The following is a 266,057-nucleotide window of genomic DNA, read 5'->3' as shown; positions in this document are numbered from 1 at the left end:
TCTCCAGACCACTGACCTGTGGACCCTTTAAAGTCTTCTTCCCTTCCCCCTAATGCAGCGCTCACAAGCCTAAGAGCCAAGCTGGGGGGAGAGACGCTACAAAGGTCCTCTTGTGTTTCTACAAACAGCTGATTCATTCTGGTGACGACCTTTAAGAGACTAAACTGATTCAGTGTTGATCTTTATGCCTCTTAAACAAAGTTTGTTACTTTATCAGACTCTTGATCACCTTTTTAATCTTCAGTAATGACATGAGTCAGCCTCTCAAGATTACAGCCACATTTTTGAAAATCATCTTAAGTATTCATTCATGATGAAAAACACAACACCGGTCTCACTCACTCACTCACTCACTCCTTTTAGTGGACCAACATTGGTACTGCAGCCTTCTCCCTCAACGCCGGACCGATTTTAAAACGATCGTTAGTCACGTAGACACAGAAACACGGTCCAGCTTGAAGAAGTCAAACTGTTTAAGGAGCTTAACTGCTTCTTTAGATAAAACTGCAACGAGAAATGTTGCTCTTAGATTTGAGCGCCACAAATGAAATTCACTGTCGTAACATTAAGTTAAATTAATAAACGTCAAATACAAAATCTGGACAAACGAAACCATCTGAACTGCTACATACCGCTGAGTAAGCGGTTCATTCTCTGTAATCTAAGCAAAGCAGTCACCGCCACAACAAATCTGGCAGCTTTCAAAAAAGCTGACAAAGAGGAAGACTTTGAGAGTCCTGGATGACTCGACAAAACTGTGCAGTCTGACGGTTGTCAGGTTTTTGACCAGAGTGACTTTTAGTCGCATGAAACGGAAGTTTGCTTCACTTCCTCGTTTGTTGAGTCATCGTTTGTTGAGTCATCGTTTGTTGCGTCACACAAAAACAGCAGCGAGTGATTTATTCTCGTGACTCTAACTACTTGACCTGCGTCTTTCTGACATTCGCTGACACCAACAGCTGTGAGGCCTCTTCATCTTCATCTTCATCAGATCGTCTGGACTTAACTGAGCTTTGAGACCTGGTTGTTGTTGTTGTTGTCTCTAGACTCTCATACGGGCTAAAGTGCAGCTTATTAACCGTAAACTGGATCCTGACTAACAAATACTTCACTTATGAGGTCAAATACAAATGGATTTTTTTTTAGATTTATATAAAAGTCTCGATTTATAATTTCAATTTATAAAAAAACAATGTTTAATCTAAAAAAAATGTGGCTTTTAATTTGCACATTAAAATGTGAATGTTTTGTTTGAGCAATAAAACGTATTAAAATAACTACAACTGAACTCTCATTGGTGATATTTGTGATCAGCACACAGCCGGTCATATGAATAAGATATATCAAAGATATACTTAAAAAACATTCCTCAAACTGTTACTGTGTTGAACTGGAGTTTAAAATCCTGCATCTGCAAGTTTTAAACTGTTTTCATGAATGAAACGCTATAACTAGACTAATTGATCACCATCGATAATCGTGATCACAACACTTTCTCTCGGTTTTATTCATGCTGAGCTTTATTGTTACAGCGGACTATCTGTAGAGAATAAACCTTTATCTTGAGTTGGTGAAGCCACTTCTGAACTGAAGTGCCCGGCTCAGTTTCTCTGCCGTCGGTAGAAACGACCCGTTTTTCCGCCATGATGGATTATCCTAATCTCTCTTCCTGAAAACAGCAGATCAGCTCGGGGATTACGTGTTCTCCCACGTGGATGCATTTACTGGTGGGCTCCTTCTCCACTAAGCTTGTTAACACGCTTGTTGTTTTCTGGTCCAGGCCCAGTATTACGGTGAGATCGGCCTGGGCACCCCTCCTCAGCTCTTCACCGTGGTGTTTGACACGGGCTCCTCCAACCTCTGGGTTCCCTCCGTTCACTGCTCCTTCACAGACATCGCATGCTGTAAGTCCAACTCGAGTCCTCGCAAAAACACACTCCCCCGCATGTCGGCTGTAAAATAACATTTCTGCATTGTTGTCTTTGTCTTTTTCAAAGTGCTTCACCACAAATATAATTCTGCCAAGTCCAGCACCTACGTGAAGAACGGCACTGCCTTCGCCATCCAGTATGGGACGGGCAGTCTGTCGGGCTACCTCAGTCAGGACACGTGCACGGTGAGTTCACGTCTCAAGCAGTAGTTTCAGATGCTCACGAATCGGATCGGCACGAAAGAAAGATTATATTTTATTGTAAAAAAAGATCGTGTCACTAGTAGTTTAAATTATAAGCTGTTTCGAGCTCGTGTTAGGAAGTTAAACGGGTCATAATTCATCTCTAATATCTATTTTATATTAATATGAAAACATCTCGCATCTATTTTAATACGATTCTATTTACTGTGCATTTTTATTTACTTTATTTTCTTAAAATGAATAGGTCCTGCTCTGTTTTATTATATTGTGCATTTTCCATACTTAATATTTTTATTTTATTGTGTAACCTTGTTTGCTGCTGCCACAGACAAATTTCCCCTTGGGGATGAATAAAGTATAATTCTATTCTTCCTTCAAATAACTATCTATTTAAGTTTGTGACCAAAAACTATTTTACGAGGTTACATGTGAACACATCATGATAACGTTATAATTAACCTTCTCCCAGTGCTCATTCTTTCTGAGCAGAGCCTGAACGCATCATGTCACTGAACAGAGCCTCCGTTACTAGCTCTCCTCCTGGTGATTTAAACACAGATTTGTTGGTTAAAATGTAACGTTAGAGATTAATTGTTGATTTCCTGATCGCATGTTTTTACTGAATATCATCCGATAACTAACTTCACACTGTGATGGTAAACTGTGTAATTAATCCTCACGGATCGACTACGGTCCGGCACACCACTAGTTAACTAGTTTCAGAGGAGTTTCACTTGATTAACCTTATTTTATTATTGCTTTTCTAGATCGGAGCCCTTTCGGTGGATAAGCAGCTTTTCGGTGAAGCCATCAAGCAGCCCGGCATTGCCTTCATCGCCGCCAAGTTCGACGGCATCCTCGGCATGGCCTACCCACGCATCTCCGTGGACGGGGTGGCGCCGGTCTTTGACAACATCATGAGCCAGAAGAAGGTGGAGAAGAACGTCTTCTCCTTCTACCTGAACAGGTGGGGAACCGACCTTGATAACGTCTTATTACCTGCTGCTGTTCAGTCTGTTTCTGTAGGATGCAAAGTCAATTCTCTGTTTCAGAAACTAAACCAAAGTGTGACCTGCCGGATACTAGAGACTCATTTATGTGATGTTTGGAGTCGGGTGAAGTTGTTTGTGTTTTTCCGATTCTCCGCTGGTCCTGGGACCCTGTTGGGCCGGTTATTGACCCAAAACATCATCCAGGGCATCAATTTTCTGTTTGCTCTGCTGCATGCATGGTGATGCTTTTCTTTATTTTTCTGCCTGCCCAGCTGGCTGTAGATAAAGAAGCGTTACAGATGGATCGTTCTCACTAATGTGGTCGGGACATTTAGTGACATCAGAGAACAAATAACACATTGTTCCTCTTCTGAATGTAGTCTTCCAATATTCTTGTTAATGCTCGATTCCTTTGCATCTCTGTGTGAGCTATACGAACTAAAAAAAAAAACACTTTCAGTTGATTCATGACATCAATCTCAGTTTATGGACATGATCTCATTCTGTATGTATATATTTTAATAACATTGGGTGAACTTGACTGTGAAAGAGGTCGCCCATACAGGAATATAAATAGTTTTATTTTTATTGAGTACTTCAGTCTCAGAGCGCTCGGCAACCGTTTTCAACAACAAAGTTAAAGATAATTTGTCAGAATCTGAGGTTGGAGGAATAAATATTGGACACAAAAGCACAAATTAATGCTAAAGTTGCTTCATGTCTGCTGGATGTTTAAATGGACAACCGTTTAAAAAAAACAGTCAAATTGCTGAATAACGTATAAACTTGGTACCAAAGAGAACTGATTTAAACTTTCTGTTTGCTTTGGTTTTACTTTTCTTGAACTAAATCGGTTGACAGAGTCCAATGTAACCAGAACACAAACTGTTGCATTGTGGTCGCAGATGTTTCAGAAATACAAAAGAAACAATCTGCATGTCTTGACACCACGAGGGTTAAATGAGAAACACTTTATTGTAATTTATTTAAAACATTTGAATCCTCTGACGTTGATCCGGATGTTTTTCCGTCCGTGGTGACGAAGCTTTAACTTCCCGTCTTCTCTCTCGTCAGGAACCCGGACACCGAGCCCGGCGGTGAGCTGCTGCTGGGAGGAACCGACCCCAAATACTACACCGGGGACTTCAACTACGTCAACGTCACCCGCCAGGCCTACTGGCAGATCCGCATGGACGGGTGAGAGCTCCAACATTACACTTTAAACGAGGATTAGAGTGTAATGTCACGTCAACACATGAACATTAGAGTGTAGGACTCTAGTTTCAGGGCAGTGAGCACGTCATTCCATTTAAAGTGTTACCAGAAACCAATTCTGGTGGCAAACTCCAGATCTGACAAGTGATGCTGACGCTTCATGTGTTAAAGCTGCATTCTCTCTAGTGTCCACCAGGGGGCGACTCCTCTGGTTGTATAGAAGTCTATGAGAAAATGACTACTTCTCTCTTGATTTATTACCTCAGTAAACATTGTAAACATGAGTTTATGGTCTCAATCTCTAGTTGCAAGTCTTCTTCAATACAGCATGATGTTCATTTAGTACATTATGGTCCATTTAGAGTCAAACAGACCATAATCTTAACTGTGTTCCAGGATGTCGGTGGGCGGCCAGCTGAGCCTGTGTAAGGACGGCTGTGAGGTCATCGTGGACACGGGGACGTCTCTGATCACCGGCCCCTCTGCGGAGGTCAAGGCCCTGCAGAAGGCCATCGGAGCCATTCCACTCATCCAGGGAGAGGTGAGACAACAGGACTAACGAGTATCGTCCCGTCTCAAAGCCTGATCGCTCTTCTTCTGAGCCACAGAGCTCTGTTTAAAAAGACTTTTCTTGTCTTTTTGTATTAGATTTGTTCACAATTAATATAGAATAACATTAGCTATTCTTGTTTTATTTTTGTTGACGGTCTTGTTACATGTGTTGAAGTAATAACGGCTGCGTTCAATAACTTTTTATTGTATTATGTTTCATTTCATCTAATTATTAACAGGTTTCACTACATTGACTTCATTTTTGTTGTTCTGTCACTGTCCAATGCAGTTTTATTTTTACATTAACACAACTTTGTATTCTGGTCGTTTCAGTACATGGTGAGCTGTGACAAGGTCCCAACGCTGCCCGTCATCACCTTAAACATTGGCGGCAAACCCTACTCTCTGACCGGAGAGCAGTACATCCTCAAGGTGAGACTTCCTGTGAGACGGGTGATGTTTATCCTCCAGCAGGGGGCGACGGAGAGGCGGCTCCTTCAGCAACAATAGCCACTGTGTGGACTGAGTGTTGCATCATGAGAAACTAAACAGTGCAGCTTTGTTCTGGTTTGTGAGTGATGACTCATTCCTCTGTTTCATCTGTTTAAGAACATCTCTGACTGTCTTTCTCCTCCTTTTTATAATCCAGGTGAGTCAGGCTGGAAAGACCATTTGTCTGAGCGGCTTCATGGGTCTGGACATCCCTGCCCCCGCCGGGCCCCTGTGGATTCTGGGAGATGTATTCATCGGGCCGCACTACACCGTCTTCGACCGGGACAACAACAGGGTGGGCTTCGCCGCAGCCAAGTGAGCACATCCTGCGCTGGAGCCACACGTTCAAATGCAACGCTTTACGAAAACAACGAACCTGAGCTGCACACCTTTTCTGTTGCTTCGCGATCAAACAGTAATTAGCAATAGATGTTTGTGTGTAGAGCCTAAATGCACCAATCACAACAATGTGTACGATTTCCAGCTGAGTGTGTGAAAGATTGGTGACTTGATATGTTGTGATGGGTGAACACGATCAGGGATCGTCGCCCTTTTTAAAACATCCAAGTGGTGATTTTTTTTTTTTTTTAATTTTTTTTTTTTTTTAAATCAGGGATTTTAAATTACGTTTTTAGGAGGAAGTTGTTCCTCTTCAACTGACTTTGAGATGTGTCTTGATGTGATTGGCCTGAATAAACCGTTTTTAAAAGAAGTGGTGACACGTCTTGTTAATAGCTCCTCTTAGATGGTGAAAACTTGCCTTAAGAGCACTAAACAGATTAAACATGTCTACACACATTTCCCAAAAGACTGAACTCTATTTTAGATGTACCAGCGAGGCGATCCCAAGACTCAACAAATCCTTCAAACTTTATTATTCCCTTCATCACTTACACGTACAAAAAGTCAACTGTACATTAACCACAGATTCATTCATAAAAGTAGTTATTTCACTTAACGTTCTCAATAAAAATACACTCCACATAAAAACGTCCCCTCAGCTGTTTAGTATTCAGTAGATAAAGTTTGTCTTCACATATATCGTTCACTATAAAGTCCGGTTTAGTAAATCTTCATCAGACCTCGTTCACCGCAGACAGAAATCACTCCTCAGGGTTTGGCCTTTTATTGCTGACTCATGTTATCAGCTGACTTCCTGATCTGACTGGAAGTGACTAAAACATCTCTCATGGTAGTTTTATATCCTGTGTGTGTGTGTATATATACTGTAAATGTCTGTAAAATTCACTTTATAAACACAACGATAAAATGACCGGATGGGATTTTCTGTTCTCGATCAATCAAGTGAATTGAATACCTCACGAATCAATAACACTAAATCAAATTAATGCAAAAAAATCCAGTAGATCCAACATTACAATAACGTTCTAATAAGGCATCTTTGTTTATAAAAGAGAAACATAACAAATACTATTCTAATGGGTTTATTAAAGGTTAATAAATCCTTTACTAACGCTTTATAGATCACGTAAGTCGTTAACGTCTGCTTTAGGCTCCAATTAATCATTTTGACCTTCTGGACTAATATCCATTAATTTATTGATTTTAACTTAACATTTAAAGCTTTAGACTGAAAGAGTTCTGATGATAATCTGTAGTTGGTAACTTGCCTCGCATGGTAGAGGGAGCAGTTAAATTTAGTTGTTTTGATCATTGACACAAGTACTTTATAAAGCGTTAAAGATTCGTTAACAGCTAATAGATCATTAGTTACAACCAGAGAGGACAATGTGTTGCTTTTTTCTTGTCTTATATGACAGAATATGTAACATCTTTGAGTTTTTATTGAACACAAAACATCTGGCTTTTGAAAATGTATATTTTATCGACGAAACAATTACTCGAGAAGATAATCTGCAGTAGATAATGAAACGTTAATTACAACATACAAACCCTTATTATAAATGATGCCTTATTAGAAAGTGATGTTGCTTATCGACTTACAACATGGCCCTCAGCTGACTTTATTACAACCTGGATGTTATTTTAGTAGTTTAGACCTTCGTTTCTGTCCGTTATGAGAACATTGTACTCATCGAACTTACTGCTGACATCTGGAAACATGAGGACATTTCTACAAAGAAGTCGAGTTGTAAACAAACCAGCAGTTCAACCAGTTTATCTAAATCCAAAGGTTCCCACACGCGTTCCTTTTGTGTGATAGGGAGACCCTTTATCTGTGAGTGCCAGCGTTTCTAAGTATATGTTTTAAGCATTTCATGAAGCTTGGATCTTTCTTCTAAGATACTCACAGCAGAAAATAAACACTTTTTGGACCTTTGAATGTGTTCTTGAGGTTTGGCAGTTATCCAGAGATGTTGGACGTGTCGTCCTGGACCGCTGAGACCTCCCTGTCACAGGCTGTCGTCTCCAAAACAAGAAAACAAACAGCTCAGGTTCATTCTCTGACCTCTGACCTTCTGCCGTCAGCCCTCCTCCTCCTGGCCTCCCTTCTCCTTTCCTGAGCCGGTATTCCCACGGTCCTGCTCCTCACCGGGCTCTGTGCTCTGGCTCTCCTGCCCGCCGTCGGACCCTCTCACCGGGGCTGCCGGGTCTCTGACGACCCCCTCCATATCCAGCTTCTCCTCCTCCACGGGGCTCACGGTGTCTGGGATGATCTCCACCTCGATGTCGGAGGAGTCCCCGATCTCCTTGAACCACACCGTCTTCTGGCCCTCCTTCCTCCTCTGCTTGATCAGGATGGACCTCTTTTCGTACTCGTCGTCCGCGTCTCCTCTTCCTCTCCTGGACGGTGTCGCGGAGGGGCTCCCCTTGGGGATGTTGTTGGTGTGGACGCCGCAGGAGGAGCAGTGGCGGCCCCGTCTCTCCATGGGGAGGACCCGGCCTCGGGCCTGGGGGAAGGTGCGCCTGCGGCTCTGGTCGCCCTCGGTCTGGAAGCCGTCGTTGGTGTACTGCAGGGAGTCCCTGTGGCCGGACTGGTGCTGGTCCGACTTCAGGCAGGGGCCCAGACACTACAGGCAAAGGAGAGAGGGCCCTCATTAATACAGCAGTTAATGAAGCATGGAGGATATCGGGGCATTGTTCCATGCTGCAGATGCCACCGTGGTTTCCCCCCGACAGCGAGCTAGCTTCATTTGTTCTGTTTTAACACAGAGCCCTTCTGTGGAGTTCAGCTGATGAATATTCATCAAAGCCACACAGGAGCAGCTCTGAAAAGGCAGCTGAGTCTGTGTGACGACTAAACCGTCACAGTGTGGAGGTGGCTTTGAAACGCAGCGAGATTAAAGGCTTCAGAACTGTTAGAAGGCAGAAAAACATTAATAGCTTCAAAGGAAACGATTATTTAAAGGCTGTTGTCAGTGTTTCTTTATAAAAATGGGCAGAACAAAAATTATTGTTTCTGACCATGAAGAAAATAATTTAAATGCCAAATTCAGTGGCATCCCCTAAATCTATATAAGGTAGTATTTCTTGCCAAACAAGGTGTTTAGAAATTATTTTTTAAAGTGTATGAGATGTGTTGCAAGTTAAATACTCCGAACCTTACAGAACATGTAATGTAAACAATAATAAAACGCAGCACAAATAAGAGATTATTCATTGTAAAGGCAAACGTTGTTTTTCTTTCACTTTCCTTTCACCAATTCAAAAGTTTTCACTTTCACAACTATATCAGTAGGCGATTAGCTTAGCTTAGCATAAATTCTGGACGCAGGGGGAAATGTTCACCGAGAAAAAGTTGCAGCACGTAAACACAAATTGTTGCTTTTGTATTTCTGGTTGTGTTCAGATTAAACAAATAAGATACAATGTGTTCAATTATTGTTTCACTTTGGTAAGAGCCAGGCTAGCTGTTCAATCCGGTGTCCAGTCTTTATGCTAAGCTAAGCTAATCGTCTCCGGGCTCTAGCTCCATACTTAACATACATATACGAGGGAAAGGACGATGGTCTCTCGCTCTTTAAAGAGATGAATGTGTCACAAGACTTCCTGTGTAACTTGAGGTTAAATAAAAATTTGTTATAAACAAAAAATGTAAAATTGGTCACAGGTTTGATAATAACTTTGTAAAGAAACTTTGACAATAGCCTGTATAATAAAGATGTTTCCCTTTAAAACTATTGTTTTCATTAACATACACATAAAAGCCAAAATGTCAAACTATTCCATTAATATGGGAGATTAATATCTAGCACATTAATTAACAATAGAACCTAACCGACATGGAAAACCAAAACAAGAGAAATGTTGACTGACCTCGCATATTTTGTCCATGCTGGCGTTTCCCTTCCACAAGCGGGAGATCAGGAAGCCAATCACAATTAGGCAGAGGACCAGCAGAGCCGCCATGACCAGCCCCAGCAGAGCCATGTCGCCCGGACGGTAGCCGACGTTTGAGGGAGACGGGATGGCCACGGCTGCACCGGGAAGACGACGGGGGAATATTTACACGTTTCATTTTAAAAGCATTGTGACCTTTTCATGACATACCACACTATGAGCTTTTTATAACATACCGTATATGACATTTTTATTGGCTACTTTTTAATGACTTTTCTGGTATTTTTTATGACTTCATAACTTTTTATGACTTTTTTAATAAAAGCGCAAATTTGAGGAAATTGCTCTGAATGTGACTTTCCCTTTTAATTTCTCTAAAATCATATGAACATGGAATACTAACCTATGAGGAAAGGTCTATATGACAGGTCAGATATGAATATAACCTTGGAGCTCCCTTTTTGAATATAAAAACAGTACAGTAGAATAAACTAAATTTCATTATATGTAGATTTCACATAATGTGCAATATAATGTCCTTTTTCGTCCTTTTTGGCCACTCAAAGCAACCATACCGATACATCATGACCAAGCACACCCCGCGGACCTAATGTCCCAGTTGGCAATCCAACATCTCTTTCTGGTATTCATTGCATATCTATATCACATCTATTGCATATCTATTACAGTGCTGACAGTGTTTACCATGAGGGGGAACAAGAGGGTGGGCACTACGCTTCCACGACAACGCCGTGGGTAAAGTACAAGTCCCTCAAATGTGACTTTAGTACTGTACTTTAGAAAATGAGTTACTTTACAGCACCATCAGTCGGTATCACAGAGAGTGACAGGGATGGTTGTACCTGGTATGACCTGAACAGAGAGGGCAGCTGTTCCAAACTCCCCTGTCGTTGGGTCCACGGCTCTGAGCTGCATTCAGATACAAATAAAACAATTTTACAGCTTAAAAAACAACAAGTGTCAGTAAATGTATGCAAAGGTGTTTAATTGTGCTTGATCTGAAAACGTATATCACCTGAAGCGCGAAGGACTCCGTCTTCACGACTCTCTTGAGGATCACAAACCCGTCTGAGGTCACGTTGACGTAGCTGCTGTACTGAACCTCATACTTCACATCTGGATTCGCACCCTGACACACAAATAAAACATCAATAAAATGCAACAAATTGAAATGATTTAGGGATGTGAGGTATTATCATACGCCATTTAAAGCTGCATTTACTAATGTCTGACCACTAGGGGGGCAGATAGCAAACAAACCCACTTAAACACAGCTCTCATTGTTTTAGCTAGTAGGTCGTTGACATATCGAAAGACACAGAGAAACAATATCTTTCATTTGGAGTCGTGTTTGTTTCAATCTAGTGAAAGTTCCTGGAAAAGAAAATCTGTCTATTCAGCTTCTGAGTGACACATCTCTTCCTGCCGATTGGTTCTGAACCGGTAGAATAAATGTTAGATATCTCTGAGCTTGTCTTCTTGTCTGCATTATATTATTATAGCGTGAGAACCAACACAATGACGGACAGAAGATGTACCAAAATGCCCAGATATATCTTTCTTATTGTTGCAGAAGAAGAATTCACCCTGGCCTGCACGCAAAGAGAACCAACTGTGTTGCATGACAATGTTCCAGCGCCAAGGCCGCATGGCCGCTTGTTTTTCATTGTTGTCAGTCTGAGACCAAAATGTCTGTAACGTCGGCCCCCACCTTTGCTCCTTCTGTATAAAGAAAGCGTGCTCACATTACACTTGGTTCTCCCTCACTGAGACTGTACGCACTCTGTTGTGATGATTGAATCTTCTCTGCGCAGAGAATAAATACTCAAAAGATAACCTCTGGTTTCCGGTATTCTTTATTTCAGCATTAAAAGACTCACGCATACAGTTTGGTGTTGCTATCGATGTTATCGATGTCATCATTTTTTGTGTCTTTGAATTTTAAATCTGCATAAATTGATTTGTTTTGACACCTTTGTGATGAATGTGACTCCAATATTCTCTCTCTTTGAGCTCTGTTTTTGGTCTCCACCAACACCTGAGTGAAATATCTGTCGCTTTAGCCGCTAAATACTCGACTTTGTTCACCAGCTGGTCTCAAAGTGAGTCTGCCTGCTGTCTGCTGCTGAGCAGGTAGTGTACAGCGGCTTTCTAAAAGGTTGTTCTCTAAAAACAGCAGGAAACTATACGCTGATTGTTGGTTGTAAACTGCCACCAAAACATTGTCTGAAAGACCCAAAAGAACTGCAGAGTTTGGTCACAATTGTTTTATGGTTTTGTCACTATGAACTATCCGTTTCACATAATAATTATTTGATCCATTGTTAATGTAGGAATATTGATTAGGGCAGCGTTAAGAGCATTTTAAAATGATGTTTAATGATTGTCCTCAGTTCAGATACATGTTGACTAAAGTTAAATTGTATTCTTTTTAATCTGCAACACATTAATGGTGAGAATAGAGTAAAAGTATCAATTGAAAATGGAACATTAAGGGAGGTTTAATACTCACAGTGGCGAAGTCCTCGTCCCGAGCTCGGACCCTGAAGGGCCGGTTGGTGCTTCTGTCTCGGAGGATCATGCTCTCAGGGACAGAGTTGCTGTAGATAAATCCTTCGTATCGCTCCTTCTCAAAGCGAGGAGGGTTCCTGCTCTTCTTCATCACGTCGATGGTCACCTGCGTCACCGCGAACTGATCCCTGTTGGTGACCTGTGACGCCTGATTTGCCAAGAGAGGACGACAAAACGAGTCGGGCCAAAGTTACATCCAGAGTTTCCATTCAAATCCCCACAGAACAACAGCCAAGAGAGATTCTTTTTACCAGAACAGTGAGAGTTATTGGGCCCACGATGTCAGCAGCTTTAGCCATTGAGATGTTTCCTGTTTCCTCATCGATCTGGAAAATATTTCCCTCATTTCCTGACGATGAAAGAAAACGTCATCACAGTGATGGAGAAAATGTGTTTTTACAAAACGTTTACTGAAGTATAAACGCTTGAAGGAAGAGCTGCACACATACTATTGTTTGTCTTCATGATGGTTAGTGAAGGTTTGTGCTGAAGGAGCTGAAAAGGTCTAGATCACCTCTACTACTACGAGTACTTCTAATGATAATGACGATAAAAGTAAAAGCTGGTGATGAGTGTGCTGTTAAAGAGGAGTTACCAAACACATCATGACCAAATAGAAATAGATGGCAAATAGAAATAGATGGTGTTGCTGAGTTCAGACCTCGGAGTATTCTGTAGCTGATCTGCTCGCTCCGGTTCTTGTCTCCGTCCTTGGCGAACACCGGACCGGGCTCCAGCACCAACGGCCCGTCCTGTGGAGTAAAAGTCATGTGCTTTAGTGCCTCATCTTTAAATAAATCCAGCGTCTTTTAGGAGAATATTACGGGTTTTTTTCCAAAAGAAAGTCTCATTACCTCGAGAGCAAACATGTTAACTTACGGTGTAAGTTTCCTTTTCAACAGAACTGCATGTGTTTGAACAGGTGCTGTGAAGTGAAATATTATAATTTAAACTCCAGAAAACGAGGCTCACCTCCTTCTCGGTGAGATTGACTTTGCCTTTGTAGCCGCTGCTCACACATAGTTTGGCGAATCCCAGGTTGGTCCTCAAACAAGGCTGAAACCACGGAGGACGGTTATCGACGTCCTTCACCTGCACTGCGATGGTGGCCACGGAGGTGAAGAAGGGCTTGTCGGAGGCCGAGCCATCAAGTGTATCCTGGAACATGTGACACATATTCACAGGTCAAAGGTCACAGAGAAGCAGCCACACCTGGATGATGTTTTATTAAATGGTGACTGTACCTGCACGTGTAGAACCAGAGAGATCTTCTGCACGACATCGTAGTCCAAGATGCTTTTCACAATTATCTTTGGAGTGTTGATGTTTTCCAGACGAAAGTATTTATCCTGGTTTAACAGACAGAGAGAAATAGGAAATATATCATACATATACTGTATATATAGATAAGATTTAAAGAATATATATTATAATTAACTATATTTATAAAGCATCTTTCCAAATAAAGTTATGAAGAGATTTACAATCAAATGAATTCAGGCTAAACTCAGAGTGCGGCTCTGTGGAGCTTCGAGACTCTGCAATACCAACTATGTCATGAAAATGTAATACAAAAAGTATAATGTGCGCTGTCCCCTACAAACACATCATTAATAAACATACAGCACATCTTGAAGTTCCCTCAGTATCTTGCTGCTCTCTATAATTAAGATATAACATGTGAGTCAAGTGTCACTACATCATCACGTCAAACGTCTTCTTACTGTTGCAGGCTCCAAGCGATAGTACAGCGGCTCTGAATCAACATCTGATGCTTCTATCAGTCCCACACTGGAGTTGACTGGAGTGAGCTGCAGGAGACAAAACTCAGAGTCAACATCGTGCTAAAACCTCAAACACACACACACACACACACACACACACACACACACACATACACACACACACACACACACACACACACACACACACACACACACGTGAAACACCAACAGCACTCACCTCATTCACTTCCAGTACGTAGTGGCTTTGTGCAAAGTTTGGAGGGTTATCGTTCTCGTTTTCAACCAAGACTTCAACCGACTCGTTCACCTTGAAGAGAAGCAGCAGCTCAGTTTGCACTCAGAAACTGCTGTTTTCTTGCTTCCCTAGATATATATTGTTGCTATTGTGTTTGTTTTACTCACAGATCTGGAGCCTGCTTTGCTGCACTGCACCCACACCATCAGAGCTGCACTGTGCAACGACTGACAAGCACACAGCAGTTATATAGACAGAGTTAACACACCAATACTGATGGTCGATGGTAAATGGACTTGTACTTGAATAGCGGTTTTCTAGTCTCGACCACTCAAAGCGCTTTAACACTACATGTCATTCACCCATACAGGTGGCACCTTGCATGGTAGCCACTGATGGCAGGGGCTACGTTAACTAACTTCAACTAGTCTTGTATTTATAATGTTGTAAGTATCGATACCAGGCGCAACCTCCGGTTCTGAAAAGTGAAGCCAAAGCTTCATGTGTTAAAGCTGCATTCTCTCTAGTGTCCACCAGGGGGCGACTCCTCTGGTTGCATAGAAGTCTATGAGAAAATGACTCTACTTCTCTCTTGATTTATTACCTCAGTAAACATTGTAAACATGAGTTTATGGTCTCAATCTCTAGTTTCAAGTCTTCTTCAATACAGCATGATGTTCATTTAGTACATTATGGTCCATTTAGAGTCAAACAGACCATAAAGCAGGGGATGCTTTAGGGCGGGGCTACACGGTGATTGACAGGTCTCTACCACGGCGTTGTCTGTGTTTTCGTCGTACAACTTCTTATATGCATGTTACTTAGTTAATTAAGGTACGGTGTATTATATCTTTTTAAAGCCCATACATTTCTCCACTCAGTTTCAGACCGTCGAGTGCATCACAACTGGACTGGGCCCTGATTGGCTCCCCTCACTGATGAATCACTGAAATCTGTCCAATCAGATTAGTTTCCACTCAGCAGGAGTCGTTTTTATCACAATTATTGTGAAACAATTCTTTTAATCTGAAGTACATGTTGTTCAAAACATCGTACGACAGACAATAGATTTCTATCACACATATTTTTTAAATGAACGAATTCAAAGGATCCACATCAAAACGTTTGCTTGCTGTTGTCAACCATCAGCTGATAGGATCACATCTTCTAGACTCTGTAATCTGTAATCACCTCGTAGTCCAGTCCTTTCTTCACCATCAGGGCGTTTCCCTTCAGGTAGAACAGATCTTCAGGGTTCACCGTGACGGTCAGCGTGGCGTCGCTGCTGGAGATGATTGTCACCAGCTGGACGTCCGCCGTGCTGTTTTCCAGGACGGTCACAGGGCCCGGAGGAACCGTGCAGACTGAGAGAGGGAAGAGGCATCGAATGAAGCAGGAAGTGTTACGATCAACATCAACATGAGACAGGAAGTGGGAAGCCTCAAGAGATTTGATTGAATTATAAAAAGATATGTAGAAAAGAAGGATAAGATACTAAAGAGATTATTGTACATGCAGTTACGATTATTACCAAGTTTAGTTGGTGTACTTGACTTCAAACACAAGTAATCAGATGGTATGTACTGTGCAGTGGTGGAAGTAACTAAGTACATTTACTCAAGTGCTGGATTAAGTATTTGTACTTTACTTGATCCCACTTACATCAAATTTATCTCAGAGGGAAATATTGTACTTTTTACTTCACTGCAGTTATCTGACAACTTTACTTCACAAATCGACAGAAAATGAATTAGAAATTATGTGAAACTATGTAAAAACATCTGATGGCTCTAGATTAGCAGCTTTTCCTTTAAATAAAGTTAATGATGTTTCTGTTTTAGTCATAATGTTTTGATTAAACAAACATTGTGAAGTTGTCACTTTGGGATTAATTAGTCGATGAATGGAGAAAATAATCAGCAGATGAATCCATAATGAAAGTAATCATTCGTTAATAGTTCAAAATGAACCAACTATAACAGTGAAATCCTGATTTTACATTAACGGATGCGTAATAGTAATTGATTGATATGAGATATAATAGTATAAGAGTCACACTTTTTAGTTTGAGCACTTTAACTTTTTAAAACCCTGCAGAGCAAATTGATCACCAGCAGTATTTCTCTACTGAAATTAAACTCTCTGGCATATCGTTGTCTGTGTGTCAGTAAGTTTGTGGAGGTTTAATTAAACACCGCTCTATTTAGAATCTGCACCATCTGAGCCCAACACAAACTAATTCAGATTTTCCCACGGGGCCCCTCTGTGAATAAGGGCCAAAGAATGACAACCTGACTGACTTAATATTGTACTTAAAGGAATAGTTTGATATTTTGAGGAACGCACTTTACATTACTGTAGATGACAACGACACCGTCATGACAGTACGGTCAATATAAAGTGACTACAGGCCTTCGTTAGTTTAGCTTAGCTTAGCATAAACAGCTAGCTCTGTCTGACTGTTTCAAAATTCTAAACTTTATTGCTTCATCAATGTGACGGAGTGGAATCTGTCTCTGTGAGCTCACAAAGACAGAGAAAGAAGACAATAGCAAAGACTCATAAAGCACATAATACATTAAACAAAGTATAAAAGCGATATCAACAGCCATAAAACAATCATAAGAGCACGAAGCAAATCAAATCCAACAACAGAAAATATAAAGCACCTGTAGAAACATCACACGACCAACGAGATAAAAAGCTTCAAGTGCATTAAAAACATATTCACTATCGCACTAATATTAGAAGCATATATAATAATGCTTCTCAGTGTTTTGTGAGCAGGAAGGAAATTAAAAAAGGTTGTTCGTCGGGGTCTTTTAAAACTTTAAGGCCCTTCTTTTGTAGAGATGTGGATTTCCTCTGAGGGTGTGTGGTCAAATCCAATAACTCTGGAAGCAGCAGCAACACTTTGTCCAGCTGACATGTTGCCCAACAACACAGTCATTACGTCGTGAGGCCGCTCCTCCACTGCACCAAACCAGGAGAAAGGCCTCGCTGATAAACACGTTATGTCTTGTTTGAGTAAACAACACAAACATCTAAAGCTCGTTCTCAATTAAATACCAAGTCCCAATTTTGCTAATATCTATTGTCTAATATGTCATATTGTGTCTGCTTATACGTTGCACTGAAAACAACTCCCATCGTCTTAACCCTTTAAAAACAATCAGATTTGTTAATGTATTTCTATTCTTTTAAAGCAGTTAATGGGCCTCTGAAGGGGGGAAGAAAGAATCACTCAGAATTGACAATAAATTAAGTTAAGAATGTCTGTTTTTGTGGTAAAATACTGGCTTCTTTGACCTCTTCAGGCCCCTAAAGATACTTTTGTCTTTTAACGAGGGATCCATAGAGTCCATAAAGGTTAAAGTGCTTTAAAAAGGAGCAGAAATAGAAAACATCCAGTGTCTCTCTGAATCCTCCCCAACATCCCCATCTCTTCCTGCCCCTCGCCAGCGAACAGCCGAGGCCCTCCACAGAGTCCAGAGCTCTACTCACGTCTTTCGGCCGGACATACGGCACAAAGGCAGGCGGCGACGATGCATCCGAGGAGAACGTCCACAGGTTGGCTCCTCGATTTCAGTTCCATGTCCTGATTTCAAAAGGCACCAGCGAATGAAGTCCCGAAAGGAGGATGAGGAGCCCGTGGTACCAGCTGGTACTCGTCCACATAATGCCCCGTCTGTGCTGCCCGGCGAGTGGGAGTCGACTACAGTCGCAATGTTTGTGACTTCATCTTACGGGCACATATTGCATTAAGCGCCTGCCAGCAGAGGACTCGCAGCCTCCTACTAAAATACTTGCATCTGTTTTAGCTGGACGGGTCATTCTGTATTGGTGGCCCTGATGCATTCTGGGAGGAGTCCAGCAGAGGAATGTTGGCAGCTGAAAACATTTCTCACATGGATGAAAACTCTTCAGGTTTCAAGGTGTACATAAATACATATGCGTGTCCTCCTACACTTCGCTGAGCTTCTGGTTCAGTTCAGATATCAAATACATTACGCTACTTTTCTGGGAAGTGTGTGTAAAATAACGCACACGTCTCACATCTGGAATATTTCCAGTAGATGTGTCGGTGCAGCCTTAAAAACATGGAGTCTTTGGTTTCAATATGTCTCTCATTGTAAACATCAGATAGCTTCAATGAAGAGCTGGAACACTATGTTATATAATATGTGAGATAGTGTCAGACATGAGGGGAGTAAGTAGATTAGAACAAGATTAAATCTGCTTAACAGGACTGACTAAACTAGAAACATAAACTGAACAATGTGAATGTAACTAAAACAAGAAAAATATGTATATCAATTGCCTCCATTAGGCTCTCAACATGGCGGCGGCTAGAAGCTAACAGCGCTAACAATGGAAACAACAGTAAAAGGGCTGAAAGTGTTTTTTTTCTGGGGACACACTTTTTAAAAGTGATAAACCATCGAGACCCGATTCACAATAGGCCTTATGTATAACTCATGAGAAGAGCAAATCTGTGCAAAAATGAACGTTCCCAAACATTTGTTTATTGGCATTTTTCCTCATTATCTTGAATAAATCACAACTTTGTTTTATGCATGTGTTATTGTAAACACATAAATATCTTAAATACTTTACAGCCAATAGATGCATTTAGGTGGAGTTAACATTCTCATTCTTTTAATTTCCTCTCATCAGTATAACAAACAGAATATAGACTAGTTTTTAATATTAAATTCAATGTAGGCAGATATAAATGTTAACGGTGCTATACGCCAGCATTTCTGTTGCCTCTGTTGCTTCTTGTAAAAATGAAACTATACATTTGTGAGTCTTTTCTTAAAGATTCACATCTTCAGTAGGAACCAATGGGATTGGAGCTGAGAGCCACAGACAGGAAGTCAGACAGTATCGAGAGACGGACTGACACTTTTGTTGGTTTCAGTATTTTTATGGGATTTGTTGACAATAAGGAAACAGCCTTCTCCTCCATGTTGTCAGCGATGGGCGACTCTGATTGGCCGGTAAACAAACACTAAAGGGTCAGAGATGTTTTCCTCTCCCTCAGTAATAATGACACAAAGTTACACTGGAACAAACTGGGACTCATAACGGCGTCACGTTTGGACAAGGAACCACTGTGCGCACACACCAGGCTGACATACATGGCACTAAGTACTCTCTCACACACACACACACACACACACACACACACACACACACACACACACACACACACACACACATCTCCTCTGTGTGGGAACAACGAGCTCACAGTGCCATGTTGTTACATGAAGCTCATGCGTTATGTTTCCATGCAGAGATGCTCCTCACTAACACTGAACACACACACACACACACACACACACACACACACACACAGCTCCTCTGCTGATTTCCCATCTGACCACCGGGAGGAGCCTCAACATCAGCGACGGTCAGAGCTCCGATTTAAATGTTCAACACAACTTTATTTATCCTCGCAAGCTGTTTGCAGCAGAAGAAGACAAAGGAAAGAATACTGATAATCACTAAGAACAGACTTTAAGTTTAAAAACTATATGAGGAATTAATAATAAGTAAATTATTATATTATTAAGATATTATTCTAAATATAAATGTCAAAAATATCAAAAAAATCATAACTAATAAACTGAAATTAACTTCTTCAGTACTACGTGATAAAAAGGACTTATTGGTTTAATATTAATAATAACATCCACAATAATAATAGTAATAATAATAATGACATTAATAATATTAACCATAATTATATAATGATACATTAATATATATTCTATTATTATCATTAAATTGTTTCTATCTTATATTATTGGCGGGTATTTTATTCTTGTATATTTTTTAAGCAAATTTCAATTTTTGTTCTTGTCTGCGTTTTGTGTGTTTACAAAACTTTGGACTTTTAACCGACCCCCTTTTTTATATAATAATTTATGTTGGTGATGATGTAACTGTAACTTGAGGTTGGTGGGGTTTAGCAGAGAAGCTTATCTCATTAAAGACCTACTTAAGAGAGTTCTTGTTTCATATAAAGCAGAGAGAGAGAGACAGACAGACAGAGAGACGGAGAGTGAGAGAGACAGAGAGAGAGAGACGGAGAGAGAGAGATGGAGAGAGAGAGAGACGGAGAGTGAGAGAGACAGAGAGAGAGAGAGAGAGAGAGAGAGAGAGAGAGAGAGAGACGGAGAGTGAGAGAGACAGAGAGAGAGAGACGGAGAGAGAGAGATGGAGAGAGAGAGAGACGGAGAGTGAGAGAGACAGAGAGAGAGAGAGACGGAGAGACGGAGAGTGAGAGAGACAGAGAGAGAGAGAGACAGAGAGAGAGAGAGACAGAGAGAGAGAGAGACAGAGAGAGAGAGAGACAGAGAGAGAGAGAGACGGAGAGAGAGAGAGAGAGAGAGAGAGAGAGAGACAGAGAGAGAGAGAGAGAGACAGAGAGAGAGAGAGAGAGAGAAAGTAAATCGTAACAAAAACTGCAGTTGAATAGTAGTATAATATTTCTCTTAGAGGAGTAAAGGTATAGCGTATAAGTGTAATACAATTGTACTTCAGTACAACAGTTAAGCAGAATGAACGTAGTTACATTCCACCACTGAAGAAGTTATTGTTTCTGACATTCGAACACAAAAATAGAGCGAACTTGAAATGCAGAATTCAGGATGTCTGACTTTAAACACGAGGTGACGCTCAGCTGTTTCAGTGTGTGATACATTTGTATTTTTTTAGTCTCAGCTCCCTCACAGACACATATATTTACAGTGTGAACAAATCAGCTTCCACAAACGTCACATGTAAAACTAGAACCGACGCCTAATGTTGTTCGTCTTCGCCAATCAGTCGTGTTGTAGTTTACATCCACGTCTGTCCAAAAATTCTCTTCATAATTAGACATTTAATGTTAAATTGAGGCTGAAACAAAATATATATGCATTGTGTTTTAAAGCTTTATTCATTGATATGAGTTCACTATTCATGAAAAATATGTAAACTTAAGTTTTGTTGTTGAAAAATGTCTGTTAAAACTATTTATATCTAATTGTATTTTAATTTTTTATATTTTAATATTTTAATTAGAAGTTTTTTTTGTGTTAAAAAAAACACTAAAAAAAGAATCCAAAGTATATTCTTCAATTTTCTTTATTCCTAATGATTGGTGTGTTCAGAGTAGAATTTCACTATTGGAATATAAATTTTAGATTTTAAATTATAATATAACTTAATTGGGTTGTGACCGGGTTCTTTCTATCTGTGAAATGTGTCCAGTTCTTGCGTCATGTTCCTGTCTGACCTGTATCATTAGTGTAGTCAGAGATGATAAGTCACATGGTCTGACCTGTGGCTGACCCTGTGACATCACCCCCCGAGGATTATGGGACGCAGATCTGTCACAGGGTACTTCTCAAGTCTCTTAATTGCATCCCCGTTTCCCTCACTTGCGTCCTTTCCTTGCGTCTTAGTCCCTCCCACCAGGGATGCATGGAGGAAACCATGCGAGGAGAGAGGAACGAGGAAATATGTTTTAAGAGACATGAGACGTCCTTTCCTCAGTTGCGTCACATGAAGCGACGTCTGTTTCTGATGACGGAGGATCAGCTGATCACAGCTGGATCAGCTGTCAGTCGGCTTTAACAGCTGGAGAGACTTTTGATAAGTTTGTGTCTGTTCACATGATCACTGTACTTAATAGTAACTAATAATACTAATAACTAATAAAGACACACAGTAATCACCACTGTAGAGGTGTTTCTCTCTGTAGTCTGTTAACAAACTGTGTTCTGTGTTCTGTTTATAAGCACAGGATCCATTTCTACCGGCGGAATGCGATCGTCTTATTTATGAATCATTTGCATCTGTACGTTTTGAAATAGTGACTGTGGCGTCATTATTAAATAACCCAGAATATGATTATTGTTTCTCTTAAATGATAAAACTCATCAAACACTCAGGAATGATGTAAAAAGTGTTTCGTCTCTCCAGCTCTCTGACTTTAATTGTATTCATAATAAAAGTTATTGATGGAAACATCAGATCATGAAAACACAAATCTTTCTAATAAATGAAGAAAGTTGTTTGTGGTCATTTTGTTGTTCAGACTACAATGAACATTTATTTAAACCAGATGGTGAATCAGAAAACTAATCAAATATAAAGCTTGAGTTTATTCTGTGATCCGTCTTCACTCTGGTGTTAAACTCAGTCAGTCAGTCCGATCGGCTGCAGCGTCCAATCACATGACTGATGAACAATGAGGGGGCGTGTCGACCGTTAAAAGACTTCCTGGAAGTCTGTTCTCGTGGTTCCTCGCTCATGGCTCCTCTGAGGTCCCTCCTCCATCCTCGATCCTCACTCCTCAGAGCTACATTAGAGCTTTGGGACGGCCGTCAATATGGCGGCGCGAAACAACTTCCGGTTCAAGCGAGGATCGAGGACCGAGGACCGAGGAAACGACAATTAAGAGACTTGAGAAGTACCCACAGTCGTGTGACGACATAGGAAACAAGTGTGAATGACAAACAGAGCTTTGGAGATTTATCTGAGTCTGATGAGCTTTAAAACGCACACTGTGTGTCTTGCGCCACGGCTCCGGCTGTTCTCATCCAGCATTCGTAGCTTTACCTGCGAAAAATAATGTGCCGTAATCTGTAGATATCCTACGAAATAATGTAATATGTTATCCACGTGATCATAAACTAGGAAGTGGGGTGGATGAATCCATCGAATACGGATCTTTTAGCTAGGTAACTTCTGTTCGTTATTTTACAATCTTTTCTTGAACCTAACTAAGTATTTCACGATCTTTTATAAACCTAACTAAGTATTTCACGATCTTTTATAAACCTAAGTATTTCACGATCTTTTCCTAAACCTAACTAAGTATTTTACGATCTTTTCCTAAACCTAACCAAGTATTTTACGATCTTTTCCTGAACCTAACTAAGTATTTCACCATCTTTTATTAAACTTAAGTATTTCACCATCTTTTCCTGAACCTAACTAAGTATTTCACCATCTTTTATTAAACTTAAGTATTTCACCATCTTTTCCTGAACCTAACTAAGTATTTCACCATCTTTTATTAAACTTAAGTATTTCACCATCTTTTCCTGAACCTAACTAAGTATTTCACCATCTTTTATTAAACTTAAGTATTTCACCATCTTTTCCTGAACCTAACTAAGTATTTCACCATCTTTAATTAAACTTAACTAAGTATTTCACCACCTTTTATTAAACTTAAGTATTTCACAATCTTTTCTTGAACCTAACTAAATACTTCATACTGGAGTGAAGACAGATCACAGAAAAAACTCAAAGTATATCACTCTCAAGTTTTATGTTTTATGATTCACCATCTAGTTTAAAATCTGTGTTAAATGCAGGTCTGAACAACAAAAAGGACCCAAAACAACGTTAGAAAGATTTGCCTTTTAATGATCTGTTTTCCCCTGATTAACTTTTATGGATATAACTAAATTAATCAGGAGAGACTGTGCGTCTGTCTGTCAGCAAGAAACACTTAACATGATTTATCGTTATTTCCATTCAGTCACATGAGGCTGATGATTCCCGAGTTCCGGGTTTGATATGAGTCACAGCATTTCAATTTTCCCCGAAACATTTAGCCTGATAAAAAACTCCCAGTGTTCAAAAGAAACCATAATTACATTCTGGGTTATTAAATAATGAATTTGCCATCAGAATGTCGGTAAATACAGAATAATGAATGAGTAACAGCAGAAATGGTTCCTGTCACTTGGAGCAGGACACAGTATGAATGCAGAATGCAGGTTGTTATTCATGTGCTGGTAACAGGCTACAGAGAGAAAATACACAAGTAAGGAAAAAACGTGGATGAAATTTCAGAAACTTGGGATTGTCACCTGAATCTGCAGCTCGTCTCGGATACACAAAGCTTCTAGGTGACTTTCACCTCATCGGTTATCTAACCAGGCGGCAACCTCCGGTTCTACCGAGTAAAGCCGATGCTGAAGTGTCTTAAACCTGCATTCTCTCTAGTGTCCACCAGGGGGCGACTCCTCTGGTTGTATAGAAGTCTATGAGAAAATTACTCTACTTCTCTCTTGATTTATTACCTCAGTAAACATTGTAAACATGAGTTTATGGTCTCAATCTCTAGTTTCAAGTCTTCTTCAATACAGCACGATGTTCATTTAGTAAATTATACTGTGATTGACTGATCATCATCACTTTATTCAAACTCGACAGAAACAAAATAAAACTCATAATTTCTGCCCCCAAGAAGCCAAAAGAAATGAAGTTATTGCAACTTCAAGGACGAATCTTTCAGCCCAAAAATTGACTGATTTTTGTGTTTCTCTGTAAAAACTGTGACCTCTGATAGTTAAATCAAAAAATTTCCTCTAAGAAAAAACCCATTTTCACTGGAAAGTCAGACCCACTGAATTAACAGAACTGGCTTCTAAAACAGGCTGAGTCATGAAGTAGAAGTCATAAATGAATTATTATACCTTCTTTTAAACCATATTAATAAAAACCTCTGGAAAGTTGAAGTTCAAAGGATTTCTTCAGCAGTGATCTCCCAGCATGCACTGCAAAATGTAATGCATTTGTCACAGTGCTAAAGAAACGTCTGGTAAGTAACATTTAAAACGTCGAATTGGTTTTATATTGTTGGGCAAAGAGACAAGTGTTTATTAACTTGATTTTCTGACGCTGCTCTTTGACTTCTATTCACCTTTATCTTCTTCTCTTTATCTTCTCCCGGTGTTTTCATCCGTCTGACATTTTCTTTTCATCTTTTCAGTTGCCTGTGGTCTGTCTTTTTTCTTCTTTATCCATCTCTTCTACTTTTACTTATCTGCTCATTGATCTTCATTTGGTGGTCAGGTTTAATCACTGGGACGCACACCATCTTGCTCTCCCCACACAGACACACACACACACACACACACACACACACACACACACATACACACACCCCAGTAAGTAGCCTTATCCCATCAATCAGCTCGGTCTCATAGCGCTTCTTTTGTCTTGTGAATTTTTAAACACTAAAAAGTCTCCTTGCCAGACGAAATGAGGAGCCCCCATCTTTTTCTTAAATATCAGGGTAAAATCCAGAGTTGTCACTCACTTCCATATCTTTCATGCGTGTGTGTGTGTGTGTGTGTGTGTGTGTGTGTGTGTGTGTGTGTGTGTGTGTGGCTACCTGCAGGGTTAACAAAGCCACCACAGGCTCATTCAGGGACAGACTGACCTGTGAAATCGGTCGTCAAGAGGCAGCAACACACCAAAGGGGATTAAGGTGAAAGAAACTGCTCGCTGGGTGATAACAGGGTTTAAAAAAGAAAATCTAATTTAGTGAGAGATTCACGGACATGTCGTTAAAATTAATGTAGAAGGTCAGTGTTTGAGATAAGACATATCTCTGTTGAATAAGAATGAAGCAAGATATGTCAAAGATAGATTATTCAAATTGAGTTTTACTTCATTCGAATGTAGAAGTAGTATTAGGAGAATATCAGTAGTAAATGTAGCAGTGGCAGTACAATAGCAGTAGTAGACTGATAGTAGTAGCAGTAGAGAATAGTGCTAATGATTATGTCTCTCAAACACGCACCTGCATGAACAAGAGACGTTGATTCAGTGGAAACGACGTTTAGAGAGTTTGATGAATCAGATTTGTAAAGATTTTACCAACAAACTCACAGAAAAACTCAAGTTTAGCATAAGAAAACTAAAATGTTCTTGCATTGTGTCCTACCTCAGACTAAGTAATGAACGTCTAGAACAACATTACATCATTAAAGACTGACATTAAAGGCTTTTTTCACCCTTAAACACATTTTTCCAGTGAAAGTGCTCGTTGATTATTATTTTTTCCAGCCGGAACTTTTCTTTCACCTCTGACTCAGATTGCTTCAGCAACAGGCAACTGTCTGCCATGAAACTCTCTAAGTATCACATTGCATTAATGAAATCGAGGTTGTACCTTTGTCTCAGTGTGACGCTGCTCTCATTTAATCTTTGGAGGGAAAGATTAACCCAAATGGTTTTCTGTATTTACATCATTAAGAAAGATACTTCGCAGTCATCCTCCTCTTTATGTGTTTTGTGCCCAAAGGGATTCAGGGCGAGTTTAACATCTGGTAGTGCTTCTTTTTTTTAAGCATGTGCGCTATTCTCATTTTCCTCCCGAGGCTTTGTGTGACGATGTGTGAAAAAATAATAACAATAGTAATTGCTGCTGACTTTATTCTAATGATATTCATGCCACAGGAGCAGCCGTGGAACAAACACCTTTACACGGAGATGAAATGCGCTGGAAAACCTGTCAGCTGTTTGCAGCACGAGATGTCTGATTACAAGGTCGCGAGGTGAAAACTAGACCTGAGCGTGAACGACTTTCTGCCTTCAGTTCGTAGCAGATTCCAGATCTAATATTAGTGTGTAAGAAGTGTAAAAATATATCCGCTGCTTGAAGTTTTGGTTCAGTGAGGTTTGAAGAATAAACAACAAACAAAGTGTGGCTATTAGATTTGTTTTGACCCAAGATTACCCAGAGTCTGTGTCGCTGCATTTACTTTTCAAACTAAATTTCGAGGATTTATCTCTCCAACATCTAATGTTATCGCTGCAAACGTTAGCATGATCCTGCTAACTAGCTACTATTCAATTCCAGTTATTGTGTATAGCCCAAAATCACAAATCACTAATTTAAGGGTTTTACAATCCGTACACATGCGACATCTTCTGTCCCGGGACCCTCACAACGGTACTGGAAACACTTCCACAAAAAAACCTTTAACGGGGAGAATTCTTTTTTAAATAGATGTGGGGTTACAAGTAACTGCAGATTCTAGATCTGTTTAATGCATTTCAATATGATGATCTGCTTTACATTAAAATATACTCTAAAATATAATGTTTCATCCATATTTGGATTTTCTTTAACCTGCGAATCAACAAATCAGAGTCACATCATGACGTGTTTCATTCAACGACCGAAACAAAACATCCCTCTGAGACAATGTGTGTTGTCCTTGTCCAACAGCTGATTCACACTCCCGCTGTTCACGGTAAGCAGCTTTGTGCAGATGGCTTTAATAAGCTGTTGCCTCCTGATTCGTCCACTCTGCTAACTTATTCCTTGAGGAGCGGGCTGAGAAGACGGACAGGGAAACTGATCCACACAATGCTGTGAGAGCCTGCTCGTTGCGGTCCAGTAAATGTAAAAGAAACGTGAAACGAGGGGTGCTGGATAAAGCGGATAAAAAGCAGGATCTTATTGCGCGTTTTGGAGAGCTTAGCGCAGCGCGGACTCGGTGTTGGAGCCTGAACGCGTCAGATGAACGTCCTCAACGGGGCCGAAAAAAACTCTCTCGGACTTCACCTGTAACGCTCGTGCTTATCTCTGGACTGCTGGATACGGCTCATAGATGAAAACTGTCCCCGGAGAGAGTCGTTCTCCGTCGGACAAGGAGCCCGTCAGTCTGCGGCGCGCGGCGGAACACCGGCGACCATGTCAGACATCTCCACCGACTTCAACAACGACACGCTGCCGGAGGCTGCGGTCGCTGACTTCAACTTTCCGGCGCTGATATTCGGGATTTTGCTGATTGTGATCATCACCGGTGGGAACGTGCTCGTGTGCCTCAGCGTGTATCTGGAGAAGGCTTTAAAAACCACGACGAACTACTTCATAGTCAGTTTGGCGTTTGCGGACCTGCTGCTGGCGGTGCTGGTCCTGCCGCTCTTTGTTTACGCAGAGGTAAGCGCAGATCTACGGGAGACCCAGGATTACTGAACGAGGCAACCGGGTACAAAACCGAGGCGCACGAGGGGTCATTATATCAGGATGTGTTAGTGTTCCATATCTGTGTTTTATGCAGTGTCAGTGTGGATCTGCTGCTCTGTTAAACAGAGTTTGTCAACAGTTTTTGTTAACCTTATTTAACCAGCATTATACCTTTGAGATTCTGAATCTTATTGCTGAAATGTTCCTAAATCCCGTTTCTAGTTTAAAATGTCTCTGCAGCTCACACCAAGATGAGGGTCCAACAACTTTGGTAATGAAAGATGAGGCGGCAGTTTGTGTAAAATAGACTTATGCAGACAAGTTTATCAATATTCCATTCTACGATTGTTCTGCAGAATGTTGTTGAAAGACACGAAATGACTCTACAAGGAAACACAAAACTACAAAGACATGCAATATAACGACAGAGAGACACCAAATGACCACAAAGACATGCAAAACGTGAAAAGACACAGAACAACCACAAAGATGTGCACAGCGACTGCAACAATACACCAAATGACCAGAAAGACACACAAAACCAAAGTTGTGCAAAATAACTAGACACGCAAAGCAATGATGCTAAACAAAGACGAGTAAAATTAACACCAAAACGTTTAAATGACCACAAAGAGACACAAAACGACCACACAGAGACACAGATCGACCACAAAGACGTGCAAAACAACTACAAAAATTGATAAAATTACTAAATGTCACTGACAGTCGCTTTGTGTCTCTTTCAGTCTGCCGTTTTGCTCCAGTGGAGGTCGAGTCGTGGGGGTCTGTGCGAAGAGGCCCATTGTTTCATAATCCATCCGTCACAGAAGCCTGTATCACTCCTAACACCTGCAGACATGTCACACCTCAGTTTCTAGTGTGTAAAAACACACGTTTACACGGATAGCAGTCTAATAAATCTCACAATTCTCAAGTAAAATCAAATATTTGAGCTATCCCGCCTAAGATTATAAAAAGGATCAACGCTTGAGCTAATCCGCTCCTGGAAGGTTTCTCATTAAACCCACCAGAGCCGGTTCATTATGGCACAAAATAGAAAAAAAGACCATCGACGTGCTGCCTCGCTCACTTGTTTAATCACGATCAATTAAGAGCTACGGAGACACCGGGGGTTCGCACTGGTTATTAGGAGAGGCATGGTCCATGAATCACAATATTCCAGGCATTATAAAGACGTTGGAAAGGATAATCTAGCCCTTAATAAAGTATTAAACGCCACCTGCCTGCTCCCCTGTCTGTCTCAGCGATGCCCTACTGAGGCTTCCCCCCTTAAGTCCTCCTTATTAGCTGCATTTGTGATCTTGTTACCTGTGCCAGTGGCTGCAGACAGTTAATCTACCCAGAGTCACGCCGGCAGGTTCTTTCGCATGCACTCACCGGATTAGAGGAGTCAGTCTTAAAACCTCGCCATGTTCACCTGAGGAGAAGTTAGGTGAGGAGAAAGTGTTTCACTGGAGGAATGTTTGTCTCAACGCTGAGCTGCAGTGGTGCAAGCGGATTAAACATATTTGCTCTAGAACAGCTAATCAGTTGGTGTGTTTTTTGTGTGTGTTTTATTTCTGTGTAGTTTCAGGGGGGAGTTTGGACCTTGAACATGGTGGTGTGTGACAGCCTGATGACCATGGATGTGATGCTGTGCACCGCATCCATATTCAACCTGTGTGCCATCAGCGTGGACAGGTACGAGTGTTTGTCTGGTCAAGGTTTAGATGAAGACGTCAATCATACCTCTGATTTTCATTAATGTTATTTAATGTGTGAGCCAACGGAACGAGGGAATGTGGAAACCAGAGGTGGGAGGGCGAGGAGTCATATTTATCTAAAAGTTTAAACAAGATTAGAATTGTATCCATTAAAGAATCAGACAACAGACACTGTTTGAATATTCTACAGTAGACACAACGTATCCTCATACAACAGTTCGTACGATGTCTTACAAAAGTTAGTTAGGTTGAGTAAAAGATTGTGAAATACTTCGTTAAGTTTAGGAAAAGATCGTGAAAATACTTCGTTAAGTTTAGGAAAAGATCATGAAATACTTAATTATGTTTAAGAAAAGATCGTGAAAATATTTCGTTAAATTTAGTAAAAGATCGTGAAATACTTAGCTAGGTTTAGGGAGCTTTGTGACTTTTTCTGCTGGTTGATGATTACGTTGATTACATACAATTTGCTTTCGCAGGAAATCTACGAACTACAGCGCATTCATTTTCGTGGGTATAGTTAGGAATGCTGCATGCAAACAGCCTGGTAGAGATTTAAAATGCTGCTTAGTTCTAGTTAGTTCTATCTGAATCATAATTGTTTATTTGCCAAGGAACATACAAGGAATTTGACATGGTGGGTGGTGCATAACATTAAACAATCAACACAGTGCAAAGCCACGTGAGGGAGCCTGAATGTTTGTATTGTTCGGATAATTGTAGCCGACTTATAACATTGAATCTAATATAAAAGGATAGCGTACATTCTGTTTGTTTGACTGATGAGAGGAAAGAACTAGAGTCTGTTCGCTCCACCTGAATGCATTCATTTGGTCTCATTCATAAAACAATTTAACATACAAGTTTTAAATATTCACTGCTTGTGTTAGTCTCTGATGCTGAAGACAGAATAAAACTCAAGTGTTAATGAAAAACACAGCAGATGGAGCTGCAGAAGGTCTCTGCATAACAAACAGACAATTTACATTTCACACATGAAACACCTGTAAAAAGTAGAAATTAACAGGGGCCCTTATGTACCGTTCCTTTTTTCTTCAACTACTTATTTTGACTATTTTTAGCAGCATGTTGATCAGCGTCTTCTTAAAGTAACCCTTTAAAGAAATTAAAGGCATCACGAAACATTAAAGCTTTGGAGTGACCTACAACTACTGATTAATATCTGACAAATACAAAGTAATTGAAATAATGAGGAATAAATATCTAATAGGCATTAATTAACCAATGTTACAACAGTTAAGTCTTTTCGACATGTTCTTTATAATCTACAACGCAGCTTCCTTTCCTTTTCAGGTTCATTGCCGTGTCCATCCCACTAAACTACAACCGTAAACACGTGGACCACCGTCAGCTTGTCCTGCTGTCGGCCACCTGGCTGCTGGCCCTGGCCGTGGCCTCGCCCGTCATCTTCGGCATCAACAGCGTGCCGAACCGCGACCCCACCGAGTGCAAGCTGGAGGACAACAACTACGTGGTTTACTCCTCGGTCTGCTCCTTCTTCATCCCCTGCCCCATCATGGTCCTGCTCTACTTCGGGGTTTTCCGTGGGCTACGACACTGGGAGGCGTCGCGTAAGATCAAGCTGCGAAGCAGCATCGAGGCCTGCAGGAAGCTGCAGCACGCCGCCGTCGCCACCGCCCTCCCCCCGCTAGCGGGCACCATCCCCGGGCCGCTGCCCATGCCTCTGCCCAGGATCATCGAGAGGGACTTGGCCCAGTCTCGGCTGGACGACTCGGACGACTACATGCAGCAGGAGATTCCCTATCCTCGGCAGTACCGGGAGAACTCGGTGCCCACGTTGACGTTCAGCCAGCAGCTGCACAGGAAGAAGAGAGCCAAGATCAACGGCAGGGAGAGGAAAGCTATGCAGGTGCTACCTGTAGTAGTAGGTGAGTGTTCATGTTGTCCCTCTCCTCCAATCAGAGGCACACAACAGCTATAGTAACAGTTAAAGAACCATGTTTTAATCAATTCTGAAAAGTGCAACCCATGCGAAAACGCTTTGACCCTACAAATATTCAGTTGTATTTAGGGATGGGTATCGTTTGGGTTTTTTCCGATACCGGTGCTAAAACGATACTTTTAAAACGATACCGGTGCCTAAACCGATACTTTTTTCTTCAAATTGAACAATATATTAAGTGTTTAAAGTATACTATAAATATAAATAAATACAAAAGACTTGGCTTCAAACTTTTTAACTTCAAACTATGAACAATATATTAACTGTTAACAGTTTACAGTATACTTAAATAAATATAAATAAATACAAAACACACACACACACTCTGTACACACACTACAGCTTCAAACTTCAGCAATTATTTTGCAGAAATATGGAGCATATTTGGCAAAATACGACACCTCTCCTGACTTCTTTTATTTTACCAGTTGGTGGCACTAATGCGCCAATTCATCGTTTGCCAACCGCCACTACACCTCAAAGAAGAAGAAGAAGAAAGTTTCGCTGCCTGTGTTGTTGTGCTTATGAGCGGCAGCGCTAAGTACCCGGATGTCGATGGAGGAAGTCAGTAGCCTGCTAGCAGTTTGACAGATCTCGTTCTCGGTTTTTTAAATAAATCATGGCCGAAGCTTCGCCAGAATGATGGAGGGGTTTGTTTCTAAGCGCGCACGGCTCGGCCGGTTGTAATAATACTATGAGTGAGGAGCGGAGGACCGAGGCTGCCAGGACGGAGCCATCAGAGTAGTGTAAAAAAAGTATTTCAATCGGCTCAGGCACCGAAAAGGAAGCACCGAAATCTGCGTTGCGTTTCGGTCCGGTAGATACCGGTCGTATAGGAACCGGTGCCATATTAGCACCGATTTTCGGGACCCAACCCTAGTTGAATTTAGCTCCACCCTCTCGTGTCCCTTCTGGTTGCAAAAAACCAAGATGGCGACAGTCAGAATGCCAATATCGACGCTTCAAAACATCAGTCCACAAACCAATGGGTGACATCACGATAACTACATCCACTTCTTATATACAGTCTATGGTTTTAATCCTGAACTACAAATCACTACTCTGTATCTCTGTCGGACACGTTACACACAGAGTTCGCTGCTTGCTACAGGTTCAGTTCAAATCTTTGGTTTCAAAAAGACAATTTGTGAACACAACTTATACGCTCAAGCTGGAATCATGCGTCTCCCGACTGCACGCAAACAAACAAACATGGGTGTCGCTCCGACACTTTTCAGATGGGGAGGGTTTCATTTGTGACCAGTAACAAGCAGCGTCACTTTGAAGAAAATGAAAAATAAATCAGGAAAGTGTGTTTTTCCCCAGTGACAGTGTAAACAAACCACTACATGAAAGAAACGTGAACAAGTTTTGATTCATCCGCGTTAATGGATGGGACACAATGACAACACGGGCATCGTTATTCAAGTTTCCTCTGCTCTGCTCTAGAAGATCACTTGTGACTATTTCAATCTGTGAGCAGAAGTTTGATTTGTTGTGCTTAGTGAAGCCTGTCAAAATTAACGAGAGAGAGAAAATGATCTCCAGTCATCTAATGATGCTCTAAACTGCAGCTTGCATGTTGCAAATTTAATGAAACTGATCCCTCGTCTGCAAAATGCACCACAGGCCAGAGCGAGAAAGTATTACTGATCCAGATCACATGGACCAGAGAGTCCTCAGATCTGGTCTAGATCTAGGGGTTAATCTAGGGGTTAATCTGACTCAAAGCTTGTTTTTCGGTAGCTTAATGTTCACTGAAGATTCTCGTTTCTCATTGGCCGGCAGGTGTCCGTTATTTAACAATTTAGTTTACCATCTCCATAAAGTCTGTTCACTTTCGAGAGACCGATACTGACTTTGAGTCTTTAGTGTTGGTCAAACTTCCCAAAACACTGGATCCTACGTTTCCCATAATGCAACTTGTTGGCGTTTGTTATTACGCCCTCTCTGACTGGTTAAATCCAACATCTTTCAAACTCCACGTTACCAGTTTATAACTCCGTCTTTCTGTTAGTTGAAAAAAAAAAAAAATGTAGTCTCCGAGCTCAAGCTGACAATGACCTGATGACATCACTATGACATCATCAGGGGAGGCAGAGAAATAACAATTTGGAGAAAAAAAGTATCTACTTGCTTCTGTCAACTTAGGAAGTTACCCTTCAGAATAAAAGCTTCTTTTCCAGCTTCTTTATGTTTCTTCTCAGAGGTGACATTTCTACATCTCGCTGATTGTACGCCAGCGACAGTTTGACGGCTCCTGTGATCGGTTGACTCCGTGTTTGTTCGCTGGATATCTGAGATCTGATTCCTTCACAGATTTTTAGTTACATTTGACGTAGAAAGTGAGACTGAGGGCCGTGCTTTGAAGAGTCTCTGATTTTCTTTAACGAGGGCATTTTAAGTATCGAGACTACATTTGTCCCTGTTAAAAAAAATATTTAAAAGTAAATAAATAGATAAAATAAAATAAGGACTTCAGGGTTCATGTCATTATCTGGGTCGTGTGTGTGTGTGGTTGGACGTCGGGCATCTTGAGTGCCTCTTGTTTAAGGTATTATCTGCATGAATGGATATTTAGATTCTTTTGATTGCTTTCTCTTTCTAAGAATATTGTACCACTCAGAAGTGATTGCCTTTTGCTGTTTGTTTACTCGTAGAAAATATTCTTCCACTTATAAAAGAGAAAATGTTGTTTCCTGTGCTGTCAAGGGGCATCGTGCCTTACATTATGGCCACTCGTGTACTTCAGTAATCTGTTTATTCACTGAAGCAGGAAATGGAAGCAAAGCTGCTTGTGACAGCAGATGAGGTGTTTAAGTGCTGAACAGTTCAATATACTAATGACTAGCCTGTTTAAAATTGGCAGCGCAGCAGCAGCTGTGTTTGGAGCCCATTAATCACACAGCATCACAAGATACATTATGAACAAATTAATCTCAGAAATGTTTACCTGCTGCATGTTTATGAAGATGAAATTGACTTTGGAGTCTCGAGGTTGATCGAAACATATAATTAGCTTTCACACTTTAACAGTTTAATTGATGTTTGTGTTGCAGCTCAGTTAACCGAAGGTGTGCGGCTGCAGACGTTCATGCAGGTTTATTGTGAGCGCCGGGATGAAAGCGTCACCTCTGACTCTCCGTCTCTCAACATGGAGTGACGCCATTAAAGCTTAAAGCCCTCAATCCAATTAATATTTAGCACACGATGATACGGTCACACCGGCGCTGCTGTACACAGAGAGGCTGGGATCTGTTTGGACCAATGACCCACCAGCGAAGGCTCTATTTTACTGTGTAAATTCTACATATATGCAGCAATTTATGGAAGCGTCCACACTAATTTATGTCAACAGACTTACGACGTGCAGTGCAAAGCGTCGACTGCAGAGCACAGCACATAACACAAGAGCTTAGAATATTCATGGTTTTACGATTTCTTTCCTCATTTTTATAATGTATTTATAGTTTTTATCTCACACGCCAAGTGCCATATTTTACACATCTTTCTTCTTTATATTGCTTCTGTTGTCTTCTTTGTATTTAAATGATTACGGAGTCTTTGGCCGTGTATTGTTTTGTTGCAGCTGTGTGTAGCACTATTGCCCAAGACAAAAAAAATCTCCTCGGGGACAATAAAGTATATTTTCTCTTAACAATCAATATCTGACAAAACTATAATTTTCCTATTACGTTATAATATATTACGGTAGATTTGAAATAATATCTTGCATTTATCACATGTCCTGTCCCGGTTAGTGTCATTGCCTCCCATTGGTTATTTAAACTCAACAGGTGTGGACACAGGCATGTGTTAAAAGCCCTGCTGAAGACCTGCAGTGGTCCAAACATGTTGGCTCCTTTAGTGACTCAGCCACTAAAATAAAGGCTTTTTAATATTTCCTTCCCTGTCGTTCAAAGATTTTGAAGTGCCTGAATTACATTCCTGTTAATCTCATGGAAGAGTTCTTATTCAACACTTAAGATTAAATACTCACATATTTATACAAAGAAAGTTATTATTTACAGCAAACTATGAAAATAGCGTGCCGACAAAATATTAGAGCCCAAGACTGCACAACTATATAATAGACGAGATGACATTTATTGTCAACTCTCTCTGGCGTATGAACAAAGTTACGTACTCTGTAAACTCTGTGATGCAGACAGAACAGACAAAGATCCCGACAGAACGTATCAGACCTGAATGCATCTTATGAATAAAAAGTGATGTGCAGACAGTACAGCTGTTGCACATTATGCAAAGTCCTAAACCTCATCCATCAAACCCTCAACACAAAGCTAATAAATCGTTCGGACGCGTTTGTTCACCGACGTGTGACGACACCTGAGACAAATGTCCTCGGTTTGATTCAGTGACGCGGTTATTCATAGTCCGCTGATCACGGGACCTGAGCTTATTAGAGGTGCGTTATCATTTTCCAGCAGAGGTCTCACCTGTGTTTGTTGAGTCTGCGCTTTTGTTTATAGTTTGAAGGCGGGATGTAAATCATGTTTTCACACTCTGATCTCTAAATCGGACAGCAAAAGATGTCCTTGTGTGGCCATTGAATGTGTAAAAGTTTTCTTCTTCTGTATCTTTTTTTACTTCCTTTGGTTCTAATGACTTTCTGAGAAAAAAGAAAAGTCAAGAAATCCAAAATTTATCAAACCCCCCTGAGCACTAATGTCTGGGGATACAAGTTATGAGACAGCAGGCTCGTTACATTTCTACTTCATCTCTAATGACCTCAGCACGGTCGTGAATCGTTCAGTCGCTGTCAAGTCACAATGAAACGTCCTCGTTTGACGCATTTCCCCGTTGAAGCTGAATCTTCACACAAAGCTAACGAGGAGAGAGGGACTTGTTTTCAGATGAGGAAGAGGGACGGCTGTTAAAATAAAAAAGTGTTATGTTCTGCCTGCAGCTACAGCACGAGGTCATCCATTCAAAGTTATATTCTTACATTCAGCTTGACATTTATTTTCCATAATTATAGTATATTAAAGTTACTGTGAGGAGCTTTTAACTGGTCCTCAACCACTCTGTGTAGTCCTGATCCTCTATGTGACCTCCATGAGTAAAGAGACCGTCAGAGAGAAGATGGTCTGTTTCTATAGAGTTATTCTTAATGCTCGTCATCGGAGCCACCGGGTCGGATTCTGGTGAAACCAGATGAACTCATGCAGGTTCACCAGAAACTCCTTCAGCTCAGACTCCAGCAGAGACCGGTCCACCGTGGACAGACCCAGATCCTCCAGCAGAGACCGGTCCACCGTGGACAGACCCAGATCCTCCAGCAGAGACCGGTCCACCGTGGACAGACCCAGATCCTCCAGCAGAGACCGGTCCACCGTGGACAGACCCAGATCCTCCAGCAGAGACCGGTCCACCGTGAACAGACCCAGATCCTCCAGCAGAGACCGGTCCACCGTGGACAGACCCAGATCCTCCAGCAGAGACCGGTCCACCGTGAACAGACCCAGATCCTCCAGCAGAGACCGGTCCACCGTGAACAGACCCAGATCCTCCAGCAGAGACTGGTCCACCGTGGACAGACCCAGATCCTCCAGCAGAGACCGGTCCACCGTGGACAGACCCAGATCCTCCAGCAGAGACCGGTCCACCGTGAACAGACCCAGATCCTCCAGCAGAGACCGGTCCACCGTGGACAGACCCAGATCCTCCAGCAGAGACCGGTCCACCGTGGACAGACCCAGATCCTCCAGCAGAGACCGGCCCACCGTGGACAGACCCAGGTCCTCCAGCAGAGACCGGTTCACCGTGGACAGACCCAGATCCTCCAGCAGAGACCAGTCCACCGTGGACAGACCCAGGTCCACCTGCAGCCTTGGACCTGCAGTCGGAGCTCCGGAGGGAGGAGGAGAGCTCAGCTCCCGGCAGCAGCAGCGTCTCCTCCACCTCCTTTGTGAATTCAATTTCATGTTTTTAAGCTTCCACCTTCGGTCCATCTTTGATCTGGTCTGTTCTTGGGTTAACACAGATTTATTATACGTTAGAAGCTGACGTGTTCGGGTCATTTCAGCTGCTTTTGTGAATCTCATCTCTAACCGTCTCACAAGTCTGCTAGTTAGAGGTCAAAAGTCTTCTCTCTCTTGTGAATCCTCCGTTTTCTTTACACAGCTCTGAGTACAAAACCTCTTCATGTAGTAAATCTGTAATAAAGTCTGTAAGTGTGTGAGATTTCTTTTTATCTCATGACTTTAAAAAAATGAAGATTGCAGGCATGAAACTGAAAACACAAGCTTATAAAAGTTTACAGGCAGAAAACCTAAATCTTCAGACTTAAAGAGACAGCAGCACATCTGTCAACGTCTGGCTATGAAGTTAAAGCCGGAGACAGGACGTCATAAAAAAACCTGCAGAACCGTCCGACACGTTTTTATTATTTACTTATTAACTTGTGAAGGACGAGTTTCTACACCGGGAGAGATCATCATGTTGATAAAACTGAAAGACTACAGGTGCCTTTGAACTTGTAGTTTCGTAGAGTCAGTCAGAGTGATAATGATACAATAGTGGAAAGTAACATTTACTCACATACTGTATAATTCTGGGCAATGTGTACTTTGACGGGAGTATTACCATTTTCTGATACTTTATACTTCTACACCACTACAAGTCAGAAGTAAATACTGTACTTTTTACTTCACAAAAGTAATGAAATACCTTTAGTTACTTTGCAGATTAAGATGAATGATATGAAAGATCTTAATATCATCATTTTAATATTATTATAGATTAAAATAAGACTTTATTGATCCTGGGTTGGAAATCACAAGCTACCCAGCGATATACAAAGTTAAATAAATAATTAAAGTAGCAAAGGATGCATAGTGAGTATGTGTACTTTTGGTATATTTTGAGGATTATAACTGCGTACTTTTACTTAAGTAAAATGTTTTATCAAAGTATTTCTACACTGTGGTATTACTACTTTTACTTAAGTATAAGATCTGAGTTCTCTACGGTTTGTTGTGACACACGACACAGCTCACAGCTCATTTGAGCTCACAGCTCTGAATGCAGAGTTGGATCACAACAAACTATTAAAGTAGAATAATCTTTATTCTATTCTGGATTCTATTTATTCTTTTGGTAATACGGCAAAAAAGTGCTTTCAAGTTGAACCATTTCTTGTTTGTTTTGTTTTTTTCGAATAGATTTTGGTTCAAATGAACAAAATCAATTAAAAAAATTGGAGGAAAAAAATATTGTTTTACAAACGATCCTTTTCTACATGCAGTCGTACATTTACTTGAGTAACGTTTTTAATTTCCATTTTCTGCTACTTCATATTTCTACCTCACCACATTTGTCTGTCAGACAGCTTTAGTTCATTCCCAGAAGGAAATGCGTACACAACACACGATGAACTTATAACACACGATACAATACATCGTGTTTTATGAGTTCATCGTGTGTTTTGTACGTAAAATAAATTAAACTACAAGATAGATATTTAACAGTGAATTACCTTCAGGGGTAATTTTTTCAGCACTATGCGTACTTTTACTTTGCTACATTTTGCTGATTAATTACTTGCGTACTTGTACTTGTTAATGGAGGATTTTAACATGTAGTGGAGTATTTTTCACAGCCTGGTATTTGTGCTTTTTACTTAGTAAAGGCTCTGAATCGTTCTTCCACCACATGCAACTAAAACAAGTAAATAAATAACGTTAGTTACCATGTCTGGACTCAGTTGGAGTGAAACACCTTCGTCAGCCACAAAACACAATCTAAAGAGACAAGATGTTTGTCTTTGAGGAGGAACTCACCGTGCCAACGTTTGGATTGCTTCGAGCCCTCCAACACTTCACGTGGTTGATTTATGTAATTTCCTCGATCCTGCCAGCAAAAAACAGATTGACTGGTACAAAGAAAGGCATAACTGGTGAGAGAATAACAACCCCCAGATGTGTATTTCTCACATTTTATGTGACATTTTGAGATTTACAGTGTCACATTTATTTATGTATTTCACTGCTGGCACCGAAGACGATGAATGCAAGCACGACGTCTGGGTCTGAAGTTATTATCCAGGACGAACCTTGACGACTAACTCTGACGTTCATATATATATATATATTCTTTGTTTACATGCAGGCTGCTTCCTGTTCTGCTGGACTCCGTTCTTCGTGGTGCACACGACGAGAGCCGTCTGTGTGACGTGCGACGTCCCCCCCGGTCTGATGAGCACCGTCACCTGGCTGGGCTACGTCAACAGCGCTCTCAACCCCATCATCTACACCATCTTCAACACGGAGTTCAAGAAGTTCTTCAAGAAATGCTTCCGCAGCTGCTGCTGACGCCCGGGTTTCTGAACGGGAGGTCACGAAGCTCCGTTGGGGAGTTTCCAGTTTGGCCTGTTAACTTTAGGAGAGGGATGGTTGTGATGATATCTGACCGACGGGAAAAATACACTCCAACACTGATACTAGTGATATATATATATATATATATATATATATATATATATATATATATATGATATTTATGGGCCCATTTTATCGTCTGGTGATGTTCTTTCTTGATCCTCCGGGATTTACTGCCCAAACTAAAATGATGACGTCGGGAGGGAAAGATAAACAGACTCCCGTCTGAGAGGAGCTTTTCACCACTTTCAGTTTGTCTGTACAGATGAAATCACTCTTTACTGTTGAAGTTACGGTCTGCCAGTTCCAACCAATGACGGGGGATTTGTACAAGAGAGGATCAACTCAGGGCGAAAATGTCCCCGGGAGATCGAATAAGCTTCGACAGACCACAACGTAAAAAAGCTTCAAGACTTAAAAAGAAAATCCTTTGAACTCAGTCTTTGATTTTTCTCGTTCTTATATACGCTTAAAGGAATACAATTGACATTTTTGGGAAATACTTTGATTTTGCTGAGAGTTGGATGAGAAGAGCAGTACCACTCTCACGTCTCTACGCTAAATGTGAAGCTACAGTCGGCTGGTTAGCTTAGCACAAAGACTGGCAACAGAGGGAAACAGCTAGCCTGGCTCTGTCCGATAACAGAAGTCTGACCACCAAAGCCTCTAAAGCTTAATTCAACAAACACATTATGATATGAGATTAGTTTTTGGGCCCTGACGGAGTATCTTTCCGACAACCTTTCTGAGATTCTTCTGAGACTCCTCCCATTTCCAGTCATTATGCTAAGCTAAGCTAACCAGCTCCTTGCTATATGGAGAGTGGTATCAATCTTTCTTAATTCTCGGCAAGAAAAGCGAATTGGACGATTTCCCCAAATGTTGGAACTAAATTATTTTAAATCGGCACAGAGTTCACATTAAAAGTGATAAGACACGAAGGCGAAGAGGCTGCTCGAAACACAGCGCTTCATCTTCTCAGGAATCTGAAGCGTGACATCAAGAAGAGCGAGTGGATGATGTGGACTTTTCCCTTCAGAGGAGCAGAGCTGGAGAGTCGGCTGCGTCCAGTCGACTGCGTCGCTGATTCCTTCTGTGCGCTGAATCAGTAAAACACTTCATGAAGCGGAGCACGGCACAGTTGGAACCAGCTCATCATGGCGGTTTTAAGTCGTGTCCTGATTAAAAAAAAATACATTCATACGATATTAAGAAGCGATATGCCTTAAAACTCAGAGGATGTTCTGTCTCTCTGCCGTGATAGAAGTCAAACTCTCGACATACTGCGGCGTTAATGAGATCCCGCGTTTCCTATTCAAACCCTTCGTCACACATTATGTCAAAAACACCCATCAAACACTCGAGGATGAGGAGTCCCGACCAATGTGTTGCTTTCTCTGCTTTTTTTCTTTTTTACCACAGTGATGTGATTCATTCTAGCGGTGAGAATATGACACACGCACGTTAAAATAAATCACACATGACAGGAAGAGAGGGTGACCATCTTTTTAAAAATAGTTCTCCTCTGCTTCTCCCGAAAGAAGAAGAGTTTATCCTCCCACTGATTATTTCACTGCAGCAGTTTATTTCTGCCTCCATTACAGAAGAATATATCCATTTAATAAAACAAAAAGAAATGTATTGTTGAAACAAGATCCTTTTCATGGTAGTTTGTTCTTGTTATTGCCACATAGAAACTATTTCTACACTATAGTTCATATAATAACCAATCACTTTATTAAGAAATCTCTCATTATTGCACAAAAATCAACGTTTAAACAAGAAACTTTTTAACGATGTTCTGTATTTGCAGCATGTTTCTTTATGTGTTGTGAAATATTTGTTTCTCAATTTGCTCTTGTTTTATTTCTTTGCAGAAATAAGATGTTTTCTACATTTCAACACATGTTGAGCTCTCAAGACAAAAGGACTTTCCCAGACAACTAAAGTGCAACTTAAATTAAGTTCAACAGCTTTAAACACGTGGTTAACGTTGGCAATTTAAAAATAAACTTTACAAAACTACTTGGTTAGGTTTAGTAATAAACATCATAGTTTAGCTTAAAATGAATATGTAACTGAAACAAACTCAAGTTTCATGTAATAAACCAACTCGTCGCACTAAAATGAGGACTCATCAAGTTTTGTGTAATAACAGCAAAGTTTCAGGACTAAATTTAAACAGATTTTCTTTTTTTTAATCTTTTAATAACAAGAAATATATGTAATTATAACATGAAACATATCTGTGACAAGGATCTTGTTGAAATGAAAAACTAAACTTTTTATAACGAGAATGTGATTTAATGCATTTTGTCATCGTGGCAGTAAGAACTTGATGTATTTTACACTAATATCCAGCCTCGAATGATCTCATTTCTTTCCAAAACTATTATTTCTGCTACATGAAAGACAACATATGATACCTTCTCTGATTTATCAATAATAGTAGTCTCAACTCATAAGTCTGGACCTCTTAAAAAGCAGCAACCCCGTAGAGGAAGTCTTTTTGTACTCAGTAATGAATATCGGATTAATTTTGCTTTCAGAAATGTTTGTATGATGTTGAATGAAACCTTTAAGTTGCTATAATAGAAGATGTAAGTGAAGCATTTCCAGATTGTGCCTTGATAACGTTGCTCACTAGAGTCGTGATATCTTTTGTGTCGAGTTTTATGAAGAAGTCGTTTCCATGTTCTGAAGCTGAAAGTATTCTCGACTGCAAGACGGCTTAACTCTGAGTGGAATCGTCCTTTAAGCCGTTACTGCCTGTCACCACAGTGTGCGTGTTTGCTTTCTGACTGTGCCTCTTGTTCGCCATATCCACGTTTTATGTGGAAACCTTTCTAATAAAGTGTGTCATCTTTCTAAATGTTCCAGTGGCTGAACTCTAATCAGCTCCGTTTGATTAATGTCCGCTAATGTTCGATAACTTCATGTGCTTCAACGCCTTGCGCCGGAAGAACAGACCTTTCATTGAAAGACAAGTTTTGTGTCTCTTTCAGATCATTTTGCATGTCTTTGTAGTCGTTTTGAGTCTCTTTGTAGTAATCTATTGTCTCTTTCTGGTCGTTTTCTGTCTCTTTGTGGTAATCTATTGTCTCTTTCTGATCGTGCTGCATCTCTTTGTGGTTGTAGTCGTCGTCTCTTTCTGGTCATTTAATCCATCTGGAGATGTAGAGGCTGTCTGAATCCTGTTCAAAGCTTCTTAGTACAGCACACCCACACTCCTCTGCGTAGATATCGTACTAAATGCTACAACACAAAAGGCCTAAAATGACCACTGATCCTCTGGGACTGTCCAGAAATCCATTTATGCATTTAAGAAGCAATGTAGTGCAAGGACTTTGAGATACAGTTATAAAAGGTCCAACATTATCTCTGTTGGATTAATGGAGCTGGGAAACCACCAAGTAAGAAGAATAAACCATGAACAGGCACCCAGCTGAGATGTGCAAATTGGATATCAGGGTCTGCAGTCTTATTGCTTCCTGCTCAACATGTGGTGACTTCATGTTAACAGCAAAATTGTGCCATTTCCATCCATGGACTGTATGTCAACTGTTGTAATGGAAGTGACTGTTGTCACTGAAGTGAAAAGAAGAGAGATGGAAGAGAGTCGAGACAAGTTCCTTGTTATCTTGGTTTTGATCATATTTGAGTAAAAAGACACCGTGTTGCTTCTGACCGTCTGCATCAGTGAAGTTTCTCTTTCAATCTTCCACCTCCAGCAAATCTGTCATTTCTGTATCGACCGAGTTTAACACCTCAGTAGTTGACAATGATCTCAGTTTGATTTTTGGTCGTCTGGATTTAATTTTTTCCATCTAATCTTTAATAATAGACGACCAGAGAGGCAAAAAGAATATCCTCTGGCTCACTAAAGCCAGACTTCCATCTTTACTTTAGCATGAGGACCGTCACTACGTCTTTAAGCATCAGATTTGTTTTATTTTATTGACAAACTCGTGTCCTGGATTGAGCTGCACCAGCTATTTATTATGTAAAGTCTCTCTTAGACCCTTACATTCTCAGTAACAAGTAGATTCAGTTTGTGATTTAATAAAATCAGATGGCGCCATTAAAACCTGAGAAACGTCTTCGCTAAATATAGACTTCAGTAATCAGTATAATCAGTCACTGTAGCGTCACAAGCTGTTGGATAACTTACGAAATAACACTTTTAGGAAGCCAAATAATATCTTAAACTTAAGAGCCAATCCTTCATAAATGTAAGTATGACTTTGTTTTACTAGCTTGCCGTACTTAATGCAGTTTAAAGTGAGAGGAAAATAACTTATAACACAAACCTAACTGATGTTATTTAATCATTTACTGACATTTGTTAAGTAGCTCTGATTTGGTTTGAATGAAGATATATTGATAAAACATATAAGAGTTCACTTTTTATTTTGTCAACAACAGCCTCGTCTGTCAGTAATTATAAATACAACACAAAGCAGCAGTCAGACAGGAGTCTTTACCACGGTCCTCTGGCTCCCTCTGCTGGTTCTAAACACCCTCACACCTCGTAAAAAGTTGTCCCTACTGTCCCAAAACATCAAAGAGCCTCACTGGTGTTCCTTCATCACCATGAACACGCACTCTCTAGTTTATTGTGACTCAATCAAACACACAAATACTCACTAGAATAAATAAAACGTAATATTGCACATCTTTCTTATTATTATGTCCACATGGTCAATCAGCTGCACATATAAACCTGCACCTGGTTTGTTTCCCCTGCGTGTCACTCACCTGCGTTTTGCCGATATTCGACTGTTGTAGCAGTTCCTTATTGTCCAGTCTGTGAGTTTCCTCTGATGTAACCACAGATCCAGGTATCACCACACGAACCCCATTTTACAAAGTCTAGACTTAGTCTGTTGGTGTTTTTTGTTGCAGTGAGTGAATAAAGTCAAACCTCCATCTTGATGCGTTGTAGTCGTCACTCTTCTGTTTTTGTTGCAGCCTGAAGATAAAAGAGCACAAAACAACATAAGTGACCTCATCAGCTAACATCAGCTAACTTTACTAAAGAGATTTGGTGTCATGTGAAATAGATCACAGTGATTGATTATCTCAGCTTTTAGGTGCCTTTCAGCTCATGTTTGATTTTCACAGCCTCAAATTTACTTTTTTGGATATTTGATTAAATAGATGCCGTGAACCTAAGTACGGAAAGGTGAACTACCCTGAAAGGCTCATGGGAACTCTGACGTAGAAGAGTTATAACTTGAGTTTGTAACCACAACACACACAGACACACACACACACACACACACACACTTTCTCAGCACCAGCCGCCATCAGAGCGTCCAGCTCCTGAGTCCAGCCGAGGGCATCGACCAGGGCTCGCACGCCAGCGACCACGTCACCCAGCTGCACGACGTCATGAGGCCGGCGGCGCCAGGCGAACGGACCCACCAGGTCCCTGTTGATGAGCAGACGGGGAACGGAGCTGCGCACAGATCCCGCCAGACTGGCGAAAGGCTCCACCTGCAGAGCGAAGAGTCAAAGAGTCAAAGAGCAGCTGTTCAAAGCATGTCGAACTGGCTTTTTAAACTTTTTTAAATATGTTTTGGGAGGTATTTTGCTAATTAATATAGTTTTATAGTGGAGATGCAGACAGGAAACAGACGTAAGATGTGCAACAAAAGGTCCAGAGTCAGAACATAAGAGCTGCTGTTAAAGTTGCAGAAATGGCAACGAAGACTTTTACATCTTTTGCAAAACAAGCAAAACCTGGTGGCTGCTGGAATTCATTGATTTACAAAAAATCCTAAATTTCAGGTGCTTCCTGGTGTCATATCTCTCTCTCTCCCCATGTGTCCCGTCAGCATCTTCACTGTGAGCTATTTAATTAAGACAAAATCTTTAAAGAGTGCATGTTCCAGTCTTACAGCCACCCCTCCTCATGTTCTGTCTCACTCTAATGTGCTGGTTCAGCTGTAAAACCATCAGACTACTGGGACAGGAAGTGCTTTGAAGCCGGTGGCGCTCACCTCCAGCGAGGTTCCCATGATGATCAGCAGGTCGGCCTGAGGGAAGTCTGTGAGGTACTTGAAGAAGTGAAGTGGAAGCTCCTCCCCGAAGAACACGATGTCGGGCTTCACCACACCTTTACAGGTGGGACACTGTGGGACCGTCCCGCTCATCACGTCTGACTGGTGAGACATGGAAACAAGATGGAGCATTCATATTAATAATATTCAAAAAATATATTGCCATCTCGATTTAGTTTTTTGAATATTGAAGAAGCTTATCTGATGTGTTATGTTATCTATGTTAAGATAAGGTGACATCATAAAGTCTTATTGTGCAGAGAATACAAATCTTGTGAGACTGTGAAAAATCAGGTAGTGCACAAGTGTCTAATAATAAATAAAATGGTGCAATTTATTTATTTATTTATATGGTTATTATATATATATATATATATATATAATATATGTAATTTTATGACTCACTTATTTTTCCTCTTACCTGCAATGTATCAATCTAGATTGTTTGGTGCGTGTTGCTGAAAGTTGAAGATATCCCCCGTAAAGATAACCGCCCTCTCTTCAATATATATACATCGATAGATATATCGATGAATGGATAGATAGACAGACGCCTGTCCACAAAGCGTCATATATATTTATAGGTCATATAGTCCATTTATATTGGAGAGAAGACAGACCTCTCTAAGACGAATATCTTCAACACTCAGCAACTCACACCAAAACAATCTAGATTGGTAAATAGCACTACAGGTAAGAGGATTTTGGGATAAACTGTCCCTTTAATGTTCACCGTGGCTAAAAACAGACAACATGATAAAGCATATTTTAAATATTCAGCTGAAGATTGCCTGAATGTGAAGATTTCGTGTTTTGGGTCATAACTCACGCGTAGCTCCTCCCCCTCGTATTCCCTCAGACAGACTGTGCAGGTCGCCGTGGCAAATGTACCGTGAGCCTCCACCAACATCTCAGGAGGAATCCCGGCCACTTGATATGCAAGTAAACAAAGCAAGGTGGCTTAAAACGTCAGTGTGTGTATCTCACTGATGTGTAGTCATTTGGAGAAGAATACATAAAGGAACATACATCTTTCCAGCCCGTCGATGTTCTGCGTGTACATCCTGAGAAGCTGACTCTTCTTGTGAAGCAGCCGCACAAAATAGTGGGTCAGATTGGGCCGGTAATTCCCCGGATAGAGCTCTTTGGCCAGGGCGAAGAAGGGATTCGGGTTTTGGTGGAAAAAGCTGAGCTCGAATATCGCCTCGGCGTAGGGCAGGTCATACTGCTGCAGGTTGTCATAGAGGCCGCTGCCTGGAGACCTGCGAGGTAATAACCTGCTGAATACACCTGATACTGACAGGAGGTTTACATGAACACTCAAATGAACATCCAACAGTTTCACCTGAAGTCTGGGATGCCACTAGGCGTGCTGATCCCGGCTCCAGCCATCACCACCACCCTCCTGTACTGCCGCTCTCTGATGCTCTTGGCGATGTCCTCCAGGGCCTGCTGATCCTCGGCTGAACCGCCACCGCGGGAGGAAAACCCTCGAGTCCCATTCCACCGGGGAGAGTTTGTTTGTCTGCGAAGAAGCAAAACAGGAACGAAGGAGTTTGTTAAAATAAATACGTTTGTCTGAATGAACCAGAGAGTCGAGTTTTATGGTTGTGATGAGCGTTCTATCGTCTGCTGCACGCCAATTGGGCAGTTTGCAGCAACCCACATGGACGTATACACATGTAACTCTGAAGTAACGTCACATAAACATCCAGCATCTCATTGTTGCTGTCTGTCAAGTATTGTGCTCTGCTTACTCATTTAATTTCTTTTTGAATAATTAGAGCTGCAGAAATGACTGCTCTACTCGTTTTAACTATTAGTTGATTGATAGAAAAGTAATTGGCTACTATTATAATATTTCCATTATAATCTGGTTGCAGCTTCTCAATTGTGAATACTATGTGGTTTCTTTAGTCTCATACAATTGTAAAACAAATATCTTTGAGGAGGTCACTTGGGGCTTTTGGTGACGACCATTTTTGAGCAATTTTAAGCCAACTTTAACAATTGAATACTTCAGTTTCCTAAATGTGACAATGCTTTTCCTTGTCATCTTGATCAATTATTCAAGAAAATAATAACTTTTCATGAGCTGTAAAACAAAAAAGCCCTGATTTCAGCTTTGTGACGATGTATTGTTCATAAAGAGTTTATTTAGCTGAAGAAGTGGGAGAATTCCCCGGTACATAAAGGAACATGTCTGACATGTTGAGTAGAAGGATGAAGTTGCAAAAAATAAAAGTACCTCAAATACTTAATGTACTTTAGTAAATGTACTTAGTTACATCCCCCTCTGCTGTCTGGTAAGGAGTATCGTGTCCCTGTGTGTGAGACATACCTGCACAGAGCTGCACCTACACCTGCACACGAACTCCTTTGACTCAAACGACCTATAAAAAAGGAACACTCACAATTATCACTCATCAAACCACTAATCCTTATTTCATTGTAGTTTCATTGTCTGTCTACTAACCGTTGGCAGAGAGCGTCCTGCTTGTTCTCGAGCTCAGGTACAAACAAAGTCTGACAGATGACAGTAATGAGGAACTCACTAAAGAAGCCATAACAGAGCAGTAACTGGACTAAAGTTACCGGTAGATTGTTATTGCATCACTCCTACTCACGGATACGAGATATTAAAGCATTCTATTCAGCTAAAATCAGATTAAATATGTAACTAACAATGACTAGCCGCCTGCTGACATATTTGTTGTTGTCCTTTGACCTCTTAATGATGCGGACGGTTGTACCGTAATGTACAATATAGCCTAGCTAACTTTAGCTCGGTCGATAGCTACCGAGCTTGAATTCATATTTTGTTCAATTATCAACCGTTTGTTAATCAAAAACAACCTACAGTACAATATACATTCAGTGTATAGCGTCTAAAATACGACTTTACCAAGAAACAAATCAAACATAAAGTGTATAACGTTAGCGGTCAAGAAGTAAAGTTTACGGTAAAAACACGGCTAGCTTTAGAAACGCCTCCTTTATTTCCCATCATCCTTTGCGCCCATCAGTAGACCCACAACACGGCAGGCTACTTGACGTTAGCTAACGTTAGCTGAAGACTCATAACCACTCAACAGAGCCCGAATATTAAATTAAATCCACAGTTCCATCGCCACCATGAGAGATGTTTCCGGGTTCCTCAAACAGCAGCAGAGTAACAGCACCACTCCGGAGATGGCGACGGAGTGGCATACGTTGGAGGAGTTGCACAACAAAAGGTAAAGAAAAAAGAAGTCAGCTAGCTAATACTAGCTTATGCTCGGCTAGCTAACGTTAGCTTGCTCATTCATTGCAAATGCACGCTGAGTCATGCAGTGACCTAGCGTTAGCTGATGTATGGCTAATGTTAGCCGCAAGTTCCTTCTTACAGATCTGAGCGGAAACTTGACTTTAATTTCTAACTATTTGAATCACAAACGTAAATAATATGTATATATAGGGCTGAAACTTTGAGCCCAACATCATCGATTTAGAGTAGTGGAAGACAAAGTTTATCAAAAGTTTTTCTTTAGCTGTTAGCTAGCTGTGGATGCTATGTGAGTATAAAACCCATATGACTGTTGTACTATTATATATTAGCTATATCGCAAGATTATTAATACTCGTGCAGTAATGTAAAAGCAGGTTTCTATTGATGCATTACTAATATTATCAATATTAAAAGGAAAAGCAGCAAATCTTCACATTTGTGAAGCTGGAACCATTAAATGTTTATTAAACTATTATTAAAATAGTTGCCATTTTCTGTCAATTGATTTAATGGACTAATAGTTTCAGCTGTACTTGTATAAACTGTTGGGAAGTTTAATTCATAACATAATTTATCAATATTTTATAAACTCATGTGTTTTGTGTGCTAATAACTTCTTGCTGACAGATAAACTTAGTGGAATATAAAATATAATATTTCCCTCTAAGACCTGAATCACTCACCTGTTTTGTGGTATCAAGATACAACAAAAGAATCTAAATCAGTTTCACATTTCTCGTTAGTTGATTTCCTGTCAATAAAGTACAATGTTTCTTTGGGACATTTGTTTATCTTCTGGATAAAGTGTTGACATTCACCACCACTGTTTGTTTGTGTGTTTTATTGACAGATTGTGGCATCAGTTGACTCTCAGGCTGACAGACTTTGTTAAAGATCCTTGCTTCAAAACCGGAGATGGCCTCATACAGGTAACCACATTAACATAATGGTAATATAATAATAATAATAATAACACCTGTTCTGCTCCACTGTGAGGAAGATTCAATGCACACAACCTGGAATGAGTATGCACACATTTCATATCCTGTATTCATATATTTAATGTTGCCTTTTAAGGGGAATTCATTAAGTCCAAGTTTCTTTTTAGGACAGAAATTATACTTTTAATGCTTTGAAATACACAATTCTTTGCATTTACGATGTTGCCATTAAATGTCAGTGTTACGTCAGAATTATAAAATAATTAAGATGATGGTTGAAGCAAAGAACTGTGTTCCACTGTTTCACATTACAAAATCTTAGGTGACTCATTTAGTTTGTTCTGCAATGACAACGTTCTCGGATTCTTTCATTTGGACGACAGAAATTTGTTGATATGAATTGTTATGATTGTTTAATTTCAATTATTTATGTTCATAAACTTGCCATTAGCCAATGATTAGTTCAGTAAAGGCACAACGTGAAGCTTTGTTACTGATTCTAAAGGATTTAAACAAACGTTAATAACTTTATACACTTTCCTCGTTCACTCTAAGGAGGAACTTTAACCCTAAATGATGTCATAATCGAAATACTGTTCATGGCCACTTTAACGCGTTGAGCATTTAGATGTTTTCTGTGATCTGACGGCTCCGTTTCTTCCTCAAAGCTCTACGACAACTTCATCAGTGACTTTGAACACAGGTGAGATAAACACTCGGTCACACCTGTCGGCTCGGTACTCGTTTGATGTTTGATGCTGATTTATTATTTTTGTTCCTCCGTTAGAATCAACCCATTGTCCCTCATGGAGATTATACTGTACGTTACCAGACAGATGAAAGGTGAGAACAACAACATGCAGCACGAAATATTTCCCAGCAGAATACACCGTTTGTCCACATTTTGTAGTATTTACAAAAATGTTTTCATTTCTCCAGATCCCAAAGATGCCATCACTTTTCTCGAGAAGACCAAGGAAAAGGTAAGTTGACAGATACATCACAGATTTTTAAATATACACTCGGTTGTTTATTAGCACCTAACTAATGCTAATGCAGTCAAATACAAAAGCCCCACAATAAATATAACCTTTTTTAATGAATATCACAATGTTCAGTTTAAGTTTAAACTGCTTTAGAGGTGTTTTATTTTACTTTAAGGTCTTTTTGAAGGCTGGCGTTTCTTGTGTTCTTGAATTGTGTTACACTGAGAGCTATCTTTAATATTTTGTCCTTCCCACATAAACTAAATATCCGAAACATCTCCTCTGCCTGAAGCAAAACAATTCAACAGCACCACAAACTGAACATCCTCCAATAACTAAACATCCTGACCTTCATGAAGGAGGATTTATTGCAGTTTAATAACGGTATCTTTGATCCAACGTGTCTGTTTGTGGTTCAGGTGAAAAGCAGCGATGAAGCCGTCATCCTCTGCAAGACTTCTATCGGCAAACTCAAACTGGAGATCAGCGATCTTCCTGCCACGAAGGTAAAAGCTCCGCTCTCTCCTCTTTTCTTTTCTTTATCAAGCTGCTGACGCAAAACGAGCCTCGCACCTCGTTCAGGTTTGGCACATTTCAAACGTCGAGCTGCAGGTGATGTTCACACTCAATGTGTCTCACTCTCTAACTTAAAGGTTTCAGCTACGTTCTAATTCAGCAGCTAGAAGGAACAAAGTAGATTTAATATCCACTGTTTTATCCCCCAAAGTTCCTTTTATCTCAAATCTTTTGAAAATGTCAGCTGTGGTCATAGAAGATGTGTGTTTTTATTTACTCCTGCGCTGTATGTGGAGTAAACATGCAAACACTAAAAACATGGGATGGCAGCAAAGCCGTTGACTTGATCTCAAAGGTCTCTCGGCGATAAACAAACAAGAATCTGTTGAGAAATTATATTTAAAAAGTCGATTTTTAAACTTAACACAGTTACATATTTTCTTCAGTGTCGTTGTTGGTACATCTGTGCAAACAGGAACCTCCAGATTAGATTATATTCAATTTAATTATAACAAAGTGCAGTTTAGCATCTAACCCAGATTGTCCATATAGTAGATATACATATTAAGCATAATTAATGTACAGATTTGCCAGAAAGCTAACCGTAGTGGGCGGAAAGAAAGCTGACTTTAATTTTGTTTTATATTATCTATAAATAGTTTGACAGAACTAAAGCTCAGTGTCTCCCTGGAACACTGACAGTCTCCTATACATTAATACAAAGATACTTTTTGTGTGTTTAAAATACATAGGACTTTTTAAAAATTTTTAATAAAACTAGAAATGCCTTTTTAAGTGGATCAGGTGTCAACCAGATGTGACCGATCCACCTTAAATACAGCTTCTTTGTCATAAAATGATTTGTTTCTGCTCATTCTGGGCTCCAGAGTCTGTTTTATAGAACCACCGTTTGGAGATCTGCATTGATCTGTAACAATAAAAACTGTCCTATAACATGTAAAACACTGCTGACCTGCCAGATGTTGGTATTTCTAGTTAGCCTAACTTAACCTGGAATAAAAGCAGAGCTAAAACATGTTAGACTCATAAATACAGGGAGTGAAAACTGTCTTTTAACAGTAGAATAAATATTCCCTCTTTTGTTTTACTCTCAGATACTCATTGAAGAAGTCGAGGAACTGTTGAATAACTTGCCCGGCGTGACGTCGGTCCACGGCCGCTTTTATGACCTCTCCAGCAAATATTACCGCATCATCGGGAACCACGCCTCCTACTACAAGGACGCTCTGCGCTACCTCGGGTGTGTGGACATCAAAGACCTTCCAGGTGGGAGGAGACGGACGCTCGGACTCGACTTCAGCACATCTTTCATGTTTCATATTCATGAGTTAATGTTGTTTGACTCCACAGAGACGGAGAAGCAGGAGAGGGCGTTCACGCTGGGGCTGGCTGGACTCTTAGGAGAAGGAGTCTACAACTTCGGGGAGCTGGTAGGATTCAAAAATAATGTTCATCTTTAGTGGTGCAACGGATCAGAAATCTAACATATAACTAAATAAATCTAACTTGTATATTCAACGTACGGTCAGACTAGTCGTCGTGTTGTTCATCGGTGCCGGTCAGCCGGTGAAGCTTGTTGACGTCTGCTGTCGTGTCTTTGCAGCTGATGCATCCTGTGCTGGAGTCCCTGAGGAACACGGACAAACAGTGGCTCATCGACACACTTTACGCCTTCAACGGAGGCAACGTGGAGAAATTCCAGAGCTTCAAGTCGGCCTGGGGCCAACAGGTGATCAACGTTTACATAACGGCTCAACGTGAGATGTGTGACATCGACGTTAAAGGTTAAACTGATGAGTCATAGACGGAGGAAACAGCTTCTATTCATCACAAAGCTTCAGACACTCATTCCTAAACAAATGCTTAAAAAACCGTTTCATTTTTAAAGTTTAGTTTTCTACTGAACTTTCTTGTTAAAAGCAGAAGTATAGCAACGCTGTTTCATTATGTATTTATTTTATAAATATACAAATGTCAGTTAGATGGTAATGTGCAAGAAAAGTAAAGAAAAACCCAAATAAAATAGTTTTAATGATGATTTGCGTGATCGTGGAGCGTTTTCACAGTGCCAGCCACGTCTGGCCCATGTATTTGAAACACAAGAACATGGCAATTTAGCTTTCAGAACAAAAAAAACTCTAGATAATTAGGTTTCTGGGGATTTATTTTACCAAGAGGTCCAACAAAGAAGATGCTTTATTTAAAAATGCAGATGGATGACAAATAAAAGTCAAACTTAAAGCGTGTCTGGAGGGATGTCGCACCAATCCTCTGTAAGATATTCCTGCTTCTGTTCAGCAGGGCTGAGATCTTGTGACTGTAAATGTTTCCTGTTTTTAAAGTAATTCATTCAGCTTTTTCCTTGAGATGAGTCCGCTGTCGATGCGTCTGTCGGGTCAAAGAACTAAAGACTTTTAAACCTTTTTCTTCAACAAGAGATTAATCTCCCAAAATCAACCCGTTATGATGAATAATCAAATATTTAAAAGAATCAAACCCACTTCCTGTTTACGTGCTCACACTCCCAACACAGTGAAGTGATGTAATCGCTGTGTGCCCGTGAGTACTCGTGACATTTAGTGATTGATCCAAGTGAGACAAATCTCAACATTTAACATGTCAACAGCATCCATGACTCACCAGTCAAACTTTAGCCTTAAGATCTGAACATCTGGAACCCGATCAAAGGTCACTTTGAAGATGATCCCTAATATTGAGTAACGGTCTGACTCCCTCTTGTTTGCAGCCTGACCTCGCAGTTCACGAAGCTAAACTGATGCAGAAGATCCAGCTGCTGTGCGTGATGGAGGTGAGACTAGATGCTCGAAATTTACATTTCATAGTCAAATCTGATGCTTTTAATGATCTTTTGTGTTATGAAATGTGTCTTATCTGTTTGTTTTCCTCACGATCCACAGTGACATCATCATCTGTGACATAACGAAGGTTAAAAAACAGGAATATTAAATCACTTGAAATATCTCTGTCTCTCTCGCCATCTCTCTCTCTCGCTGTCTCTCCGTCTCTCTCTCTCTCGCTGTCTCTCCGTCTCTCTCTCTCTCGCTGTCTCTCCGTCTCTCTCTCGCTGTCTCTCCGTCTCTCTCTCTCGCTGTCTCTCCATCTCTCTCTCTCTCGCTGTCTCTCCGTCTCTCTCTCTCGCCATCTCTCTCTCTCGCTGTCTCTCCGTCTCTCTCTCTCTCTCGCTGTCTCTCCATCTCTCTCTCTCGCTGTCTCTCCGTCTCTCTCTCTCTCTCCCCCCCAGATGACTTTCACTCGTCCTGCAAACCACAGACAGCTCACCTTCACTGAGATCTCTCAGAGTGCCAAAATCCCCGTTAATGAGGTCAGTCGTATGACGAGTACATGGAACCAACAGCTCATCAATAAATGTCAATAAAAACCTTTTCACCGTGATCAGAAATGATCGACTTTTAATTACCTTGTTTCTCAGTTTTAAGTGTTTCTTTTACGTTTGTTTTGTCGATATGAAAATGTGGACTGGTGTCTTGCAGGTGGAGCTGCTGGTGATGAAGGCTCTGTCTGTGGGCCTGATCAAAGGGAACATTGATGAGGTGGACCAGAAGGTGCAGATGACCTGGGTGCAGCCCAGAGTGCTGGACCTGCCGCAGGTTAGTTATATATATTTATATATGCAACAGATTATATTTGCTCTCGAATGCGGCGCATGTTTTTATCAGCTTGACCTAAATCCAGCTGAGGAAAATCGTTTATTTTAAAACGCCATTTTAAAACCAGGCAGCAACCTCAGAAAGTGTCTTAAACCTGCATTCTCTCTAGTGTCCAGCAGGGGGCGACTCCTCTGGTTGTATAGAAGTCTATGAGAAAATGACTCTACTTCTCTCTTGATTTGTTACCTCAGTAAACATTGTAAACATGAGTTTATGGTCTCAATCTCTAGTTTCAAGTCTTCTTCAATACAGCATGATGTTCATTTAGTACATTATGGTCCATTTAGAGTCAAACAGACCATAAAGCAGGGGATGCTTTAGGGCGGGGCTACTGTGATTGACAGGGCTCTACCAGAGGGTAGGTTAAAATGGAAACGTAGCAGCAGCCTCAGTTTTTCCTGTTCCCACTCTGACTGAGTGAAGCTACGACTATAGAAAGAGGAAAAACAACAAGCGCTAGCTGCAGAAAAAACAAACCCACCAAACGACACAATTGGATCAGAAGTGATGGTTTCCTGTCGTTTACTATTTCAGATCAAAGGCATGAAGGAGCGTCTGGACTTCTGGTGTGGAGACGTGAAGAACATGGCCATGCTGGTGGAGCAACAAGCCCACGACATCCTCACCTGAACCAGCCCCCCCCCCCCCCCCCCCCCTTCAGTCCACAGAGGGAAACCCTCTCAACCATTTCTGTTTTGTATCGTTTTTCTTTCTTTCAGACGTTCATTCTTTGCTGTTTATTACCAACCTGTAACAATACACTGTGGTATTTTACAAATAAATAACTGGTTGTAACATTATTATCCAATTCATATGGTCTGATAATATTGTCTAAAACATTAATAAAGATGACCAGATAAAAAAGTAGTTTGTGTACAAACATTGTGTTTTTCAAGTCTGTTCAGCTCTGGGTCGTAAATTTAAGGTTTATTATATTTGTTTATATTCCTTCTCTGGATGTTATTCTTTAAAATCTGTTTACTAGTTTTAGTTTTGGTTTGTCTTTTATCAATGTTAGCATTAATATCAGTTCATCCAAACGGTGGCTGACAAGAAAACATGGACGTCCCTCTTTAGAGTGTTTGGTTTGTCCGCTCTGGGCTTCTGTAGAAAGATGGCAGCCGGCTCCATGAAGAGAATAAATAGATATAAACATCTCATTCTAAGGCTACGAAAACACAATAGTTATTTTCAGGTTATTATACTCTAAAGAAAACATACTTAATACTATTTATCATTTCTGCCAATAGATCTTCTTAAATGCTACAAACTGTTCATTTATAAATGTTTTTTTTATTATTAAACAGTTTATATTGACTAGCAGCTATTTGCATATTTATGTTGTAATTTCCAGCTTCTCAAATGTGCTGCCTTATTTAACAATATTAATAATTATATAATAAATGTATTAGTAATAATGTTGAGGTTTGGACTGTGTGTCACTTTGGGCTCTGGGTAATTGTGACGGCATGTCTGTTCACTGTTTTTACAAACCAATTAATGATTGAAGATGATCAGCACTTTAATCCACAACAAGATAGTCATTAGGTAATAGTTTATGTATATATTTTTAAATTGAAAATGACTTACCCATCATAAATCTTATTTTTTATTTACAATGTACTAATTAAACTACTGGCTTTTTCTTTTCCTGCTTCTGTCAGTAAACAACAAAGGTGTGAGTGCAGAAACAGGAAAGAGATTAAGACAAGAGTGGTGGCTGTTAACCCTTTTGCTTCGTCTGAAGGGAAATGTTTTAGTTATTAAATATCTTCACAGAAGTGGTTACATCCTCCTCTCATCTAACTTTTAATCAATGCATTTCTTTTTTTACATACTGTTTTTTTTTTTACTGGTGAAACAATGTGACAAACAAATACATACAGTGACACAAACATGGAAGACAGACGTAAAGACAGACATACAGACAATAACATGAAGCAGTTACGATGACGTACAGTAGGTAATGAAATAAAAAGAGTCTGGGAGTATCTATTACAATTAGATTGGGTTACATAGGGTGTGTGCATGTGTGCGTGTGCTGACTACAGCCAGGAGACTACAGCTAAGAGACTACAGCCAGGAGACTGCAGCCAGGAGACTACAGCCAGGAGACTGTAGCCAGGAGACTGCAGCCAGGAGACTGCAGCCAGGAGACTGCAGCCAGGAGACTACAGCCAGGAGACTACAGCTAAGAGACTACAGCCAGGAGACTGCAGCCAGGAGACTACAGCCAGGAGACTACAGCCAGGAGACTGCAGCCAGGAGACTGCAGCCAGGAGACTACAGCTAAGAGACTACAGCCAGGAGACTGTAGCCAGGAGACTGCAGCCAGGAGACTACAGCCAGGAGACTGCAGCCAGGAGACTGTAGCCAGGAGACTACAGCCAGGAGACTGCAGCCAGGAGACTACAGCCAGGAGACTACAGCTAAGAGACTACAGCCAGGAGACTGTAGCCAGGAGACTACAGCCAGGAGACTGCAGCCAGGAGACTACAGCCAGGAGACTACAGCCAGGAGACTACAGCCAGGAGACTACAGCTAAGAGACTACAGCCAGGAGACTGCAGCCAGGAGACTGCAGCCAGGAGACTACAGCCAGGAGACTGCAGCCAGGAGACTGCAGCCAGGAGACTGCAGCCAGGAGACTGCAGCTAGGAGACTACAGCCAGGAGACTGCAGCCAGGAGACTGCAGCCAGGAGACTACAGCCAGGAGACTGCAGCCAGGAGACTGCAGCCAGGAGACTGCAGCCAGGAGACTGCAGCCAGGAGACTGCAGCCAGGAGACTGCAGCTAGGAGACTACAGCCAGGAGACTGCAGCCAGGAGACTGCAGCCAGGAGACTGCAGCCAGGAGACTGCAGCCAGGAGACTGCAGCCAGGAGACTGTAGCCAGGAGACTGCAGCCAGGAGACTGCAGCCAGGAGACTGTAGCCAGGAGACTACAGCCAGGAGACTGCAGCCAGGAGACTGCAGCCAGGAGACTGCAGCCAGGAGACTGCAGCCAGGAGACTGCAGCCAGGAGACTGTAGCCAGGAGACTACAGCCAGGAGACTGCAGCCAGGAGACTACAGCCAGGAGACTACAGCCAGGAGACTACAGCCAGGAGACTACAGCTAAGAGACTACAGCCAGGAGACTGCAGCCAGGAGACTACAGCCAGGAGACTGCAGCCAGGAGACTGCAGCCAGGAGACTGCAGCTAGGAGACTACAGCCAGGAGACTGCAGCCAGGAGACTGCAGCCAGGAGACTACAGCCAGGAGACTGCAGCCAGGAGACTGCAGCCAGGAGACTGCAGCCAGGAGACTGCAGCCAGGAGACTGCAGCCAGGAGACTACAGCCAGGAGACTGCAGCCAGGAGACTACAGCCAGGAGACTACAGCTCAATGTAATGACACACACTTTCCTTGTAATCTGATCTGAAGTTTTTTTGATCTCTTTCTTCTAATTATGTTCACCTGTTTATACAGCAGACTATAAAGACTATATTACCAGTTTAACCAGTTTACACTGACGCAGCCGGTGTCAGTCGAGTCTTTGACACCATTTTCTGGTCACCATATAATCCAGCCGATGGTTTGTTCGATGACGAGATAGATTTCTGTGACGACCCCTCCTTTCCACCAGGGGTCTGTGTCTGTTTCCTCTCAGGTTGTCTTGCAGGATGTTGATCGGCCGCTAACGAGCCCCACCTGAGCCTGCTGGGTTGGTCCCAGCTATAAAGGCTGCCCCTCTTCTTTGACTGTGGTGCCTCTCCCCTCTGACTCCTGTGTGGAGGACCTGGCTGGCTGCTGCTGCCTTGTTTTGTTTGTTTATTTAGTTAGGTTTAGTTAGTTGTACTTTAAATAAATGTCTATTTATTACTTTTATCACTCGTCTTGTCTCCCTCATGTTACGACTTTTTGAGCCGGGTTGTGACATTTCCAATACCATCATGCTCCAGTTATTGATTAGACAAATATTAACCATGTGACCGCTCTAACAGTACAGACGACTGTGTTCGCCTGTCAGGTTGTGGTGAAGCTCCTGTAGTTACTGAACCAGCAGACAGACGTTAGAAATGTGTTTGTGCAAGTAAAAGGTCAGTCTGGGTCTAATGAAGCCTCCTCAAGTGACAGATACAATACATTGGGTTGCCTACAGTGAAAAAACAGCAATTAGCTTTGGAGATAGAGTGCCACGGAAATCATTGAGCTCACAAACCTCATAGTTATCAGGAAAACAGATTGCTGACTGACCAGGTTTCAGTCTGAGAAAGAGCAGAGGAAGTGAAATGAGGCTGGTTAATGAGGAAAAGCAGGCTGTATCCCCAAAGGGAGAGAGCAGCGAGCTCTGAGCATGCAGCCGTTTGCACCATCCCTCCGTCGCTATCTCTTTAAGAGCCGGGAGAAGGAGTGTGTGTGCTCGGTGTCTGTGTGTGTGTGTGTGGGGGAGGGGTATTGGCTGGGGTGGAACAGTCCTGTAATGAGCAGATTTTAGAGAGAGAGAGAGAGAGAGAGAGGCCGAAAAACAAGAGAGGACAGATGACTTGGTGGAATTGGGATACAACAACAATCCAGATTTTAGGGCGAGTGCTGAAATGCAGAGGACAAAGGGAAAGGAAGAGGAATAATTCATTATTTTCTTCTTCACATCCTCGTCTCCAGGAGGGAGGCTCATCTTCAGATCACAGCGGAGCAGAGTGGAGGAAGAGGAGATATTCACTCTCCGTTATGTCTGCCGAAAGGCTGAGGCTGCTCGCGGATGTGTGTCTCTGAGCCTTGTTTTACAGGCCAGCAGCTATAGAGCTCCAACGTCTCTGGATTTTTATCAATTTTTTTTTAATGGCGTACCAGTGCAGCAGCATCCTCCTCCTGTCTCCCTCTCTGTGTGCCGGTGTGGCAGCGGATGTGTGGATGCTGTAATGTCTGATTGAGCTGAGCTCGGTCGCTATAGCTGCCACCACCACCGCCGCCGCTCTGTGGGCCTCTGGGACTGCTGGAAAAGCCTAGGCCTCGCTTGTCTGGAGCGCCCCGCTGCACCGGCTGAGGCTGACGGGCCGGTGAGCTCCCCGGTTGCGAGGCTGCACGGAGCAGGAAGGTGGAGGAGGAAGTGGAGGAGGAGGAGGATGAGAAGCACTCTGAGCCTGCATGCCCATGGGAAGCAGCATGCACAGCAGCTGCGTTCGTCACTCCAGACCCGTCGCTGAGGCTTAGGCTGCTTCTCCATCGTGGGGCGACGCTCTTCGGGCCACGTCCTGCTTCATATCAAACGAGGAGCTGGTGTTTTACATCCTAAACTAACAGGAGAGGGAGAGTCGAGGCCCTGCACCTCCATGCTGCCAGCTTCAAACGGGGCCTCCTCCCTATTTTGCTCCTTCTGAGTGAACCGGACCCTTGTTTTTTCTTTTTCTTGACGTTCTAAGGATTTGCCAAAACCTGTTTCATGCATGTCCACTGGAGGCAGGTTTGACTTTGATGACGGGGGGTCGTACTGCGGGGGGTGGGAGCAGGGTAAAGCCCATGGACGAGGGGTCTGCACGGGGCCCCAGGGTCAGGGCGAGTACGCCGGCGCCTGGAGCCACGGCTTCGAGGTCCTGGGCGTGTACACGTGGCCCAGCGGGAACAGCTACCAGGGCACCTGGGCGCAGGGCAAGCGGCATGGCATCGGAGTGGAGAGCAAGGGCCGCTGGGAGTACAGAGGGGAGTGGACGCAGGGGTTCAAAGGACGCTACGGGCAGCTGGAGAGCACGGCGAGCGGGGCCCGGTACGAGGGGACGTGGAGCAACGGGCTGCAGGATGGATACGGCACTGAAACCTACTCTGATGGAGGTAAGGATGCTTACAAACTATTTTTCTGCAAAGGAAAGCCCACTTTACCCTCCCAGTATCTTCTCACAAACACCAGTTTAGAGATCACATTCAGCCCCGTTTGACTAAAGGAATAGAACATCTCTACTCTCGTTCCACAAACTGATATTCAGGTGGCAAGTGGAGCGACTTGCTTACTTAGCCTGCTGCTAAAATCCACTGTGTCACATCTCAAATGTAGGCTACATAAAAGACATGTAGGTCACATCCACATGCTGGATTACTGAGCAGACCTACCGGGCCGAGGGACCCAAGGGCTCTGGGGGCCCATATAATGTAAAGTATTTAGTATAATATCTGTGAGGGAGTGACAGTGTGGATCTGCTGTGGCAGGAAGCCTTCGACAGGAGTCAGACAGCCTCTCTTCATCTCCAGCATGAACTCAATATTCAGTATTATATAAAGTATATGAAGTTTAGCTGCAGTTTTTCAACCAAAAGCACCTGAGAGTTCGACTCGACCTGCAGAATGCGACTGAAAGAGATACAATCGACTACAAAGAGACAAGATGACCACAAGGAGACACACAATGACTACAAAGAGACGCAAGATGACTACTAACAGCACAGCCACGTCTCTTTCAGTCTAGTTGTCTTGCTTCAGTGTTGGAGGGGTTGGGGACCTTCTTCATGTCGGTGTGCCCACCACCTCCTCATCAGACAGGAGGTCTGTGGTCTTTGGCCGACTGACCGGCCGTCATCATTATGATCATTATTATAAAAACAGGCCGTGGATGTTGAAAAAGGGGGCGTGTGTTTCTAACATTAGAAATCAAACCATGTTGAAGTCCCATCACTTCGTCTGTTTAGACGCGCACGGATTTACAGAAACACACCTTCGCCGCTCTCCCCTCTGCATCACACCCTCTGTCGCCATGGTAACGCGGAAACAGCAGGTCAGCGTGTCACCGGAGACCAGCTCGCGGCTCTTCTGCCTCTCCGATTGGCTCTCTGCCTCCGCCAGTCTCATTTGTAAATCTAGGCCGTTTGATAACCGATGCTGCCCCGGCCTGCACCGCCCGCCTCCCTCCGAGCACCGGATGATGCAGGTGGAATGAAAACACAGTGTGTGTGTGTGTATGTGTGTGTGTGTGTGTGTGTGTGTGTGTGTCTGTGCTGCATTGAAGGTGGAGGTTGTTCAGCGGGAGGTGGCGGCTCCCAACGTGAGCACTAAGGCTGACATCGTCATACCTGCTGTTTTAACAAATCTAAAACAAAGATGGTGAAGAAAGAAAAACATTTTATTTTTTTTTTAAAGACTGCGTCACGCGACAGCTCTGCTTCTTTCTTCCGCTCACGTGGAAGACCGCCGACAGATGAATATAGCACGCACGGGCTGACACATTTTCCACAACCCAATAAATGTGCAGGACGCTGTTTTCCACACACACACACACACACACACACACACACACACACACACTGACAGGCCTGTCAACACAGCAAGTGCTTATTAAAAATTTTAATTAAAACATATTTTAGACAGGTCCAACGAGGGACAGGCAGTACACGTTTGGTTTCAGCACCTCGGACAGCTCCTGATCGACACCAACTGTTTTTAGTTTGTGGAGCCTTAAAAGTCTTTAAAAAGTCAAATACATGTCGGTAAATAAGACAACACACAAAGGCAATCGAAGAAAATACATTTAAGTGAAAAATACAGAGAATTACCTGGAAAAAAAGTATCTGCAGGATTTATTTGAAAACAGTGTGAGTCCCAATTCCAGACTACACTAATGATTTACAGTTTGTATGCTCAACTTTTACCAACAGGACATCATGCAATAGAAAATAACTAAATTAATTGAATGCTTCATTATACTTTCACTCCACTACATCTCAGAGAGAAGTATTGTACTTTTTACTCCACTACATTTATTTAATAACTCAAGTTACTTTGCAGATTTAGATTATTATTACAAAAATTAACTATTAAATTATGATGTATTATTTTAAGTTAAGCAGTATATAAAGTAATTAAAATGTGTTCCACCATCACCAGCTGACACATTAAATTAGTGAACACATTAATGCATTAATAATTAATCCAATAATATAATGTTTATCATTCTTAAATAGGCCATTCTGCATAATGAGCACCTTTACTTTTGGTACTTAAAGTACATTTTGATGGTAATATTTTTCTATTTACTTAACATTTTGAATGCACGATGTGTACTTGTAACAGAGTATTTCTACATTGTAGTATTGCTACTTTTCTGTAAGTAAAATTTCTGAGTACTTTTTACACCTCAATCAAACTAGACTTAGATTTAATATGTTTTGGTTGTTTAACTACAATCTGGAGTTTATTTTGATGTTTTGCAGCTCCTCTATTTCCTGTAGCATTGCATTGTGGGAGAATAGTCTTCTTCAACAGCACATCAAAAACAAGCGTTTTTATTTATTCGGCACTCCGACTGTGTTGACTTTACTTAATCTAAACAAAACACTACACACTCAAAGCGTGCGTATAGAATCAATGTACAGTATCGAGTTGTGACCCAGTCCTAGGCTACGTACTATTCTGACAGAATGAACACACTATATGCAGTAATTCTGTGTAGTACTGCATATAGTGTGTTAACTGCAGCGTGGCCAGATTAAACCACTTAAAATCAAAGCATTGATAATAATAAACCAATAGACATTATTATTATTCTCAAATCTGAATATTCAGTACTTTTACTTTTGGTACTTAAAGTATATGTTGATGCTCATACTTGTACTTAGAATTTGACTTGTACCCGAGTATTTCTAAAGTATCACCACTGGATGCAGACAGACACAGTTAGTAGCTTGTGAATGAGCTAATGTTCGCCAACACACTCTCCATGCCAACTTCATAAAGGTAAAGATATGTCATCGTGTGTTTACAGCTTGTTGTTCTGCCCCCAAGTGGCCAAACATCAGTTAATGCTGCTTTAAAACACTTTTTGTTTAATTCATATTGCTCTTAAGATTGCGAAATGAATCACACTGAATTTGGGGATTTTGGGGTAATCAGTAATCCGGCCTTGCACACTACAACAGTGACAAAATGAATTAAACTCAAACAATTAAGTATGCACCCAAAATATATTTAATTTTTCTCCCACAATGCAGTGCAAAAAAAGAATGTGAGGGGTTGCTCAAAGCTGAAAAATTTAAAATTATAAAACACAAGTCGTGGACGGTGGTGAAACAGCTCCAGGAACAAAAGAAAAACAAATCTTTGTACAAGAACATTTTGCTTTCTTGTGAGGTTGAAATATTCTCATTGCATTAACAGTATCTTATATAATAACAGTACATTTAAACTATGTATTATTCATATCTATTAAAGTGGGTCACAGTGAGTGAGCTTGGTAAAATGTAAACCTCCACGTATCGTTCAGGGTTTCATTTCAGCACCAGGGACAGCTCCAGCTCCACACTACATATTCAACACTATCTTATATTAAAATGGATTTTGAAGACAACAAATCACTTTTATAAACTAACATGAAATGATGACGTCATGTCAACAAAAATAAATAAATTTAAATGTTTTTCCAAAGACAGCTTCTGTTTTCTGCTCACGCCACAGATGATTTGTTACTCGTAAGTGAATCTTTTTCTTCCTCTAAACCACTCAGAGTTGTAAGCTTCTTGTCTGTAACCTGTGTGAGGAACAGCACACTGTGACACAAACAATGCACTGATGATCGTGACACCGTGGTGTCGGTCAATCCTCGACTTTACCAGTGTGATGGAGGAAACACCCACATTTATGTTGTTTCCTAGAAGTAATCACCACACTCAAAGCTGTAATTATACGAGTACAAAGCGGTGCGTTCTCTTCCCTCCAACAGAACAGAACAGTTGTAAACATCCGTAATGTCACTGACGTTTAACCACATGTGGCTTAATTACAAATCAGCAGGAGATGCACAGTGGCGTATCTGTGTATTCTGGGAACAACGAATGTCTGTGCAAAGTTTAAAAACAGGGACAATAATCTGACTCTTAATGTCTCCATCTGTCTCTCAGGAACCTACCAAGGCCAGTGGCTGGGCGGGATGCGTCATGGCTATGGCGTGCGGCAGAGTGTGCCGTACGGCATGGCGGCCGTCATCCTCTTCCCTCTGCGAACATCCATAAACTCCCTCCGCTCCGAGCACAGCCACGGCCCTCCGGCTGTGCTGGAGGACGGCACCACGCCCACGGACGGGGTGGTGGCCGGTCTGGCCGGGAGCCCTGTGGGCCGGGGTGGGTTCGCTCTGATGGCGCCCAGTGAAGCCGAGCGCCAGAGGAAGAGGAAAGGCCGCTTCCGGCAGTCCATCCTGAGCGGCCTGAAGCTGCGGCGCTCCGAGTCCAAAAGCTCACTGGCCAGTCAGCTCAGCAAGCAGAGCTCCTTCTGCAGCGAGGCGGGCATGAGCACCGTCAGCTCTGCTGCATCCGACATCCACTCCAATGCCAGTGAGAGCGAACAGGGCGCCCCCGTGGACGCCACCGTCACTGAAATGTACGCTGGCGAGTGGCGGAGCGACCAGAGGGCCGGCTGGGGCGTCAGCCGGCGCTCGGACGGCCTGCACTATGAAGGGGAGTGGGTGGGGAACAAGAGGCACGGGTACGGGTGCACCACCTTCCCTGATGGCACCAAGGAGGAAGGGAAGTACAAGCAGAATGCGTTGGTGAGCGGGAAACGCAAGAACCTGATCCCGCTGAGGGCCAGTAAGATCAGAGAGAAGGTGGACCGGGCTGTGGAGTCTGCAGAGAAGGCTGCAGACATCTCCAAGCAGAAAGCAGAGATCGCCATGTCGAGGTAACATGTTCACTTTTCAATCCTATTTTATTTATTTGTGAAAAAATCCTGCATTCAAGATGTAACTTAAATAAAAGCATGTATCAGTAAAATGTACTTAAAGCATCAAAAGTAAAGTTCCTTTCAGTGTTTTACTATTATATATTATATCTGATGTTTCTGCTGCATTAATGTGTATGTTGCATGTGTTTTAACTCTTTCATATCCTGTTTACTCCTTTGATGTACATAAAAGCATCATATGCTATAAGATCATCATGTGTTTGTAGCGTCTCTGTCCTGTGAGAACCACGTATCTCTAAGAAAAACAGCCTGTTTTCAGCTTTGTGACGATGCATTTTCTAGCTGATCCAAGAGGCTTTTTAAAGAGTTTATTCAGCTGAAGAAGTGGGAGGATTTTCTCAACAGTTTATCACAAACATTCAACATTAACACATCTGGAGATATGTGGTTTTCACTGGACAGAAAGGGGATGAAAAGAGACTAAAGTTAACAGATACATTTGATGGAGTAAAAATGATTCACCTCTGAGATGTAGTAGAATAAAAATATAAAGTCACACTAAATGAAAATACTCAAGTAAAGTACAAGCAAGTGTTTCCACCTGTTCAGGATGAGCCATGCTCGAGGGAAGGCGGAGGCCGCTGAAGGAGTCGCCCAGAAGGCCACGGAGGAGTGTCGACTGGCCCGCATCGCTGCCAAAGAGCTCTCTCCCTCCTTCCACATCTACGGGAACGGTGAGCGGACGACACTGAAAATCCCCCTTATTAAACTTTACTACAATCCACACATGAATACAGGTAGAAATGTGACCTCTGCATTTAACTCCTCCTGTAAGCATTAGGAGCAGTGAGCTGCATCAAAACGCAACTTGGGGTTCAGTGTCTTGCTCAAGGACACTTTGACATGTGGACAGACGGAGCCGGGGATCGAACCTTGTGGTTAAAGAGAACAACCCGCTCTTCACACTGAGCCACAGCCACACTGTCGTTTATATGTTTCCAACGCAGAATTTAATGGCTGCTACGTTACTCTTGTGTCAGCAAACAGATTTGTATCATTCGTATATTTGTGTATTTATTTATCTAATTTATTAATTAATTATTTTTTATTTCTACTGCAGGTGCCTGATAACCAACACTAGTACAATTAAAGTGAAATTGATGGTTACAAAACTATATATATATATATCATATATATATAGTTTTGTTTTATTGTCAGATTTCTGCCCACTTTTATTTATTCATTAATTGACAACCAACACTAGTGCTGGTATGTTTAGAGTCAAATTGCTGGATACTAAGATACCTATTTGCTGATAATTCACTGGTGATGTAATCTCACCGTAGAGCTGCAACGATTGATCAGTTTGTTGAAACAAATAATCAAGTTCCTGTACAAAGGTTTCTACTGTTTGTGTAGAAATATGATATGACAGCATTACTTTTTCTTCTCTCTTTTATTCCTTTTTTTGTTTTGTTTTATTGCCCATTTCTGCCCACTTTTAAGTTGCTTCGTTTTCCCCCAGAGACCCGTGTTGTTACAATTAGTCATAAGTCGTGACTGGATTTTAAAAAAGGCAGAAAATTATGGAAATAAGGGAATCACACGTATTAACTCCATTTAAAATCTACGTTTACGTGTATTTATTAAAAGAAAATATGTCAAATGTGTGATACAGTAGGCTCAGTGTTTACACACACAAATATGATCTCATAATAAACTACAGGAGGATTTAAAGCCTTTGAGAATTCAAACAGTATCAAGTGCATTCACTAGTTAATCCTCTCTAAGCCAACAGTGACAGCAACAGATCCAGTTTGTGTGCAGCTTTTCTCTCCTTTTGTTACTCTGCATGCTGATAACACACACACACACACACACACACACACACACGCACGTACGCATGTACACACACACACACACGCACGTACGCATGTACACACACACACACACACACACACGCACGTACGCATGTACACACACACACACACACACACACACACACACACACACTCTTGGTGGATTGGTGCCAAATCACCTCACTGTGTGTTCTTCTCCGGCTGTTTTCGTAGGGCTCGAGTGTCAGAGGCCCAAGCACCAGGACGCCAAGGACAAAGACCATGAAGTGATCTCCACGGGAACAGACAGTCCGGAGCTGTGCACGCCGGACACCACGCCGCCCGTGATAACACCCGATCTCAGCCCCGTGCTGAGCGTGCCCACCTCGCCCCCCCGCAGCCCGACCAAGCACGCCCATCGCCCCAGAAACGCCTGCTTCATGCGCCAGACCGCCGTGGACGATCAGGGCACTGCCGAGATTCAGGTGCTGGTGGAGGGGCGGGGCGTGGATCTGCCGAGGGGCGGGGCTAACAATTGGACCGAAGACATGTATCCGGAGCGCGGGGGCAGCAGCCGCTCCACCACGCCCTCCCTCCTGGAGGAGCAGGAGGGGCAAATTAACGGTCACGAGCAGGCCCCTTTGTCCAACCACAAACCCCGGGAGAAATCCTCATCCAATCACAAGTCCCGGGAGCACGCCTCCTCCTACAGAGCATGGGAGCACTCCCTCTCCAACCAAAAGCCCTCCAAGCAAGCCTCTTCCAATCACAAGTCGAGAGAGTACTCGTCCTCCAATCACAAAACATGGGATCATTCTTCCACCAATCACAAGGCCTGCGAGCATGCCTCTTCCAACTACAAGCAGCAGGTGCACATTTTATCCAATCACAAGGCCTTGGAACATAACATGTCCAATCACAAGACTTCTGAGCATGCTTCTTCCAATCACAAGCCCCAAGATTATATCTCCTCTAATCACAATGCAAAGGACCACGTCTCTTCTAGCTACAACCCCCGAGAGCATGTCTACTCCAACCACCATCCGAAGCAGCACAACCCTTCCAACCACAAGCTTAACGAGCATGCTGTAATCGACCAAAGGCTGGACGGCCTCACCGGGGGCTGGACTGCTGAAAGCACCCTTAGGTGGAGCCCCGCCCACTCGCGCCTCACGGAGCAGGACGAGGAGAGGATGACCGACTACACGGTCGACATGAGGCTTCAGTGTCCGGACTCGCAGACGTCTCGGGGGCTGGGCCCGGAGTCCCCGGCCCCCAAAAACAACCGGCTGCGAGCCCGGGCCCTCCGGCCCGTCAGAGAGGGATCCATGGACTCTGTACAGATGCTGGACAACCTGAATGTGGGGGCGGAGCTGGAGGAGTGGCCTCTGCACAGGGACCTCACCCTCTCCCCGCCCCTGAAGTCTCAGCCCATCACTCTGGAGCAGGAAGGAGAGCTTCTCACCCTCAAATCAAACTCAGTGAGTCAATGTGTTGGATCGGTGCAGATCCATGTTTTCCATAATCCAGAGTTAACAGTTGAATTAGCAATAATCATCAAAAGGAATCGTTTTTTGGAAATATGCTGATTTGCTTTCACGCAGAGAGTTGGATGCTTCCACAACTTATCGTCTTTACATTTCCACGAAACAAGTGAGATACAATCAGCGATCATTAGAGGCATTAGCAGGCCAGGCTAGCAGTTTCCCCCTGCTTCTAGTCTTTATGCTAAGCTAAGCTAATTGCCTCTCACACTTCAATGTACAGACACGTCAATCTTCTCATCCAACAACTTTCATCAAGAAAGCAAATAATCGTATTTCCAAAATGTGGAACGATTCCTTTAAGATAATTACATTATAGTACACTGATGAGTAATGTGAGTACTGCAAGAGGTGATACTTATACTTCAGAACAAATCAAAAATATTCATACCACAAGCTGAAAGCACCAAACAATATCAGTCAAACTAATTCCATCCCTCCCTCCACAACAGCTTAAAATAGGTAATATAGAGCAGTGTTTACGTAGTTTAACGGAAAAATTCTTAACTCAAGTTTATTTAAAGTGTCCTGTAATCGTACAGGATTAACACATTTTGCTTTTGTTTTGTTCTCAACTGCAACGATGAAAAGTATTGAATCTGTTTCGTAGTTTTGACTCTGACTGGCCTCTTCAAAGGCTCCTGCTAAGGCTCATGGGTACTGTAGTATTTAGAGCCGTTTACCGCACCAAAGTGAAGACACACATTTAGAATCGGTGGCTGTAACATAAAGCCATAGCATATTAAAAGTAACCAGGAGACTGTGTGGAGTCGAATTGATGATGTCAGTAAAATAAAAGTTTGAAATGGGGATCCAGAGTGAGGAAAGATACTCCTGCGGTCTGAAATTGTGTGTCAGAGAGAACACAAAGCAAATAACATAAAGTAGAGACAGAAAATAAAAAAATCACAAGTCTGCACTCTTCCTGTCAATAGTCTAAGGGGTCACATTTTACTCAAGTACACAGATCTTTACTTAAAGGTCCCATATTGTAAGCAAGTTAGATTTCCATGTATTTTTTTATTATAAGGCAGTTCTAGGTGCTACATAAATACTGTGACGTCCACACAGCCTGTATTCACAAACTGTGCCTTTAAACGAGCCGTCAGGACTTTACGTACGGTTTGTGATGTGACAACTATGCAGCCGCCGGGAGAATTGCAGCTAAACTTGGTGTAGTTGAGACAAACAGCGAGTCCCTGCCGGCTGCAGTGACGCCGCGAAGACGGCGACGGTACAGGTGCGGAAACACCGACCAATCGGAGCAGACTGGGAGATGGGTTTAAAGAGACAGGCGCTAAAACGGAGCGTTTCAGACAGAGGGTGAATACAGGTGTATTCAGACAGACAGTGTAAGAAAAATACAGGTTTTTTTTAACATTAAAGCATGTAAACATGTTTTAGTAGACACCTAAAATACAAATATGACCCTTGAAATGAGCATGACATGTCCCCTTTAAGTAAATGTAGTAATATAGTGTAAAAAATACTGTGTTACAAATAAAAGTCCTACACTTTTTAACAGTAAAATGTTGTAAAAGTGTTAAAGTAGAAGTACTCGTTGGGCAGAATGGTTCCTTTCACCGAGTCATATTATTGGAATATCATTACTCATTACTTTAACACATGAGCAGCATTTTAATTACAGCCAGGAGAGGTGGAGCAGATTTGAACTTTATATACTGCTGGATAGTTTAATCTACAGCACAGCATCATATGTTACAGACTAATCACGTTTGGTTTGTAAAGTCTTAATCAGTAAAGTAGTAACTCGAGCTGTAAGATTAAAGTAGTGCAGTAAAAAGTGCAACATTCTCCTCTGAGATGTAGTGAAATAGAAGTATAACGCAGCATAAAATTAAAATACTCAAGTACAATACCTAAAAAGTTGTACTTAAGTGCAGTTCTCAGGTTCACATTTCCAAAATAACATGGTATGTTCGTCTGTAGGATATTTGTGAACAAAGAAAGGATTTAATTAATCTATAAATTAAGAATTTATTACATCCAATACTTGATCACTTTTGTTCTAATGTGGTTTTAATCAACTGTAGCTGTGGAGTCTTTTTTCCGTTTTCTATTTTTTCGTCTGTTTTTCTTTCATTTGTTTCCATCGAGAGAATTCGTGCATTAACTGAACTTCTTCTTCTCTCCTCTCTTGTCTTTCAGGGCTCCAGCTCTATCCTGGTGGTGATGGTCATATTACTCAATATTGGAGTAGCCATTCTTTTCATTCACTTCTTTATTTAAGCTTATAGAGGTATGATCTACTAAGACTTATTGATAACTACGGTATATTATATTATTACTTACTGAGACGGACATTCTGCCTATTCGACTGGAGCCCGCAGCCCGAGTGACGGACACAGCAGAGAGCCTTTCTATTGTTGCTACCGGTCTTTTCTCCTCTGTTGAAGCCCGTTTCAGTTCCTTTTCCGATGCTATGCTACTTCTAGCTTTGCTACCATGGAAAAGAAAGTAAGAAGAAAAGAAGAAGAGTGCAGCTTTAAAACTAGCGTGCATGGGTGTCAGCTGTACTGTTAAATGGACTGAAGATGTCACAGGCAGTTTTGCCCATTTTTCCATCATTCTAGACAAGAAAATATAGCAACCCATTGTTTCCTGGTTATCTTGAGAAACATGCTAACCAAGAGCACGGCACACACTCCATCCTAAACCCCACAGACAATTACCCCCATTCTGCCTTTTAACCCTTTCCCCTGTTGCCCCCCCCCCCCCATCCACCAGTCAGTCTCTAACCCCTATTCGCACTATGCGCTACATACAGAACTATGCTGCAAGAGTAGATCCATTTTAAAGGGCTCCGTCATTATTCTTTCCTTTATTCCACTACGAACTGCACACACAACCATTGCATGAGGCTGTGTGGGGTTTCTTAAAAGTGCATTTTCTATCCCTTTAACATCACTGTTCTGTCCTCATTTTTGTGCGCACGCCATCCACGGTTTTCACTTCCTGTCGCACACAGGATGCGTGTGTGCCGGCAGAGATTTGGAAGAAAAAATTTAAATGAAAAAAAACAACAACAACATCAGCCGCCACGCCACTTCACGTCCAATCAAAAATCACAGAATCGGAGCGAATCAGGTTCAACAGCGACCAACACCACCCATAAGTCGAAAAACCTCGAGGAACTTCCTGAATTTATTGTTAAGTGAAACACATTCGCACGCAAAATTATTTTAAAAAACCAACAAAAAAAACATACACATTTAACTGCTGACATACTGAGGAGGGCTCAGCCTTGACCCTTTGTACAGCCTTGAGACTGTTATGTTATAACCACTAATTCTATATATATGTGTATGTGTCATTATTATTCAAGTTTGTTACTTTTTTTGCAGTTTGCAAGACAGAGAGAACGCTGAGTGCCTCGTATTTATTCATTTTCCGTCTCGAATTTATTTTTAAAAACTCCCCCGACCCGAGATAATAACACCCAGGCTAAGAGGAGACGAGACGAGTGATCTTCAACATTGAGAAAGGTGACCCCCCCCCACACTCCTGTTCCTGCCCAACACACACAAACCCCCCTTTCACCCTGAAATGGCATGCACTGTTTTGTCTCTCTCCCAGTCCCCCTTTTGGACAAGTCAAAAAGGGGAAAAACGGGGTTTCTACAGTGTCATTTCCAGACACTCTTTTTGGGCCGGATGAGATTTTTTTCAGCATGTTTGTTCAGCCTGCTCAATCTGGTGTCAGTTTGTGAGTTTCTTCTCCCTCTCGTCTCTTTTAAGTCCAGCAACACAAGGCTACATGAGACGTGGAGAGCGGTGTAAAATAAACGCTAGCTTTTAAAAACTCTCAGTGGATTACCGAAACGTCCCCGAGTCTATGAATGATATAAAAAGCTACTGTATGTTTTATACTTCGCACCCAGTGGCATCATCATGTTGTGACATCATTGCATGCCCGAGCATGCTCTTTCTTACTCTTTGGTTTATGAGGTTGTTTCAAAGTTAATGTGGAGAAAATAATGAAATGTTTGAAATGAATGTGTTTGGTGTGGTTTATTGCTGCTGTCTCGTCATTTCAATCCAAGGATTCAGTTTCATGAAGGTGGTAAAAAAAAAAACATTACAGATGAACACATGAATCCCCAGCAAGGACTTATGGTTATATTTAAATTTTACATCTGATTCTTGATTGGGAGGACGTACTTCTAATTTACTTTTCTGGATAAACAAAAAATCTATCAACAATTAGTCTATCTATAAACTGCTTCTCAATAGATTTTACAGAAAATGTACGATATCCCAATATATGTCACTATCATAATATAACATTACACACACTGTGAGAGAGCATTTTATCCATAACGCAACAAACTACATTTCTCAAAGCAATATGCAGAATTTTCTATATGATGAGTATCACAGTTATTCAAGGTTACTGCAGCTGATAATATTACTATTGTTTGATGGAAAACAGACTGACACATATCTTAATTACTCATTTAATTTAATTTAGAATCATTTAATTTAATTTGAAGGTCCTATAAACAAGATTGGGAGTACTTAAATTGCCTCTCAACATGGCGGCGGCTGAGCCAGCGGCTTGCGGTTAACTGTGCTAACAGCTCTAACAGTGTAAACTACGTTAACAGTGCGGACTGAGCTAACAGTGTTTATCTCAAAGGGAACCGGAGGATGGACGCTTCTGTGACGGTGGTTATCAGCTGTAGCCGCCTTATGAAAGCAGTGCAGAGCGGCTGCCGTTAGCTAACAAGTGAGGCAATAAAAGCATGCGTGGCCGGCCCGACTATGTCAACAAAGCACAAAGAAGCTCTGATAACAACAGAGAGAGAGAGAGAGAGAGAGAGAGAGAGAGAGAGAGAGAGAGAGAGAGAGAGAGAGAGAGAGAGAGAGAATCATTCTCTACTCAGACTTTACTCCACTCTATCTTTACACAGCAAATAGTTGTTTGCTGCTGTATTAATGCTCTGAAAGTCAAATTGAATATGTATTATTGACACTTAAACTTACAACTTACAACCACATGTTGTGTAGTTTATTATTCTGAAAAACTATCATTCATTGTATATTTTGTCATTACAGGTTATTGTAATTACAATAAAGAGCTCACTTTCTACTTTAAGGTGTGTCATATACATTTTAAAAGGCATATAGCATTCGTAACTCCAAAAATAGGAGATATGTGAGATGATAGGTTTAAATAACGTAAAATAATTAAAACACATTTTACTTCAAAGGCGTCCAAAGCTAAATGTATTCTATAGAAGTAGAAATATGAGGTGTGTGAGTGCTATTTTGTATGGATATTATGAATTGGAGATATGATAATATAGTAATACTATAGTAAACATGTTTTTGTTCATTATATTATGGTAATGGTGTGTTTTTTTTATCTGTAAATGACTATTCAGTGTTTACAATGCTTAAAGGAGAGAGAAACACTCCCCCCTACTGTCACATTTAAGACATTATATTTGCTAATATCTTTTACGGCTCATATAGTGTTTGTGTGAATGCTCTTTAAAACTAACCCGGAGAGCAGTTTATCTCTACCTCGGGTTGTTTTTGGAGGAGCTCCGGGGTGGACCTCCGGCATGGAGCTCCGCAGCGGCGACAGCTCACTGCGTGGCGGCTTCCGGTGTCCGTCCGTCTGCTGGAGGATGGCGTCCGGCTTCAACCGCAACCAACGCCGGTCCTCCGTGTCCTAAATACACCGAAAGGTTGGGCCACCCAATGCTGGAAGACAGGCAGTGCAAACCATCCAGTAAGTTATCGTGCTTTTTTATTTTTATTATTGTAAATGCTGTTTTTTTTGCAGTTGTGCGAGGCTCCAGTTGAAGGAGGTGGATTTTCCCTCCGCAGCTCGGGTGGAGGCCTAGTCTGATATGGGGTCTATTTGCAAACGAAGGCTCGTATCAAACGGTTAAAACCAGTTATTGTGGCCCTTCAGAAACGTCTTTTTTGCCTTGTTGTAGTATGTTTTTTAATGACTGCTTATATGGCGAAAAATTCAAGTATTAACATGTGTTAATAATGTTATATAGTGGGTGATAAATCTGGAAGGAAGTCCGGTTGTTTAGTAACATTAGCTGAAGCTAGCGGTTAGCAGCTAGCTAGCTGTTAGCTGAAGCTAGCGGTTAGCAGCTAGCTCTTAGTTGACAAGCTAACGTCTCTTTCCTCCTGGAACAGAAACTATGCCATTAAATAAACATGTGTGGAAATGCCATACATCTCCAACTAACTAATATGGCTATAATAAAGAAATTTGCCTCACGTAGCTAACGTGTAAAATACATATTTAACTGAGGATTACGTGACCGCTTCGCGTTTCAGGATATAGACCGAGCCCAATTCTTGTTAAGCGTTATTCTCTTGACTGTTGTTGTTTTTTGCGGGTTTCCGTTTCAGGAAAGGTGCGTTGGGTCTGTACATGTCACCGTGTTATTTTATTTTAACAGATATTAATATGTGCATAGTACTTTAAGATGTGTTTCCCGAATAACCGAAGAACGAGTTTTAGGCCTCTCAAGCTAGCATAGGTGGTGGTGTTTCAATTTAATTTCTTACAACAAATAAGACTTGACCTACACCGGTGTCACATTATTCCATCACTGGATAGAGCACCTTCCCTTACTGGAGTCTAATCATCCGCCTCATACGTTAGTGCTCGTGTCTCTTATGTTTCTATTTATGATGGATCTTGTTGGACACTGGCAGCTCATTTGCCCTACACTTTCATATCAACACCCTGTATTGTGTATATACTTGTTTTACAATAATATATTGTGAATTCAACTTTGTAATTAGTTGTGTATGCTTTTGTTTTCCTCCCTTCTTTTTAGATTTTCTCTCCTGTGTCAAAGGAAGTGTGTAAACACCGAAATAGCACTCAACTACTCTGTGTGCTGGTTACCATTTATTTTTTATTTTTTAAACCACATCCACCCTTTTCAGTTCAGCGCTGAACCCCCCCCCCCAATCATCTGCTGAGAGCTGAACCCCTACATGCGAAGTGGAAGGATGACGGAGGCGTGGCAGCAGCAGCAGCAACATGCAGTGGCTCCACCCTCGGTTGTGCACACGCTCCCCCAGGGAGCTGACAACCCTCTGGGCTGCACCGTGTACGGAGTGGTCCTACAGACAGATGCTTCGCTGCAGCAGCCGCAGCACGGCCAGCAGCTCACCGTTCAAGCCCAGCAGCCCTCCTTGCAGGTAGGGGGCGAGAGAGGGCACAAGTGCGGAGCCTGTGGCCACGACATATCTCACCTGGCCAACCCTCATGAGCACCAGTGCATGGTGAACCAAGACCGATCCTTCCAGTGCACCCAGTGTATGAAGATCTTCAGCCAGGCGACGGACCTGCTGGAGCACCAGTGCGTGCAGGTGGAGCAGAAGCCCTTTGTGTGCGGTGTGTGCAAGATGGGCTTCTCTCTGCTCACCTCATTGGCCCAGCATCACAACTCGCACGGCAATGGAAACAACCCAATGAAGTGCTCCATCTGTGAGAAAACGTACCGGCCGGGTTCCGGAAACGTCACCCCGACCTCGTCGGCCGCCAACCCCCAGCAGCCCTCCACCGGTGAGACGTCCAGTGGCGGCGCGGCGATCAGTGCCTCGTCTCCTCCTTCGTTTGAGGCCTCTGCACCAGACCGGCCATACAAGTGCTCAGTGTGCCACAAGTCCTTCCGGCATTTGTCAGAGCTGACCCGCCACGAGAGAGTGCACACCGGCGAGAAGCCGTACAAATGTGACACTTGCGACAAAACCTTCAGCCAGTCGTCGCATCTGGCGCACCACCAGCGCACGCACAGCTCCGAGCGGCCGTACAAATGCGCCGTGTGCGAGAAGAGCTTCAAGCACCGCTCTCACCTTGTGCGGCACATGTACGCTCATTCGGGCGAGCACCTTTGCGAGAAGAGCTTCAAGCACCGCTCTCACCTTGTGCGGCACATGTACGCTCATTCGGGCGAGCACCTTTTCAAGTGCAATTTGTGTGAGATGCACTTTAAGGAGTCGTCCGAGCTCCTGCACCACCAGTGCCAGCCAGAGGGGGAGAGACCTTTCCGCTGCGGCTCCTGTGGGAAGAGCTTCAAGCGCCCGTCTGACCTGCGGCAGCACGAACGCACCCACTCGGAGGAGCGACCTTTCCAGTGCGAGGAGTGCCAGATGAGCTTCAAACAGCAGTACGCTCTCGTACGCCACCGTCGCACTCACAAAAATCCAGCTGACCGCCCTTTCAAGTGTAACCTCTGCGACAAGGGGTTCCTTCAGCCGTCCCACCTGCTTTACCACCAGCAGGTTCACGGTATGGAGAGTCTGTTTAAGTGTGCGTCCTGCCAGAAGTCTTTCAGCCAATCGGGAGAACTGCTGAGGCACAAATGTGGCGGCGAGGTGGAGAAGCCCTACAAGTGCGACGTGTGCGGCAAAGGTTACAAAAAGAATTCGACGTTGCAGCGCCACCAGAACTCTCACTGCACGGAGAAGCCGCTGAAGTGCTCCCTGTGCGACAAGCGCTTCGTGTCGTCCTCCGAGTTTGTCCAGCACCGCTGCGACCCGACCCGCGAGAAGCCGCTGAAGTGTCCCGACTGCGAGAAGCGCTTCAGGTACTCGTCGGAGCTGCAGCGCCACCGCCGAGTTCACACCGGCGAGAAGCCGTTCAAGTGCGCCAACTGCGACAAGAGCTTCAAGCAGCGCGAGCACCTGGCCAAGCACCAGAGCGTGCACTCGCGGGAGACGCAGTTCAAGTGCGTGTGGTGCGGAGAGCGTTTCGTGGACCTCACGGCTCTGCAGGAGCACACGGTCCAGCACACCGCTGAGGGGGAGAGTTTCCCTGAAGCTCAGTGCATCCCATGAACCGAACTGCTCTTCAGTCCTGGGCAGCAAACATGACATTCACCCCCTCAAAGCAACGTGTGCCAGCCTCCGCTCCCCCATCTGTAGTTTATAACACGCAACCCAATAATTACGTTTTAATGATTATTTTTTTTTATGTATCAAGACTGAATTCATCCTCATCCCTTTAGTCGAGTAAATGACAAAGCACCATATATCCACAGAGGGCGGTTACGATTCCTCTTCTTATTTTGGTACACATGGATAAAAAACTTGAACAGAATGGAGGGAAAAGAAAAGTAGTAAGATGTGTGAAGATCACAGCTTTGTTTGGTGCAGAGTGTGGGACCCTCTTCTGTGGCTGCATGTGATCGTCTGTTTTGTAACTGTTGATTGTGTTGAGAAAGCTGGGAGGAAACTTCCAGGAGATGTGTGTGTGTGTGTGTGTGTGTGTGTGTGCTCACGTGTTAGCTCCTCTGAAATCCATGTGCCTTTTTTTACCGATCACTTTGTCTTTTTGTGTTTTTGTTAATAATTATGTCCAGTTTAGCTTAAAATAACCCCTCCCATCCGTATGCAGTGGCTGGCTTGTGCAGCAGTATCTTTTCACATACTAGATCTTAGGTAGTATCATCTGTTTGTGCATGAATATTTATCACACTTTAATATCACTGTTGTATTATAGGTTTGGTTTATTTAGGAAAAACATCCTAAGAAGAAAAAGTGGATTTGTGAAAATGTATAGCCCGTGTCCTTTGAAATCTGTGTTGTTGCATCTTTGTATTAAAAACAAATGACATCTAGGTAACTAACCAAACCTATCATGTCATACGAACACTTGACATGTGCAATAGAACACGCACAATGTAATATTTATGACTACTGATTCATGGTGTAGTCTACTCTGTTATATTATAGATTGTGTGTATATGCTCCTGTAAACATTGAAAAACTGTATAGTGCTTATGTTACCTGCTTTTGTATTCACTTATGAATGAGCTTGCAGTATTTTGCAAGTACTTTTAGTTTCAGTACGAGATGGACTATTACACGGTTTAACCCCGACCAGACTTCAGAGCGTCATGTTGCTCACCTGCCACAGACTTTGCTGCATTAGTTACCGTGCGCTATAGATCTAACAAAAGTAATATTCTTTTTTTTAATGTTTTTTGAAGAATTGGCCTTGTTACATCCTCAGAGGGGTCCCTGGTTCTGGTCCTGGTCCAGACCGGACCTTCAGCCGATTAATCAGGAGTAGCCTCAAAAGTTGCGGTTTTATGTCGGGCATAAAGTTAAACATGTGTGTACTTTAGTTTACTGTGTGGATTTCTATATTCACAATACTTGCAGTATATTTAAAAGGTTTTTGGAGGTTAGAATTCATGGGACAAAGGGATTTAAAGCGGGGGGGGGGGGGAGGGAGGTTGTGCCAGAGTGGAGGTCCTGGTGAGTCTGCTTCAGAAACCTGAAGGAGTGTTGTGATGGATTCACACGTGTGGATATCGACAGACTCCTGTTCATACTGTAAACAGACCATTCAAATAAACCACCCTTATGAACATAACGGTGCTCATTGTTTTCATCCCAGCGGAGTCACTACTTGTACGTCTGTTGATTCAAATCAGCTGCAGCTGAGGATCCTTTTCACCATTAAATATGAATCATTTTCAAGTAATACGCAATATTATTTTCTCAATTGATTATTTTGCCCGTTATAATTTACCAGAGTCCAACATGTCAGTTTACAATCATAAAGTCTGAAATAAAGACCTGGATTTAGTCAGTGATTGAACTTTTGTTGGAAATTATTGATTATCAAAATAGTTTCAGATAAATTAAATCATTATTTTATTTATTAGCAGTTTGTGACTGCAAAAACATTTATCAGTTCACTTAAAACTATTAAATTCATATGTATTGTGATGATCTTACGATGAAGTTCTGATCGCATGTTTCGATATTTAATCACTAGCTGAAGATGGAATGTTTCAAAAAGCTTAGCTGGTGAAATATGATTTTCCAGAATTACTCTTTATAGTTTTACGAATACATAATAAATAAATAATTCATCACATCTTAACCCTCCACATTAACAGCAGCTGTTTTGTTTATGCAGCAGTTTTACCAATAATGATTTTTTTCAAAATGTCAGCCAATAAAGAACGCTGGAGTAAATACATGAAGGATTCTGCTTCAGTCAAATAAACAGACGATTGTGTAAGAAAAGGTTTCGACAACCTTTTTAAAAATAGAAGAGTCAGTTCTAATATTTTAAGGTACTTGTACTTTAAATGAGGCAAATTAGCCTTCTGTACTTTTACTTCACTACATGTATTTAAAATAATGATTTACTTTTCAGATTTGGATTGTTGATACAAAGTACTACTTTTACAAGTACAAGTACAAGATCTGAATAAGTCCTCCACCACTGGAAACTCAAAATCAGGTCAAATCAATATTGAAATCATAAGCTAATACTTGCTTGTTGTGCATCTTTTTAATTGGCATATCTTAATACATTAATATTAATATTTTAGCCGATTTTATATGTTAAAGTTGTTCGTCTATATATTTTTTTATAATTCTAAAATTAAATGAAATATTCCGACTATATTGGGAACAAATAGAAGACCGGTTCAGACAAATTAATTTATCTTTCGAACACATGTCACATGTAGAAGTAAGAAACGAGGAAATCTGCTGATTAATTTAAAAATATATTAAAAATATGTTTAAAAAAAAATCCTACTGATTAATTTAAAAATATATTTTTTAATGAATCAGTAGATTTCCTACTTTCTACATGTGACATGTGCTCGAAAGATAAATTAATTTGTCTGAACCGGTCTTCTATCCGTCCCCAATATAGTCGGAATATTTTATTTTATTTTGATATATGTATTTATTTTATTTTGTATTATTCTCAGGTCACTTGAGCCTGTTGATTCACATCCGGGTGATGTTCGCCGCAGAAGAAGAAGAAGAGCATCCCGGTGGTTCTGCTAACGAACCGCTGCTATAGATGTACCTCCACCACCCATCCGATGAGATCAATACATCACCGATACTGCTGATATATTCACACATCATCCATAACGTTCAATCTGGAGGCGCTACGTCACTTTCACGGAGAGAGCAAACGTAACCGCTAGCGAGTGTTGCTAACGAGTTGCTAAAGGAGCTAACGTTCATGTCGCGCGGACTTCCTCCGAGCTCGCGGATATTTCTACGACGAGGTTAGCCGGCTAGCTTTAGCCTCTCCGTTTATTGATTTCACACTTTCACAAAACGGCACTAATAAATAGTTTTTAATATATATATATATATATATTTTATTGTACAAAATATACACACGCGTGCTATATCTACGTGACTCTGCATTATTGGAATAGAGTTTAATATATTTGCGTGATTTCGTGTGTTGTTGCTAGGTAAGCTAGGTCAACTAGCTAGTTAGCGTTAGCTGACAATTACCGAAAACGATGCTAAGTCTTCACTGATTGGTTCACATGTTAAGATAACTTGGTGGTAACCAGCTAGGCTAATGCTAACTAGTAGCTAATTTAGGTGTAAATTATAGCTATGTGGCCAAGGTGAGAAAAAAGGCCCCGGAGAGCCTTAAGAGTCGTGACGGGCTCCACAGTTATGAGGTCTACTAGATATTAAAATGGTTTGTGATAGCTAGATTTGATATATATATATAAATATGTATATGTATAAAATTAGACATGACACCCGAGAGTCTCCATGTTAATCTAGTCCAGAATAGATGAGTCTAAATACATTGGTTTTTTTTAAACCTAGGCCTGGTTTACTGTTGTCTGGTTAGGAAAGAAAATGCAGCAAAATCACAATTTTTCTATTTTCACAGAGACTTAAAGTCTCAGAAAACTGTAACTGGGTTTCAAACAGTCTTCAGAGTCTCCATGTTAATGTAGTCCAGAATAGACGAGTCTAAATACTGTGTTTGTAATGTTAGGCCTGGTTTATTGTGGTCTAAATGTGGCCTATAAAAAAACAATGCAGTGAAATCACTATTTAGTCTGTTTTTCACAGAGAGATTAAAGTTCTTTATTGTATTTATATGATAATCTGGTCCAGGTGTGACAGCTGTGGTTTGCACCCTGTGTGTTGTGCTCTGGATGCAGTCCAAATGGCCTGAAAAGGAGATTTTTAACACTCGGTGGACTCAACCATCTCTAGATTTAATAGAAAAGAAGTTGAAACTGTCACTTTTAACGAATAGACTAAACATATCACAAATCTGGAACTTTACATATGTTTGTGACTATTAATGTAGTACAGTTTTGACAATTCTAAGTACTGTTTGGGGATTTTAAACAGTCTTTAGTGTGTTTATGTTAATCCGGTGCAGGTTTGGCAACTCGTAAGTGAAAATTTGACACTGTCACAAAGTTCGTTCTGTCTCACAAGGTGTTTTCAGGCCGTGTTTAAGGTCTCCGTGTTCATCTAGTTTAGGTTTGACAAGTCTAAGGACAGTAGGTTTTGGTCTCTGATGTGGTCTAGATCGTGAAAAGGTGGTAAAATCTTCCATGTTTTCAGTTTTCACGAATCCCAAACTGGGTAGACGGTTAACGCTGTTACTCTGATACCCAGTTCTACAACGTAACACAGTGCGACGAAGAATTAGACAAGTAGACCTGCAGCGATTAGTTCATTTATTGATTTGTCAATTCAGTCTAATCAGTTATTTTGATAATTGTTTAATGATAATTGTTTAATAGTTTATTTCTTTTAAGCAAAAATGCCAAAGTTTCTCCTTTTTCAGCTTCACATATGAGATGGCTTGATGTTTTTTTTGGTCATATGTGAAAGTAAATTAAATATTTTTGGGATTTTGACTGATTGTTGGGCTTATTTTAATGTTTTATAACCAAGTGATTCATGGAGACAATAATAATTAAATGTGTCGTTAGTTATAGACCTGTGTACAAGAAATATCATCTCATGTTTTGGCTTTAGCTCCCACATCGGACCACCTCAGACTCCTCGTTACCTGCATGTCTGTCCTAACCCTCCTCTTCCTCTTCTCTCTGCAGCTGGCGGCTCTTCATCCCATCCTGCCTAACATCCTGCTCAGGGGCTTCACGCACTCGGTCATCGTAGCTCTGTCAGTCTGCACTGCTGCCGCGTCCGACCGGCCTGACGCCTTTCACCTGAGGGCGAGAGCAGCCGAAGCCGATGGTAAGCACCGCGCGGGCATCTCCTTAGAGCCGCCACCGCCGCACATCCTGGAGAGTCGCTGTGCCGCCTTCCAGTATCGAGCCCAGAAGCGTTCAGAGGGAGGCGACGGTCGCCGACGCGGAGCCGCAAAGCTAGCCATGCCCGGATCCACACCGGCCAGCAGCAAGGCTCGGGTGTACACCGATGTCAACACACAGAAGAACAGAGAGTACTGGGACTACGACGCACATGTGCCCAACTGGAGGTACGGCTGCATGGGGGGGTTGTACTCTCTCTACAGTTTTAGATTTGTTAAGCACACAACACGAAAACATGTGTATCAAAATAAGCAGTAAGTTTATCATCGCAGCATTATGTTCAACGGTCATTTATTGTCATGCAACAGAGGGATGCTCAACGAAATTCAGTCGTGGTCCGTTTGTAACACAACAAACGCATAACAAACAAAAGAAAACAGCTGTATATTGTTGTAGTTCAATCTTTGAATTTGCATCATCAGGACTGTAAACAGCAGCAACAGGAACTATTCTGTGGGCAGATAATACGGCCGACATCATCACATTAATCATTCAACATGAGGGAAAACATTGTCCATCGACTCTGACTGTTTACATCATCATGCTCAGACAGACTCCGCCTCCTCTCGTCACACCTGGAGTCCTGCTTATAGATGTTCAGCACCGAGTTTAATAACGTTTAAAATATAATTTTTCACAATGAAACCATGCTGTCTATGTATCAGAGATATCCTCAAGAGTATATCAATAGCAAATACCAAAAAAGACTAAACTATGTAGAATAAGAATGACTTTTGAAAATGTAAATATAAATTTACTGAATAGGTTTTATTTCTGTAAATATATCGAATATGAAGTCTAGAGTCTGACTTACATTCATTCATAACTGAATCATGATTTTGCCTCATAGTTAGTTTTTACTGAAAACGTCTAACCTCAGATTTTGAATGTTTTAGCAGCTGAAACACAGGAAGCTAGAATAGTTCTACTGCTGTTCATACGACATTCAACCACATTAAATCATGTCGCATAGATTCTCTCCAGGTTAGTGTTAAAGTAAGAAATAAAATGTGTACATTAATGTCTCACTGACAGAAAATACATCCATAACAATTTAGATGAATTTAGATAATTTAAGAAATGTATTAAACTAACATCTGCTTTTTATTTTAAAAACAAACTATTTTTGTGTTAACCTGACGGTCGGACTAAACAAGTAAATGGAAGATCTCTTCTTGTGCTCTGGGATCCTGTGATTGTGACATTTTACCAACTGAACCGTTTAATTTTATGATTACATGATTTATAATGTCAGAAGATATTTTAAATAAGCCTGTTATAATTTCCAAGAGCCCAAGATTACGTCTTGTTTCCAAAACTTAAAGATCTTCTGTTATTTAAAACAGAGAAAAGCAGCAAATCCTCATTTTGGAGAAGCTGGAACCAGAAAATGCGAAGTGTTTTTTTTCTTCATAAATGAGTAATTGGCTGATTGTTTCAACTGTAGTCTTCTTATTGATGATCTAACCAGGGCCATGGATGTCGTGTGGTTCATGATCAGATGTGTCTTTTGTTAACTTACTAAATGTTTCCGCTCTCTTTCAGCAATCAAGACAACTACCAGTTGGTGCGTAAACTGGGTCGAGGGAAGTACAGTGAAGTGTTCGAGGCCATAAATGTGACCAACAATGAGAAAGTGGTGGTGAAAATCCTCAAGGTGAGCCTGAAACTTCTGCTTTTGTTTTATTAAACAACTATCTCAGCAGGTGGAGCTCTCACTCTCAGCAGATGACTGTTAAAACCGTCCGTCGGAATTTTGTCACGTTTGGTTCTCCGGTATAAAAATCCTCGTTTCCGGCACGTCATTCTTCTGTGACGACCTTTTAACAATAGTGTGTCACAGATTCAGAGATGGATGGTGTTGACCGGGACAAACTGCTGTCAGTAACTCGTGTGTGCCCTCAACTTAAAGGTGCAGTGTGTCTGGGTTTGGCGCCATCTAGTGGTGAAAACTGTAACGGGTACCAAACGTGTGTGAGAGCTGTGGGGGCCGACATGAGAAAGCGAATGTCCTCATCTCGAGCCAGTGTTTAGTTTATCGCTGACAATGTATTCAATTCTATGTTTATATAATATTTACATTATAAACTAGAATTTTAGTCAATGTTTAAGTTTGTTGCTGCATTAAATAAAGTAACACTTCCTGTTCATTTTGAAGATTTTCTGTTACCAAGTTGCTGGTGTACGATTTTATTATTTTTGATAGTAAATAATTCATTAAATGTATATCGATGTATTCATTTGTTACATTTAAAAAATTAAAATAAAGTTAGGAAATCAATGTTGACACAAATAATAACAGCGTTAAAAACGTCTCTGAGAAGCTTTACTTCAGGTCACATTGGTTCTCACTGCACTGTGTCAGTCTGCACTCAGTTTAGTCACATTAAATGTTTTCTCGTTGTCTTATTTTTTCCGCAGCCCGTCAAGAAGAAGAAGATCAAACGGGAAATCAAAATTCTTGAAAACCTGCGCGGAGGAACCAACATCATCCGCCTGGTGGACACGGTCAAAGACCCGGTGGTGAGTCCGGTTCCTGCCGCCGCTCTGCTGCATGTCGACACGCCGCCAGTCGTGCGTGTAACTGTGTGTGTGTGTGTGCGTGTGTGAGAGAGTGTGTGTGTGTCAGAGAGAGAGAGTGTGTGTGCGTGATAATGATCTCCACCTACCTGCTGCTGCTCCTCAGTTAAGCCTCGTGTTGTCCTCTCTTTGCAGTCCAGAACTCCAGCGCTTGTCTTTGAGTGCATCAATAACACAGATTTTAAGGTACTTAAGTTTTGGCCGACATCAAACATGCAGAACTACCATTGATGTTCATTATTAATAACACGCATAATAACCCCTCCGGTTTAAATGTTGCTCACGTGTAGACGCCAGTGGAGCTGCCGACATCTCTTCATAACACTTTGTACGCTTCATGTTGTTCCACAGGAGCTTTACCAGAAGCTGACAGACTACGATATCCGCTACTACATGTATGAGCTGCTCAAGGTAAACAAACAGCTTCCAGTAATGTCAACTTATTTATCTATTCATGAATATTCACCTCTTTTAAGATAATATCTGTGAATGTGACGGATCAGATTTGAGGCTGGTTTGTATTTCTCCAGTGATTTAACAAGAAGCAGAGCGTAATGTAAAGCTTAGACAATTTGAAATAGACAGAATATACAACTACCAACAAATCTGATCATTTTGTAATCATTTAGATCGTTCATTAAAGAAAATATCTGCCGTTTCCAGCTTCTGAAATAGTGAATATTTGCTGTTTCTAGTTGTTTTTTAAATGGAATATTTTCCAAAAGTATTTTGAAGATGTGATATTTGGCTTTTTACACATTTTTTTTTTACATTTTCTTTAGAATACATGAATAATAAAGTACAAACAAACAAGTGATGACTGGATAATGAACGTAATGTGTGGAGTTTGTGTCATTGTTGCCTTTGATGAATCACTGGATCCCCTTTAAGGCTCTGGACTACTGCCACAGTATGGGCATCATGCACCGGGATGTGAAGCCGCACAACGTGATGATCGACCACCAGATGAGAAAGGTAACGCTCGTTAACTACATTAAATGTGACGGGAAGGATTGTTTGTTTCTACGTATGATTATTTTGGAGAAGTGGATCAATCAACAGTAACAGTCAAATGATATCTGTCTATAAATATCATCTTAGTTTAATTACATTATGCATTTTATGGTTATTTTCAACCGTCATACATTTTAGGAAGAAGTGAGTTTTTAAACTAAGTTTTATTCTTAGTTTAGTACTTAAAATTGTTCATCAACGTGTTAAATTCAAAACGTTATGCAAAGCTGCAGCAATCAATACTTTTACATCAAATGCTTGTGTAACATTTATTAATTTATTATTATTATTCTGTGTCAAATCCAGTAGTTCTTGTTTTAGCTGCTTTGTTTTGGAATAAAGAAGAAGAAAAGGCTCAAAATCAAAGCATGAGCCTGTCGTGATGATGAGAGTAACGAGTCTTCTCTCCGTCGCAGCTGCGTCTTATAGATTGGGGTTTGGCAGAATTTTACCATCCCGCTCAGGAATACAACGTCAGGGTGGCCTCCCGCTATTTCAAAGGCCCTGAGCTGCTAGTGGACTATCAGGTACCGGCCGCTCACACTCCTGCTGGAGATTCAGTCCCTGTGTTGTCAATGAACGTTGGGTGTTTTGATATCCTCTTCTTCTTCTTCCCCAGATGTATGACTATAGTTTGGACATGTGGAGTCTAGGCTGCATGTTGGCCAGCATGATCTTTCTGAAGGAACCGTTTTTTCACGGCCAGGACAACTACGACCAGGTAAAGGTGTCCGATACAGACTCATAAATACTAATACAATTTATTAGTATAGCGCTTTAAAAGGTACTCAAAGACACTTTACATGCTAAAAAACAGAAACAAAAGCAATTGCAATATAAACAAAATAGATGACATAACGATAAGGACCAGCACAAACAACAACATGCATAACTAACTTTAAATATGTTTTAAGTGACGGAGAATGTCTGAGGTTACAGAACAAAGCTTCTCTCGCGGTTACACTCTCACCTCTAACTGAAATCTAGAACTTCTGACAGAAATGTCTTTGCTTTGACATAGTATGCTTTGTAATGAAACGCCTCCACAGTAATGTGTTAAATGTGCGTCCATTGTTCTCCAGCTGGTCCGCATCGCTAAAGTTCTCGGCACCGACGAGCTCTTCGGTTACCTGCACAAATACCACATAGAACTGGACACTCGCTTCAAAGACCTGCTGGGACAGTGAGTATCCAGATGTTCACAGCCAACAGCAGATGTGTGCAGCTCTGACCTCATGCTGTCTCTGTAAATGATTCAGGTAGAAACAGTTACTGGAGCCTGATGTTGAACCACGTCAGGCTGACTAAATGTTTTTCTGACCGTCTTTGCAAGTGAATATTTGGTTAAATAGAAACATGTCAGAACTGAAGGAAGATGTTTCCGACTCTCCTGCATTTTTTTTATTTTTACCAGCATTTGGCTTGTTCTAATGTCCAACCCTGCACATGTGAATAACATGAATGTTCCAGCGTCCTGGTGCTGTGCATGCGGTCACACTTGAATCCATTAGAGCCGTCTCTGATGCTATAAGTAACACCTGTGCTAATGCTTTGGTAGTATTCACAAGCAGCCATGTGGCGGTTGCTACGTATGATTCGTAAGGACTATTATACTCGCGTCACTACATTCGTATAAGTTCAGTCACGCTACGTGCTATATATTTTGTGTTTCCAGGCAAACGAGGAAGCGCTGGGAGCAGTTCATCCAGTCAGAGAACCAGCACCTGGTGAGTCCGGAGGCTCTGGACCTGCTGGACAAGCTGCTCCGCTACGACCACCAGCAGAGGCTGACGGCGGCCGAGGCCATGCAGCACCCTTACTTCTGTTAGTATTAAACGCCTACGCGGCGCTTTCTGCATGTCTGGATATCAGCACCACTGCTCACACGGCTGCATTAAACAATGGAGATACACCTATTAAATAATAATGCTGAGGGATCTGTCACATGAATACTGATGTTTTCTCTCTACTGTTACCAGTTTGTTACAAATAATTGTAAGATCTCATAATTAGAGTTTGAGAGGCATCGTAAGAGTGAATATTCTTTTAATTTTAGGGTTTGTAAGCCTGACTGAATTTAAGTGGATTGACTAGTAACTTCAAAAAATACAATACCAATACCCTTAAAGTGATACTTCTACTTTAGTTTGGTTCCCAGTTAAATGATATTATGTTGAGTGTTTTGGGATCAGGTGAGCGATCATCCTTCAGTAATATTTGCATTTAAATGATTATACTGTATGAATATGATTAATACTAGATAAACCCTATTACAACCCATCGTTTGTGTGTTTTTTAACGGATGGTGCCGCATAAAACGTTACAAACACCTGAGTTAATATGAGGCACAAAGTCACACCTGTGTTATGATTCATTTACCTGAGACCTGGTTGAGTTTGTCAGATAAAGTGTGTGCTTGTCCCTCAGATCCTGTGGTGAAGGAACAGGCGAACGCCAACACAGACGGCACAAAGGCCATAAGCGGCTCCAATGCGACATGATAACCAGAGAGCAGGTAATGCATGTTTGTTTTAAACTAAGTATCTATAAACACACAGTTTCCAGTTCGTCAGGTACTTCTAGCTAAAACTAATGCGGTCTAATACAACAGTCACGCAATAAATCCTCCCATCATGAAGGTTATAATGTTCAGTTTAAACAGTTTGAGAGGTGTTGATTACATTTTTATTGTATTTTGTTATGCAATACAGGTGTTTCTATTATTTTGTCCACCCCGATTACATCAATTAGGATAGCCTAAATACCTGTCTGTGCAACACAAGTGTCTCCTCATAACATGGGTCAGATGAGTCCCTCTGATTGGTCTGTTTCTGTTCCTCAGGAAGAATCTTTGTTACCTCAACTTGTGACCTTTTCGTGGCAGAAACTTCTGCCTCCACATCAACAGCCATACTGGATGCAAGATGTCAATCTTGCAGAATACACAAACACGCACGGATTAAACTTTTCCCAACAAAGCCCGGGGGGGGGGGTTCTGAGCTGCTTGGTCCGAGTCACAGATAAAATCTGATCTGAAATCCTCACCCTCCTCTTCCTCCTCTTCCTCTTCCTGCCCCCAACACCCCCCCACCCCCCCCTCCCTCCAACCTGTTTTTAAAAAGAGCAAAGTGACTGTTGGTTCAGTATCAGGCCAGTGTTGTGCTGTAAAGACGTTTGTCCGTCATTACGATGCTGTAGTGACCTGAGATCCAGTTTTAGCACTGAATGGCATGGAGGCTCTTTTCTGCTACGGATAGAACAAAAGCTATATTGAAAGAGAATAAACCATTTTTATTTAAAAAATGAGCGTGTTGGACTTTTGATTGAATCAGAACAGGTTATTTTTCTGTTATATGTCCGTCCCTGTAGTGCAGATATCAGTGGTGGACTATAACCAATATGTTTACTCAAGTACAGTTCTTTACTTTACTTAATTATTTTCTTCTCATGCTACTTTATACTTCTACTCAACTACATCTCGGAGGCAAATTATGTACTGTTTACTCCACTACATGTGAAAATGTCATATTTACGTACAAAAGACATGAATACAATATTTAATATTATATATATAAATATTTATTTAATGTGTATATATAATATATATTTAATATATATATATATATTGTGTATATATAATATATATTTAATATATATATATATATTAAATATATATATACACATTAAATAAATATTTTATATATATATGTCATATTTACGTACAAAAGACAATACAATATTTAATATATATATATTTTTTTATACTTTAACATTTTCAAAGCAGAATTAAAATTACCAGTAACGAGTTTTTTAAAATTTGAATCTGACTACTTCCTGAATTTAGCTTCAACGAGCATTTCATTTATAAAAGTCAGAACTATGACAAGTTGCTTAAGTCAGCCACCAAGCTAAAGCATACGCTAACGTTATAACGGCTTCATTAAAAAGAGACCAGAGAGCTCATCAAGTGTGTGTACTTTTTAATAAATAAACTGGAACTTCAAGGTCTTCTCCAGAACATAAAACACTTGTGCAACATTCGTGCGTTACAAATCGGTGCATTCGTTGAGGCGACTCCAGGCCGAAGGTTTGATGAGGACCACCTGCTCAAAATTTAAAAAAAAATGCACATCTGCTTTCTAAATGGCTTCAATTGTAAACACAGAATCAATTTCAATTACGTGTTAATCGTCAAATTCAACTCTTTTATAATCACAGAAGTAGAATTCACATTTTGGTCAAGTTAAAAACCGGAACTAGTGCTGCTGTTTAGCCCAAATCCTGATTTTAATTCTGCTTGCAGACGGCTTAGCCCAAAATGAATGCCCCCGACTTGACATCTGAAGTTTTAAGTGTCAAAACACAGTAAAAAGCAGCCTACACACACACGGCTAGCTACAGCAGATGAGCTCTACGCCCATCGAAGGCACGCCCACAACATCCCCCGCTTCCCCCTCAGCCAAGGACTCTCGTCTGGGTGAAAAACCACCCAGAATGTAAAAAAAAAAAATAAAAAAATGCCACTTTGGCAGTTTATCTACATGTTAAAGGAATAGCTCGACATTTTGGGAAATACACATTTGCTTTGTTGCAGAGAGTTAGATGAGAAGATTTTGATACCACCCTCTGTAAATATGAAGCTGCAGCTTGTTAGCTTAGCATTAAGACTGAGAATGCAGTGGAATTATTTAATGGCTCGTAACCCCCCTGTGCTATACGTTAGCGTTACATTCTCACACAGTTAAAAAAATTATAATTGATGTTATTTGCTTTTTAGATGTTAGCCAGCGACTGTCGATGTTGCTAACCGAAAAGAAAACTCACGTTAGCAGAAAGTACCAGGCTGTGACTAGCTAGCTAATTAAGCTAACGCTAGCTCCATGAATTGGTTAAAAATGCTGTCTCCGGCTGTTTTTTTTAAAGAGGAGAATCATGTAAAAGGGGAACACGGGGTCTTGTTCGCATTTTCAAACGTGTTTTCGCTTTTATCGATGAGGGCTAGTTAATTTTGGGCTATTTTGGGCAACATTTGGGTGCGGTTTTTTAAGTGTAAATTCAATTTACCTTTACATAGAGTCAAATCATAACAGAAGTTATCTTGAGACACTTTTGAGCATAAACTCTGTTAGCATAAATCTTTTATCATTTTAGCATTTATCTTTTTAGAACCCAATGCATAAACATGTAGCTTTAACGTGTGCTGCGCAGTTAGTTTCTAAGCTACGACTGGAAAATCGCTGCTTGAGGGAGGGTTTTAGCAAACTGTCAATCGTCATTTTTTTGGATGGAGCCAGACGAGCCGATTCTAACTTCCGGATCTCAATGCTTCAGCGACATATTGAACGGACGGACATGAGATTATCAATCGTCTCATCTGAATTTCTGCAAGAAAAAAACGTCCTTTACCGTAGCACGATAAAGTTTGGCTTCTGCAGCGGAGGGGGGGGAGCTCGGGGACGGGGGTCACATCACAGTAGCATACTGATGTGAAAAGACCACCAAGGACACTGTTAAGACAGTAACAACTCAGCGGATTATCGTCTTTTAATAACACTGATACTTTAAAAAGACACCCTAGGGAACGTTTGAATACTTGACTGAGTCCACTGGCACTTGATTTCTTAAAGATTCATGGTCTCAGTTACAACTTCCCTGGGGCTTTTGAAATGCGTGTCCTTGGTGTTCTTTTTCTTAAAAATGCAAACAATCTAAGACATAAAAACAATGTCGTCTAAAATAAAAAAAATGTATAAAGCTAATACCAGAGACATTCAGTTTGTTCTCTCAAAGTAAAAACAAAACTTCAATAATTGCATAAATAAAGCATGTTTAAATCCGTACGCGACTTGTTAGCAGTGTCCTGTACAGGAGCTGGATGCTGTGATTATGTACAAGTCTACATATATAATGTCGGTTACATCGTAGAGTTGCAGTATTGAGGTAACTTCATAGTAGCAAAGGCGAGGAGGAGACATGCATTGGACAAAAGTGAAAATGTAGATAGAGGTGTTAGTGTGTATGTCCCTTTTTGTTCATATTCAAGTTTTACAAAAAAGAAATAAAGCATTGATAATACTAGATGTTTTTAAATGATATTAAATGCACCACCTGAACAGTCTGTGTACCTCCATCTTATTCTTCTTGGATTCAGGTGGTGCAGGGATGGGATGGGGGGATTTTAGGGCAGCAGGTGTTGCAGCGCTGCATCGTCCAGGTCGTTGACGGCGACGATGTGATGCAGGTGTTGCAGGTAACGTTCCTGGTCTCGCATGAAGTGCGGGATTCTGGTCCGTGGGAGGACCGCCAGAGGACGCAACATCTCCACGTCTTCGAAAGACACCTGAAGAGAGTGAAGACGAGTTTATCAGTGGAGGGAATCACCTATTGGACATTCATTCATTTCCACATTTTAAAATGAAATAGTACTCTAGCTCATTTTAATCAAAACAGTCATTTACTCAAGATAGCACCAAGAAAGATGTGAAATCTATGCAGAAGTGAGTATTTGTAGGGACGACTTTCTAAATATGCTGTATTACAATAAAACAAAGATGTCTAGAATGTGTTTAGTATTATTCAAGACATCAAACCTTGGATGTCAATCACAGTTTAATCATCTACTTTAATACATCACATAAACCTTTTCTCTCCTATAATTGAAATACATTTAAAATATTAACATAAATTAAAATATTTCCCTCCTAAAATGTTTAATTAACATATTTTACATCACTTCTTATGAGACGCTTTACGTAGAAAGCCCTGCAGAGGGCAGACACTGCACAATATCTACTTCGTTGTAAAAATGTCTCATCTGCATGTTAAGGTTGGACTTCTTATTTTGTTATATTTCTCTATCTTTATATCTCTATCAGTCTCTCTATGATTGATTATTCCCAGAAATTAAATTATTTTACCTTGTTATCTTTTATGTTTTGAATTTTCTTTACTTTTATTGTTGTTTTTACTGTAAAACACTTTGTACTTTGCTTTATCAGTACAATTATTACGATTATTATTTCATGGTTTTGTATATTAAATAATAATAAACATACAGTAGTTTTGTTTATTATTGTATTGGTAGTAAAGGCTCTTATTATTTAAAGGTACCGACACTGACCTTGCCTAAAGCAGTCAACATCTTGAAGTCGATGGTCCTTCGGTATCGGAGGATTCGGAGGATCCCGTCCAGATAAACCTGGTCTTTACTGAAGCACCCTGAGACAGAAACACACAACATGCAGGAAGTGTAAAAAATTAAAATATTCTCAAGTATAACTGTGTATCACTGATGGAGCAGACATGTACACTTTCAGTTTGCTTTACTCAGCGAAATCTCTCAAAAATGTTCTGCAGAGCTGTTAAATATACGTCTCTGGTAGAGACCTGTCAATCACTGTGTAGCCCCGCCCTAAAGCATACCCTGCTTTATGGTCTGTTTGACTTTAAATGGACCATAATGTACTAAATGAACATCATGCTGAATTGAAGAATACTTGAAACTAGAGATTGAGACCATAAACTCATGTTTACAATGTTTACTGAGGTAATAAATCAAGAGAGAAGTAGAGTCATTTTCTCATAGACTTCTATACAACCAGAGGAGTCGCCCCCTGGTGGACACTAGAGAGAATGCAGCTTTAAGACACTGCATCAGATTCAATCGGCAGAACCGGAGGTTACCGCCTGTTAAAATATATTAGTCAGGACTGATTCAGGACTTTCTATTCATCAGATGACCATTAACTTGGAACGACGCCAAACAACAATAATAAAGTGTTATTTGTTATTTTGATGAAGGCATCATGAAAGTCTTTGTTATGGCTGAAAAGTTAAAAGGATTTAATTAGGTGCAGCTGGAACACGCTGCACCTAATTAAATAGCCGCTGAGTAGGTAGATGGCATTCATATATTCCCACGTGTGTGTGTGTGTGTGTGTGTGTGTGTGTGTGTGTGTGTGTGTGTTCACCTTGCTGCGAGGTGTCCGTCTGTCCCCTCTTGGCTCTCAGGCAGTACTCCCAGCGGACGTCCGGGTCCTGGACGAAGCGAGCGATGTGGCCGAAGAGCCGGCTGAAGCTCATGCTGGTGGCGTGGTACACCGTGTAGTACAGCAGGGCGGCGCGCCACAGGTAGGGCTGCTTCCGTAGCAACACACTGTGCAGGCTGGCCAGGCCCTCCTCCGTGGGATTGGCCGGTTTGAGACCGAACTGCTTCCTGCCCTCGGCGGTGGACCACGGCTGCAGGTTGTTGTTCACCCCTCGAAGGTAATGTGTACCTGAGGAGACGATTGTTAGAAGATTTTATTTGACTTTTTTTATTTTTATTTGATCATTATTTTATATGCATGTTTCAGGAAGCAACCTCCGCTTCTGCAGAGTGAAAACAATGCGGAAGTGTCTTTAAACTTGCATTGTCTCTACTGACCAGCTGCATGGTTTGTACATATTTAGTCAGAGCAACGTGAGGCACAACCTGTTTAAAACTCTCAAAATGAGACATTTTTAGGTGACCAAAAAATGATGTTGTGGCAACCACGGAGCGTCATTAAAGCATCCCCTGCTTTATGGTCTGTTTGACTCTAAATGGACCATAATGTACTAAATGAACATCATGCTGTATTGAAGAAGACTTGAAACTAGAGATTGAGACCATGAACTCATGTTTACAATGTTTACTGAGGTAATAAATCAAGAGAGAAGTAGAGTCATTTTCTCATAGACTTCTATACAACCAGAGGAGTTGCCCCCTGGTGGACAATAGAGAGAATGCAGGTTTAAGCATTGGCTTCACTCTCCAGACCTGGAGGTTGCCGCCTGGTTTGTTCCGTTGGCTACACATTTATGTGCACATATTTAGTCATAGCAACTGATTTCTATGTGAGGCGCAACCTGTTTTAAACTTTAGTTTAAAAATCTGAAAAACCCAAATGGATTCAGATCTGATAAAACGCTGATGAAGCTCAACTCTTCTGCCAATTCAGCTACTGATGTGTTGTTGTGTCGGATGACGACTTAGAACATCTGACACTTTAATGACTTTAATGTTAATCGGTGGGCTTAGCTGCAGCGTACCGATCTCATGTCGCAGCATCCCCTCCAGCCAGTGCTGTCGAGCTCCGGCCAGGTTGATGGTCAGCGTGGGCCGACAGCTCTCCACCACCATCACCGCCTGAGACAGCAGCTCGTCGGACAGACGCACCACCACCTGCAGACATGAACACTGTCACCACTGACCTCCGTCCTCTTGTCCTGCTTGTTGCTCAGCTTGTTCAGCCACAATCAAATGCAAACAGTTTCTACTTTAAGATAATAAGTGCTGCCAGATGTTGTAAATGAGACTGTTGTTGTGGCACTCGACAAGATCAGTGTCAAGTTTACTGGACTGTAAAGGAGCTCCACCACGGTCACATGAGTGAGAGTTTACACAACGAGGCTGTGAAGTCAGCGTGATAACGTTCAGTCGTCTCATTTAATCACTTGTTAACAACCGCCTTTTTTAAAGACACCTAAAAGCTTCTAAATTCACCAGAGGGGTTTTAAACTGACGTATTTTATATCAGAGAACTAAAATGTTAAAATGGGATGAGACGTGGAAACAGGAAGTGCAAAAATGCCGTCTCATTTCCTGGTTTTAGGACTCATTCCTGCAGCACTCAGGTGTTATCAGGAATCATTTCACAGCTTTGTTGAATACTCAGTTGTGATTGGTCAATTTCGGCATTCTACAATCAGTTATTTCTTTATAGCACATCATTTAAAAAAATCTAATAAATCATTTTAAAATTAATATTTTGTGTCAAATTGTTGTTTTAAGCACTGAGCAGTGTCTTTAGGACTCACTCCAGCAGCACGCCATAGACAAATAGTTTCGGCTCCTTGTGTACTTCGCTGTATTTGTTGTGTAGGAGCCGCCGTGTATTTTCAAGTCGTGCAACATGGAACAAACTGCGCTGCAGTGAGGTCACTTGGTGGCTTCAGCAGACGCCCGCGGGGTGAAGGGCGGAGAGGGTGGAATGTAAACAGTGAACACAATAAACACATCAATTAATTAATTCTCAAAGATTTCTTTACACAGCCCAGGGGGGGGGGGGGGTCCTCCTCTGGATCACCGTCATAAAAACTTATAAAGACCCTGATCATGTGTTGACTTATAGGGCAGTGGGACTATATACAAATCTGAATCATTGTGCAGTGTTTTAAGTCTTAAATTCAAATTCTTTCACTTGTGTGATTCTTACTATAGATCTTTTATATTTTACAACTGCTTCTCTGTATTGTTACGCATGTAAATAAACATAAAACATGTGGTAATCCACCTGTAAACTTCTAATTGTGTGTTCAAAATAAAATATAAACCAGCCTGAGCTTTGCTCCCCGCGGTGTATTTCCTCTATGTCGCTATCTTTGAACATGTGACTCAGACCTGAGGTGGAAAAAGCTGAAATAAATAAAAGCCGAGCTGCTAACGACGGCGTGTTGTTACTTCATCGTTGAACCGGAACCATTACAGAGAGGCCATGACACATTGTGCCATGTCACACAACAGGAAAATAGCAGGTGTGGATAAAACAATGATTGATGGCTCAATTACTGTTGCTGCTGTACTAACTGATGAGTCACCAACTTAATTTCGTTGTATGTTTTTACGATGACAAACATCCTTATTACTGCTAAATAGCTGCTTCAGTTCCTCGATCCTGGCTTTGTATACTGGCTCAATGCCATGACTCTCTGGGACACTTGAAGCTGCCATTGTTTAACGTCGTCAGTTACACCTGTGGTTGTGAGAGTCACACTCACCTCTCCCACGCAGCCTTCTTTCTGCAAATATTTGCGCACAGCGGCCCACACTTGACATTTAGGGAGTATGCTGCCGCCCGTCACCTCCTCGAAGTTCTCATAGGAGCCGAACTTCTTCAGGACGCACTCCATGATTCCCACCGCCTGCAGTTATAACAGAAAAGTCATCATCAGCATTGTTTGAACTCCACAGACTGTATAGAAGGAGGAGGAGTGACCAGGCGGTAACCACCGGTTCTGCTGAGTGAAGGTACGCCGAACACGGCCCTAGTAGCAGTAGCGACCTGTCAATCACAGGGTAGCCCCGCCCTAAAGCATACTAAATTAATCAATTTTCTAAATGAACATCATGCTGTATTGAAGAAGACTTGAAACTAGAGATTGAGACCATAAACTCATGTTTACAATGTTTACTGAGGTAATAAATCAAGAGAGAAGTAGAGTCATTTTCTCATAGACTTCTATACAACCAGAGGAGTCGCCCCCTGGTGGACACTAGAGAGAATGCAGCTTTAAGACACGAAGCATCAGCTTCACTCTATAGAAACAGTGTCGTGATCCGTGGAGGTTTGGTACTGTACCTGTTCGAGGAAGAGGCCTGAACCCTCTTGGTACTTCTCCAACACACTCCTGGGCTCCGGCTGTGCGTACTCAAACTGAGGCTCGTACTTGTAGTCGGACTGGAAGAAAGTCTGCTTCTCCTGCTCCAGGTTCAGAGGCCTGAGAGCGACGAGCAGACAGGGCCTGGAAGGCACGGCCGGCTTCCTGCCGACCTCCCTCTTCGCTATGTGCGGCAGGGACGTGGCGGGTCTCATTTGGCCCCTGCCGACCCGGAGCCCCGGGGAGTAGTTGACCGAGCAGGTGCTCTCGCTGCGGCGCATCCAGCCGCCCGCACCCAGGCTGGGGCTGGTCAGGCTGCGAGCTGGAGGCGACGGGGCGGCCGTGCCGCCTCGCCAGGGCGGCTGCACGACCCGCCTGTCCGCCATCTGCTCCTGAGACCATCGCAGGCGCTGGGGCGTTATCTCCAGGCTGAGGGGCCGGCGGAGCGGCGGTCTTGGCGTGGCCCCCGATGATGATGAGGGCCTCCTCTGTGCTACCTGGCTGCTGTTCGTCTGGGCCGGAAGTCCATTGTGGGACACCTTCTCCTTCTTTGCAACATTACTCTGTTTGGCCGGCGGTCTGGACGTGGCGGCGGTTCTGGGCGCTCGCACAACTGGCTCCAACGGGTCCCTGCTGCTCCCAACACTTTCAACCTCGACCTGATCCATGAAGACTTCACCTGAGTCCAACACCATCACCACGGTCGCTACGCCTCAGCCTCGAGTTCTCTGTGGCAGACAGATTCATGGGTACGGTTATTGTTGAATATGTGTTCGCTTTCTGAACAGAGACGTTATTCTGTTTCCTGCCCCGTAACGACAGATGTAAAATGATCTTATAGCTCACGTTGGTGCAGCTAAGAAGCTTCTCTCCTTGTGCTGCTGCAACAAACACATTTCTCCTCTCGGGATCTTATTTCAAGCAGATAATTCTTTCATAGTTTTACTCAGTGGTGGAAGAAGTATTTAGATCCTTTAGTTAAGTAAAGTACTAATAAGACGCTGTGGAAAGTACTCCACTGCAAGTAAAAACTGCACTCAAATCTTAAAGCAAAGTAAGTAGAAGTATTGATTGTGCAGTAAAATGTTTTACTATTATATCTGATGCTTCTGGATTATTATTACTGCTGCATTAATGTGTGTGTTGCATTTTAACTCCTTTATATCCTGCTGGCTACTTCAATGTACATCAATGCATCATATTCTATAAGATCATCATATGTTTTTAGTGTCGCTGGAGTAAAAAGTACATTATTTACCTCTGAGATGTAGTACAGTAAAAAGTACAATATTTACCTCTGAGATGTAGTACAGTAAAAAGTACATTATTTACCTCTGAGATGTAGTACAATAAAAAGTACAATATTTACCTCTGAGATGTAGTACAGTAAAAAGTACAATATTTACCTCTGAGATGTAGTACAGTAAAAAGTACATTATTTACCTCTGAGATGTAGTACAGTAAAAAGTACATTATTTACCTCTGAGATGTAGTACAGTAAAAAGTACTATATGTACCTCTGAGATGTAGAGGAGTAAAAAGTACTATATGTACCTCTGAGATGTAGAGAAGTATGTCGAATGAATGGAAATACTCAAGCAGAGTACAAATACCTCAATCTTTTTACGTCTGACGATTGCATTTTTGCACACAGATTTTCCAATAAATACATGCATGTCAAGTCACTAGGAAGTTACACAACGGGGATTGATGAAAGTATTGCAATATTTACAAATTAGCAGTTTTACAAACGGGGTGTCTTTAGTAACATTCCCAGAAGAAGAACTTGCTGAACACTAAAGCACAATTCCTTTGTTTCCACTCAGACAGAACCAAGCAGCACTGACATCCTAAAGATGACCACTTTTAAGTACAACACTTGTGTAAATGTACTTAGTCAAGATCCACCACCGGTTCTGCTCTTTGTTGCTGGTTAAACATGGAGGTGATGTCAGTCACTGCTGCTAGATTATAATTAGATTACAGTTGAGAGAATGAAAGACAGCAGGTCAGCAAGATGTCAGTGGACGTGTCAGTGTTCATGGAGGCGACACAGAATAACAGACAGCAAAACAAAGTATCACCAAGCTAATATTAACTTGTTGTACTCTAAAGAAAGAAAGAAAGAAAACCTCCACAGTTTGAATTTGAATCGTCTGTGGAGACACAGTGATTTATTCTGCAGACAATCCCAGTGAGGAGCCCTTTAACTCACCAGAGTCCCGGGACTTCTCCTCGATTTCGGCCGTTTTCATTCGCTCATACCGGCTGCGGCTCCACACAGCGGTGTGTGTGTTGTTGTTTTTTAACGGTGAACGATGGTGGTGATGTGCGGGTAACGGTTCACTGTCCGGGGGCCTGAGGCGCCTGCCTGGGCCGGCCAGGAAGCGGCTGTTGTGTTGGAAGTTATGACGCGGCACGCCCGGCACATGACGCTCCCCTTGCGTCATTACGTACAACCCGGAAGAAAAAAAAAAAAGGATGGGAGCCCGTGATGCCCTTTTATGCACATTGTCTATATCTATCGATATTTATATATAGATGTGTATATATATATTTTATATATATATATATATATATATTTCCAGAAGTTTTATAAATACAAGCAAAACTAATTTATTCATTTAATAGTAATAAATATACTGAATATTCAAATTCAAAACTAAGAGGTATTCACATCAGAATCAGAAATGGTTTGTTTTTCAGGTATGTTTGCAGCACATACAAGAGAGTTTTACTCTGTGGTTGGTGCATGACAATAAACTCAGTGGAATGGTATAAAGATAAAAAAATAAAAATTTACAATACAACATGAAAGATGGCAACGGCAGCGCATGTAGGCTACATGACAGAAGCTCCCATGAATTTTGCTACCTTTTTGTTTTTATTTGTTGTTGTTTTTTGTGTTCATCAAGGATTCAAGGGTCATTCATTGTCATTATGCAACACAAGGACGCATAACTAAATTCAGTTGTGGCCCATTTGTAACACAAGACAAACACATGACAAACGAAACAAAAACAGTAGTATATTCCTGTTGTGCATTTCTTTGAATTTGCATCGTAAGGAATGTAAAAAGCAGCAACAAAAGTAATTCTCTGGACAGATAATATGGCCGACATCTTCACATTAAAAATTCAACACGAGGAAAACCACTTTGAGTGTGTTTGAGCACCAAGCATCATGACGTAAACACAGAGTCCACCTCCTCTCGTCCCACCAGAGTCTTGTTCTCTGTCCTGCTGCTGCGAGATGGAAGCTAAGCCAACCCAGCTGTCTGGTCTGAACAGTCTATTTTCAACCACTCAGCTTTTTTGGGGGTTGTGGTTTTGTTTTTTTGTTTAAGCCTTTGACTCCATATTTTCTAGTGGATGTCGGCCATTAACATCAGACAAAAATGAATGCACTTCTTTACAGAATAGATTTACATTGTCAAGTCTACTTTAAAACAGTGCTCACATATAGCCATGCTGATTATTGGTGTCTGTGATTGTTCCTGTCGTACATACAGGCCTTTAACAAATCTGGAAGTGATTTCACTGCAAGTCTTCAGGGACAAAAGATGTTGTCGGAGCCATCAGTTATGTCTGTGTATGATGTGTGTTTATACTGGGAGCCTACCTCAAGCTGACCACGGATGGCAGTGTGGGTTAGTGTGGCAGGTAATTTGTATATGGGGCACAGGTGTGAATTACACACGTTAAGAGGACGTCACCTATGTTACTGTCTTTTTAGTGCAACTTTCCCACTTTTTGCTCAGCAAGATAACCCACCACACAATGGAACTAAAACTAAACTAAAAACAGTGGAACACCTGATTTGTTTTTATTCAGATTGCAGAAGCAAATATTAACCTCGGTCTCCCATTTGTGACGATGCTCCTCCTCCCATACACCAGGTGTCCCCGTGTCGTTTGGTTGTCTGTTGCAGGTGCTGATTGGACGGTCATCGGCTGGATGAGCCTCACCTGTGCCGGTGTGCCTCTCCCCCTTAAAGGCCTTTTTCATTTGGCCGTCTCTCTCTCTGGGAGAGGAGATCCTTTCTGCCATCGGCATGAAACTGTTCTTTAGGGTTCATATTTCTGTTATTGCTATTCACTGCCATGCACACACACACACACACACACATACACACACACATACATGCACATCAGGACTGACAACTGATACCTACCATTTGTATTGTTAAATTTATGTTTGTGTGAAAATAAAAATGCTTTTCTTAGCAGCCAGCTCGTTTGTCTCCCTGGTTTGTTGCAGTGTCTGAGCCAGGCTGTGACATATTACTTTAAAACCACTATGGACAAGAGGAACAAACAGCCACCAACAACTCATATGGAAAAAATGACTCAAGAAATACCACTTCTGTAACTGAAGCTATTGTTTTCGCTCTTCAAGATGGTTTCATACCTGTGCTGAACTAGTTCCTGCTATAGAGACTAGATTCCAATCTAAACAGGGTATGGATGATCCAGTCACACAAACGCTCTGTTAGCTACGGTCGACAAACCTGCTGGACTTCATTTCTGTAATGTTGTTTTCACTCATGGATCAAGTCATACTCAATGTTTGGTCTGTGAAAAGTTTTCAGATTTGCTTATTTAAATTATCATGATATCCAATTTATTTGTATTACTTCTTTTTTTTTTTGGTACCTATCTCTAGAGTGGTATGTTGTTCAGTGGTATACCTATCCCAAGAGTGGTATGCCAGTACTTTTCCAACGGCTTCCTGAAGGCATCAATCTGTGATCGGTTCGGATCACCCCTCACGGTTCGGATCACCCCTCACGGTTCGGATCACCCCTCAGGGTTCGGCACACTTGTGAACCGCGAATCAATTGAGTATTTAAAAAAAAAAATTGAATCATCATAGTGTGTAATAAAGTTTTACTGCTGCTGTTCCTTTTCAAGGAACAAGTCCCCAAATATCAATGCAAAGTTGCTGTGAACATATATAAAGCAGTAGTGTGTTCACGTGAACAGAGCAGGTTAGAAGCATTTAACGGTGAAAGTCCTGGCGAGCGGAGGAACTTCAGAAGCCCCCGGCGTCATTTAAGTAGCAAGGTTGGGAGCATTTTGTCTTCCCTGTAACTTATGACGGGATGAGGGTGGTGGACAAAACCGTTACGGTATGTAGTTGTAATGTAGTAAGAGAAAGACGTAGGGGAGAGCGGGGTAATGTGAGACACCGGGTAATGTGAGACACCCCCTGTATCTAGGCAAAGGAACACATTTGTGGTCATGTGACCATTATGTTTTCAAGCCCCTCCCATTCCCCCCTTGCCATGAAGGAGAAGTTGGTGCTGGTGCTGTGGTAAGTATGTTTTTTCACAAAAATGTGTTTTTTGCATGTAAAAGTAAATTTTCTTGCTGTGAACTTAATCAACTGTTGTGTCAAAGCAAATTGATTCAGGTAGAAAAACTTATATCATACATGTTGATGAACTTCCAACATATAAAACCATGTGATTGATGCTAGCTGAAGATTAGCCTGAATTGCTAAGAGATGTTGTTTTTTCTAAAATAGTAGCTGTGGGGTAAAGTGAGACAAATGATGTGGGGTAAAGTGAGACACTGTCTCACTTTACCCCACCATGAAGCACAAGTTAAGTTTAGTCTTAAACATATTTTAGTGTAATATTACATTACATATGTTTTATTTTTAATGTCAAACATTGTAGAAAAGCCATCATGCCAAGAAACTACACCAGGAAGACAACCTGGGGCCAAACACCCCTCGCAGAGATGGAGAGTGCAGCCGCTGAGGTCATGCAAGGAAAGAAGTCCTTAAGAAAAGCTGGAAGGGATAGAAATATTGACAAGACAACCCTCAAAAGATTCATAAAGAAAAAAGAGAAAGGGGAAGTAAAATCAGTAGCCTGGGGTGCAGTAGCTGAGGCAAAGAGAATATTCACAGATGAGATGGAGGAGGAGCTTGCCAAACACTTGAAACAACTAGCTGACCAGTTCCATGGCCTTGCTCCAGTTAAGTGCCGTTAACTGGCATTTGAATACGCAGAGAAATACTATATCCCTGTCCCTGCCAATTTGACAGAGAAACAATGTGCAGGTAGGCTAGGGTGTGCAAGAGATCACATGATTCTGTAGGTTAACTTAGGCCAACTGATCTTGCCACAAAGCTAAATCTTATAATAATGAATTCTCTACTCTTTAGGAGAAGAGTGGTTTGGCAGCTTCCTAGCACGTCGCCATCTCTCTGTCCGAACTCCGGAGGCAACATCCCTGGGAAGTGCTACAGCCTTCAATAAAACTACAGTGGGGGAGTTATTTGAAAATCTGGCTGTAGTGATGGACAGGTGACAGAATTAATTCTTTAGTTGCAAATGTTTTATGGAGAACCTCAGAAGAATCCAGGGAAACAAGAAAGAGTGGGAGAGACCCACGTTTGCTATCAAAGAAAATGATGTGGCACATGTTCCTAAAGGTGATGTGGTGAAGAAGCTGCCTCAACCTAATAGGCCTGGAGGAACCACACGGAGAGAGCAACTCTTCACCTTTCCCTGTAACCTTCAGGGCTGGAATGTAGAGTAGGTCTTGTTATAGAGTATGAGGCTGATGTTCTAATCCAGGTGGGTCTAGTCCTGTGTTCTGAGTCCCAGGCTGTTCTAGCTGGTTCTGATTATGGTCCCATGACTGTGTTCTAATCTAACTGGTTCTATCTGTCATTTGAATGTTAATTAAAACATTTTGAATTATATTATGTTGTATATGATTTTGTTCGGAGTTACTTTCAAGTGTTTAAAAAAAATGTGCTTAATTGACCAATCCCCATGATTCTGTTACTAGTCCGATATTAGTTTTGGAATGTGTGGTTGTCAATCTAGCTGTCAGGATTCTAACTGTTACAACATGTGTTGTTATGGTAGTTTTAAAGTGGAAAAAGTAAGTGGATCAGTTTACCCCCAGCTGGTTCACTTTACCCCCTTGATTTCTCTAGTCTGTCTCACTTTACCCCTAAGCTGGGGTAAAGTGAGACACAAGACCACTTTTTTAAAAACAATCATATTTTCACTGCCCTTTGTCCTGAAGACATTCTGACCGTTTCCATTGCTAGGAAACATCCTGAATTAATGGGAAATGTGTAAATTTTACTGGTATATCATTTTAGCTCGCCTAGAGGGGAGCAAATGTAAAAAGTGTCTCACATTACCCCGCTCTCCCCTACAACGGCAAAACATCGGGCATGTCCACACATATGAAGCGCCAGCAGCCGGTCTGTCAACAGGTGCAGGTGCTGACAGAAGCAGCAGAGTGGAAGCTAGACAGGCCCAATTGCAATATCCCAGTCACTACTGTAGGAAATATAGGTTTAGAAGTGTGCTTTAAGAAATTATAATAGAAGTGTTTAATGATTCATAATTAAGAAATCATAATTAGAAGTGTTTAAGAATTCATAATTAGTCATAATTATAGGAGTGTTTTAGAATTTATAGTTAGAAATGTTTCTTAGTAGAATTAGTAGCACCTCTTACAGGTGGATAATGGTATGATAGCAAGTACTTGGAGTTTGCCATCTATGCTTGTAAAACGTGTGAAGTTTTTGCCAAAAGTTGCAAATCCTTATCTTTAATATAGTATGTTTAAGAGTAAGGCTTAGGGACAGACAGACTTCTAGACAGGCAATTTCAGGTCATACCCGTGTGAGGGTCTTCAGCAGTCTGATGCCAGGAGGAGACTGCTGGAGTTAGCCAAAAGGAACTAAGATAGACAATATGGGAGGGGTTTTCAAACTGTGAATGGGAAGTGCTGGGAAAGAATTCAGCCTCTTTTCCTCTGGTCTCAACGTGAGGGCAGCTGTGCCTCCAGGCTGGGATGAGGGTAAAATGCTTCTCTGCGCAGATAATATATGTATCTATAGATACTGTAATTAATGTGCTTCACTTTGTAATTGTATTAGCTTCAGTAGGATTAAATGCTTTTGATTATAATTGAAACCGGCTGACTTTGTGTAAGAGGGGTACCTACCCCTGAACAAGTAGCATACCACTCCAGGGATAGGTACCTACCCCTGAACAACATACCACTCCAGGGATAGGTACCTACCCCTAAACAAGTAGCATACTACTCCAGGGATAGGTACATACCGCAGAACATACCACTCCCGTGTGTAGGAAGTCACTGCACACGGCCACCATTCATAAAGAAAATGTTAAAGTTTGTAAAACCTTGTTTCTACGGATTAGGGGCCGTTTCACATGTCGCCTTTCTTTTGGCGCCCTGAAATCCCTTATTGTCAACGTAGATCCTTTGAAGGCGAGCTCAAGAGAAAAAGCAACGCCGACCGCCAACGCTCCCAATCACCTATTTTTCAGGGCGCGACGGCTCGAATAACAGTCGGATGATATCGTTTCTTTCTTCCGTAAATATCAGTGAAGAGTAAATATGTATAGAGACGTTCATAATTTTAGTGCAATATTCAGACTTTTATGATCTGTGCCTTGGACTTCTTTTCTGTTCTGTCCAACAGTCACAACATTCAGTTGAAAGGTCAAACGGAAGATTTAAAAACTGGAGCAGTAAAGCTGCTGGGAGGGATTTACGGTGCTGGAAATCCATTAGTCTTTGATCTGACTTTGTTTAGTTTAGTCAGTGAGGCCTACTGTTAACTTACTGCAACTTCATCCTCCCCGTCATCATAGTGCGCATGTTTTGGTTGCTTACTCTCGCGCTCTCAGGCCAAACTTGGTCAAATTTTCTGTCTTAAAACCCGTGGTGACCGAGCTTTTGAGGCAGTAGCAGCAAAGCTATGAAATGCTCTGCCTTCGTTTGCTGAGTCTGTGAATTCTTTTAAAAATCTCAAGACATACCTGTTTAGACTGGCGTTTGGGTCAAATTCATGCTCCAGGTCTGCTTTTAATCTATGTTTTTATTGTGTATTTTACTGTTTATTGTAAATTATTGGCCCTTGTATGGTCACGTTGTGTTATTTATGTTTTCTTCTTTGAAATACCGCTCCTGTTAAGCACTTTGTCTGTGAAAAGAGCCATATAAATAAATTGTACTAACTTACTTACTCAGTAACGGCAGGCTTGACAGCAGAGCAAACCCTCTCAAGTACCTTGGATAAAAAGGATGAAAGCGGCACGGCTGGCGTTTTTAAACGCAACATGTGACACCCCTCAAACAAACAAACAAACAACACAAAGAAGTAGGAACACATAAAGGAAACACTTCATCCAGTTCATCACAAACATTCAACATCAACACATCTGGAGATACATGGTTTTACCTGGACAGGAAGGGGATGAAAAACTGTAGAAATGTATGTAATGTAGTAAAAAGTACAATATTTACCTCTGAGTGTAGTACAGTAAAAAGTACAATAATTACCTCTGAGAAGTAGTACAGTAAAAAGTACAATATTTACCTCTGAGATGTAGTACAGTAAAAAGTACAATATTTACCTCTGAGATGTAGTACAGTAAAAAGTACAATATTTCCCTCTGAGATGTAGTGGAGGAGAAGTTACACAAAATGGAGACACAAGTAAAATACAAGTATTTTAATTTGTACTTAAATGCAGTACTTGAGGAGAAGTACTTTACATTACATTACAGTCATTTAGCTGCCAAATAATAACAAAAAAAGCTTCACAAACAACCTGCTGCTGAATCAGTACAACCACACACCCCAGCCTCCTCTTTCAACACCCACACACACACAACCAGGTGTTAGCTCAGGGGAGACGTTTCTTAAAGCCTTTAAAGCATTCCCGGCTTTACGTCAGCTTTGAGGGAAAAACAACACAGGAAAAAACGAGGGGTGGAGCAAACAAAGGTGTGGTTACAGGTAAAACGAACCGCGGTGCCACAGTGCCATGGTTACTTCAACAGCCCTGGAGCTGGCTGACAGCAGCAAGAAGCACAGTCTGTTACAGAGATGGCCTGATCTGGGATCAACCGCTTGGAGCTATGATTTTTTATGTGTTTTTGCAGTTTGTCGTGTCGTGGATTTTTCAGTGTCACATTTTGTCCTGCTCCCCATTTCTAAAATAAGTAAATAAAAAAAGGACGACAATCAACGTCTGGGGAGTCAACATGCTGGAGAGTGGCTTTGCTACGGGAGGGCAACGGTACGTAAATACTTAATTTTATTATCCGCTGTATTCATTAACCTTTTTTCCGTCTAATGGGGAAGCAGAGAAGAGGAAGGAAGGCGCTGTGATTGGTTATAAATCCCTTATGTAATTTATTAACAAGACCTTTAATCAGTTTGAGAACTGGAACATTTCATCTGTAAAACAGTTCATAGGAACCTGCGTCGCAGTAAAAGAATATATAAGTACTACTGTTAATTTACTCCCAGTACCCAGACAGTTTACTTAAGTAAAAGTAGCAATACTGCAGAGGTGGAAGTAATTATTCAGACCTTTTGCTTAAGAAAAATTACTAATATATCATATATACACACTATCTTTCCATTCGGCACTTGTTTTAGTATCACTTCTTATACACTTTAAACTTTTACTCTTGTATTTAATCTTTGTTGGTGTATTTAACTTTTTCTATTATAGTTGATTTTTTACTTTATTCACTTACCTCACTCGTGTTGCTATTGTGTTGTCTTTTGCAATGGTGTCAGTATTATTTCTTTTACGCTTTTCTTTTTGTTTTGTTGTAATGTAATGTCTTATGCATATTTAATTTTATCTTTGTAATTTCCTGCACTGTGATATTCATTTATCTCTGTTATGTTTGATTATTTTAAATTGTATTGTTTGAATTGTGCAAAATAAATAAATAAATAAATCTAATACTTATGTTATTGTTTATATTTTCATCGTAATGTTTTTTATGTTATTCTTCTGTTGTAACTTTAATGAAACTCTGGCACAAGTATTTCCTTCAGGATTAATAAAGTTCTTTCTTATCTTAATACTGCAGTGGTGGAAGGAGTACTCTGTTCTTTAACTTAGTAAAAGTAGTAATACTGCAGTGTGGGGAGAAGTACTCAGACACTTAGTAAAAGTAGGAATACTGATTTGGTGAACGAAGTATTCAGATCTTTTACTTCAGTAAAAATAACAATACTGCAGTGTCAGAAGAAGTACTCAGATCTTTTATCGAAGTAAAATTAGCAATACTGCAGTGTCAGAAGACATACTTGTATCTTTTACTTGAGTTAAAGTAGCAATACTGCAGTAGTGGAAGAAGTACTCAGATCTTTTATCAAAGTAAAACTAGCAATACCGCAGTGTTAGAAGAAGTACTCAGATCTTTTATCGAAGTAAAAGTAGCAATACAACATCTGAAGAGGAAGCGTGGGGATAATGTGCAGCGGACATTGAGACCATCACCGCCCGAGGTGACCAAACGCCACCATACTGCCCCAGAGAGGAGAGAGAAGAGAGGGGGGAGAGGGAGGAGAGAGAGGAGAGAGAGGAGAGGGAGGAGAGCTGAGATGGAAGCTAAGCTAACCCAGCTAGGACCTGAGGCTACTCCACTACCCAGCATGCTCCTGGCTGTCTAATGTCCAGTCGCAGAAAAATAAGATGGATGAAAGCAGCGGGAGGTTGCTGACTGTTGAGCCCACATCTGGATGGACAATGTTTTCCTCCTGTTGAATTTTTAACGTGAAGATGTCGGCCATATTATCTGCCCTGAGGAACACTTTTGTTTCTGCTGTTTACATTCATTATGATGCAAATTCAAAGAAATGCACAACAGGAATGTACCACTGTTTTTGTTTTTTTTGTCATGTGTTTGTGTGTTACAAATGGGCTACAACTTTATTTCATTTAGCATCCCTATGTTGCATAATGACAATAAATGATCCTTGAATCCTTAAATGTGGTGGCACAAAAAGTACAATCAAATATGTATACTTGAGTAAATGTACTACTTTCCCCCGCTGCCTGTCTCACTGTCTCCTCTCTGCTCTCAGCCAGGGAACGGGGAAAGCTGGGAAACTGCTGAAAAGCAAGAGACGGTGTAGTTCCTTACGCTGGAAGTACACCTTCCTCATCCTGGTGTTGACAGTGGCTTTCTTTGTCTACAACACAAGCATCAAGGAAGTTGTGCCCGACTGGGACTCAACAAAGTGGTGGTTTGCATCTAATAGCCAGAGACAAAATGTCGTCTCTCCCAACTCGAGCGGTTCCAGCGCCGGCACACCTGGATCTGAACCAACTGGGTTTGTAACAGAGATCATCCCTGTTGCACTTCGTCAAACTGACGCTTCTGTGTCGACTCAGCAGACGACTCCAAGCAGAGCTGAGCCGCCAACGGCGACGCCTTATAAATCTCCGGGCCCCTACCTGGTGGAATACCCCTCTGAGTACCACTTCATTATAAATGAGCCAAAGACGTGTGAGCAGCAGAAGTCTGTCCTGGTTCTGGTGGTTCCCGTGGCGCCCAACAACAGGGCCCATCGCGACGTCATCCGTAGCACCTGGGGCGGTGAGGGCGCGGCGCTGGGCAAAGTGGTGACGCTGTTCTTCCTGCTGGGGCTGCACAGCGGAGAGGGGGCGCCGCAGATCCAGGAGCAGCTGCTGCAGGAGAGCCGGGAGCACCACGACCTGATCCAAAGCGACTTCCTGGACTGCTACAAGAACCTCACCATCAAGACCATGGTGATGCTGGAGTGGCTGGACTTGCACTGCTCTGGAGCCTCGTACGCCATGAAGATCGATTCGGACATGTTTCTGAACGTGCCCAAGCTCATCGACATGTTGGTGAACGCTCCGAAGACAAACTACATGACGGGACTTGTGGCGAGCGGAGCCATTGTCCTGAGGGACCGGACAAATAAGTGGTTCCTCCCTGTGGAGATTTACCCTTCGCCAAATTACCCTCGTTATGCTTTGGGCCTGGGCTACGTTTTATCTCTTGACCTCCCTAAAAAGCTTATAGAGGCATCCAGACATGTTAAAGCTGTTTACATTGAAGACGTGTATTTGGGGTTGTGTATGAGTCACATGGGCATCCCTCCCACTGACCCCCCGAACGGAAATTATTTTCATGTGTCTCCAAGGACATACAGTCGCTGTGCTTACTCTCAGCTAATAGCCACGACTACACATCCACACGATGATCGTGTGAGCATTTGGAAAGACTTCAAAAGGCCGGGTCAGTACTGCTGATCTGCAAAAATAACGACGGCTAAAGAAGGACTTAATATATTCATTATTGATTCATAGTTATATAAACTACGATAGAAAAGTTGAAATCAGCTAGGCCACCACAGAATGAGTGCTAACGTTAGCTTAACACAAACCATGAATTGCACTCTACCAATTACAGAGCTGCAAGGATGGCGCACTTTTGTGGGCCAACCCCCAGAAGTTAGCATCGCACAGGAGTTTTCTACTAGAGTGTTGGATCATTGCAGAAAATAAAGTCTCTGTGACAAACAAACGTTTATGATACTGACAAGTTTTGTTCATCAAGATAATCTCCAGACATGAACACCACTTATATGATTTTAGAAGCGTGAACACAATCATCAGAAGTAAAAGGCTAACGTTAGGCTATAAAGCAACTCCACCGCGGTCACATGTCTTCACGTCTCCACCACTAAGCTAAAGGAGGACTAGTGTTCTAGTGAGGACGTCTAGTCGTCTCATTTACACTCTTTTTAAGACACGTAGACGCTTCTGAATTCACCAGCGGGGCGTTTACTGACCTATTTTATATCAGAGAACTAAACGTTAAATTTCTTCCACTTTTGTTAAAGACAGACTTTATTTCAGCCATCTAACCAAAGTCACATTAAAAAAACACACAAAACACAAACACCCTGAGAGACGAGTAAACCAGAGGTGCAAAGATGACTCACTTCTGGGTTTTAGGTCTCCTACCTGCAGCACTCTAAAGCCAAGTTAATAGTACAGTTTAAATGAATGAAAACAACTTACCCAAAGTCTCAAGCACTGCACCAATTCACCTCAGGCCTGCTGTTTTCTGTTTAGATCATGGTAACTATAGTGAAGTCAAATAGCTTCAGGTAGCCATGCTTTTAGCCTGTAGAAAGTCCTCTTTACAAATAGATGTTATGTAGTTTTGTACATGGAGAACAAACAATCTACAACGGTTCAACCAGACTGACAACTGAAGGAGACACAGATCCATCTGAGCTTTTTACACCCTGAAAACATGAAGAAACATAATGAGTAGTCCTCTCACACCTGTGACTGCATACAATCAAGCTGTAGGGAGATTACTGACTTTATGACTAAATACAAAATATCAGATTACAAAGGGACTGTTGCTCAGTATATCGAAACCAAATCCAGCCAACAATTGCAATGTATTATTCATTAATCACCAAGGCAAGGCAAAGTTATTTGAATAGCACATTTCAACAACAAGGTAATTCAAAGTGCTTCACATAAAACCATTAAAAGCATCAAAACATAAGGCAAAAGAAAAGGAGATTTAAAAACAAGAAATTGATTAATATCCTTGAATCTGGTTCAAGGCAGCAGCAAACAGAAAAGTCTTCCGTCTTGATTTAGGAGCTGAGGGTCTCAGCAGACCTGCAGCTCTCACCAAACAACAGAGTGCAGCTAACAAAGACAGTATTTAAAACAAATACGTGCTTTCCTCAAAGGCAAATCTTATGATTTAAGAGTGAACATGTGGCACTTCTAGTAAGCTACTTTCTCCACCCTGAGGTCTGATCATTTTCTGGAGTTGGGAACATTTTGGTAGCAACTACAAATTCTTTGGAGCTTTTTCCCCCCTCTCTCAAGAGTGTGTTGTTTCAATCAAGGTATCATTTCATCGGTCAACACCTGGCATTGTATTGTATTGGTTGGGTATAATCCAAGAGCAAAGGAGAAATCTGAGGGCAGACGTTTTTACGAGCACGAATGAGCAGCTTATGTGTGAAGAGAAGGGCTGAAGCTGAAGCTCAGGAAATCTGTACAAGCAAAGATACATCTGAGTGCAAGCATGCAGTTATGAGCAGAAGCAGAGCAAATCCAAGCGCATAGCAGGGGCTGTTGCAATAGGATGACAGGGTTTTGTGGGAGAACATTACACCCTCTTGAATGAAGACAGGGAAATAAGATCCATACAAATGGGTCACGCCAGACCACAAAAGGGTTGAGAAGCTTGCGTTACTGCGACGCCGCCTCCGCCCTCACCTGCAGGGTGAACGCATGAAGGACGAGGAAGTCTCAAAGAAAAAGGCTTTAGAGGATGTGTATACAACAAGAGATTAAGAAGGAACCATGACAGCGAGTTAATAAGTGACCAAGGTGAATGAAGCTGTGTGCTATGAGGAAAACCTCAACTATGTTATGTGTGGGCTGCCACCACTGATGGGGATATATTTAAACCTTATGCAAATACTTTAACCACAACAAGAGACACTGCGGGATTCATTTATCAGGTTTTTTTGTTTGTTTAAATCCCCAAAGCTGGTGTTTGTTCCAGCCAGAAAACATGCTCCTGTTTTTTTTCTACATGAGACGTGTTGAGACACGTCACAACATTCAGAGTAGACGGGCATCACCGCTCCGCACGGGAGGAACTATTTAGTCCCGATGTTATCTGATTGGTTAGTGGGCCTAAGCTGCTGCAGACGGGAGAGAAGGACGTCTTCTTTCAGACTAGTGGAGAGAAAACATCCAAAATATACATTTATGTGTTTATTTCACTACGTTGTCTGTTTACGTCTGTAGATTTCTCCTAAATTCACCAAAAGTTACTGTTAGATACATTTGCATATTTAAACATATAATTTAAAGAAACTTGTAATACAAATAATAATCCTCTTAATGTGAGTAATGAAGTGGTGAAGTTTCATGGTGATATCTGTGAGTTCATGTGTTCACCTGTAGAGTCTCTAAATGTCTGTAATGTAACTAAACGTCTCTTTAAAGGACGTTTCCTCTAAATGAGTTTGTTCTCAGACTCTGATGATAAATCTCCACTTCAGCAGCTCTTACATTCACCAAACTTCACTCTTTCATTCCTCTCTGTGTGCTGAAGGTTCACACAGAGAGGTTTGTTCACACAGCATTCACAGACTCATTTATACTACATTTTCTAAAGTTGTTGGTACTAGTTTACGTAAGCAAGGAGATACAACAAGGAGAAAATAGATTTTATTTTGTATGGCTGTTGACAGTATTTTCTGATTCATGGGGTGATATAAAGAAATTCCACTCTGTAAAAACGTTTGACTCTAAAATGTTAATAAAGTGAAATAAGAATTTTAAACCTGGCTTTATACAATGTTCCCATTTCTGTCCTGGGAATGTATGCAAATTAGCACACATGTGGTAAGATAACAGCGCATTTGCAAATGCAAATATACATTTCCAGAGAACAACTTTATATCTCTGTGAGAACTGGTTCTGTTCTGCTTATAAATAAATATATACAATATATTTATTTTATCATTAATCAATAATGGTTGAATTCATGGATTAAATAATCACGACCCGTGTGTTATGTATATTTAAACATGTGTTTTGCGGCGTAAATATAAAGTGTTACCCTTTATTTGTGTGTATTTTCAGTGTAAAAGCACTGTTGTCGCTTCCATCGTGTCTTCATGATAAGGTTCAGTGGTTTAATGACTTTATATTTCTTTTTGTGTCTAAAGTCTTTAGACACTAACAGTTTAAACTTTAATCGTGTCAGATGGATACAGATAAAGATAAAGCACTTTATTGCTAAAATGAAGACAGAAACCTTTGTCATCTGACACACTAATTATGTTGTATAACATAATATGGAACAAAGAAATCAGTTAATTAAAGGTAATAAACTCCACTCAGGTGAAACGGGACGATGTAACAGAGAGTAACAGGCTGTGAAGTGTCTCACAGAGAGAGACTTTATTAAACCCATATATTGTTTTTGACATCCTGTTGTCATGCAGAGACACCTAGTGGACATTATGCACACTGCAACTGAATAATGTGACAAAACTGACTTGATGGCCCTGCAGTGGTTTGCACGTTTAGTTGCTAATGTGTGTGGAATAAATATATTACAAATAAATAATTGAGAGAATGTATTTTTTGTATTGTTTATATGCAATGATGTGTTAATTTTAACCTTATACTTCTACTCCACTTCATCTCTAGGGTACATATTGTACTTTTACCCCTTTAGTTGATGACTTTATTACTTTGCAGATTCAATACAAAATAACAAATAAATCATGATTTATTATTATTGCACTTTATTATTGCACACACGTGGCACTCTGAGATTTTTTTAAATGAAAAGTGCGTTACAAATAAATGCATTATTATTATTATTACTTTGGTGATACTCGGGGGGGATTCACAAGAATAAAATAAAAAAGCCCTACCACCTGCAACATTAAGGTAAAGTGATGTAGGCCTACACATAGATGCATCAATAATTATAATCCAGTAATATAAAACATATTGTACTGAAACGAGCAACTCTGCATAATGAGTAATTTTACTTTTGGTATCTTAAGTATATTTTGAATGCAGGACTTTTATAGTCACAGTATTTCCTACTACTACTAAAGTACCTAAAGTATAAGATCTGAGTACCAAACCTTAACCATCCCGGTGTCACATTATAAACAATGTGTAATGGGTTCGTGTCAAATTGTGCACTCTTACTCTGAGTCATAAATCCGTACAATCTAAACACACTAATATGAAACATATATATCGTTTTCTCACTTGCCAAGGATTTCATTGTCGCCAATGTCCACTGTGAATACACGTCCATTGAGAATCCTCAAGTTTTATTCAGTATCAAAGTAATACGGTGATAGTTGTATGCGCATCTATGGGCACATTGGAAACTGGAAGTGCTAATAGCCAATTTTCGGCATACTCTTTTTGGTGCCTAATTGTCAAAATATAAACAAATATTGGCTAAATTAATAAGGGATCAAGTTGTAGCCCACAGCTGAGCCCGCTACTTCCTTCATGGCAATACTTTCTTCTTTACATCCCACAAAGCGGCAAAATTATCAGAGATAGTTCCAAAATGTATGCCCACGATTATCTCTAAATAATAGACATGAGAGGTCCTTGGGGGGCCTCTCATGTCCTTGGGGGGCCAAGGACCCCCAAACTGATAGAGAGATGGAGCAGGGACCCCCGACTATATATATTGTATAAAATTGTGTTTTATATTAAACTGGGCCTAGTGCCATGTATAAACATACCTCTTTATTGTGCATTCAATACTAAGCTATTCAAATAATACACAGGTTCATATATTCATGTTTTTATTTTAAACATGTGCAAGGTACAGTGAGGAGGGTGGCCGTGTCACTGCCATGAATAAACATACCTGTTATCTTGCATACAATACTGAACTATTAAAATAATGGACAGAAAAAAAAAGAAGAAAGAAAATCAACCAAAAATTTCACGGACCCCCTGCAGTACCTCCACGGACCCCCTAGGGGTCGCGGACCCCCTTTTGAAGACCTCTGCCTTAGAGTATTAGTGAAATTATCTATGTGACATATTTTTATGCGAAAGGTAATGAAATGAAATTGTCTGGCTGTGATTCAGATGCAAATGAGGAGAAACGAGACAAATGACACAAAGAAACCCTTTTAATGTATGTTTCAGACGAGACGAGCAGCAGCACCGGTGTCTATGAGGCTTGTTTGTGCTTTCACAATTTACAAAAGACTAAATAACAAACCTAAATTCAACTTCACTGGACCGGGGAAGAGGGATCTAATTGGCTGATTCCCTGCTGAATTTATGCCTCAGGATCAAGGGTAAATCAAAAATGTCTTTAAGTGTAAGACAATTAACTAATAACTCTGAACAAGTAGATTAACGGTCACATTTTATCCTCCAGAAGTGTTTTACACATTTAATCCAGCAGAGGCCGACATTCACAGTTTTAAAACAAAGGCAATTTAATTCACCGGCCACTTCACAGTGATCAACTCTACATCACATTTGATCACAATAAAAAAATAAAATAAAATAAATATATACTTTTTTAAAAATAGTATAAAAAATATTTTGAAAATCCTCACATTGAGCCCAAAAAGCATCCCCTGCTTTATGGTCTGTTTGACTCTAAATGGACCATAATGTACTAAATGAACATCATGCTGTATTGAAGAAGACTTGAAACTAGAGATTGAGACCATGAACTCATGTTTACAATGTTTACTGAGGTAATAAATCAAGAGAGAAGTAGAGTAATTTTCTCATAGACTTCTATACAACCAGAGGAGTCGCCCCCTGGTGGACACTAGAGAGAATGCAATTTCTAAGACACTTCTGCATCGACTTCACTCAGAAGAACCGGAGGTTGCCGCCTGGTAACGAAACCTATATTCACACGGCGTCCCTGACACGTTTCAAAACTGACGCTAGAGCGTCATTGTTTGTAGCTTAGTGCCACTGAGCAAGCGTCGGTATCTGAGGTGTACTTTACATTCCAAACAAACAAAAAAACATAAAACTGTAATAAATAACTGTAACTAATGACACCTTTATATATCACATAGAAACATATTAATTCAACCGCAAGCTACAAGATGGATTATTTTGCTTGGTAGCTAGTTTCTTTGATAATTTTGTGTACTTGGGCACAGCACAAGTACAGCCCACAGGGACTTTGATCACATCTTTGCTGACCACGAATTTGTTTGGGTCTCGCGGGCACGGAGTCTTCCTCATGACCATCAGCGAACCAAACACGGGCACAGAGTTGTAGCGCATGTCTTCACGCTGGTTGATGATGCAGCCGTCACAAAGACACTCGGCAAAGGGGATCTCGTAAGGAATCCTGTTGTCTTCTTTGTTCAGGCTGATAGGAGACAATCACACAAAACAGACATCAACAGTCGGATTTATTTATGTTTGTATTTGTTCTCTATTGTGAATTGTTTACTATTCTCATTTCAAGCCAAGTGTCGTTTATGTGATTGTGAAGTCAGAGCTGAACCCAGGAAAAGACTATTTAAAGGACAGGTTCAACGTAGGGCTGCACAATATATCATTTATTTTAATCAACATCACAACATCAACAAAGACTGCATTATCGCACTGAGGGAGTATCAGTAAAGCTGCACTTTAAAATGTAACTATCATTCTTCTTCTTTTTAACTCGGTGCCTTTTGTTTTCAGTTTTGTGTGTCAAATTTCTTCAATAAAAGAAATTATATATATGCTTTCATTTTTTGTATTTTAGCAGAATTCCTCTGTAGTATTGTTACTCATAGTTCAGTAAATATCTGAGTACTTCTTCCACCTCTGCAGTATTGTTACTCATAGTTCAGTAAATATCTGAGTACTTCTTCCACCTCTGCAGTATTGTTACTCATAGTTCAGTAAATATCTGAGTACTTCTTCCACCTCTGCAGTATTGTTACTCATAGTTCAGTAAATATCTGAGTACTTCTTCCACCTCTGTTGTGATGGTGATTACTGCTCAAGCATGATAACAGTGAGCGTCTTTGTCCCTCCGCGGTGCCCGTAGCTGCATGTTGTCACTTACCTGTACTTCCACGGGGACAGGGAGCGGTTGCTCAGGTCTCCGCGCATTTCTGCGACCGTCTGCGCGCACGTCCGCGTGTCCTGCGTGTTGTGGAAAAACCTCAGTCTGCCCCAGTATCTCCGCTGAAAGCTGCCCACAGCGTTATTCACCTGTTCCACGCCGACGCACCTGGAGGACCTCCCGGCAGCAGCAGCAGAAGGAGAATAAAGTTGGTAGTTGAAGATCAGCAGCGAGATCTATAAAGATTTAAAAACACAAATATGTGTAAACACTCACAGCTCCAGTATGAACTGCAACAGTGTCTCTGAAGTAAAGTGCGCTCCCTCTGGTTCACAGTCAGAATTACCATTTGCAGACTGACAAGTCTTGTCATCTTGAACCCGGAGATGTTTGACTGAACCCGTCCGCTCCATTGGACGCAGTATTTATACGCTATCTTTATATGAAGGCTGCTGTGGTTTGAATGGGAAAATCCTTTTAAATCGGAGTATTTCCTTTTACTGAATCCCTGCCTCAAAGAAAGACAAACATCAGCTCAGCATCATGACCCCGCCCCTCCGCACTGGGCGGTGTCTTTCATCTTTTCAGCTCTGATTTTAATGATTGCAATAAATCAGTTTGTTCCTCTGTAAATGCCGCAATGTGTATATGAAATATATAAATGAACATTGTTTATTGTTTTCATTTAATTTATTAGGCAAGGTCAGCTTCTTTATAACACAGGCAAAGAAATGCATAAAAAACAATTAAATCAATTAAGATTTTAAGAATTAGCTAAAATTAAATTAAAATACATATAGACTACAATTATTAATAAGCTGCCCCAAATGCATTAAAGGAAATAAACATACCGTAAAGAAACCAATTATTTATTCATAATTTTTATTAACTTTCTTGACTTCAACAAAACCTTGAAAGTCCCCGTGAAACAGATGTTAATGTGAGACAATACAGTCACCAAAAGTTACCGTTACATAGTCCCTCATTTGCACATTTAGACATAACTTGTAATACAGAAACTTATAGTCTTAATGTGAGTGATGAAGTGGTGAAGTTTCATGGTGATATCTATGAGTTCATGTTGTGACCCTATTCACCTGTAGAGTCTCTAAATGTCTGTAATGTAACTAAACGTCTCTTTAAAGGACGTTTCCTCGAAATGAGTTTGTTCTCAGACTCTGATGATAAATCTCCACTTCAGCAGCTCTTACATTCACCAAACTTTACACTTTCATTCCTCTCTGTGTGCTGAAGGTTCACACAGAGGGGTTTGTTCACACAGCACTCAGAAGAGGATTTTTACAACATTTTGAAACTGGTTGGTATAGCTTACATAAGGGCACATCGTGTTTTGTTTAACAGGAAGAAAATATGTTAGGATTCTGATATATAAATGTGAAGACATAGATTCTTTATTTTATTTTGATTATATCGTTAAACAGGATACACAATATGACCGGAGATGTGATCTAAAATGGTTTAAAAGACAACTGACACTTTTCTAATTTCTATTTTAGATTACTGAACAGCAAACACTTTAATTAACACACAAAAACTTTAAAAACGCAAAGTGATTGATTATTTAGTCATTCATTATTGTAGAATTTCTGATTGTTGTTGTTTCTTATTAGTCTTATCATTTTTAAGGGATGAGAGAAACAGGACAGATGCATGTCATTGCATTTGAATGTGAAACTATACTTTTTAATGTCTGACATTTAACTTTTTACACAACATTTTTCTTATGACCAATAACACATTTATTCTCACTAACATATCTTTACTTTAAAGGTGCAGCATGTAGGATTTGGCATCATCTAGTGGTCAGGTTGAAGATTACAATCAACTGAAACTTCTCCCGTGTGCTAAGCTTGTAGGAGATCTACGGTGGCTGAGGTGAAAAGGTGACTGTCCCTTTCTAGAGCCAGTGTTTGGTTTGTCCATTCTGGGCTTCTGTAGAAACATGGCGGCCGGCTCTGAGAATACAACCTGCCCCGTATGTAGATATAAACGTCTCATTATACCATAAAAACACACAATGATTGTCCGATGAAGACATACAATTATTTATTACTTTTGAGTTCCACCTTTACCAGCTGTAAAGTATTTATAAATACATATATTCATACACACACTCTCCGGGAGTATGTATTGTTAAAATACGTTATGCCAAAAATCCCAAATAGCCCATGAAATAAGGGATATTAATCCCACATAATTCATTATGCATCACCTTTAATTATTATTATAATACAAATTAAATGAATGACATGTAAACATGTACTACCCTTGTGTAACATCAACTGTGTTCAGTTTGTAGTTAAAACATCTATTTCATTAGTTTTGTTGGTATTTTTGTAACTGTGTTTTCTTCCACTGCTGCTGCTGCTTTTATTTTTATCTATATTTAATTATCTAGTGTATTTAAACATGCTGACTCGAATGCAACTCCAATGCAAAGCATGCAACATTCCCCCACTAATAAGACATCCAGTAGTTACACAGTTTAGTGCACAGATACAGGGGAAGAGAAAACATAAAACCTGGTGGACTTTGATTCAGGGGAAGAACAGCTCCCACATGCATGACGACACATTTCCTCTGTGTATAGTTGAATTCAACGTCTCCTCCCCCTCTGAACCTGGCAGATATAAATGTTCTGCAACCTGTATTTAGACACACAGAGAGCAGCTCTGTCACACACAGGCTCCTTCATTTCCTTGAGTTTCGATCAAACTTCTGAATATCACTAAAGTCAAAAACAACCCCAGAGCACAAAGAATATCAAGTGAAGTTGCATGTGTTTGCATTATACAACATTTACAATGAATATATCATGAGTGCACACATAGACTTGCTGACTCTGCTTCTTTAAATCACACTACCTGCTGACATGGCTATTTCGAGAGAAAAAGGAATCTTCTAGCACCTTCACATCAGGAAACCTGTCAGGTAAATGTTGCTTGTTAGAGGTGTTTTCCACAGTTACATCATCTTGTACAGTAGTTCAAGCTTTTTCTACGGCTGCCATCAGGAGTGACTCAGCATCTGAGAGTCTTTGTCTAAATAGAAATATTACACATTATGTTTTAGATGCGCTAAACAAATTCAAATTCCTGTGATTTATGTTTACACAACCTGACTTGACTAAAACAGCTGTCTGACATGCTTTGCGTAATTAAATAATATTTTAAATACAGGCCAGACGGTGGCAAAAGAATTTCAAAATGCGCCTTTCTGCAAACCACGGATACGTTGAATGAGGAGGTTTTTGCATTTGGTCGGAAAAAGTGAAGTAGTACAACGAGCATTGAAAGCATTGATTATTGAAAGTTACGTGGTATGAGTATAACCAGGTAGAGAGTCCACCAAGGTTACGTTAAGTTGTTATGTTAAGTTGTTACGTTACGTTGTTACGTTTGTTTTTATGTTACGTTGTTACGTTTGTTGTTATGTTACGTTGTTAGGATATGTTGTGATGTCACTCTATTACGTTACGTTAGTACACAAACACAATTCATGATCATTTTCTAACCTTAACCAAGTAATTTTGTTGTCTAAACCTGACCAATCATTTCACAACAAGAACCACGTGGCACTGTACGTTTTTGCAAGCATGATACGAGGCTGATATGAAACATATTCATGAAACTTATTTGAACAGTCTGTTGTCATACAGCGGTAGCTATACCTACGAAACATAATGCGCTGTAATAATTTATGTAATCCACGTAATTATGAACTCAGTATAAAGACCTCAAAAACCCACACAAGGCAGGAGGGTCAAACAAACACAGACCTTTCCTCCAGGAGACTGTTGTTAGTGCAGCGTGTGAAAAAAGAAGTCAACATTGATTTTGTCCCTTGTACTTATTTTAACACAAACCACGATTTTTACCTCAACCTAAGTTGTTTTGTTGTCTAAACCTAACCAAGTTGTTTCCTGTAAAGACAAGTTTATTTTAAAAAGACTGTATGCATTTCACAAACAGAAATTGACACATGTTGCTGGCTTTCATAGGAAAACGCACATAAAGTGGTGAGTAACTCTTTCGTAATTTATAATATATTTAATATAATAACCTAATACGGTTGCATTGGCAATATGAGTGGAGGAGGTTACTGTAAATGTAACTTCCTCGTTGACAAAATGTCTTTAGGTTGTTTTTATCAATTTACACCATCTTTTGCTGTTCTGTAGATTTGAGCATAACATACACACCCAAAGTTGATCTCATGCATTTTGTTGAAACATGCATATCTTTAATCTAGATTTGTAGCACTGATTCAAGCTGTTGGGACACAAGTCAAACAGAATGAGGTAACGTCTGGAGGCTCACAGGACTTTTTTTCATATATCAAGACTCTTTGAGTACTTTCCAGTGATACTGCTCTCCAACGTGCCAACGTCTTCCCGCCCATATCGTCAGCAGTGGAAGTGCTGTGTAATTCATAGTCACGTGCGCAAAAGAAATAGTGGGCAACATTTCACCTCTACCTCTGGGTCCACACAATCTAAATGTACAGTCATCAGTTATATAAAAAGCCAAACAAAAATAAGCAAAACCAGATTTTTAAAATTTGGAGAGCCGATCAAAGTAACACTGCTGTCTGATTATCTTCTTGTGTGGCGTCAGGATATAGTTTACCTTTTTGTATTTACTAACAGGGAGGGTCTGTGTGTGTTCTGATAGTGTTTCTTGGCTTGGGTCTTCTGTGGCAGAGACGAGGGAATGACTCCAGTCACAGCAGGCTGGTGGAGCGCTGGATCCAACCATTGACTGTATATGAGAAGTGGACGTGGTTTGTCAATCACAAGGTAGCCCCGCCCTAAAGCTTCCCCTGCTTTACAGTCTGTTTGACTCTAAATTGCTGCAGAGACATGTTGATAAATGTTTTCAGGTTACAAATAATTTTTTGAACTACTTTTTCTATAATCGAAAATGAACCTTTAAACTCTTAACTACACAGATCAATGAGATTTTACTGCATTATTTTTGTATTTTTACGAGAATTATTATATGATATATATATTATTATATAGTTTTTCTAACCAGAAAATACAGAGGAGTTGAGGGCCAGTAAGAGGACAAAGTTTAGTAGACTTTTTAATGAATGAATCGAGCTGAACGATATTAAAGTGAGTATATGTGAAGTGTCCATCGGGTAATCCTCACTACCTGGGTGGCGATCGAGCTCACATAGCAGACATTCCTCAGTGTCACAAGCTTTAGTGACGTCAGTGGGGTGATGCAACTTCAGTGCAATCTCCTCCTCCTCAGTATAAATGTGTGTCGCCTGTATTTAGACTCACACGATGAGCTCGGTAACGGAGGTCAAAGAGCTCTTTTATAGATGACTGAACCTTATAGCGAACCAGCTGTGTAACACCTACAGTATTAGATGGACCAAGGGTTGTCTGTGCTAAAAGCAGAGGTGGAATGTAACCATGTATATTTACTTTAAGGACTGTAATAAGTGCAAAATTCAAGTTTTTTGTACTTTACTTGAGTATTTTCATTTTACCCCCAACACCTCAGACATTCTCCCTCAACCCAACTTTTTAAATCTGGTTTTACCACTGATCCATTGTTTGTTTTACTGTTATAATGTCATTCATTTGCTTTTGTTTTTTATATTATTATTATTGCTGTGTTGTTGTTTTGTAAACAATATAAAGTGCTTTATCTTTTTAAAGCGCTATACGAATAACATTTGTTATTATTTTTATTATTATATGAAGAATGTAGTGTTTCTTTATGTGTTGAGAAAATTCTCCTATTTTTTAGCTAAATGATCTTAATATGATGCACTGCTGTAGATTAAACTAGCCAACAGTATATATACAACACAATATAAAAAAACTACAATATAATATATATATTGTTCTGAAATGAGCCTTCTGCATAATGAGTACTTTAAAGTTACTGTGAGGAGCTTTTAACTGGTCCTGAACCAGTCTCAGTTTAGTCCTGATCCTCTATCAGACCTCCATCAGTAGAGAGACCATCAGAGAGAAGATGGTCTGTTTCTATAGAGTTATTCTTAATGCTCGTCATCGGAGCCACCGGGTCGGATTCTGGTGAAACCAGATGACAACATGCAGATTCACTAGAAACTCCTTCAGCTCAGACTCCAGCAGAGACCGGTCCACCGTGGACAGACCCAGATCCTCCAGCAGAGACCGGTCTACCGTGGACAGACCCAGATCCTCCAGCAGAGACCGGCCTACCGTGGACAGACCCAGATCCTCCAGCAGAGACCGGTCCACCGTGGACAGACCCAGATCCTCCAGCAGAGACCGGTCTACCGTGGACAGACCCAGATCCTCCAGCAGAGACCGGTCCACCGTGCACAGACCCAGATCCGGCTTCAGCTGCAGCTTTGAACCTGCAGTCGGAGCTCCGGAGGGAGGAGGAGAGCTCAGCTCCCGGCAGCAGCAGCGTCTCCTCCTCCTCCTCCTCCTCCTCCTCCTCCTCCTCCTCCTCCTCCAGGAGCAGAGCTTCTCCTCTCTGGGAGCCAACACCGACACCACGCTGCTGGAGATCCAGGACGTATTGCTGGACCCTCTGGAGGGAAGAGAGGCACGGGAGAACCAGGACTGGGAGGGGCAGACTGTCAGACCTTGCTGCAGTAAAATGAGAGGTTAGAGGGACTCTAATCCTTTTGGGTGAACTATTCCTTTACCTTTCTGAAATTTTTCGATCCTCTGCGACCTTAAAGCTGCGTTTGTCCTGCAACAGGTGACAGAGATTCTGAGAACCCCCCCACTGTGACGCCGGCACAGTTTTGACTTTGAATAAAAGATAATGATGTTGGAGGGAAATAATGAGATCCAGTTACACGACAGGATCAGACGTTCTGCTGTGCTCTCTCAGCGTGTCTCTCTCTCTGGATTACCAGCGGGGCGCACTGAAAAACAAAACTGTCACAACCGAGGTGCATGAGCTGGAAACAGGCAGGAAGGAAACACCGGCGATCAGTCCCTGCACACAATTAGGTCAGAGTGCACCTGTTTTTGTCTTTGTGCAGGTGACGACAGGAAGCAATCAGGTCAAAAGCCACAAGACAATAATGCAAGAGTTTACAGCCACGCTAGCAGCTGAGCTAAATGCTTTGAGCTAAATGCTAACTTCGGCATGCTAACGTGCTAATAAGATGAGACAAGATGAACCTTTAATGGTCCCCAGGAAGGAAATGCAGGTGTTGCAGCATCACAAGGACATAAATAGGTACAGTTAAATAAATAAAAGTAAAACACAAAGTATTAGAAGTATATTAAAAAGAAACTTTGTAGATTAATTAAACTCAACATTATATGGCAAGCAGTACACACAGTACACCAAGTTGTACATTAACTAATACTGCAGTACTTTCTTAAGTGAAGTGACAGAGGTCTGATTGGGAAAGTGTAGTATGTGAAGAGTATTATGATATCATGTACTATAAAAGAATAATGTGTAATTATACATCGTGTTCGTCGTGTATTATTGATGAAATAGTAATACAACTGTATTAATGGTTCTCTGACTCTCTCTCTGAACAAACCAAACTCTGGGCAAGTTTTGTTTCGTTTTTGAGAAAATATCTGTTGAACAAATGTAGATTTCGTTTATCAAAGTATAACAAATATTAAGAATTTTGCTCGCAATACTACCTTTCCCTTTAAGGGGACACGCTACAGGTGAATAGGGTACAAAGACTTCCAGTTGATCACTTATATCAAGGCAAATATTTTTTGTATTGCAAGTTTTAAGAAATGTTTATTTAAATATGCAAATGAAGCATTATCTCATTAAATATGTGCTAATTTGCATACATTACCTTAATATAATATAATATAATAAACTTAATTTATAGAGCACTTTTCACAAAAGACATGTAGCTCAAAGAGCTTTACAAAAAACAAAAACGGTAAAAAGTAGTAGATACTAAAATATATCAGTGAAATTAAAAACAGACACCATTAAGAAAAATAAAAGTAAGACAATTAGTAAAATTCGGTCCTTGTGGACTAAAGTAGCAGTGTTAGAAAACCTAATTTTACTGCAGCGTGCCTCCCTTCCCTCCAGTGGGTCCAGCAATACGTCCTGGGTCTCCAGCAGTGTGGTGTTGGCTCCCAGAGAGGAGGAGCTCTGCTCCTGGAGGAGGAGGAGGAGGAGGAGGAGGAGGATGAGGAGGAGGAGACGCTGCTGCTGCTGCCGGGAGCTGAGCTCTCCTCCTCCCTCCGAAGCTTCAGACTGCAGGTCCAAGGCTGCAGGTGAAGCCGGATCTGGGTCTGTCCACAGGGGTCTGGTTTCTGCTGGAGGATCTGGGTCTGTCCACGGTGGACCGGTCTCTGCTGGAGGATCTGGGTCTGTCCACGGTGGACCGGTCTCTGCTGGAGTCTGAGCTGAAGGAGTTTCTGGTGAACCTGCATGATTTCATCTGGTTTCACCAGAATCCGACCCGGTGGCTCCGATGACGAGCTTTAAGAAACAGACCATCTTCTCTCTGATGGTCTCTTTACTGATGGAGGTCTGATAGAGGATCAGGACTACACTCAGACTGGTTCATAGAGGACCAGGACTACACTGAGACTGGTTCACAACCTGTTAAAAGTTCCTTAAAGTAACTAGTGGGATTCTGAATGCAGTATTTTTTACTTGCATAGAGTATTTTTACATTAGTGCAATGACTTCTACTTTGAAAAGGATCTAAATACTTCGTCCCCCACTGCTTGTCTGAATAAAGTCTTGTCTGTTGATGTATCTGAAACTTTTCCCTTCAGGTAATCTGAGCAGGTCTGAGGCTCATCCAGGTGATCAGCAGGTGACAGAAAGTGTTCGGGTCACATTCCTGTCACATTCCAGCCCCGCCGAGTCTGAAAAGCATCGAGCTGCAGGCGTGTCTGATCCACCGCAGGATAACTGACAAGAGTTAGTGACCTGCCATCATACAGGGTCACTATCTAGTTACCCGTCTTCTGTAATGCAATGTGATTTTAACTTCTCATGTTTTAAAACGTACATACATTTGGGTATCTAGAGTTCCTACCAATTCACAAACTGTGAAATAAGAAAACCCAGTCCGTTTTTTGTGAAACATGTGATTCAACAAGCCAATCAGATTTGCCCCGCCCCTTTTATGTCACATTCAGGCTCCTTAGAATATACCTCTACAATCTGAGCATCCCCACCCACAGTTTCAGATCTACCTTTACAGAGGTGCATGCGCCATATTTATCCCACAAGCCAATCAGAGCAGACTTGGATGTTTTACAGCAGGAGGCTCTTAAAGAGACAGGCGCTTAAACGGAGCGTTTCAGACAGATGGCGAATACACAAATATTCAGACTGTGTGTGAAAAATAACGGGTTTAACATTAAAGCACGTAAAAATGTTCTAGTAGAAACCTTCCCCGAAAAAAGTATGAACCTGAAGCTGAAATGAGCCTAATATGTCTCCTTTAACTGTTTGTGATGAATGTCTTTGGCGTCTGACATTCTCAATATCATCTAGATAATCATCAAAATATGCTTAAAATGGCACTAAAATATTCTGGAATCACTCAACTATTTGTTTAAAAAAACAATATTTTTCATATAAACATCTTAAAGCCATGCTCCGGTGACGAGCAATGATTTTCTGGGGTAATGTTTTACTCTCAGCCCGTTGTCCCTGTGAATAAATAAAATATATATCAGAGACCTAAATGCACTTCACATTCCCTCCCCCTCATGTCAGAAAGCCTGAAACACACATGATGAAGAGATTAAAACATTAAGATAGAGTGAAAAAGAATAACTGTCCGGTTTCACAAAGACAGACTTTGACTGCAGCTTAGATCAAATTAAATCGGACCTCTGAATTCATCTGGAGCCAAGTGTTCTTGTTCTCGACTCTCTCAAGTTGGACTAAGTTGTTTGAATTCCAGGAAAATTAAGACAGTTTTTTGGCTGATTGATCCGCTCAGCTCCGTTCACTCAGGCAGAAAACTGAACCGACTGTAACAATGAAACAGGAAAGTGACATGAACTAAACTTTATCAAACAATCTCACCACAAAGTCTGGAGCTTTCGATCGTATCACATGCTCTTCCTCTGCAGATGTGGTTTGCTCAGTTGTCTTGGAATTGTAGATGTTTAGTAGAGATTTTAATTTTTCTGAGCTTCCACGATGGCTTAAAAAGTTAAATAAAATGGACATTTGAAGATCTGCAACAGGGCACACGTTGTCTGTTGAGGAAGATCACGAGACACAATCAAAAGCTCCAGCGCAGCTACTAAATGGACCTCAAAAGGTATAAAATAAAGGTAATCAATGTTCCTAGACTGATTTTTATTGAGTTATATTCCTGTTCTTAGATTTAAATTTATTTGATGTCTCTTTTATTTAGTATACAAACATATATTTTATATATGTTCTTTGCCATTTAAAAAAATGTATTTATTTTTAAAATGTTCCTTTCTCTTTATTTGCTTATTTTTTTTTATACTTTTCCAACATCAATATACAATCTCATATTTTTTTAATAATTCTATAATTGTATATGAATAGAATTTTATAATTTTGTCAGATAAATGACTGAATATATGGTACCTCGGATCTGTTGCCAAGATCAAGAATTACTTCAAACTAAGCTAACATAATTTAGAAAAACAATAAGCACAGAAAATAAGCAAAGCAGAAAACAAACAATCAGTAGACAACAATCCAATAAAAAACAGATAAATTAATAAAAAATCAATAAGGGGAAAAGGGAATATATATATATATATATACATAAAGTGTTTGAAAGGTTTTCTCCTCTAATCTCCCAGTCAGTCACAACAGCCGCTTTGTAGGAACTGGTGACAGGTGACATTAAACACGAGGGCGAGACAGAACAGCTCAGGCTTTACTAAACTGACGCCTTCCTCCACTTTTCTTCTAACGAGGTGAAATTAAGTCGGATTAAAGAGTTTATTAAGGCACATGACCTCGCCGGGTAATCCCTTGAAAGTGACCCAAACATTCTTTTCCAGGCCACCAGTGAGTCCTCGCACACACACACACACACACACACACACACACACACACACACACACACACACACACACACACACACACACACACACTCCTCCCTTTCCAAACAATCAACTAAACCGGTCTTACAGTTTGACAGCAGACACTTTTTTTTCTTCCTCTCCAGTGTGTTAGTCTTGACTCTGAGAGACATTTGCTCCATCTGATATCTAACCATGTTTCTCACGCAAAGAAGCCCACGGAGTCTATAAGAGCCGCCTGGAACCAGGTCTACAGTGCAGACGGATCCAGCAGACACACAGCATGGGTAAGACTCTACTCATCCACTGTTTTCACTTCCTGTAAATCTGTTTCTCTGCTGCTCTGACACACAACTCTTTCTCCAGACAAACCAAACTTCTGGCCAAAATGTGCTCTGTTTTTTCTAGAAAGTGAACATATAATCAAATAGCAGAAAACACTGTTAGATCATAAGTGTGAGACCAATTAATCCATTCATAATTGTATCTATCTGTTTCTCTGCTGCTGTTCTGACACTCAAACCAAGTTCTGGGCAAACTTTGCTACATTTTTGTAAATAAGTTCACGTAACCTGTAAACAAATTGCACAAATTTAGATTGTGCAGATCTATGGTTCTTTTTTTTATGCGTCAATGTTGCATAACGTTTTTTAAACTGTAAAATTGCTGTTTCTCATAACAATAGATAACAATTTATTCTAATTTGCAGTTTTTCATTTTTATAAATGTAAAAGTTGTCTCTGCACAAACCAAACTCTGCTCAAAATTTGTTGCGTTTTTTTGGAGCCTTGTAAGTGAACAAAGTTGGTCAAATGAATCAGGAGCCAATCATCGTGGTTCGATCATTAGTGTGACGACAATTAATCAATCCAAAATGTAGGGTTAATAACTTAAAATCTATCATAGTCATGAATCAGTTTCTCTGCTGATTCTCTGACACTCAAGTCAAGTTTCGCTAACAAATATAAAAAAAAGTTATTTCAAAGATAATTGTTACAGAATATATACTTTGTTTTTATAACTAGCGAACACATGTTAGAGTATTTTAACGTTTAATATTTGAGATACTTTGCATACTACAATTATCAGTACTGCATCATATCATGTAAGTATATTTATGTAAAAAGTAACTTTAAGTGTAGAATATATGTAGTGAAGTCAACAACATTTACCTCTGAGATGTAATGGGGTAGAAGTATAAGTAGATAAGTAGATATAATGGAGAGAAGTATAAAGTAACAGAAAATGAAAACTACAAATATGTCGAAATTGAAATTTAGTACAGAGTGTAATATAGTATGGGATATACATTTAATATAGTAAAATAGTAGTAACATATACATAGTAACATATACATAATATGAGGTATAGCACAGCAATAGAACATATCATAGAAAACATAAATATTATAGTATAATCTATATTAAATAAAGCAGATCACAGAATGCTTACACCTTTAGTTTGCATCATCAATAGATTATTCTGATCTTATTATTATTCTGGGTTTTCTCCTTCAAAGGTTTTGTTGCTGTTCATTCTTTTAGAAAAATATAAACAGATTTTACAGAACAGAAGTCAATGTCGGGGTTTGTTTCTCCTGAACCACCTTCTAATACTTCTCTGTTTATAAGTCGTAAGGAATGGCTTCATGAGTGCTTAAATCAGGATGCGTTGAGATTCGTCAGAAACCTTTTATGATAATAGCTCTTTTAAGGTTGGGATAAATCTTTGTGGCTGATGTTTTATCCTCCTCCCCTATCTGCAGCTAAATTAATCCAAATTAAATACAAATGACCGATTTAAGGTACCAATTTATTGTCATCTCTGCTCATATAAATACTTTATTCCCTCAGTAAACATTGTAAACATGAGTTTATGGTCTCAATCTCTAGTTTCAAGTCTTCTTCAATACAGCATGATGTTCATTTAGTACATTATGGTCCATTTAGAGTCAAATAGATCTTAGTACAACCAAACCATAATCCATTTATTTATCCACTAATTAAAGCAACATTATGCAACCTTTTTAACCTGAACACAACAGCTTGAAAATAAATGTGATTGTCTGACTAGTAACAGGAAGATATGGCGCCATTAAACGATACAACCCCACTTATCGGCACTTTAAATGAAACATTAGGGCTCGTCTATAGTACAAATTAAGGTGTAGCAGGTACAAATACTGTAGACTTGTGTTCAACCAAACGGTTAGTTTTGACTGCTAAACTGACATTATAAAGGATGATTTATTAGAAAAAAACACTGCTTTTACTCAGTGTTATACTTAAAAAACATGTTGTCTTTCAATATATATATATGTGTGTGTGTGTGTGTGTGTGTGTGTGTGTGTGTGTGTGTGTGTGTGACACAGCTCAGAAGACGGCCCTGATCGTGTACGCCCACCAGAGTCCGGGTTCGTTCAACGCGGCGGTCCGTGATGTGGTGATGCAGGAGCTGGCGTCGCAGGGCTACAGGGTCCTCGTGTCCGACCTGTACGCCATGAACTTCAGAGCCAACTCCACGCAGGGCGACATCATCGGTGACCTCACTGCCACTGTTTCTTTAAGCTAATGAGCTTCAAGAGGTCATATATATGATCCCTTCTGGATATCAGGGGTCATGCTGTTGTCTTTTTAACGCAATGAAAGAATAAAGCTGGTGTTATTCTGTTGTTTTCTTACTGTCAAATAGATAATAGTACTTTTTACAAAAAAGCTCAGTTGTGTTTTAAGTTTTTATAAATCAAACAAAAGGAAATAGAGCATTTGTTGGGGACTATTTTCAGCGGCGGATTAATCCACATTTGGCACTCAAGTGAATATTTAGTGCAGAGAAAAAAGAAGTATCAGTCTTTGATGCGCACACACACACACTAAGTGTTAGATACATTCACTGTTTGGTATTTTCATGGGATTTGTTGAAAGAAAAACGTATCCTTTCAGTTCTGACAGTGTGTGTTGTGTTCAGGTGACCTGAAGAATCCGGCGCTTTTCCAGTATGGAGAGGAGACCATGCACGCCTGGATGGAAGATCGCCTCAGTGACGACATCGTGGCCGAGCAGCGTAAAGTAGAGGAGGCCGAGCTCATCATCTTCCAGGTCAGAGGTCACTCACATCGCTGTAGTTTCTACCAGGCAGCAAACTCGGATTCCGAAAAGTGAAGCCAATGCTTCATGTCTTAAAGCTGCATTCTCGCTACTGACCAGCAGGGGGCGACTCCTCTGGTTGTATAGAAGTCTATGAGAAAATGACTCTACTTCTCTCTTGATTTATTACCTCAGTAAACATTGTAAACATGAGTTTATGGTCTCAATCTTTAGTTTCAAGTCTTCTTCAATACAGCATGATGTGCATTTAGTACATTATGGTCCATTTAGACCATAAAGCAGGGTATGCTTTAGGAGCGGGGCTTACTGTGATTGACAGGTCTCCATCAGAGTGCTGTCCGATCTGGGAGTTGTCCGTGTTTTTGTTTATAACTTTAACCTTTTTACGGTGTTGAAAACACAGATTTAATTGAGAAAACAAGCAAAGAAAGAATAAAACAATACAGTATAAAGAGATAAATATCGTCTTCTGTCTCTTCTCCCAGTTTCCTTTGTACTGGTTCAGTGTGCCGGCCATCATGAAGGGCTGGATGGACCGAGTTCTCACACAAGGCTTCGCTTTCTCCCTGGAGAAGATGTATAATAACGGGATATTTAAGGTCAGTGTCTCTCATCATCACACATCTCTTTAATCAATACACAGAGGATATCACTTTATATGAACCAGCATTAAGAAATGCTAAATTAATACTAAATCATACTTTAGTTAGTAGTTAGTTTACTGCAAAAAAACAATGAAATGATATTCATGTATTTTTTTAAAAATTATTAGTAATGCTATAAATTATGTTATTTTATCATTAGTTTGTTTAATATGAAATAATTTGTTTATAAATTATATAATGTATCGACAACAACTATTATATTCTGATTTATTTAATTGATGAACAAATCAAGATGTACAAAATGATGACTTAAAACAAACACATTGCCATTTGGTAACACTTAAAACTTCTCATATGAATACCTTTTATATATCATTAACACTGTTTAATAGTATTAATAAAATGTGTATTTTTGTGTTTCCTTAAAGGATAAGAAAGCGATGTTGTCTTTCACTACTGGAGCAACACAGACGATGTTCCAGCCTGATGGGATCAATGGAGACATCAACATCGCCCTCTGGCCTCTACAGGTTAGCGACATAAACACAACTGTTCATTTATAGACTTTATTATTACCTCACGTGTTAGCTGGAGGAAAAAACAAAGGAAGGACTGAAGGCAAACACGAACCACATCAGAGTCTGTTGTTGGGTGCCAGAATCGATATAGCATACAGTACATTTGAGATGATACACTTTGATTTGAGTCTTTAGCGAGCAACGATATCAAAGAAGCATTTCATCATTTCATCAGCACCGATAATAGGCTAAACTATTAGAGAGATGACGAGGGGGCCCTCATGACTGTACTGCTATGAAAACACATCAATGCGGATGTTAATATTTTCATTTCCTAACATATTTCTAAAAGCATTTTAGGGGATCTATTAGCAGAAATGCAATATTAATGTTTTCTTCAGTGTTTAATAACCTTAAAATAAGAATTGTTGTGTTTTTATTACCTCAGAATGAGCCGTTCAATTCTGGAACGCGTCATTTTCACGAAGCCGGCCGCCATATTTCTACAGTAGCCCACATTGGACAAACCAAACACTGGCTCTAGATAGGGACATTCGTGGTTTTACACCGGTCAACGTAGTCTTCCTACGAGCTTGGCACACGGGAGAAGTTTCAGTTGGTTGCAATCTGCAACCTCACCACTAGATGACGCGAAAGACTACACACTGCACCTTTAAGACAATAAGGGTTTAGAAGTTGAGTTGAACATACGACTGTAATTGATAGTACTTGTGAATGAATCATAAGGGCGTACTGGTGAACGTGTGGTAAATACCACATGATCACAACATTCCTGGTCTGATTCCAGCAGCTCTTGTCTGCATCTCAGGTGTAAACTAATTTGTTTGGCAAAATACAATGATATAATCCACAAGGATTAAAATGTGTTCTGTGTTGGTGAACGGTTATTAATTGTCTCTCTCTCTTATTTATTTGTCTCTTGTTTTTTTTCAGAACGGCACTTTGCACTTCTGTGGATTTCAGGTTCTTGCCCCTCAGATATTCTGGAGTCCGGCTCACTGTCCCCATGCGGTGAGAACCATGATGCTGGACGGGTGGCGAGCCCGAGTAAAAGGACTGTTGGCGGAAAAGCCTTTGACCTTTGCCCCCTGTGAGCTGTTTGACCTCAGCTTTCAGGGGGGGTTTCTGCTTTGGCCCAAAGTGAGGGAGGAGCGAGAGTCGCTGCCGTACGGCATCACTACAGGACACCATCTGGGGAAACCGCTGCCGCCTGACAACCAGATCAAAGCTCAGCCTGCTGATGAAGGAAGTGCCAGACCAGACTGCAGGAACTAGAACTTCTCTGTTCTCATGTTAATACCAATATATGGGAAATAAAAACAATTTAAATAACTGGAACTTCTATTCTATTCAGATTTAAAACATTTTATTTGCATACACACTGAAGACTGAAGGCTAAAAGTTATACCATAATATACTATACCAGACTATACTATAGTATACTATGATATACTATACAACAATATACTGTAGTATACTATCCTATACTATACAAGGCTATACTTTACAATACTCTACTATCCTATTCTATACAATACAATACTATTCTAAACTATACGACACTATACTATACTATACTGAACTTCACTGTAGTGTACTATACTATGCAACAGTTTACTATACTATACTATGATACTACGATATAGTATACTATACTAGGCTTTTATTATAGGGTTTCTGTGTATCAAATAGTGACAATTTATTTAATGTATTATCATGAACCATGTTAGCACAATGTAAGCTACAACAAAAACTAGATTTTGACACAGGGACTCGCTGCAAGATGATATTGGACTTTGGTGTTGAAAACACTTTCAACGGGGGAGCAGACTTTGACTTACCAACGGCTATATCCAGTGTTTTATGTTTTGATATCTCTGAAAACTGAAGATCTTTATGGTCGGGCTCTGGGATGTTGTGATGGCCGTTTTCTCCCATTTCCTGTTATTTTATATAAAAATAATGTAACTGAATGATCAGCAAAATAATCAACGGATTAATCGGTGATATAACTAATGTATTTTTAAATTATTTGCAGCCTTTGGCTACATGATACTGTCGGATATGGTTGTGTTTATGTTCTCCACAGTGGGTAAGACCAAATATAACTATCAGGGTAACCAATTTAGAAGGCCGCCGTGTAAAAGCCACTTAAACAACGTGACTTTTGAACATCAAACAGTAAACATCAAAGGTCCCGACCACAATAAATATTCGTATTTGATTTGAATGATTTAAGTGTAACAAAAGTGAGAGCGTCCCATTTTCTCTCCTGTCTCACCCCCCCCCCCCCCCCCCCCCCGTGTGTGCGGCGGAATGGAACAGTCCGGGTGTGACGTCACCGCCTGGGCAGCAGTCTGATCGTGAAGAGGACATTGTTGTTTGTTGTTTTAGTGTCGAACAGCTGTGCTGTGTGTCCGTCCCGTGCGTCCATTTTAACAGTCACAATTTAAAAGAGGACAACTTTAAAGAAGTACATTTAGAAATATATTATTTATTGATAATCTGCAGCTGCATCGAGCGACACAGAGCCCCGGAAACATGAAATGGATGTTCAAAGAGGATCACTCCTTGGGTAAGGGAGGTGCCAGTTTTTGATGGATAACAAAAATATATAAATGTCCACGCAGTTAAATATTTGTTTGGTTAAATCCTTACTTTATGTGCATGGGGTGAATAGATCCGGGTTTAGAGTTGAGTAAATGGATTCACAATAACGTCGGTGACACAGACTGGCCTGTCCTGCAGGCTTTTGTTTAGAGAGGAGGCTTTGCTTTTTAAATATAGCCGTTAAATATTAATGTCAGCTAATGCAAAAGTCAGTTATTCTATCTGCACTTTATATCTGATGCGTTGGGTCCGTGCAGATATAAAACCATCGCGTCTTTGATCGTGTTTCAAGCCCAACACGACGACCCGTTTTCGGGCTGATGGTGGATGTTGACACGTTAAGCTGCTAAAGCCTCCATTATATCCAGCTGGGATAAAACGATGCGATGTGTCTGTTTTATACAGATACATATTAGTTTTTACTTTACTGCCAATGTTTTATAAACTGGAGGCCTGACAGGAAGGAAGCAAACGTTGTTTTGGCAGGAGAAGAATGTATTTTATATAATTAATTCAGATTTTTTTTCTTCTTTTAAATCGACAAATGTCCTGCTTAGCTTTAAAATGCCTAAAAGGATTCCTTCAAACAGCATAGTTTGTCTAAAGTAGAACACATGCTAACATTAATTATGATGAAACATTTGAGACTCAGAAAGAAAGCAATTCTTTGCATTTGTTGATCTGAAAACTAAATTATATCTGGTATTGTTATTGCTCAACATTCATAATCTACATTTACTTCCTGTTGACAGGCTAGCTGCTGGTAGCAGCCAGTGTTTATCAGACTCTAAAAAGAAGCTTAAATGCTCGTATTTGATGTTTACATGTTGATTGATGAGCACAGGTTACATGCTGCTGGTGAGCAATAATGTGGGCTTTAAAACGCAGCAGCTTTAAATGTTAAAGGTGTAAAAACTGGCATTTGGCATCTCCACCACGTGTTATTGTTGGTGTCAGTGTTGAGACTACGTTACCCAGAAGCCCCTCTGCTTCATGTGAAGAGGGTGTTCTTCATTCAGATCAAGTTATTTATTTATCACATGCACAACAATTACAGAGATGCGATCTAAAGTCCAACAATCATCATTAAATGTATAAAAAGAAAATGTATCAGAATCAAAAAACTGTTTATTGCCAAGTATGTCTGCACAAACAGAAATAATATAACAATTACAATAAAATATACGAGTCTAAACACAAGATAGTATAATAATAATAATCATAATAAAAAGTTAAAATAAAGAATGAGATATAACATAAATAAATCTAAGTGATATAAATTAGAAGATTTGATAATTTCTAATTATCAGAAAGTAAATTCAGGGGAATTAAAAATTATTTTTTTTTAGTGGATAGATGAAAAACAAACATCATACACAAGTACTATTATAGAAGTATAACTTTTGTTCCAGTTGGAGTAAGGTGTGCATATTAATGTAATTAAGTCTTTAAAAGATTTTTAAGAAGCTGAACTGCATTTTGCAAGAAGTTAAGTTTTCTCCAGTTAACGATTCCTCAAAATCAATGACGCAGCGTTTTCATTCATAATTCAGATAATAAAATAGAAATAAAGTGAAACTTTAATAATAATTGATAATGTCTTTCTGCAGTTCTAGAGTCGCCTCTACAACGATTGCTCACAGAGTTGATGAGCTGATGTTTTATTGATGAAGAGACTGGATTGATGAGATGTTGTCGTCTTGATCCTCTGCAGCTGCCTTTTGAATCTCTCACCTCGGCTGTTAAATATTGATCTCTGTCCATCACCGGTTCGTCTCTCGTGTGAAACCATCACGTAGTTCATTAACGCTGCTTTTTGTCCACCAGAACATCGATGCATAGAATCAGCCAAAATCCGCAACAAGTACCCTGACCGGGTCCCGGTGAGTGACACCTCTGAGACGCTGCTTTGTGTTGTGCTTCGCTTCATGTCTGTAATCGAGGCGTCTGTGTGCGTTGTGTCAGGTGATCGTGGAGAAGGTGTCGGGGTCGCAGATCGTGGACATCGACAAGAGGAAGTACCTGGTCCCCTCCGACATCACGGTGGCTCAGTTCATGTGGATCATCAGGAAACGCATCCAGCTGCCCTCAGAGAAGGCCATCTTCCTGTTCGTGGACAAGACGGTGCCTCAGTCCAGGTCAGGGCCGGGGCGCTGGGTTTGGGGGGGGGGGTAGTTATTTTCAGAGGTTCCCAATTCCCGGGTCGATTACCAGCACCGGGCCTCAGAACGTTTGCAAGAGAAGATGATGTGATTCTGAATGATAATTATGTGTGTTGAGAGCATAAATAAAAAGAGATCACACCAGAACAGGAACCTGCATGTGAACGAGTGAATAGACAGCGATCGATCGACAGTAAATTAATTAACAGATCTTTTTTTAATTTGTTTTTTTATATATTTTTAAATGTCAAAAAGTGCATAATTTGTCCAAAACCCAAATATATTTTTATTTGAAATCATAAATGACAAAGACAACCTGTAAAAATTCACATTTGAGAAGCTTCGATCATCAAATATTTGGCATTGTTAAGTAAGTAAATGATTCCGTGATGATCACGACAGCACAGAGACGCCTTCATGGTCATAAACGGTAGTCGAGATAAAACTTGAGTCAAATTACTTTTATAGCTTTTATCAACAGGAACTCTGTTTAATTCCAGACGCTGTCACAGTCGGGATGAAGCGTCTCTTTTTTTAATTTCCCGTGTGGCTTTTTATCTCATTTATTACACGAGTCACTGCTCCTCTTATTATAATGCCAATTTAAGAAAAGAATGTTTGTTGAAATAAATTGATTAAAAGTAAGAAGGTGGAGTAGAGTGAGTAAAGACCTGGAGAAAGATATGAAAGTACAACGTCATGAGTTAATGTGTTGTTAGGAGTTCATATTCAGGCTGATTCAACACTGAGACAGAGGGAGCAGTAGTTACACCCATCACTCCTCTCAGACCAGCTGTGACTCAGCACTTTCTGTCTGTATTTTTAGCCCCGTCACAGAGAGAAATAAGGCCTCTGAGGCCAGCAGCCTTTAACCTTTTAGACTTGTTTCTAAATGTAGAGATCTGGTGGAGAAACAGCCGTCTCACACTCAACTATCTGAGCTTATAGTCTTCAGTTTCTACTCTAATTTTATTTTGGTTGGTAATTATGAGCAGTTAATCTTGTGATAGTTTGGAAAATAGATAGTTGCGTTCAATAGAGACTTTTTTTTTTGCCACCTACCCTCTCTGTGGCTTTCAGCTCCAACCCCATTGGTTCATACTGAAGACACATCTTTAACAACACCAATACATCGGTTCAATTCAGTCAGTCATTTCCTAAATCAGCTGGTCACTGTAGGTTTAAATCAAACAAACAGGAGGAAATAGTGCCTTTGTTGGGGACTATTTTCAGCGGCGGATTAATCCACATTTGGTGCTCTAGTGAGTATTTGTGTGTGTGTGTGTGTGTGTGCGTGTGTGTGCAAGAGTGATTGAGTCAGAATAAACTAATGTGTTTGTTCATGGTGATGAAGGAACAACAGTCACTAAGTTTACACACTAATATTCCACTATTATTCTGAATAAGACAATATTCAGAGTTGGATATGATTCATGTAAACATCATATTCCGTTTGGCTATTCCTAATTAGCTCTTATTCCGAATGGAGCATTTTCCGACTTAAGACGTGTGTGATATGCCGACGTTATTCTGGTTTCATGAGCATTCTTTGGACGTACACATCGCATTAGGAATATGCGTCTCAACGGGTTTTTGTTTTGCGGCGCTTTGCGACACACAACCTCTTTGCTGTTTACGAGCAGCTCTGTGAGCTGAACACAAACCAGCCAGCCGACAGTTTGCAAAGCTGAAGGAGAGATGCATGTCTAAAATAAAAAAAGGAGAAACACACCTGCCTTTAAGGGTTATGAAGGACTTGGATAACAACAGGTTTTTGGATATGCACAAATATCTCAACGCCGACCTTTTAAAGAAGGTGTTTGAAGGAATAAAAGAGGGAGGCTGAGTTCACACGGTTTTGAAAAAACATTTTGATGCAAAGAAGCAAAATGGCTTCTGCTGTTCCACTTTTCCTTATTTTGACGGGATGAACAACATTGTAGTGGCCATTTATCCGATAAATCAAAAACAAACATTAATCAAAGGGCCACTGTTGCATCATGGGTTTGTGGTTTACGCAGGCAACAGAATGCATCGTCCATACAGGATTTTATTATTTAACAAGCAAACTGTCGCTGCCTCTCCTGCTCTGGTAAAGAACACCACAGGCCCACCCCGGTGCATGCTGATCCTGTACCTGTCTCCTCATATTACTGTATAACTGCATGTGAACCACAGTGTTACCCAATTCATAAACAAACAAACAAACCAAAAAAAATAAGTAACAACAACAATAAAAGAATGACGATCAAAAGAAAAAGCAGTCTTAATATATCAAAAAATCTAACCTAAATAAGGAAATATCTGGAATAATGAAACAATACTAATGAATACAATAGCTAAATACTAACATCAATGGACGGCTGCATGTAAACGGGAATATTAGTGGAATATTCATCTTCATTAGAAATGTAAACAGCTTATTAGGAATATGGTCTTATTCAGAATAAGACCACAGAAGGTAATATTTGGTGCATGTAAACGTAGTCGCTGATCAGCTGTTCCGATCAATAACGACACTGCGTCTGCTTCCTGTTTCAGCATCACGATGGGGCAGCTGTACGAGAAAGAGAAGGACGAGGACGGCTTTTTATACGTGGCTTACAGCGGGGAGAACACCTTTGGTTTTTAAAAGAAAAGAAAATAAAGATAACGACGAGACGCCACGACCGTAACCGGCGCGCCACCCTCCCCTCATCTAATCACAGCCCTCACTCGGCCCCCTGGAGAAACCGCAGGGAAACCCCAGAGAGATTCAGAGACATGAAGGTACCTGAGACACGGACCGACTGCTCACCTGACTGGATGAACGTAGACGAGAGCACCGGTGTGTTTGTTCTGGCCCAAGTTGCACCAGTTCTTAAAAGATTCATAGATTGAGTTGTGTATAGTGTGTTACATTTCAATTATTATTATTATTATTATTGTTTGTTGTTGATGTGATTTGAGTGTTTTTAGAAGGAGCTTTGATTTTATTTTATTTTTATCACATTTTAAATGATGAATGAATGCTTTTAGTTATGCTTTCCTCTTTGATGACAATATTTAAAAAGAACATTTAATTTAAATATTTGAACTTAAATTAGGATGACCTAACCAATAAAAAGCTTAAAATGAAATACGGATATTGTTGTTGTTTTTCCAAAATAACGATAGGTGATACATGTACAGTATACACTGTGTGTAATATAAATGTATAGTTTAGAAATATATTTGATTATAGATATATTTAGAAAAACTAACATTTTCAAATCATTTCCTTTTGTCCTTTTTCTTTATTCTGCAGACTTCAGTGAATAATAATTTAATCAAAAACAAAATCTCTTATCTTCCTCTGACTCGAAAATGACATTTCCAAAATGAATAGAGAGTATCTCTGTGACTACAAAGTCTATTAGAATAATCTTGGTATATTAATAATGGTGACACACACGTGAGATTTCTGCAGAGGCGTAAGCATCACTGTATATACAGTATATATGTGTGTATATATATATATATATATATATATATATATATATATATATATAATGAAGATGTAACAAAGTATAAATACAAGATTTAATTTTCGCCTCACATAAGTGAACGTTTTGAGTGAACAGCGCTCTGGAATGACGTAGTTTCAGTCGGAAGCTTCTAGTAAACATCACAACATCTGTTTATGACCTGTGAACACACTGATGCTGAGGAAGTGAAGCAGAGCAACGTTTGAGAGGTTTTTACTCAAAGCATGTTTAGGAGAAATCTTCAAATTGGTCATTTGGGTACATTTGAAATGTCTCGGGTATTATTTGATTTAAATAACATGTCACTAAGTATTGATTCTATCTAAATACAACTGTTACTGGCTTTATTTTGAGGAACTCAAACACTCAGACGTCTATACATGTTGAGGTCCACCAGGTGGTGGTAATGAGTCATTAATGTGTTCAAACAGTATCAGGATCAGTTGTTATATGTCTGCATGTGTTGAACTGAAATGGGATTAATGTGAGTTTGTTAAAACTCACAAAAGTCTAAATGAATATAATTATTAAATGTGATTCTTCTATCTCTCCTGTTGCTACAGGACATCTTCATGATATCAAAGACTTGTGTTGTTGTGGGAACTTCAATTATTGACTAAGAAACATTTAATTCTACTGGTTTAAAAACAAGTCAAAGTTTAAACACTGCTGTTATATTTATGGTGTCGCCTGAATGAGGAACTAAACGTACATTTATTACTTAAGTACTTAAGTACAATCTTGAGGTTCTTGTACTTTACTAAAGTATTTTGTGCTGCTTTTTACTGTGACTCCACTTCATATCAGAAGAAAATATAAACATGATAATAACTTAGGTTACTGTGCAGATTCAGGTTATTAATACTAATACAATACAACTAATACATCATGAAATAGATTTACTTACCCAACAGGAAGTACTTCAAATGTGTTCTACATTTACCAGCTGCAACATTAAAGTGATGAATACATTCCTTCTAATCCAGTAATATAACATATATTCATCTGAAATCACTCTTCATAATGAGTACATTTACCTTTGGTACTTTAAGTATATTTTAATGCTAATACGTTTGTACTTTTACTTAAGTATATTTAGTTCAGAATAATTATGTACTTTTAAGTAGAATTTTGATTTCAACTGGTTTTACTTAGTTACTAAGTAGGGAGTCTAATTGAGAAATAAGAAGAGAACATCTCTAAAAATAAAAAGTAAAAATTTGAATGACGTAATATTCATCAAGGAGAAGTTGATGATCTGTCAAATACTAAACAGCAACATGTTTCATCAGTGGCACGACGTCTATTCTAAGAGGTTAGGGAATGAATGACGTCAAAGAAATCAGGTTCTATTTTGAGAATGAGGAAGAATTTGTGGTTAAAAGCAAAAACGAGCTTCCTTTTGTCTTCCTGGGAATTTCAAAACAAGGAAGTTTGTTAAATACCAAGTATGCAGCATGTTCGAGGAAAAGCTGCTGCAGCGAGACGAGGAAGTGAAAATAGGAAAAGAAAAGTACTTAGCCGGCAGTTATACGGTGTCTTGTGTCTTCATTGATAATACATTTATTTTGTAATTATTGGTTGTAAATTAACACATTTACATAAACGTTCCCTCATTTTGACCATAGAAGCATTTCAGCAGCCTTTTTCTACACAGTCGTATATATGTTGTATTGAGTAGATAGATACACTTTAAACTGAAGTAAAACTACAAACACTACTCTAAATATACACCACGATAGTGACTGGTACCATCCTGTACATTAGTGCAAGTCTACCGTACTATGTTATAAATTGTATTGATACGGAGCTTCCTTCAGTTGCATAGATGAGAATGAAGAATAAAATACAAGTCAAATGTTCGAGGTAATAATGATAATCACTTTTGGAAGAAGTGTGAAGACATTTTAAAGTAAAAAGTAGCAATAGTGAAGTGTAAATAAAATACTATAACAAGCAAGAGTCCTGTATTCAAAATCTTACTTAAAGTAAAAGTACTCATTTTGCAAAATGATCCCTTTCAAATTCTTAAATCGTGACCTGAAAGTTTATACATTTGAGTCATGCTAGCATGCTAGCATGCTAACAGTGTGGCTCTAGTGAGAGCAATGTTGGTCCATCACTTTGGTCTATAACATGGATTCCTGTATAATATGCTACAAATATTAAAGTTACTGACATTAGTGATCGTCTGACTTGTCATCCAGCAAAACTATTTGATTGGATTGCCATGAAACAGTCCTGTTTCCCTGGATGAATTATAATGACTTCCTCTGATTGACTTTTCATCCAGCGCCATCATCAGGTGAACATTTTAATGTGTCCAATACGCTGCTTTAAGACCAAATACCTGCAAAACTAAGGACGTTGTAGACTCTCAGTCCTATTTTATCTTGTCTTTATTTATCTTGTGCCAAAGTTACAACTTTATCATTCCTATAAGTACACCGTGACCTCACATGAATCCCAACTTTAATCAGCCATAATGTACCTAAATGCGGTGTGTATATATTCTTTTGTTTTATTATATTCTAATTTAAATATTAGCATGTGTGTAGTGTGAAAGGACTACAACTTATATTTCATTTTACAATCCAGTGTTGTAAAATGTCAAATACATGAAACGATCCTTTAATCTGAAAACGCCTGTGTGTCGGTGTGCCGGGCCTTTAATGTGTAACACTGCATCACATTTTATAAGAGATTGAGTCTGTAAAACCAAAGTAGGTACTAACTATAGCTGCAAAACAAAGTAGTGCAGTAAAAAGAAAATATTTTCACTCTGAAAAGAAGTATATTTAAGTAAAATGCAGCATTAAATTGTAAATACTCAAGTAATTTAATTAATTGAACTAAAATTGTACTTGCGTAAATGTACTTGGTTACTTTCCACTTCTTTGGGGTTCCTCAGGGAGTCTTACTCGGCCCACTGCTCTTCTTCTTGACCCTTTTTTTGTCGATACTCCACCTGTGTTCTTTATGCCGATAAAGAAGAATGAATCTTATAGTGTTAAATCATGTATCAACACATCTAATCACGTTACTTCTGCAGATTACAGGAATAAGAAAAGGGGGCAAAATTAGTTTCCTCATTTAATGATTTTCATCTTATAACCAGAATAATAAAGTACAGATATATTTATTGTGAATGACTTCAACCGTGTGAAAACAGTCTTAGTTCGTTCTCAGAAATGCTGACATGCTGTTTCAGGTGGAAACAGAAGAGGAAGTGAAAATCACGTGTCGTCCACATGTCAACTCACAGCATTATGCTAATAACGTGACTAATACTACTACTTACACTGCTAGTATCACTACTGATGCCACTGCTACAACTACTGCTACCAAAATACTATTATGTACACTGTACTATTGTGATGCCATGGCTAGTACTACTCAGTGGTGGAAGAAGTATTCTGGTCGACTTACATAAGTAAAAGTAGCAAAACTGCAATCAAATGTTAAGTTAAGTATAAGTACAGACGTTTTAGCAACAAATCACGCTTAAAGTATCAAAAGTGAAAGTACTCATTATACAGAACGGCTCCTGGATATAAACTATATCTCTTACATGAATGTAGTGAAAAGTACATGGAAATTAATAAAAAAATACAAGGAAGTACAAGTAAATGGAAATACTCAAGTAATGTACAAGTATCTCAAAATTGTACTGAAGTACAATACTTCAGGAAATGTACTTAGTTACTTTCCACAATTGGGATTACTACTTCAGATACTACTACACTTCCACGATTAATACTACTATACCTAGTTATTTAATACTGCTATTGTTAGTCTAGATGTAAGCCTATACTACCTCTACATACTACCTAATAATTGTACTAGAATTTCTACTACTACTATAACTTCTACTTCAGTCAACTAAATCACTGAAACAGAAAACTCTGAATCTGAGTCACAGTTTTGTGCAGCACTAACTCTGAGCAGCTTTTGATTATGTGGCGCGTTCACGCTTGTAAAGTGACAAAATGAAGTATAATCAAAACTAGTACACTAAGTACACATACTGGAAAATACTTGATTTCTTGAGTGTACACAATGCAAAGCGCAAAAGTATTTAGAATGAGTTGAGATAATAAAATCTAAGAATGCATATTAAACGACATTTTTGCTTTTTCTTTATTAATTTAATGACAGTCGACCTTTAAGTATTTATTTACTCAAAAGTACTTCAAAATTGTACCTAACCTTTGTGCTGCACAGGGGTGACTTTGGGGCTTTTTAATTTTGGGATCATGTTGGCTGTATTAATGAATATGGCACAAGTTTTGGCAAGTGTGTGTTCGTAATAAACTGTGTAGCCAAAATACAGACAGGACAAACATTTTCCCATTAAAAACAATATAAATTCATGTGTTCTGTTATGAGGCTTTCAATCTGGAGCCCTCTGGCTTCAAAATGTAGTTTTAAATATTTTCCACCAGATTGAGTCATTTCATGTTCTTTGCCCTGTGGGGTAAATACTGTACAGGATTATTTCTTATATTAATGGAGCTCTGCAGTGTTTATTGCAATACATCAACATCGATGTTCTTCCTGATAACTGACGTAACTCAGACTGTGAAGAATAAATCCCCCGTAGCATTTAGTGGACAGAAAATAATTCAATTTATGTGTTATTATTTATTTACAGAAAAAAACAACAGTGGCATTTCATTTAAAGGCTGCAAATACTGACAATGAATTAATACGTGGTAGTTATGATCAGGACTGATGTTACTTAAAAGATTAAGTGTAAAATAATATTTCTACATCATTTTATGAGCATTTTTGACACAGACTTGTTAAGTATGAGTAGATGTTTAATGATCACTACACAGTTCTGTTATTAGTGATTTTATTCTAAGTAAATCCATTACGTTTGTAATGTTGGCTACAAACGCATATTGATTGATAGACTTATATTATAATGTTTGTTTTGCAGCTAAAAGTCATTTCTTAATCTCAGCAGTTATATTCTGCGTGATCTAAAAAAGAAAGTGGCAGTCACATTGAATTCTGTGTATGGCTTTTTGCAGAATTGTTCTACATGTTAGTAGAAGAGGAAAGAGAATAAGAGGAAACAGAGGAGGGAAAGCACCAGCTGTTTTGTAAGAAGGTAACTGGAAGGCCATGGAGACATGAGCTGTGTATATAAAGGGGTCACAGAGCAGGTTTCTAACACAGAAGATTAAAGGCTTTTCATCCAAACAGAAGCTCCTCTGACTCTGAACCATGAAGACTCTGGTGCCTCTCGTTCTTCTGATCTGCTTCCTGGGTCACATTTCTGCCGGTCAGTAACTCATGCTTGGTTTCTCTTTGAGCCGTCAGTCTCAACCGCGTTAGGTATTAAATGTCTGCATCTGTGTTCACAGCACCGGTCGCACCGTCAGTGCAGAAGGACGGATGCTGTCGAGGCCACAATCGAAAACTCGTTCCCAAAGGAAAGGTGGCACACGTGGGGATGACCACGAGTGACTGCAGATCCAAATCCATCATGTAAGTGTACACACCTGTTCATGCTCAGCACATCTGACCGTATGTTATGTTGCACTTCTGGTGTATTTTGCATTGAAGATCTTGCAAATGAGAAAAGCTTCAAAATGTCAAAATGTAATGTAACTAAACGTCTCTTTAAAGGACGTTTCCTCTAAATGAGTTTGTTCTCAGACTCTGATCCAGAAATCTCCACTTCAGCAGCTCTTACATACACCAAACTTTACACTTTCACTCCTCTCTATACTCTGAAGGTTAACGCAGAGGGGTTTGTTCACACAGCATTCAGAGACTCATTTATACTACATTTAATAATAAAAACATGGAGAACAGATTATTTTAAATAACTCTTGACAGTATTTTCTGATTTAAGGAATCATACAAAGAGATATTCAATATTCACATTTCTGTTCTGGAAATTGATGCAAATTAGCACATATTTGATCAGATAATGCCTCATGGGTATATTTAAACAGAACATTTCATCAAACTTGTAATACAAAAAATAATCCTCTTAATGTCAGTAATGAACTGGTGAAGTTTCATGGTGATATCTATTAGTTCATATTTTACCCTGTTCACCTGTAGTGTCTCCCCTTATGTACTTAAACTCAATTATTTCTATTTTCTGCTACTTTATATTTCCACAACTACAATTCAAAGGATAATATTGTACCTTTTGCGTCATTACATTTACAGCTACTGTGGTAGCTTTGGAGATTCCTATTTTACATACATGTGACAAAATATGAAGCTCTATTACAGATTAAACTACATATACAAAGTAGTTAAAGAGAGCTCTACCTCGACAAGCTACAACTGTTTAACAATGGTTGCTATTGTGATAATAAGCTGATCATTTATTATGCACTCAGTTATAATTGTATTAGGTACAGCAGTCTAATAATACAGTCCTGCAACAAATCCTCATTCACGAAGGTTATAATGTCCAGTTTGTTTTGATTACAATTATTATAAGGATGTTGACCTGTATTGTGTTTCTATTATTTTGTCCACCCCATTTAAATCAATGAGGGTAGGCAGAATAACAGAACAACCTCACCATGTTGTAAAAGTATCGATTACAACACTTATGTACAAGTACATGACCTGAATACTTGCTTTACCGCTGTGTTTCTAACAATGTACAACATGTGTGTGTTTCTTACAGAATCACAACTGTATGCAAGAAGAAGTTTTGTGTCGATCCTGATTGGGACTGGGCGAAGAAACTGTTGGAAGATTTTAAGAAGCCGGCGTCTACCACTGCAGAGACCAAGTGTTCAAAGAAGATGTAAGGACTGCGAGAACGCTGTTCCGTTGTGTATCATAATGACATAATAATAAGTGCTGCACATGCCTGAATCAAATATGCATCCCTGTACGAATGACAGCTGTGTTATAATTTAATATTTTCAGAGATAACAGGAAGATGTATTATTGCTACATCAAGTGAAGGCCATTTCTGAATAAAAGCTTTATTTTTGTATTGAATGTTCTGCTCTCTTTATTTTAGAGGCCTAGAGTCAAAACACGGAGTGACTTCCGTCTGCTCACTAAAGCTGTTTAAAGTTTACACAAAATCATATATATATATAATTTTAAAGGTAAATGGCCATTGCAACTGATGGAACGTTACTATGTATGTTTACCTATTGTACTCAAGTACAATATTGAGGTACTTTCCTTGAGTATTTCTATTTTGTTGCTACGTTATACTTTTTACTCTATATTAAATCTATAAAATATATCCTACTTTTTACTCCATTACATTAAATCACTATCTTTGCTGATTCAGATTATTGATACAAAATATAATCAACAAATAAATGATATGTATTATTATTATCTCCGCCAGGAGATCATGCTGCATTTGCCTGTGAGTCAGTGTGCACCTCTGCGTCTGTCACATTGCTCCTTTAAATCTGCACTTATCAGCCCTGTGAGACTGAGCGGTATGAGCTTAAGGCTAATGTCAGCGTGCTAACGTCAGCGTGCTAACGTCAGCGTGCTAACGTCAGCGTGCTAACGTGCTCACAGTGACAATGCTAACATGCTGATGTGCAGCATGTCTATGGTCCCCATCTTAGTTTGGCGTGTTAGCGTGCTACCCATACAAATAGAATAGAAGTTGAAGACACATTCCTATTCACATTCAAGTTACGAAGAATATGGAGAATATTCAAAATAACACATCGTAATGTATTTGTTGATTATATTTTGTATTTTCAATCTCAATCTGCAAAAGTAAGTTCTCACATAAATGGAGCAGAGACAAAATTCAATATATTTCCCTTCGAGAAGGGAAGAGCAAGTCTTTAGTTAGTGTACTTAGTTACTTTCTACCACTGATGTTGAGTATCATTTGACATCTGATGACGAGTAGACGGTGTTTTCAACAAGAGATGTCAACTTAATTCTCTTTATGATGTTAAAAATGTGTGATTTGATGCTGATTTACTCACAGTTCTCCTTCGCTAATGGCTGTATTTATTGATGAGGTTATGAAGGGCACATTGCAAATCAATCCCATAATTCCCTTCCTTCGTTTGAGGTTTTTGTCCTCCTCCGTGAGGACAGCGGGGAGGTGCAGGTTGGAGGGAAAAAGAAGAGGTGGTGGTGGACAAGAACAAGTGACTGTTGGTGAATTTACAATGTCTCCATTGTTTGTGGTTTGAGTGAAAGTAACCATGCCAGCAACAGTGTTTGAAGAAGTTCTGCGGCGACAGAAAGAGGCCCTTCAAAAACACTCCATCTGTCTACACAAACACCAACAGCAGATGTCAGCGTGAGGAGAGTTTGCTTGGTTTCAAATGCATCAGAGGACAAACCGTGCACACGAACTGATAAATCTTCACTTCAGCATTCATTTAGATAATAATTCTGTCCGAGGGAAAAATGATAAATGATATCGTCAATTGTCAAATGTCAGAATGATAGTTGAAATACTATGATATCCCAGTTATTAGAATGCAAATAAGTCACATCATGACAGGTGGAATGTAACTAAGTACATTTACTCAAGTAATTACAACTTCAAGGTACTTTGCAGTTCCTATTTCCTTTTTATGTTACTTTATACTTCTACCCCACTACATTTTAGAGCTAGATATTGTACTATTTACTTACATATCAGAGGTATATATTGTATTTTTTAGTGTACTACATCTCAGAGGTATATATTGTACTTTCTACTTCACTACATTTTAACATTTTATTGAATCAGTACTTTTACTTCAGATGCATTTTGCTGATAATACTTACTTTACTTTTGTAGTATTTTCACAATGTTGTATTTTTTTTATCATTATAGCCATTATAATGTTTTCTTTGATTGTTAAAGCTGAAGTTATATATTAAATACATCTAATCCTCACATGTACAGTATGCATTAAATGCTTTTAGTAGTGCTACGGAGCAGTTTTTTTAAAAGTGGGTACATGAATGACATAATACACACTCCTGCAAATGGTTTCACTCTATCCCGCTGATCTATAGGCGGTGGCACCACCTATACCACCTTGAAATGCAGCAATGTGCCGGCAAAGTGAAGAAGAAGAGCTTATAAACATGGTTGCAAACAATTCAGCGTTGAAACTTTTAATAAAAAATCAGCTTTGCAAATGTTTAATGCAAAGGAAACACATTTGTTGGACCTCAAGGATACACACAATGGTGAGTAACACTGAATGTAAGGATGATTTCTGTTTGTTTGCATTAAATTAGATTTATTTTATTAGATAGGAGTGATGCAGTTTATCATGGCTCCAATACAGGGCATGAAACAGATGTGCTGCACAGAGTTTATAGCTATTAATGTTCAACTCAATCAACCCATCTCAGTAAACGGGTAGTATTGTGCTTTCATTTATTAGGTAAAGATAAGAAATTACATTACACTATCTCACCCACAGTCTCTTTCAATCTTGAAGTCAGCGGGGGGTTCTGTGGGGTTCTTTAAAGTTAGTCTGAGGCGCTGCAGTCGGAGCTCCGGAGGGAGGAGGAGAGCTCAGCTCCCGGCAGCAGCAGCGTCTCCTCCTCCTCCTCCTCCTCCTCCAGGAGCAGAGCTGCTCCTCTCTGGGAGTCAACACCGACACCACGCTGCTGGAGACCCAGGACGTATTGCTGGACCCGCTGGAGTGAAGGGAGGCACGGGAGAACCAGAACCAGGACTGAGAGGGGCAGACTGTCAGACCCTGCTGCAGTAGAATGAGAGGTTTCTTAAAGGGAGTCTGGTGATCGGAAACACTCCCGCTTTCGTCCACGGGGACGAACAAAACCGACATAAAATGAAAGTTGCTTGTTGTAACTTTAAATAGTTAAACTAGTGCTTTAAGGTCGGGAGCTACAGTATGAGGTTCCTTTGTCGAGAACTACTTTCATGACTTTCAAGCAGAGTGAACAAACCATTCATACGCTAAGGCAGTTAAAAATAACAGCAATAGAATTTATTGTCAATTTTAAAAGTGCCTGGTTGGACAAACAGCGAGACAAGAAGAGCAACAAGATTATGACATTAATCTACACATTAAATACACGTCTTAAACACGGCTGCTCGTCATTTTCCACAGCAAACCGAAGGTGTTTAAATTACTTTCCTACAGCAAACTGACATCCACTTGAAAATGAACCGACAGAGACGGGACACGTATTCGGTGAAATCTTTCACAGTGAAGATTTTGTCACCATCACTTGTGCAGAAATCATTGTCACTTGATAATGCAGCATGATGGTGCATTTAAGGACACTCCCAACATCAACAATGTGAGAGTTGGTGGCGTGAAAGCAACACGTTCATTAGACGTGTGATTGAAATACAAACATTAAACAAACAGTGAAGTAATGGACAAAGTGACTTGTTTTGTTTGTGCTTGTATTTGTTTATCTGTATTGTTACTCACTTTTGTGTTCATCTACCCTCATGGTTTTCTAAATTACTCATTTAATCTGCAAACAACATCAAAATTAGAAAATAAAAGTTCTAATTAATTGTTTTTTCCTTTAAAGTCGAAATGAAGTTAAGATTATTTTTTCTAAGATGTCAATAGAATGCAAATCTCCTCTTTGTGTGTTTGGACATTTTGGGCCAAAATTGTAAATACAAATAAGAAGAATTTTGAATTGTATTAATTCATCTGTAGTGAGATTGCAGGGCTCAACAATAAGGATTGTCAGAAGCAAGTAAAATGCCACGTTGGGCTGCTGAATCTAGCCATTGACTTAGTAGACACATTTTTTTTCCTCCGGAGCTGATGATGGAAGTATCTGAGGAGTGAGCCATCTCGCTTCCTTCTCATCTCTGTTGAGAGTTAAACGTGTGCAGTACCGATCAGGCACTGTCCAGAAAATGGCGGTGGGTAGAGAATGTTTATAAGCTGAAGTACAATGCGCATTTCAACTATCCTGGAAACAGGAGTTTACTTGGTTGGTGTTAAAGGATGTGGGCAAAACTCCTTTACTTAAATAAAGATTGAATATGACAATTAACTTTAGTTTTTGTTATTTGATAACCGTTAATAAATAAAACAATTTGCTAAAGGGTTAAAGAAACACTGACTGTGTTCAAGTCGATCTCTACCCGACATGGCCCCGTGTTCGAAAAAACACTCCCTTTTTTCCCTTTTAAAATTACGTAACATGAACGAAAACTAAAGTAGTGGGAAATCAGTGCTAACGTTAGCAAGCTAGGCTAACAAGCTATTTCTTTCTGACTGGAACAAAATTGCTAATGGCTGCCAGCTAATGCTATGTGTGCATGTGTGTGTATACAATTATTATCACAACTGGACCCATGATGTGAGAGAGATGGCTAATGCTAGCTAGAGCCCCTAACGTCTAATGGGAATCAGTGCTAACGTTAGCAAGCTAGGCTAACAAGCTTCTTCTTTCTGACTGGAACAAAAACATAAATGCATCAAACTTAGAAAAATGTCGCTAACGCCAAATGAAAAAAGCCTTGTATCAACGTCCGGTATTTATACAGCACGAGTGTCTCTACCAACGCTGGTAAATATTAAATCGTATTTAACATATATGTGTATGTATACTTCTTTGTGAAAATGTGCACATAGTTTCAGTAAGATTATAGATTATATATTTTCCTACACAAATAAAATAATTCAGATTTCTGTACTACTTTCAGTAAAGGTTTGTGTGTAATTTATTTGCTAATATGAATTTTAAAAAAAGCTTAATATAACCTGATAAGTATTATATAGTTTGGACATGAACAGACAAGAACTTTTAAGTGTTACACACTGTCCATAATATAACAGTCCTTAACGGTCTAAATGTGCTTATATAGGATAGAGTATGTTGTCACCATTTCTAACACATAATAACTGAATGAAGGTGTCTCACTGCTCTCTTCACGATCCATTAGAAAGCTGTCGATGGAACTGTGGATTGATGTCTCTTGCTTGAAATCAGCCCGTCATTATTTTCGTTGGACACAGACGTGAACTTGTTTGGTGACAAATTGATTTTGGACCAACTCTCCTCCGACTCGGCAGCTATTTCCTCGCCTCTCTCCTCCTTCCACAGCTGCTCGTACTCCTGCTTCAGCTCCTGGTAAGAGCGGGAGAAGGTGTGGAAGATGGACGTGGCGGGGAACGCCATGATGAGGATGCCACTCAGGATGCTGGTCAGCGCCACTATCTGTCCGGGGATGCTGCGTGGCACCATGTCGCCGTATCCCACCGTGGTCATGGAGATGATGGCCCACCAGTAGGAGGCCGGGATGCTGCTGAAGCTGTGTTGGGGGTGCGTGGCGGCAAACGGCGCCAGCTCGCTCTCCGCCAGGTGGACCAGAGGCGAGAAGAGGGTCACGGCCACGCAGACGAACAGCAGCAGCAGGCCGAACTCCCTCATGCTGCGCTGCATGGTCATCCCCAACGTCTGCAGGCCCAGAGAGTGGCGGGCGAGCCGCATCACGTACAGGATCCGCAGGGCCCGCAGCAGGCGCAGGATCAGACTCAGTTTGTCCAGATAGCCTCTGCCGGCGCCCACGATGAAGACGTCCTCCTGCGACTCATCTCTGACATCCACGACCAGGGACACGTAGTACGGCAGGATGGCGATGGCGTCGATGATGTTGAGGGGGCCGCGAGCGAAGGCCAGCTTGCTCTGAGCGTTGACGAATCGCAGCAGAAACTCCAAAGTGAACCACGCCACACAGATGGACTCCACCACAAACATGCTCTGACACTTCTGGGAGCACTCGCCCTGCAGACACACAGAGACGCACTGTGACGAGAAGACACTTTAAAGGGTCACTTTGCCATTTTCACACATACACGATCAGGTTACTTGTTACTCAGCCTGTGAAAGCAATTATTTAACATCTTCTGTGGATCTGGAGGACTCTGAGAAAATAACTTGACCTTGGTCTTTGAGCCCTCGAATTTATGATAAAAACTCTGCATAATTATCTGTTGTTATGGTACTCGGGCAGACTGCATTGTGGGAAATTTAGGACCCAGAGGGATAATAGTAAAATACAGAATATCTCAGCTTCTGGTACGACAGTTCTTCTCCATGTTCTTTTTAGTCAAATTTCCATTAAGCACTGAATAGTAGATTTATAGATAGTAAATAGTTTTCATGATAAAATGTATATGAAACCTAATAGGATATACACAAATACAGTACAGATGTAAACACATACAGTATATATACATATGCATACACATAACTCCACATAAAAAAATTCATTGTAAAATGAATACAAGAGGAACATTAATAAAAGGATAATATCAATATAATTGTTTTTAAAGTGAATAAATTGAAGATTGTGGAGTTAAAGGGACAGTTCCCTCAAATAACCGATAGCAGATATCTGCAAAACTAGACAACTCATACCAAAACAATCTAGGTTGATAAATATGTATTTTTGATTTTGGGGTGAACTGTCCCTTTAAGTCTTACTATCACATTTTTGTCGTCAAACTAATTTGACAACTTTTCTACAATCAATTTAAGTTTAAAGAAGATACTTTATGTTTTGCTCCATCGTTTTTAACCATTTAAATTAGTCCCTTTACTAAATCATTTGAATTTAAGATAAAATGTTGCTCTTTCTTGTTCTTGATTTTCATTTAAATGCATTATGCCGTAGAACTATGCCCCTGAGAACAACAGATTTTGGTTGCAGCAGATATTTTCACAGCAAAATCAATGAACCTTGGACAAGAAATACCCTGCAGCTTTAAATGCCTTGCATTTAAATGGCAGAAAAACAACAGATAAACAACCTTGTCTCTGAAAAAACAATGTGCCCTCCACATAGTATTGTATTGGTAATTGTGCCCACTTTCGTTTCAACTTTATGTGCCTCCATAAAGTAAAAAGCTTCTTTCTAACTACACAGCACTTTTATTGATTTTAGTTTTTTACCCAAGCTAGTACGACATTTCTTTGGCACAGGATGTCCAAAAAAAAGTAAGTGCATGTTGAATGTGGATAGTCAGTCAATAAAGTAGGAAAAAAAATCTATTTCCATTTGACTTTGGAAGCCGACTGAATGACGGCAGAAAACAAGAGACGAGAAATGTTCGTAACAATTACTAAAGCTGAAATTATGACCTTCTGCAACACTTTTCCAGCACAACATCATCTTCTGTTTACTGACAAGAAAAGCCTGAGGCAGGTTTCATTGAGTGTATAAATCAATACTTTTAATCTAGAGATATGTATGCTGTCTTACCAAAGGGAACATAGCTCCTAGAAATAAGTGAATTATTTGTTTATAGGAAGTAGTATTAAGGAAATGAGGGTAAACTTTATCTGAACTTTCCACATCTTTGTCTGGCTGTTAGCTTATAAAGCTAACGTCTCAACATCCACGCAGCTCAAGAAAAGCTGGTGGAACATTATAAGTACATTTAATCAACCGTACAATGTAATGTTGCACTTGGCTTTTCTATCACTTTTATTTCCATTTTATAGGATATTAAACTTTCACTTGAATATTGACGGTGTGTTATTAACCTCACCCACCAAACAGAGATGAACCATAGCCTAGCATTACCTGTTGGTACCTGTCGCTAGGTCCAGCTATAGACTGTATATAAGAAGTGCGCGTAGTCACAGTGACGTCACCCCACAACATGTCCAGAAGCTAAACACTTCATGAAGAAAACAACCAAAACGCATGGCCCTTGTTATCCTGCCATCCCTGCTCTCCATTCTTCATTAGCAGAGAGAGAACAGGGACAGAGGGGTTGTTAAGTTCAATATCTTAATCTAGTCTACCTGCATCATTGATCCTTTATCTGACTGAGGTCTTTACAAGTTAGACTCTGTGGCCCCGACCACGGCTATGAAATATCGGTAGCCTAACTGTGCAGTGTGTTGATGAATCCATGGCGCTGTCCGTGGTGCTGAAGTAGTTTTAATAGAGTGCTGCAGGATAAAGTCCAGGCAGCAACCTCCGACTCTGCTAAATGAAGCCGATGCGCGAGTCTTGAAACCTGCATTCTCTCTAGTGTCCATCAGGGGCGCCTCCTCTGGTTGTATAGAAGTGTATGAGAAAATGACTCTACTTCTCTCTTGATTTATTACCTCAGTAAACATTGTAAACATGAGTTTATGGTCTCAATCTCTAGTTTCAAGTCTTCTTAAATACAGCATGATGTTCATTTAGTACATTATGGTCCATTTAGAGTCAAACAGACCATAAAGCAGGGTATGCTTTAGGGCGGGGCTACAGTGATTGACAGGTCGCTGCCGCTACCAGAATCGTATATGGCGTCTCTACTTCACTCCTCCTCAGTCCAAATATGGTCACTTCTGTTTATCGGTTGCAAGAAAAACAACATGGCAGCGGTCGTAATCCAAGATGGAGACGAACTCAAGGCTTCAAAACATCAGTCCACAAACCAATGAGTGATGTCACAATGACTACGTCCACTTCTGATATACAGTATAGTCATGTGTCCACATTTTTGCATTTCCAGTTCCCTCGTCTTGAAGTCTATGTTATTTTGGTTAGACGCCTGAAATAATGTCTGTGGTTAACAATATATTTTAACACTTTGTTCTACGACATGAATATGCATTTTGCGATTTTTGAGTGTCTCTAAAAAGGCAGTTGCTAACAAGTGGCTAAATGAGACGACTAAAAGTCATCACTAGTCCGCCTTCACAGCTCGTTGTTTATGCTTGCGCTCATGTGACCGTGGTGTAACGTTAGAGATATACGTTTCTATAACGTTTGTGCTTAAAAACCTGTGGAGCTAACATTAGCAGAGTAACAAAATGAAATGCATAATGTTGTCAAATGCATATTTCAGACTGTTTTGTATGTTTTCCATTTTCATATGAGCGAGCAGCCACATGCTCGTTAACAACAGCTGAAAAAGTGGAACAATTATAGCTACTTCAGTCTGAAGTCAAGGAGCCATTGATTCCTAAATTACCACAATTTCGTGCTCATTTCCTTTCTTTGACAAGCCAACGTTCACCTCCCATCTAATTTTTTATCAGCATTATTCTTCTGTCAAAGTTAAACCAGCTGGCCAACATTCAACTGTAGATGTCTGCCAGACTCCAAACTAAAAACAACACTGGTTTCCAGAAATTAAAAGGGAAATTGGCTTTCCTTTAGAACCACAACTCCACTTCAACTACTCATCAATCTCGACACAGTTTGAACAACAGTGTTGTGCTTTTCAGCTTCTGAACTGAACACGTTCATGCTTTGATTTTTCTCGTGTCTTGATTTGTGCGATTGACTGCACATACATCAGGGAGAAATCAATCCACCGTGTCCGGCTTAGAAACATAATCACCAGCCTCTTTACACTGACAGTTATTTAAACAATCATTTCTACAGCCTGTCTGCTTCTATTGACTCAGACAACAGCAGAAATCTGTGATTTGACATGTACATTGGCAAAAGTCATTTCATATCCTCTCTCCACCCCTAAAGGCATGCTATGCACGAATTGTCACCTGCTGTTTGTAAACTCATTAAACATTGGCCCGTCTTCCCCTCGGCTCAATGACACTAGAAGTGCACCTGACCACGGTTGCTAGAGCACGGCTCAGTGTACCACTTGCAGCATCACATACTGCAAGGAAAGTGAAAGCCAGCCACAGATTCACTCTCGTGTTGGAATTAAATTAGTCCACTTGGCCTTTCGCCTTCTTCTATCTGCGTTTTTTTTAGTAGTCCACCATTTTTGTAGCTTCCTCTTGGATGCCTGCCTGCGTTGATTGAGAGGAATTATTAATATACTTATACTTTATTAAAACCTTTAATTGCATTTCACACAGGACATATTTAATTTCATTCTTGCCTGTGATTATTAACTGTTGACTTGAAAAAGCTGTAAAAACTAAAAATATATATTGTTGTTCAGGTAAGGTAAATTGTACAATGATTTACAATGAATGATTTACAATGAATGTACAATGAATTACAATGATTAAATGTGTCACAGAGCATTCATTTGTAGTTGCATTTTCATTCATTCTCCTTTTAGCTTTTAATTTCCAGTAACACCTGAGAATAATATCTGACTCTTTAGCTGCTCCACTGTCATCACCAGCTTGTTGCTAACGGTGTCTGTCGTTTGGTGCTCATCAGTGGTTTTTGGCTTAAAATGACGCTGATGAGTGTATGGAGTGAAAAAAACAAAACCGTAAAGTTGCATGCCGGACAATGAAGACAAGGAGCTGAAAGAGAACCTGCAGAATTCATCACTATACTGTATATAGATGTTGATTAGTGCAGCTTCAGAAAATATAATTAGCACATAATATAATGATGTTTTGGTTAATTTACTTATTTAGTATCACTTGATACCTCTTTTCACTGTAATATGTATTTATATGTTCATAATGTAATGATTAATGTGTGTAAAACAGGTTTAACAGGATGTTATGTCAGACTTTCGTCAGCTTCATACGCACCCTGGTCTCTTCATCTCTGAGGTCTGGCATGGTGCTGATGCACAAGCTGATGACGGTGACCAGTACCATGACCACCGAGAGGCAGGCGAACATCTTCGCAGCCAACCCCGACTGAGGGTTTTCCACCACCTCTCGAAGCATCCAGGTCAGTTTGTGATAGCCCTTTTTGGTCTCTGTGGTGCTTTTCTTCAGCATCACCCTCTTCTGCCTCCACTCATGTTCCTTACGCTCTCGCTCGGCCACCTCCTCCACACGGGTGTTCATGCGACGGCGGCAACAGCGCTCCATATGGCTCGGGTCCACACCCCAGTAGTTAAGCTCATCGTGTAGTGACACGGCACACAGTTCCCGAAGCAGACGCAGTTTCCCCGCGGCCAAGAAGTTGAGGATGACCCTGAAGGCCGTCGGGTTTCGGTCAAAAAAGTACTCCTGGCACGTCTCGTCGTAGTCGTCGCAGAGTCGTGCGATCTCCTCTGGGGTGGTGCAGAAACGTAGACGTCCCAGACGACTCTGGGGGAACTGCTCCAAGGTGCTCCAGGGGAAGGTGTAGCGGTTGCCCCCGACATTGATGAGAACCTGCAGGGTGTGGTCGACAACGTATGAAGCCTTGGGGTCTCGAAGGAGCTGGGCACGCTGGAAGTAAACGCCCTTGATGGTCTCAGTCTCCGGGATCTCGGTGAAGAATTGGTCGAGGCTGCTGTCGTCACTGCTGATTGAGTAGGTGCTGAAGTCGTGGTTGGCATTGCTGATGATGGGCATGCTGGCTTCAGTGTGTGTGACCGGATGGAATAGGTTCTTATATATCCAGTTGACAGGAAGTTAGAAGGAGGATCCTTAGAGAAGCTGTAATTACAAATTACAATAAAAGGTCAATCTTTTGTACGTCAAGTCCTTATGAAACTATTTTTCTATTAATACTACCTTTGAATTGTCTCAGTTTAATACCTCATTGCAAACTGGCATTTCATATGGAGTACCACAAGGCTCTGCCCTGGGTCCCCTACTTTTTGGTGTAGTACCAGTAAGGATCAACATTCATTGACTTTCATTACTATGCAGATGACACCCATTTCTATCTAACTGTTGATCCTGATTCTTCAATTTATCCTTGATCCAAAATGTGCACAAGCTAATTCAGGACAAAGCATAATTGCATTTAAAATTTACAATATAAAGAGTAATAATTGACACTTTTTGCAGTTTGATGTGAAGTTTTACAGAAGCTTCTTTTTTTTGCAGCTGGCCATTGAGGCAGATTGGCAGCAGCTCCAAAAGCGCGTCAATGATAGACCTCCATGTTAAAATGCCAAACTTTAGAGCAGAAATAAACAGGTTTACAGCCTGGTACAAAAAAGGGTTTTGGTCTCTGTGGCTAATTTCCCTGTTCATAACAACTGTAGGGGGAGTACATTTTTATATAACTCACTTGTTTAAATTATATTAAGGCTAAAAGTGAGGCATAATTGATGGAGTGGTCGCTTTGAGTTACAGGTGCCGTCTCACCTCCAACGACAATCCACCTCTTTACCCATTTGTTAAGGTTAGGCTGGAGCCTTAAGAAACCTATGGGTGACGTCACAGAGAATACGTCCACATGTTATACACTCTATGTTCGCCACATTGTTTGCAGCTCTTAACACTCATTGAATTATTGACTAATTAAGAACTAAGAATCAGCACACTACATGTAATGGGCTTTTGTAAATCACAATTCACTGAAAAAAAAGAAGAAAATATCTTAGCCCCCCACTTTTAGCCCTGACACCCTTCTGAGTGGACTTCACACCAATTCATGTCTGGATTCTAGTGACATTGTCGACATCGCTGAGTGACCTTACAAACTCTCACAGACTCTGGTGTGACATCGGGGTGTGAACGAGCCGGAGAGGTTACGATGTCTGAGGACGACAAGCCGGCTGAAAAAGCTCCTGAAACTACAAATTCTGTTTCAAGCTGACATCCTTAAAAAGGTGTTTAATGGAAATAGATATCTACCTGAGCTTCAAGGGCAGACTCCAAAGAAATATTCCCATGAAAACTGTCGAAAGTGTAACACTAATTCTATGAATGTTTTTTACTGATAGAAAAGATAGAAAATATAGATTTTGTAAAAATGTCAGCTATAATCTGGTGATAAATTGACATCAAACCAGCTTTACAAACAGTAAAACTGATAATAAACACTCTTCAAGGTTTCCAGCTCCTCTGCACGGAGGCCAGAAATTGGGCCCAGAAATAAATGTTGCTGTTGACTTCTTTTGACTGCAATGTTTAAATGCTGTGAGCACCAAAGAGTAAATCCTTTTCATACCTATTAATACCTACTGTTAATTCTTCTATGTTTTAACTTGATCTGCAGGTGCATTGATTCATGGACATATCGTTGTCCTCTATTGTGCGGCTTGTAGGCTGTTTGTTTTAAAGAATTAGATTCTGATATTATTGAACATTTTACATACAGAGGACGAATCTATTTTTCATTTCACAGCAATGCCACCATGTGGTGTTTACCATCATCAACTGTGCTTCGGTTACTACATTAGTCCTGCTTTATTACTACTATAATGACATAATGATTATCACATGTTTCTTTAATTAAAATGGAATAATATGTAATTTTGACATTCTCAAAAACATTGTTCTTCCATTTTTTCTCCAGCAGGTGGATCCTTGAAAGCTTCCTGGTAAGATGCTGAAGGTCAGTGGTGGAAATGAACCAAGTGCATTTACTCAAGTCAAGTACTTGAGATTCATTGTGAAGTATTTTGCTACTACTCCACTAGATTTCAGAGGTAAATATTGTAATTTTTACTCCCCTAAATGTATTTGACAGCCATAGTTACAAATGACAAATGACAAATGGGGGCTGCACGGTGGTGTAGTGGCTAGCACTGTCACCTCACAGCAAGAGGGACCCGGGTTCGATCCCCGATGGTCCTTCTGTGTGGAGTTTGCATGTTCTCCCCGTTGCAGCGTGGGTTCCCTCCGGGTTCTCCGGCTTCCTCCCACAGTCCAAAGACATGCAGCTTAGGTTATTTGGAGACTCGAAATTGCCCGTAGGTGTGAATGTGGGCATGAATGTTTGTCTGTCTCTATATGTGCCCTGCGATGAACTGGCGACCTGTCCAGGGTGTACCCTGCCTTCGCCCAATGTCAGCTGGGATCGGCTCCTGAACAGGATAAGCGGTTTGGATAATGGATGGATGGATAGTTACAAATGACGTCGCAGATTTAAAGTTTACACACTAAACATGTTATCAGTCTATAAAATAAAGTGAATAAAACAGAATTACCCAACAGCATGTAGTTAAAATGAGCCTCACCTGAACCAGCTGCACTATTAAACTGCTGCTTACACATTAATGTGCCGGTGTTAATAATAACAATAATAATATAAAACACTCTGAAAGAGGCCACTCTACTGCCTGAATACTTCTACTTTTGATGCTTTTAAGTACATTTTGCATTAATTCTGTACTTATATTTGAATAAAACTATGAATGCAGGACTTCCAACATTAAGTAAAAATAATAATAAGCAAAATTATTCTTTCCAAATGTAGACTTTCAAAATGATTCCACATATACTGCACATATACTCCAGATTTATACAGATAAAACTATCTGTCCCAATACCAACTTTTGAATAATTATAATATCAAGATGGTGGAGGAATTATTCAGATTCTTTAAGTAAAAATACCACACTGTGAAAATACTCTGTTAAGTCCTGCTAGTAAAAGTATGTTATCAGTAAAATATACTTCTGTGTCTGTTGTAGGCTACTATTAATTACTATATCATTACATTATTATTACTCATGCTTTAATGTAAAAGCAGGATTTTACTGCTGTAGCTGGTTGAGGTGGAGCTCATTCTGATCATTTTCATTATGGATTCATCTGCTGATTACTTTCTACATGAATCGATTGAGAAATGCCAGAGCCCAAAGGGACACCTGTTGGCTTTGTCCAAACCTAAAACATTATTATAAATAAATAACATTATTAACATTATGAAAAGAGAAATAATCTTCATTAAACTGAACTGTTTCATAGAGTCAATGTAAAACCTATCAGCAGTAGAGCGTGAAGTCTTTACACTCCGAGGTTTGACTTAATTGGAATCAGAAATCAGATAAAGACAAATCCCTGTTATTTAAATAATGGCCGCTGTGTCATTTAAATGCAAGTCGTTTATTCACTCACCTTAAAGGGCGCAGGTGTGCTGCCTCAGCTCTTTAATGTCTCTGTTATTTGTCCCGTGCATTTTCTCATCTGTTGCTATAATTAAGACGCTCCACACTAATTAAGCCATAGTAGTTAATATTATTGTTATTAATAAACTGAAGCTCAGAAACCAGCAGGAGTATTGTCACAGTTCATAAATCCACTCTGAAGTTTGCAGGCTCGCCGTGTGTCCGTTCAGCATCGCCGGTCTGCACACGTCGTCTGTCCGGCAGCTCTGGAGTTGGATTAAATTACAATACAATTATTCTTTTTTCTTTCGTCCTCAACTCGTCGCTCCGCTTCCATTGGTCCCCGCTGCTCCCCAAGGAGAGAATAAATGTGATTATCTAATCTGCGGTGCCCTGCTGAAACCTGCCGCTGTATTCTCATCTGTGTCTGACAGCAGGACCATCCTCCTCCTCCTCCTCCTCCTCCTCCTCCTCTTTTCACCCTCCTCCCCTCCCTCCACCTCCCTCTCATCGCCAGCTCTCTTCTTCTACACTGTAAAAAACGACGCTAAGGCAATTTGACTTACAATATGGCGGATAAAGTATATTATAAGATATTTTACTAGCAGTAACATTGTGTGTAAATTAGTACACGTCACGCAGAATGAGATACTTTACTTAGATAAGTTATGGTACTAGTACCACTGTGTAATAATACTCCAGTAGAAGTGTAAATCCCTTAGAATTTGGTAGAGGAAGTACTTATAGATCTTTGTAATGGTACCAGTACCAATGTGTATTAATACTAAGTAGTAGTAAAAGTCACTCAGAATACGGATGAAGAAGTACTCAGATATTTTATTTAGTCCAAGCACAGGTAGCAGTACCAACGTGTAATAATACTCCAAAGTAAAGCTCACGCAGAATATGACAGAAAAAGTACTCAGATCCTTTACTCAGCATAATACCATGTAATGATAGACAACATATTTTGTGTTTCAATTTGAAGGACTTCAAATACTTCACAAACAAATCAACATGTTCTTGAAATAAATAATCTTTCAATTGTGTTGGAAAGTAACTAAGTACATTCACTCAAGTACTGCAATTTATGTATGTTTTGATGCTAAAACTTTTGTATTCTTACTTTTATATACTTTTTTTTTCTTAACCACAGGACTTTTAATTGTAACAGAGTGTTTCTTCTTTGTGGTATTACTACTTTCGCTTACCGCAAGTACAACATCTGAGTATTTCTAGTATCAGAGGTGGGACCAAGTCCTTGTTTTGCAAGTCACAAGTAAGTCTCAAGTCTTGCACTCAAGACTGACAAGTCCCAAGTCAAGTCCCAAGTCAGGTCCCAAGTCAAGTCCCAAGTCAAGTCCCAAGTCAAGTCCCAAGTCAAGTCCCAAGTCATTCCGGAGTCAAGGCTGACATGTCCCAAGTCAAATCCCAAGTCCTAAACTTTGAGTTTCAAGTCATAAACAAGTTATATTTCATTCTTAACCAATTGTAATACCAAATGCAATATTTGTGTATCAGTCTGTGTTTTTCAACCCGTACTTTTTGCATAAATCATTTTTTGTTACAATATGATCTTTGGTATAATATTCTCCATTAGTTCTTCATGGTTCTTCTCCTGAAACTTGACTGGATGCTGTCAGATTGGTTCAAACATAGTGGACCTGGAGAATTACTGTTGACTTTCTGAGAATGAAGAACGTTAACGTTAGTGGATTCAGGAAATTAATTGATTGGTTGCACACTTTTTAAATAACATACTTTTTACTATGTGGGCTTCGGTGACGGTATCAAGTATTTTCAAGTGAAAAGGCTGAAGTCCAAGTGAAGTCACAAGTCCTTGTTGTCAAAGTCAAGTTGCAAGTTTTTTTTTGATTTTTGATTTTGTGGTCATCAAATTTGTGACGCAAGTCTGACTCGAGTCCAATACATTCACGACTTGAGTCCACGTTTAGTAAATGTTACGCCATGAGTTACTTTGATATTTTAATTTATTTAATAAAATGTACAAAAAGAAAAGACGCCCTGTAGCATATTTAGTGACCATGGACACAAACAAACAAAGAATTGATGGTGTTGTTGTTTTTTGTATTTTTTTACAGTGCAGAGCTGCTTGTCTGTGCTTGATCATGACTCTTCAGTATAAACTGGACTCTGCTGTAAAGCCTTTGTTTAAATGCAGCTAAAGCCTGATTGACAAAGTTTGTGCAGGCAGACGTCCAAACGCACAGAGGATTAATGAAAAAGGACAGAAGATAAAACACAGAGCCTCAGAGCCTCTCACACACACCTACACACACACGCATGCACACACACACGCACGCACACACACACACACACACACACACACACACACACACACACACACACACACACACACACACAGTATTATGTCATGCATGATTTGCATTGCTGCTTTACAAGAAGCAGGTGGTTTCTCCGGTGCAGGTCTAATAACGCTGCAGCCGCTGTGACGGTGACATCCTCGCTCTGCTGACTTTGACCTCTATTAAATAAATGTTTGGTCGGTTTCTTCTTCTGTGGACGTTTTTTTTAACTACACGTTTGTTTTTTGGTGTTTGGCTGTTGTGTGTGTATTGTTTGACTAATCGTGGTGGCGTTGCTGTGGTAACTGATTGGGCCTCGACTAGAGTGCCTCGAGTCTAGAGCGTCAGATTCAGATGATTAAGAGTACTGTAGGTAACCTTCAGAGAATGTATTACTGGTGTTTCAAGACAAGAAAACCTCATGTCTCTGCCTCACAAAGGTTCTTTTAAGGTTTAAAAATATAGATTTTCTTTATCCTGCATTCCAAATCCTACTAAAGTAAAAGTATAAAAATATAAAAGTATTATCAGTATTATAAACTAAAGTGCATTTGAACTGTGATGCATTCAATAACTGACAAACATACTGCAGTGCATTTGTGCCGTGATGTGTTCACTTACTGAAGTTAATTTGAGCTGTGGTGCGTTCACTTACTGAAGTTAATTTGAGCTGTGGTGCGTTCACTTACGAAAGTTAATTTGAGCGGTGATGCGTTCACTTACTAAAGTTAATTTGAGCTGTGATGTGTTCACTTACTAAAGTTAATTTGAGCTGTGGTGCGTTCACTTACTGAAGTTAATTTGAGCTGTGATGCGTTCACTTACTGAAGTTAATTTGAGCTGTGATGCGTTCACTTACTAAAGTTAATTTGAGCTGTGGTGCGTTTACTTACTGAAGTTAATTTGAGCTGTGATGCGTTCACTTACTAAAGTTAATTTGAGCTGTGGTGCGTTCACTTACGAAAGTTAATTTGAGCGGTGATGCGTTCACTTACTAAAGTTAATTTGAGCTGTGATGTGTTCACTTACTAAAGTTAATTTGAGCTGTGGTGCGTTCACTTACTGAAGTTAATTTGAGCTGTGATGCGTTCACTTACTAAAGTTAATTTGAGCTGTGATGCGTTCACTTACTGAAGTTAATTTGAGTGGTGATGCGTTCACTTACTGACATGCATTTGAGTGGTGATGCGTTCACTTCCTGAAGTTAATTTGAGCAGTGATGCGTTCACTTACTGAAGTTAATTTGAGCGGTGATGCGTTCACTTAATAAAGTTAATTTGAGCGGTGATGCGTTTGTTTGATGTTCGAGGAGGAAGATTGTCCGAGTCCTTCATGTTGAATTTTATCTGTGCTCCTCTTTAACCCCACAAACAATCCAGTTAATCTACACCAAAACGAGAGCAATGTTGTAATAACACGACCTCTGACCCCTCAAATTGATGAATATCAGGGATTACATGATAATCCACGAGCAGGGGGGAGACGGAGGGAAACCAGAGAGCATGCTGGGACGCCAGGAGGCTGCAGGAGCATGCTGAGGAGTCTTTTCTTTTAACACAAAGTTTGCATTTCAAACTGAATGTGAAGCTTCAAAGTTCATTATTGACCTCAAGAGAACAAAAACTCCCTTCAAGGGCCCTTTAGTAGCTGTTCTGGAGCTTTCAATGATATCACATGATCTTCATCAGTAGATTTAGTTTAGTTTAGTTTAGTTTAAATTCTTAAAACCATTATTTGTCACTTGCACTTGTTTTTTAAGAGCGTACTATGTCCAGCAGTAGCCTATTCATTCATCAAACTTCAAAACATTTATTGACGAATTTGAATACGGAAAAATATTGATTCCTCTTTTCCCCCGAACAGTTATTTATATTCATCGATCTCTGTCCTACATTTGCTGTGACTGAATTGTGATAGACCTGCTCTGCATGAGATGAAACGTTAAACAGCGACGCACCAGAGTGCATGTGTCGGGTTTGAGTTTGTGTGTGTGTGTTGGAGTGCGATCCAAGTGCGTTGTGTGGATGCTGTTGCAGGGCATCGTTGTTGCATTGTGTAGTTGTGTGAGCGGCCTTATTGTTAACTATACATATATATATATATGTATATATATATATATATATACACAGTATATACTGTATATATATATATATAAACACATTATTCTTGTTTTTGTGCTTCACATATAAAATATCGTTCTTTTCGTGACAGAGTTTCTGAGCGGCCGGCCGATGAAGACTACAGCTGCAGTCCTTCATTTCATTTTGTTTGGAAACCTTAAGCCTCTTTTTGCAACTTAATTTCCTGATGGTGCTGTGGGGTTAACATGGTTCAGTGCTCCCACATAAGAAATTAAACCAAACTCCTGGGGAATTGCTCTGCTCTCTCAATTTGTGCCGAATCACCAGGGGACCCGTGCAACGGGGCAACTGATAACTCAGCAAAAACACTCGGTAATTACCCCCAAACTCAAATCAGGTCTCTACCAAACTTTCAAATGAACTGTATTTCATTAGGCGTGGCATGTTGATGTGAGCTTCATTAAGAATTCAGGCATTGTTTGAGCTGTTCCCCTCTGTCTCCAGTTTCTCATAACGAAAATAAGACAGACAGGAAGTCTGCGGAGCGTATAGATGAGGAAGAAACCCTCAGGAAAGAATCAGATTATAAAGGCCAAGTGTCCTTTTACATTTATCGACAAGCTGCCCGACTCAATTTACAAGCTGCCTGACAGATCCTGGATGGACAGCGTCTTAAACCGAGAAAACAACGCCACAGCGGCTGCTCGTTAAATGTTGTTCACACTTACAAAGCAAACATATTTTCTCAGTTATGTCTTGTGCTTTCTCTTCCTGCAGGTAGTTTGGGTTTTATTTGTCAAACTAAGTACAGTTACTCACAATGTGAGGTACCTGTTTACTTGAGTATTTCCATTTTAAAAGAACATTGAACTGTCTTCCCGTAGTTATTTCATAGTACAAAAGAAAATGGCAATCGTTGTTAGTCAGTGGGGGACGTAAAGTTAAAGTGTGGTCGCAGCTCACCGGTAAGAGAGCTGGCGCAGCTTCGGTTTCACACAAGACACAAACAGCGGTGTCCTGGGTGAAAGTTGTGTTTGCTTGACCCATCTACCTCTTCTGTCCGGGACCTTCTTGGTTTTTCTTTATATGACATCACCTGACTTTCAGAGCAGTCGCTCTGAGCGTCTAATATTGCCGTGGCTTCAAATGAACGCAAACAAACTGCTGATTGATGGCATGCGGAACAACTTAAGAAATTGGCATGTTATAATTACGCCATTTGGTGTTACGAGGCTGTAAAGATAAACTTAAATAAACACCTTTTTGTAAAAATTAAACTCACCATTTTTACCTCTTACGATGAAAGTGAATAATGATATTTGTACAAGAACTTAGTTTCTTCTTCTCTCTCATTAATCATCTCAAATTCCATCAGATTTATCTGGAGAGGCCTAACTCCTAAGTTTGGGAACCACTAGACTAAACTAACTAATGGATTCTTTAACAGCATATTGAGATATTATATTAATAAGATTATGACTGGAAGACTTTTACTTTCTACATTGTGCACGGGTACTTTAAGTAAACCATATGAGTACTTCTTCTTCCGAGTACATTATGCTGATAATACATCTGCACTTTCATATCCAGTTTGACTTATAGATGCATGAGTTTGAAGGCTCATCAAAAGACAGTTTATAATATTATATAATATTTTGAGGATTTTACAGCTTTACTTTGTCTTTTATCACCATAATCAAACATTCACGGTACAAAGTCATCCACCAGGTATATATTATATTATACATTCATTCCATGAAGATGTTCAAAGCATTAGATGGGATTTACTGTTAAGAGCCACTGCACTGGACAACGCTGTTATCTTTGGGGAGGAGATGCATGATGGGATAAAGGTCATCTTCTGGGAGAGCAGGGATTTGAAATTTCCCTGAGCTGTCAGAGATAAATCGAGCCGAGTCATTGAAGGTTCACAAGAACAAGGACACAATGTTTTAAAGGATAATACAGCTCCCATCTAAAGCTAAAGCATCAGAAATGTACTGTTTACCTTTCCACCATCCCAGTTTTTGTATATACAATCTTTGTGTGTGTGTATAGATATATAGATATATCTATATATATATATGATTGTATATACTGTATATGCCCCCCATATTTAAGGGAGCTTGGAGGAGAAGGATCTCACTCTTCCAGACTGACAGCCTTCTGAGTCTGTCAACGGCTAATCTCTCATTCTTCTGCAGCAAACTGCATAATAAATTGGTTGGCCAGTTATGGCTTCATGCTCAAGGACCTCTCACGGTTGCGGTGACTCAGATTGTCTCGAAACACCTTTTATTCTGCCATTGACTGCTTGCTGTGTCCTCTCTCACTACCCTTAACTGGCCCCCTGGCCGGTATAGGGGCCGCTAATGAAAACACAGCTGGCGTGGCCTTTTATATTCCAAGGGTTTTATCTAAAACTCTGAATGGCCGGCGCTGATGTGGTGCAGTGCAACCCACTATACCACCCAACCACCACGGCTCAAAGTCATAGTTTTGGGGGGCTGTGGGCTGGATTGTGTGCGTTCCCTTTTAACATCAATGCTTTCAACAATCCTTGAAGAAGTCTTTCATCCAAAAAGGGTCCTTTGGATGAAAAGGGGTTTTTAATCGAACCCTCAGTAGCACAAATAACTCTTGAGAACTCCAAAAAAGGGTTCTTCAGAAGCAAATGGTTCTTGGTGGAACTTAAGCCCTTAAGGACGGACATGCTTTTCTGGTCTTGCAGAAGGAAGACACTTTGCACACTCTCTTTACTCCACTACATTCATTTGGTAACTTAATTTGCAGATTCAGATTAATAATACTTATATATAATTATCAAATAAATATGATGTATTATGATGGATAAAGGTAAGACTTTACAAGGTTATGAGGTTATTATATTCTCATTGTACAACATGCAGATTGTACTCTCATTTTGCCACATAACAAAACACCAAAAAACTGAAGTCTGGTGGTTCGGCAGCTGATACTTGTCTACCTCTTTCCAGACGGCAGCAGGGTGAACGGGCTGTGGCTGAGGTGAGAATTGTCTTTTAATATCTTTGATCTCTTTGCAGGCACCTCTTGTCACCAATATGCTCGGTAGATGTCTACCAATGGTGTTTTGGGCGGTTTCAATCATATACTGTAGAGCCCTCCTGTCCTAGGATGTGCACATCCCATGCCAGTTTGAAATGTTTCCAGTCAGCATGCTTTCTATCGCTCATCTGTAAAAGTTATTTATTTATTATTATTTATTATTATTACTGATCCCTTGGGGAAATTCTCAACCTACTCAGCAGTGTGTAAAGTAATTCAATTAGCACCATTGCCAGCTCCAACATTAACGTGATGAACACATGAATGCATCAATAAATATAACCCAATTATATTTTTCTGAAATGAGCCATTATGCATCATGAGTACTTTTGCATTTTGTGCTTTAAGTATATTTTGTTGCTCATACTTTTGTGCTGTATTGTTAAAGATCAGATTACTTCTTCCACCACCGCTGGATTGTGCACTAAATGAAGAGAAGATTATCATCGACATACTTCTTTAAAATCCAATCATGAGTCTGAACTAGCTGCTGTCGATGAACTTTCAACGTACTTATTTATCAATACTTGCAAAACACGAGGGACAGGAATCCAAAACTCAATTCCCCCCCCTTCTTTTGAATCCATTTAAGAGAGACAAGCTGCGTGTTTAGTATTTAGCCTTCACTCCCCTGACATGAAAAAAAATCAATGGAGGAAATTGTTCGGCGGAGAAGAAGGAGAAGAAGGAGAAGAAGGAGAGGAGCTGCTGATTGGAAAACACAAGGAAAAGGTCAAGTAGCAGGAAGAGATGGAGAGAGAGAGCTACTCTGCTGAAATCAAATCATTCCCTCGAGTTTAACAAATGAGCTGTCGGACTCTGTGTGCGTGCATGTGAGCGTGCATGTGAATGTGTGTGCGCGATTGGCTTCCATGGTTCTTGCTTCAGGGCTCACAGTTTGTTTATGCAAACATAACAGCTGGCACCCAACCCTCCACATTGTGTTATGCCTGCACAAACACACACACACACACACACACATACTCACATGCACACAAATACACCTGCACACAAATACAGGACAATAGAAATGTAAGAGCATTATAGCTGCAAGAATGAAACTGGACTCCTTCTTGTCTCGTGTTGGTGTAACGTTACATTAACTGAAGTGAACTGAACTATAACATGTTTCAAACCAGGCCGTTCACACATTAAAATACACTAAATAATTAGCATTTGAGTGATTATTCGTGATTGGAATGTCCATGATCCATTACTGCTGCCACTGATGTAATGTATGATCACTGTTAGAAATAGAAATAGTCAGCTACCACACAATAAATCATTGTTATTCATTGCGTTCTTTTGGCTGACAAAGACAAAACTTATTATCTTCCCTTTTCCTCATTCTCTCCATCATTGTCATCATTCATATTGAACCCAGAAACAAAAACATAAAGCCGACGAGATGAAGGGAGGTTTTCTGAAGGACGTAAACATAGATTAAGATTAAATATGAGTCAAAAGAAAAAAGAAAACAGGTCTTGTCTATTTCCAACACAAAAAGGGTCGTTTAAATAAAACAAGAGCTTTAAAAGCGAATAACATTTCCTGCAAAAGATGATTCAGATGTGACATTTCCACTAAATGTTGAGGATGTTCTGAAGATACAGATAAATGTTTCCTTTCATAATGTGAGCTGTGAATTTCTGACTATCTTCTGACAGATTTTCATGATGCATATTAAACAGCACAACAGTGATGATCTCTGCTTCTCACCCACTTACTCCCTCTTGTGTTCTGTTGCTATTCCTGTAGAGCAGCTCTGAGTCAAAAAAAAAAAAAAAGAATGTCCTGCAGGAATCAAACAGGAAAACACTGGTTTTACATGCAACCGCACAACAGGCGAGATGATTCAGCTGAAAGCGGCCTTGAAACATGGCAAACACCTGCAGTGGTATCAGTGGTGGAGGAAGTATTCACTATAGCAGCTGCAAATCTTCACATTTGAGAAGCTGGACCCATGAAATGATTTTCCAACAAAAACGATCAAAATAGTTTTCCAATTCATTTTTAGTTGATCAACTAGTTGATTAATCTAATCATGAATTCAGCTGTACTCGTATAAGCTGTTGGGTAGTTTAATTTACGAAAAAACCATCACATTTTATATACTCTTCATATATTCTGTCTGCAAAAATAGAAGTATAAGCAGAACATAGAAATACTCAAGTCAAAGAAGTACCTCAGATGTGTACTAAAGTCCAGTACTTGAGGAAATGTACTTAGTTACATTGCACCAGCTTCAGTCCTATTATCCTGTTCATCCACTCAGCTCCCACATGCAGCACTTTGGTCTCTTCTGAGTTCATGAACCAGTTCAGAAAATAACTGACAAAACTCTCAAAACACAAGCAAAATCTCTCGTAATAGTATGCATTATGTTACTATATCGCTGTATAATATACAATACTATATAATGTGTATCTATTTTTGTGACTCATTCTTTAATTAAATAATCATTCTTTAATTAAATACACAAAGCAAGCTCTTAAATTATGCTGGAAACCACGTGTAAATTACATCAAAGAAAAAACATATTGTACAATATATAATATCATTTCATTTTCTAAATCAACATCATTATTTACCTTTACTTTGCTGTTCCCTTATAGCTCCATAACATACTGCATGGAAGTCCAAATACACATAAAACAAATACAGATTTCATTCTTCAAAAGAGAGACATAAAAATTATAAACTTTGCTGACAAACTCACTTTTTACTTTGTAAAAGACAAAATATCTCAAATCATGTCAAAAAAGCAGTTATTAATTTTTTTATTGGAAACTACTTTGATTTTTTAGTTATTTCAACGTTTCATGGTTCCAGCTAGTCAAATGTGAAAATGTGCTGCTTTCCTTTAATTATTGTCAATAATGTGGTAATAATGTTGAGGTTTGGACTGTTGGTTGGACAAAACTGTCATAATATTAATAAATGTCATTGACTTACTTACATACTTTGCTTTTACTTAAGTACAATTTCCAATGCAGTACTTTTAATTATAACAGAGTATTTTAAAGTATGGTATTTGTACTTTTACTGCAGTAAAGGATCTGAATACTTCATCCACTACTGTTGAATAATAAAATTAAATGTATGAAAAATGTAAAACGTAGCTGGAACCATGAAACGTTGAAATAACTAAAAAAATCGAAGTAGTTTCCAATAATATATTTTCTGTCAATCTAATTGATTAATCAACTAATTGATTCGGATGAACTTTAATTTATAACAAAACACTAATATTCTATAAACTTGTCATTTGTTGTGTGTGAAAAATATCTTGATTTGTAAAATAACTAAAACTCTCAGATAAACATAGTGGAGTAATATTTCCCTCTAAGAGTTAGTGGAGTAGAAGTATAGCTTTATTGGACTAGCGTCATGTGACCAGAATCCCAACATCTCGCGATACTTGGTGGAGCTATAAATACCTCCGCGACCGACCCTCTGTCTTTCTTTTCTCCCGTTAGCGGTGAAGGTGCAACAGTAAATCGGTCGTCCCGAACCCGGGTTCATCCGACACCCTCACCAACCAAGCTGAACTCAGCTCAACCTCCACAGCGGCAACATGCCTCCCAAATTCGACCCCAACGAGATTAAGATCGGTATGTTTTCAGTGTCTACTGGGTAATAAAAGCAGACGCTTGTTCAGATCCAAGATGGAGTCGTTCCGTGTCTGCCGGCCTGTGAACGGCGTAGAGAAAACGGTAAAGAAATGGGGCACGAGACGCGACGAAGGAAAAGGGGGAAAATAATGTCTGAAATAATTTCTGCATGTTTAAATGTTTTCCTCAGGAGACCTTTTGGTTGATTTTGACTGGTTTGATGGGGAATGTGGTGACTGGGATTCCACGTGGGATGATAGCTAACGTTAGCTAGTTCGGCTAACGTTGCTAAGCTAGCTAACGTTAGCCTCGTAAATGTGGCAATTTAGGTTCGGTTTGACTGTTTTAATATTTTTAACCTCATTCAACTTCTGAATATCTAACGATCGAGTCTTTAAATAATTTTGATGATAAATTAATCATTTATTAATTTAGATTAAATGTGTAAACATCTTGGATTGTTATGTAGATTAATATAGTTTAATATTTAAATGAGTCCTGTTAAAGTTTATCATTACTCAGAATGTCTGTTAAAGCATTTCTGATTCAATAATAAAATGCCTGATATGTTTTCAGGTTCTCTTTAACTGTGGTTGGTTGCAAGTAACTTAAATCACATTCAGCCCTGGGAATTGTGTTTTTTGACACTTTATAGATGCAATTATTCCTCCCAATAATATGATTAATGGTACTGTTAATATATAAACATAAATAGTAAGTTGGTGGATGCTGTGAAGCAGCATAAAAGAGTTATTGAAATAAATTATAAATACTTTTGTAATAAATCAAATTACAAATGCGCAAACAAAGCAGATGACTGTTGGTAAGATGTTTGTTTTTTTGGTGGAATGTCAATCTAACTGCAATCTGCTCGGCTACTGATCTTTATTGTTCAGTGTAAATGTTAAAACTTTTCATAGACTCATTGGTTATCAACCCTGCCTCTGAGGCCCTCAAATATTTAATATCACTATCGGAGAGTATTAGTTAAAGGGTGCAACATATAAATCTGATAGGATATTATTCTGAGTCGTTCTTGTATCGCTCTATAAAGGTTTCTGTTCAGCCTCCCGCCACTATGCCCGTCTGTCAGTGACTGAGTATAATCCAGTGGAGGCTCAGAGTGACCCGGCTTTAGGAAACAGGTCTGCCCCAAACTCATGGACAACTTTGTGCCAAAAGACTGGAACAAATCACCGTTAACTAAGTTTATAAGTGTATTTATCTCTCATCAGTTTAAACTGTTCACCTGGATTTTGTTTGTAGTGGTCGGCCTTTCACACACTACGACATGTTGTCTGTTAAAGTACTTTGTGTTTATGTATTTAGTGTACAAATGTAAATGAGTCTGCATAAGAAATGTAGCAAGCAAATCTGCTTATCGTGATATATTTGAACAATGACAGATGTGAAGCAGTTTTCACTTTACAGTTTATACACCGGGTAAATAGTTTATCTCTTAAAGCCTCAACATGATTCATGTTAAGTGTCATTATGTTGAATTGTTTCTTAAACTCGTTAACAAAGAAACATGTTGGATTTCAAACGGCTAAATGATCTGAATGCAGATGGTCTTTGTACAAAATAATTTAATTTCTAATGAGCAGTGTAAAACCTGGCTGTGCTCCATTCAAAGTATTTAAGTTCATGTTTTTGTAGCAATGATACAGGTGTTTGGAGTTAAATTGCTTGTGTTGATGGCTGAGCCCTTAATTCTTAAAATAAGTCATGATCCTGGAATAATTCCTAATCGTGGTGAGTCTCTGCAGACTACAGGAGAGTAGAAGATATTAAAATGTCTGCAGTGCTCCATGTGAAGCTGTCCTAAATGAAACCCGTTGCTGCGTCAACTGAAGCCCTTTAACCAGTTGGTGCTCACGTGTCTCTTCTTTGTCTTGCAGTGTACATGCGATGCACAGGAGGAGAGGTTGGAGCCACCTCAGCCCTGGCCCCCAAAATCGGACCTCTGGGTTTGGTGAGTGAAATGAAAATGTCGTCGTTCAAACTTACAAACAAACCACCAGCCTCCCGCCACTATGCCCGTCTGTCAGTGACTGAGTATAATCCAGTGGAGGCTCAGAGTGACCCGGCTTTAGGAAACAGGTCTGCCCCAAACTCATGGACAACTTTGTGCCAAAAGACTGGAACAAGAACCGAGACTCCCTTTGTTATCCTGGATTGTCTGAAACGAAAACTATATTTTCATAATGTAGCTTTGTTGTAGTGGCGAAACGGACCGCATTTAATATGGGTTGCACCTCTACTCTGTTGTGAGTGAAGCCATTTAAATCTGTTTTATTTCATCTGCTGATCCGCTCTGTTTTCTCCTCAGTCTCCCAAGAAAGTTGGTGACGACATCGCCAAGGCCACCGGTGACTGGAAGGGCCTGAGGATCACCGTGAGGCTGACCATCCAGAACAGACAGGCAGTGGTACGACACGGACCTCATTACCTCCATTAATACCTTCATTAACCCCTCGGCTTTGTGGAGGCAGCAGCGTGCCTCGCTGTGATAATGACTTTCCTGTTTTACGCGTCTTCTTTCTCTAAGGTGGACGTCGTTCCCTCTGCGTCTGCTCTGATCATCAAGGCTCTCAAGGAGCCTCCTCGCGACAGGAAGAAGGTCAAGAACAGTAAGTTCACTGTGGCCTTCTGCAGAAACACTTTCATCAAAAGAAGTGGATTGACTGCATTTCTAACCCCTCCGTTCTTGTTTTCTTTTAAAAAAAATTTCCAGTCAAGCACAGTGGAAGTGTGACCTTTGACGAGATTGTGACTGTTGCTCGCACCATGAGGGCTCGCTCCATCGCCAGAGAGCTCTCTGGTAAGAACGACACCGGAAGCTTCTGAATGTGAATTAGTCTTTTGGTCGCTATCGCAGTAGACTAAACGTTCCTCTATAATCAGCCCATATTATTCTGAGTCGTTCTTGTATCGCTCTATAAAGGTTTCTGTTCAGCCTCCCGCCACTATGCCCGTCTGTCAGTGACTGAGTATAATCCAGTGGAGGCTCAGAGTGACCCGGCTTTAGGAAACAGGTCTGCCCCAAACTCATGGACAACTTTGTGCCAAAAGACTGGAACAAATCACCGTTAACTAAGTTTATAAGTGTATTTATCTCATCAGTTTAAACTGTTCACCTGAATTTTGTCCTCGTTTTGCATTTTAAGTGTTCAGCCTTTCACACAACAGAATTTGTGTTTATGTATTTATTTAGTGTACAAATATAAATGAGATGGTAATCTGCATATCGTGATCTATTTAAACAAGACAGACGTGATCACTGACTATGTTTTGTTTCCGTCTCCGCTCTCAGGAACCATCAAAGAGATTCTGGGTACCGCTCAGTCTGTCGGCTGCACCGTCGATGGGCGTCCTCCCCATGATGTCATCGATGACATCAACAGCGGCAAAGTCGAGTGTCCATCCGAGTAAAGGAACGCAAATAAAATGTTCACAAACTGAACTCCTCGTGTTACACTTTCTTCTTTTTATCCTTGTTTGCTCGCAATATGAGATGTTGAAGTATTACAACAAAGTACAATTTTAATATATTTGTGCTGCTCTGACATGATCTGAAAGTCTGTTACTGTAACGGCTAGTTTTCTGTCCAAAAAAACAACTTTACGGTGATTTGATATTCAGAAATATAAACCAAGCCTCATCTTGCTCAGACTTTGAGGCTTCAGCAAAGTCCTTCAGGGTTTAATTTCCCACAATTCATTGCAACGTGGCGTTAAACACGGGGTAACCAGTGGAAGCATGGAGATTAGGGTCACCATTACCTGTCGGCTGCCATGAGACCTGTGGAGGCAATCCCTCAATCACTGCTCTGAATTTGGGAATGAGCACTTTTAAAAAATAATACATTGTTAGATGGGCAAAATCGTTAAAATTGGCTCCATGTCTAATTTATAAGTTAAAGTACTGCTTGCAGTAAGCCTCGGTAATGAAACTTCAGTATACTGACGGGTTTCTGCAGAGTAAAGTTATACTTTTGAGGAACATTTTTTATTTTGCTACTTTTACAAAGGATCTAAATACAGTTATGCTCACATGAAAAATGTATTTAAGTTCAGAGTTTAAATTGCGTAAAATAGTCACATTTTACACACGTGGCCCCGATCCTCTTCTGAATGAAATGTACCTAAAGGTAAACCCTTTAACACCACGATGGAGCCCAATGAAAGGAATCTGACATGTTTCATTACATTATGGCCTCTAAACTGCATAATGTTCTCATAGTACATCAATAATATGAACATGTTTTACTAAAGTTTGTATTTTAATATTGAAGTTACTTTTAGTTACACTTTAGGACACTGATCAAACGATAATTGGTAATTTGTCCTTCAAACTCTAAAATGTTGCATAAGTTTAAATTGGCTATTTTTCAGCCTGAGTAACAAAACTGTTGTGAGTGAGAGCAGTTTATACAGTCAGTCTTGAATCAGTTTCACTTTTATACAAAATATTTATTGAAAATCTCAATTGTCATTTACAATTCTACAAAAGTATAAATGGTTCAAAAACTCAGCAGATCAGGAACAAAAAGGACTTTTTATACTGAACACTTCAGCCATCACTCTTCAGCGTGAATCTTCCAACACTATCACATTTAGCTGTTGTACTTGTACTCTTGGTATTTGTGTCGAGTATTTTGTCAAACAGTATGTGTAAGTACACAGGAGAAAACACCTTATTACAGTACAATACAAAAAAACAAACGGTGCTTAATTCGGAACTAGTGTTTAAATTTTGCACCAAAAGCTAGAAACTAATTTCAAGTCACGTTTTAATTTATTATTCTTCGACAAAGAAGTTCCCCCGACTTAACATCTAGATTAGACGGTGTAGCCCTGTTTACGTCTGGTATCTATTGAAGTCCTGGATCACAAGTGGACAGCGAGACTCGGTGAGATCTGATCCTTCAAACCTCTTCCTGACGTCTGGGACACATTTGACCTAAACACTGATGAGTCCACGCTGAGGACGTGACAGAAGATACATCCTCAAAGCCTCCGCTCCTCTTTTTGTTCCTCATGGAGATATTTTACCACTGTGTCTGTATTGTTTTGATTCCTGGCAGACGAAGCGGCATCGCTGCCTCCCTCCAGATTAAAACGACACATCTGTTCTTTGCAAAAGGGAAACGATGTTCATGTTGATATGTGAACAGAGCGGAGACGTGTGATCATTGGAGACGCATCTGAATGAAGCTGTGAACCGACGTTCCTCAAGCTGTCCGCTCGTGATCGGATCACACAACACGCATGTTAATGTCCGGTGTTAACACTTTTGCCTTTATATTTCTTACTTTTAAAAGGTGGAACAACGCGACTATCAAAACATTTCAACTGACTGGACACCGGTCTAACTACTCTCTACGTTCTCACTCCTTCCTTTAAATTGATTGACAAGCGTATTTACCAAAGTGTGATCAGTTATTTAACTCTCTGCCGGCTACTGTATGTCATTTACTGTCAGGAACAGCGTTTGTATCAAAAGGTAACGCAGATATGTACAAAAGAAGAAGATAAAATGGACCAGAGATCAGGAAGTGCATGATGTAGTTTGATTGTGCTGAAGACAGCAGCTGCACAAAGAAGTTATTAATGTAACCCCGTCTCTCCTCTGAGCTCATCCTGCTGCTCTGTGAACCAGGATGTTTTGATTCACGGTGGCTCTGTGATGACCGAGCGGCACTTAAACGCACCGCGTCCCATTTCATCGCCCGCTCTTCGTCAGTTCTCCACCTCCTCCTCCTCCTCCTCCTCCTCCTCCTCCGCGTCATTCTCAGCTTCAGGCTCCTCCTCCATGCGCTCCTCCTCCTCCTCTTCCTCCTCCCTGCTCTTATCGTTCTCGGAGTCGGCCTTCTTCTCTTTGTCTTTACGTTTCTGCTCGGACACTTCCTTCTTTCCCCTCTGGCCCTTCTTGTACACTGGAAGAGGAACACAAACGAACATTAACATCTGTATAACCATCAGTATTGTGTTTAGTAATACAGATGTGTTTTACAGCAGCAGCACAGACACACGTTTCTTTAGTTCAGACTGTAAGTGGACAGCGTTCTGGGGTCAAAACTGAACTACTAATTACTTTTACATTAAAGTAACGACAGAAACCAGGTCTCACCTGGAGCATTTATGAATGCAGTCACAGACTTATTTTTTTTTTTTTAATTCTAGTCGAAGTCTGTGACGGTTGAACACTTATTGTTTATCATACTTATTCATAACTGAAGCACTGACCTTCCAGAGCTTCTCTGAGCGGCTCCAGGAATCTCTCGAACTCCATCTCCTCCATCGCAGCCAACACGTCTCCTGCGTTCAGAGTTTTACGTTTGGCTTTCATGGCAAAGTTGTTGGCACTGCAATAAGACCAACAGAGAAGAAAAAATACATTATTGAACGTTTATTGAATGAGTGGTGTAATGAAAACATTTCACTAATAATATTCAGGTCTCAAACTTGATGACTGAAGCACTCCGGAGAAGTTCTAAGTTGATTTTTAACACCTGTGTTTGAAATGTGTTAACGCCTGAACGGATTTTGTGAATCAAAAGTCAAGTGCTCGGTTTCAGTCGGAGGGTTTTTGTTCTCACCAGGACGTCGCATACAACACGAACACACTGGCAGCTTGAGATATGGCTCTCCTGGCTTCTTTAGACACGTTCACCCCATCTGGGAGCTGTTAGGAAAACAAACGGAGCGGAGGAGTTAACTCAAAGCTGCAGCAGTATATGTATGCATGTATGTATGCATGTATGCATGTGTGCATGTATGTATGTATGCGTGTGTGTGTGTGTGTGTGTGTGTATGTATATATATAAATTCACTTCATCACAAAACACAGACAGAGAAATAGTTATTCACTCGTTGTTATGCAAAAAGAGAACATTAACAAAAAAATGGGTAGGGTCTCTTTAAAAACAACATGAAGGCAAGTTTCACTGGCTACAGTAAACACAAACAAATACATATATATTCATAATTTATTCACTAAAATATATTTAGGATTTTCTCAGTTCATTGTGAGTAACATTTAGATCACAGAAGATATGACACAGCATTGTCTTTTATATTTACTTCTAGAGATTAAATCAAATATAGTTGTGTGAAAAAGTGTTTGCCCCCTTCCTGATTTCTTATTTTTTTTTTGCATGTTTGTCACACTTAAATGTTTCAGATCATCAAACAAATTTAAATATTAGACAAAGATAACACAAGTAAACACAAAATGCAGTTTTTAAATGAAGGTTTTTATTATTAGGGGGGGGAAAAAAATCAAAACCTACATGGCCCTGTGTGAAAAAGTGATTGCCCCCCCCCCCCCCCCTGTTAAAACATAAATTAACTGTGGTTTATCACATCTTTGGAAAGCTGAGTTCAATTTCTCTAGCCACACCCAGGCCTGATTACTGCCACACCTGTTCTCAATCAAGAAATCACTTAAATAGGACCTGCCTGACAAAGTGAGGTAGACCAAAAGATCCTCAAAAGCTAGACATCATGCTGCAATCCAAAGAAATTCAGGAACAAAGTAATTGAGATCTATCACTCTGGAAAAGGTTACAAAGCCATTTCTAAAGCTTCGGGACTCCAGCGAACCACAGTGAGAGCCATTATCCACAAATGGCGAAAACATGGAACAGTGGTGAACCTTCCCAGGAGTGGCCGGCCGACCAAAATTACCCCAAGAGCGCAGCGACGACTCATCCAAGAGGTCACAAAAGACCCCAGAACATCCAAAGAACTGCAGGCCTCACTTGCCTCAATTAAGGTCAGTGTTCATGACACCACCATAAGAAAGAGACTGGACAAAAATGGCCTGCATGGCAGAGTTCCAAGACGAAAACCACTGCTGAGCAAAAAGAACATAAAGGCTCGTCTCAGTTTTGCCAGAAAACATCTTGATGATCCCCAAGACTTTTGGGAAAATACTCTGTGGACTGACGAGACAAAAGTTGAACTTTTTGGAAGGTGTATGTCCCATTACATCTGGCGTAAAAGTACCACGGCATTTCAGAAAAGGAACATCATACCAACAGTAAAATATGGTGGTGGTAGTGTGATGGTCTGGGGCTGTTTTGCTGCTTCAGGACCTGGAAGACTTGCTGTGGTAAATGGAACCATGAATTCTGCTGTCTACCAAAAAATCCTGAAGGAGAATGTCCGGCCATCTGTTAGTGACCTCAAGCTGAAGCGCACTTGGGTTCTGCAGCAGGACAATGATCCAAAACACACCAGCAAGTCCACCTCTGAATGGCTTAAGAAAAACAAAATGAAGACTTTGGAGTGGCCTAGTCAAAGTCCCGACCTGAATCCGATTGAGATGCTGTGGCATGACCTTAAAAAGGCGGTTCATGCTCGAAAACCCTCCAATGTGGCTGAATTACAACAATTCTGCAAAGATGAGTGGGCCAAAATTCCTCTACAGCGCTGTAAAAGACTCATTGCCAGTTATCGCAAACGCTTGATTGCAGTTGTTGCTGCTAAGGGTGGCCCAACCAGTTATTAGGTTTAGGGGGCAATCACTTTTTCACACAGGGCCATGTAGGTTTGGATTTGTTTTCCCCCTTAATAATAAAAACCTTCATTTAAAAACTGCATTTTGTGTTTACTTGTGTTATCTTTGTCTAATATTTAAATTTGTTTGATGATCTGAAACATTTAAGTGTGACAAACGTGCAAAGAAATCAGGAAGGGGGCAAACACTTTTTCACACAACTGTATATGCATAATACTCCTGCACAGCTCTCATTTTAAAACATATAGATTTAACATATTGTTATTGTGTTTGTTTTAGATTTTATTTAAATTTTTTTCATCCCATTTCTCTGTTTCTTGACAGGCTGAAGGACCGAATACTCATCTATTTTTGAGGTACTTGTTCTTTACTAAAGTATTTCCATTTTATGTTACTTTATACTTCTACTCTTCTGTATTTTGAAAGCGAAGATTGTACTTTTAACTTTGCAGACTCTAAATTATTAATAAATATATATAAATCAAATAATAAACTATGATGTATTATTATATATTAAGCGACCCAGCGGTACATAACCTAATTTAAATGAGCTCGACTGTCACCAGCTGCATATATATATATATATATATATATATATATATATATATATATATATATATATATATATATATATATATTCTTCTTGTTTTTTCTTTTCTTCCATCAAATGGTTCTCTTTCTTCTGTCGCTAGCTTCTCTCAGCTTGCGTTTAAACCACAGTTTTGGCAGCTATATATATATATTACACGTACGTGAAATGGCTGCATAATGAGTAGTTTACTTTTTGGACTTTTGATGCTTGTACTTTTACTTCGGTAAGATTATTAATGCAGCATGCAGTACTTTTACTTGTATAACAGTATTTCTACACTGTAATAAGTCTACTTAAGTAAAATATCTGAATTCTTCTTCCACCAGTGGCCACGAGGGACATTTTTTACTAGTACTTTTGGTACATTTCATGTTGATGCTTTTGTACTTTTACTTAAGTAAATTAAGATCACGACAGGAGTATTTAAACACTGTAGTACTAACGTTACTACTTTTACTTAACGTTAACTAAGAGATCTGAATACTTCTACCACAACTGGTAATATAAATACACTGTGCAATACTACAATTATTCTGTCTGTATATATAATATTTTAGTTATTGTGGATTTTTTTACTTTTTTTATATTTAATATTCTGTTTTATTATTACTGTTTTATTATTATCACTTATTTACAATACTGGTTTTGACTAAAGGATTATCTTATCTTAAAGTATTAAATTATATATTTTATTATTATTTATATATATATATATATATATATATATATATATATTTATTATTATTATTATTATTATATATATTTATTATTATTATTATTATTATATATATTTATTATTATTATTATTATTATATTATCTCTGTCACAGGAGACATTATGAATAGAATACTTTTACTTTGTAATAGTAGTATTTGTTTACACTGTAGTATTGATACTTTTACTTCAGTTAAAGACTTCTTCTTCGTGGCGTTACACTCACCGCCTCCTTGATGATGCGCGTGATCACCGCGTTAGGCAGGTTCAGGTCTTCGGGTCTTTCCGCCATTTCTCTCCGATGGTTACCGAGTCCTTAACCGTCACCTCTCGTGCACAGCCGTGCTAACAGATTAGCACTGTTGTGTTAGCTTAGAGCTACCTAAAGTAGCTATTTGGTTGCTATTGTACCGCGTTTTGAAGACGACGCTCCTATTAGTCAGATCGATTAGTTTGACTCATGGATTAGTTCAAAACGGTGTCCGAAGTTGGTCGCGTGTCCACCAGAAACCGATTTGTTTTGGGACGTTTTCCCGCGAACCGTCCAAGCACGAGCCCTCCTCCGTCAAGCTTTCAACTCCGACCCCCTGACGTCAGCGTAGCGTGGCTCGGTTGATACGTCATTACGTAAACATTGAACGCTACTAAACAAACAAAAATACACAGAAAAATGGTAATAAAATAACTCGTACATAGTTTTTCTTTAGTGGTGGAAGAAGTATTCAGATCCTTTAATAAAATAAAAGTACTACAACTATAAAAATACTCTTACAACATGGAAAAGTCGAAAAGGTATATAGGCCTAAGTATAATTAGGAAATACTTAAAGCAGAGAGATGGGCCCCTGTGACTGTTATACTATTATATATTCTATCATTAGATTATTATTACTTTTGCATTAATGTAAAAGTTGGATTCTACTGCTGTTTTCTCCATTAATCAATTGTTTTCAGTAGGAACCAATGAAGGGGGAGGTTTTGAGCGATGGTTTTGGTGTATTAATGGGACTTTAGAATATCACCAGTCTTATCCTTTAATTAGAAGCTAACACAATGAAAATGACTCAGGACTATAGGGGTGTGAAGAAGGATTATTTATCTCAACTCTAATGATTAATCATTATGTCTATAAAATGTCACAAACTATGGTCACAAAATAATAAAAACTCCATCAGAATTTGACTTAAATAACATCTTCAAACTATTGTTTTGTCGGACCAACATCCAAAAACCCCGAAGATATTCCACATATTATAATGTATATTTTGTTGTTGATTATCTATAAATATATAAAGTACATAAACGCTCATTAAAGTGACCAGCTGACCTGCTAGAAGTGAGACAGAGTTAAATGAAATAATAAAACATTTGTTATTAAAGATGATGTTACAGCTGAAGTGATAATACTCCCACTGGCCTCGTCACACATTATTTGCCGTGTAGGCCTATTGATGAATATATTAAAAACCCGACTGGGCAGACTCACACCTTCATCGCTGATGGAGAGGAGAAGGTCTGAGGTATTTAGGTGGTTTCCATGGTGCCTGTCTTCCTCACACATGCAGCCGCCCACACATTGTAAAGCTCTCTGCAGAGTATATATGCAAAGAAAGGAGAGTTTCATCTACGCCCACCAATTTCAAGCTTCTGGGCAGCGCTCCAGGACACCAAAGTCTCCTCAGCTCAGTTATCTGTGTTGTTGGAAACAATCGCTTTCATTGTGTTCACCTCAACGCTGCAGATGTGAAACTAATTCCCCAAAAATGTCCAACTGTACAAGATATGATTGTTTAAAGTCAGTGTTTAAAGTCAAGGAGAAGTAAATATTGCATTTTATCAACTCAACAGCCCTCCACAAATACACTAGCCTCTTAATAGTTTAAAATATAATCACACATCAAGTGACAGAAAGGGAAAAAATGGGAAAAACTACAACATCAACAACAATAACTCATTAAACAGCTTGTTGAATTACTATAACATTTAACCTAAAAAGGCTTTCTGTAACCTAGTTTGTTTTTGTTGCTTTTAAGTTTAGTTTTTCCTCTTTTCGATAAATACAAAAAATGGAAGTAAAAAGAAAACTTTCCACACACTCAAATACACAAATCAGCATGTTAAATAACAACAAAATGATAGAGTTGTTGATCAGCGTACAATGTTCAATATTTGCCTCTCAACTTAGGACTGAAAAAAGGAAAGATATAAGCTTAAATTTTAAACTGTGATGTATATATATATATATATATATATATATAAATGTCACACAATAATAGGATGGAATGTCATCCACATTTAGTTAAGTATTGTGTTAATTAAATGTTTGACGTACTTTACTAGAGTCTTTCCATTTTATGTTATTAAATACTTCTACTCCACTGTATTCTGGAGGCAAATATTGTTCTTTTCACTCCATTACATGTATTTTAAAGTTTTAGTCTCTTTTCATATTTGTATTATTAAAAACAATCAAAATCAACTAATATATTATGATGTAATATAATTAAGTTATGACACCCAGCAGTATATAAAGCAATTTAAATTAGCTGCACTTGTAATATCAAAGTGCTGAACATATAAACGCTTCAATGATTATTATCCAATAATATAAGATATATAATTCTGAAACGGGCCATTCTGCATAATGACTAAGTTTGGTATTTTAAGTATAATTTGATACTAATACTTATGTAATTTTATTAAAGTAACAGTAATAATAATAGCAATAATCATAACAATCCTAATAATTACAATAATAGTTTAACAGCAAGAACGACGTTCATAAACTAAAACTTTAATATTGTTATTATTTTTAATTAACATTGTGTGGGTATTTATCTTAAAAGAAAAAGTAAGCAAACAATTGAACTCATTAAGTGAATGTCAAAGAATAAATCAGTGATGTGGAACAATTAACAATGTCCATCCGGATGGAACCTTGTCTGGTTCTGTAGAGAAAGAACTGGTGAACAGCCTATTTACACAGTAACAAGAGAAGAGTGAAGAGGAGGTACATCTCAGCACTAATGTAGCAAAAACGCAGAAGTCATAAGGTCTATATGTGGTTCTAAGTTCACTTGTTCTGGTGAGGTTCTGCGGGGAACGGAGCAGGCAGAACCTCACTGTTGTCTTCGAACTACCGTAAGATTCTCTAGGAAGCGCAAAGAGGTTTGTTTATGCAGCACTACTTTTGTGTACATCCGACAAGTACTGGCTCAAACTAAGAACCATTTTTCGACATCCGAAAGCCACGAAAAGTCGACAACAACGTTCACTTTCATAGTTTCAGACTAAAATCTTCCGATTATTGCTTCTCATTTCTGTGCCGACGGTCGACAAAAACGGCTGGGTTATTTTTTTTACTGGATCTATCTTCTCTCGGGGATGTGGCTGTGATGCGGCCTTTCTCTCTCTATTTCTCCGCCATCTTGAATTTTAATGTTAGTTTCTTTTAAAAAAAAAAAATGTGTTTCCTGTGATATTTTTTCGTTTAGGTTTGTCGTGCCAAATTTGGATTAGTTTGAAGGAGTTTTTATTTCGTGATTGTTTTTCAACAAAATCACCGTTGTGAGTATTTGTGTGTTTGTTCTGCTTCCGTGTTGCTCGAGACATTTAAACGCTCCCAACGCGTGTAAAAGCTTTCAGCTATTTAACTATATATCGTGATCAATAACGCCTGTATCGAGCATTGGGTCATAACGGCTTGATGTGATGACTACCAAGGATCGTGTGCACTGTCTACAAGTATACCAGCACATGAAACTAACTTTTAATTCGCTCACAAACGACATAGTTAGCCTGTTAGCTGTTAGCTTAACAAGCTAACTAGCCAATGGCTTCCACATCAAACAAGCCAAGCTGTCGCTGTTAGCCTGCTGTTGGCTGCAGGTAACGTACTGGTACACGTGTGCAGCTAACCATCGGGTATTACTGTCGAATATTTAATGCATAGTATATTAATTAGGGTAAAGATAACGGCGTTCTGTTATCACCGACTCTCTTGTTGTTGACTGCTAGCCGACGGGAGCTAAGTTAGCCTACTGAAGTTAAGTTTGACGCTAGCTAACGCAAACTAAGAAGTAAATATACGGTATATTAGTATAATTAACCAAATGTTTGTACTCTTAATACAGGTTGGAAAAGTTTAAGTTGGCTTTTTATGGTTTTATTAGTGTAATGTTAGCATGCTTCATGGAACCATTACGATGTCGGTGTTTGAGGAGTGGAGTTGAATGTATTATGATGTAAATATCGTTAAATATCACCACCGATGTACTATATTCTGTTCCGGTCTCTTTGCGTTTAAGTACAGGTGAACTGGTGGTGTGTTTAATGTTGGTGGGAGACGTTAACTATTGCCGGTGTTTGCTGCTGCAAGCTAACGCACAACCACGGCCGTTTTGGTAATTAGCTCCATGCTAACGGAGTGTCTATGGGCGGAGATACGACAGTTAGCAAACAATGCAAAGCTTGATTGATACCTCTGATACAGCTGTCGTGTCTGTGTGTGTTTGTATATGTGTGTGTGTATGATGGACAGTGTGTGTGTGTGTGTGTGTTACTGCCTTTCCTCATTCCCGTGGCGTGTTGTGGTTTTTGTTGTGGCTAACGTTAGCTTCTGAGCTAAAATTGCGAAGCCTTTTTTTAATGCATCGATTATAAATGAGATGATGCTCCTTGCGACGGAATTGCGCATTTGGAACCCACATTTCTTACGTGTGTAAATACTGTATACTGTTGTTGGTGTGATTCTAAACCATGATCGTGATTTCTGTGGATATACTCGGTCCTTAAATTAACAAAGCGATACTTTATGTGTGGTGGCACCAAAAGACGTTACTTTTGCACTTGACAGCAAGCCAGTGCATTGTTTGGGGTTACCATTGAGCGGCGCTGCAGGATTATTTAAAACTTCCTCAACACTTCCTGTGTGTTTACAAACCAGTGGTGGAAAGGAGTATTCTGAACTTTCACTTAAGCAAAAGTAGTAATACCACTGTGTAAAACATCAGAAGTGGAGCTAGTTTTAAATACTTTATACGGCTTTATCACAGTTTATTCGCCGATTTAATATTTATAAACAATATTCTAAATTTGCAAAGTAATTTAAGCTTTAAAATAAATGTAGCGTAGTAAAAAAAATACAATATTTCCCTCTGAAATGTATTGGAGTAAAAAATAAGTGTTAAGTACAAGCACCTAAATATTGTACTTGAGTAAACTTGGTTGCATTCCACCAACGTGTAAACATTAGTACTCAGCACTGGGTGAGTTGACTGGTTATTTACTGGTTTTACTGGGTGATAGCTGTGACAGACGGGGACCTCACCTCAGGTACACTTGTTGTTTGGCAGAGTCCAGAATCAGGTTTATTGTCAAGCAGGTTTACACGTGGAAGGAATTTGCCGGGGTGTTTTGGTGCATATCAATAAACATAGTAAGAGAAATTAAAAGATAAAAGAAAATACTGCAAGAAAAATAAATATAATATGAGAAAATGTATTGAAAAATATAAACAATATATTCGCGCGGCACAGTTTTCTGCAGAATGTGTACAATATTGCCCAGGTAATGTGTAAATATATATATATATATATATATATATATATATATATATATATATATATATATATATATATATATATATATATATATATATATATATATATATATATATATATATATATATATATATATATATATATATATATATATATATATTGATGTGTGTGTAAAGCTGCCATCCTGCCATCTCGGCACAGCCAAGATGCAATTTAGTAAGGGTAAACGGGACAAATGGAATAAAACAAATAAATGAGTAATGCATTAACTTTTTTTCTTTCTTGGCAGTATTTGAGCTGGTAGCACATCCACCTGCTCATTTTCATCCCATTTTGTTTTGTATTTCTTCAGTCTGTGTAAACTAATTGGATTTCTTGGCATCGAGTAATGTTTGTTGTGTTTATTTTTTGCTCTGCCTCCAGGTTTCAAACTCTAGACCCCAGTCTTCCCCACTCAAGAGTGTTTGTTCATCTCGGAGACTAAATGCAACTGGATCAGGGGGCTTGTGGGCATGAAGTGGCTGGGCGAATCCAAGAACATGGTATTAAATGGCAGACGACACGGAAACAAGTTGACCAGCGAGCAACATGTGAGCCAGACTCGCTCTCAGCACTCACAGCGGGCATCCCTGCGCCACTGCAAAAACAGAAGTCGAAGATGTAGCCGCAGTGAGTCAAACGCGTTTGTTAAAAAACGTGTAGATTCTTCATCAGACACATGCACTAACACCAGTCTGCGTTTGGTGTTTACAGGGTTTAGTGCAGCCAGTCTGGAGGCAGAGAAGCGCTATGTGCCCACTTCAGGAATGACTGCCAAGGAGTTGTGTGAGCATGATGACCTGACCACGGGCCTCATCCTGGATCAATATCTGGGTTTTCAAACTCACAAAATGAACACCAGGTCAGCAGATTCACCACAGTGGAATTGATGGTCGTGCAGCCTCTTTGCAGTCGCACATAAAAGTGGTCCTATTGATGTGGACATATGTCTTCTCCTTGCAATAAGTTGTATTTTGTTTCTGATTTTCACATTTGTATTTCCCGTTGTGCCACGAATGCGTCCTCACAGATTTCGACCGATTAAGGGACGACAAGAAGAGCTGAAGGAGATCATCGAGCGCTTCAAGAAACACGACAACTTGGAGAAAGCTTTCAGAGCTTTGACGACCGGAGACTGGTCCCGAAATCTTTTTCTCCACAAGACGAAAGCTCAAGAAAAGCTCTTCAAGCAACACGTAAAAAACATTCTCTAAGATCTTGCCTTCATGTCTTCCAGCATCACAAACAACCAGATGACTAACTCTGTGTTCTGCACAGGTATTTGTGTATCTGCGGATGTTTGCCACAGACAGCGGGTTTGAGATTCTCCCTTGTAATCGATATTCATCAGAGCAAAATGGAGCTAAAATTGTGGCAACAAAGGAATGGTGAGGACATGCTGCCACCTGTTATTTCTGACTATGACAGCACCACTAGTGAACTATCTGCTCCCATTAGCCCCCCCCTCCTCTAAATGCATTTAACTGTTCTAATTCATCTTTGTTTGAACGACTCTTTTGTGTCCACCAGTGGTTCGATGCATCAATATTAACTGCATTAGGCTGCACTAGGGATGTAACGGTACACATAGTCACGGTTCGCTACGACAAAGGAAAAACAACCCAAATGGATAAAGATTGTTTGTTTTCATTTATTTTGAACAGACAGTAGTTCAGGTGTTAACGTTCTCCTGCTGGGGACTGATGAAGAATTTTTTAATTGTAAAATTAGTAATATTTCAAACACTTGTGTATAACACTGAACAAACGCTTTCCTTTTTAAAAGACTACAGGTCACAATAGGCTATACAACTGAAAATCATCTATTAATCAATCTAATACAAAATATTGTTTTCTTTTTCCCCTACAATGGTGGAGCGACACTGACGCACTGTCCTGGTTTCATAAACTCTCTCCGTTGCTGTTGTAACCCTCAAGCGGGTCTTTCAGCTCCTGCGTTTAATTTGCACTCGCCATCGTGCGGCTGACTCACGTGAGTCAGCGTGCTGTGCTAACTTCAGCTAATGGTGTACGGCTTAAAGTTTCTGGGCGTGACTTCGATTTGTGCACTTGGCTTTTGCATAACATGCATCAATCTACATACTAAGTAATCTGCATGCAGCTTCGTGCACCGGGACGTGACGGGTCGCCACGAATACACAAACGTCACAAACATAGCCTGCACATATATAGGAAGTTCATGGAACACGGCAGCTATATGACTCTGTGCGTACAAGCACTTTGACACTCTGCAGTGTGTAACAAGCCTTTCTACCTTGTGCTGTTTTACAGGAAAAGAAATGACAAGATCGAGTACCTGGTGGGATGCATTGCTGAGCTTTCAGAGAGTGAAGAAAATATGCTGCTCCGGCACGGGGAGAATGACTTCAGCGTCATGTACTCAACCCGCAAGAACTGTGCGCAGCTCTGGCTGGGACCAGCTGCGTTCATCAATCACGGTATTAGTCGTTGTAGTCTGGGCATTTTCAATGGATGGATAAGGGCGTCAAAATGTATCGCTGAAAGTGCAAGGGGAGAAAACAAATCTACAGACGGATGCAGCTAAATGTGCAAAAAATAACAGACATGTTTACATTTTTACAACCTCTTCCTCTCCCCGATGCTCTGTGTTCAGCAGCTTGCAGTTCAGTCGAAGTTTCACAGAAGTTTTCTAACGTGACTGTTGGTCTCAACCGAGTCAGTCACGGCTTCGTAGTTGCGCTGAGGAGCTCAGAATTTATTTCTTTTTACAGCTTCAGCTTCTGGCTGTGATAAACGGTGTAGTTTTGCCAATTGTTTGAAGAAAACATGCTTTTAAATCCCTCCTGCAGGTTCTGGGGTTCAGAGGGTTAATCAGTTTAAAGGCCCTTTAAAAAAAAATAATAATAATTGTATTGGGCTGTCTGTCTGTGCCAAAAATGCCACGCCGGATTATTCTTTGTCCCAGTCAAGCCCTGCTAATGACCGGGTGTTATTGGTACTGTAACAACATGATGAGATGCCTGAATCTTGTGAGAATTATAAATCTCCAACATTCCTCATAGTCATAACGATACTAATTTTGTTGTGTTTCTTCTTTTTTTCAGATTGTCGACCAAACTGCAAGGTAGGTTCTTTGAAAGGTCTCTTAAAGGGATAGTACGGGTGCTTTGAGGTGTGGTTCTATGAGGTACTGATCCGTAGTCGGTAGATGGCAGCTGGCAGTTTGGAGAACAGACACGAGTACCAGCATGAGGGCAAAGCAATGTACTGCTGTGGACGGGGGCAACAGCAAAACAGATCAGTTTGTTATAATGTACGTTATATTTATAACATTTTCACGGCTTTACAAAAACAGTAATCGTCCCTCACAGAACACGGGTTTGGTTAGCCTACCGCTGCCCTGATTGGTACGTTTTTGTGTTATTGTGTGACTTTGGTGTTTTAAAGGGTTGGTTTGGATTCAACAAAGTCACACAAACAAACTAACCAACCAAGGCAGCGGTAGAACTGAAACTCTCGTGTTCAGCGAGGTTTAAATTACTTGTTAAATTATTTGTTTTCAATGGAGTCTTTGAAGAGAGCATAAATAATGACTTCAGTTCCTCGGGGCTGTCTGACAGCAAGGCAAACTGTAATATTCTAAATATAGCGTAAACTTAAACTGATATTGATTATTTTTGGTGTCTTAAATACGTCCACAGCAGAACATTGATCCCGTGTTGGTTCTCCGTTTACTAGGTAATACTCTATGAATAAGTACCTCACACAACCCCACCTCACTATATCCCCTGAAGAAAAACCTAAAACAATCATCTGACGATCAGTGTGGAGGCTTTGTAGATTAACACAATTTTTATTGTTTTGTGTAGTTTGTATCGACGGGACGGGACACGGCCTGTGTGAAGGTTTTGAGGGACATTGAACCAGGAGAAGAAATCTCATGTTATTACGGAGATGGGTTTTTTGGGGAAAACAATGAATTTTGTGAATGCTATACATGTGAACGGTAAGTGTAACACTGTACAGAATGTCTTTAATGTGTTATATGTACAGTATGACTTTATATATTTGCCGTTAATTAAGACGACTGTTTTCTTTAATTGGTAAAAATGTCATCAAAATATGGTGTTTTGAGCCAACGCATAAAAATATGAACTTTACACATTATTCACTCACAAGTAAAGCTACATTTTTGCAATTTCTTCAGTTTAATCTTTTCACTCATTGTGTTCTTGTTGTGCAGACGGGGCACTGGTGCTTTCAAATCCAAAGCTGGGCTGCCAGTGGAAGTGCCGGTGATCAACAGCAAGTACGGGTTGCGGGAGACGGACAAGCGTCTCAACAGGCTGAAGAAGCTGGGGGAAGGAAACAGGAGCTCAGATAGTCACTCTGTAGGCTCCCATACCGACGTCGACTCTCAGGAAATGCCAAAAACACATCAATGTAAGATATAAAAGCCTCTGCTGCTACAGATGAATTTCCCAATCATATGAGACTATTCTGTCTTTCTCAGTTTACTTGCATTACTAGTGTAAATATCACCCAGCCAACATGTGTAGGCGGGTTTCTGACAATGTTATCAATACGTAACGTGCAGCATTTTATCTTTTCCCACCAGCTGCCAGAAAAAGAACATCTTCTTCTGGCCTGAAGTATAAAAACAGGACTCAATCCAGACAGACTTTGTCACGAGCCCTTACTACCTCATGTTCAAAACAAGGTCGCGTAAACAATAACAGGGTACCAAAGAGACTAAAATCCCAATCCAAGCCTTCACTAAGTAAAGTCCAGTTGCGGAGTCGCAGGAGGGGTGCAGAGCCCAAGGTGTTGGCCAAAGGAGAGACTTGCCAGCTGGGTCTCAGGGACTCAAAGGTGTCGTCGCTGTGTAAAGGTGTCACCGTGAAGAAGGAGAAGGATGGACAGGAGCTGATGCAGCAGACGTTAGGCCAGCGGGGCTGCCTCACCCGTCACGCTGCCAAGGAAAACAGCAATCTACCGCACGTGCAAGGCAGTGAGGGCAGCCAGTGTTCGACGTACAGGACTCGCAGGTCCACACGGACCCTCATAAAGGCCCAGGAAACGGCAGCAGGCGTTAAGCTGGAGCCCAGCGCCATGGACGGCTTGAGCCCAGTCCCTGGTGGAGTGGTCATTAAAACAGAGCCGGCTGACATGGAGGAGTACCTCCACCACGGAGTCGGTCTAGAGCAGCCGGCGTTAGACGCCGGCTACGCTAGAAGAGGCTCGTGCTCGAGGCAGAAACGGCCGTCGCGGCTCCGGACCGAGCGGACGATTAAATGCGAGGACTCGTACGGCGAGCCGTTTATGCCGGTGGCTGCTGGCCACGCCGCTAACTTCTCAGACTGCGGTAACGTGCTGCTGAGCTTCGCCGACCGGCACAGGGATTACAACGGGGTTTCCAACGGCAGCAAATCCCTCCGCAGGGACAAGGGTAAGAGCAGCTGCCGGTCACAGGACAAGGGGAAGAAGAAGCGTCAGATCACGCGATACGACGCCCAGCTGATCCTGGAGAACAACACGGGCATCCCCAAACTGACGCTCCGCCGGCGGAGGGACAGCAGCAGTAGCAAGACCAACGATGCCAACGACCCCATTGGCTCCTCCAACCTTTCTGCCTCCACGGTCAACTCGGCCTCTTCCAGCAAAATCAGCATCAAGTTCAGCAAGGACCACGACAAGGACAAAGGCGGCTCGTACATCGCCAAACTGAATAACGGCTTTTCCCCCGTGGTCCACAGTAACTCCACCAAGCTGAAGATCCAGCTGAAGAGGGACGACGACGCACGCAGGATATCCCAGTCAAAGGACCAGATGTCCTATAATGGGGACATGGGCCAGAGTCTGGAGGCCAGGAATGGTGGACATCGGACCCAAAAGGTCCTGGCAGAGCCGTCGTCGGACGAGGACGACGAGGAAGAGGATGAAGACGAGGATGACGAGGATGACGACGATGACTACTTCGACAATGAGTTCGAAGACGATTTCATTCCACTTCCTCCAGCAAAGCGCCTCCGACTCATCGTGGGTAAAGACTCCATAGACATCGATATCTCCTCCAGGAGGAGAGAGGATCAGTCTCTGAGGCTCAATGCATAAGCTGTGGAGCTCATCACTCCCCCCCCCACCCCACCTGTAAATAAAGATGACTCGCTAATCAACTGTTGTGTTGATGTAAAAGAAGTACAGTAATTTAAAAACAAAAAAAATGCTGAAAAATTCTGAATGAAGGTGCTGTTGACCTAAAACAAATCGTTGTTCTTCACTTATGTTCAACATCGAGGTCTTATAAAAACAAAAGCTTACTTTTACCCATTTAATCTGCACACTATTCTAAATTTAAACTGCAGTAAGTTGCCCTCTTTATAGTTTCTGAATAATGTGACCGTAAGTGAAGGACGAGTATTTGTTTTTAGTTCAACTCTTCCTTTAAGTGAATGCACTTGTTATATTCATAATGGACATGGATATTGTAGAAAGTGTACAGTATGGTGACTATCCCCTCTGTCTCATAGGCAGGTTTTTAATGAACTTTTGATTTCTGTCTCTAGTTTGTACCCTTTTTGTTTTTTTTTGCGTGGCGACCCACGCAGAGCGTACGGTGCGGTGTGGTTGGTCCAGAGGCATTACAACATCAGTCGGTTCATTTGGATCCAGCTGCCATGTCGTCATTATCTCAGTAGTTCTCCTGCTAAAAGAACCACTTTGAATTTCACTAATTCATTAACTATCAAAATTATTTACTGTGTAAGTTTAATCACCCTGTTGAGTCCCGTCAGGCAACCTTAATCCTTGAAGCAAATCACATTATTCACCTTAGAAAGACAGTTTTATATATATTTGTGTGTATATGTTATGTGTTTATCACGCACCAAACGTTAATGTCCTGTAGACCACTGACACAATGTCGACACCCTGAAACGTTTGCATTAATACGCATGTGGAGCTACAGCGTTTGCTTTCTGCCTGCGGTTGTTACACGTTCATGACATGAATGATGCAACGGAGTCGCACAACTTTAGTTTTTTTTTTCCCAGAACGCTGTAAATAGATTATGTTAATTAAGCTGCAGAGTTCCTAGAAATAAAAGCACACACGGTGTATTACTGTGTAATGGAGACATGGCACGCGTTAGTAGTTCAAAAGGTGAATCAAACCAAATCCAAACATAAAGGCTACCTAATTGCTTTTTAAACCTTTAATCAAGAAAAGTAATGTACAGAAAGACCGGCTCACGTCCCTTAACTGATCATCTGTTTCCTCACTTTTTATTTACCTGATCACATTCTTTTGGGAAGTTAAGATGTCCAACTGACACTAGAGTTTAAGGAGGAAAAATCACATGTGAACTGTTCTTAACTAGTGTAGAGTCATGTATTATTTTCCTCTATGGTGCTACTTTTATTTCCTCACCGTTTCTGTCCTGTGTGACTCTTCACTGGTAGATGGTGGCTGCATTAACGTCAAATTCTCTAGAAATACACGTCTTTATCAGTTGTGTTTGTAGCCTATTTAAGTTGTTTTTGTTTTTATTTACAGCTGCTTTTATTTCTTCATTTTTTTTAGTTTGCAAAAGCATGTAGAAACCCGTCTATCCAACAGCATTAGGTGCCTTAACGAAGAGCTTTTTGACACATTTAGACCAAATTTGTAACTAATCAATGAGTGACAATGCTAAGCCATCTGCTTCCCCTTTGAACTGTTGAAACACTTCAACACAAGTCCGCCGTCAGTCCTTCTGTATATTATTTTATTATAAATGAACTGTCGAACAGATCAAGGGATCAACTGAGATTGAATGTTAACCCACTTCTCCTTGTGTTAATGTGTACTGTTCATATCACCAGCAGCTCATCACCGTTCTGATCCTGGCTCAGTCTGTCCTTCCCCTCCGTCGGACGTCTTCATCCTACACTGTAAACTGTTCCAGGTGTTCGTCTGTGTGCTCTTTGTCCGATAGACAGCTGTCAACATTTACAATTGATCCAAAAAGTTTTTTTTTTAAAACTTCAAAAAAAGCAAAACAAATGTGAATAGTTTGCGGACATTTTAGCGTGTTTGCGTCGGTAGTGGGAAACGTAAAGAGAATTAAAAATGGACAGTGCATATATTGTCCGATATGTAAATCATGTGAACACATCTTGTACTTATTTAACAGTTTTGAATACTTGAAAACTATATAAAGTTTCTTTGTGACTTGTTTCTCGAGCCTCTTCTGGGGGCCACTGGATTCAAATGTTTCTTGATTTTCTGTTCATATTGTTTCCTGTCGCAGATATTAGTCGCAATCCATGTTTTTATTATTGTCAACAAACCCGATGAAAAGAGCAAAACCAACCATAAGAGTTAGACTTCCTGTTTGTGGCTCTCAGCGCCAAGCCCATTGGTTCCTACTGAAGATGTAAAATTATGTATAATTTAAATATATGTAAATATATATATGTAATTATAAATATATAAAATTGCATATATATATATATTTACAATTATATATGTGTAATTATGAATATGTATATATCTATATATTTAGACATGAATATACATGTATATATATATAATTATAAATATATGTATATATACATGTGTAATTTTAAATAAATATATATAAAATTATAAATATATATTTATTTATAAATGTGTATATATATATATATAATAAATAAATATATATATATTTTTAATTTCAGATATTATCTAAATCAGCTGGTTTTTAATCAAATTAACGGGAGGAAGTAGTGCTGTTTTGGGGGGACTTTTTACAGCGGCGGATTAATCCACATTTGATGCTCCAGTGAGTTGTGGCAGCAGGACGGTGTGTTTTGGATTGAGTCAAAATACTCCACAGTGTGTGTGTGTGTGTGTGTTGATGGTGATGAAGGAGCATGTCAGCCAGTGACACAGTGTGGCTCCTCATGTTTTTTAATAGTTTTTAACAACAATAGAGCTCTGTGGCTTTGATACATAACATTTGTTTGTCGATACCTTCACTGTTGGTTTTGCTTTTCATGAGATTTTTTGACAAAAAGAAAACTATAAAATACCATCGGACAGTTTATGAGGAAAAGTTGAGCCTCACCAATAACTTCAGTTCAGAAACAGTTAAATCAGACATGACCATTTTAAAGTTGCAAATTATGCTTTAAATATATGTTTTATATAAAACTTCTCTTTGCAACAGCTCTCACGGTAAGTTAGTCTAAAGTAAGCGTGTGAGTGACATGTCTTTGATTTGAACACAGCAACTTCTTAAAGCTGCTCAAATCAATATTTTGGATCAAATGAGCTGTAATGTGTAACTCTGCCATATGTTAGTGTCTGTCAGCTTATTGTTTTATGATATCGTTTGCAGCTTTAATGTTTTCATTCACTCACCAAACAGCTCTGAATGAATAAACACTAAACAGCAGACAGACACAGTGAGAGACTCGCTGGTGATGAAGGTGGAACATTTAACACATTGTGGGATAAATGTTTTTTTCTACCTGTTATCCAGGTATTGTCAGCCTGATCTTGCAGGTTTTAGCTGTAAACACTTTGCCCAAATGTTCACACGTTTCTTTATCATTTTAAAGTCACAGACGATGCCCAGCTTTAAAGCAGCAGCTCCACAAACAACCCTCGCTGTAAAAGTACAAAAGTATTAGCAACTAAATCTGATCAAAGTATTCTAAAAGTACCCATTGTACAGAATGCCTCATTTCAAATTGATGTGTATTATTGCATCACGGTGTTCAGCACTTTAATATTGCAGGTGGTAAATATATTTTAATTTACTTTATGTACTGCTGGGTAGCTTAATGTATAATAGTACATCATTTATTACTTGATTTATTTTTGTATTCAAATCTGCAAAGTAACTGAGTAACTCAACAAGTAGCTTCCAAAATGTAGTGTTAATTAGCATAAAATGGAAATAGTTAAAGTACAAGTACCACACAACAGTATTTTAGTAAATGTACTTAGTTCTTCAACACTTGGACATAGTGGATTCAAATGTGGAGCAAATATGCTAAAGTCATTCTGAATCAACAATGCATCAATAATCAGTAATTCAGTAATTTAATACATATGAATCTTATATAGTTTTGGTACTTTCAGTACATTTTGCTGCTTTTATACTTATACTTGTGACATTTTGAATTCATGAGAATTTTTTTACAATCTGATATTTCTACTTTTACCTCAGTAAAGGATCTGAGTTGTACTTATTCAACCACTTAACAACAGCATCTTTAAATCTATTATTTCTCAAATATTTAAATATCACCAGAACTGTACCTTCTGACCTCGTTTGTCTGTCAGCCAATCAGGAGCGCGCTCTACTGTAGCAGCGTCCAATCAGATTTGACGGAGCTCTATTTGAAAGCGACTCGTGCTAGTGTTGTTTACCTGCAGAGCTCGCTATTCACGGATCTTGTCGGTAAATCGTGCTGCTTGCTGCTAAACAGATAAAGAAACCACCGCGTCGCTGCTTTAACTCGAAGTGTATCCTCTTGTCTACCGACGATAAACATGTCTTCTGTTGAACTTCGTGCTGTGGTGAGTAAACGGAAGTTATGTCGATGTTTAAACTGTTTGTTTTAGATGATAGCTGCTGTTAGCTTCGCAAGCTAGCATCGTTAGCTAACGTTATCTTTGGCGTTTTTGCTCCCTGACACTTTACACCAGACAGCATTTCTTAAGCTTGTGTTATATCTGAGTTTTGTGTCCTTTTTTTTCCTTGTTTTTAGCCGCTCCCAGCCGCAGAGAACCCAGTGAAGATGAGCAAAGCCACGGCCGGTGTGAGGAGAGCTGCTCTCGGAGAGATCACCAACTTCACTGCGGCTGCAGCAGTCAACACAAAGGTAACGTTATCCTGGAGGACTAGCACCGTTTAGCTCAATAACCGGGCTTCGTTTTGTCTCATCTGTATTCAGTGTTTTTGTAACGTGAATCAAATAATGACTCAAAAACTCACCTGGGCACGAACTACAATAATTGTCTTAAAGGATGGACACACCTGTCCACGAGGCCAAAATCACGTGGAAAGCTTTCCAAAAGGGTGGAGGATATCTATCTCTCAAGGAAAAGATGCAGTTTCGTTCATTTAGTTGACACTTTCATCCAAGGCAACTTGCCACCATGTGGTTACAACCTCACCTCCTTAAGTAACTCCCAACTTAAGTATTTTTAAAAATGGGATACATTTAAACGTCTCTGAAACAAGCCTTCCAGACCAAAACATCTACTCTATTTCTAAATAGAGCTGCATTTCACTTGTTTCCCCAGAGGACCGGACCAGCCAAAGCATCGGGCAAACCAGCCCAGAAGGATAAACCGGTGGTCCAGGTGGTGCATCCAGTGGTCTGGGGCTCGGCACCTGCAGATCCTCTGCCCTCGGTCTCAGAGGAGTCTGCGGACGTGTCCATGAGGGAGGAGGAGGAGCTCTGCCAGGCTTTCTCTGAGGCGCTGCTCACCGTGCAGGACGTCGACGAGCAGGATTCAGAACTGCCGCAGCTCTGCTCGGAATACGTCAAAGACATCTACAATTATCTACACGTCCTGGAGGTGTTTGTCGTTCCCTCAACAATCAGCCGAACTCTCTGCTCTCACCTTTTTGTATTGTTTCATCACTGTCCGTCTCCACAGGTGGAGCAAGCTGTACGTGCCAACTACATGCAGGGTTATGAAATCTCTGGACGCATGAGGGCTCTTCTGGTCGACTGGCTGGTCCAGGTTCACTCCAGGTTCCAGCTGCTGCAGGAGACTCTGTACCTCACAGTCGCCGTCCTGGATCGGTTTCTCCAGGTAAGAACCGTCACAAGTCCTTTCTCTTTGTGTTTAATGAACTGTGTAACGAAAGCGTTGCTGTGCTGCAGGTCCAGCCGGTGTCTCGCAGAAAGCTGCAGCTTGTTGGTGTGACGGCCATGCTGGTGGCCTGTAAGTACGAGGAGATGTACGCGCCGGAGGTCGGGGACTTCGCCTACATCACGGACAACGCCTTTTCCAAGGCTCAGATCCTGGAGATGGAGCAGCTGGTTCTCAGGACTCTCAACTTTGAACTTGGACGTCCTCTTCCGTTGCACTTCCTCAGACGGGCCTCCAAGGTGGCCAGTGTGAGTTACATTATCTTACTGTTACAAAAACAATATAGTTGAACTAGTGTTGAGAGTTCAGCTGGTTTTTCTGTACGTTAACATTGGGTCCAGTGTTTTCACGTCAATCTCCTCTGGGCGCGTACACGTGTTCATTGCTTTTTAAATAAAAAGCAGGATTTTATTTCTTCAGGAGATCTGAAGCGAGTAGGCCACCAACCTTTAGTGTGAACAAAAAGCAGGCTGAGCGCTCATTTCTTTGTGACTTTACTCAGTAGTTTGAATACCAACAGAGCAAGAGCAGCTAGTTTAAGTGGCAGAAAAAACATTTTTATGACTAAATAAGAATAATCAAGAGGTAATTATCTTTTACTCAATTATCAATAAAATCAGAGACTTGAATCCTTAATTTGCTGGACAGATTAATGTGAACACGCACTCGTAAACGGGTTATGAGTTGCGCTTGAACAAGACAGGATCTGTAAAGTGGGCTGATGTCTTGTGTCTCAGTCTGATGTAGAGAGACACACGCTGGCCAAGTATCTGATGGAGTTGACGCTGCTCGACTACAACATGGTTCACTATCGGCCCTCTGAGATCGCTGCTGCGTCACTGGGTCTCTCCCAGCTGCTGCTCGAGGGGCTGCCGTGGGTGAGTTTGCTTGAAGAAACGTCTGCACTTCAACAACCTTTTCAGGGTCTTATTTTTAACTTGCTCCGTGTTGTCAGTCTTCCACACAGCAGCACTACTCCACGTATGAAGCGGCCCACCTGAAGCCGATCATGCAGCACATCGCCCAAAATGTTGTGATGGTGACTGAGGGGAAAACCAAATTCCAGGTGAGTTGCCGACAAAGCACCAGAGCGTTTGATTTGTTAAATATAACTTCTCTACTGCTGCCCCCTCGCCACTTTAAAAACACTCCTATTTAACTGTGCTGTTAACCTGTGATCCTATGTCGACACAAATAAAATGTCTTGACTTGTTGTCCTGCAGGCCGTGAAGAACAAGTACTCGAGCAGCAAGCTGATGAAGATCAGCCTCATCCCTCAGCTGAAGTCGTCCATCGTGAAGACGATGGCGGCCGCTGTGATCAACACTTGAGCCGAACTCCTCTCCCCCCCCCCCCCCCCCCCTTTTGTCAGTGGACATTTCACTCGCACTTTATTTTTAGATTGATTACAATCTGTGGAGATTCTAGAATAGTTTTTAAATAAAATGTTTTAAATTTTTCATCCATGATTTGTGGTTTGTTCAGAGATTCAAACACTGATTTTATTCATTGCTGTTAAATCTTTGTTCCAGATTTTACTCCTTTAATCGTTCCTCAGATCCCGGTGATGAGAAATTAACTAGATTTAAACTAGTTGTTTAAAATTACTTTCTGGATGTGTTTTAAACATGATTCTGGACTTTAATAAAAGGTGCTAAATTCAATATTCGGCGCATTAATGTAGCAGCCAAAAAACTTTGTTTGACATATTGAGCCTTAGTGCATGTTACCATAACGTCTAAAGTAGCACTCAATGATCCGAGTACTTGACTGACGTCTGTTTTAGTGGCTGAGGAGAAATAAATGGAGGCCACTGTGACGCGACGTAACCCTCAGTGAGAGAAGAGTCTGAGGTCACGGTGTCATTAATCCTGAATGGCGCTCATCTGAAGGTCCCAACGAGAGAAACTCTCTTCTGTCCTCTTCACTACACAAAGACTGAAGCTGTGTCTGCTCTCTGCCGTCACAACTGTACGTCCATGCAGAATAACGCCATTTATCGCCTCGTGTTCCTCACGCTGAGCAGCACTGACTCAATGTGTGTGTGTGTGTGAAGGAGCATTGTTTTCTTCACCCTGACTTCATCACCCGCCTCCTCCTCACACACACTGAAGGAGCTGCAGCACCGGCCTCTAATCTGCTGAACAGAAGATATTGGCACACTTTTTAAAATAAAATTATATATACTTTTCTTCAAATATTAAGGGTTTTTATGGTTTAAAAACAAATTGGCTTGTCTTTAGTATAAATATTTTTAATTTATAAAATGTAACTACTTTTAGACCAATAACTTTAAAGAAAAAAGGTTATTTCCCAACTGTACCTTATTCCTAGCAAAGTGGACTTTGAAAAATAATTTATTAGACTAGTCTACAGCCTCACTAAGAATGAAAGTCCAGAATTGAAAATATACTTCAGTAAAATCAGAAGTGTACTTGAACTGTTATAGTCCATTCGATCATTACTAGTCCATTAATGTAAAAGCAGGATTTTACTGTAGTTTGAGCTGATTTTTAACTTAACTGATTTTCATTCTGGCTCAATATGCAGATCCTCTTCTCCATTGTTTGGTTTGTAATGATGGTGAAACTTGCGTCACAATTACCCGGAGTCCAACGTGCCACTATCAAAACGTTTGTTTTGTCCGACCAACAGTCCAAACGTCAACATTACTAAAACATTAACAAAAGTAAAGCATCGAGTCTGACCATCACGTGTTTCTACATAAAAATGGACTTAAAAGAAATAAACTTCAGCCATTTATTTTCTGTCAATCCACTAATCATTTCAGCTTTACTCGTATAAACTGTTTAATTTGTAACAAAACATATTTTATAAACATGTTTTGTTTGCAAAAATCTTAATATAGTAAAGTAACTAAAGCTGTCAGATAAATGTGGAGTAAAAATATACAATATTTCCCTTTTGAGATAAAGAGAAGTAGAAAGTGACGTAACAAAAGTACAACAGTAGGCTAACATTGTAGTTAAGTGTATATCATGGAATATCTTACTATATATACTCTTTACTGTATTTCTATCATAAATGTATTACAATATAGATGAAATTATGAAAAAAAATAAATGAAAGTTGTCTGTGGATAACTCCACTACATGCACTGCTGTTTATTAGTTTTTCCACCTTTATCCATTTTTAAACAGAACAAATGTACAAGTACACATAGGCCTATGGTCAAATTAAACAAAGATTTTCTTGGAATGCTGTCCCAACATAAACACACATATCCTAGACCAAAACATAGAGTAGCCTGTTTGTTTTAATCCTCTGTTGAGTGATGCGGCTGCGGGCTCTGCGGGGATTTGGGGGTTAAAGGAGGGCATTGTTGTGACTCTTAATTCCCATAGCTGCCACATGGTGGGGACCAGAGGAGACTCTCCGGCTGCCTGTCCGTCTCCTGCTTCAGTTTGCAGACTTCACTGCTGCTGCTTTGTTGTGTCGAGCCGGAGGTCACTCAGTCCGCTCACAGCGCGCACAGGACCCGCAGAAGACCCGCAGAAGACCCGCACTGCTCTCCACTTCTCTCCGCAGTTTAACGCAAAAAAACCAACGTAAGTAAACCAACATCCGCGACTTGTTATTTTTTTGTGAACGGAAGGTGCTTCTCTTAATTCATGCGTGTGTTTGTGTGTGTGTGTGTGTGTGTGTGAGTGAGAACACGAGGCGTGCGTGGCTGCTCGTGTGATCGTCTTTCGGATCGATCCTCTGGCTGTTGATTAATCGGTGGTTTTGTGGGGATGAACGGGCCACAGTGGGAAGCTGTTTGCTGACTTTATTTTGGGGAGCAGGACTGATGATGTGGCGCCTGTGAGCATGATTTATGGATTTGACAGAATGAGGAGCTTTTCTCTATCAGACCACTTGTTACTTTTGAGACGCACACACGAGTTTAAAGTTTAAATTGGACTGAAACCAACTGTTTATTAAAGTATGCTGCTTTTTAGTATCAAGTCAATCTGTTCAAGTTGTTGTCGGAAAATACACAAACACACATGTTATTGGTCAGAAATGTTCTGACTTATTTAAAGTTTTGTAGGTCAAACACTACTCAGCTCAGGCTTTAACGCCTGTTTTTAGCCTGTAGTTTGGTGCAAACAGAAACTGAATCTAAAGTTGATTAACTCTGGCAGACTTTGACCCCAACTGGATTTTGTACCTTTTTTAAACAGAACTGTTTGATCGGTATCAGTTCTTTCTAGCTGATAGACAGTAATCCAATATCTTAAGACATTATTTGACCAAAGGTTCAAATGATTTATTGATCTTATGTAGTTTTGGGTAACCAACAATTTTTTTGTGTGCTTACAACATAACCAGTATCTGCTTGTTTCTGGTTGCATGTGTCTCATGGTTGTTACCAGTTCAACCACAGTATATTCTTTTCCTTTATTTTAATTTTAGAGTTTACAAAGAGGTAAAACAATCCCAAATTTCACTAGAAAAGACAGTAAAGTCTGGAAAGAAAAACATAATGTTGAGGAGCAGACATGGTTGTGGTTCCTGTTGTGGGAACGACTGATTGAAACCGTGGTGGGATGTCAGTGAAACCCTCTAAACTTTGTTAAAAAACTCAGAACTGCAGTTAAAAAGCTAGAAACATGTTTAAACAATCAAATGAAACGGAAGAACATGTGCAGAACAAATGAAAGCTGACTGCAGGGCTTTCAGGCTGTTTTGGGTTTAACTGAGGTGAAGCTACAACTAACAATGATATTATTATATTCTTAGATCTATTAGTGACAAATGCACAACTCAATTCCCCGGAGGCCAAAGTGACAACTTAAAATGTCTTAATTAATGTCTTACTTGGCCGATGAACTATCTGATTTTCCAACAAGTCCTTTTAAAATTAAACCGCAAAATTCCCATTTTCTCATCTGATCAGTGAGACATTTGTTTCTTCCTGAATCAAAAGCATTCATATTAGCAGCGGTGCCAATTTGCGACGGTTGCGACACATTTTCATTCAAAGGTCGGAGCAGATTAACGCAGGCAGAGGACCAGCTACCAGGATCCTAACGACCCAGATCAACGTCTGTCTGGGGTAAACTGTTGCGTAGCCGGAAGCTGCTGTACGTCACTTCATTGAGTTTCCTTCCGGTGGAATGCTTTTAATGAATCTTAGTTCCATGTTTAGGGCGTTTGTTGTGAAAGGCGTGAACAGAAGGAGTGGACCTGGCCTAAGCTGTCTTTGTCAAGGTTGAGAGGTGTATTAAAGTTAGCTGTTTTTTGAATATGTACATTCCACACAACGTGATTGGTCTGTGTCTTTGTTTGAGCTGCAAAAGCTATAAACATCGGCCGCGTTCAGAGCGCTGCAGTGATGACGTATTGTAGGCCAACGGGAAGTTAGCATCGCGCTGGTTCCCTCGACATGAGACGAACGTTTCTGATTCCTGCACACTGAGTTACGAGCTAACTAACGTTCGGCTACAAAAGTGTTCGTCTCATTCAGACCACTAAAAGTCATGACAAAAATCTAAGCAAGAAAGAAATCCTAAAATATGTAAATTCTTTTTAATTTAAAAAGTTACTTCAACAACAAACGATGAATCCCACGTAGATGTTTTAGTTTTTGCTGTTTTGGAACCGTTCTGTTGTTTTTATTTTCTCCCGTTGTTGTCCGTGCCGTGGCTAAAGAGGCAATGCGATTTTGGGTTCTCCGTCCGTCTCGTTCTCGTGATCGCCGTATCTCAGGAAACGCATTGAGCGAATTTCTTAAAATTTGGCACAAACGTCCTCTTGCACTCGAGGTTGAACTGATTTAGATTTGGTGGTCAAAGGTCACTGTGACCTCACAAAACACTTGTTTGGCCACAACTCAAGAATTATGACAATTTCACACAAATATGTAAAAGGATAGAATGATGAGGTGACATTTTGGACAGACGTGAGGAGGTGTAGTCCTGGTTGTTGTGTCGTATATGGAGTCATTTCATTTATCTTCTAATCTTCATGTTTGCTTGTTTTACCTTTTGCTATTCATGCCGTGTGAATGATTCCACAGAGAAGGTCATTTGTCTGGAACTGTGTAGCATGGGCAACAGAAGAACCCATTACAGTTTGGAGCCGCTCCGAATCAAGGGGCGGATACACACTTTCTGTTTTACCTTTTGTTAACATTGCGAGATACGACATGGCCACCAGCAAAACTAGTGACCACTTTGTAGAGGCTAACGGGGACGAAAAATAAATAATAAATCCTCTCATTGGAGAAGCAGGAACAGCTGTTAGAAATGACGTAAACCTTTTTAATCAATCCTTAATAGACAGTTTGTTTCTGCCTGACTGACGACTGTCAAACAGCCAGCTCTTCTTCTGCAGGGTTATCGACTGCTGTGAGGCTGGTCTGTGTTACAAATGGTGATGTGGGTCAGTGTTGTGCATGGTGGCACGATCATCGATATCCCCCCCCCCCCCCCCCCCCATCCATCACTGGATCCTTTTCCTGGCTGTAAATCAGGTGTGGAGCTCCACAGCAGCGGGACCTTAATTACCTTTCCATACATCGGGGAGCAGGACAGTGCGTCTTGTTGAGTTGAGGGGGATCCCGCTGGCAGCTGTTAGTCTGACAGGAATGTTTTACAGGAACTGGTTTATCTTCATTCTGAGATCTTTGACTCGATGAGTTTCACCAGACGCCGCGCCTGTTTTGTTTTTTTATGTTAAATGTAGGAAAACACAGCTCTTTATGTCCAATGAGTCTCACTAAAGTGAGCGCCGCATGTCTTCTGAAGTCGGAGACATCACCCACAGTGAGCTCATAACCTGTTTACCCTGTTTAGTGGAATACCCTGAAGGGTGATTATGGGGTTTAATACGGTTCAAGTCACTCGAGCTGCTCACATTCCTCCAACACACACAAAACAAATTCAACATGGTGGTCAATACAGCATGATGTTTATTTAGTAACTTATGGTCCATTTAGAGTCAAATAGACCATAACACAGGGCATGCTTTAGGGCGGGGCTACCTTATTTGTACTTGACTCCACCCTCTTGTGTCACTTCTGGTTGCAGTGGAACAAGATAGCGACGGCTGAAAACAAGATGGCGACGGTCAAAATGTTGAACTTGAGGCTTCAAAACGGAGTAAAAAACAATACATTGTTTTTGAGAATAGATGCACTACTCCAAGATATCAATATTGTCTTACTCTGTAGTTTGTTTTGACTAAATCCAACACACACCGCCCTACTGCCACAAATACTCACTATACTCATCCACCAAATGTGGATTAAGCTGCCGCTGAAAATAGTCCCCCAACAAATTCCCCACCTTTTTGTTTAATGGATACTACAATGACCAGCTGTTTTAGGACATTTCTGAGCCTTTTTAAATAATATATAAACATGAATCAATATATTTTTCTTCAGTAGGAACAATGGGCGTTGAGTTTAGGAGCCAGAGACGGACTAACATGAGGTTTTATTGACAAAAAGAAAAATGTGCCCGCACCGTTGATCACTCGTACTCGCTTTATTAATGATAGGATCAACAATATACAGGATTTTGGTTCATTCAAAGGAAATGTTCAGTTTCACAATTTTAGTTTCTGTTTTTCTTTTGTGATAGTCAGAAGATTTTGTGTCATTTGAATGTGCCAACTTGGGACTCTGTGGAAATATTTAATGCGCTTTTTATGTTCTCCACTATTTTCTGACATTTTCTGGATCGATTATTACAGAAACTAATCCACAGAATGATCTAAACTGAAAGAAGTGAAACAGACGCAGCTTAGTCAGGAGACGAGTGCTTTACTGATCCTAGTGATGAGTTTGAGTGCAACAGGAAAAACGGAGACTTGTTCCGGCTCAGTAGTCGTAGATGTTGTAGAAACAAAGCAGAGATTTTCTGTTTACACGCTCCACGTTGTGGAAGTGAGGCCCCCCCCCCCCCCCCCCACTGCAGAGTCGCCATGGAAACCTGCTTGCTCCTTTCAGTTGACTGTGAATAAAGAAGACTTCAGGCGGGGGGGGCGGGGGGGGGGCAAACTGGTTTCTCCACCGCTGAGTGGTCATGTGATGAATTAATTATGGTGGAGGGGAGCTGCTGCTCTGTCAGATTAAAGGGGGACACTGCAGGTAAAAAAAAAAAAAAAAACTATCAGATAACAAGTTGATTACTTTTATTAGGGCAGTTATTTTTTGTGTTACACATTTTTGGAGAAATGTATGTTTAAACGTGCAAATTAGGCATTATCTTATTAAATATGTGCTCATTTGCATACATTTCCAGAACAGAAATTCAAAATTATTGTTTCATTTTGTTGACTTATTGGAAGTACAGTTTGGTGTGTAAGAGTTGCTGAAGTGGAGATTTCTGGATCAGAGTCTGGCCTGAATTCTTACAATGTGCATCTTCCTCTCCTCTCTCCTCTCCCTCTTTGTTACACACCAAATGATCAATTAAGATAATAGCTGATGAATCAGTATTTATATATCTCGTTTATTTCAAGTCTAAAACGAGCAGATGAAGCTTTTTAAATTGAGTATTTGTCGTCATTTAAAGTTGTAACGTTTGTGGATTTATTTTGCAGTCGTCCATGTCGGTTGTATTTTTGTCTTCACGTGTTGTTGTCAGCTTGAGGTGTAGAACGTCTTTACGTCGGTGTTCGGTGTCTCTGAACAACAAAGTCTCACGCTGAGAGAAAAATGGGCGTCTGCTGTTTCTTTTTTCTTCTTTTATTGTGCAGATGAAACGTAAAGCCGGAGCAGCCGAGCCGTGTGTCGAGTTTCTCCTTTTGTTACCGGCGAGAACATTGTGTGTGAAAGCTGCCATTGTTGTGGAGTCTAGTCAGAGTGAGACTGTGAGGGAGAGGATGTGGACGGGCCGTTTATACATTTATAACATTTCCTGTGAAATACAGCTGCAACAATTAATCTGAAACTTTGTTTTTTTGTAATTTTTCAAGAAAGAAATCCAAACATTCACTTCTCAAATTCGATGATTTGCATCTTTACTTTTGTCATCTGATTGTAAAATGAATATTTTTTTAGGGTTTGGACAAAACAAGATATTTAAAAACATAAATTGAGCTTAGAGAATGTTTTATTTAGCTTTTTTCTGACATCATATAAACTAAACAATAAATTGATTAATCAAGTATAGAATCTGCTGAAAACATTATTGACATTGGTCAAATATAACAAGTTATTTTAATACATTATTTCTAACGTTAAAGCTTTTTACATCTAATGCTGCACAGAGCGCTGTTTGCTTGTTTATTGATATTGAACGTCTCAAATGTCCACATTACACCGAATTTGGAACAAGCACTCCATGAGGTCCCCAACAAAACATCCGCCAAGTGTGAAGTGGATCGGACAAGCGGTTCTCCAGATATGTGAAGAACCTTAGTTTATAGTTGGATCGTATATAAAGTGAAAGATGTTTACAGATGATTATTAGTGTGCAGCTCTATGCAGCATTTAAGTGTCTTTCAGCTCCTTGTTTTGGTTTTTCTGGCTCACAACTTTAATGTTTTTCACTCTGAATGCCCAGAAATCCCCAAATTTCTACGTAACCTCTTGTGATACCAACATATCGCTGTTTTTACATTTGTTTGTGTACAGATTAAAAAGTCACTCGGTGAGCTTTAGATGTGTTGGTAGGCGAATGTTTTAACTTGACTGATTACAGTCTTTAAGCTCAGGAGTTGGTGGAGACCAAAAACGGAGCAAAAAGAGACTGAATATTGGGCTTAGCCCTCCAAACCCAAAGCAGCTTTATTGCTCCTGTCACATTTTATTCTGTGACTTTGATTTTTAATGCAATATAAAAAATATATATAGAAGTGGCTAGAAGTAGAGATAACAGAAAAAATGGAAAACTATATGTTTCTTACAGGATCTGGTTAAAGCAAAAGGTTTATTTGGTGCGAGACTTTAAATGAGACATGTAGAAAAATATTTTTTAAGCTTCGTATCTTTTTCTGATGGAAGCGTTGTCACACATGATGTGTTCAAGGACCATCGGAAAGATGAAAATCTGACGCTAATGGCGTTTGATTTTAAGAGACTCTACTATTCATTATTGATATGATTTCAATTTTAAATTTCACGGTTATTGTCAATACCGATATATTGCGACACCTCTGCTTTGAACCTCTTTGATATATTTACTATGAGTCACACGTGTGGTGCAGCAGTAAAGTGTGTGATAGTCCAGTTGGTTGTCTTCGTGGGTGGGAAGCCAGTGAGGGATTTTGTTCTTGCTGCTCTCAACACTGGTCTTGGTGGAACTGGTATGATGATGACATGAAACGGTCGTTGTTCCTCCAAAACACGGTTTCTGCGCATTCTGTGACTCCCCCGAGAACCACGACTCGTCGTTTTTAATATTTTTGTTTGTCTGAATATTATCGTGATAATCACTGAGCTCTAAAGATGTTGGTTTGTGTATTTGTTTAACTTTGGATGGAGCATGGCTATCTGTTTCCCCTTGCTTCCAGTCTTCATGCTAAGCTAAGCTAATTCCAATGTAACTCTTTGTTTAACAGAGAAAACGTCTGTGTGAGGAAGAAGTTGATCAACATTAAGCTTTAAATGATGGACACGAGTGTCGGATAAACGCCTCCTTTGTTCATCTCTGGTATCTTAATATGACATTTAAATTTCAGGCTACAAATAGATTCTGCTGAAAAGAACAGCGAGGGAAGACAACAAAAGAGTTTATTGTTGTTGTTGTTGTTGCACATTTCTGCATGTGTAAGAGAGTGTGTAAGCAACGTAGACGAGATGTTCAACCGACGCCTTCAGTGTTGTCTCTGTCAGATGAAAATCATGTCATTAATGACGAGAAACAGCTTCGTTTTCATCCCAAACTGTCAAATTATCACCAGAATGAGCTGGAAATGTTTCAATAACAGCATTATGCACAAGTTCAGACCCCTCACACATTACAGTAGCGCTGCAACAAACGATTATATTCTTTATCGATTAATCTGCCAACTATTTTCTCAATTTGAATCAGTTGTCTTCATAGATTTAAGAGATTTTATTCTGATCTTTTTTGATAATAAATGTATCATTTGTCCCCTTTTTTTTTTTTTTTTTTAAGCAAAAATACTGAAAATTCATTGTTTCCAGCTTCTCAAATATGAATATTTGCCGGTTTTATTTGTCTGATATGACAATACTTTTGGATTTTGGACTGTTGGTCAGAATTTTTTATTTATTTTTTTTTTTATTTGCCAACCTGGACAAATTAAAATTTATATTATATACTAAACTAGACAATAGATATTAACAGTTAGATTATTTTCACGGTAAACGTGACAGAATAGACTTTAGTGGAGCATTTGTTGTCATTTAAAGTTTTAACATTTTTTTTTAGATTATTTTGCGATGCATCTGTATATGTAGTTTTGTTGTATTCACACATTTTCTTTGTTGGCAAACTAAAGTTGTTGTGGTTTGAATTGCTGCCATGGATTATAAAGTCACTGTAAACAAAAAGATGTGAAGATGTTTGCCAAGAAAAGAGTTTCCTCCAACACTGGGAGGCTGAGTCCATGCCTAACATGAAGCAGAAGCAGCTGATATGAAAACAGGTCAGAACAAATGAAACTGAAAGTTGCTTCATGTTTATTTTTGGCGGATTATCTGATAATTTCATATCTGCAGCTGCACAAAGATGTTTTAGGCAGACCTCATCATGTTGGAATGGACCGCCGGCTCGACTGCATTTTCTCTCCAACAGAAACCTGCATAAAGATACAAACGTACAACTCAGACTTATGACACAAAACTTGCCATATTCAACAACTTTTAGGCTGATAAATGAATTGAAAGATCATGTGTTCATTCCTGAAGCAGCCATGTTTCTATTCATTCAGCAGCTGTGGCTCCGTGGCACTTCTAAATTTAACAAAGCCTTTGTTTCAGGAACTTACCAGAAGTGCATAAAAACATTCATCATGTTCACAACCTCCAGAAGTTAGACCTCTGGGGAAACCTTAAAGTTCCAGTGATTTAAAGGTTAAGTCAAGAAATCCAATAAAATGACAATAGTGAACTACTTTAGCAGGCGAGCTAACAGCTAACACACTAGCTAGCCAAGAACATGCTAACACTCATTTAAAATGGTGACTCGCTGGGCTAGAATTATATTCGTAATTAAATACTAAAAACTTTAAGAAAACCTTAAATTATTGCGAAAATAGTTTCTACGCTTGGCTGAGGTGGGAACAGTTCATGTATTGATAAAGTGAAGTGGAAACAGATTAATGGTTGAAGGTTCGACTGGCGCTCGTCACGTCTTCTTCTGCATCGGTATAATGGTTTTCCAACAGGAGAATTAGTGCCCCCCCCCCCCCCCCCCCACAGTGCTCATCTCGATTAACCAACCTTTAATATTTGCGTAACGATAGTGGTTGGAATCGAGCTTTTATTCGCATTTTCTTTTGGGGATTTGCAAAACATTCGGATGATTTAGACTTTGCTTTTGTTAGTTTTTGTCTTTTTTTTATGGGATTATTTGGCAAAAAGAAAAATACAGAATATTGCCGTCCTTATCCTTCACTTTTTGATAAATGCGTCTTTTGGGTTTTTAATACTTTTTCTGTAGTAACATCTTTGCTCAGGAATTTCCCCCCAAGTTTTAGGTATAAAAACAGACCTACAAGTTATTTAGGGTGTTCTCACACAGCACTTTCAAACCCGTCCTGTGTATCAGATGCTGACCTGGTCTTTGTTACAGCTCTGCTCTGTTTATAGTCTATAATGCCTTCCACCTGGCTTCGCTGCGACTATTTGCCAAAATGTCTTTCCCATTGCATATTCTCTTCACTCTGTCATCCCTGCAGGTCCCCCCCCCCCCCCCCTAAACTGGCACAGAGGCAGCCATGTAACAGTAACCCATTTACAGTGATGGGAATATGGGTCGGCTACACGGGCTCTGTGCTCACGCTACAGGGCTTCACTGCCAGGAGGAAACATTGAGTCGGGCTGCCATATTTCACCCAGATTTTCATAGATTTATTGGACAGTAAGAGGCCATTAATGTACTGAAGACAAGGTGGAAAAACCAGAGAGAGTGATGCTGCATTCATGTCAGGCGGGGATTTTCTGTAAATATCGGCCACCACACAGACGGGGAAAGGTCAACGGACCAGCTGGTGGTGAACACCAGATGGATGCAATTTTTTAACTTCCACTTTGCATTATTTCTGTGAACAAAAATACAAGAGCATGAACTCAGCGATGATGATAATAATAATCCAATGTATTAGTTATTGGTGGAACTAAAACAATCAGACACACAATTAAAAATCTTCTACAAACAAAGACTGATAGGAGTTTAACTTTAAAATGCAGTCGGAACAATTCATTTACATGAATCTGTTTCCCACATTACTTCCTGTGATGGGAGACGAGGTGACGCATGGCTGTGAGAGTGACGTATAAATCACAATCTGCTTTACTTGGCCAAGTATATGATCACATCTGGTTTTATGGTTCTCAATGTACTAACCAGATAGAAAGAGACGTACGTCGAACATCAGAATGCCTTTTGACAGCAGTGATGATGCAGAGAAACCATATTATAAATGGGAGCGGCCGGGCGATCTTTCAATATCGTTGTTTCTTGATTTTAGGGCTCTACCCAATAGTTGGAAACTTCCAATCTCCATTGATAATGTTTACATTCAAATTCTAAACAGAGTCTGTTTAAACACGGTATTTCCGCACAGTTGCAGATGAAGATCATGCTACACTAATATTATTAATATTATACTGTTTGTAGAATTACATTCCAGTGGTGGCTCGTTTCCGACTTGTGTGATCCAAATAACTCCAGATCGTTGTAAAGTGAACATTTGTTATACAGATGTTCATATCTAACGAAATATTCTGCTTTAATCCATATTGTTTGGTGTTTAAGCCTTTCAAAACACATTTGCCAACAGGGATGCAATTATATTGTTATAAATTTATGTTGTATTACTAAATTCTGTCCGTCAAATTAATTATTTAGAGTAAATATTTATCATAAAGAAAATTAGTATTTTTACCGTTTTGTTCTTCTGGTTTTTTTGTTTTTATATTTCTACAAATCAAAAGGTGGAAACAAGAAGTCAACATCAAGGCACAGTCTAACAAGGTGTACATAATGCATCAAATAACTACAAGATCTCAGCAGATATGATTCTTAAAGGCGCTGCGTTTCCCTCATAATGTAAGAAACAGAAGTAGTCCGTCAGAAATATTGTCTCGGCCTGTGAAAAGATTCCTAAAGTAGGTCTGCTTTTCTCACAATGAGCGGACGACCATCATGTTCTTGTTTGTGTTATTTAGGTTTTATTCTGCTGAAGAGATTGTGAGGAGAGTATTTATGTCGCTTCTAATCTGCAGACGTATAAAAAAAAAAAAAAAAATACTTGGATGTCAAATCAACGTCTTGAATCTTCAAGAAACATTAATCTGCAGTTTGGTGAGTGTAAATACTCTCATCTGCCCTGATGTTGATATATTGATTTCATATAAATGCGTATGGATCTAGAGCTAAGACACAGATTCAGTCGCTCAAAGAGGACTGCAGGTCACAGAGGGAATGACCTCTCCTCCTCCTCCTCCTGTGCTCACAGATTGATGTTGTGATTGTACTGGTTTTTGCGGGTGTAATCCGGGAGGATTTGAGCCCCCCCCCCCCACAGTCCCTGATCATGATCAGCCCGGGCAGCTTAACCTCGGAGGTCTGTGCTTCCATAAGCATCTGTCACCACTTGTTCACATCACGCTCTTTCTCCAAAGCAAATCCCGATACACAATCCCGCTCTGCTCCCATACAGAATAACTTCACCTGCTCTGTTTATATTAATTATATTGTCTATATATATATATATATATATATATATATATATATATATATATAAATAATATTGCGACTGTTGCATGTTTACAGATCCAGCATCATGGGGAAAGGCTGCCTGACAGCGACCAAGTACTTCCTGTTCCTCTTCAACCTCATCTTCTTTGTGAGTATCTCGCCTCCACTAATAATGATGATGTGACATTAAAGGAGAAATGCTCCTTTTTTAAAAACTGGAGCGGTTCTCAATGCACGTCATGTTTTAGTTATTTCATTTATTTCTGTAACGTTGCTCAACATGTTTCACTCACAGACTGTTTATAAGAAGTAGACGTAGTCATCGTGACCCGTTGGTTTGTGGACTGATGTTTTGAATCCTCGAGTTCGTAGATTTAGCCTTCGACTTCTTGAATTGCTTTTTCGCAACCAGTGAACAGGAAGTCACCATATTTGGAAGGTGGAGGAGTGACGTAGAGACGCCGTATACGCCTCTGGTGGCGGCAGCGACCTGTCAATCACGAGGTTGCCCCGCCCTAAAGCATACATGCATTGGAGAAACAGCGTAGGAGTGTCTAAAGTCACACAGCTTGAGAAGACAAAATGTCGGCCGTTCATTGGTGTTCTCTCTCTGAGTCTTGAATACAGTCTGTGGCCCAGTTACCACGGTGATACTCACTTTCTCGTTTCCTCTCTTCTGTGGAAATTAAATCTGAGGTTAAGAGCTTCTGAGCAACAGATAAACACAGTGTGTTAGTTTTATATAACCCTCCACTGTGCTTTACAGAGAGTTACATTTTAGTTTTACTTTCCATCAGAGTTGGTCAGTAACTCAAATTCTGCTGAAGATGTTTTGTGGTGAATATGCAACTGAAGCCCATGCTTCTCATGTTAATAATCAGACACTCACGTCCTGCCAGTTTCAACAATAAAAGGTACTAAACGGGGACTGCAGCTACGGCCGGGCAATGTATAGATATTATATCGTGATGTGAGATTAGATGTCGTCCTAGATTTTGGATATTATAAGTGTCGTCTTTACCTGGTTTTAAAGGCTGCATTACAGTAAAGTGATGTAAGTTTCCAGACTGTTCCAGCTAATCTATTGTATGCCTTTATCCACCTAGGCCCGCAAAACCATTGTTTTCCTAGGGTACAGCCCTGCATGCCACATTTTAATTGCATTTTAGACGCGTATTAAAGTTGGAATAGTCCTTACTTTTTAGCGTTGCACTGCTCATCAATGTCACACTTAGTCCAAGCAGTCAATCAAATCAAGCAAGAGGCGGGGATTTACTACTTTACCACCAACTTCCTACTTCTCTCTTGATTTATTCCCTCAGTAAACATTGTAAAGATCAGTTTATGGTCTCAATCTCTAGTTTCAAGTCTTCTTCAATACAGCATGATGTTCATTTAGTACATTATGGTCCATTTAGAGTCAAACAATCCATAAAGCAGGGGATGCTTAAGGGCGGGGCTACACGGTGATTGACAAGTCTCTGCCGTATATGCCGTCTCTACATCACTCCTCCACAGTCCAAATATGGTCACTTCCGTTCAATGGCTGCAAAAATCCAGCATAGCGACGACCAAACTGCGAAATTATAGGCTTCAAAACATCAGTCTACGAACCAATGGGTGTCTTGTATACAGGCTATGGTTGAAGTAAGTGTGTGTGTGTGTGTGTGTGTGTGTCCTCGTCCTCCAGCTGTGCGGGGCCGTCATCATGGGCTTCGGACTGTGGCTCCTGCTGGACAATCAGAGCTTCATCGTCGTCCTGAGTGAGTTCCTGAGTCAGATTTGACGTCATTTTCCTTTCAGTGAATCTGAGGACTGAACAAAACCGACTGACTCTGGACGATCGTTGATTAGTTTACATGCTTAATTATGAATCCCACTGCTGTTATTGGCCAGACCCGCCCTGTGCAGCATTCAAGTGCTACGATTAACCAGGCGTCCAAGCTCGACGTACTGGTTTCCTGATTTGTTCAGGGCTCCTGGCCAATAGGACCGTCCTGACCTTAACTACTCAAGATAAATGCCTAATCTCAACCAATCGTCTTTGTCCCCACCAGTTATGTAGGGCGGGTCTTGCCAAGGAGAGCAGTGGCATTCATAATTATGCAGTTTCCATGCAGCGTGAATCCTTTTGATCTGATTCTCTTAATGCCTCTCCGCCGGTGACAGCTGTGGCCTGAGGCGTCGGGTTTTCAGGTTGTCCGTCCGGTCCATGCTCGTGAACGTGAAATCTCAGGAACGCCTCGAGGAAATTAAATTTTTTTGGCACAAACGTCCACCTGGAATCAAGGATGACCCGATATTAGAATTTGATGGTAAAAGCTCACTGTGATCTCACAAAACACATTTTTGGCCATAACTCAGGGATTCATACGCTAATTATGAGAATTTAACACAAATGTCAAATTAATAGGAGAAGATGAAGTGATGACATGTTGGATGTAAACTGAAACAGACGAGGCAGTAATTCTAGTTATTTTGCACGTGTTGCTGTAATTATCACGTCAGTTTTTCCGGGTCCGTTGTTTCGACTTCAGATGTGATGACAACTCGAGTTCAAACAAAACAAGCAGCGGACCCTTTACACTAATCCACTTGTAGCGCTCATGTTGGCCAAAACACACGGATCCGTGATTAACGGGCTTAAAGAGGCCAAGTTCTGGCTGCAGGCTCACCGTGTGTGTTAGTGTGCGTCTCCCTCTGTGTCTTTAAATGTATTTGTGTGTGTTGGAGTGTGAGACAAAGGGAGAAAACAGACAGCAGACATTCAACTCAAAGATTTTATTATGTTTGTCTGAACCGTTAAAATATGATAAACTTTAAATATATCCGGGTTGTAGGCTGATGGCTGTGATGTATAAAAAGGATTCTACTTTCTAAGCTTTGTGTTTTTTGGAAACAAAGTCATGTTTCCATCTTCAGGAATTAGTTTTAACAGTTCTCTCATGTCAGCTAGTATTGGCCATGTTTCAAGATGTCTAAAGAGTGTGTGTATATATATATATATCTCTTATTGTTTAATATTTGGACATGAACACGATAATTATTGCTGACCTCAATATTGCCCGCTTTGCGAGCGTAACAACTTTTTTTACACAATTATGGAAGTTTCAATTTTGCCATTTCCAAACAGCTTTTCTAATGTGATGCCTGCTTTACATCAAATGGCTTTAAAATTAAGTCATAATCTGCAAAACCTTTCAGTTTGTGTCCCCCCCAACAGTCTTATCTGTTGGGGGGGACACAAACTGAAAGTAAAAGTCTGCTTTATGAAACTAGTTTTACTTATCTAAAATCTCTGTTGTCATTAAATCGAGTTTCGATCACATGAGCGTTAAAGACGGAGTGAACGGTGTTTTTCTTAATGTAATTATTTAATCTGCATTAACTGGTGGATTTGGTTTCTACAGCTTTGAGCTGCATCACTACTCTGATAACAGACATTCCTTCGTCTTGTTTGTGAGCCACAGCGACCCCGTTGAAGGCCAGCATGTGATGGTGTTACCTTGAATGAGTTGAGGTCGGTGTGTTTTCACTGGTCTGTTGAGACTGCTCAGAAATCTGCTGGACACTTGTGTTTAACTGTCTGCTTTTCTCGGCTGAGTTTTAAAAAAAAGAAATTCCTTTCGGCCACAAGTCTCTCTCTGTCTCCCTCTCTGTCTCCCTCCCTTTCATCCTCCTCCATGTGTCATTTTCATCATGGCTCCGTTTACTCTCCTGTTACTGACACAGTGTAAGATTAAAGAGCTCAATTGACATATAGGAAATACGCTTAATTGCTGAATCACTGAGAAAGGTGTTGGAAGGCAGTGGTGGAGGAAGTATTCAGCTCCTTTACTTAAGTATAAGTACTAATACCAAAATGAGAAAATACTCTGTCACAAGTACCTCAGATTTGTACTTAAAGTCACTACCAGCAACTTAAATTATGTGTTGACTTTGTCGTCCCTGTGGACTAAAGTGGTAGTGTTTCTGAGCTCCGGAGTCCCTTTAGAAATCCTCTCATTTTACTACAGCAGGGTCTGACAGTCTGCCCCTCTCAGTCCTGGTTCTGGTTCTCCCGTGCCTCCCTTCCCTCCAGTGGGTCCAGCAATACGTCCTGGGTCTCCAGCAGTGTGGTGTCGGTGTTGACTCCCAGAGAGGAGGAGCTCTGCTCCTGGAGGAGGAGACGCTGCTGCTGGGAGCTGAGCTCTCCTCCTCCCTCCGGAGCTCCGACTGCAGGTTCAAAGCTGCAGCTGAAGCCGGATCTGGGTCTGTCCACAGTGGACCGGTCTCTGCTGGAGGATCTGGGTCTGTCCACAGTGGACCGGTCTCTGCTGGAGGATCTGGGTCTGTCCACGGTAGACCGGTCTCTGCTGGAGGATCTGGGTCTGTCCACGGTGGACCGGTCTCTGCTGGAGTCTGAGCTGAAGGAGTTTCTGGTGAACCTGCATGAGTTCATCTGGTTTCACCAGAATCCGACCCGGTGGCTCCGATGACGAGCATTAAGAATAACTCTATAGAAACAGACCATCTTCTCTCTGACGGTCTCTCTACTGATGGAGGTCACATAGAGGATCAGGACTAAACTGAGACTGGTTCAGGACCAGTTAAAAGCTCCTTCCAAGTAAATGTACGTAGTTTTATTCCACCATTGTTGGTATAGATTTATTTGAAGTCCAAGCTAGCTGTTTCCCACCTCTTCCAGTCTTTATGCTAAGCTAGGCTAACTACACACACAGACTCCAGCTCTGTTCTGAACGACAACTCATTTTTTTTAAACTATTCCTTTTAAATAAAGTAACAGTAAGAGTTTATCAGCGAGAGAGAAGAAGAAGAAAGAGACGACCAGTGTGAGCGAGACAGAAAGGCTTCAAGATGACTGAAGAAGTGTTGATGCAGAAATATAGAGACAGACATTGAGCTGGTGTAATAGATAGAGAGAGAGAGAGAGAGAGAGAGAGAGAGAGGGAGAGGGAGAGAGAGAGAGAGAGTGTGTGTGCTCTCAGACCAGCCAGCGTCACTGAGGACATTTGTCCCTCGTCCGTGGCCGCTCTGCAGGTGTCCTCCCCTCAGACACTGGGCTCTTTCTGCTCCGTCCAGCATCACCATGCATCACATCAGCCCAGTGCGCTCACCGCCTTACTCATCACTACACACACACTCAATCTCACACTCAATCTCTCACACACACACACACACACACACACACACACACTCTCTCTCTCACACACACACACACACACTACATCACCAGTCTGTCCGAGCAGCGGCGGACGGATAGCGTGAGTCCAGGGACTTCATGGAGGACGGGAATGCGGTCATACGACTCGAACCAGAGGGTTAAAGTACAGTGGACAGTTTAGCTTTGTGTCTGCGCATAAATGAGACGTATTGATGCTCAATGGAACATTTTGTGGACGGAGCTGGTGGCCCGTCACCGATGATCACAGAGGGTTTGGAGGGTGAATCAATGAGCTGCCTGGTGCTGCTGTAACCTGACTGTACAGAAGACACCGCTGGGTCAGAGCCAGACCTCGTTTCTCCGTCTGATTTCATCCAACGTTACAGATCTGGTTTATTACAACTCAGACGATCAGACGGGTTGTAAACAAAACCAGCAGTATATAAGTAGTTAGATTGAGCTCCACATTTACCGTCGGCAACATCAAAGTGATGAACACATTAATGCATCAATAATCAGTAATATAATACAGGTGTATATATGAATGTGAAAATGCACATTTCAGCACTTTACGTTTATTTTGATGCCAATACTTTTGTACTTGCGATCGGTTTCGATTGCAGGACTTTTATGTAGCGTTGTATTCGCTCGGGGAAACTCCGCTTCGTCGATGTACGACCACTAAAAGTGCTCGTTTTTGCCACCGATTGTTATCATACGTGTCTGTTGTCATTATGGAGAGAACCCTGCAGGGCAGTGAAACGTTTGTCTGTACCTTTCGCTTTCTGTCTGTTGTTGCGTCATGTGACATGTTGCCTGAAGACAATGATGGACACATGAGTTGGAGAGAGGAGTGCGAGTCTTGTCAGAGTTGGTTGTGTTTGAGAACAGAAAGCGTATCTTAGTGTTGTCTAAAAGATTTTCAATTTCATGACTTTTTTGTTTCTCCGTAGGGTTCTTTCCATAATGTTGTCACACATTTATAATAACAATCTGAGCCGGTCATCGGCAGAAACGAGCACTTTTAGTGGACGTACATTGACGGTGAATTTCCCCGAGCTGTTGCATTACAGCTCGTTTAGCGGCTGCCGTCTAAAACACTGTTCTCTCAAATAGTCACCCAGACACAAAAACATGGGAGAATGGGTTCCAGGTGGATAAATACCAAAGTTACACTTTAAGTAAAATATCTGAATACTTCTGAATAAGATAAGATAGACTGTATTTATCCAGAGGGGGAATTGTTGTGCTGGGGTTGCAGTGCAAAGTAGGAAAGAGTGCAAATACAATATTATCAATAAGATGCAAAGACCAAATGTACACAATGCCAGAAATGTAAACAGATTAAGGATAAGGTGCAAATTCAAGATGTTTACAACAATCATGTAAAGATATCATGTGTGTTTATATCTTAAAAGTAACTACAAGTGTTAAATATCTGCAGAGGAGTATAAAGTACAATATTTACCTCTAAGATGTGGTAGAGTATAAAGTACCAGAATATTGGGGGGGGGGGGGTGTAGTTATTATTCATTGTGTTCATTTTATTCATCGTGTTCAGCACCTGCAGAATGAATAAACACATTTATGAAATTAAATCTTCAAACTCAAAGAAATCTGATTCTGAAAGTAACTCTGCAGGTTGACTCTAAAACGTATAAAGGACACACACACACACACACACACACACACACACACACACACACACACACACACACACACACACACACACACACACACACACACACACACACACACACACACACACACACACACACACACAGAGGTTTTCATTTCCTGCCCCCCTCCTCCGTAGCCTAATTTTCCATCATAAACTCCCCTCGTTTCTCTTTGTCCTGGTTCACTGATCCCCCGGGGGTATCCCATGATTCCTTGAGGCCATGAGGACTCAGCGAGATGAAGGGGGGGGGGGGTTCAGTTCAGTCTTTAAAACGGTGACATGAACCCGCTGCTTGTTCACAATCTTTTTGTGTGACGCTGAACGTTCACCACAGCTGTATCAGGTTCTGCATTTCTGTCTAGGACCAAATGAAGCCGTCTCTCAGTTCTTGATGAGTCACGATCCGTCCACCAAGTGAACTCTCTAAATCCCAACCGGGGCCTTGAGTTGTGGCTGAGCTCTTATTTTAGCTCCCTGCGCTGCGTTGGACCCTGATCACTCGACATAAGTAGAGCGCTGCTTTTGATGATCACACATGTTGCTGTATCGACGAGCTCATCAGAGTTCAGAGACTAATAAAACCTATTGAATACATTTTTAAAGTACATGTTAATGACGCGTTACACTGTTCTCGTCTTTCACTTGATTGTGACGATAAAGCATGAACTTGATTTGGCAGATTTTTGTGTTTTATTGCAGAATTCAGTATAATGGAAATGAGCATTTTATAGACTCAGGATGTGACGTTATTTTAAACCTCAGAAGTATTTTGCAGTCGATCTTTCTGTTTCTCTGAATTGCTTTTTGCTGTAGTTGGTCTAGTATCACAGTGCTGTCCCCCTCTGGAGTCGAATGTCATGTTGTTGACAGGCAGTTTGTTTTCTGGATGAGATGAACAGGAGGATTCTGTCATCTGGACTGTTTTGCAGAGTGTGATGTGACACACACAAGCCTGTGTTTGACAGTGTTCAAGTGCACACTTCTCTCTTTTGTCCACACTCTGGTCGACTCAGAGGTTTTCCCATCTCAGCATTGGGGCTACAACTTATTTGTTGTTGTTCATTAATCTGCCAATTGCTTTCTCAATTTAATAGATTCATTATTTCACTGTATCGGTAAATGCAGTGAGTGAAAGGAGAACCAGGACTGAGCGTAGTAGACTGTCAGACCCTGATGTTTCCTAAAGGGACTCTGGTGCTCGGAAACACGACCACTTTCATCCACAGGGGCCGCCAAAACCAACACAAAATAAAACTACCGTTAACTATGTCGTGATTAGCTTTTTCTTGTATTTGGACACATTTCGCTGTCAAGTATTGAGCGACTACAGCGGAATAAGTGTCCCACCCCTGTGTGCGCACACAGCGGGCGAAGCATTATCTATCCAAGATCAATGTAAGAATGGTCGTAAAATGCTCTTGACAAAGGTTCAGTAGCGCTGAAACATAAATATATTGTGATGGTGTTTGTCAAGACTCAAGTTAGCAAAAACTAGAAATCTCATTTGTATTGCTCACCAGCTGTGATAACGTGTGGTTTGTGATCTGTGCTCTCCATACAGGTAACTCCACGGCTGTAAAGTTGGCATGCTACATCCTGATTGGAGTCGGGGCTTTCTCCATGCTCATGGGCTTCCTCGGCTGCTTGGGGGCCGTTTATGAGATCCGCTGTCTGCTCGGCCTGGTGAGTGACCGTTTGTTTGTCTGAACACACGTCGGTAACGTTTGGCCTGATCATTTAAACATGATGATGAATAATGCAGCTGTGGCACAAGTGGAGGATTTACTGTGGAAATATAATAGATTATTCTCACCTCTGAAAAAGCATACTGTACATATGTTAGTAGATGCACTCATTGTTGGTTTGTTGAGATCTTTACCCTTAACTTACTGGTTTTCCTCATGATTCATTCACCACAGATGTTTGCAGGTCCGACCAGCCTAACATCTGTCTCCTCTCTCCTTAGTACTTCACCTGCCTCGTGCTGATCCTCATCGCTCAGGTCGCAGCCGGCACGCTCATCTACTTCCAGAAGGATGTGGTGAGTGATGTCACTTCCTCCTCATTAGTTAGTCTCACCTGGAGGGCGAACGCTGTGAGGTGATTCTCACAAAAGGAATGTGTTGCGACACACCTGTAAACTACGCACCTTATCTTCTGATCGGTTGGGTTCACACCCACGATGTGTCACAAAAGGCAGAGCTATGTGCTGCGACATGAAAACAACGAGCTCTGAATGGAAACTAATTTAAAAAAAACTCTCACAACTGAGAGCGCAGCGTTCAGTGTTGTGTCGCCCTCTGGTGTTTTAGACGTTTTACACATAAACAGGAAGAGGAAGAGAAAGAAAAAATGATATATTAATCTTGTGAAGGTTTTTTCAATGTGGGGTTTTCTGTGTGTTGTCTTCAGTGTTTTTTGTGGCTTTTTATAGAAGCTTTAATAGGTTTGATAGTAAGCTTTAGATTGTGTTAGATAAGCATTTTCTATCTACTGTTATTTGTCTGCCTGTAAAAGTCTCCATTTCAGCTTCAGATATGGATGACATTTTCTTTTTTCCATTTGAAAAGGTTTACTAATGCTGTATAACAAATGGATATCATATGCAGCTATTTATTGGAGTCTTTACAGCCTCTTCCTCCTCTAAAGGGAATGAGACACAACCAAACTTTGAGGCACTTGAAGTGTCTGTAACGACACAGAAGGACGAGTTGCAACCGAGCATCATGGCTCATTTTGCTGAAAAGAACAACTAAGATCTACTAAATGGTTCATGAGCAAGTGAACTGTGTCCCGTTGGCCCCTCCGGATGAGTAAATGTCTTGTTTTTACTTTAAGTACAATGTTACTTTGCAGCAGCCCTTTAATACCAAGAGCAGTTTCTGCACACTTGTATCTGCCCACTGTTCATATAGACACATAAAGCTATATTTGACCTGGACGCTCCAGTGATTAACTACGATGCAAAACATCTGCGTGTCCCTGAGACACGACTTTATGCAACGTTCATGTCACATGAGTTACTGTAATTACCGGTTATGTCAACATGCAAATTGTGATTAAGGCTGAAAGCTTTGAAAATAAACCACACAAAACTACAAACACAAGTCGGCACGAGGCAAAGCAAAGGCAGTTTTAATAACAGCATTAACATCTAAAACCAATAAGCAATACAAAAACAGAATTAAAACCTTTAAGATAGAATAGTTATAAAATATAATCTTTCAAATAAGATAAAATGAAATATGACAAATGAAATAATAATAACAATAAGTTGTACGTTGTCCCAAATGCTTTGAAGGAAATAAAAATGCAGTAAAGAATCCAGGCACAGGAGAACAGAGCATTTAATTCAGATTTTAAATATAAATATCATATAATACGCATCCGTCTCTCTCTTCTGTCTTTATTAATACTGTCGACTTTAAACAAAAGTTTAAAAAAGAATCTTTAAAAATATATAAACATTATTATTCGACTGTGATAATTGTTGAAGTTCTAGTTGATCAACGAACCGTTTCAGCCATGTAGTCTTTTTATATGAATGAACTACAAATATGGAGTTAAAGGCCGTAACAAACTGGGGGCGTTTTTCTTCATGTGATTTATTTGCACATCAGTATTATTTTTTATATTGTTCTTTATGTCATGAATATTTTCACGCAGAAGCAAAATATTATGCTGCAAAAAAGCAATGTTGTTTATTTCTGGAACCAGAAAAGCTTTCGCTCAGCGAATAAAGGCGGAAAAGTTGCTCGAAAGAAATCTAGCAAATCTATTAGACTTTCTTTATTGAAGAAGTGTTGCAGCCGATATGAATAGTTTTGATGGAAAATGTTTGTTTTTTATTCATCGTACCGTCGGTGTGTAAAGGTGCACATTTACAAGATTTCTTACAATTGCAGTAAATGAAGAAAACGATAAAAAACGTTCATTTCTTTCCTACCAAATCAGAACTTTTACCTCAACTTTCAAAAACATGGCAGAACCTGTAAAACTCCACCTGGACTGTAGTTTGAATGACGAGACTTTGTCGAGCTTGAATGTGAGCGATGACTGTGAGACTGACGCTCTCACACACAATCCCACAAACATAAAATAATTATGTGCACTTTTATGATTTGCACAAGTAAAGGACTGCAAGAAAACCAAAGGTTTGAGTTTGTCCTCGTTGATCCAGAAGCATAAATCATCTGAAACGCTACAAAAAGGAGGAATTCTGTTCTGCAGAGTGCAGACGGATCTGTTTATTGTATCTGAGCGTTTGTTGGAAGCTCTTGCACTTCTATTCAGCCACCAAGCTTCTCTGCCAAATAGCGGTTCAAGGAAAAACCTCTATTTGGAGAAAATAGGAGTTTTCCAACATGTAGACCGATGAGTGTCAACGTTCTTGGAGAAAAGATTCAGCAACAATTACACTCAGATTTCCCGCGTCTGTCAATCGACTCCTGATTGTAATGTTTCTGCATATCATACGAATATGATTTCACAGATCTTAATGCCAAATTCTTCTACACAAGAATTCACAGCTCATGTTTAGTTGACGAAACAAACTCTAGAGAACGAGAGTGTGTTTAGACTTACCAAGACCTCCAGCAGGTTCAGACAGGATTCCTTTTTCAACTACTAGATGCTCCTCTTATAAAACCAGCTGCACGCATCCAGCTGTTCACAAGAAAGGAAAAGAGACACAAATTCTCTCCAATATGGATCATAGGCATGAAGAAGCTATAAACAGCATATAAAACGCATGTCTTCACTTCAGCGTGAGCTCCAGCTGACTTTTGCTGAATCTGTATTTCGCATCATAAGACGTATTATTTATGAACAACACAAATCTGTTTCCTCTCAGTTAAACGAAGAGATGTCCAAGATCGTCATCAAGGTGCTGGACGGTTACCCCGGCAACAACTCCACCACGGAGCAGGCCTGGGACTTCATCCAGAGGAATGTGAGTTGGAAGAACTGATCTGTGGTCAGATTCATACTCGTTTGGTCCAAAACAAACATTTTTTAAATATAATCACAGATAAATAGAAACATGACACACACCTCACGCTGAAGTGTTCCTCTCACTGAACACTTTGCTTTACACAAACTTATCCTCCTATTAAAGGATTTATGCGTGAAAACGAACCAATATCACCCGAGAGGGAGCGCGGTCGTACGAACTAACAAATAACTTGGTTCCTCATTTATACTGCAGCCAAAATATTAAAGACAAGAAGCGCTGCCAAAGGCTGCTTCCACTGCAGACAGCCTCTGATCTTGTTTTATTATCTTTTTGTCTCTCTGTCTCTCTCTCTCTCTCTCTCTGTCTGTCTGTCTGTCTGTCTGTCTGTCCGTCTCTCTCTCTGTCTGTCTGTCTGTCCGTGTCTCTCTCTCTGTCTGTCTGTCTGTCTGTCTGTCTGTCTGTCTGTCTGTCTGTCTGTCTGTCTGTCTGTCTGTCTGTCTGTCTCTGTCTGTCTGTCTGTCCGTCTCTCTCTCTGTCTGTCTGTCTGTCCGTGTCTCTCTGTCTGTCTGTCTGTCCGTCTCTCTCTCTGTCTGTCCGTGTCTCTCTCTCTGTCTGTCTGTCCGTGTCTCTCTCTCTGTCTGTCTGTCCGTGTCTCTCTCTCTCTGTCTGTCTGTCCGTGTCTCTCTCTCTGTCTGTCTGTCTGTCTGTCTCTCTCTGTCTGTCCGTGTCTCTCTGTCTGTCCGTGTCTCTCTGTCTGTCCGTCTGTCTGTCCGTGTCTCTCTGTCTGTCTGTCTGTCTGTCTGTCTGTCTGTCCGTCTCTCTGTCTCTCTGTCTGTCTGTCTCTCTCTCTCTGTCTGTCTGTCCGTGTCTCTCTGTCTGTCTCTCTGTCTGTCTGTCTGTCCGTGTCTCTCTGTCTGTCTGTCTGTCTCTCTGTCTGTAGATGGATTGCTGTGGCTGGACCGGCAGTCTAGACTGGAACGGCAACATGGTGATCGTCAACAGCTCCCAGCTGCTGTTTCCCTGCTCCTGCCAGAACATCTTGCTCGCCAACGGAAGCTTCTCCGACAGCGGATTCTGTGAGGCTCAGACGTCCGTCTGGCCCGTTCACGATGCGGTAAAACAGCGTTTTTCTGTATATTATGTCTACCTGTTTACCGTCATGTGGCTGCGTTCCTCGTCCATTCGTTCCTCTGATGTGTTTTTGGTGGATCTACTTTAGGGTTGTTCCACCAGCGTGGAGAGCTGGCTCCTCACCAACTTCGGGGTCGTCCTGGGTATCTGCCTCGGAGTGGCTCTGATTGAGGTAAACCATCATTCGTGAATATGTTGTCTGTTTTTAACATGGTGTTCAGGCTGCTATGAAAGCTGTCAATCGACCAAAAAAAACACACCAAGACTGCGTGAGAAGGAGGCGTCTTGGTTTGGTCCACACCAGTCTGATGTGTTGGCAGCAGTCGGCCAAACAGAACTCATTCTGTTTATCAGTGAGAAACCCGGGACACATCGTACTGTTGTCACATAAATGTGCTCTTTATCAGGGGCCGATATTCAGTAAGACAATCAGGAGATAATACACGCATAATAATACATTGTTGGTTTAATTAAAGTGAGGGTAATAATAAATCAAATGCTCTGACGAAAAAGAAAAATCTATTATTTTTGTCCCAAATGAAATGATTGGACGACCCCTGTGCTCATTACATGGGACTAAGGCAGCTGTGACTACCAACAACAGCCATGTTTTTATTTATTTTCATCATGAGAAGGTTTATTATTAGTATTTTAAAATACTTTCTAGATCTTGCTCACTTATGCTAGGTTTCTCTTAAGTTTCCTAGCCAAGCTTTAATAGAATGAGAAACTGTTAAAGTCATGCGGCAGACTCCTGAACTCCACAGATGAAATATGAACATATTGAATGCATCGATGACATAAAATGTATTGATCCATATGTGTTTTGTTTGACAGCTGCTGGGGATGATCTTGTCCATATGCTTGTGCAGGAACATTCACACAGAAGAATACACCAAAGTGCCAAAGTACTAAAGAAGCTCGGTGGAGGAAGTTAACTGGTTGAACTGAACAGAAATAGCATTTTTGTTTCCCTTCCCTGTATTTCATCAAACGTTTTGTCCAAATGTAATATAATTAGTCTTTGCTTCATATTCAGTTAGATTCTTCTTCTTCTTCGGGCACTTCCGTCTTTTTGTTTTTGTCAGCCCAGTTTTTCTTTGGAGCACTTTAGAGGCTTTTTGGATCAGAGAGCCGTGCTGAAAACGTTTTTGATTAAATTTATTGTAGAGGAACTTGTTGGAGTTTGGAGTAAGAAATGACGGATGAGGCTGCCTGTACATCCTCTCGGGCTCAGATTACAGCGTCGCTGGGTTCTCTGTAAGTTATCACTTCATGGTTTTAGTTTTCCCACAAAAATCTGAAGAGAAATCATGTTGATTGTCTGAAGACAGAATTCAAAGCTCACGTTTGAGAGACGACTGGAAAATCCACCTCGTGTGTTTTGTTTGTTTTTATTTTTATACACCAGCGTTTTGAGTTATTGTGAAATGTTTTTAGTACTTTGTATATAATTTTAGTAATTTGTGTGAATTTGAATCCCAAAAATTCTGCCAGGGTTTTCTTTAGCAGCTGGTTTTAAAGAGTCAGCGGTTTGCTTTGCTTTTTTTCATGTTTGCTTGATTTTGTTCTGGAAATAATAGAAATAATGAGGTACTAAAGAGAAAGATTTATGATGCTTGTCACTCCCAGTTTACAATTGTCTTTGACGACAAGCAAAAAGTTTTTTGTTTTAAGGTAGCTTTTAGTTTATATTTTACCCACTTTAATGAAAAACAGTTTGAGTGAAATGTTTCTTTTAACCATTTTTGAAGTATGTGAACTTTAAAATATGAGGAAAAGGGGACAATTATGTTGAAGCAGAATAAGTATTTTTGGGGAGAGATCCATCTTGGAAATTTGTTTATACAGAAAAATCATTTGAAATTCATTTATGTACAATTTTTAACTTTCAGCCAAGATGTTGTGGTGTTTTTATAATGTACAAATCCACCTTCCTGTTTTCTTTTTATGTACAGTCTGTATGAAAAACATCCCATTAACCCTTATAATAGTTACTAAAACAGAAAGGGTACGTATGCTTGTAACTAGATGGACTTCTGGTAGCTGGATTAGTACTCACAACATTCATTCTTTCAATAAACTGATTACAGTAGTTGTTTGTTTTTCAATCCTTAATCCACTTCCTCTTAAAGGTACAGTGTGGACTCTTAAACCACACCACAACAACCTACTGAATGCCCCTCCGCTCACTCCTTCCTGTCGCAGACTGCAGTAACGTGAGCCTCTGAGTGCCACACTGTGGTGACTGACTATGGCCGAGCTCAGAGCACAGCTTATAAAGTGAAAGGGTTCCTTTGTAGTGATGAACACACCTGAACTCTGCTTATTGTTTTGGTTCACCAGCTTGTTTCTAAATAATCTATTATTACAGGTTTAAATTAATTTAATTTGTAAAAAAGAAGCTGGAAGTGGCAAATTCAGAGTAAGGTATGTCATAACATAAAAAGGCATACTATAGTATGTCATAACACATTTCATAGTGAGGGGTTATTATATTATATATATATATATAGTCATTGTATAGTAACTAATGTCTATAACTAACCACTTATCCTTGACCATATAGAAAACATCATGGGGTCAAGGAAGGAGGATTCATGAGTTAGGAAAAGACAACCGTGGTGTTTAGAGAATCTGACTACGCCTTCACTAACTACGTCATCATGAAGCGACGGCGGATGTCACTGACGTAGGTCTGCCATGCGAAACTACAATGGACTACAAAAAGCGCAAATAAAGTATGACACCATGTAATCTGTTAGCCGTGCGCGTGCAGGCTTTATAAAGAGCTGCTTCTGTGAAAGGCTGCTTCAGTCGTGGTGTGAAGGAGAGAAACCGGAGCTCCTTCCTGCTGCTGTCACACTTAACAATCACTCAGCAACCAACGGTTCGATTATATTGTGCTTTAATAATAGCTATAGTTTAATAATCTATAGCTTCAAGCTACCTAGCTTGTTCTGTTTTCACTGATGCTTCTTTATTATCAGGAATGAGAATTTGTTCGACAGTTTGTTATATATACTGTTGATTTATTTGATTTTTTGCACATTTGTTACATTCGAAGTAAATAAATGCATATAAAATGAAACAAAAGGACTGTCACTGTCTATTCATATTCATCAACATGAATGCCATTAGTTTATGACTGTATGAAAATAATTGTTAAACCTGTGTAACATAAGCATATTGTTCATGGACGTCACTTTAAATGATGCCGCCGCAAGGAATTATGGGGCGACATTAACTTCTTTCCTTTGGTAAAGGACGGTAAAGTGTTTCCTATGCTGACGGAGCTAATAAAGGAATCTTTGACGCACCTTTCCTCAGCATTTAGAGAATTCGAAGAGCTCTTATCATGGCGGCCACTTAGATACTAGATAACCTTCCTGATCAAAAAGGACTGTTCGATCGCAGCCCTAGTATAGAATGTTGAAAAAAGTCCCAAAAGTCACAGTATAGCATGTCAAAATATTATAAAAAGTCAAAATATTATAAAAAGTCTTAGTATAGCATGTCAAAATATTATTAAAAGTATTAGTATAGCATGTCAAAAATATAAAAAGTCTTAGTATAGCATGTCAAAATATTATAAAAAGTCACAGTATAGCATGTCAAAATATTATAAAAAGTCTTAGTATAGCATGTCAAAATATTATAGAAAGTCTTAGTATAGCATGTCAAAATATTATAAAAAGTCTTAGTATAGCATGTCAAAATATTATAAAAAGTCTTAGTATAGCATGTCAAAATATTATATAAAGTCATAGTATAGCATGTCAAAAATATTATAAAGTCTTAGTATAGCATGTCAAAATATTATAAAAAGTCTTAGTATAGCATGTCAAAATATTATAAAAAGTCTTAGTATAGCATGTCAAAATATTATAAAAAGTCTTAGTATAGCATGTCAAAATATTATAAAAAGTCTTAGTATAGCATGTCAAAATATTATAAAAAGTCACAGTATAGCATGTCAAAATATTATAAAAAGTCTTAGTATAGCATGTCAAAATATTATAAAAAGTCTTAGTATAGCATGTCAAAATATTATAAAAAGTCTTAGTATAGCATGTCAAAATATTATAAAAAGTCTTAGTATAGCATGTCAAAATATTATATAAAGTCATAGTATAGCATGTCAAAAATATTATAAAGTCTTAGTATAGCATGTCAAAATATTATAAAAAGTCTTAGTATAGCATGTCAAAATATTATAAAAAGTCTTAGTATAGCATGTCAAAATATTATAAAAAGTCTTAGTATAGCATGTCAAAATATTATAAAAACTCTTAGTATAGCATGTCAAAATATTATAAAAAGTCACAGTATAGCATGTCAAAATATTATAAAAAGTCTTAGTATAGCATGTCAAAATATTATAAAAAGTCTTAGTATAGCATGTCAAAATATTATAAAAAGTCACAGTATAGCATGTCAAAATATTATAAAAAGTCTTAGTATAGCATGTCAAAATATTATAAAAAGTCTTAGTATAGCATGTCAAAATATTATAAAAAGTCTTAGTATAGCATGTCAAAATATTATAAAAAGTCTTAGTATAGCATGTCAAAATATTATATAAAGTCATAGTATAGCATGTCAAAAATATTATAAAGTCTTAGTATAGCATGTCAAAATATTATAAAAAGTCTTAGTATAGCATGTCAAAATATTATAAAAAGTCTTAGTATAGCATGTCAAAATATTATAAAAAGTCTTAGTATAGCATGTCAAAATATTATAAAAACTCTTAGTATAGCATGTCAAAATATTATAAAAAGTCACAGTATAGCATGTCAAAATATTATAAAAAGTCTTAGTATAGCATGTCAAAATATTATAAAAAGTCTTAGTATAGCATGTCAAAATATTATAAAAAGTCACAGTATAGCATGTCAAAATATTATAAAAAGTCTTAGTATAGCATGTCAAAATATTATAAAAAGTCTTAGTATAGCATGTCAAAATATTATATAAAGTCATAGTATAGCATGTCAAAATATTATAAAAAGTCACAGTATAGCATGTCAAAATATTATAAAAAGTCTTAGTATAGCATGTCGAAATATTATAAAAAGTCTTAGTATAGCATGTCAAAATATTATAAAAAGTCTTAGTATAGCATGTCAAAATATTATAAAAAGTCACAGTATAGCATGTCAAAATATTATAAAGTCTTAGTATAGCATGTCAAAATATTATAAAAAGTCTTAGTATAGCATGTCAAAATATAAAAAGTCTTAGTATAGCATGTCAAAATATTATAAAAAGTCACAGTATAGCATGTCAAAATATTATAAAAAGTCTTAGTATAGCATGTCAAAATATTATAAAAAGTCACAGTATAGCATGTCAAAATATTATAAAAAGTCTTAGTATAGCATGTCAAAATATTATAAAAAGTCTTAGTATAGCATGTCAAAATATTATAAAAAGTCTTAGTATAGCATGTCAAAATATTATAAAAAGTCTTAGTATAGCATGTCAAAATATTATAAAAAGTCTTAGTATAGCATGTCAAAATATTATAAAAAGTCTTAGTATAGCATGTCAAAAATATTATAAAAAGTCTTAGTATAGCATGTCAAAATATTATAAAAAGTCTTAGTATAGCATGTCAAAATATTATAAAAAGTCACAGTATAGCATGTCAAAATATTATAAAAAGTCTTAGTATAGCATGTCAAAATATTATAAAAAGTCACAGTATAGCATGTCAAAATATTATAAAAAGTCACAGTATAGCATGTCAAAATATTATAAAAAGTCTTAGTATAGCATGTCAAAATATTATAAAAAGTCTTAGTATAGCATGTCAAAATATTATAAAAAGTCACAGTATAGCATGTCAAAATATTATAAAAAGTCTTAGTATAGCATGTCAAAATATTATAAAAAGTCTTAGTATAGCATGTCAAAATATTATAAAAAGTCTTAGTATAGCATGTCAAAATATAAAAAGTCTTAGTATAGCATGTCAAAATATTATAAAAAGTCACAGTATAGCATGTCAAAATATTATAAAAAGTCTTAGTATAGCATGTCAAAATATTATAAAAAGTCTTAGTATAGCATGTCAAAAATATAAAAAGTCACAGTATAGCATGTCAAAATATTATAAAGTCTTAGTATAGCATGTCAAAATATTATAAAAAGTCACAGTATAGCATGTCAAAATATTATAAAAAGTCTTAGTATAGCATGTCAAAATATTATAAAAAGTCTTAGTATAGCATGTCAAAATATTATAAAAAGTCTTAGTATAGCATGTCAAAATATTATAAAAAGTCTTAGTATAGCATGTCAAAATATTATAAAAACTCTTAGTATAGCATGTCAAAATATTATAAAAAGTCTTAGTATAGCATGTCAAAATATTATAAAAACTCTTAGTATAGCATGTCAAAATATTATAAAAAGTCGCAGTATAGCATGTCAAAATATTATAAAAAGTCTTAGTATAGCATGTCAAAATATTATAAAAACTCTTAGTATAGCATGTCAAAATATTATAAAAAGTCTTAGTATAGCATGTCAAAATGTTATAAAAAGTCTTAGTATAGCATGTCAAAATATTATAAAAAGTCACAGTATAGCATGTCAAAATATTATAAAAAGTCTTAGTATAGCATGTCAAAATATTATAAAAAGTCTTAGTATAGCATGTCAAAATATTATAAAAAGTCTTAGTATAGCATGTCAAAATATTATAAAAACTCTTAGTATAGCATGTCAAAATATAAAAAGTCTTAGTATAGCATGTCAAAATATTATAAAAAGTCACAGTATAGCATGTCAAAATATTATAAAAAGTCTTAGTATAGCATGTCAAAATATTATAAAAAGTCTTAGTATAGCATGTCAAAATATTATAAAAAGTCGCAGTATAGCATGTCAAAATATTATAAAAAGTCTTAGTATAGCATGTCAAAATATTATAAAAAGTCACAGTATAGCATGTCAAAATATTATAAAAAGTCTTAGTATAGCATGTCAAAATATTATAAAAAGTCTTAGTATAGCATGTCAAAATATTATAAAAAGTCGCAGTATAGCATGTCAAAATATTATAAAAAGTCTTAGTATAGCATGTCAAAAATATAAAAAGTCTTAGTATAGCATGTCAAAATATTATAAAAAGTCTTAGTATAGCATGTCAAAATATTATAAAAAGTCACAGTATAGCATGTCAAAATATTATAAAAAGTCTTAGTATAGCATGTCAAAATATTATAAAAAGTCACAGTATAGCATGTCAAAATATTATAAAAAGTCACAGTATAGCATGTCAAAATATTATAAAAAGTCTTAGTATAGCATGTCAAAATATTATAAAAAGTCTTAGTATAGCATGTCAAAATATAAAAAGTCTTAGTATAGCATGTCAAAATATTATAAAAAGTCACAGTATAGCATGTCAAAATATTATAAAAAGTCTTAGTATAGCATGTCAAAATATTATAAAAAGTCGCAGTATAGCATGTCAAAATATTATAAAAAGTCTTAGTATAGCATGTCAAAATATTATAAAAAGTCTTAGTATAGCATGTCAAAATATTATAAAAAGTCTTAGTATAGCATGTCAAAAATATAAAAAGTCTTAGTATAGCATGTCAAAATATTATAAAAAGTCGCAGTATAGCATGTCAAAATATTATAAAAAGTCTTAGTATAGCATGTCAAAATATTATAAAAAGTCTTAGTATAGCATGTCAAAATATTATAAAAAGTCTTAGTATAGCATGTCAAAAATATAAAAAGTCACAGTATAGCATGTCAAAATATTATAAAAAGTCGCAGTATAGCATGTCAAAATATTATAAAAAGTCTTAGTATAGCATGTCAAAAATATAAAAAGTCTTAGTATAGCATGTCAAAATATTATAAAAAGTCGCAGTATAGCATGTCAAAATATTATAAAAAGTCTTAGTATAGCATGTCAAAATATTATAAAAAGTCTTAGTATAGCATGTCAAAATATTATAAAAAGTCTTAGTATAGCATGTCAAAATATTATAAAAAGTCACAGTATAGCATGTCAAAATATTATAAAAAGTCACAGTATAGCATGTCAAAATATTATAAAAAGTCACAGTATAGCATGTCAAAATATTATAAAAAGTCTTAGTATAGCATGTCAAAAATATAAAAAGTCTTAGTATAGCATGTCAAAATATTATAAAGTCTTAGTATAGCATGTCAAAATATTATAAAAAGTCTTAGTATAGCATGTCAAAATATTATAAAAAGTCTTAGTATAGCATGTCAAAAATATAAAAAGTCACAGTATAGCATGTCAAAATATTATAAAAAGTCTTAGTATAGCATGTCAAAATATTATAAAAAGTCTTAGTATAGCATGTCAAAATATTATAAAAAGTCTTAGTATAGCATGTCAAAATATTATAAAAACTCTTAGTATAGCATGTCAAAATATAAAAAGTCTTAGTATAGCATGTCAAAATATTATAAAAAGTCACAGTATAGCATGTCAAAATATTATAAAAAGTCTTAGTATAGCATGTCAAAATATTATAAAAAGTCTTAGTATAGCATGTCAAAATATTATAAAAAGTCTTAGTATAGCATGTCAAAATATTATAAAAAGTCTTAGTATAGCATGTCAAAATATTATAAAAAGTCTTAGTATAGCATGTCAAAATATTATAAAAACTCTTAGTATAGCATGTCAAAATATTATAAAAAGTCGTAGTATAGCATGTCAAAAATATAAAAAGTCACAGTATAGCATGTCAAAATATTATAAAAAGTCTTAGTATAGCATGTCAAAAATATAAAAAGTCTTAGTATAGCATGTCAAAATATTATAAAAAGTCCCAGTATAGCATGTCAAAATATTATAAAAAGTCTTAGTATAGCATGTCAAAATATTATAAAAAGTCACAGTATAGCATGTCAAAATATTATAAAAAGTCTTAGTATAGCATGTCAAAATATTATAAAAAGTCACAGTATAGCATGTCAAAATATAAAAAGTCTTAGTATAGCATGTCAAAATATTATAAAAAGTCACAGTATAGCATGTCAAAATATTATAAAAAGTCTTAGTATAGCATGTCAAAATATTATAAAAAGTCTTAGTATAGCATGTCAAAAATATAAAAAGTCACAGTATAGCATGTCAAAATATTATAAAAAGTCGCAGTATAGCATGTCAAAATATTATAAAAAGTCTTAGTATAGCATGTCAAAATATTATAAAAAGTCTTAGTATAGCATGTCAAAATATTATAAAAAGTCTTAGTATAGCATGTCAAAATATTATAAAAAGTCTTAGTATAGCATGTCAAAATATTATATAAAGTCATAGTATAGCATGTCAAAAATATTATAAAGTCTTAGTATAGCATGTCAAAATATTATAAAAAGTCTTAGTATAGCATGTCAAAATATTATAAAAAGTCTTAGTATAGCATGTCAAAATATTATAAAAAGTCTTAGTATAGCATGTCAAAATATTATAAAAACTCTTAGTATAGCATGTCAAAATATTATAAAAAGTCACAGTATAGCATGTCAAAATATTATAAAAAGTCTTAGTATAGCATGTCAAAATATTATAAAAAGTCTTAGTATAGCATGTCAAAATATTATAAAAAGTCACAGTATAGCATGTCAAAATATTATAAAAAGTCTTAGTATAGCATGTCAAAATATTATAAAAAGTCTTAGTATAGCATGTCAAAATATTATATAAAGTCATAGTATAGCATGTCAAAATATTATAAAAAGTCACAGTATAGCATGTCAAAATATTATAAAAAGTCTTAGTATAGCATGTCGAAATATTATAAAAAGTCTTAGTATAGCATGTCAAAATATTATAAAAAGTCTTAGTATAGCATGTCAAAATATTATAAAAAGTCACAGTATAGCATGTCAAAATATTATAAAGTCTTAGTATAGCATGTCAAAATATTATAAAAAGTCTTAGTATAGCATGTCAAAATATAAAAAGTCTTAGTATAGCATGTCAAAATATTATAAAAAGTCACAGTATAGCATGTCAAAATATTATAAAAAGTCTTAGTATAGCATGTCAAAATATTATAAAAAGTCACAGTATAGCATGTCAAAATATTATAAAAAGTCTTAGTATAGCATGTCAAAATATTATAAAAAGTCTTAGTATAGCATGTCAAAATATTATAAAAAGTCTTAGTATAGCATGTCAAAATATTATAAAAAGTCTTAGTATAGCATGTCAAAATATTATAAAAAGTCTTAGTATAGCATGTCAAAATATTATAAAAAGTCTTAGTATAGCATGTCAAAAATATTATAAAAAGTCTTAGTATAGCATGTCAAAATATTATAAAAAGTCTTAGTATAGCATGTCAAAATATTATAAAAAGTCACAGTATAGCATGTCAAAATATTATAAAAAGTCTTAGTATAGCATGTCAAAATATTATAAAAAGTCACAGTATAGCATGTCAAAATATTATAAAAAGTCACAGTATAGCATGTCAAAATATTATAAAAAGTCTTAGTATAGCATGTCAAAATATTATAAAAAGTCTTAGTATAGCATGTCAAAATATTATAAAAAGTCACAGTATAGCATGTCAAAATATTATAAAAAGTCTTAGTATAGCATGTCAAAATATTATAAAAAGTCTTAGTATAGCATGTCAAAATATTATAAAAAGTCTTAGTATAGCATGTCAAAATATAAAAAGTCTTAGTATAGCATGTCAAAATATTATAAAAAGTCACAGTATAGCATGTCAAAATATTATAAAAAGTCTTAGTATAGCATGTCAAAATATTATAAAAAGTCTTAGTATAGCATGTCAAAAATATAAAAAGTCACAGTATAGCATGTCAAAATATTATAAAGTCTTAGTATAGCATGTCAAAATATTATAAAAAGTCACAGTATAGCATGTCAAAATATTATAAAAAGTCTTAGTATAGCATGTCAAAATATTATAAAAAGTCTTAGTATAGCATGTCAAAATATTATAAAAAGTCTTAGTATAGCATGTCAAAATATTATAAAAAGTCTTAGTATAGCATGTCAAAATATTATAAAAACTCTTAGTATAGCATGTCAAAATATTATAAAAAGTCTTAGTATAGCATGTCAAAATATTATAAAAACTCTTAGTATAGCATGTCAAAATATTATAAAAAGTCGCAGTATAGCATGTCAAAATATTATAAAAAGTCTTAGTATAGCATGTCAAAATATTATAAAAACTCTTAGTATAGCATGTCAAAATATTATAAAAAGTCTTAGTATAGCATGTCAAAATGTTATAAAAAGTCTTAGTATAGCATGTCAAAATATTATAAAAAGTCTTAGTATAGCATGTCAAAATATTATAAAAAGTCTTAGTATAGCATGTCAAAATATTATAAAAAGTCTTAGTATAGCATGTCAAAATATTATAAAAACTCTTAGTATAGCATGTCAAAATATAAAAAGTCTTAGTATAGCATGTCAAAATATTATAAAAAGTCACAGTATAGCATGTCAAAATATTATAAAAAGTCTTAGTATAGCATGTCAAAATATTATAAAAAGTCTTAGTATAGCATGTCAAAATATTATAAAAAGTCGCAGTATAGCATGTCAAAATATTATAAAAAGTCTTAGTATAGCATGTCAAAATATTATAAAAAGTCACAGTATAGCATGTCAAAATATTATAAAAAGTCTTAGTATAGCATGTCAAAATATTATAAAAAGTCTTAGTATAGCATGTCAAAATATTATAAAAAGTCGCAGTATAGCATGTCAAAATATTATAAAAAGTCTTAGTATAGCATGTCAAAAATATAAAAAGTCTTAGTATAGCATGTCAAAATATTATAAAAAGTCTTAGTATAGCATGTCAAAATATTATAAAAAGTCACAGTATAGCATGTCAAAATATTATAAAAAGTCTTAGTATAGCATGTCAAAATATTATAAAAAGTCACAGTATAGCATGTCAAAATATTATAAAAAGTCACAGTATAGCATGTCAAAATATTATAAAAAGTCTTAGTATAGCATGTCAAAATATTATAAAAAGTCTTAGTATAGCATGTCAAAATATAAAAAGTCTTAGTATAGCATGTCAAAATATTATAAAAAGTCACAGTATAGCATGTCAAAATATTATAAAAAGTCTTAGTATAGCATGTCAAAATATTATAAAAAGTCTTAGTATAGCATGTCAAAAATATAAAAAGTCACAGTATAGCATGTCAAAATATTATAAAGTCTTAGTATAGCATGTCAAAATATTATAAAAAGTCACAGTATAGCATGTCAAAATATTATAAAAAGTCTTAGTATAGCATGTCAAAATATTATAAAAAGTCTTAGTATAGCATGTCAAAATATTATAAAAAGTCTTAGTATAGCATGTCAAAATATTATAAAAAGTCTTAGTATAGCATGTCAAAATATTATAAAAACTCTTAGTATAGCATGTCAAAATATTATAAAAAGTCTTAGTATAGCATGTCAAAATATTATAAAAACTCTTAGTATAGCATGTCAAAATATTATAAAAAGTCGCAGTATAGCATGTCAAAATATTATAAAAAGTCTTAGTATAGCATGTCAAAATATTATAAAAACTCTTAGTATAGCATGTCAAAATATTATAAAAAGTCTTAGTATAGCATGTCAAAATGTTATAAAAAGTCTTAGTATAGCATGTCAAAATATTATAAAAAGTCTTAGTATAGCATGTCAAAATATTATAAAAAGTCTTAGTATAGCATGTCAAAATATTATAAAAAGTCTTAGTATAGCATGTCAAAATATTATAAAAACTCTTAGTATAGCATGTCAAAATATAAAAAGTCTTAGTATAGCATGTCAAAATATTATAAAAAGTCACAGTATAGCATGTCAAAATATTATAAAAAGTCTTAGTATAGCATGTCAAAATATTATAAAAAGTCTTAGTATAGCATGTCAAAATATTATAAAAAGTCGCAGTATAGCATGTCAAAATATTATAAAAAGTCTTAGTATAGCATGTCAAAATATTATAAAAAGTCACAGTATAGCATGTCAAAATATTATAAAAAGTCTTAGTATAGCATGTCAAAATATTATAAAAAGTCTTAGTATAGCATGTCAAAATATTATAAAAAGTCGCAGTATAGCATGTCAAAATATTATAAAAAGTCTTAGTATAGCATGTCAAAAATATAAAAAGTCTTAGTATAGCATGTCAAAATATTATAAAAAGTCTTAGTATAGCATGTCAAAATATTATAAAAAGTCACAGTATAGCATGTCAAAATATTATAAAAAGTCTTAGTATAGCATGTCAAAATATTATAAAAAGTCACAGTATAGCATGTCAAAATATTATAAAAAGTCACAGTATAGCATGTCAAAATATTATAAAAAGTCTTAGTATAGCATGTCAAAATATTATAAAAAGTCTTAGTATAGCATGTCAAAATATAAAAAGTCTTAGTATAGCATGTCAAAATATTATAAAAAGTCACAGTATAGCATGTCAAAATATTATAAAAAGTCTTAGTATAGCATGTCAAAATATTATAAAAAGTCGCAGTATAGCATGTCAAAATATTATAAAAAGTCTTAGTATAGCATGTCAAAATATTATAAAAAGTCTTAGTATAGCATGTCAAAATATTATAAAAAGTCTTAGTATAGCATGTCAAAAATATAAAAAGTCTTAGTATAGCATGTCAAAATATTATAAAAAGTCGCAGTATAGCATGTCAAAATATTATAAAAAGTCTTAGTATAGCATGTCAAAATATTATAAAAAGTCTTAGTATAGCATGTCAAAATATTATAAAAAGTCTTAGTATAGCATGTCAAAAATATAAAAAGTCACAGTATAGCATGTCAAAATATTATAAAAAGTCGCAGTATAGCATGTCAAAATATTATAAAAAGTCTTAGTATAGCATGTCAAAAATATAAAAAGTCTTAGTATAGCATGTCAAAATATTATAAAAAGTCGCAGTATAGCATGTCAAAATATTATAAAAAGTCTTAGTATAGCATGTCAAAATATTATAAAAAGTCTTAGTATAGCATGTCAAAATATTATAAAAAGTCTTAGTATAGCATGTCAAAATATTATAAAAAGTCACAGTATAGCATGTCAAAATATTATAAAAAGTCACAGTATAGCATGTCAAAATATTATAAAAAGTCACAGTATAGCATGTCAAAATATTATAAAAAGTCTTAGTATAGCATGTCAAAAATATAAAAAGTCTTAGTATAGCATGTCAAAATATTATAAAGTCTTAGTATAGCATGTCAAAATATTATAAAAAGTCTTAGTATAGCATGTCAAAATATTATAAAAAGTCTTAGTATAGCATGTCAAAAATATAAAAAGTCACAGTATAGCATGTCAAAATATTATAAAAAGTCTTAGTATAGCATGTCAAAATATTATAAAAAGTCTTAGTATAGCATGTCAAAATATTATAAAAAGTCTTAGTATAGCATGTCAAAATATTATAAAAACTCTTAGTATAGCATGTCAAAATATAAAAAGTCTTAGTATAGCATGTCAAAATATTATAAAAAGTCACAGTATAGCATGTCAAAATATTATAAAAAGTCTTAGTATAGCATGTCAAAATATTATAAAAAGTCTTAGTATAGCATGTCAAAATATTATAAAAAGTCTTAGTATAGCATGTCAAAATATTATAAAAAGTCTTAGTATAGCATGTCAAAATATTATAAAAAGTCTTAGTATAGCATGTCAAAATATTATAAAAACTCTTAGTATAGCATGTCAAAATATTATAAAAAGTCGTAGTATAGCATGTCAAAAATATAAAAAGTCACAGTATAGCATGTCAAAATATTATAAAAAGTCTTAGTATAGCATGTCAAAAATATAAAAAGTCTTAGTATAGCATGTCAAAATATTATAAAAAGTCCCAGTATAGCATGTCAAAATATTATAAAAAGTCTTAGTATAGCATGTCAAAATATTATAAAAAGTCACAGTATAGCATGTCAAAATATTATAAAAAGTCTTAGTATAGCATGTCAAAATATTATAAAAAGTCACAGTATAGCATGTCAAAATATAAAAAGTCTTAGTATAGCATGTCAAAATATTATAAAAAGTCACAGTATAGCATGTCAAAATATTATAAAAAGTCTTAGTATAGCATGTCAAAATATTATAAAAAGTCTTAGTATAGCATGTCAAAAATATAAAAAGTCACAGTATAGCATGTCAAAATATTATAAAAAGTCGCAGTATAGCATGTCAAAATATTATAAAAAGTCTTAGTATAGCATGTCAAAATATTATAAAAAGTCTTAGTATAGCATGTCAAAATATTATAAAAAGTCTTAGTATAGCATGTCAAAAATATAAAAAGTCTTAGTATAGCATGTCAAAATATTATAAAAAGTCGCAGTATAGCATGTCAAAATATTATAAAAAGTCTTAGTATAGCATGTCAAAATATTATAAAAAGTCTTAGTATAGCATGTCAAAATATTATAAAAAGTCGCAGTATAGCATGTCAAAATATTATAAAAAGTCTTAGTATAGCATGTCAAAATATTATAAAAAGTCTTAGTATAGCATGTCAAAATATTATAAAAAGTCTTAGTATAGCATGTCAAAAATATAAAAAGTCACAGTATAGCATGTCAAAATATTATAAAAAGTCGCAGTATAGCATGTCAAAATATTATAAAAAGTCTTAGTATAGCATGTCAAAAATATAAAAAGTCTTAGTATAGCATGTCAAAATATTATAAAAAGTCGCAGTATAGCATGTCAAAATATTATAAAAAGTCTTAGTATAGCATGTCAAAATATTATAAAAAGTCTTAGTATAGCATGTCAAAATATTATAAAAAGTCACAGTATAGCATGTCAAAATATTATAAAAAGTCACAGTATAGCATGTCAAAATATTATAAAAAGTCTTAGTATAGCATGTCAAAAATATAAAAAGTCTTAGTATAGCATGTCAAAATATTATAAAGTCTTAGTATAGCATGTCAAAATATTATAAAAAGTCTTAGTATAGCATGTCAAAATATTATAAAAAGTCTTAGTATAGCATGTCAAAAATATAAAAAGTCACAGTATAGCATGTCAAAATATTATAAAAAGTCTTAGTATAGCATGTCAAAAATATAAAAAGTCACAGTATAGCATGTCAAAATATTATAAAGTCTTAGTATAGCATGTCAAAATATTATAAAAAGTCTTAGTATAGCATGTCAAAATATTATAAAAAGTCTTAGTATAGCATGTCAAAAATATAAAAAGTCACAGTATAGCATGTCAAAATATTATAAAAAGTCTTAGTATAGCATGTCAAAATATTATAAAAAGTCTTAGTATAGCATGTCAAAATATTATAAAAAGTCACAGTATAGCATGTCAAAATATTATAAAAAGTCTTAGTATAGCATGTCAAAATATTATAAAAAGTCACAGTATAGCATGTCAAAATATTATAAAAAGTCTTAGTATAGCATGTCAAAATATTATAAAAAGTCTTAGTATAGCATGTCAAAATATTATAAAAAGTCTTAGTATAGCATGTCAAAATATTATAAAAACTCTTAGTATAGCATGTCAAAATATTATAAAAAGTCTTAGTATAGCATGTCAAAATATTATAAAAAGTCTTAGTATAGCATGTCAAAATATTATAAAAACTCTTAGTATAGCATGTCAAAATATTATAAAAAGTCTTAGTATAGCATGTCAAAATATTATAAAAAGTCTTAGTATAGCATGTCAAAATATTATAAAAACTCTTAGTATAGCATGTCAAAATATTATAAAAAGTCTTAGTATAGCATGTCAAAATATTATAAAAAGTCTTAGTATAGCATGTCAAAATATTATAAAAAGTCACAGTATAGCATGTCAAAATATTATAAAAAGTCTTAGTATAGCATGTCAAAATATTATAAAAAGTCTTAGTATAGCATGTCAAAATATTATAAAAAGTCACAGTATAGCATGTCAAAATATTATAAAAAGTCTTAGTATAGCATGTCAAAATATTATAAAAAGTCTAAGTATAGCATGTCAAAATATTACAAAAACTCTTAGTATAGCATGTCAAAATATTATAAAAAGTCTTAGTATAGCATGTCAAAATATAAAAAGTCTTAGTATAGCATGTCAAAATATTATAAAAAGTCACAGTATAGCATGTCAAAATATTATAAAAAGTCTTAGTATAGCATGTCAAAATATTATAAAAAGTCTTAGTATAGCATGTCAAAAATATAAAAAGTCTTAGTATAGCATGTCAAAATATTATAAAAAGTCGCAGTATAGCATGTCAAAATATTATAAAAAGTCTTAGTATAGCATGTCAAAATATTATAAAAAGTCTTAGTATAGCATGTCAAAATATTATAAAAAGTCTTAGTATAGCATGTCAAAAATATAAAAAGTCACAGTATAGCATGTCAAAATATTATAAAAAGTCGCAGTATAGCATGTCAAAATATTATAAAAAGTCTTAGTATAGCATGTCAAAATATTATAAAAAGTCTTAGTATAGCATGTCAAAATATTATAAAAAGTCTTAGTATAGCATGTCAAAATATTATAAAAAGTCTTAGTATAGCATGTCAAAATATTATAAAAAGTCTTAGTATAGCATGTCAAAAATATAAAAACTCTTAGTATAGCATGTCAAAATATTATAAAAAGTCGCAGTATAGCATGTCAAAATATTATAAAAAGTCTTAGTATAGCATGTCAAAATATTATAAAAAGTCTTAGTATAGCATGTCAAAATATTATAAAAAGTCTTAGTATAGCATGTCAAAAATATAAAAAGTCACAGTATAGCATGTCAAAATATTATAAAAAGTCTGAGTATAGCATGTCAAAATATTATAAAAAGTCTTAGTTTGTCAAAAATATTATAAAAAGTCTTAGTATGTCAAAAATATTATAAAAAGTCGCAGTATAGTACGAAATGTAAAAAAAAAAAAAGCCATTGCATTATCATAAAAAAGTAATACTATATTAAGATAAGAGAATACTTAATTAATCCCACAGAGGGGAAGTTATTGAATGAGCAGAGGACGGGGTTTATCCCAGGACAGAGCTGGCCTTCTGAACCCGTCTGTTGAGTCTCTTCCCATCAGCAGTCAAGATGCTGATGCCCCAGCAGACCGCTCCATAAACCATGAGGGGACGCCACCACAGAGAGGACCGAGGTCCTCAGGAGTCCTCCCTGCACTCCACAAGACCCGTTTTCTCGGCAGATTAGAGTCAGCTGTCAGCTGTTCATAAAAGATACAGAGTACAGTACGTCATTAAGACTGTCGTATAAAGTCATAGTGTAGATGAAACAATATAATAGTATGTCATAAAGGTTATTGTATATAGTGTCATAAAAGTCAGTAAATAGTGTAGTTATATAATTTAGTAAGAAGTCATAAAAAGTAATATAAAAAATAAAAATTTCATAGTATAGCATGTTAAAAAAAGTTTTCATGAAGAATTTGTCATGAAAATGTCATATCATAGTGTTTAATCAAAACAGTATAGTTCATGAAAATAGTCATAAATTCATAATATGGTTAAACTGTCACAGTATAGTTTGTCATAAGTTATAAAAAGTCATAGAATAGTTTACCGTTTAAAAGTCGCAGCACAGAATGTCAGAAATGAGTCATAGTATGTTTTCAAGGATATTTATTCATAAACAAGACAGTTATACAGACACAATACCAGAAGATATTAAATTACTACATAGAGTTTTAAATTATTACAGTTTATCTACCTCCTTCAATGTCCTCTCAGCGTACAACTCCTTCAAGTTCCCAGACTGTGGGCCTTTTAGTTCGGTCTATTTGAAAGGAACAAATCGTGTGACGCTCATGAGATTTTAAATATTACTTTGAACACAACCTCCTAACTGAGATCTAGCAAATGATTTCAGTTATTGGGAACACAAAGCTCCTCCAGGGACAAAATGCACAATTTATACAAAATGAAAAGTAAACTGGCACTCCTTAAGATTCAACTCCCAGTTCACAATACTGCAAATTTATAAATACTGCAATACTTTCATTAGTGAGCGATAAGCTCAACCACCATTGTGTTACCTCCTTCAATGACAAGCTAGAGGACCACATTAGAGTACGACGCTGTAGTACTCTTAAACAGACTGACATGCACAATTTCCCTTTGAGACAAATAGGAAAATACTTCCGCAGTTCATCTTTGAGGAACCAATTGGAGTTTTAAAGCTTTTGATGTTGACAAATTTAGCTGCCACAAAGTCCTAATTCAGTGATTTGTGGATGTTAATGACTTCTAAAAGAAAAGAAACTCCAAAACACAACTTAAATGAATGAAGAGTCCAGACGTGTTGGGTAATGCTTAAACACCTTTATTGTGCCCAATCTGAACAAACTCCACAACTGTAAGTAGCAGCAAACTTGGCAGACCACAATGAGGTAGACTTTCAAAACTCTAAAAAGCAGCTGGGCCAAGGGACAACAAGCTCAGCATGACAAACTCAATGGATAAAGAAAAGACACTCAAGTCTTTGGCACACAGCTTATTATGCATTTATGTCCCAACTGGAACAGGAAGGCAGAAATGGGATAAGAAAGCGTTGGAATCATTTACTGGGGTCTACTCAAGCTCTGGATCGATTCAATTTATCATCAGCTAAGTGGAAGTTCTTACATTCAACAGGAAACTAGCAGCTGTTCTAACGTAGGCGTGTCCCCCTGCTGATGTACAAAAGTGATTAAAAACCACTGCCACCTCTCCACACGTGCAAATTAAAAAGTGCGCAAAAAAGAAAAAACCCAAAACCATGTACAATCAAATGCTCATTTACTCTAGTCTCAACAGGATCCATCAGGTGCTTGAGAAATGATGGACAGCTGAGGCATATCCAGTACTATTGATACTTACATTTAATATAACTGGACCAACAAAGCAAGTTAAAGTAGTACTTCCAACATTTTGTGCCCGTTCAGTTGAAATTTGGGAGGGCAAATTAAAAAAGGAAAAAAACACTACAGAGAAATTGTATGAGGAAAAAATAAAAAAAAGGGGTTTTCCCCAAAAAACAGCCGCCTGGTAGAATTCTGTTCAAAATTTTCATGTCATGACTTAAAACCGTTTGTGTACAAATTAGTAAAAAACTGCGTAAAAATGTCTGAAATGCGACTGGTTAAATGAAGCCCAACATTCAACTCCCAAAAGTAAGAAACACCAGCTGGCTTGCACAGGAAAAAACAGATGCCAGCCGGGGGTTAGGGTGGGCGGAGGAGCAGTGGAAGGGGGGGGAGAAAAATAAAAAGTTAAAGGCACTGTATGGCATTTGCCAATGAACGGCAATGAGACTTGCGTGACTGCTCTTCACTATGCAACACAGAGAAAAAAAAAAAAGAAAAAAAAGAAATGGCATTTTCATCCACTTCTTTAACCGTCGGCGGACTCATCTTTCCGTCCGGCCGCAAGTCTGGAAAAAAAATGCATAAGTGTGAAGGGCACCCTCGTCTTCCCCCCCTCCCCCCCCGCTCCAACAAGGTCACTGTGCATCGTGCCACTGTGAACAACAGCAAAAATGTAGCGCAAAAGTGCAAAAGTGAACATTTCTCTACAGTGATATACACCCCCAGTGCCTGGTGGAGTGCCGTGGTGACCCCCGTGCCGAGGGACATCCGGCACACGTGCTCTCTCTCCTTGGCGGGCAGCCTCACGGGCCCCCCCCCCCCCCCCAATCCTCGTCGAGGGGCTCTTCTTCTCTCCGGCCCTTCAGAGTGTTTGGATCCATCTGCTCTAGCTAGAGTCCCTGTTCTTCTGGTTGCGCATGAGGGGCCGGTGGTTGCTCAAGATGTCCATGGAGTGCTGCCAGTGCCAGCAGGAGCGGCAGTAGTACTTGAAGCAGGCCTGTGTGTGGACAGACGGTGATTGAGCTCATTAGTAGGCTGCCGTAAAATGAGAATGACATTTCTGATATTTGTGAAACACTTTAAATTAGTTTGAGCTATGAAATGAATCACTTTAGTGCATTCATTCCCAAAGACTGGGGTCGCAGGAGATTTTATTTGGTTCGCCAAATAAATTTGAATTTCTTCTATCAAACATTTACATCTGCAGTACTCGTTTGAGCCACATGAGGGAGCCTGAACGTGCCTACTGTTCTGTTAACTGGAGCAGACTAATAACATTGAATCTAATATGAAAGACTAGCTAACTTTGTTTTTACATGACTTGTAGTAAGATACTAACGGGGTTGCTTCTTTGGTTTATATACACTCATACTCTGTGGACCAATAATAATTAACTCATTTCGATGGCAATCAGAGCACAAGAAGTTAGAGAAACTGGTCATGAAAGTCACCACTGGGCTCTGCTAGCAGGACAAAGATGTGTTTCCACCGACCTGGTCTCTGCAGAAGAAAGGCCCGGGTTGGCGAAGGCAAACTTGACACATGGAGTCTTCCAGGTACGGGTCGATCTGGACCTGAGGGGGAAAAACAAAACTCAGTTTAAGGTGAAAAAAAAAAATGCAAAAACAAAAAAGGCCTCATCTAGAGGCGGCATTTAATTTGTCTGTTCAGGGCTACTGTAGAAACATGACTGAAGATATAAACGGCTCATTCTAAGGTAATGAAAACACAACTCTCATTTTCACGCGATTATAACCTTCTAAAAACACTTATCATATTCTATTTCTGTGAACAGATCCCCCTGAATGATGCACTGTTCCTTTAAAGTACTTCAGTAAATGAACTCCGTAACTAGTTACTTTCCACCACTGTAGATTTCAGAAAAACTTGGCATCTTCTTACCTTCTTTGTAAACTTGGGGGTTTTGATCTCCACAAACGCTGCGCACACAGCCTTCAGGTAACTGCGCTGATTGTTAAAAGTGACACGTCCAGAGCCTGAACACGAGAAAAGTTCATTTCTGCACAGCAGCTTTAGATAAAACTGAGCTTACAAGATGTCTAAACTGCATGCACATAAAGCAGAACTTTGCCTTAAGTAGGTTTCACTCGGACGGTATATAAGTGAAGTAGTCATTGTGACGTCACCCGTTGGTTTGTGGACTGACGTCTAGAGATCGAGACCATAAACTCATGTTTACTGAGGTAATAAATCAAGAGAGAAGTAGAGTCATTTTCTCATAGACTTCTATACAACCAGAGGAGTCGCCCCCTGGTGGACACTAGAGAGAATGCAGCTTTAAGACACTTCATCGGCATTACGTGGCAGAACTGGAGGTTGCCACCTGGCTACACTTGAAGAATGAAAAGCAGGACATCTGACCAACATGTATCTTACCTATGGGGTACTTGTGCTTGTCCGTGTCGATACCGGCGTACATGACGCCTCCGAACAGGTCGTTCATGATGCTGGCCAGCGCCTCAGCGTTCAGCATGCCGTGCAGCGCGCCAACAAACACCGTCTTACTGGGGTCCAGACGCTGAGCCGGGCAGCGCACGTAGTTACTGTCGGAGATCACCCAGGGGATCACCTGCACCTGAACCAGGAAACAAGCCAGAGTCCGTTCACAGATCGTCAGCTGTGACATTTTATTCAGGCTAGTTTCTGTACGAGTAATGTTTTCATTTAATTAAGGAAACATCCGATCTGTGGCTGCAACTAAAGATAAACACATTTACTATTTTTTACATTAAAGAAATTTAAAAGATTGAGTTTAAGACTGTTGGAGAAAACTGATTTACCATTTGCAATTATCTTTTGTTCTTATAACTAGAATTGAAATCCTACTTTTACATTAATGCAAGAGTAAAAATAATCTAGTTTTTCCTTTGAGTACTTTTTCTGATTTAGTTGGTCGAGTTCATTTTGGATTATTTACAGTCAGACGTAAATTCAGACAGGAAGACTATACTCTGGCATGCCTAAGCCCATAGCTTATTTACCATACATCTGCCATCACTCCTCATGCAGGCACACTCATTTCCTGGCTGTTATTGCTCGGGGCAGTCAATCATATCAGCGGTCTAGATCAGCTGGTCTCTCTAGCCAATAGCACAACGACACAGGACATCGTCAGCCCATCATCTGGCTGCTGTCTTCCTTTAAATATGATTGTGTCTCTACCTTCAGTTTGTTCAAGCTGCTGTTGCGCAACCCTCCACCTCCCCATCTCCGCAGTTTCATCAACCTCACCAGCCATCACCACCAGTGTCTGGACTCCAGACACTTTGCCACTCAGGGCAATCACAAATCTCCTCGCTGAGTTCAAGTGCCAAAGAATTTCCGTGTAACTCATTAACGCAGCATCTGTCATAATAAATGTTAACTACTAATCATTCACTTGTCTCTGATTGAAATAGAAAAGGACATGAATAGAAAAGACTCTAGTATCTCAAATTTGAACTCCAGTCAGTACAGCGATGGATATACTTTAAAAATAAATGACAGAAAACTCCAAGTCACCCTTTTAAAACAGATTCCTTCATTGTTAGTTTAGTCATGATGCCCGAACTTGACGGAATTAGTTTTTTAGGTCTCAAGCCTTCGTCAGGGACTCAATCGGTAAAAGTACTTTGTGTATTCCCACCACTGATTGTGTATTTCATAACTGTGCCTTGCACGTTTAGTTCTAACTCACATCCTTGCATCGCATTCTGCGGCTGGACATCTTGAAGTAGTACTCTCTGCTGTCCTCGGGGTGAAACGGGTCCTGGGAGCAGGCGTGGAGCAACGCCCGCACAGACTTCTCGTTCTCAAACACCAGATAAACGTAGCCTAAAAACAGAAAACACACTTTAAGATCAGGGCTGAAACTAACGATTAGTCATCGTCTATTTATCCATCGATTTTCCCCAACTAATCAATTTGTTGTTTGAACTAAAACGTTACTAAACATCTGTCACCAGTTTGTTTCCCAAGACGACGTCTTTAAATGTCCACAATGCAAAGACATTTAGTTTACCGTCACAAAAGAAACCAGAAAATAATCACGTTTAAGAAGCTGGAATCAGGGTTCAAAAAAACAAAATACTCAAACCCATTCATGGATTATTATGATAATGCAATTTAATATTTGACAACTAAACTATTAATTTGCTGCAGCTTTCTTTAGGATATGAACACGTCGCCCTTAAATGATCTTAGTGAGTATTCAGACCTCGACACGGTGACTGTAGTTTATTTTTGTAGTTTCTGCCTGAAATTGTGACAAAGACATGTTTCACAGTAACGGGCAATGAGTTTGCTTTAAATCAGCTGACAACCAGGTTACCCAGAAGCCCAACATTCATAAGCTTTCACAGACTTGACATTTACCAAAGATCTAAAGCATCGTGAGGGTTTTTCCGACCACCATGTTTAACGCTACATTTAACGCCACAGCGTCACCATCTAGAGGCCTACGGCCACTCACCATCATGCCATGTGCTCACCACAGTGCCACCACGAAGGGAAACAAAAATGGCCTACCAGCTCGTCGTTACCTTTAGCCACATTACCTTTGGGAGGACAGCGAGGGTGCTTTCCATCCTTACCAGGCCACTCCACAGTCAGAGGGCCGTAGCCACTGAAGGTGTTGATCAGGCCGGCTGAAATAAAGCAGAACCACCATTTTATTGGAGTCTGGCTTCTATAAAGTCATTAGAGTTACAGTTGTTAAGGGTGTGGTTGTTGGTAGTTAACATCGAGACGTAGTTGAGAGTTAATGAGCATCGAATAAAAAGCACATTTGTTTACTTAAGAACCAAGAAATGTGGCTCAGACGAAAATCCCCACAATTATGTCAACGAGCTGACAAACGGCTTTTACCACCAGGCGTCAACAAAGAGCAGGACATTAGCAGGTTTTATAAGCTTATTCTGCAAAAACTGGATGAGGCCACAGAACTAATTTGCTTTACAGTGGTTGTTTTGACAACGTTACATTCAGCCCTACCATTGCGCCTAAACCAGAATTATGAAAGCATACATTTAAGAAGAAAGCTGAAGGGCTGCTCACTCATTACACTGTCAGATTAACTCCAATAAGCATCCATAAAACCGTCCAGAAGATGTCAGGCAGCAACATTAAAGCAGCAGTTACCTTCTGTGATGTCCCAGGGAACGCCACCAAGAAACACCTTGCAGGAGTACAGAGGGTCCTTGTTGTTTCTGGGAGGCAGCTGACCGCTCCAGGTGAACGTGGCCTCATTCACAGCTGACGAGCACAGGACAAAAGGAGGGGGTAAGCCAAAATTCAAAGGACACGACCATGTACAATAAATAAAACTAAGAGGGCGCAACGGCTCAAAAAAAACTCACGGATCAGCACAAAAGAAATAAAAAGGAGCAAATATAACTTTTAGATCCACGATCACATTTTTTGCCACAGATACAAACTGCCGATCATCGATTATTCATATTAAGCACTTTTTTGTTTTGTAATGTTCTAGCAGCTGGTCTACAAAGATCCAGACAATTCGTTTTTTGTGTGTAAACTATTTAAATTAGTAGTTTCTTTTTTTCATAGAAACAATTCAAATGAGGGGGAAATAAGACTATTTTCATTTATTCAAAAATGGCTTGCGATTAGTAGTTTTAATGATGTGTTATAAGCTGGTTATAAGTAGTTTAAACACTTATAATTCATCTCCAATATCCATTTCATATTGCTGTGACGTCTTCAAACTACGGTTATTCAAGTGTCTCACAAAAACTACATTTTACAAGATCACATGTGAACACACCGTGATAATTTACTTTCACACAATACTCCCTTCCACTGAACAGAGCCTGAATGCATCACAATGCAACTGAATGGAACCTTTGTACGTTAGCGGCGCTGCTAACGTCACTAGCTCTTCTGTCAATTTGAGCAAGGATTTGTTCTTCACAGTGTAACATTATCAGCGAATAGAAGGCTTCAATATCGATCTCCTGATAGCATATTTTTACTGAATATCAGTAAAACTTTATAAGTACAAACAGACAACAGTCCGTTACGCCACTAATTAAAACCGAGCAGAAAACAAAAAGGGTAGAACACAGTCTGGTGAGCTCTAGATTTACCTGCAGCTTGTCTGTGCAGACGAGCCTCCCTCTCGATACTGAACGTGTCATCCGACTGGTCGAGCATCTCTGCACCGGGCCAGGGGGAGCCGCTACGCCAGCGGCGGGAGATGGTGGAGGTGGGGCTGGCGCTGGATGGCGGGGTCAGAGGAGAGCTGGAGTCCTGGGGGTCCAGCCGGGAGCCCAGTCGCAGCAGATCCTTCTGCATATTAGACGCCAGATAAGGCAGCGGAGGGGAAATCCGCAAAGTCGACTGCAGAGGAAGACAGACTTGTCCAGACAACTGCACCTTACTGGAGACTATTTATAATGTACATTTCCACAGCGATGATCCCATCATACAGAGTCCTGTCACTTCTACAATCTGCTGCTGTAGCTTCTCAAACAGAAACAGGTTTCATTCACTATTTAAGTCAGTTTCAGCCTGCGGTTACTCACAAGGGGCATTCTGCTCTCGTTGCAACATTAAGCTAAAACACACCTTTACAATCATGGTGCAATGAAGCCGTCTGTGCTCCGTTCACCTCAAAGCTACGCAGACACTTGACGCCGCCGTTTGTACAGCATTTATGATCCTCGCCTCCACCTGCAGGCTCAGTCTAGCTTTTCTCCCCCTAAGAACCGGTTCTCTTGAGAACAATAAGGCCAGAGCCTGGATGCCAAATATTTAGAGATGGGTCGATCTGATCAAATATCAGTTTCTGGTTCCGATATGACGTAATTCAAATATTGGATATTCGACTGGGTTAGCGATCCATATAAATGTGTAATAATTGTGGAGAAAGTGCCTTCGGCCGTGTCAGAGCTGCAAAGAAGCTAGTTAGCTACGCTAGCATCTTTAGCACGGAGGTGTATGGGCTGCTTGAAGACCAGAATAAGATAGATAGATAGATATAGATATAGATATATATACACAGAAGTATTGTTTGATCGCTGGAGGACAGTTGCTGTGAAAGTGCAACATGGCCGACCTGCCGTTCGTTCATTCATCACAGCGACGGTCTGTCGACTCTTTAAACAGACGGTGAGAGTATAAACTGACACGACCGGCCGTTCGTTCTGTCACAGTCAGTGAGTCTCTTTAAACGAGACTAAGTGTCACTCGCGGTGTTCTCAGTAAACATTTAGGCTCCTTCTAGCAGGCATCAATAAGCTAGCTTATCGTATATCTCGTACAGCTGATTTCTAACTCTTCGTGGTAACAGCAACCTCTCACCACTCCCTCTATTCAATGCTCGACACAAACGGAGCTCTGGCCTTCCGTTGCTCAGAATGAATGTGAGCGCATGAAAACATCTGGTCACATCGTTCGGTAACAGAAGATTTAAGAAGCACATTGTCGTTTACATCTTGTTTGGGTTTTTTGATAAGATATTTATTTTCTTGCGCTTTTATATCAATTATTAACTTTATAACAGAGTTGTCAATTTGCACTCTACTTTTAAATTCTGTTATTACTTTTGAACTCGTGTATAGAAATCTACTAGCTGTTGATGGTTGCTTTGCACACAAGACTAATTTGAGCTACTGTTGGTGAGATGAAGAACTTCCTGCTTTCATTAGAAAAAGTCGTCAACACAGTGCTGGGTTTCTACGTTAGGTCTACCGTACTCACATTACCAACCCTAGCTTTAAAAGTCTAACAGGAAAGGGAGGAGTTATGCCCTTAGAGCCGCTGGATTGATTTCAAGATAAACATCTGTGTAGGAAGTTTATATTTTATTGACAGGAGCTTAATACACAAAAAAGAACCGATTAGAAAAAGTGAAAAAAACGATACGACTATGAAAATGTACTTAAGGAAAAATTGGGAATAAATCGAAGCCTGTTTTAAATAAAACCATTGTGATGATTTATGGAATATACAGTTTAGCGAGACCTGGCTGATCAATCAGCATCAATATTATAAAAGTAAAGCATTTTGACCTAAACGTTTAAGAATAAGCGACAATCTGTTCTCTCGTAATAACAAATGATCTTGTTCGAGATACCAACGTTTGTTGTTTTGATATATTGACATAAGGAATTAATTGTGATCTCAAGATAATATCTTAAAGGTTTGAATCATGTCTGTTTTGGGCTCTCATAGAAAGAGATGCCTTAAGAAAAACCCAAAATACAGACACTATAAATAAAGACACTGATCATTTATAGACTCTACAGCTCAGCATATCGTGACCTCAGTATTTGGTTGTTAAACGTAAAGCTCATCTACGTTTGAAACAAGGCCCTCCCCCCCCCCCCCCCCCAAGAAGAAGGATGATGATTCTTACCAGCATGTCACAGAGGTGGTCTGAACCAGAGCTGAAGCCGCTGGTCTCCGAGTCTTCAGGACTGCTGGAGCGAGAGTCCAAGAAGGAGCTGGAGTCCAGGCGGTTTGCCATGCGTGCCATGCTGGGGAACTTCTCCAGGAAGTCAGCTGTCATGCTCAGGGACTCGGGGGGCAGGTAGCCGGGGGGCTTCCCAAGGATGCTACTGAAGGGGCTGTTCAGTATACCCAGCACTGCAGAGACAGGACCATCACACCAATTACAGCACTTAATGAGATGAATCAGCCATTTGAGAGTTTGACGTAGTCCGTTTTGGATGAGCAAACTGAAGATGGGATGCGCGTGCAGAAGGCTACGGGTCATTTTCATCATTTATTAATCTGTTAAATCTCTGAGTTGTTCAGTCTATAAGATGTCAGAAAATGGTGAAAAACGTCCCCAAATCTTTCTTGTCCACAACTCAAAAAAGATATTCAATTTACTGTCACAGGAGTAAAGAAATCTGAAAATATTCCAATTTAAGAAGCTTTGTCATTCAAAATAACTCAAACTGTTTAAATAGTTATATTTTAATAGTCGACCACTATTGATAAGTTGTTTCAGGTCTCATTGACGCTACCAGGAGGAATGCAGGAACTGCAAGTGTCTCAAAATGTCTCTTTGCTCATCCAGTTGCACAACAGGTCCCCACAAAAGAGCAAAGTGAAGAAAATTGTGTTTGTGTGCTGAATCTCAAGAACCACATTGATTTGTGAGAACTGAAAGGCTGCAAAGTCAAGTTTTCCCCGGATTTGCATGCAGAAGAGGATACTTGACGTGCAAGCAGGCTGCCAGCTCGAGTCGACGCTCGAAGCATTTTCTATTTTACTTTTGATTCTTTGTAACTCGGCTGCAAATAATGTGAAACACAATCTCGTCTCAGAAGCTAAGCGCCAATTCCTAAAGTATTAGCCAGCAGCTTCCTTCCGTCGGATAACAAAAGTGAGCCGACAGATACAAACACGAGGCTCTGATGGGATTGTTCTGCTGTAGGCCGCATTCAAAGCTACGTCCCAGTTTGACGAAGGCCCAGTTTAGAAAAGCTCTAAATGAAGTAACGTCGGGTCGGTTCAGACACGCAGCGACAAAACTACAAAATGGGTCAGGACGAGCGGGGCATCGTTAAGAGTCCAATACCCAAAGCTCATCTCAGCATCCACGAACGTTGAAGCAGCTAACTGGGACTCTGGCGACGCCATTCATTCATGCAGTTTTGATCAACAGGCATTTAAAATATTCAGAAGAACATTAAAATATTATATTATTTATTTTGGGGGGATAAGAGTAGCTTCAGTGGATTGTTTTTGTGCCGGCTGGATTGCTAAGAGATGCAGCAAAGCAGAAGTGCCACATCATCCTCCCTGGTGACGCTACAGCCTGTTCCCAAGCACAGACTGCTGCTAATAACCAACAAACACATATTTCATTAGACACCAGGACACACGAGCTCGCAGAGGTTATGATGTCTGCTGTAATGTTAATGAGGTTATGGAGAGAGAGCTTATAAACTCTTAGGAAAACAGCCACCTTCAACTAAACTCTGGGACATTATGTGGTATAAAAACATGTAAACAAAATGTCTGGTACTTACTGGAGGGTGAGCTGGTGTGAACCTGGGAGGGGGAGTTGTGTGCGTCCGTCTCCTGGCTGCTCCAGGGTCTGTCCCAGCCGGACAGCCGGAGGGACTGGAGGCCCAGGCCCAGGTCTGTGACACCCGGCGGGCCCCTGGATGACGGCATCTCCTGGGAGCCGGGCATGCCACCGCCACCACCACCACCACAGTTGGGGAAGAGCATCCTCCTGCTGCCCACTGCAGCCAGCTCCGACTCTTTTCAATCCCAAGATCCAGTTCAGAGATTCACACAAACAAAAAGAGAGAGAGACAGGAAGTGTTAAAAGAAGTGTTGTTTCAGTCTGCGCTACATAGAGAAGGTCAGGGACAGACTCGCGACACCAAACAAATCTCATAAAAAACAAACTTCCCTGATCTCACCCCCCCCTTCCTTTTTTCTCTGGCTGACGGGGGAGCTAACCTGCTGCCTCTGTTCCCGGTGCAACTGCCATGCATCTCCGTCCGCATCACTGACCCACCTAGCAGCATGTGACATGGCTGCTGATGCACTCGCACACCCCTGCTAATGACATCAGCTCTCCCCCCCCACCCTCCACCTCCCAGCCTCCTTGCCTAACGACTGTAATAAAAAATTCCTGCCGGAGTTATTGGCTTGTTGATAGAAGAACTCCCCTCTCCCGAGTCGGTGGAAAGACGGCAGCCACAGCTGCTGCTTACTCTGTCTCGCCTTGTTTCCTGAGCAAGCTGACAACGAGAGGGAGGGAGGAGGGAGGGAGGGAGGCTCGGGGCAGAGCTACGGCGGCATGGTGGGAGGCAGCATGGGAGCAAATGACTCAGCAGACTTGATTTAAAAAAAAATTTGAAATTCAGACTTGAGCATGCTCAAAAAGCCAACTTGCTAAATCGGACACATTGATTCTGATAGTTTTTACACACACACACAGTGAAGGAAACGGTGCATGCAGAGCCTCTGGCTGTAGCAGAAGCAGCTGACTGATCAGATGTTGAGCTCCTCCCTTTGCCCTCTCTACCAGAGCCTGGACAGCATCCAGCTGCAGTAACACAGGAGCCGGGGCGGCCACAGACCCAAGTTCAGCTGTGTTTCAAGAAGCAGTTCACTTTCAAAATTAAAATCTTTAACGTACACAAGTGTGTCATAGTGCTGCTGGAGTCAAGCCGAGTAAAATCTTTATACATCACAATTCAAAGACAGGACACAGGTGCTGTGCGGAGCTTAAATCTTGGCAAATCTCACCCTCTAAAAAAAAAACAACCACACTTCAAAGTGCTGCAATGCTGCAGAACAGCGATGCAGCATGAATCAGCTGCTGGCACCCGAATGATAATGACAAGAGGAAAGAGGTTTAACCATTCTGGCTGAGAAAGTTAAAGTGGCTCCTTTTCTTCGGTGGAGATGAAGAGGTTCCACACTCAAGTTGAATCCACCTGGTTTAAAACTAGAGGTAATGAAAGCTGCATTCAGGGTCATGTTACCAGTTTCTGGTCTAAAATGTGGCACTACAATAGGCTCATTCAGGCGCTCTTCTTTTACTTTAATAAATTCACATTAGCGTTGGCTCTAAGAGCGTAAAGCAATTAATCAACAGAAAAATGATTTTCAACAAGCCCTCCATCAAGAAGAAATGCTAAACATTCTACATTTTCAGCTTTTCAAACCTCAAACGTTTGTGTTTGTTTCATTATCGCTGCAAATTAAATAAGTTTTGTTTCTGGACTTTGTCAGAAAAGACACAAAATTGATGATTTATCAATTAAAATATAGTTTAGCTGATAATGACCAGCATGTCATAACAGTTGAGAACCTTTGGACCAACTAAACAAGTGAAAGACATAATTTAGACGTACTTCCCAATACAAGTGTGTGTTCCGTTAGTGCGAGCTTGAAGCAGCATTTAGTCCTTAAAGTGTAAAATGTATACTACATTGCTATACGTCTTCTGCCAGACTAGTGGAAAGATAAGGTCTCATTTGCATATCTAAACATCACATTTTAGAAAACTTGTAACACAGAAACGTATAGTCTTAATGCGAGTAATGTGAAGTTTCACTGTGACAACCATCAGTTTCATGTTTAACACTATTCACCTGTAGCGTCTCCCATTAATATAAAACCCAAGAAACGTTACTTTGGATGTACCCATCATGTGGTATCAGTGGTGAGAGAATGTTCGATGGAGGGACTTGATGTATTGGTCCCAGTGTTTCTAAAACCAGCAATGCAACCATTGCACTGGTTTCTGCAGCCAACTCGACCTGCTGCAGGGTGGAGAATACTAAGCAGACTTTACCAAACAGCAGGTCTGGCTTTCCCTTGGTGGTGTTGTTGTTGTTGTTGTTGTTGGGTGTGGTGCACACACCGGTGAAATCCAGAGCGTTGCCCAGCATGGTGTTCATCCTGCGGAAGATGTCCGCGTTGCTGCAGGTTGACAGGGCCGGAGACTCGGGGTCCGGGCTGTCTGGCATGCGGGGATCGTTTCTCTGCAGAAGCAAACACCAAAGAAAGAGGAGAAAAGTAATGCTAAGGTAACGCTAGGAGGTCACGACACATGTGGTGCAGCGGAATTTAAAAAAATGGAGTCTAACGGAGACGTCGGTGGTAGTTTCGTGTCACACAAAAGGTCAAATGTGCACGTTTAGACTTACTTCGCTATTTTAAATTAGCTCCTGTAACTCACCAGGGAAAACGCCATGATGTGGACTGACAGCTTGTGAGAAATGTCCAAATTATAACTGCTGGCAGCGATAAAAGGTCATATTTATGAAAAGTCTGCTAGCCAGCTAATTAGTCTCAATTTAGTGAACGTGTGCTCGGCGAATGACACGAGCGTGGGGGGGGGGGGGGGGGGGGCTCGAGGAGGCCTCAATTCTGGTCACGTGACACACATCACAGAAGCACGCCGCACACAATAGAAAGTCACATGATTATATATTTAAAAGAAATATTTAAAAAATAATTGAATTACTAGTCAGTTAAAGTATTTACGCTTTAAACATGTTTTGGATTTTATTTTTAATATTTTTTGAGTGGAATACATTTATAGTTTATAGTCATGTATCACCGGAGCTTTTTCATTATGGGGGAAAAAATACTTCCAAATATACGTTCTGGGACGTGCCCCACAGTATTTAAAACTAATATTATGATCTACAAATACTAATATAATGTACAGGTGGACCATATTGTTAATACGATATATAAGTACTTTAACTTTGTACATGTTTGGGATTTTATTTTTAATATTTTCTGAATGGACAACATTTATGTTTGCAGTCATATTAGTCTGTCATCATTGGTTATTATGGGGGAAAATACTCAGTTTCCAAATATTTTCTGCCCAATGCATTCTGGGAGATGCCCTACAGTATTTTAGACAAATACTATGATATATCATAAATCATTAATACAATGTACAAGTACACGTCATAGTTTCTGGTCAATATCAAGCAATGAAATATAAAAGTGTATTACTAAAACATTTTAAAAATCCATTTGCAACTTATAATAATAACAATAAGTTATACAATAATCAGACTGACTTTACATTCAATTTCACTTAATTTGTTTACTTGAATCAATCAATCAAACTGAAACGTGGACGTTCGATTCAAAAGGTCTGGAACCGTCCTGCTGTTTTTATTTCTTATTGATTCATTTATGGACTGAACCTTTATTCATACAGTTTCTCTCACTATGACTAAAATCACTTACATGATACGATATATTGTTTAATATCTGGTTTAAAACAGCTACAACAAAGCATGATAGTAAATTGAATACATAACACAAAAGCAAGTTCAAATAAATACATAAAATAAATAAAGACATCGAGACGCAGGTTCCAAAGGTATGAAAATGAAAGTACATCAAGGATGTTGTTGTGTACCTTCATGATACTCACTTTAAAGTAGATATCTTGTACTCTCGTGCTGCTCCACGTTAACACAACTCAATGCAGTCCATCACAGTGTTCCTGTGTTTCATTGCAGGAGATAAATACTGAATTCTTTGTAAAGAAAAGAAAGTAGTACATTATTTAAAACTACTGCTCAGTGACTTACTGCACCATATAAATGAAATTCATTTATAACGGACTTTAAAACGCCGACGTCACATCCGGTTGAATGAATTCAAACTCTTAATTTTGGAATTTTCTCAGAGATGTTTTGGATTTTTTGGGGGATTCCGGGCTTTTGCTCAAGGGCACTTCAGTGGTGACAACATATTTAAAACTTCTGCTAGAAATAGACATAATCTTTATTAGCTTTCACAACCTTAAAAATAAACATTTGAATACTTGTGACCCACCTGTTTGTTGTGAAATGGTAGAAAATGGAAGCTGCATTACCTGATGAGGACAAGTGACCATCAGGCTTCTGTGTATTTGGATTACGATGCTTCTTTCAGGTCATTCCTGTTGTTGTGGGATGTAACTAAGTACATTTACTGAAGTACCGACTCATCTTAAGTACAATGTTGAGGTACTTTACTTGAGTTTATTTCTATTTTATGTTACTTTATACTATTCATACATTTGAGCAAGTATTGTACTTTTAACTCCACTATATTTATGTGACAGCTACTTTGCAGAGTCAGATTATTAACACGGAATACAATCAACGAATACATGATGATGCATTATTATGGATTCAGCCCTCTGGCATCTTTACCAGCTGCAACATTAGTGATTGTATTTGAATGCTGATACGTTTATGATTTTACTAAAGTTCTGAATGCAGGACCTTACCTGTAACAGAGTATTTTGCTACTTTTACTATAGAGTGAAATATCAGAGTACTTCTTCCACCACTGCTGGTTAGAGTCAGATGTGCGAGTCTCTATATTTAGCACCTTAAATACCTTCAACTGCTGCTGCATTGAACTATTATAATAATCATTACAGAAGAGTCTTTAGCTCAGCAAAACACAAAATAACATGTAATATATAGAACACATAGCAGAACACCATTGCAGTGGGAAAGTATAAATATAATATTTAAAATAAAAGCAGAACTTTGGTGTCAGCATGGTTACAGTCAGCTGTTGGTTAACAGATTAGGACGACTTCCTCTCCATGTTTGAGCTTCAAAGATGCTCCGGAGTTAAGATGAAACAAACACCTGTAAAGGAGATAAAGTTAGTATTTGTGATGAACAAGCGCTTTAAAAGAAACTTACATAAAATAGATGAAGGGCTTTAAACTGTAAATGTTTTATTACCTTCAAGTAGAACGGACTCGGATAAGATGGAAAGTTATTGATCCACATGTGAGTGTAAGTCTCTGAAGCAGCAGAATCAGTTCAGTGAGGACAATCAATAACAAAACAAGAGCACAAATACAATGCATCAAAGAGAGAATATAAACAGTAATATACAGTATAATGTAGTTTGATAAAGTCTCACTGGTTCCACTTTAAACTGATTATATTGATTAATATTAATAAGGTGCACATGTTGAATAGCATATTTGATCTGAAGGAGAGCTCCAGATGTTTTTGAGAGCCAAACAGATCTGTACAGTATAGACGCCAGTGGAGCAATGACACTAAGTACCTTTACTTTATTAAGTACAATACGTTTGAGGTACTTGTACTTTAAGTCTTTTCTTTTGATGCCACTTCCTTTATACTTCACAACAGTTATCTGA

At 39.4% G+C, this 266,057-nt stretch overlaps 19 protein-coding genes, 3 long non-coding RNA genes and 3 other non-coding genes across 31 annotated transcripts in view; 18 read left to right on the top strand and 7 right to left on the bottom strand.

Moving 5' to 3' along the window:
- Positions 1 to 6,097, top strand: part of ctsd (cathepsin D) — an 8,609-nt gene extending 2,512 nt beyond the window's left edge. Inside the window, exons 3-9 of the mRNA XM_076078567.1 lie at positions 1,781 to 1,904; positions 1,998 to 2,116; positions 2,902 to 3,101; positions 4,201 to 4,323; positions 4,738 to 4,882; positions 5,227 to 5,325; positions 5,543 to 6,097. Of these exons, the coding sequence (XP_075934682.1) occupies positions 1,781 to 1,904; positions 1,998 to 2,116; positions 2,902 to 3,101; positions 4,201 to 4,323; positions 4,738 to 4,882; positions 5,227 to 5,325; positions 5,543 to 5,704 (972 nt within the window). The 3' untranslated portion in view covers positions 5,705 to 6,097. The remainder of the gene's footprint in view (positions 1 to 1,780; positions 1,905 to 1,997; positions 2,117 to 2,901; positions 3,102 to 4,200; positions 4,324 to 4,737; positions 4,883 to 5,226; positions 5,326 to 5,542) is intronic.
- A 21,627-nt stretch (positions 6,098 to 27,724) lies between these two features.
- Positions 27,725 to 40,044, top strand: drd4b (dopamine receptor D4b). The gene is made up of 4 exons (XM_076078569.1): positions 27,725 to 27,973; positions 29,589 to 29,701; positions 31,039 to 31,634; positions 39,842 to 40,044. The coding sequence occupies exons 1-4, from the start codon at positions 27,725 to 27,727 to the stop codon at positions 40,042 to 40,044; spliced, it is 1,161 nt and encodes a 386-aa protein (XP_075934684.1).
- A 4,459-nt stretch (positions 40,045 to 44,503) lies between these two features.
- sirt3 (sirtuin 3) lies at positions 44,504 to 49,178 on the bottom strand. The gene is made up of 8 exons (XM_076078572.1): positions 48,652 to 49,178; positions 48,517 to 48,568; positions 47,521 to 47,700; positions 47,205 to 47,437; positions 47,005 to 47,105; positions 46,116 to 46,277; positions 45,400 to 45,609; positions 44,504 to 45,082 (listed from the first exon to the last, which is right to left on the bottom strand). The coding sequence occupies exons 1-8, from the start codon at positions 48,740 to 48,742 to the stop codon at positions 45,059 to 45,061; spliced, it is 1,053 nt and encodes a 350-aa protein (XP_075934687.1). The 5' UTR covers positions 48,743 to 49,178; the 3' UTR covers positions 44,504 to 45,058.
- Positions 49,179 to 49,195: 17 nt separating this feature from the next.
- psmd13 (proteasome 26S subunit, non-ATPase 13) lies at positions 49,196 to 56,463 on the top strand. Its single transcript, XM_076078568.1, has 13 exons — positions 49,196 to 49,411; positions 50,294 to 50,372; positions 51,053 to 51,087; positions 51,172 to 51,227; positions 51,324 to 51,367; positions 51,790 to 51,876; positions 53,002 to 53,173; positions 53,258 to 53,337; positions 53,511 to 53,636; positions 54,654 to 54,716; positions 55,170 to 55,250; positions 55,420 to 55,536; positions 56,131 to 56,463. The coding sequence occupies exons 1-13, from the start codon at positions 49,311 to 49,313 to the stop codon at positions 56,224 to 56,226; spliced, it is 1,137 nt and encodes a 378-aa protein (XP_075934683.1). The 5' UTR covers positions 49,196 to 49,310; the 3' UTR covers positions 56,227 to 56,463.
- A 2,405-nt stretch (positions 56,464 to 58,868) lies between these two features.
- On the top strand, positions 58,869 to 59,464 carry LOC142934151 (uncharacterized). The gene is made up of 2 exons (XR_012947681.1): positions 58,869 to 58,983; positions 59,223 to 59,464. It is a non-coding gene; the product is annotated as an uncharacterized LOC142934151 (long non-coding RNA).
- Positions 59,465 to 61,023: 1,559 nt separating this feature from the next.
- On the top strand, positions 61,024 to 73,001 carry jph3a (junctophilin 3a). 2 transcript variants are annotated; one of them, XM_076078562.1, is made up of 6 exons: positions 61,024 to 61,405; positions 65,455 to 66,229; positions 66,841 to 66,965; positions 68,304 to 68,764; positions 69,164 to 69,550; positions 71,783 to 73,001. In XM_076078562.1, the coding sequence occupies exons 1-6, from the start codon at positions 61,024 to 61,026 to the stop codon at positions 71,861 to 71,863; spliced, it is 2,211 nt and encodes a 736-aa protein (XP_075934677.1). In that variant the 3' UTR covers positions 71,864 to 73,001. The 2 variants fall into 2 exon arrangements, with proteins under 2 accessions (XP_075934677.1, XP_075934676.1); XM_076078561.1 differs by having other exon boundaries at positions 68,304 to 69,550.
- Positions 73,002 to 75,136: 2,135 nt separating this feature from the next.
- znf319a (zinc finger protein 319a) lies at positions 75,137 to 80,005 on the top strand. 2 transcript variants are annotated; one of them, XM_076078565.1, is made up of 3 exons: positions 75,137 to 75,373; positions 76,564 to 77,514; positions 77,584 to 80,005. In XM_076078565.1, the coding sequence occupies exons 2-3, from the start codon at positions 76,615 to 76,617 to the stop codon at positions 78,460 to 78,462; spliced, it is 1,779 nt and encodes a 592-aa protein (XP_075934680.1). In that variant the 5' UTR covers positions 75,137 to 75,373; positions 76,564 to 76,614; the 3' UTR covers positions 78,463 to 80,005. The 2 variants fall into 2 exon arrangements, with proteins under 2 accessions (XP_075934680.1, XP_075934679.1); XM_076078564.1 differs by having other exon boundaries at positions 76,452 to 77,514.
- A 1,379-nt stretch (positions 80,006 to 81,384) lies between these two features.
- On the top strand, positions 81,385 to 90,620 carry LOC142934149 (casein kinase II subunit alpha'-like). Of its 2 annotated transcripts, XM_076078570.1 has the most exons (13): positions 81,386 to 81,677; positions 83,502 to 83,890; positions 85,269 to 85,380; positions 86,145 to 86,246; positions 86,439 to 86,489; positions 86,655 to 86,714; positions 87,195 to 87,278; positions 87,734 to 87,844; positions 87,937 to 88,038; positions 88,400 to 88,500; positions 88,993 to 89,141; positions 89,745 to 89,832; positions 90,160 to 90,620. In XM_076078570.1, the coding sequence occupies exons 2-12, from the start codon at positions 83,784 to 83,786 to the stop codon at positions 89,816 to 89,818; spliced, it is 1,053 nt and encodes a 350-aa protein (XP_075934685.1). In that variant the 5' UTR covers positions 81,386 to 81,677; positions 83,502 to 83,783; the 3' UTR covers positions 89,819 to 89,832; positions 90,160 to 90,620. The 2 variants fall into 2 exon arrangements, with proteins under 2 accessions (XP_075934686.1, XP_075934685.1); XM_076078571.1 differs by lacking the exon at positions 86,439 to 86,489 and having other exon boundaries at positions 81,385 to 81,677.
- A 662-nt stretch (positions 90,621 to 91,282) lies between these two features.
- Positions 91,283 to 101,145, bottom strand: kiaa0895l. Of its 2 annotated transcripts, XM_076078715.1 has the most exons (8): positions 100,933 to 101,145; positions 100,611 to 100,678; positions 98,699 to 99,445; positions 98,118 to 98,261; positions 96,390 to 96,522; positions 95,288 to 95,593; positions 94,438 to 94,535; positions 91,283 to 93,657 (listed from the first exon to the last, which is right to left on the bottom strand). In XM_076078715.1, the coding sequence occupies exons 3-8, from the start codon at positions 99,410 to 99,412 to the stop codon at positions 93,496 to 93,498; spliced, it is 1,557 nt and encodes a 518-aa protein (XP_075934830.1). In that variant the 5' UTR covers positions 99,413 to 99,445; positions 100,611 to 100,678; positions 100,933 to 101,145; the 3' UTR covers positions 91,283 to 93,495. The 2 variants fall into 2 exon arrangements, with proteins under 2 accessions (XP_075934830.1, XP_075934828.1); XM_076078713.1 differs by lacking the exon at positions 100,611 to 100,678 and having other exon boundaries at positions 100,933 to 101,143.
- A 2,758-nt stretch (positions 101,146 to 103,903) lies between these two features.
- LOC142934274 (uncharacterized) lies at positions 103,904 to 105,436 on the top strand. Its single transcript, XR_012947701.1, has 2 exons — positions 103,904 to 104,032; positions 104,400 to 105,436. It is a non-coding gene; the product is annotated as an uncharacterized LOC142934274 (long non-coding RNA).
- A 3,340-nt stretch (positions 105,437 to 108,776) lies between these two features.
- On the top strand, positions 108,777 to 111,820 carry LOC142934132 (beta-1,3-galactosyltransferase 1-like). Its single transcript, XM_076078552.1, has 2 exons — positions 108,777 to 108,811; positions 110,623 to 111,820. The coding sequence occupies exons 1-2, from the start codon at positions 108,777 to 108,779 to the stop codon at positions 111,818 to 111,820; spliced, it is 1,233 nt and encodes a 410-aa protein (XP_075934667.1).
- A 6,360-nt stretch (positions 111,821 to 118,180) lies between these two features.
- LOC142934131 (interleukin-17C-like) lies at positions 118,181 to 119,538 on the bottom strand. Its single transcript, XM_076078551.1, has 3 exons — positions 119,512 to 119,538; positions 119,166 to 119,401; positions 118,181 to 118,475 (listed from the first exon to the last, which is right to left on the bottom strand). The coding sequence occupies exons 1-3, from the start codon at positions 119,536 to 119,538 to the stop codon at positions 118,181 to 118,183; spliced, it is 558 nt and encodes a 185-aa protein (XP_075934666.1).
- Positions 119,539 to 121,128: 1,590 nt separating this feature from the next.
- nqo1 (NAD(P)H dehydrogenase, quinone 1) lies at positions 121,129 to 135,717 on the top strand. The gene is made up of 8 exons (XM_076078550.1): positions 121,129 to 121,165; positions 128,018 to 128,083; positions 130,404 to 130,478; positions 132,563 to 132,730; positions 133,159 to 133,289; positions 133,784 to 133,897; positions 134,332 to 134,433; positions 135,376 to 135,717. The coding sequence occupies exons 1-8, from the start codon at positions 121,129 to 121,131 to the stop codon at positions 135,715 to 135,717; spliced, it is 1,035 nt and encodes a 344-aa protein (XP_075934665.1).
- Positions 135,718 to 136,812: 1,095 nt separating this feature from the next.
- LOC142934166 (gamma-aminobutyric acid receptor-associated protein-like 2) lies at positions 136,813 to 141,867 on the top strand. Its single transcript, XM_076078595.1, has 4 exons — positions 136,813 to 137,017; positions 138,880 to 138,935; positions 139,018 to 139,190; positions 141,756 to 141,867. The coding sequence occupies exons 1-4, from the start codon at positions 136,984 to 136,986 to the stop codon at positions 141,844 to 141,846; spliced, it is 354 nt and encodes a 117-aa protein (XP_075934710.1). The 5' UTR covers positions 136,813 to 136,983; the 3' UTR covers positions 141,847 to 141,867.
- Positions 141,868 to 154,594: 12,727 nt separating this feature from the next.
- Positions 154,595 to 160,891, bottom strand: LOC142934282 (voltage-gated potassium channel regulatory subunit KCNG4-like). The gene is made up of 2 exons (XM_076078795.1): positions 160,133 to 160,891; positions 154,595 to 155,440 (listed from the first exon to the last, which is right to left on the bottom strand). The coding sequence occupies exons 1-2, from the start codon at positions 160,889 to 160,891 to the stop codon at positions 154,595 to 154,597; spliced, it is 1,605 nt and encodes a 534-aa protein (XP_075934910.1).
- Positions 160,892 to 175,277: 14,386 nt separating this feature from the next.
- Positions 175,278 to 178,903, top strand: rpl12 (ribosomal protein L12). Of its 2 annotated transcripts, none has more exons than XM_076078755.1 (6): positions 175,278 to 175,437; positions 177,339 to 177,412; positions 177,770 to 177,868; positions 177,989 to 178,070; positions 178,175 to 178,261; positions 178,754 to 178,903. In XM_076078755.1, exons 1-6 carry the CDS (start codon positions 175,401 to 175,403, stop codon positions 178,870 to 178,872), a joined length of 498 nt encoding a protein of 165 aa, XP_075934870.1. In that variant the 5' UTR covers positions 175,278 to 175,400; the 3' UTR covers positions 178,873 to 178,903. The 2 variants fall into 2 exon arrangements, with proteins under 2 accessions (XP_075934870.1, XP_075934871.1); XM_076078756.1 differs by having other exon boundaries at positions 175,398 to 175,539.
- Positions 176,507 to 176,631, top strand: LOC142934316 (small nucleolar RNA SNORA65). The gene has a single exon (XR_012947713.1). It is a non-coding gene; the product is annotated as a small nucleolar RNA SNORA65 (small nucleolar RNA).
- Positions 177,465 to 177,589, top strand: LOC142934317 (small nucleolar RNA SNORA65). The gene has a single exon (XR_012947714.1). It is a non-coding gene; the product is annotated as a small nucleolar RNA SNORA65 (small nucleolar RNA).
- Positions 178,400 to 178,524, top strand: LOC142934315 (small nucleolar RNA SNORA65). The gene has a single exon (XR_012947712.1). It is a non-coding gene; the product is annotated as a small nucleolar RNA SNORA65 (small nucleolar RNA).
- A 988-nt stretch (positions 178,904 to 179,891) lies between the features above and the next one.
- On the bottom strand, positions 179,892 to 185,850 carry pole3 (polymerase (DNA directed), epsilon 3 (p17 subunit)). The gene is made up of 4 exons (XM_076078750.1): positions 185,499 to 185,850; positions 182,042 to 182,127; positions 181,689 to 181,807; positions 179,892 to 181,378 (listed from the first exon to the last, which is right to left on the bottom strand). Exons 1-4 carry the CDS (start codon positions 185,562 to 185,564, stop codon positions 181,182 to 181,184), a joined length of 468 nt encoding a protein of 155 aa, XP_075934865.1. The 5' UTR covers positions 185,565 to 185,850; the 3' UTR covers positions 179,892 to 181,181.
- A 2,743-nt stretch (positions 185,851 to 188,593) lies between these two features.
- kmt5b (lysine methyltransferase 5B) lies at positions 188,594 to 202,329 on the top strand. The gene is made up of 12 exons (XM_076078789.1): positions 188,594 to 188,838; positions 191,256 to 191,501; positions 191,586 to 191,733; positions 191,902 to 192,067; positions 192,150 to 192,259; positions 193,163 to 193,329; positions 193,957 to 193,976; positions 194,722 to 194,858; positions 195,096 to 195,295; positions 195,471 to 196,895; positions 201,598 to 201,711; positions 202,136 to 202,329. Exons 2-12 carry the CDS (start codon positions 191,345 to 191,347, stop codon positions 202,180 to 202,182), a joined length of 2,691 nt encoding a protein of 896 aa, XP_075934904.1. The 5' UTR covers positions 188,594 to 188,838; positions 191,256 to 191,344; the 3' UTR covers positions 202,183 to 202,329.
- On the top strand, positions 202,274 to 204,045 carry ccnb2 (cyclin B2). Its single transcript, XM_076078549.1, has 6 exons — positions 202,274 to 202,414; positions 202,496 to 202,654; positions 202,726 to 202,962; positions 203,452 to 203,592; positions 203,670 to 203,780; positions 203,938 to 204,045. The coding sequence occupies exons 1-6, from the start codon at positions 202,274 to 202,276 to the stop codon at positions 204,043 to 204,045; spliced, it is 897 nt and encodes a 298-aa protein (XP_075934664.1).
- A 2,031-nt stretch (positions 204,046 to 206,076) lies between these two features.
- LOC142934276 (CD82 antigen-like) lies at positions 206,077 to 232,588 on the top strand. Its single transcript, XM_076078790.1, has 9 exons — positions 206,077 to 206,283; positions 217,639 to 217,711; positions 219,254 to 219,326; positions 225,970 to 226,091; positions 226,375 to 226,449; positions 229,261 to 229,359; positions 230,303 to 230,476; positions 230,582 to 230,665; positions 231,331 to 232,588. Exons 1-9 carry the CDS (start codon positions 206,087 to 206,089, stop codon positions 231,406 to 231,408), a joined length of 975 nt encoding a protein of 324 aa, XP_075934905.1. The 5' UTR covers positions 206,077 to 206,086; the 3' UTR covers positions 231,409 to 232,588.
- Positions 227,512 to 234,384, bottom strand: LOC142934277 (uncharacterized). 2 transcript variants are annotated; one of them, XR_012947703.1, is made up of 3 exons: positions 230,754 to 234,384; positions 228,993 to 230,656; positions 227,512 to 228,797 (listed from the first exon to the last, which is right to left on the bottom strand). It is a non-coding gene; the product is annotated as an uncharacterized LOC142934277 (long non-coding RNA). The 2 variants fall into 2 exon arrangements; XR_012947702.1 differs by having other exon boundaries at positions 227,512 to 230,656.
- A 15,482-nt stretch (positions 234,385 to 249,866) lies between these two features.
- On the bottom strand, positions 249,867 to 261,108 carry cpeb1b (cytoplasmic polyadenylation element binding protein 1b). Its single transcript, XM_076078772.1, has 11 exons — positions 260,852 to 261,108; positions 260,410 to 260,646; positions 258,783 to 259,012; positions 256,510 to 256,762; positions 255,545 to 255,658; positions 254,962 to 255,051; positions 254,103 to 254,239; positions 252,803 to 253,001; positions 252,308 to 252,402; positions 251,899 to 251,979; positions 249,867 to 251,402 (listed from the first exon to the last, which is right to left on the bottom strand). Exons 1-11 carry the CDS (start codon positions 260,880 to 260,882, stop codon positions 251,292 to 251,294), a joined length of 1,578 nt encoding a protein of 525 aa, XP_075934887.1. The 5' UTR covers positions 260,883 to 261,108; the 3' UTR covers positions 249,867 to 251,291.
- Positions 261,109 to 266,057: the final 4,949 nt, after the last annotated feature.

This window comes from Anarhichas minor, unplaced genomic scaffold (genome assembly GCF_050575085.1).
Source record: "Anarhichas minor isolate MPS153535 unplaced genomic scaffold, ASM5057508v1 ptg000067l, whole genome shotgun sequence".
Taxonomy (NCBI): Eukaryota; Metazoa; Chordata; class Actinopteri; order Perciformes; family Anarhichadidae; genus Anarhichas; species Anarhichas minor.
Note: the sequence above shows the minus strand (reverse complement) of the source record. Positions and strands in the feature narration are given on the sequence as shown.

What these genes read in the sequence shown, in the direction of transcription:
- kiaa0895l (XM_076078715.1), bottom strand. Translation starts at nt 99,412, where the DNA reads ATGGTGTTGGACTCAGGTGAAGTCTTCATGGATCAGGTCGAGGTTGAA. An exon ending in AAGAAGGCTGCGTGGGAGAG is followed by an intron (nt 96,523 to 98,117) that starts GTGAGTGTGACT and finishes TCATGTCTGCAG; the next exon opens with GTGGTGGTGCGTCTGTCCGA. An exon ending in GATGCTGCGACATGAGATCG is followed by an intron (nt 95,594 to 96,389) that starts GTACGCTGCAGC and finishes TCGTCTCCTCAG; the next exon opens with GTACACATTACCTTCGAGGG.
- psmd13 (XM_076078568.1), top strand. Translation starts at nt 49,311, where the DNA reads ATGAGAGATGTTTCCGGGTTCCTCAAACAGCAGCAGAGTAACAGCACC. An exon ending in GGACATCAAAGACCTTCCAG is followed by an intron (nt 53,174 to 53,257) that starts GTGGGAGGAGAC and finishes TTGACTCCACAG; the next exon opens with AGACGGAGAAGCAGGAGAGG. An exon ending in AGTCGGCCTGGGGCCAACAG is followed by an intron (nt 53,637 to 54,653) that starts GTGATCAACGTT and finishes TCTTGTTTGCAG; the next exon opens with CCTGACCTCGCAGTTCACGA.
- kmt5b (XM_076078789.1), top strand. Translation starts at nt 191,345, where the DNA reads ATGAAGTGGCTGGGCGAATCCAAGAACATGGTATTAAATGGCAGACGA. An exon ending in ATTGTCGACCAAACTGCAAG is followed by an intron (nt 193,977 to 194,721) that starts GTAGGTTCTTTG and finishes TGTTTTGTGTAG; the next exon opens with TTTGTATCGACGGGACGGGA. An exon ending in CTGCAGCAGTCAACACAAAG is followed by an intron (nt 201,712 to 202,135) that starts GTAACGTTATCC and finishes TTGTTTCCCCAG; the next exon opens with AGGACCGGACCAGCCAAAGC.
- nqo1 (XM_076078550.1), top strand. Translation starts at nt 121,129, where the DNA reads ATGGCGGCCGGCTCTGAGAATACAACCTGCCCCGTAT. An exon ending in GAATACAACCTGCCCCGTAT is followed by an intron (nt 121,166 to 128,017) that starts GTAGATATAAAC and finishes GTCACATTCCAG; the next exon opens with CCCCGCCGAGTCTGAAAAGC. An exon ending in CCGCAGGATAACTGACAAGA is followed by an intron (nt 128,084 to 130,403) that starts GTTAGTGACCTG and finishes TCTCACGCAAAG; the next exon opens with AAGCCCACGGAGTCTATAAG.
- rpl12 (XM_076078755.1), top strand. Translation starts at nt 175,401, where the DNA reads ATGCCTCCCAAATTCGACCCCAACGAGATTAAGATCG. An exon ending in CCCCAACGAGATTAAGATCG is followed by an intron (nt 175,438 to 177,338) that starts GTATGTTTTCAG and finishes TTTGTCTTGCAG; the next exon opens with TGTACATGCGATGCACAGGA. An exon ending in TCCAGAACAGACAGGCAGTG is followed by an intron (nt 177,869 to 177,988) that starts GTACGACACGGA and finishes TCTTTCTCTAAG; the next exon opens with GTGGACGTCGTTCCCTCTGC.
- pole3 (XM_076078750.1), bottom strand. Translation starts at nt 185,564, where the DNA reads ATGGCGGAAAGACCCGAAGACCTGAACCTGCCTAACGCGGTGATCACG. An exon ending in CGCGCATCATCAAGGAGGCG is followed by an intron (nt 182,128 to 185,498) that starts GTGAGTGTAACG and finishes TTTTCCTAACAG; the next exon opens with CTCCCAGATGGGGTGAACGT. An exon ending in GCTCAGAGAAGCTCTGGAAG is followed by an intron (nt 181,379 to 181,688) that starts GTCAGTGCTTCA and finishes TTCCTCTTCCAG; the next exon opens with TGTACAAGAAGGGCCAGAGG.
- LOC142934166 (XM_076078595.1), top strand. Translation starts at nt 136,984, where the DNA reads ATGAAATGGATGTTCAAAGAGGATCACTCCTTGG. An exon ending in AGTACCCTGACCGGGTCCCG is followed by an intron (nt 138,936 to 139,017) that starts GTGAGTGACACC and finishes GCGTTGTGTCAG; the next exon opens with GTGATCGTGGAGAAGGTGTC. An exon ending in AAGACGGTGCCTCAGTCCAG is followed by an intron (nt 139,191 to 141,755) that starts GTCAGGGCCGGG and finishes TTCCTGTTTCAG; the next exon opens with CATCACGATGGGGCAGCTGT.
- znf319a (XM_076078565.1), top strand. Translation starts at nt 76,615, where the DNA reads ATGCGAAGTGGAAGGATGACGGAGGCGTGGCAGCAGCAGCAGCAACAT. An exon ending in ACGCTCATTCGGGCGAGCAC is followed by an intron (nt 77,515 to 77,583) that starts CTTTGCGAGAAG and finishes TCGGGCGAGCAC; the next exon opens with CTTTTCAAGTGCAATTTGTG.
- LOC142934132 (XM_076078552.1), top strand. Translation starts at nt 108,777, where the DNA reads ATGCTGGAGAGTGGCTTTGCTACGGGAGGGCAACG. An exon ending in TTTGCTACGGGAGGGCAACG is followed by an intron (nt 108,812 to 110,622) that starts GTACGTAAATAC and finishes CTCTGCTCTCAG; the next exon opens with CCAGGGAACGGGGAAAGCTG.
- LOC142934149 (XM_076078570.1), top strand. Translation starts at nt 83,784, where the DNA reads ATGCCCGGATCCACACCGGCCAGCAGCAAGGCTCGGGTGTACACCGAT. An exon ending in TGGTGGTGAAAATCCTCAAG is followed by an intron (nt 85,381 to 86,144) that starts GTGAGCCTGAAA and finishes TTTTTTCCGCAG; the next exon opens with CCCGTCAAGAAGAAGAAGAT. An exon ending in TTCAAAGACCTGCTGGGACA is followed by an intron (nt 88,501 to 88,992) that starts GTGAGTATCCAG and finishes TTGTGTTTCCAG; the next exon opens with GCAAACGAGGAAGCGCTGGG.
- cpeb1b (XM_076078772.1), bottom strand. Translation starts at nt 260,882, where the DNA reads ATGGCAGTTGCACCGGGAACAGAGGCAGCAG. An exon ending in CAAGCACAAGTACCCCATAG is followed by an intron (nt 252,403 to 252,802) that starts GTAAGATACATG and finishes TCTCGTGTTCAG; the next exon opens with GCTCTGGACGTGTCACTTTT. An exon ending in CTTTCTTCTGCAGAGACCAG is followed by an intron (nt 251,403 to 251,898) that starts GTCGGTGGAAAC and finishes GTCCACACACAG; the next exon opens with GCCTGCTTCAAGTACTACTG.
- jph3a (XM_076078561.1), top strand. Translation starts at nt 61,024, where the DNA reads ATGTCCACTGGAGGCAGGTTTGACTTTGATGACGGGGGGTCGTACTGC. An exon ending in CTTCCACATCTACGGGAACG is followed by an intron (nt 66,966 to 68,303) that starts GTGAGCGGACGA and finishes CTGTTTTCGTAG; the next exon opens with GGCTCGAGTGTCAGAGGCCC. An exon ending in TCACCCTCAAATCAAACTCA is followed by an intron (nt 69,551 to 71,782) that starts GTGAGTCAATGT and finishes CTTGTCTTTCAG; the next exon opens with GGCTCCAGCTCTATCCTGGT.
- LOC142934131 (XM_076078551.1), bottom strand. Translation starts at nt 119,538, where the DNA reads ATGACAAGACTTGTCAGTCTGCAAATG. An exon ending in GACTTGTCAGTCTGCAAATG is followed by an intron (nt 119,402 to 119,511) that starts GTAATTCTGACT and finishes AAATCTTTATAG; the next exon opens with ATCTCGCTGCTGATCTTCAA. An exon ending in CTGTCCCCGTGGAAGTACAG is followed by an intron (nt 118,476 to 119,165) that starts GTAAGTGACAAC and finishes GTCTCCTATCAG; the next exon opens with CCTGAACAAAGAAGACAACA.
- sirt3 (XM_076078572.1), bottom strand. Translation starts at nt 48,742, where the DNA reads ATGGCTTCTTTAGTGAGTTCCTCATTACTGTCATCTGTCAGACTTTGT. An exon ending in TCATGGGAACCTCGCTGGAG is followed by an intron (nt 45,610 to 46,115) that starts GTGAGCGCCACC and finishes TTCGCTCTGCAG; the next exon opens with GTGGAGCCTTTCGCCAGTCT. An exon ending in TGGCGGCTGGTGCTGAGAAA is followed by an intron (nt 45,083 to 45,399) that starts GTGTGTGTGTGT and finishes TTTTATCTTCAG; the next exon opens with GCTGCAACAAAAACAGAAGA.
- LOC142934276 (XM_076078790.1), top strand. Translation starts at nt 206,087, where the DNA reads ATGGTGGGGACCAGAGGAGACTCTCCGGCTGCCTGTCCGTCTCCTGCT. An exon ending in GAGCTTCATCGTCGTCCTGA is followed by an intron (nt 219,327 to 225,969) that starts GTGAGTTCCTGA and finishes CTCTCCATACAG; the next exon opens with GTAACTCCACGGCTGTAAAG. An exon ending in TCGGAGTGGCTCTGATTGAG is followed by an intron (nt 230,666 to 231,330) that starts GTAAACCATCAT and finishes TTTGTTTGACAG; the next exon opens with CTGCTGGGGATGATCTTGTC.
- ccnb2 (XM_076078549.1), top strand. Translation starts at nt 202,274, where the DNA reads ATGAGGGAGGAGGAGGAGCTCTGCCAGGCTTTCTCTGAGGCGCTGCTC. An exon ending in ATTATCTACACGTCCTGGAG is followed by an intron (nt 202,415 to 202,495) that starts GTGTTTGTCGTT and finishes CCGTCTCCACAG; the next exon opens with GTGGAGCAAGCTGTACGTGC. An exon ending in TCCTGGATCGGTTTCTCCAG is followed by an intron (nt 202,655 to 202,725) that starts GTAAGAACCGTC and finishes GCTGTGCTGCAG; the next exon opens with GTCCAGCCGGTGTCTCGCAG.
- LOC142934282 (XM_076078795.1), bottom strand. Translation starts at nt 160,891, where the DNA reads ATGCCCATCATCAGCAATGCCAACCACGACTTCAGCACCTACTCAATC. An exon ending in TCAGAGATGAAGAGACCAGG is followed by an intron (nt 155,441 to 160,132) that starts GTGCGTATGAAG and finishes GTGTGTCTGCAG; the next exon opens with GGCGAGTGCTCCCAGAAGTG.
- drd4b (XM_076078569.1), top strand. Translation starts at nt 27,725, where the DNA reads ATGTCAGACATCTCCACCGACTTCAACAACGACACGCTGCCGGAGGCT. An exon ending in CGCTCTTTGTTTACGCAGAG is followed by an intron (nt 27,974 to 29,588) that starts GTAAGCGCAGAT and finishes ATTTCTGTGTAG; the next exon opens with TTTCAGGGGGGAGTTTGGAC. An exon ending in GGTGCTACCTGTAGTAGTAG is followed by an intron (nt 31,635 to 39,841) that starts GTGAGTGTTCAT and finishes GTTTACATGCAG; the next exon opens with GCTGCTTCCTGTTCTGCTGG.